Source organism: Nycticebus coucang, chromosome X (assembly GCF_027406575.1).
Source record: "Nycticebus coucang isolate mNycCou1 chromosome X, mNycCou1.pri, whole genome shotgun sequence".
Lineage (NCBI taxonomy): Eukaryota > Metazoa > Chordata > Mammalia > Primates > Lorisidae > Nycticebus > Nycticebus coucang.
The window spans coordinates 30696754-30985111 of NC_069804.1; the positions used below are offsets into that span (position 1 = coordinate 30696754).

The 288358-nt window shown below is 41.1% G+C and overlaps 4 protein-coding genes, 1 non-coding gene and 1 pseudogene across 15 annotated transcripts; 5 read left to right on the forward strand and 1 right to left on the reverse strand.

Moving 5' to 3' along the window:
- Positions 1 to 19053: 19053 nt before the first annotated feature.
- TASL (TLR adaptor interacting with endolysosomal SLC15A4) lies at positions 19054 to 148468 on the reverse strand. Of its 5 annotated transcripts, XM_053581056.1 has the most exons (4): positions 148207 to 148456; positions 132908 to 133155; positions 55730 to 55846; positions 19054 to 20633 (listed from the first exon to the last, which is right to left on the reverse strand). In XM_053581056.1, exon 4 carries the CDS (start codon positions 20630 to 20632, stop codon positions 19736 to 19738), a length of 897 nt encoding a protein of 298 aa, XP_053437031.1. In that variant the 5' UTR covers position 20633; positions 55730 to 55846; positions 132908 to 133155; positions 148207 to 148456; the 3' UTR covers positions 19054 to 19735. The 5 variants fall into 5 exon arrangements, 4 of the variants coding, with proteins under 4 accessions (XP_053437031.1, XP_053437032.1, XP_053437029.1 ...); XM_053581057.1 differs by lacking the exons at positions 132908 to 133155; positions 148207 to 148456 and adding an exon at positions 73893 to 74002; XM_053581054.1 differs by lacking the exons at positions 55730 to 55846; positions 132908 to 133155; positions 148207 to 148456 and adding exons at positions 37950 to 38061; positions 38825 to 39029.
- On the forward strand, positions 75104 to 75868 carry LOC128578415 (protein tyrosine phosphatase type IVA 1-like). Its single transcript, XM_053581060.1, has 2 exons — positions 75104 to 75333; positions 75575 to 75868. Exons 1-2 carry the CDS (start codon positions 75104 to 75106, stop codon positions 75738 to 75740), a joined length of 396 nt encoding a protein of 131 aa, XP_053437035.1. The 3' UTR covers positions 75741 to 75868.
- Positions 78433 to 82346, forward strand: LOC128576747 (mitochondrial inner membrane protease subunit 1-like). The gene is made up of 3 exons (XM_053578986.1): positions 78433 to 78462; positions 78954 to 79065; positions 81805 to 82346. Exons 1-3 carry the CDS (start codon positions 78433 to 78435, stop codon positions 82344 to 82346), a joined length of 684 nt encoding a protein of 227 aa, XP_053434961.1.
- On the forward strand, positions 80413 to 80551 carry LOC128578573 (uncharacterized; annotated as a pseudogene).
- A 124-nt stretch (positions 148469 to 148592) lies between the features above and the next one.
- GK (glycerol kinase) lies at positions 148593 to 231467 on the forward strand. Of its 7 annotated transcripts, XM_053579307.1 has the most exons (22): positions 148610 to 148835; positions 161312 to 161385; positions 163930 to 164036; positions 170988 to 171065; positions 184808 to 184891; positions 188379 to 188455; positions 190918 to 191055; positions 192891 to 193000; positions 193468 to 193534; positions 195318 to 195335; positions 197425 to 197460; positions 197845 to 197912; positions 202007 to 202049; positions 202402 to 202482; positions 215122 to 215200; positions 216559 to 216655; positions 217235 to 217319; positions 217867 to 217987; positions 218098 to 218241; positions 222320 to 222400; positions 227597 to 227683; positions 229637 to 231467. In XM_053579307.1, the coding sequence occupies exons 1-22, from the start codon at positions 148758 to 148760 to the stop codon at positions 229645 to 229647; spliced, it is 1764 nt and encodes a 587-aa protein (XP_053435282.1). In that variant the 5' UTR covers positions 148610 to 148757; the 3' UTR covers positions 229648 to 231467. The 7 variants fall into 7 exon arrangements, with proteins under 7 accessions (XP_053435284.1, XP_053435287.1, XP_053435282.1 ...); XM_053579309.1 differs by lacking the exon at positions 184808 to 184891 and having other exon boundaries at positions 148593 to 148835; XM_053579308.1 differs by lacking the exon at positions 195318 to 195335 and having other exon boundaries at positions 148611 to 148835.
- Positions 231468 to 253530: 22063 nt separating this feature from the next.
- Positions 253531 to 253602, forward strand: TRNAG-UCC (transfer RNA glycine (anticodon UCC)). Its single transcript has one exon. It is a non-coding gene; the product is annotated as a tRNA-Gly (tRNA).
- The last annotated feature ends 34756 nt before the right edge of the window (positions 253603 to 288358 follow it).

Here is a 288358-nt window from a genome sequence, read left to right on the forward strand (position 1 = left end):
TAAAAAAGTAGATGTTAAATGTTTTCACCTCAAAAAGTATGCAAATGAATTTGTTAATTAGCAAATGATTTAATCCTTCCATATTATAAACATACATCAAAGATCACATTGTACCCCATGAATATATAACATAAACAATTATTATTTGTCAATTAAAATTTAAAAACCACATGTTAACATGTTAAACGGAATTAAAAGAATTTTTAAAATCTTTTTCCCTCAAAAAATACATCAATGTGATTTTCTGTTTTGCATTTATATTATGTAGCTTTTTTGTTAGTTCTCCTGATGATGACACCAACTGAAAAATTTTCTCAACTCAAAAATTGTTAGTAAACAAAACTTGAAAATGGACTGTTTTTAATCTTTCCATTCCTGCAATAACAACCTCACCTCCCCTTCCTCAGCATTAGACATATGAATTCATTAAGCCAATAAAATGCCCATATTAAACCATATTGCAAAGTAGCATCTCTGTCATAAATATTTATGACTATTCTTTCAGGATACATCCCCAGAAATGAAATTGCATCATGATCATTTTTCACTCTGGATACTTATTTCATATAATTTCCTAAATTGTTTCACTAATATATGTTCTGTTTACAATGTAGCATTCATTCATTCTATACTTCCACAAAGTAGGGATCCTGACAAAGTATTTATTTGCTAATTTGCTAAATAAACAATGGTCTCTTACTGTAGCCTCACTGTGCATTTTTGGTTACTGGGATACTTGAGCCTTTTACAACATTTATGTAAATATATTTCCATTTGTTGGGGAACTCTGATGTCAAATAGATTTTGTACATAGAATAAAAATTCACTTGGACTTTGCTTTAATTGCATATCAAGTGAAAATCTTTTTTTCTTGAACATGAAAAGATTAAATACTGTCTTAATTTAATTTCCTTAAACAATTTAAGCTGTAATAACTTATTTAATGTAACCTATTTTTTTTTCTTTTTTTTTTTTATTGTTGGGGATTCATTGAGGGTACAACAAGCCAGGTTACACTGATTGCAATTGTTAGGTAAAGTCCCTCTTGCAATCATGTCTTGCCCCCATAAAGTGTGACACACAACCAGGCCCCACCCCCCTCCCTCCTTCCCTCTTTCTGTTCCCCCCCCATAACCATAATTGTCATTAATTGTCCTCATATCAAAATTGAGTACATAGGATTCATGCTTCTCCATTCGTGTGATGTTTTACTAAGAATAATGTCTTCCACGTCCATCCAGGTTAATACGAAGGATGTAAAGCCTCCATTTTTTTTAATGGCTGAATAGTATTCCATGGTATACATATACCACAGCTTGTTAATCCATTCCTGGGTTGGTGGGCATTTAGGCTGTTTCCACATTTTGGCAATTGTAAATTGAGCTGCAATAAACAGTCTAGTACAAGTGTCCTTATGATAAAAGGATTTTTTTCCTTCTGGGTAGATGCCCAGTAATGGGATTACAGGACCAAATGGGAGGTCTAGCTTGAGTGCTTTGAGGTGAAACTAACATCTTACAAGCACCTAATCTTTGATAAACCAAACAAGAACATACCTTGGGGGAAAGACTCCCTATTCAATAAATGGTGTTGGGAGAACTGGATGTCTACATGTAAAAGACTGAAACTGGACCCACACCTTTCCCCACTCACAAAAATTGATTCAAGATGGATAAAGGACTTAAATTTAAGGCATGAAACAATAAAAATCCTCAAAGAAAGCATAGGAAAAACACTGGAAGATATTGGCCTGGGGAAAGACTTCATGAAGAAGACTGCCATGGCAATTGCAACAACAACAAAAATAAACCAATGGGACTTCATTAAACTGAAAAGCTTCTGTACAGCTAAGGAGACAATAACCAAAGCAAAGAGACAACCTACACAATGGGAAAGGATATTTGCATATTTTCAATCAGACAAAAGCTTGATAACTAGGATCTATAGAGAACTCAAATTAATCCACATGTAACCTATTTTTTAACACTTCAGACACCTGAACAGTAGTTTGAACATTTCAAACACCTTCAACAGTAAGAGAAGATGAATAAATACAGTGAATATGAATCTTCTTCCTCCAAAATAACTCTTCAAGTTCCAGTTTCAATATCAACAAAGATGTTGAACGACAAGATAACTGGCTCCCTTGGCCAAGATTGGTCTCTGAAAGGTAGTATCAAGCTTTGGAGAAAACAGTGAGAAATCCTTCAAAGGTTCAGACATTTGGGATGGATGTTTTCAGAAGTAAATTCAGGACACTGCATAAACAGTGCTGAGGCTCTGAGGAAAATGGATAGAGATTGATTATACCCAGCAGCCACTTCCCAGTGTACCCCCAAACTGCAGGCCTGGTACTTTCTTCAATCATTTTGTGAGTAAGGAAGGGAATTGTTGAAAGGAAATCCTTGACATGAAAAAATAGTTTGGTGGGGTGAGGAGTGATAAAATTGGTGCTTCCCCATCCCAAGGAGCCTACACCCCACACGCACCCACACAAAGTGACTCCTTGAATTCATTTGAGCTAACACAGACTTAAATCAAGTTCTGACTCATTCTCCATAGCCATTGCTAGAAAAAAAATAAATAACCTGTATTTCAAGAATTATGAGACAACACTCCAACAAATCAAGATATCTGAAAACAGGATTATTTTATCTTATTGTTTCAGGTTAATTGAGGGCACAACTATAAACATAACCACCTCAACAAAAAAGAGAAAAAAGAAAAAATACTAATAAGAATAAAATAAAATAATTTAAATTTAAATTAAAAAATTGTAGACGGGGGCAATATTAACAAAATACACACACACATCAATATATTGCCAGAACAGGAGGTAGCACTGTGGTGTTAGGAGGTGGATAATATATACTAGAAGCCACTCTCTAGTTGCTTAGGAGAATAGGTCCTTTCATCCTGACTTAGTTGCCCTTGGTGAGTGCCTGATTGCCTGATTGTTTACTCAGCTTTAAGTCCCCAAGGGGTTGGGGTCTTAAAGCTTTCCAGAGTCCTTCGAAGGCAAGTCTCACAGTGCCTCCTGACAACAATTCCTAGAGGGTGTAGGAGCCACTCAACTCCACCCAGGAGTGGATGCCTAGCCAGGGCCAGCCGTGTACTAGGCCCCTGCAGACAGACCTTCCCACAAGGGCAGCCCAGCTAGGATCTGTGACCTTCCCACAATGGCAGCCCAGCTAACAGCCCCAACCTTCCCTCAATGGTGGCCCAGCCAGCAGTCAAGCTGATGGGAAACCATCAATGTCTGCGCGTTGGCAAACATTGGCTCAGAGTTCCTCTCTCATAAAGCAACTCACTGCAAATACAGGTGTCACCTGGCTCTATTCTCATCACCCTGTTGGACTTGGGGCTTGAGGAGCTAGCAGATGTAAATACTGATACACTGAATACTGCTAATGCTATGTGTAATAAAGTCATTTGTCTCTGACCTGTGGGTCTCACATCTGTCATCATCCATAAACAGTGATACGCTAACTTGTTAGCTTATTAAAATGCTCAGATCCTGGCTCTGGCCCTGTAGCTCAGCAGCTAGGGCAACAGCCACATATACCTGAGCTGGCAAGTTTAAACCTAGCCCTGGCCTGCCAAACAATGACAACTATAACCAAAAAATAGCCGGGTATTGTGGCGGGCACCTGTAGTCCCAGCTACCAAGAGTTGGAGGTTGCTTTGAGCTGTGACGTCACAGCACTCTACCAAGGGTGACATAGTGAGACTCTGTCTTCTTCTTTTTTTTTTTTTTTTTTTTTTTGGCCGGGGCTGGGTTTGAACCTGCCACCTCCAGCATATGGGACCGGCGCCCTACTCCTTGAGCCACAGGCGCCACCGGAGACTCTGTCTCTACAAAAAAAAAAAAAAAAAAAACAGAGAAAAAGCTCAGATCCTTTATAATGGTTGACATCATGTTTTCAGAAATCTTTAAGACACTGCTAAGTAACTCATAATTAAAATTGTAACATGTTTAAAGAGAAAATGTAATAAAAATACTGCATATCAAAATTTAAAAAATACAGTAAGAGTGGTGCTTCGAAGGACATGTTATAGCCTTAAATACTTATATGAGGTTAAAAAAAAAAAGCTATGAATTAATTAGGTATTTGAAAGAGAACATTAGACTAAACCTAAAGAAAGCAGAATAATAATAGAAACGGAGTTTCTATTTCTAGTGAAATAGAAAACAACGACAGAAAGAAGCGCAACAAAGACTGATCCTTTGTGGAGGGAAACACTTGCAAAATAGACATAACTGCCAGCAAGAGTCATTTAGAAGGAATGAGAGAGAGAGGGGTCACCTAAATACACGAGAAAGAGGAACCTAATTTAGATAAAGCAGAGATTATAAAAATAAGGAGCACACATCAACTTTAACAAATTAGACAAAATATAACTTACTAAAATTGATTTGAGAAAAATATTACAAGCTTGAATGGTCCTGTTAATATTAATGGAATTAACGCAATAGTTTAAAATCTTTCTTGAAAGCAAGCACCTATCCCAGAACAGATCGTCTCAATCTCATTCAAACCCTTCCGGAGAATACAAAAAAATAAAGAGGGATTCATCCCTCAATTCACTCTATTAATCCAATAGATGTCTGATATCAGAATTACATAAAAACAGTATAAAAAAAGAGCATAACCAACCCTCTTTCCACATTAATATAGACTTAAAAATTCTAAATGTTTATTAGACTATCAGGCTCAATGATGAAGGAAAAAATAATTCTGATATCAGAATTACATAAAAACAGTACAAAAAGAGCACAAAAAACCTACTTTCTTCATTAATATAGACTTAAAAATTCTTTTTATTTATTTATTTTTAGAGACAGAGTCTCACTTTATCGCCCTTGGTACAGTGCCGTGGCGTCACACGGCTCACAGCAACCTCCAACTCCTGGGCTTAGGCGATTCTTCTGCCCCAGCCTCCCAAGTAGCTGGGATCACAGGCGCCACCACAATGCCCGGCCACCTTTTTGTTGCAGCTTGGCCGGGGCTAGGCTCTAATGGGCCACCCTCGACACATGGGGCCAGAGCCCCACCCACTGAGCCACAGGCGCCACCCCCCAAAATTCTAAATGTTTATTAGAATATCAATATTAATGATGAAGGAAAAAATGATAATACTATTCCATGGCAAAGTTGGTTTTATACCAGGCTTGCAAGAATGGCTTACTATTACAAAATATCTTTGTGGCCAAACACAGTGGCTCACATCTGTAATGCCAGCACTCTGGGAAGCCAAGGCAGGAAGATCACTTGAGCTCAGGAGTTCAAGACCAGCCTGAGTAAGAACAAGCCCCATCTCTACTAAAAATAGAAAAATTAGCTGGGCGTTGTGACACATGCCTGTAGTTGCACCTACTTGGGAGCCTGAGGCAGGGGGATCGCTTGTACCCAGGAGTTTGAAATTGCCGTGAGCTAGGCTGATGCCAGAACACTATAGCCTGGGCAACAGACAATCTATCTCAATTAAAAAAAAAAAAAAAAAAAGGGGGCGGCGCCTGTGGCTCAGTCGGTAGGGCACCGGCCCCATGTACCGAGGGTGGCGGCTTCAAACCCGGCCCCGGCCAAACTGCAACCAAAAAATAGCCGGGCATTGTGGCGGGCGCCTGTAGTCCCAGCTACTTGGGAGGCTGAGGCAAGAGAATCGCTTAAGCCCAGGAGTTGGAGGTTGCTGTGAGCTGTGTGAGGCCACGGCACTCTACCGAGGGCCATAAAGTGAGACTCTGTCTCTACAAAAAAAAAAAAAAAAAAGGAAAGGAAAATATCTTTGCTAGATCAACATGGTCAACTTTGAAAATGATCTGATGCCTGGGCGGCGCCTGTGGCTCAGTCGGTAGGGCGCCGGCCCCATATACCGAGGGTGGCGGGTTCAAACCCGGCCCCGGCCAAACTGCAACCAAAAAATAGCCGGGTGTTGTGGCAGGCCCCTGTAGTTCCAGCTACTCGGGAGGCTAAGGCAAGAGAATCGCTTAAGCCCAGGAGTTGGAGGTTGCTGTGAGCTGTGTGAGGCCACGGCACTCTACCGAGGGCCATGAAGTGAGACTCTGTCTCTACAAAAAAAAAAAAAGAAAGAAAAAAAAGAAAATGATCTGATGCCAGCCACAACTTGGACTTTACTTAACAACCGCAAATGATTAGGTTATATTGTTTACATAAAAAACTATAAGAATCTACAAAAAAGTATTAGATATACTAGGAGAGTTTTAAAAGTTAACTGATATAAGCTTAATATATAAAAATTGATCATACTTCTATACACTAGTAAGAAATGACTAGAGAATCTAATTTAAAAGAAGACATCAGTAAAAAGCTTCTTGACATTGGTCTTGGCAATAACTTTTTGAACATGCACCAAAAGCACAGGCAACAAAAGCAAAAACAGACAAAGTGATGTTGCATCAAACTAAAATGCTTATGTACAGCGAAGAAAATAATCAACAAAATGAAAAACAACCTACAGAATGGGAGAAGATATTTGCAGGCCATATATCCCATAAAAGATTAATATCCTAAATATGTAAAGAACTCATACAACTCTATAACTCAAACAAAACAAATAATTCAATTAAAAATGAAAAAGAAACATGCATAGACTTTTCTTAAAAGAAAACATACTGGGCGGCACCTGTGGCTCAGCAAGTAGGGCGCCGGCCCCATATACCAAGGGTGGCGGGTTCGAACCCTACCCTGGCCAAACTGCAATAACAAAAAAAAAAAAAATAACCAAGTGTTGTGGCGAGCACCTGTAGTCCCAGCTACTTGGGAGGCTGAGACAAGAGAATTGGCTAAGCCCAAGAGCTGGAGGTTGCTGTGAGCTGTGACACCATGACACTCTACCAAGGGCAACAAAAATTAAGACTCTGTCTCTAAAAAAAAGAAAAAGAAAACATACAAATGACCAACAGGTCTGTGAAAAAGTGCTGAATATGACTAAGCATCAGAGAAATGTAAATCAAAACTACAGTGAGGTATCACCTTACACCTGTTAGAATGGCTATTCTCAGAAAAGACAAAAGAAGCAGGTTAGCAAGGATGTGGAGAAAAGGGAACCCTTGTACAGTGCTGGTGGGAATGCAAATGGGTACAGTTATGGAAAATAGTATGATGGTTTCTCCAAAAATAGAACTACCATATTATTCAGCAATGCCACCTCTGGGTATATAGTCAAGGGAAATAAAATCAATAACTCGAAAGAATAGCTTCCATGTTAATTGCACCATTATTCACATTCACAATAGCCAAGAAATAGAAACAGCCTATATGGGTAAAGAAAATATATATATATGTTATATAATGGAATATAATTTGACTTCAAGAAAGAAGGAAATCCTTCCATTTGTACTAGCATAAATGAATCTGGAAGGCGTTATGCTAAGTGAAGTAAGCCATGCACAGAAATACCAATACTGTATAATCGTGGTTACGTATGAAATCTAAAGTAGTCAAACTCATAGAAGCAGAGAGTAAAATGGTTGCTGGAGTGAGGGGATGGGAAGAAGTGAGGAGTTATTGGTCAAAGGGTAGGTACAAAGTTTCAGTCATGCAAGATAAATAAGTTCTAGGGATCTACTGTACAGGATGGTGACTTTACAGGTCTACTGTACAGGATGGTGACAACAATACTGTATTGGATGCTCGAAATTTGCTAAGAGAGAAAATCCAAACTGCAACAAAAAAGATAGCCAGGCGTTGTGGCAGGGGAAGATTTTCTTCCTCTCAGCAGTCCCAACAAAGATTCTGAGGCTATCTGAAATTGGGCAGCTCCTGCCCATCCAGGAAGTAGTTACTGTGGTCAGGGAGATGGGACACTGTGATGGGCCAGGCCTGAGAGATGTCAACCGCTAGAGCGAAGGGTAGAGTCAAAATTGCCTAACATGAATGGGACTGAGAGTAGGAAAGGGAAGGATGATTTGCCATAGGAAAACTGGAGTACGGGGTGGCACCTGTGGCTCAGTGAGTAGGGCACCAGCCCCATATACCGAGGGTGGTGGGTTAGAAACTGATCCCGGCCAAACTGCAACAAAAAATAGCCGGGAATCATGGCGGGCACCTGTAGTCCCAGCTACTCAGGAAGCTGAGGCAAGAGAATCGCGTAAGCCCAAGAGCTGGAGGTTGCTGTGAGCTGTGACGCAACGGCACTCTACCAAGGATAACAAAGTGAGGCTCTGTCTGTAAAAAAAAAAAAAAAATTGATAGTAAGTATTCTCATTATGCTTGATGCAGGATTGCTGTGGTCCAGAAACCAGCACACTCTATCCTGACCCATAACTTAAAATTATGCTTCTAAATAGGACCATAAGGGTGCCAAATTTACCTATATCCCTTGTAGAAAAATTTTAGAGATAACTAAAAGTGCCAAATCTTTTTCCCCAAAGCTACAAGTCACCCAAGAATTCTTGGAAACTGTGCCCCAAATGGACTAATGGCAGTGGGTCAAAACCTCTTAGCACCTTGCCTTCATGTTATTTAATAATTTAGAGACATTCATTTAGTGGCAGTTCTAAATATTTTCAGAATGATATATATTTATTTTTGTTTGATCTACATTCTTTATCACAAAAGCGATGTTTCTTCTTAACGTAAGAAGATAGCCAACTACCCCATTTATTTTAACTTGTACCACATACATTGGTTAAGATGAAAATATTGCTCTCCTGGTTGTGTTTCCATAATGTGATTTCAACTTCACATGCCCAATACATGAATAAACTGATTCACTCTGGCCTGATAAAATTATTATAATCAAGTCTATTTTAAAACAAGCAGGTGTAACTTAATGCGCCTTAAACATATAGTTTAACCATATTTGAAAGAATGATCTTCCAATCAGATGAAATAGAAAAATATGATGAAAAAGTATTTTCAACAGTAAAAGTACTAAAATATATACATGCAAAACTATGTATGTATGTGTATTTGAAGCCACTTTCACTCAATTAGAAGCACCAAACTCAGGCACATTGTCATCCAAGGTATCACCAAAATTTTGGCTCACCCACTTCAGTTCTCCTCCATATATAAAGTAGAATGAGGGAAGTGTCAAAAGTTTGGAGAAATTAAATGTCCAAATTTGCTATCAAAACCACCCTGAGATATCATCTAACCCCAGTGAGAATAGCCCACATCACAAAATCCCAAAGCTACAGATGCTGGTGCAGATGTGGAGAGAAGGGAACACTTTTACACTATTGGTGGGATTGCAAACTAATACAGTCTCTTTGGAAAAAAGTATGGAGAATCCTCAAAGAACTCAAAATAAACCTTCCATTTGATCCTGTAATCCCATTACCATGTAGCTATCCAGGAGGAAAAAAAATCATTTTCTCATTTGCACTAGATTGTTTATCATAGCTCAATTAACAATTTTCAAGACGTGGAATCAACCCATGAATGGATTAATAAACTGTGCTATAAGCTCGGCACCTGTGGCTCAAGCAGCTAAGGTGCCAGTCACATACACTTGAGCTGGCGGGTTCGAATCCAGCCCGGACCTGCCAAACAACAATGATGGCTGCAACCAAAAAAAAAAAACATAGCCAGGCCTTGTGGCGGGCGCCTGTAGTCCCAGCTACTTGGGAGGCGGAGGCAGGAAAATCACTTAAGCCCAGGAGCTGGAGGTTGCTGTGAGCTGTGATGCCACAGCACTCTACCCAGGGCAACAGTTTGAGGCTCTGTCTCAAAAAAAATAAAAATAAAAAAAATAAACTGCTATATATAGATATACCATAAGAAAAGATGGAGGCTTTACACCTTTTGAATTAACCTGAATGGAGTTGGAGAACATTCTCCTTAGTAAAGTATTATAAGAATGGAAAAGTGAATATCCAATGTACTTGATACTAACATGAAGCCAGTACACGAACAAATACATGCCCATACAAGAGAAAAACTCAATTCAATTCAGGTTGGGGAAAGAAGGAAGCACAATTGGTGCTTCCACCTAATGGGCACAAAGTAACAGTACATGGCACACCTCCTGAGGGAGGGCTACAACTACAACAGAGACTACAAATGCAAACCTTGTAACCTCATATTAATCTAAAATTTAAAAAATATGGGCGGCACCCGTAGCTCAGTGGGTAGGGTGCCAGCCACATACACTGGGGCTGGTGTGTTCGAACCCAGCCCAGCTAAAAAACAACAATGACAACTGCAACAACAAAAAAATAGCCAGGCATTTTGTGGTGGGCGCCTGTAGTCCCAGCTACTTGGGAGGCTGAGGCAAGAGAATCCCTTAAGTCCAAGAATCTGAGGTTACTGTGAGCTGTGACACCACAGCACTCAAGGGCAACAGCTTGAGACTCTGTCTCAATACAAAAAAAAAAATAAAAAAATTTGCTTAAGAGTAGAAGACGTTTAAGAGCTGAAAAATACACATTCCAAATTTGGCATTTGTCAAGAGAAAATGCTAAAAACGTTGTTAAAAGGACAGATTGTATATGAAACCAGCACATTGTACCCCTTGATTGCACTAATGTACACAGCTATGATTTAACAATAAAAATAAATAAATTTAAAAAAAAAAAAGGATATTGGGTAAGTGCCTACAAACAAAGACTAATTACTAAGTGACATGACAAGAACCAGTTATGCCAGACCAACCTCATTGTGCTTTTTGATAGGGTCACTAAGGTCAAGAAGAGGCCACAGACATAAGTCTATCCTGTTTCAAAAGGCATCTGGAAAATTTGTCATAATATCTCTAGTAGACTTCTCTAGAGAAACACAACCAATAGGATATATGGATAGATAATAGATGGATAGATTTATTATAAGAATTGGCTTATGCAATTTTAAAAGGTGACAAGTCCCAAGAGCTGTGGAGTGTAGTGACAGTCTGAAGGCTGGCAGTCTTGAGACCCAGGAAGAGGTAATGTTTCAATTCAAGTACAAAGGCAAGAAAACAACTCAAAAGAATGGCAGGAGAAATTCTGTCTTACTTGGGTGAGGACTATCCTTTTTGTTCTAGTCAAGCCTTCACATAATTGGGCAAGGCCCATCCATATTAGAAAATGAAATTTGCTTTACTCTTTCAATTTAATTTTTTTTTTAAATAGAGTCTCACTCTGTCATCCTGGGTAGAGTGCCATGGCATCATCATAGCTCACAGCAACTTCAGACTCTTGGGCCAAGTGATCCTTTTACCTTAGCCTCATAAATAGCTGGGACCATAAGAGCCCACCACAATGCCTGGCTAGTTTTTCTATTTTGTTAGCAGAAATGGGATGTTGCTCTTGCTCAGGCTGGTCTCAAACTCCTCAGGCGATCTATCCACCTCGGCCTCCCAGAGTGCTAGGATTACAGGCATGAACCATCGTGCCCGGCCTTATTTAAATATTAATCACATCCAGACACACCCTCACCAACACACCCAAAATAACGTTTGACAAATATCTTGGACCCTATGGCCTAGTCAAGTTAACACATTAACCAACATAATATCCTTGTAGACAAGCTATTGAAATAAGAGTTAGGTGAGAATACAGTCTTTAGAATTTATGGACCATAGATGAGTAGTTCATTGATGAATTTGTGTCCATCTGTCAGACCATTTCAGCATAATATCCATGTGTTTCAACTGAATTGTAACATTAGGTGCCTAAAACATAAAAAGCCTCATTTATTTGGTGTGAATATTCTTTTCCTTGAGAGAGAGATGGCTTAAGGACATGGTGGTTTGGGGGGTTTTTTTGTTTGTTTGTTTGTTTGTTTTGTTTTCGAGACAGAGCCTCAAGCTGTCACCCTGGGTAGAGTGCCATGACATCACAGCTCACAGCAACCTCCAAACTCCTGGGCTCAAGCGATTTTCCTGCCTCCGCCTCCCAAGTAGCTGGGACCACAGGCGCCCGTCACAACACAATTTTTTTTTTGTTTTTGGTTGTAGTTGTCATTGTTGTTTGGCAGACCCGGGTTGGGTTTGAACCCATCAGCTCTGGTGTATGTGGCTGGCACTTTAGCCACTTGAGCTACAGGCACCAAGCCAAGGAGATGGTGTTAATCATTTCTTCTGTACTGAAGTTTGCCTAGGTAGGTCTCCATATAAGAGACATGAAAATCACCGACCTGTATTTCCCATCCCAGAGAAAGCTAGACTAGGGTGGGCTTTCAGGGCATCCTCCTCTCAAAGTGTATGTTATTTAAACTTTTTATAGCACTCCTTCTTATGGAAATATATATAATTAAGTGACAAAAGCAAGGACAGACTAGTACAATACCATTTGTCTAAATGGGGTGGAGGGGAGGGGAGAGGAGAGTTTTAGAAAGGGAAAGGGAAGGAAGGGAATTGTGGGAGGGAAGGGGAAGGAAGCGAAAGGATGGGGAAAGGGAGAGCGAGAGGGAGGAGAGAAAGAGACTGAAGGAAAGAAACAACAGGAGAGAATGACGGAAGGAAGAAAGGAGAGAGAAAGAATGAAAGGAGGAAGGGAAAGGGAGCGGAACAGGGGAGAAAATGTTTCTATATGTTGCCTCCTCGTCTTAGCTCTGTCCATTAGACTAGGTCTACACCTAGCTTCTCACTGGTGCTTGTAAGGATACTTGAGAAGTTACATCATAATATTACTTCAGAAGCTGGAGATTTCTGTATTGGGGGTTTTTATTTTTTTCCCCAGAATAGGGCAGAGGAGTGGGAGTCTGATTACTATAGCTCCAACTTCACAAAGTCAGGAATATAATTAATAATCCTCCTTCCTCCATTCTTTCCTGCCTCCCTTCCCTTTTCTTTCTTTTTCTTTTTAGAAAAAAACAAATTTCTGACTTTGAACCTCCATTCTCCCACAGTGTCAGAAAATTTTATTTCAATTATTCTTAGTTTCTCCAGTCTTCCCTAGGGTTGTGTCACAGACCTGGGATCTCATGCAATGCCAAGAAATGATGGGGGGCAAGGTGGGAGTTAGTGGATGACCTTCAAGTCATAGACAATTGCTCAACAGTGGATCTAAGTTAGCACAGGTTATGCCAAGAGGCCCATTATCCCATCTGAGCGGCTCTTTCAATTCCTAGAGTGCCTGCTGTTTCTAGATTACAGATGGAATCCAGGAATCTTCTTCAGAGCTTACTGTGGTCCCATTCACCACAGCTCAGTCCTCTCTCAATCTATGCTACCACTTGGACTGTCAGAAAGCAGGTCCAGGCTCGGCACCTGTAGCTCAAGCGGCTAAGGTGCCAGCTACATACACCGAACTGGCGGGTTCGAATCCAGCCCGGGCCTGCCAAACAACAATGACAACTACAACCAAAAAATAGCCGGGCATTGTGGCAGGGGCCTGTAGCCCCAGCTACTTGGAAGGCTGAAGCAGGAAAATCGCTTGAGCCCAGGAGCTGGAGGTTGCTGTGAGCTGTGATGCCACAGCACTCTACCCAGGCGACAGCTTGAGGCTCTGTCTCAAAAAAAAAAAAGAAAGAAAGAAAGCAGGTCCAGTTTCCTGATTTTCTAGACCCAAAGGCCACTCTTCGTTGTTGTTGTTGCTGTTGTTTGTTTGTTTGTCCCAGGTGCCTGGGACTACAGGCACCTGCCACAATGCCCAACTATAAAATATTCTTATAAATAAAATATTCTTCTGACTGGGATATACTGACAGTACAAAAATATTTTTAAATTTGCCTTGCAATTTGAGCTAAAATATTCACTCCCTGAAGCTTGAAGACCTTTGCCTCTATTTTTCAAAAACAAAATATTCTGAAAAAGAAAATTTGTAAAAATCAGTGCCACGTTTGCCTTGCTTTTTCATGCTCCTAATACCCAGAGGTAGTAAATCACAAGAGCAGCTTTAACAAGTATTCTCTGCAGGTCTCAAGTGAAATATTGAGAGACTCTCTACTTGACCTTGTTCGTTTGAACATTTGGGTTGCTCCTGGCAAGACCCTGGGCAGAGGAAGACCGAGATAAGGGCTGTAAGTAGGAGTGGAGAGGTTTCAGTACCAAATGTGCAGTGTCCATGAGTCATGAGCACTCCGAGACTGAGGCCAAATCAAAGTCAAAGCCAGAGTTGTTTCCTAAAGTCCATGCTGAAGGCATTCTATCCCTTCCTCTTCCTCTCCTCCCAGAGTGCTTAATAAGGAAGGTTCCAGTCATCACCCTATAAATAAGGACTGGAGGGGAGCAAAACTAAGAAAATACATAAAATAAATGGTATGCAAAGGCTGCAGATATTGAACTGGAGTAATTGCAAAAAAAAAAAAAAATCAACACACCCTAATTAGTCACACATCTCTTAATACACTTAGTGTGATTTGATTTTTAGGTTTTATATTATATAAATAAACTCTTTAAGCAGGGACTGTGTCATGTAATGCTTGTCATACAGTTTATACTCCATAAAAATTTGTTAAATTATTTCATTTTATAGTGCGAGTAGATAAAATTTTGGCAGGTGATTTTCAGTATGGACGAGTACAATATAAAAACAAAATAATCCAAATTATATTCATAAGAAATAATCCGGGCGGCACCTGTGGCTCAGTCGGTAAGGCGCCGGCCCCACATACCGAGGGTGGCGGGTTCAAACCCGGCCCCGGCTGAACTGCAACCAAAAAATAGCTGGGCATGGTGGCGGGCTCCTGTCGTCCCAGCTACTCGGGAGGCTGAGGCAAGAGAATCGCTTAAGCCCAGGAGTTGGAAGTTGCTGTGAGCTGTGTGATGCCATGGCACTCTACCCGAAGGGCATCAAGTGACACTCTGTCTCTGCAAAAAAAAAAAAAAAAAGAAATAATCCAAATTATATTTACTTATTGTATGCTAACTCTACTTAGCAATTAAAACTCAGAAAGCAACATTGATAGTATAGACAATTTTCTGAGTATATTGGCCCAGTGCTCTACAACAGACAAAAATGTCAACAAAATATCAGACGTTATCAATTAGTATATGGTGTACTATAATTTGCACATTATCCGCAGGCAAACAATGAAAATTTACCCATTTTAGAATTTTTATGACTGTTACAGTATAAGAAAAACAAAAACAGATACAGTATTTTACTCATAGATAACATGATAACTACACAGAGAAAGAAAGAAAAACAAGAGAAAAGACTGAAAAGAAATTCACTCAAAATGTTAACTATAAATGTTTGGGGACTGGAGAATTATAGGTGACATTTTTCTACCTTGCCGTTATCCATATTTTCTAGAGTGAAAAGGTACTACCTTCACAATTTTAAAAAATAAATACTTTAAAGGAAAGAAATATAAAAACACAATTATAGTACAGAAAAGGATGACTAAAGCAAGCAAGAGGAAAGGTGAATTAATGTATATGGACAAAAAAAAAAACACAATATTGGATGACAGGAGGCAAAAAGGAAAACAAATTATTTTATACATAAATGAACATTGACTTATCCATTTTCAATAAGGAGAATTGATGCTAGAGAGGCAAATTTTTGACGATCAGGAGTCAAAAATAATTTTGTTATTGTCTGTGGTCAGCAGAATAATAACCCCTCTCCCTCATGCTCTTTCAAATGCCCAAGTTCTAATCCCCAAAACCATGACAATGTGTGATGCAACACAGCAAGAGGGACTTTGCAGATGTGACTACTAAATGATCTTGAGTCTTGGAAGTTACCCTTGACTATCTGGGTAGGCCCACTGTAATCACAAGGGTCCTTATAAAATGGAAGCAAAATTGGTGTTAGAGAAGGAGATGTTATAATAGGAAGCAAAGGTCAGAGTGACACATAGCCATGAGCCAAGGAATGCTGGCAGCCTCTAGAAGCTGGAAAGGGCAAGGAAATAGATTCCTCCCTAGAGTTTCTAGGAGGAACACAGTCCTGCCCACACCTTGATTTTAGCCCAGTAATAATTATTTTGAACTTCTGATCTCCAAAACTGTAAGATAATAAATTTGTGTTGTTTTAAGCCACTAAGCTTGTGGTAATTCGTTACAATCACAATAACAAACTAATATTCTACCTGTCCATGCATTCATTCCAGTTCCAAGTACGGCCATCAACTTGTGGTTTCTTGTTGCACCAAACACCCTCACACCTCTGTCTAGAACACCTCTCCATCTATCTGCCTAGATCTTTTTTTTGAGACAGAGTCTCATTATGTCACCCTGGGTAGAGTGCCTTGGCATCACAACTCACAGCAACCTCCAACTCTTGGAATTAAGCGATTCTCTTCCCTCAGCCTCCCAATTAGCTGGGACAACAGGCACCCGCCACAACACCTGGCTATTTTTTGTTGTTGTTATTGTCATTGCTGTTTAGCTGGCCCGAGCTGGGTTCGAACCCACCATCCTCGCCAGCCTTGGTGGTGTATGTGGCTGATGCAGTAACCACTGTTATCTGCCTAGATCTTATTTTGTTCTTCAAGAGTAATTTAAAACATCATTTCCCCTTGGAAGCTTTGCTGACCCTGGGCTCCTCCACTGGTTAGTACCCCATATTTCTTTTTCAGCACTCACAACTCTCAAGTTGCAATCATTGATAATTTTATTCCTATTTGTACCACTCCGCCAATTCTTACTTAATAAGTGGCTTTATTACTTGTTCCCCAGTTACCTTTTAGGCCTCTCTGACAATATAATAAGCTTGCAGAAAACAAGGCCTACTCTTGTATGTAGGACAAACACACACATGCAGTAGGCCTCCATGCGCTTAATACACAATGCTCCAACCCAAAAAACAAAACAAAGGTTTGGTGGCATGCACCTGTATTCCCAGCTCCTGAGAGGCTGAGAAAGGAAGATCACTGAGACAAGGAGTTAGAGGCTGGAATGTACGATGATTTGCACCTGTAAATAGCCTCTGCACTCCAGCCTGGGCAGCATAGCAAGATCCTGCTTCTAAACAAAAGAAAAAAAATCCAGTAAATGCTCATTTAAAGAATGAGCCAGTCTACTTTGTAACAAGTTATTTCTCAGGCAGCAAAGGAAAATAACCATAATAATACCTTTTCATAATGTATTTTATTCTATAATTTACTCATCTGCATAATAAATTAAGCTCATGTATTCAGTTAGTTTACTCCTTGAAGAGAAAACCTTAGCAACACCTTTTATAGTAGAATTATTCTGTTTTATATTGATGGTCTTTTACTCTGACCACCAGATACAGTATCCGATGTAACCAAAACTTATTTATATAAAAAACAGTAATTGGCTGCCTACTATGTGCAAGTAATGTCTGGGATGGAGGGAAACATGTGAATAAATCAAAGCTTATGTTCTGGACGGAGGGAATATACAAAGGAATTATATATGAGGCAAAACACTACAAAGGAAAAATGAAGAAACATGATATAGAGATTAATGAAGTGACTCCCCTTGGAGTATAGAAAAAGTCTTTAATGAGACAAATGCAGGGGTCAACAGAAGAGAGCAAGTGATAGTAGTTATGACCCAGGGCTTTCAAGTTAAATGGAACTGGATTTGAACCCAGTTCTAACACCTACTCTATACCCTTGGACAAATTAACTTCCCTGAGCCAGCTGGTTCATCTGTAAAAAGGAGATAATTGACACTCCCTTTCATAAAGTTATTATGAGAATTATATGTATAAGATAATTCATGTAAAATGGTTAACATATGATGCTAGACACATACACAATTAATACATTGCAGCTATTATTGTGATATATTTGAATCAATGAATAACATTTTTAATAATGATTTCAAAATCAAGCTTCCTTACACAATAATGTGTGTTGTAAAAAAAGCATTCCAAAACTACATTCATGGCCGGGCGCAGTGGCTCACGCCTGTAATCCCAGCACTCTGGGAGGCAGAGGTGGGAGGATTGCTTGAGCTCAGGAGTTTGAGACCAGCCTGAGCAAGAGTGAGACCTTCATCTCTAAAAAAAAAAAAAAAAATAGCCAGGTGTTGGGGCGAGAGTCTGTAGTCTCCCAGGAGGCAGAGGCAAGAGAATCACTTGACCCCAAGAGTTTGAGATTGCTGTGAGCTCTGATGCCATAGCACTCCACCCCAGGGTGACTGAGTGAGACTCTGTCTCAAAAAACAAAAAAAAAGAAAGAAAGAAATACACACACGCACACACATTTATTCACTCTGCAAATACAAATACTGAGGAATGTAAAAGATTGCTCTACCCACATGGCTCCTTTGGGGTGAGGAGCGCATTCCACCAGCAGCTGCTTGAAATGTGGTTGCTGAGGACTTGGTTGATTCCCTTCTTGGCAATTGCCCTATGCAGTACTGCCTCAGCTAAGCTTCCACCACCTCCTGGTAGACCCTGGAGTACAAAAGTCCATCTCTTGTTTCAATGTATGACCATTTTGAAGGCTCACCCTAGCTCCAGAGGCCCCTGTCAGATAGGCTGAGGCCTCTGTGTAAACTTCTTCTGCTTCCTTCACTTTATCACAGGCATTGTCCCCAAGACCACTGCCCAAGAAACTTACCAGACCCAAGTGCCCAAGACCACTTCCCCAGCAAACCTGACTTAAGTCAACCAACCTCTATATGGACAAGGCACTTCTATCAAGTTAGGTTGGCAAAATTCTTCTGTGAAGAGCCACATAGTAAAAGTTTTAGGTTTTGATAGGCCATATGTTTTCTGTCACATCTACTCAATCCTGCAATTCTAGTGTGAATTGCATGGCTGTGTTCTAATAAAACTTTATTTTATGAACACTGAATTTGAATTTTATGTAATTCTCACATGTCACAAAATACTATTCTAATTTTGTTTTTGGTTTTCTTTTCTTTTAACCATTTAAAAATGAAAAAACCATTCCTAGCTCACTGGAGTTCAAAAATAGGCAAAAGGCTAGATTTGACCAAGGGGCCATAGTTTACCAACCCAAAAAAGGGTAAAGCAGGGACTCCTTCACGAAGCCACCATTCTCGTGAATGAGTTTACAAAATTTGATATCATGAGACCTAGGGCTTGTAACTTTGTTCTGAGGATATGAAAGACCCTTTCCTGGCTCCAGATCAAGAGGGCATGGAGAAAAGGAAGAGAAAAAAAATGGAAAAAAATAACATTCATAACTTCTTTTGAAACTTAGAACCACCAAGAAAATCATGAACAGCAAAATAAAACTAAATGGTTTAATGTTTATTGTACAGTGTTTTCCATTTAGAGAACTATATCTTCACCAATAAACAGAAGTAGGAGGTTTGAATAGCTGTTTTTTGGCTATAGCTGTAGCTAATCACTCAAAAATAAAAACACAATTGCAATTTACTACTATTTTAATATTTACAAAGGATATATCTTTAAATGATCTACCGATACAGAATAGGTAAAAGAGATATAAACATATATTTTTAAAAGTTTGGACCTTTCTACCCAAATATAGCAGCCTTCTGCAGTCCATTTCCCTCGAGAAGAAACAATTTGGAGGAATTTATCTGGGTAACAAACATACTCTTAACTCTTTACCCCAAAACGTTTTTTTTTAGTTTCAAAATAGTGTATTTCTTTCTTACTTGGCTTGTCTCCTTTTTCGGTTTCTATACTCCTTCGAATGAATCATAACCTTTTATTTTTTGATCATTTTTATTTTTATTTTTATTTCACTGCTGTACAAACCTCTCTTTGAAATCATTCCTTATGGCTCCTTTTCCCACATCCCTTCAACATATGTAATATTACGAGATTTCCCCTTAATTCAACGTGACCTCCAGCCAACCCTTACCTCTCTAACTCTTAACTCCCCTTCACCACTCCCTCCTGCACATTCTCAGAATAAATGAACAAAGTGTCGTTCTGGGTTAGAGGAAATGACAGACAGGGATGGAAGCATGATCTCTATGGATTTACATTGCTATACTGAGAAATATGGAGACTAGGGGTGCTGATTTCAGTTGACGCCAACTGTAATAGGTGGCTAATGACTATATCCTTGGCTTTTGAAGTTTCCAGGTTCTTCTCTCTAGACACTTGAAGACTGATTTGGTCCACACTTGTCATGATGAGTTCAGATGCCAGAATCTGGGTAGGAGAACTGTCATGAAACATGGCGTCCATAATGTACTGTTTATATAACTCTACAACCTTCTGCTCCAGATACTCATTCAACACTGCATTTGAAATAGGCTTCTGCATTTGCAGGCTGCTTTTCTCTTTGATGCTGGTTATTCTCCAGTAGGATGAGTACCGCTGGATAGGTTTTTGGGGAAAGTCACTGGGCTGAGTGGAAATGGAATCCTCCATAGGCAAAGGGATCTCCGATGACTTCAGCAAAGGGCCACATTCAAAACTGCTCTCGGAGGGAAAATCTGTAGTCACTGAATTAATGGCCATCACCTGGCCCCCAGCAATATGTAGGTCATTGTAATTCTTGCAAATACTTTTGCAAGAAGGTGGAACCAAGTAAGTTTCTCTGCTGGGGTCTCTACATGTTTCAACTGTGGCCAAGTTTGGGCTTTCAAACACAGGATTGGGGTTTGTCTGCAGCACTGTGACTCTTTGACGTGTGCTGTGTTGGCTCTCTCTTGAATGCACTGAAGAAATAAACTTGCCAGATGATTCGCAACTCATGTAGAGACTTCTGACTTGGGTTTCATCCACTGAGGAATAGGAAAGAGCAGCAACAGAATTTGTCTCCTCTTCCCTTTTCCCAGCCACCTGCTCATTATATGATGCACAGCTCCAGTGAATGTCATTCCAGTAGGCAAGTCCACTGAGATAACCTTCTGACAGCATTCTGGAAAGAGAGTTGATGAGTAACAATGGGGAAAAAGAAGACTGACATCTTAAAATCTGGCAGTTGACGTATCAACAAAGTATAGGGCAATGAATGAAATTATTTCATTCATTCACCAAACCATTGCTAAATGTGTCTCTGTTGTGTACCAGGACTATAGCATGTGCTGGGGATATTAAGATGAAAATGACACAGTTCCATCCTTCAAGAAGTTTCCCACCAGGGGAGAAAATAAACTGGATAAAAATAATTCCGATATTGTATCACCAAAGATTATAACAGTGATAGGCACAAAGGAAGCACAGAGAAGGGACCCCTGACATAGCCTGCAGCAAAGAGGAAGAAGTCAAAGGAATGAATGTGTCATAGGGAAAGTGATATTTCAGCTGAAAGGCGAAGAATAACCAGGAGTCCCAGCCATAGCCACAGAGTAATAAGAGAACATGGTGGAATGGCCTATTCACCACATTCCAGGAAGCTGAGCACCAGCAGAAGGAGTTGAGAAAGCAGGCTGGAATTGGATCATGAAAAGCCTGGGGAATCACGCAAAGACATTTTACATTCCACCCTATAGGTGATGAACAGGACTGAGACGTTGCAGATTAGAGAGCAGCATGACCACTGGGTTATGAGAAAAATAATAAGGAAATTTGTGGCAAGTTCTACTGAAAACGAGAGCTGGAATCTACTTATCTTTGTATTTTATCTCTAGGAGCAAGCACAGTTATTTGCATTTTGGAGGTACTCAAAAGAAATTTGTTAATTTGAATTAAATCATTGACAACAATGGCATGGTGTGAAATGAATTTCTAATAATGCTATAAAGAACCACAAAGCCTCCACGACCTTTGCAGCCTAGAATGAACTTTTCTCTTTATCCTTCCCACTTCTCAGAGTGCATCCCCGAATGTCTCTACCCTAGCTACTAGGGAACTTTCCTGACCCTGGGCTTTTCCTATACTTGCCTCCCCGCCTCACCGTCAGCAGTTGTCACTGAACTGGGCTTTCAAATGATATAGTGATACAGAATAGGTAAAAGAGATATAAACATATATTTTTTAAAATGTTTGAACCTTTTTTTAGTAAAGGCTACAATAGGCTAGAAACCAGCAGCTGTGTTTCCTACAAAAGGAACACACTGGGATTCCTGGCACTGGGACAACAGGCAACAGTGAGGAAAATTGGTCTTTTGGGACCTGAAGGGCCAAATGTCTACCAGGACCTGTCAACTTGAACCTGAAATTGAAAAATCAAATCACAAAAGAAGGATTATTTTTTAACCGTACATAAAGATCCTTTTTAAATTTAAATTTTAGTATCTTTTTCATATTCACAAAATTATTTCTCAGGGAGGGCGGCGCCTGTGGCTCAGTGAGTAGGGAACCGGCCCCATATAATGAGGGTGGCAGCTTCGAACCCGGTTCCAGCCAAACTGCAACAACAACAAAAAAAATAGCCGGGCGTTGTGGTGGGCACCTATAGGCCCAGCTACTCGGGAGGCTGAGGCAAGAGAATCACCTAAGCCCAGGAGTTGGAGGTTGCTGTGAGCTGTGACACCACAGCACTCTACCGAGGGCGACATAATGAAACTCTGTCTCTAAAAAAAAGAAATTGGAGTGGTGCCTGTGGCTCAAAGGGGTAAGGCACTGGCCCCATATGCCAGAGGTGGCGAGTTCAAACCCAGCCCCGGCCAAAAATTGAAAAAAAAAAAAATTCTTTCTCAGATAAATACGTTCCTCTTTTTAAAAAATAGAAGGGTAATATTGTAAGAGTTATTTTCCTTTTCTGGAATTATTACAGATTTATTTAGCGACTCAATCAATTATTTAAATGTTTACTATATTCTGGGCACAGTTATGTGCCATAAAGATTACAAAGCTAAAGGTCTTCAGCAAATCCGTGAAGTAATTACTTTATGTAAATGCACTTCAAAAAATAAAGTGTTGCCCTTTCCTAAAAAAAGCTTTCTAAGTACAAATCTGCCTTCAATAAACCTAACATCCAGGTGAAAAGGAAATCTTACATACATGAGAAGATAATGAACAGAGCAGAAAGAGTTTATCATAAAGACCTAATCGTGATCCAGTTACTTCCCGACTCTTCCCACCCTAGCCCTACCCAGGCTGTGTAGGGCGTTCCACCTTTAAAGCTTCAGAGTATCATTGTGGAAAATCAGGGGGAAATGAACTACTGACTTTTCAGTTTCTAAATAGGTTTTAGAAACTCTTGGCAGAAATGATCTTTTTAGAGAAATGTTTTTTGTGACACCATAACCTGAGCTTTTACACCTCGGAATCCAGAACTGGGAGGGACTTAAGACATGATATTTGGCTGGGTACCTTTGGCTCAGTGGTTAGAGAGTGTCCCCCCACCCCACCCCCGTGCACCAGGGGTGGCGGGTTCAAACCCAACTGGGGTCTGCTAAACAACAACAACAAAAAGACTTAATATTGATGCATAAACAATAGATTTAAGCACACCGAGTCCCTTGTGGAGGGAAGTAGTATTGTTTCAGAAAGATTTAAGAGCCAAGAGTAGGCAAGGTGACAAAATTCTCTCATGCCCAGCATGGTGCAGCAGCAGAAGAAAAGGCAGCCGCATGGATGGCCTGCATGGACAGGCCCGAGGCTGCCTCATCAAGTCTGCTCGCACACCAGCATGCTGCTGAGGGCCTGCAAACCTGGAGAAGACCCAGAGTTGGGAAAGAAAGACTACAGACATGGCTGCCACGGACTACTAACCAGGGGCCAGGTGAATGATAAGTGGTTGTCATGGATATTAGTGTGACTACATGATGACAACCAAAGATAACCCCCACCCCCCACCCACTCCTGTCCCCAGCTAACCCTATGGTTCTATATAAGCAACCTAGAACTCAAGGAGGAGGAAACCTTGAAGTGAGTAAGGAAATCCTGATTGAAACAGTATTTTCCCACCGCTCAGGAAAATGTGAGCTCAAAAGACAGATCAAATTGATGTAAAAAAAAAAAAAAAAAAAAAAAAAGAAAGAAAGAAAGAAAATTTTCAATAAAGACAGAACAGTCATATTTTTTTCTCCCTCCCCAAACTTCACTAAAACAATAATTAATGATTTTTTTTTTTTTTAAGATATGGGTGGCACCTGTGACTCAATGGAGGAGGGCATTGGCCCCATATGCTGGAGGTGGCGGGTTCAAACCCAGCCCCAGCCAAAAGCGGCAAAAAAAAAAAAAAAAAAAGATATAACCCACAAGAAAAGGAAAAACAGGAGAAAAAACAAGAGCAATGACATTTTAAAAGGTAGAAAGCAAGAGATTGAGATTAATGACTTAGGAGAACTGAGGAAATGGAATCTCACAAGACCCATGGGAAAAGCTAAGAGCCAATCAGATTTAAATTCCTCTAAATGGTGAGGAATTTGCAGTACCACGTACCCTTTGGGAGTGACTATAAAGGAGGTACTAAAGAAGGAAAGATTGAAAATATATTTAAAAGGCAGTCAGAAACCCAAATCCTCTGCCTCCTGCGATTCTCACCTCAAAGAAAAACTTGAGGTTGACTCTCTGAAGAATAAACCACAGGGTCTCTGGACTGGGGGATACTAGTTGACAGTAGAACTACTAAATTGATAATACATTAAATAAACATGTGCACATGATCTCTCCCCTTACTCAGCTCCCACAATGGTGGCAAGAGGGGCATCCACCTCTAGGTAGGATATTGAAAAGACTGTTCTGGAGAATCTGACTACCCTGAGAAGCAGAGCAATTACAGGTTTCCCAACTCAACTGGGCGACCAGATCACCTTTCGTTCAAGCTCACAATCAGTAGGGCCCTTTGAGCTTTTTGGATCCTTATCCTTAAATATAAATAGAATTTGGAAGCATCTGAGGAAAGGTCTGATACAAGAAAGACCAAAATGGCCACTTGGAGGAAAGAAACTTGGGGTTGGGGTAGATTCTACCATCAACATTCTCAAAGGGATGTTAAGGAATAATATCACAAACTCGAATTATGAATGTGATGCTTTCAAAAACAAAGTATTTCGAAGCTCTTGGAAATTAAAAATGTTATTCTTAAAAATCAATAGAAGGAATGGAAGGTAAACAAGGCAAATTCTCATTTTGAAAGCAGAACAAAAATACAAGATGGGGCGGCGCCTGTGCCTCAAGGAGTAGGACGCCAGCCCCATATACCAGGGGTGGCAGGTTCAAACCTGGCCCCTGCCAAAAACTGCAAAAAAAAAAAATACAAGATGGGAAATAGTCAAGAAAAGGTAAAATTAGCAAAACAGTCCAGGATATTCATCACCTAAATAATACAAGGCATAGAGTTAACAGAGAAAATAGGAGGGAAATGGAAAGACATAGTTCAAGAATATTTTCCAAAATGAAAGCACACCAGTTCCCAAAATAATTGGTAAAAACAGACCTATACCTCCTCTCAGTACTGTGAAATGGTAGAATACTTGGGACAAAGAGAGGATCCTATAAGTTTCCAGAAGAAAAAAAAAATCACAGAAAAGACTAAGAACCAGAATCTTCGGATTCTCAACAGCAACGTGAGGAGCAATAAGATAACAAAACAATGTCTAAAAATTTTGAATGAAAGTTATTCTTAGCTTACAAGTTTATGGCCAAATTATCCATTAAGTAAGAGGCTAGCATAAAGATTTTTCTCTGTCACAAATCTCAAATAATGCATTTCTCAAATTCCTTTCTCAGAAAGTTAGTGGAATATACATGCTCCACTGAAAAGAGTAAGTAAATCAATAAAGCAGAGGCAGGGGATATAGGCAACAGAAAATCCAGCACAGAAGAGACACAAAGGAGACCATAGCATGGGATGCCTGAGTGCCTGTTCTGAACTCTGCCTTATAAAGGGACCCACTGTTGGCCCCCCTTCAGTTGTGCCTCTCCCAACAGGCTGAGGAGTTCTAGAGGCCAACAAGATGGAGCCCACTCAGCCTCTATACTGCCACCTTCTACAAAGCACATTCCTGGTGCTCAGGACCTCAAAATTCCCTGCTCAAATTGTCCAGACCCAATTGAAGAGTCTACACAAGCTTTTCTCCAAATCCATCATGACTAGAGCAGACTTACAGAATGGGCATACATACACTCCCAAGCCCAAAAGGAGATGAAGAGGTGGCTTTTTACTGGGGCTGTGGGCAGACCTTGGATGTATGGACTGAATATAAAGGGTAGCCAGGACTACGAAGAGAAAATGAAGATTGAAGCTCCTCAGTTTTTGTCCTAGGCCCAGGAAGCATCCCAGGAAGTCCTACCCATGATGACAGTGAAAGGACTTTCCATAATGAAAGCTGTATAACAGGCTCAAAAGGCAACCAGAGTGATTGGGACAGATCAGAAGGCTTATGAAGCTAAAGAGAAAATTGAAGATAGAAATGAAATTCATATAATTGACTAGGAACTGTGGGGTAAATTAGTAAAAGCTAAGCAAATGAAAAATCTAGACCAGCACTGTCCAGTGGAATTTTCTGGAATGATGGAATGATCTATGTCTCTGCTGTCCAAAATGACAGTCAATGGCCACATGTAGCTATTGAGGACTTGAAATATGGCTAAATGCAACTAAATTTTATATTTAATTTAATCTAAAATAATTTAAGTGTCACATGATCAGTCTGTTGGACAGCATAGACTTCAGAAAATATTTAAGGTGATAACAGAAAATTTTCAAATACTGAAGACTGCTAATTATAATGGCAATTTTAAGTTCACTGGTTAACCACTGTCATAGCAATAATTCTAACATAACATCTGAGGAATTAATTCATTTCTGTAGCCCTTTCAGGAGGTGTTAGAAAGAAGGTATCAAAAGACAGTAAACTGGCTTGGCACCCATAGCTCAGTGGTTGGGGCACTGGCCACATACACAGGGGCTGGCAGGTTCGAACCTGGCCCGGGCCTGCTAAACAACAATGACAACTACAACAAAAATAAAAAATAGCCAGGCGTTGTGGTGGGTGCCTGTACTCCCAGCTACTTGGGAGGCTAAGGCAAGAGATCGCTTAAGCCCAAGAGTTAGAGGTTGCTGTGAGCTGTGACACCAGAGCACTCTACCGAGGGTGACAAAATGAGACAATGTCTCCAAAAAAAAAAAAAAATTTAAATTAAATAAATAAAAGACAGTAAACCCAGAGCATAAACTGTTAGATGTTTGGTAATGAAATGGGGCTAGAACACTTATCTGAGACTCTTTGGTTTCACTATTTTGAACCAGATATAATATAGAGCTTCCTTTTTTCTGTTTCTATTTGGAGAAGTCTAGGATGCCTGTGTGAATTGTTCAAAGAAAAATGTTAAAGATATATATCTCTTTAATAGTGTGGTTTCCTAGGTCATCTCTGAGGTGACAAAAGTGCTATCAATAGAACTTTCTGAGGTGATGGAAATGTTCAATATCTGTGCTGTCTAATATATAGCCAATAACCACTTAAAATATGACTAGTGTGGCCGGGCCCGGTGGCTCACGCCTGTAATCCTAGCACTCTGAGAGGCCGAGGCAGGTGGATTGCTTGAACTCAGGAGTTCAAGATCAGCCTGAGCCAGAGCAAGACCCCATCTCTAAAAATAGCCTGACATTGTGGTGGGCGCCTATAGTCCCAGCTACTCAGGAGGCTAAGTTAGGAGAATCACTTGAGCTATAACGCCAAGGCACTTTACTGAGGGTGACAAAGTGAGACTCTGTCTTAAAAAATAAAAAATAAAAAAGTTGGGCAGCAAACAAACAAAAAACCTATGGCTTACTACGTGCCTGAGTTGTAAATAGCTTTTGCATAGTCATGATAATACAGAGGGTGTCAAAAAAAAAAAAAGTATAAACCTTTTAAGAAAGGAAAAAACTGTATTAAATTTGTAATACTCAAGTTTGAATTCTGCAGTTACAGGAGCTGCTCAGTGTGACTTCCATCCATCTTTCGTTATTGGTATATATTATTACAGTTTTAATACAGTTTTTTTTTCTCAATATGTGTATACTTTTTGGCACCCTCTGTATAGAAAGCACTGAAAATTGATCTAACCAAATTTAAAATATAACCATAGGGTTACCGTAAAGCCAGTAAACAAAAATAAGGCATTATTTATCATGTATAGTAAAATATCACTTATGTATAAAATGCTACTTTATCATGCATCATACCGTGACACCAATAAAAATTGTCTTAGACAATTAAAAAAAAAATTTTTTTTAATTGTCTTAGACAGTTGCCTTTGTGTCCACACTGGGTGGCTATGCCATATAGTGAAAAAGGTGACAAAGTTGTATATACTTGGCAAAGCCAGGGGAAGAAAGAGAACTAAATCCTCCTCTTTGTGGTGACAAATTAATAAATAATACCCCAAGTGAAAATTCCAAAAGTTGCAACACAAACATTCTATTTAAAGAAATACTGGTAAATATTGGGCGGCGTCTGTGGCTCAAAGGAGTAGGGCGCCGGCCCCATATACAGGAGGTGGCGGGTTCAAACCCGGCCCCGGCCAAAAAGAAAAAAACAAATTGCAAAAAAACAAAAAAAAGAAAGAAAGAAAAGAAATAGTAGTAAATATTAAGTAAGTAGTTTAAAAAGCTAGAAAATAGTTGCTTCTGGAGAAAGGGTGCAGGGACAGCCATTTTTTCATCACGAATCTCTCAGAATTATTTGACCCAAATTATGTGCAAGCATAACCGTAATTAAATTTCTAATTAAAAACTAAAGATACATATTTTAAAGTAACTAAGTGGGGAAGAAGGTGGCGTTTCCTGTACAGCTGTTTGTGGTTAAAGAAATTGCATATTCTAAGGGTGAAGGAAGAAGAGAGAGACAGAGATGACTGTGTGAAAGGTCAATTTTCTTTTTTTTTTTTTTTTTTTTTTTGCAGTTTCTGGCCAGGGCTGGGTTTGAACCCTCCACCTCCGGTATATGGGGCCAGCGCTCTACTCCTTTGAGCCACAGGCGCCTCCAGAAAGGTCAATTTCTATTTAGCCCTACGGAACAGGAAGCATTCAGACAGGCAGTGAGAAGGGGCAAAGCATTGCAGACAGAGAAGATGGGAGCACAAGTGAAGAGGTCTGTGTTGTCATTCTCGTTGGGTGGGAAACAGACTCCAGTCTAGGTAGGGTGCAAGCGTTGGTTCTCAGTCATGCTCACCTAAGAGTCTTTCCTGCAACGTCCCAATTTGCAGAATCCCCTTTATCACCCCTTGTCCCCATTCCAACATACCCTGAATCTCCCACTGTTTATCCTATTTCTCTTCACAGGAAACAATCAGCCCCTCTTACTACATGCCTGAGTCGTAAATAGCTTTTACATAGTCATGATAATACAGAGGGTGCCCCCCCCAAAAATGTATACACATTTTAAGAAAGCAAAAAGCTGTATTAAATTTGTAATAGTCTCCTAAAACAGCGGTTCTCAACCTGTGGGTCGTGACCCCTTGGACTGTATTAAAGGTTCACGGCATTGGGAAGGTTGAGAACCACTGTCCTAAAAGAATATAAAACTATTCTTACGTGGCTGCTCACAGCTGTAATCTTAGCACTCTGGGAGGCCAAATCAGGACAATCCCTTCAGCACAAGAGTTCAAGACCAGCCTGAACAAGAGTGAGATCCCTACTAAAAATAGGCTTTCCCTCGATACGGCCTCTAACTAAACTACCCTGTTTCCCCGAAAATAAGACAGTGTCTTATTTTAAGGTGTGCTCCCAAAGATGTGCTAGGTCTTATTTTCAGGGGACGTCTTATCTTTCCTGTAAGTAGGTCTTATTTTCAGAGGATGTCTTATTTCTGTGGAAACGGGGTAGGCTATCCCGAACCCCTGGCAAAAGAATTGTTTACCTTTATACGAAGAAGGTTGGGAAAGGACCAAAATCTGCATGTGCTGCCTGCCCAGGCAGACTTCAAGGGGTTGGGGCTGTGAGACCTAAAGTTCTGATGTGGTTGTCTAAAATAAAAAAACATGTCAGCAGGGCCTATGGCGGTTCCATGCGTGCTAAATGTGTTCGTGACAGGATCAAGCGTGCTTTCCTTATTGAGGAGCAGAAAATCATTGTGAAAGGGTTGAAGGCACAAGCAGAGTCTGAAAGCTAAGTAAGAAAATAAAGCTTTTGTTAAGTAATAAAATTTAAAAGGCTTAAAAAAAAACATTACTCAGTCATCGTGGCAGTTGCCTGTAGTGCCAGATACTCAGGGGGCTGAGGCAGGAGGATCACTTGGACCCAGGAGTTTGAGGTTCCTGTGAGCTAGGCTGACACCATGGCACTCTAGCCTGGGCAATAGAGTGAGACTCTGTCTGAAAACAAAAAAATCAGCCCTAATGGAGTCTTCTTTCACTTCATGCAGATGAGGTATATAAATATCCAGATAACCTCCACAACAATGAAGGCCAAGGGTCTAGGCTCTTGTCTTGAACACAGTGATGGGCCCATGGGCCCTTTTCCCTATTTGTCTTCCACTGAGAGGTTTGTTGGTATGTTAATTCTGGCAAAGTAAGAACCCTACTATTCTGATGTGTGGGGCCCAAGGCCGTCCAATAAAGTGGTAGGTCCAGTGATGGAAAAGCAGAAAGCGTGCCACGGTGTTTAGGGATAGATAAAGCCCTGGCAAAAGGAAAAGATTCCTGTGAGGGGGGGGGAGGTTAGGTCAAGTCAGGGAGGTAAGTTGGGACGTGCAAAGCTGAGGACATTTGATTTACCCTGTGGACAGTATAAAGCTCTGGCAGGTAATGAAGCTGATTCACAGCATGATGTAATCTAGCAGTAAAGTGCAAGATGCATTTCAGCAGCGTGAGATTGGAGTTAAGGACTCAATTTAGGAGGCTGCTGGATTTATCCCAGTTTGAGATGATTGGGACAGAAACCAGGAGGCAGGCAGGAAAAAAGGAAAAGAAAGAATGAATTTGAGAGACTGAGACTCCCATACATGGAAATGAAGGAGAGAGGGGAGCCAATAATAACTCTGAGTCTGTGTAGGTAGGAAAATGGCACCAGCATTGACCAAAATGGGGCGAAGAGGAGGAGGAGCAGGGAAGGAAGCAATGAATGGGTTTCACTTAGCACCTCTTAAGCCAGGGGTCCTCTAATTGAGGCCCGCGGGCCACATGAGACGGTGTGATTGTATTTGTTCCCGTTTTGTTTTTTGACTTCAAAATAAGATATGTGCAGTGTGCATAGGAATTTGTTCATAGTTTTTTTTTTTAACTATAGTCCGGCCCTCCAACAGTCTGAGGGACAGTGAACTGGCCCCCTGTTTAAAAAGTCTGAGGACTCCTGTCTTAAGCCTTACATGAGATGGACTGGGTGCAAGTGCTTAATTGCCTGTTGGAGATTCAGGCAGGGACCTCATTAGAAAAGTTAATTAGGGTCAACAGTGAAATCATCTTCCGCGTGTAGGCAGTAAGAATTTATGCTGGGGGCTGAAGGAGCTTGTTTGTGATAACTTGTATGAGGAGTCTGCCTGAAACAGCAGAAGGAGGACAGAGCTGCAAGAAGGGCTGCAGTAGCCATATACGTGTGTGTGTGTGTGTGTGTGTGTGTGTGTGTGTGTGTGTGTGTGTGTGTGTGTGTGTGTGTGTGTAGAGAGAGGGAGAGAGAGAAAGAAAGAGAGAGGGAGGGAGAGAGGGAGGGAGGGAGACAGAGAAAAGAGTACTAATAGTTAAGAGACCAGAGTTCTACTTTTGATCTTATCATTAGCTGTTAGTCTAGTTATTGCCAATAGTTAACATACTACCAGCTACAACCTAGATACTATTCCAGGTGTTTTTTATGTACTAAATCAATTGAGCCTCCCAAAGACTCTAAGATGTAGGTACTATTATGCTCATTTTGAATATGACAAAATTGAGTAATGTGCCAAAGTCTCCAGGCATTCAAACACTAGCAGTCAGAAAACAGAGCCCAAGTTCATGTCACACAACCTCTCAGAGACACAATTTCTCATCTGTAAATTGAAAATGTAGGATTGAATTATCTCTAGAGTACTGTCGAACTTTAACATTGCATGAGACTATGGAGAATTAAGTTATTACTCAGAATCAAAATTAGTTCCTGAAAATTAACAGCAGAGGGCAGCAGAGAGCAGGCTAAGTAGGCTTTCGAAAGATTTTTCTTGAGCTCTGCAGTCGTAATACATAAAACTTATAAACAAAAATCGCACGTACATTAATGCATTTAAGCTCCTAACTTGGGTCCTTTACTTCAGTCTCACCCTGATGGAAGTCATCTCGCCCTTTAATGCATTTCAAAGAGCCTATTACTATACCTTTTAATACACCGCTAGAATAAAAAACAGTATTGCACACCACAATATCCTAAAATTTTAAAATATAGTAATAAAGAAAATTGAATTGGGTCTATTTTAATTAATTGTTGACATTATTTCTTAATAATTTTCTATTATCCGTGAAATTCTAATAAGACCACTGGATCTTTACAAAGGTATTATAAAAGCTACACTTCAAATGTTAACGTATTTATTATATTTAATTTCATCTGAGACGTTAAAACTTAACCCAATGGATTAATTGTTCAAAGATATTTTTATCACTTTGAATCTGTGTTTTTCATCTTAGAGAGGATATACAGTGGAACCTCTGTAAGTTGACCACTCAAGGCACTGTAACAAACTGGTCAACATAAGGAACTAGGCCTGCAGTACTGATACACACATGTGGTGCATGTCCAGTCTATGAAAATTAGGTCCGTTTAAGGAGGTGGTCAGTGTAGGGGGGTGGTCAACTAGGGAGGTTTTTACTGTATATAAATATAGATACACACACACTCACATAATTTTCCATGATGGGTTTAAGTGTGAAGGAAAAGACATTTGAGGACATTTGCAGATGAGATGTTCTGGGCAAATTTAGCCTACGTTAATCATTACCAGACAGGGGAATACCAAAATTAACCTTATGTGCAAATTCACAACTTAGAAATATGTGCTAAAGTACAGCACCTTGTTAAATCATTTACTTGGTTTTCAGGAAAAAAATGCAATATAAATTCTTTCTAGACAAGCATTTACCTAGTTTCTCAGAAAACAGTTGTCATATCTATACATAGACATATTTTTTCAAATTTGTTTTTTAATTATAGATAAAATTATGTTCTTTATCACATATAATATATTTTTAAGTATATATACATTTTAGATTGACTAAATCTACTTAATTAACATGAGAATTACCTCATTTAGTTATCATTTTTGTGCCAAAGACCATTTTCTTTTTTTTGAGACGGAGTCTCACTATGTCGCCCTTGGTAGAGTGCTCTGGCGTCACAGCTCACAGCAACCTCAAACTCTTGGGATTAAGCGATTCTCTTGCCTCAGCCTCTTGAGTAGCTGGGACTACAGGTGCCCACCACAACACCTGGCTTTTTTTTTGTTGCAGTTGTCATTGTTGTTTAGCAGGGTTCGAACCCGCCAGCCCCAGTGTATGTAGCTGGCGCCCCACCACTGAGCTACAGCCGCCGAGCCTGTTGAGAACATTTAACATCTACTCTTTTAGCATCAACTGTAGTCCCCATGCTGTACAATAGACCTCTTGAACTTATTTTTCCTACCTAATTGTAATTTTGTGTTGTGGTCAAAAGACACAGTTTTAATTTATACCCAAACAACACACGCATGGAGTCAAAGAGAAAAACTAAAGATGTTTCCAGGAACATCTGGAAAACCCTAAGTTAGGAATCAGCAAACTTTTTCTATAAGGGCCAGATAGTAAATATTTTAGGCTTTTCAGGTCACATGGACTCTGTCACAATCCTGTCATCATGGTCAAAAAGCAGCAATAGACAATATGTAAACAAATGATTGTGGTTGTGTTCTAATAAAACTTTACAAAAACAGGCAGAGGGCCAATTTGGTCCTGCGCTGTGGCTTGCCTACTCTTTCCCTACATCAAAAAGCAGATGCAATACATTGAATAAGGCATCATAATAATAGCAAGTTTGTGTCCAGTGCTTGTCTACATTACTCCTAATCTTCCAACAGCATTGTACATAAGGTTTTATCATAATCTGGATTTTTCCACAGGAGAAAACTGAATTTCAGACCTGACAGATGCCCTTCCAAGGTCACAGAGCTATTAAGTACTAGAGGCAAGATTCTAGCCCAAGTTTACAAACTCCAAAGTGTGTGTCCTCTTCTTAGGACACACCGCACTGCTGCACAATGAAGAGCACTTACTATCGTGCAGTCATAACAACGAGCAATTAGTCCTTCCAGGAAGGAAGCATCAGCCCTGATGCCATGGAATAACAGCACTTGCTGAATGAAAGAAGGAAGGCACAGTGAAGTACAGAAAGAAAGGCTCCAGGGGGACAGCCAGCCTTTCTCAGAAGGGTGACCCAGGGGGCCACACACGCCCCAATTATGTATCAATGCTCATATGTTTTTGAAGTATACAATTAATTTATGCTCCAGTTTTCTAATCTAACCATATGAACATTTTGTTTTTCCATTCCACTGCTATAGCCTGGCATCATCTCACCTTTAATTTTACAACCACTTTCCACAGAGTAACTTAATATTACAGATGCCCTGCTTGTTTATTTATTTATTTATTTTAAGGCAGAGTCTCACTTTGTCACCCTCAGTAGAATGTCGTATCATTGCAGCTCACAGCAACCTCAAACCCTTAGGCTTAAGCAATTCTCTTGCCTCAGCCTCCAGAGTAGCTGGGACTACAGGCGTCTGCCACAATGCCTGGCTATTTTTAGAGACAGTCTCGCTCTTGCTCAGGCTGGTCTCAAACCCGTGAGCTCAGGGCAATCCACCCACCTTGGCCTCCCAAGTGCTGGGATTACAGGCGTAAGCCACTAAGCCCGGCCCAGATGCCCTGTTTAAACACTAAATACCCTCATCACCTTCAGGATAAAGTCTGTGCAGGTTAGGCCTTTGAGACGTGTGGTCCTTGTCTGTCTTCCCCACCTCATCTCTGCCTGTTCCCCTAAACTTCATGCCCATCCCAGGGATGTCTGCTTTTTTTTCTTCTGTCCAGAGAGCCCTGGTTCTCTACCCATCCTCTGGCCCACCACCCATACCCTCATCTCATCTATTAACATTTCAGAACCCTTTGCCCTCCATCCAGAATCCTTGTCCCTAAATCAGAAAAGGGTTCTAGGTTCTTCTCTCTCCAACTCTAAAGCATTTATCAGGATTGCATGGAACTTCAGTAAAAGAGAAAAAATAAATTGTTAAAATAGACTCTGGAAATAAGAAGTAACTGGCGAAAGCAAAAGGCGAGCAAGAAGACTGGGGATTGGTTGGGCCTGGGGGAATTTGAATGATAAGGCAGCAGAAAAGATTCTGCCTCTTGAAGGACATTTTGGGTGCCCGCAAATTGTGACAACCGAAGTGGGATGGGACTGCCTCCCGGCATCGCAGGCTGTGACCTCTTGGAATTAAAGGCAGGAAAAGATTTATTATCTGCTGTTTTAAAGATCTTGGGCCCTCGCTAGATGGGGTGCAGTTTGGCTCCACCCTGACAGCAGATCTGCTCGTGGAGATCTACCTTTTAAGAGTTTCCATGTAGTACCTCTATAGGCACATCTAATTTTAGTAAATCATCTCTCATAGTGGACATTGAGATTTGTCTTGTTTTTTCACAATGTGCAATCACTGCATATGCCACTTTGTTTCCATAGGCCAGATTTGGAGTAGCAGAATTACTGGATGAGAGCTATTGCCAAATTTCCTTTCAAGTCGCTTGGACCAATTTAGTCTCTGACCAGGATTAACTGCTTCCACTGACATTCTTCAGCACATTATTTTTTTTAATTTTCCAATAAAATCAGTAAATTTATGTTTGCTTCAAATTAGAGGGTGGGGCAAATTGTCCTGTTAAGATTCTATGTAGGCCACATGTTATTTTGTATTACCCCCCATACCTCAAAATCTGTTTCATCTCTTCACCTCTCCATTTCTCTGACAATATAAATTCTACATCCCATAATTCCAGTCTGAATTTTTTAAGATCTTATTGACTTGAGAGATTTGCATATAAATTACTGAAAAGTTATGATTGAAACATTTGTTTGTGATCTAATTATGATGACATAACCAAATCTGTATGACACGATTTAATTTTTTCAGTAAATGACACAAGAACTTTACCCAGGCCAGGTGCAGTGACTCATGCCTGTAATTCTAGCATTCTGAGAGGCTGAGGCAGGTGGATTGCCTGAGCTCAAGAGTTTGAGACCAGCCTGAGCAAGAGCAAGACCCCAAAGTCTCCAAAACACAAAAATAGCCAAGCATTGTGGTGGGCGCCTGTAGTCCCAGCTACTTGGGAGGCTGAGGCAAGAGAATCACTCAAGCACAAGAGTTGGAGGTTGCTGTGAGCTGTGACACCAGGGCACTCTACCCAGGGCAACATAGTGAGACTCTGTCTCCAAAAAAAAAGAACTTTACCCAAAACAAGAAGTTCCTTTAGAAAGGACTCCCTGTACAAAATAGCATCTGCAATTTTCTTACTCTAATCTTTAAAAAATCTGTTCATTACAGCTGGAAAAATCACTTAATCACATACCTTAGATAATACCCCTATTATTTCATGTCTTCCTACATTACTGACAGATGCTCTAAAGTATCATTCATCTATTTTAATTCCTGTTACAAAACATACAATTTGGGATTATCTACTCATCTATGAAATATAAAGTGATTCTTACTTAGATTAATTTCTCAAACTCTAACTTGATGGCTAAAATAATACAATCATAAATCTAAAGTTTTCTGTTTTTCATAATGGTTCTGCTTGGATTCTTATGAGCAAAGGTAACAGCTACTTCCAAAGGCCTTATTGGATGCGTGAATTTCCTTATTTCATAAGATGGTAAAATTCTGTGCAGAGATATGAATAAAGATATTTTTCTCATAGTTTTTATTTTTCTTCATATTCTTTCATGACATCTTGCAAATTGAAGAATTAAGCCATATAGATCACTTTTTAAAATCAATAACAATGTATTTTGACATGAAATGAGAGAACTAAAAACATAGAAAAACTGATCATAATAGTATTGTATTTATGTTACATTTCCTTGGTGTTGTAATTGTTTATCATTGTTAAATATGCTAATTATACCTACTACCATTAACATTTACTTAATTGTAGGCATGACAACTAAGTGCAATGCAAGATTCTCGATTGAATCCTGAATTTAAAAACTAAAAAGGTCTATAGACATGAGGATAATGCGGAAATTAGAATGTCTGACGTATATGAGATAATAGTATTGTATTGATGTTAAATTTCTGTGGTGTTATAATTGTGTGATAATTATACAGAGGATTGCCCTCATTCTTAGGAGATACATGGTCAAGAATTTAGGAGGTTACATATGTCCTAAAGCCAACAAAATACTTTCGTGGCTCGGTACCTGATGCTCAAGCGGCTAAGGCACCAGCCACATACACCAGAGCTGCCGGGTTCGAATCCAGCCCGGCCCACCAAACAACAATGACGGCTGCAACCAAAAAATAGCCGGGCGTTGTGACAGGCGCCCGCAGTGCCACCTACTTGGGAGGTTGAGGCAAGAGAATGGCTTGAGCCCAGGAGTTGGAGGTTGCTGTGAGCTGTGATGCCATGGCACTCTACCCAGGGCAACAGCTTGAGGCTTGAGGCTTTGTCTCAAAAAAAAAAAAATATATATATATATATACACGCACACACACGCTCTCAGGGCTGGGCATTGTGGCTGCTACCTGTAATCCTAACACTCTGGGATTACAGGGTGGGTAAATCACTTGTGCTCAGGAGTTCCAGACCAGCCTGAGCAAGAGCAAGACCTCATCTCTACTACAAAAAAAAAAAAAAAAAGCTGGGTGCTGTGGTGGGTGCCTGTGGTCCCAGCTACCCAGGGGTCTGCCAAAATATATATAATATGCATATATATACACATATATATATTTTATACACACACACATATATACTCTCAAACCATTCAAGAAAAAAAAACCTCTGTGTGTGTGTGTGTGTGTGTGTACATGTAGAGAAAGAGAAGTAGGGATGGATTAAAACAGAGAAAGAATGAAAGAAAATGTGATAGATGATACAAGTGATTAATATCCATGATGGAAATGTAGGTGTTCATTGTACTATTCTTGCAATTTTTAAATAGGACTGAAACTTTTCAAAATAAAAATTGGTCAGAAAGTAACTATATTCAGTTAAAGAAGCACGTTTACATTGTACGATGTTTGTTAGGAGCCTGGAGGGGCAATATCTTATCTACCTAAAATAATCCTTACGTATGTGATTGGAAATGTTTGGGTGACTCGGTATAAATACTCCAATACTTTGCTCTGAGATAACAGAATTAGCATATTACCTTTGTATATCTCCAAAGTGACTGTTAGGATATGGATGTTTAATACAGACTTCAAATATTCTTCACTCCTTGAGAAGATTCTCAAGCTTAGAAATAATCTTCTCACGCTGACCTATGCAAGAAATTTCATAAAAATATCAATATGAATAGTATGACCAAGCCAGGGCTGTAGTCATGCACAGATAGATAGGTTCAAGAGAAAGAATCTCTGAGCATGTCTAAAGATAATTCAAACAAAAGTCCACCCAGGAATATGCTGTCCTTAATACCCAAAGGCAAGCTTTTCCCAAATCATCCAGATGACAATTCAAAAAGCATCCTGGCTATAGATCGCATTCACTTTGAATACATCCTGCCACATACAAAAATACCATCACGAGCTTGCTGAACTGAATAAGCGAGAGTCAAATCCAACTGGAATGTGATTGTGTTGGTCCCTAAAACTACCTCACTGCAACTGAATTCAAGAGTTGTGCTGTCCCTACAAAATCTTGCTTCGGTTTTGAGGGCTACTTTTAAAAACGCAGAAGCTAAACCAATGTAATAAGTGGTGGGAAAGAACTGAATAAATTACACAAGAAATATTTGATCAGACCAGTCACAAATTTGAGGTAAAGAAATGATTTCAGAAATGTCAAAAATGTAACAGGAGGAGGCAAGAGAAGAAAGTGTTCATTTGGCTTAATTTCTCTGTTTCAACCCACAGAATGCTCGCTTAAACGCCCACTCACCTCTGATTTGGTAAGCTGGAAAAGCATATTAGGTATCATAAGATCAGATCTGAATTCTAGCAATTAAGGGCTAAGAAAGTGTGAGGAGAGTAATGGCAGAAAATGTTAGCAGAGTTGTGGGGCCTGTTGCCTCTTTTTTCTTACCTTAAGTAACCAATCTGTTCCTTTGGTTCTGTAGAAACACAGAGATTGACCGAAAGAGATGATCAAGCCAGCCAGTGCTCTGTCCAGAAACGTCCACAAGCCTTTCACTGACAAGATCTAGAGACTAAGCTGCCTGTTGCGTTGCTATTTCTTTCTACAATTGATCCTATGGAAAAAGAGTTGTTTTCACTCAAATCTGATTTGTGCTAAAGAAGCAGTGGGAAGTCCCGGGAAGTGAACAGGCAATAACTGAAAAACCCACATCAAGCCACAGAATGGTGTTTCCCCTTTTTTGAAAAATGAAACCGATCTATGAAACTGTCCTTTGTGAAAATAGTTTAATGCTACACATTGTGTAAAAATCCTATTTAACAGAATTAAATTTTCTTTCTAGAACAATAAAATCTCTGGGAGCCTCCTCTATTCAGATATGACTAGAAAACTCCCAGTGTCATTGCTAATCTGTGATTTTTAAGAAGAAAAGTATTTCTCAAGCTTACTTAGAATTTTTAAAAATCGGTGAAGGCTATGTTAACCAGTTTGATGAAAATATTTCAAATTGTATATAAAACCAGCACATTGTACCCCAGCACATTAATGATTGCATTAATGTACACAGCTATGATTTCATTTTTTAAAAAAAGAATTTTTAAAAATGCAAATGAAAAAAGTTTTCTCTTTCTTATTACCAAAAGTTCAAACTTCAATAATATACTATACGGGCAAGATTGTAGAGAAACAAGCACTTTCCTACACTATTGGTGAGATTGTAAACATATTTAGAGGTATCTAAATATCTGTCAAAATTTAAATATTCATACCCTTTGACCCAACAATTTCATTTCCATAAATTTATCTAAGCGATATATTTGCACTTATGCATGAAAAGATACTCATTATAGCATTGTTTGAGAAAGTAAATGATTGAAAAAGTAACATCCGTAAATAGGATATTGACTAAATAAATGAGCATGTATCCCTACTCTAAAATACTATGCAGTGGTTAAGGTGAAGTGGTTTTATGTCTAACCATAAGAAAAGGTCTCTAAGATAGATTATTTAGCAAGAACACATGTTCCAATTTGTATGTTTAAGGAATATATATATATATATGCATGCTTGCTTATGTAATAGAGTATTTTTCTATATGATGAACAACAAATCAGAAACAAGTAATTGCCTCTCAAAAATGAGAGTACTAGCTTAACTCTTCCCTCTCATCTGGAGGGTACAGAGGGCATGTGTGATTTAATGGAGGTCATGGCCATTTCCAGGGAAAAGGGAAGGCCACACTCCACTGGGGGTATGAATGACAATGTCTTTGCCCTGAAGAATCATGTGTTCATTCCTTTGAAGTGTTTTACTAAATATTTAAGGATTAAAAAATGAGAATTGCTTTTCATTCTATATATTTTTGAAGGTTCTATATGTATTTATTACTTTTTCTTTCTAAAGACTAGTATCCTTAAGTTTAACTTTATTTGATTTTGCAGCCCAAATGTGTTATAATCTACATCTTTTCTGGAGGACAGACAAGTCTATCTACAAATGGATCTGTTCTTTTGCCCTAAAAGCACAAAACTTGAACGTTTCCACTTAATGAGTTTAATTTTGTTTACCTTTGTTCTATGACATTTTAAAAAGTCGTATCTTCCAAAGTATACTGGCATTTTTATTTCTGAGTCTTTCACGATTTTCTGCACTATTTTTTCATGGAAACTTCCTTATAGCCAATTGAAAAGGCAGGTTCTCATACATAACCTATAATAAGGACAGTTTTTCACCTACTCTGATTTGATCTTCTGGGAAACACCAGAGTCACTGCCCCAGGGGCAGGTTCAGTTGCAGAGTAATCCTATAAAAACAAGTTCAAGGGTGTCTCTAAACTTTTGTAGCCCTTCAAGGACTTCTCTGTGATCAAGAGACCACAGCGCCTTCAGGGCCAAACAATGTTTTATTTCACTTTAGTGTAGATTTAACCACAACCGTGAGGATACCCTAGAGTGGGTCCTACCTACCTTCAGAAATGCTTTCTGGTGGGTTCCCCAAGAACTCACCTGGAAGTACTATGAAATAACCATTGTGGGACGATTTCATCTCCTTCAGGTTGGCTTAAGTCACATGTACGGTTTTATTCAAATACAATATGCAGAACTCTAACTATACTCTTCATTTTATCTCTTAAGTTATTCCTTTTATGGAAAAGATTCCTTTCCAGAAAAAAAAAAAAAACATTCTCTAATCAGAAAGTTGGCACTATGTCAAGTAATCTAACTATTTCTCTTTGATAAAACCTGAGTGTATGAAATTGGCTTTAAACGGTTTTCTGTTTGCTGACTATAATAAAAAAGAATATCCTTTGTAGCTGAAATCTTATCATTTTTCTATCGATCTTCTGAATGGTAGGTAAACATTATTGCCTTAATTTCTGCACCTCAAAACGGATGTTATTTCTATTATTCCTCTACTTCTGCCAGTGTAAAAAACATCCTCCAACTTATTTCCATTATGATATCATTCACACCTAACTCACCCGCAATCTTCAAGTTCCCTCTGCCCAGGTCACCATCTACTCACTTCCACAAGCTCTTACCAGCATTTCTAAATTTCTCAACAGTATGTCCTTCTGTCATATCCCACTTGCCAACTTCTAGTCCCAGATAAAATCCATTACTGCCTTTCCAAAACTATAGAAATATATATTAACACACACATATATATAATATACTGTATATCAAAAATGTATATATAGGCTCAGTACCTATAGCACAGTGGTTATGGTGCCAGCCACACACACAGAGGCTGATGGGTTCTACCTCGGCCCGGGCCAACTAAACAACAATGACAACTGCAACAAATAACGGCCGGGCGTTGTGACGGGCACCTGTAGTCCCAGCTACTTGAGAAGCTGAGGCAAGAGAATCGCTTAAGCCCAAGAGTTGGAGGTTGCTGTGAGCTGTGACGCCACAGCACTCTGTTGAGGGCGACATAGAAAGACTCTGTCTCAAAAAAAAAAAATATATATATATATATATATATACATACACACAACTGATACATTCATAAATTTATTCCATCAAACCTCAGCTATCTCAGGATAAATTCTTTGCCTTCCTGAAGTATCCCCTCCAACCACTCTCAATACTTAAATGACTCAACTGAATCTATTTTCTCAGAATTACCAAGGCCCCTTAGTCATCAAGTCCAACAGCCTTTATCTATATTTTCTTTGACATTTCTATAGTATTTGGCACTGCCCATTATTCCCTTCTCTTTTTTAATAGTTCATTTTTTAAAAATCACATTGAAAAAAGGCCATAAATGGCACAAAAATATAGTCACGTGTCACCTAATGAAAGGTATATATATATATATATATTCTGAGAAATGCATCATTAGTGGATTTGGTTGTTGTGCAAACATCATAGAGCAGTGGTTCCCAACCTTCCTAATGCCGCAACCCTTTAATACAGTTCCTATGGATCGTGACCCACAGGTTGAGAACCGCTGTCATAGAGTGTACCTACACAAACCTAGAATGTATAGCCTACCCCATACCGAGGCCATCTGGTGTAGCCTTTACTCTTAGGATACAAACCTGCACAGCATATTAATGTACTGAATACTGTAGCCAACTATAATACACTGGTAAGTATTTGTATATCTAAACATAGGAAAAATACAGTAAAAATAGGGAATAAAAGATAAAAGATAAAAAATGGTACATCTGTATAGGGCACTTATCATGAATAGATCTTGCAGGAAGTTGCTCTGGGTAAGGCAGTGAGTGCTGAGTGAATGTAAAACCCTAGTCTTAGGAGATTAATACATACTACCATAGACTTTATACCCTGTTTCCCTGAAAATAAGATATCCTCCGAAAATAAAACCTACTTACCGGAAAGATAAGACGTCCCCTGAAAATAAGACCTAGTGCATCTTTGGGAACACACCTTAAAATAAGACACTGTCTTATTTTCGGGGAAACAGGGTAGATACTGTGCACTTAGGCTACACTAAATTTACTTAAAGACTAAGTAATTACACTATGATATTACAACAGCCTCACGTCACTAGGCAATAGGAATTTTCTAGCTCCATTATAATGTTATAGGACCATTGTCATATATGCAGTCTGTTGTTGACCAAAATGTTATTTGGTGCATCGCTGTACAGTGAACATTAAACCTCTTTTACTATCTAATCTTTAGCTCTCAGGTCTCCTCCCCAGGGGCATTGTCACTATTGTCAGCTTCTTGTGTATCAATCCAAAGATGAGATGACCTCTTTTGCATACATATACAAATTGTAGGATACTATACGTACTATTCCGTCCCTACTTGGTTTTGTATAAATTTCTTGCTATCAGTACTTAGCGATAGACCTCATCCTTCTTAATATGTGCATAGATGTCTGGTATGGATGGTGCAACGATAATGTATTAAACCAGTTCTTTATTGATGTAGCCCCTCTTTAGAAAGGTCTCCCACCACCCAGATGATTTGGGGTCATTGCACACTGCTAATTATTCTCTCCTACATTTCCCCTTTCTCCTTTCTAATCTCTTTCATTGGCTTCCTGTCCACCATCCATTTCCTAGAAATAAAATTCTCGGTCTTTTTCCCTTTTTTTCATGTCTTATCTCGGTAAACTCATCAGCTGCCATGCTGTCCAATTATCTTCTTTGGGTCCCGATGCCTCTATCTTATGATCACCAGATTGTCATTTATGAACGTTTGGCTGCTTCACATAAATAAAACCAAATCTTTAATCTTTTGGCCCCAAAATTCCTATCTTAACTTATTTTTACAGCATTACTCAAGCTCGGTACCTTGAAGTTCTCTCTAATTTCATCTTGTCCCCAATCTCTACAATAAGTTACCAATGCATGCCAAGTTGATACAGTAAACCAGAGTCCTTTATGATTGATTTTGATTTGTGCCTGTAAGAAAAGTAAACAAAATAAAAAGCAGGAGTGCCCACATGGCAATACATAATGGTCTACAAACAAACTGTTTTCATAATATTGTATAAACTTATAACATCTTTTTACAAACACAATCTTATTGTTCCATGTGCATTTTTCATATTTTATTTTAGTATTTTTCATAGTTTATTTTAGTATTTTTAATCATTATTTCCTGCAGACACAATTCCAATATTGTATGTGAAGTTTTAATGCACTTCCCCTGCAGGAGATTAATTTTAATTGACATTCTAAAAAAATTAACATGAACATATTAGAATTAGGAACATGTTACATATCCCACAGAGCAAAATTAATATGACATTTAAAAATTCTTAGTTATACTTCAGTAGCTCTAATTTATACCAAAGAAATCCATAAGGTAAGCTCTGGGGCAATACTGCTTATCTTGAGGACCCGATGACAGATTATAATTGCTTTATTAAGTACAACATTCTGAATTCCTGTGAAGTTATAATGGCTTGTTATGCACTAGAGATTTTGTTATTTAGGATATAATTGATTGTAATGTATACCGTTTGCTCTTGAGTAACTCCCATTTTCAGCCTCAGAGAGCTTTTCATTTCAGCATCAAACAATATGAGTACTGCATTTGTAAAATTTCTGAAGCATTTTTAAATCCTTTCAGTTAAAAAATGATTTAAAATGAGATATGATATAAATTAAAGGGCCAAATTAGATTAAATCGCATATGTGTCATGGCAAGGCCATGTACAACACATAGACTAGCTCCTCGTTGTTGGCATTACCCTTCAGCTGGCATGAATAAGAGAAATTAAGGCAAGTACCGCAATGCTTAAGGAATTAGCAATCCCATGAAATATTTCGGTTTCTGCTTTCTAACTGTCAGCCTCTGCTCTTACTTGACACCATTTGCCTTCATGATCTAGCAAAAATCCCTAACACCAAAATTCAAATCTCCATCATTAACTCTAAAATAACATACCCTTAGAAATACTTAATACGAGTTTTCTGCAAGTGCTTGTTTCTTTTTGTGTGTGTGTTTGTTACCTATGAGCCCATTTCAACAAACTTGTACCTCCCTTTCCTAGTTTTTATGTTTTCTTCCGTTACTCTGTTGTTTCACCTCCTAATCTGATTTTTGGATTGGGGGGCACAGAGACACTTCTTCCTGAAGTCAAGATAATGCTTTATTGGTTCTAGTGGAAGTTGACCTAGAAGTGGGAAAAAAAAATTGTTCTGTTCTCTAGTTAAACAACTGAAAATTTCCATTTTTACCGATACTGTGTGTTTACAAATATTTGCATGAACTCTGCTTTGGCCTAATAAAAATGTATTTCTGGGGGTGGCACCTGTAGTTCAGTGGGTAGGGCGCCAGCCCCATATGCCGAGGGTGTCAGGTTCAAACCTGGCCCCGGCCAAACTGCAATAAATAAATAATAAAGCTATGTGCTTCTGTTAAAAAAAAATGTATTTCTGTTAAGACCAAGGGGCCAACAACTCAGCCAATCTGTGGAGAATCTCAATTTTCTTTCTTTCTTTTCTTTTTTTTTTTGCAGTTTTTGGCCTGGACTGGGTTTGAACCTGCCACCTTCGGCATATGGGGCCAGCGCCCTACTCCTTTGAGCCACAGGCGCCACCCGAGAATCTCAATTTTCATTCTTTGATTTTTATCCTAAACCTAAGTCAATCACCACTTTCTTTTGTCTAATATTCAGACTTTTTTTTTTTTTTTTTTTTGGTTTTTGGCCGGGGCTAGGTTTGAACCCGCCACCTCCGGCATATGGGACCGGCGCCCTACTCCTTGAGCCACAGGCGCCGCCAATATTCAGACTTTTTTAAAAAGGAGGGAAAAGGGAAATAAATATATTGGCATTCCTCATCGGTGGTGCCTCTGTGAGGGGTGGAATTAGAAGAAAAGGACACGTGAAACTAGGGGTGTCCAACCTTTTTTCTTCTCTGCCACAGTGGAAGGGTAAGACTTGCCCTGAGCTCCCCATGACATATACAAACACTAACATAGACGATGAACAAAATGAGTCCATGCCTACTTTTCATGATATGACATCACAGGTAAGCAAAACAGTCCTCAGAAAACCATCATGCAGCCTGCCGGGCCACAGGTTGGTCATCCCTGAATTAATCCAATAAGTTAAAATTGTGTTTTAAGATAAAATATGGGTTCCATTCTCCTTAGCACCCTTGTCTCTGCATTTTTAGATAATCCAAACTATAACATGAAGAATGAACATAGTAAAACTTCACAACCAAAGGTGTTCGTGTGGTCCCCGAACACATCTCTCTCTTCCAACCTGCTTTAGGACAGTAGTTCTAGAGAGCAAAGGATCCAAGCAGTTTAAATATTCTTCTGTCTTCAGGCTTCTAATGAAAATTTGAGTTCCTATCACCAAGTACTCGTTGAAGTTGAGAGGTTCCTTTGTAAAAGACTACCGAACAGTTCTTAGAGACTGGCCCAGCAGCAAAAGGACCTAGCAAAATTAAACCTGCCTAATCTTTGTGTTCTCCAGTCTCACCAGATTGTGCAATTGGGGTAGATTTCTTAAGAAGAGAGATTACACACTCTGAAGCCAAGCAGGGGCTTCTAAATCCCAGAGAAAGTTCCAGACTTATTAAAAATTGCCATTCTCTTTGGAATGCTTCTTCTTAGCTTTTTCCCCTTGATTCTATTTTTATCATGCCATAGTAAAAGCAGCCATGAACACATGAGGCCTGTGAAGGAGAAACTGGAACTTCAGTCCAAATAACATTATTTCACAAAACAATGGAGAAGTGAAAATGATGCCACTGAGCCCGTAAGCCTCCAGATTTCCTCCCTTTGTGGAGAGCCTTCTGGGGTAGAAATTTCTCATCTCTGTCTCCAACTGGTCACATCATACCTTTCTTCAAGTTCTAGCCCTCTCTGAGTAAAATTCAAGCAAAAGTACATATTGGATTATAGATTTAAGAGCTTACTTAGTTTAAACAATTTTTTTCTATTTAAAGGTACCATGCTTACAACAACAAAGCCATTTCTTTTTTTTTCTTTTTTCGAGACAGAGTCTCACTTTATCGCCCTCAGTAGAGTGCTATGGCATCACAGCTCACAGCAACCACCAACTCCTGAGCCTAGGCAATTCTGCTGCCTCAGCCTCCCAAGTAGCTGAAACTACAGGCACCCAACACAATGCCCAGCTATTTTTTGTTGCAGTTTGACTGGGGCTGGGTTTGAACCTGCCACCTTTGGTATATGGGGCTGGAGCCCTACCCACTGAGTCACAGGTGCCGCCCACCATTTCTCTTTTTTTTTTTTTGGCAGTTTTTTGTCGGGGCTGGGTTTGAACCCGCCACCTCCAACATATGCGGCCAGCACCCTACTCCTTTGAGCCACAGGCACCGTCCCCCATTTCTCTTTTTTATAACTCTTTCCCTTGAGCTAATAAAAACCATCTCTGAAGATAAATTTTAAATTGACAAGTCCCTTGCCATTCACATTTAGTAGAAATCAATTAATTAGTTTTTGAAGTTCAAAAAAAGAAATCCAGGTATGATTTAATGAAAAAAATTTTTTAAAATAAAAAAATTTAAAAAATTAAAAAAAAAGAAATCCTTTCACATATTATTCTTAGTAAAGTATCTCAAGAATGGAAGAAAAAGTATCCAATGTACTCAGCCCTACTATGAAACTAATTTATGGCTTTCACATGAAAGCTATAACCCAGTTATAACCTAAGAATATGGGGAAGGAGGAAAGGGAGGGGAGGGAGGGGGGAGGATGGGAAGAGGGAGGGTGATTGGTGGGATTACACCTGCGGTGCATTTTACAAGGGTATATGTGAAACTTAGTAAATGTAGAATGTAAATGTCTTAACACAATAACTAAGAAAATGCCAGGAAGGCTATGTTAACCAGTGTGATGAAAATGTGTCAAATGGTCTATAAAACCAGTGTATGGTGCCCCATGATCGCATTAATGTACACAGCTATGATTAAATAAATAAATAAATAAACAAACAAATTATACATTAAAAAAAAAAAAAAGAAATCCTTTCTATCCACTCCCTTGAAGGAATTACTATGATGCCTTTGATGATGCAAGCTTTGTTGGGAGGGGTCCTTATCAGAAATTCCAATCAAATAATGAGATTAGATGGGAATCTAGTGCAGTAGACGTGCTTAATTGCGATAACCATGTCAAATTGACTTACAGATCTTTTGGCTTTATTTTAAGGTCTTTTAGAATTTAGGTACTCTCACCACCCAAAAAAAAAAAAAAGAAGAAGAAGAAGAAAGAAAGAAATAAAAGTAAGGTAACCAGAAAAAAAGAAAAGAAAGAAAGAAAAGTAAAGTAACCCTTTAGGATGACAGATACATTAATTTGCTTGACTGTAGTAATCACTTTACTACATACCCCAGATAAGTATATCAAAAGATCATGTTGTACACTTTAAATAAACGGTTGTCCAGAGAAGAAACAGTCACGAATTATCTCTATTTTCCATAGTACACAACTGTATACTTTCCAGAAAGCCCTCATCCAATTAAAAACTAATTTTTTAAGGGAGTGCTTCTCAGACTTTGACATGCATATGAATCACTTGGCCATCTTGTTAAACTCCAGATTCAGTAGATCAGGGATAGGGGCTGACATTCTATATCTCTAAAAATCTCCCGGAGGGGATGTCAATGTTGCTCATTGGCGGAGGACCGCACTTGGAGCAGCATGGTTTTAAGTCACCTGTGTTCTGCAAGTTAACATGATGCTTTATTCATAGCAAGAGTTCTTAATTGCAGAATGTTTGCTATATGTGAAGTATAGACTAAAAGGTTGATTTGTGTCACTTAATCCTCAAACGAATCCTATGAAGTATGACTATTCTTTTTAATGATTTACTTTTTTGCTGTTGTTGTTGCAGTTCGGCCAGGGCCGGGTCTGAACCCGCCACCCTCGGCATATGGGACCGGCGCCCTACCCACTGAGCCACAGGTGCTGCCCCAAAGTATGACTATTTTTAAAAAATAAGGAAAGTTTGGCCTTCAGAGAGGTTTATTACTTTGCCCAAGGTCACACAGCAAGTAGGTGCTATAGATTTGGATCCAGGCTTTTCTGACTCCAAAGCCAGAGCACTATGCTCTGTATATTATATATAATGTCCCATACAGAGCATTTTGAGGTAGATATGAGGAAAACTTTCTACCCTTCAGAATCAACTATACAATAACAGAAATTTGACATATATATAAAAAGATAAATTAAAAGGGGGTTTTGCCACGGTAAATTACAGTTTGTAAAGGTCTTGTGCAAGTATCAAAGAAGGATAGATTACTGAGTCAGATAGTAATAAAATAGGACAGGAAAATATTAGTCAACAATATGCTTCTGTAAAAGTACTTGGATTAACTCTCATTAATCTACCTCTTGATGGAAAAAGTAGATAATTATGGCCATTTAACAAGTGCCACTCGTTGATAACAATGAAGAGGAAGTTGGAACTGTTCTGAGAGTTGGGGCTGGGAGAAAGACAATAGTCTCCAAGGTCCCTTTTAGGGTCTCCACTTGTACAGTTCTGTAATTAAAAATTTAAACTTGTCATTTAAAAATAATTTCTATAAATTACTTGCTCATGGTCTTAAAATACAGAATGATGGAGAGCTATTATGGAAAATGTCTCCTCCCCTCCAACATCTTCATTTCTATTCTCCAGAAGAAAACATTTTCAACTTGATGGCTATCTTTTCTGGCAGAACTAAGTTTTTCTTAGAGATTTTTACAAATTTTCAGTATGAGCCTTGTTGGGCCCAAGTTACATTAAAGAAATGTTCCATAGGCTGGACGCCCATAGCTTAGGGAGTAGTGCACCAGCCACATACACCGAGGCTAGTGGGTTTGAGCCCGGCCCAGGCCAGCTAAACAACAATGACAACTGCAACAAAAAATAGCCGGGCATTGTGGTGGGCGCCTGTAGTCCCAGCTACTTGGGAGGCTGAAGCAAGAGAATCACTAAAGCCCAAGAGTTTGAGGTTGCTGTGAGCTGTGACACCACAGAGTACTCTACCTAGGGCGACATAGTGAGACTCTGTCTCAAAAAAAAAAAAAAATGTTCCAGATAGAATTAATTTTTGTATGTTTTTAACACTGAGATAAAGTCTTGATCTAGGCTCGGCGTCTGTAGCTCAAGCAGCTAAGGCGCCAGCCCCATACACCAGAGCTGGTGGGTTTGAATCCAGCCTGGGCCTGCCAAACAATGACAACTACAACCAAAAAATAGCCGGGTGTTGTGGCGGGTGCCTGTAGTCCCACAATCGCTTAAGCCCAGGAGTTGGAGGTTGCTGTGAGCTGTGACGCCATGCCACTCTACCCAGGGCGACAGCTTGAGGCTCTGTCTCAAAAAAAAAAAAAAAAAAAGGCTTGATGTTGATTTGATTACTACCGTATTCAATTCAGAAAGTATTTACTGAGCATGTTTTAAGAGTCAGGCATTAGGCATTTAGCACACACCAAAAAACTACTAAGGCTTGATTCCTACCTCCAAAGAGCTTGTGTAGTTGAGCGACTTCTATATTTCTTTGACCTGGAAAAAATGACTTGTGGTGCTTAGACAGGAAATTACTATTTAATACTGACAGTGCCTTCTTCCTGTTTTACCAGAAGAGAAAAAGTCGGAATTTGAAAGCGTATTCTCTTTAGGCGAGTTTCACTTCTTCATCGTGATTCCCATAAACCACTTTCAATCTGCACTCCAAGGCTAGCCATTCGAACTCCTTCTTGGATCTATTTGCCTTCTTACAATTCATAAGAAAATGATATTGCTGTGTTTACAAAGCTGATATCCTAAGTACAAGATAATCAAATCAGAAAAACTGGTACTTGCTGGCCCTCTGACAGAGGTCCCACTGAATACTTGAGCTAAGGAGTCAACTGCCTATGTGGAATTCATTCACCCAGCCCAAATTTTTAAAGTGTCTTTCACAAAACTGTGTGAAACAAGTGACATCCTGACGTAAGAGTAGTCCCTTGTCAAACTATAAACTATTCTGTCTTGATTCCTTTAAAACTTTACATTTTAAAGTCATTTCTGCAGCAAAATCTCACATTAAAAAGTAGCTGCCCAGGGCAAGTTTTAAGGTGTACACTCTAAACTTCTGTGGGCTGAATTGAGTTGAATATTATCTTTGTTAACAACCAAAATCCTAGCTAGCCTGAGATCAGGAATGAGGAAGTTGGGAAGAGAATGATGCAATGTTTCCCAGAGTTATCTCATTTTAAAGAACACCTAAAAAGCTTATTAAATATGTAGATTTTTCTAGGCCCTTCCCCTGGAGATTTGGGTCAATAGATTTGGACTTGAGATTGCTACATTTAACAATTTATTCACAAGATACTCATGATTGGGCAAGTTTAGAAAACACTACCATAGAGCAAAAGTTTTGTTTTTTGTTTGTTTGTTTTGAGACAGAGTCTCACTATGTAGCCCTGTAGCCCTTAGTAGAGTGCTGTGATGTCACAGCTCACAGCAACCTCAAACTCTTGGGCTTAAGCAATTCTCTTGCCTCAGCCTCCCAAGTAGCTGGAATTACAGGCACCAACACAAAGCCTGGCTATTTTTTGTTGTTGTTGTAGTTATCATTGTTGTTTGGCAGGCCCCAGGCCAAGTTCGAACCCACCAGTCCCGGTACATGTGGCCAGTGGCCTACCCACTGAGCTACAGGCTCTGAGCCAGGGCAATAGTTTTTAAACTTGAATGTACATTAATATCACCTAGTGAAGGTTTTATAATTATTATGGGTATGTAATAGTTGTATATCCTTATAGTGTACACGTGATGTTTTGATACAGGAATATGATATGAATTAATCAATTCATATTGATTATGAATTGGGGTATCTATTATTTCAGGTAGTTATCATTTCTTTGAGTTAGGAACATTCAAATTCTACTCTTTAAGTTATTTTTTTTTTTTTGAGACAGAGTCTCACTACGCCCTCGGTACAGTGCCATGGTGTCACAGCTCACAACAACCTCAAATTCTTGGGCTTAAGCCATTCTCTTGCCTCAGCCTCCCAAGTAGCTGGGACTACAGGCGCCCGCCACACCACCTGGCTATTTTAGTTGTTGTTATTGTTGCTGTTGTAGTTGTCACTGTTCTTTGGCAGGCCTGGACCGGGTTCAAACCTGCCAGTCCCAGTGTACATTGCTGGAGCCCAAACCGCTGAGCTACAGGTGCCAAGCCTTTCAGTTATTTTAAAGTAGGCTGGGTACAGTGGCTCACACCTGTAATCCTAGCACTCTGGGAAGCCAAGGTGGGTGGATTACTTGAGCTCAGAAGTTGGAGACCAGCCTGAGCAAGAACAAGACCCCCATCTCTAAAAAAACAAAAAAATAGATTTAAAGTACACCTTAATTTATTGTTGATTATAGTCACTTTGTTATGCTATCAAATGTTTATTCTATCCATCTCACTATATGTTTTATACCCATTAACAATTCCTACTCTGTCCCCTATTCCCACTACCCTTTTCAGCCTCTAATAACCATCCTTCTACTCTCTGCCTCCATGAGATTTATTGTTTTTTTAATATTTAGCACCAACCTGTGAGACCATATGAGCTTTGTCTTTCCGTGCTTGGCTTCTTTCACTTAACATAATGTTCTTCAGTTCCATCCATGTTGCTGCAAATGGCAGGATTTTGTTCTTTTTGTGGCTAGATAATATTCCTTTGTGTATATGTACCACAGTTTCTTTATCCATTCATCTAATGATGAACACATAGGTTAATGCTAAATTATGGCTATTGTGAATAGTGCTTCAATAACATGAGAGTGAAGGTATCTTTTTGGTATACTGAATTCCCATCCTTTGTATATATAACAAGCAGTGAAATTGCTGGGTCATGTGCTAGTTCCATTTTTAGTTTTATGAGGAACCTCCATACTATTTTCCATAGTGGTTACACAAATTTACATTCCCACAGTATACAAGGGTTCCCCTTTTCTCCACAGCCTCGTCAGCATTCATTTCCTGTCTTTTTGATAAAAGGCATTTTAACCGGGGTGAGATGATATGTCATTGCATTTCTGTGATGACTAATGATGTTGAGCATTTTTTCATATATTTGTTGGCCATTTGTACATCTTCTTTTGAGATAGATCCTGTTTTATCTGATAAAAGTATAGCAACTCCTGCTCTTTCTGGTTTCCATTTGTATGGAATAGCCTTTTCTATCCCTTTCTTTTTAGTCTATGTGTTTCTTTATAAGTGAAATGTGTTTTTTGAAGACAATATAAAGTTGGCTCTTGTTTTTTTACACATTCAGCCACTCTATGTCTTTTGATTAAAGAGGTTAGTCCATTCGCATCCAATATTGTTATTGGATTTCTGGCTATTTTGTGGTCCCCTCTTTATTACTTCCTTCCTGTCTTCCTTTGTTAAAAGTGACTTTCTCTGTAGCGTGTTTAAATTTGTTGCCTTTTATTTTTCGTGTATCTGTGGTAGGTTTTTGATTTCAGGTCACCATGTGGCTTGCAAGAAACATTTTATAACCAATTCTTTTAAGCACACGACAACTCTGCTTTCAAACAAACAACGAGAAATTTAACAGAAATCTACCCTTTAACTCCATCCACCTCAATTTTTAATTTCTGTTGTCTCCATCCATATCTTTTTGTACTATTTATCTCAAAAAGTTGTAGTTATTTTGCAGTGGAGTCGTCTGTATTGGTTTCCTTACTGTTATTAGCGAGTTTTAACCTTCAGAAAATTTCTTACTGTTCATTAACATACTTTTCTTTTTCAATTGGAGGACATCTTTTACTATGTTTTGTAGGACAGGTCTGATGTTTATGAAATCCCTCAGGTTTTGTTTGGGAAAATATTTCTCCTTCGTGTTTGAACTACATTTTCTCAGGATATAATCCTAGGGTTAAAGATTTTTTTTCCTTCAGCACTTTGAATATGCCATACCACTCTATCCTAGTCTATAAGGTTTCCACTGAGAAGTCTGCTGGAGCTCATTCATATGTTATCTTTTCCCTTTTTTCTTGCTTCCCTTAGGACCAATTATTCATGACCTTTGGGAGCTTGATTATTGAATGTCTTAAAGTAGTTATGTTTGTGTTAAATCTTCTTGGTGTTCTATGACCCTCTTGTACCTGAATATTAATATCTTTTTCTAGGTTTGGAGAGCTCACTAGTATTATTTGTTTGACTAAAGCTTCTTTTTTCTTTCTTCTCCTGACCATGTATTTTCTTCTTTTCCTTTTTTTTTTTGAGACAGAGTCTTACTATGTCGCCCTCAGTAGAGTGCTATGGTGTCACAGCTCACAGCAACCTCAAACTCTTAGGCTTAAGTGATTCTCTTGCCTCAGCCTCCCAAGTAGCTGGGAGTACAGGCACCTGCCCCAACACCTGGCTATGACCACATATTGTCAAATAGCCTGTCTTCCAGCTCACTAATTCTTTCTTTTGCTTGGTCAATTCTGCTATCAAGAAACTCTGATGCCTTTCTTGGTTTGTCAATTGAATTCGTAGACGCTAGAATTTTTGCTTGATTGTTTAAATGATTTCAACCTCTTTGTTAAATTTCTCTGATAGGTTTCTGAATTCCTTCTCTGCGTTGCCTTGATGTTCACTGAGCTTCTTCAGAATGGCTATTTTGAATTATCTGTCTGAAAGGTCACCTATCTCCATCACTCGGGTATTGCTCACAGGTACCTTTTTTATTTCATTTGGTGAGGTCATGTCTTCCTGGATGTTCTTGATGCTTGTGAATTTTCATTAATGTCTGGGCATTGAAGAGTTAGGCATTTATTTTAATCTTCACTGTGTGTGGGCTTGTTTAAACCTGTCCTTCTTGAGAAGGCCTTCCAGATGCTCAAAGGGAATTGAGTATTGTGGTCTAAGACTTTAGTCACTGCAGCTGTATCAGCACTGAAGGTGTCCCAACCCCAGTAATGCTGTGATTCTTGTAGACTCCTGGTGGTACTGATTTGGTGAGCTTGGGTGAGATACAAGAAAATTCCCTGGATTACCAGGCAAAATCTCTCACTTTCTTCCCTTAGTCTCTGTGCTGGGCGGCTGGAGTTGGGGCAGGAGTGATATGGCACTCCTTTGTGATCACTAGCACCAGGTTACACCTGAAGCCAGCCCAGATCTCTGCCAAAGCCTGTGGTGACTGTAACCCGACTACTTCTGATGTTTATTCCAAGCCCAGGGGCTCTTTAGTCAGCAGGTGATAAATCCTGCCAGGACTGTGTTCTTCCCATCAGGGGGTTATATTTCCTTTGGCCCAAGGCGGATCCAGAAATGCTATCCAGGAAGTAAGCTAGACTCAGTGGCCTCAGGATTATGTTAATACTTTATTATGGCTGAGCTGGTACACAAGTTGGAAAACAAAGTCCTCTGAGATATTCCCTTTCTTTTCCTCAAGTGGAAGAAGACTCTCCCTGAGGCACACTGCCTGTAGTTGGGGGAGGGGTGACACAGGCACTGGCCTGGCCACAGCTACTGGTGTCTCACTGGGTCATGTGCACACCAAGTCCCCTGGCTCTGAGCCAGAACAGTCATAGGAATTGCCCATGGACCGCAGCCCATGTGGCCTGACTGCCTTATGAATCTAGTCCAAGCCCCAGGCTGCTCTTTGTAGGTGGTGGGGCTAGTGAGAACTTGGGTTTTGGGTTTTGGGTTTCGGGGCGGAGATTTCCCGCTGGCCTGGTTGGTCAAAATGCACCCTCCGTGGGCACTGGCAAAATTCTGCTCTGTGCTGTATTCCCCTGTGCTAAGATGGCCCTGAGTTTCAATTCAGAGCTCCACAGTCACAAATTCTCCCTCCACTTGGCCTACTGGCCTGTGGAGGAGGATAGGGAAGGGAGGTGGCGGGGCCAATGCCAGATTGTCTTTCCTGCCTGCTTCAGTACCTCTTTCCTTGGTTTAATGTTCAAACAGGGTAGTATGACTGCTTACCTGATTTCTGTTTTTTCTGAAGGTGCTTGCTTGCATGGGTAGTTGTTGAATTAAGTGTTTGTGCAGAGGGACCATCTCTGGAGGTTTCAATTCAGCCATCTCGCTCCACCCTCTTATCTGGTGAGTTTTAAAAAGTACATGTATATTAATGCCCAGACACCAAACTCAGAGATCCTAATACACCTGGGGTGGGACCAGGCATTGGTATTTTTTAAAAACTCTCCAGATGAATTTATGTTGAACAATTCTAGAAAGAATTCAGAAATAATGATCCAAAGCAGCAGTTCTAAAGCCTTTTGGTGTCAGGACTCACTTAAAAATTATAGAAAATGGCTCTGTGGTTAGCATGCCAGCCCTGTACACCAAGGGTGGCAAGTTTGAGCCCCACCTAGGCCTGATTTAAAAAAAAAAAAGTTCAAGATTTTGACAGGGCAACGTGGTTCCCGCCTGTAATCCTAGCACTTTGGGAAGCCGAAGTGGGTAGATTGGCTGAGCTCAGGTTCAAGACCTGAGCAAAAGTGAGACCTCATCTCAAAAAATAGCTGAGGGTTGTGGTGGGCACCTGTAGTCTCAGCTACTCGGGAGTCTGAGGCAAGAGGATCACTTAAGCCTAAGAGTTTGAGGTTGCTGTGAGCTATGACGCCATAGCACTCTACCAAGGGCAACAAAGTGAGACTCTGCCTCAAAAACAAAAAAACTATAAAAAATAATGTCCACCTGCACTCCTGGTTATGTGGGAGGCTGAGGCAGGAGAATTGGTTAAGCCCAGCAATTCAAGGCTGCAAGTGTGCTAAGATCACACCAGTAAATAGCCACTGTACTCAACACAGTTGAGTTTCTATAAAAAAAAAATTATGAAGAATGTCAAAGAGCTCTTGTTTAAATGGGTTACATTGATGTTATCCAGAAACAAAATTAAAACTAAGAAATTTTGAACCATTTGATGACCCATTTAAGGATCACAATAATACACCCATTACAAGGTAATATAAATAACAGTTTTGATTAAAAAATTATTTTTCAAAAAATATATAGCTATAAGAGTGTCATCCTTTTTTATTTTTACAGATCTCCTTAATGTCTGGCTTATAGAAGACAGCTAGATCCTGCATGTAATCTACTGGGATACGGGCGGCGCCTGTGGCTCAGTGAAAAGGGCGCCGGCCCCATATGCCAAAGGTGGCAGGTTCAAACCTAGCGTCGGCCAAACTACAACAACAAAAAAATAGCCGGGCATTGTGGCAGGCATCTGTAGTCCCAGCTTCTCAGGAGGCTGAGGCAAGAGAATCGCCTAAGCCCAGGAGCTGGAGGTTGCTGTGAGCTGTGATGACACGGCACTCTACCAAGGGCAACAAAATGTGGCTCTGTCTATTAAAAAAGAAAAACATCTACTGGGATACATTGTTTTAATTGAAGACTTCAACTTGATGTATATGAAGAAAATCCAGCCTTCCAGAAATATACATTTGGAAAAGGAAAGAGTATTTTAATAGGCTTTTCAGATAATTGTGGATTGCAGATATTCTTCTTTGACTCAATACCCAAATTTGACAAAATGGTAGTTTCTTAAAGGTTGTTTGTAAAGTGGAATCAGAAAGTATATCAATGAACTTTTCATATTCCATTATATTAAAATTCATTGTTGAGTCTTACACTTTGAATGAATTTTTTATTCATGCAAAATGTTACATCAGCTCGGTGCCTATAGCTCAGTGAGTGGGGTGTTGTGCCCAGGAATTCCCAAAGACCATGCTATCATGCTAGCCAAATTAACAGAAGAGTCCTTTATTGAAGAACCGGCCGGCGACTGCCTCAGTGTCCCAACATGGGGTTTCTGAGAGCAGCCCCAAGTGCTTAAGGGGTCAGTTTTTTTTGTGTGTGTGTGGTTTTTGGCCGGGGCTGGGTATGAACCTGCCACCTCCGGCATATGGGACCGGTGCCCTACTCCTTGAGCCACAGGCGCCACCCAGGGGTCAGGTTTTTAAGGCCTGGTCTGCATCCTGGTTGGCATGCAGGCTGTCCAGGTGCAACTGGGTAGGGTAGCAAGCAAGCATTGTACAGAAGCAGAATTTTGCAGTTAGTTAGCTATACTTCATACATCTTTGTTTTAATATTTTCCCCCCATACATCTTAGTTTCAATACTTTTCCCCTATACTGGTATTGTTTATAAGTCAGCCTGGGGACAGTCAGTTCATTTCCCAGGGAGTTAGCCAAGCAAGAAAGTGGGAGTGAGCTAGAAGCAAGAAATCAATCAGTACTTTCTCATTTATCTTGGGGGTGAACTAGACTGATTTCATTTTGTTGAGGGCCTGCAGCCCAGAAATTCACCAGGAGTTAACTGGTATTTTTCTACTTTAGCCTAGGCCTAAAGGGTGCCAACCACATACACCAAGGCTGGCAGGTTCAAGCCTGGCCCAAGCCTGCTAAACAATAATGACAACTGCAACCAAAAAATAGCCGGGCATTGTGGCGGGTGCCTGTAGTCCCAGCTACTTGGGAGGCTGAGGCAAGAGAATCGCTTAGGTCCAAGAGTTTGAGGTTGCTGTGAGCTGTGACACCACAGCACTCTACCGAGGGTGACATATTAAGTCTTTGTCTAAAAAAAAAAGAGAGAGAGAGATGTTACATCATTCACTGGTCATTTGAAAAAAATATTAGTTCCCTGAGTTATGTAGCTCTTTCAAATGCTGACACATTTCACATTGTATGATATGATATCAAAAAATCTCATTTGTTAAATATCCAGCCTTGCTTTTTGATTTGATACAAGAATTTGAAAATAGATTTCAAGATTTCCAGGAAAATAATCAATATTTTGGTGCATTTGTGACTCCATTTTCAGTTCTCATAAATATGTCACCTGCCCGTTTTCAAATGGAATGCATAGAGCTACAATCTGACATTCAACTTAAAGAAAAATTTGTCTTGTACCCTCAATGAATCCCCAATAATAAAAAATAAAAAGAAAGGGGGTGGTATCTGTGGCTCAAAGAGTAGGGTGCTGGCCCCATATGCCAGAGGTGGCGGGTTCAAAGCCGGCCCCAGCCAAAAACTGCAAAAAAAAAAAAAAAATTGTTTTTTGATCATGTCTCTTAACTGGACTTTTATAGGTCCTGTCATCCCAGAGACAAATATCCCTCCCTTCCCAGTCATACCTTATTCACGTCATCACCTTTTGGCAACACCTAATTTGCAAGCAACTATTGTCAAGAATTAAGCACATTAAGAGTAAAATTAGAACAAAAATATCTGATAAACACCTTGAGAACTCACTGAGAATTGCATTGACCCAGATATTGATGCCTTAGTTTCTCAAATACAATGTCAAATAGCCTACTAATTTTACCTTGCCCACTTTTCTTTTACTTTTATAATAAAAATACCTTTAAAAATCACATTTGTTAACATCACAACTAATCTCATCAAAAAAGCCCGTAAGTATTCAGATGCTGTCAAGATCATGATATAGTAGAATAAGTTTTCCAAAATTTTAATTTTTATTTGAAACTTGAAGTTTATCTTTGGCAACGTATACTGTCAGTTGTTTTCCTTAAAGTGATGGATTCCCATCACTCATTTCCAAGAAAATATTTGCCAGATCTCCACGTCTGAAAAACCAGTTTGTCAGTTGTTCTTTCAAGTAAAAATAGTGTTTCATGAGAAAAGCTCTCAGCCCAGTCACTCAAACGCTTTTCCTGGAGGCAACAGAAGTACATTATGCATGCTTTGCTTTCATCACAGAAAATATTTTATAAGTTTCCCCCAAGGTCAAGAGTTATTAAAATTAATAATTTTTGCTATTTCATCAAAGACATTCTTACATGAGACAGGTTTTTTACAAATTGTGAGTGTTGGGGCCAGCCGTGGTGGCTCACGCTGGTAATCCCAGCGCTCTGGGAGGCCGAGGCGGGTGGATTGCTTGAGATCACGAGTTGGACACCAGCTTGAGCAAAAGTAAGACCCCCATCTCTACTAAAAAGGAAAAACTGAGGCAAGAGGATGGCTTGAGCCCAAGAGTTGGAGGTTGCTGTGAGCTATGACTACACAGCTCTTTACCAAGGGCGACAAAGTGAGACTCTGTCTCAAAAAAAAAAAAAAAAATTGTGAGTGTTGCATTGCCTGTGCTCAGGAGTTCAAGACCAGCCTGAGCAAGAGTGATACCCCTCTTGCTTTAGTAGTTTTTCTCTACTATAAAGAGAAAAACTAGCTAGGCTTTATGGCAGGTACCTATAGTCCCTGCTACTCTGGTGGCCAAGGCAAAAGAATTGCTCAAGCCCAAGAGTTTGAGGTTGCTGTGAGCTATGACACCACAGCACTCTACCCAAGGTGAGTGTATAGTAATGAAGAATACAATGACTACTAGTACAATTTTGTGCAATTGCCTTGATTCATGTAAGGAAGCAGATTTGATTTTCTTTTTTTTTTAGAGACAGTCTCATTTGCTCCCCCCCCCATTAGAGTGCTGTGGCGTCACAGCTCACAGCAACCTCCAGTTCTTGGACTTAGGCGATTCTCTTGCCTCAGACTCCTACATAGCTGGGACTACAGGTGCCCACCACAACACCTGGCTATTTTTTGTTGCAGTTTGGCTGGGGCCGGGTTCTAACCCGCCACCCTCTGTGTATGGGGCTGGCGCCCTACTCACTGAGCCACAGGCACCGCCCAGGAAGCAGATTTTTTTATTGCTTTTGCACTATCAGTACAACTGTCTAGACAGTGAAAAAGGCAAATAAAGTCTTTGTATTATTATGAAAATGGTTTTGACACAGACCCCTTGAAAGGGCTTTGGGGAGCACGCATTGAGAACTGCTGACCTAAAAGAACATAAAACAGTATTAGTAAGGAAAGTAAGTAGCTCAAGTTGAACATGTAGTTACCTATTTATTGCTGAGACTGGAAAATCTATCATACTTATTTGTTTACTAACTTATTATCTTATTGAAGTTTCACAGTAACATCCATGAAGTAGATACTATTATTCTTATTTTACAAATAAATAAACTGAAGCTCAGAAAGGTTAAATAATTTTCTAAGATCAAACAATGATCAGGATTTAAATGCAGATCTTCCTGAGTCTAAGCTTATTCTATTGCCACTACATCAAGTTATTTTTCCTTTTGCTGAACCATTTTAAGTTTAAATAACAACTTGAAAAATATACTTAACACTTATTATACACTAAAAATTGTTCTCATACTTTTTTTTTTTTTGTGACAGAGTCTCAAGCTGTAGCCCTGGGTAGAGTGGTGTCATAGCTCACAGCAACCTCAAACTCTTGGATTTAAGCAATTCTCTTGCCTCAGCCTTCCAAGTAGCTGGGACTATAAGCGCCCGCCACAACACCCAGCTATTTTTTGGTTATAGTTGTCATTGTTGTTTGGCAGGCCCCGGGCGGGTTTCAACCCGCCAGCCCTGATGTATGTGGCAGGCACCCTAGGTGCTGAGCTACAGATGTTGAGCCATGTTCCCATACTTTAAAAATGTTAACTCATTTAATTCTCGCAAGAGATGGGTCACTTTATTGCCCTATTTTGCACATAAGAACATGGAGAACCAGAGAAGTAGTATAGGTTTCCCCCAAAACACAGAGCTAATAACTGTGGAGCTAAGATTTTAGCCCAAGAGGACTGGCTTCAAAACCATTCTACTGGGCCCTGCGAGGTGGCTCACGCTTCTAATCCTAGCAATCTGGGAGGCTGAGGCGAGTGGATTGCCCTGAGCTCACACGTTCAAGACTAGACTGAGCCAGAGCAAGACCCTGTCTCTAAAAGTAGCTGTGCGTTGTGGTGGCCACCTGTAGTCCCAGCTACTTGGGAGGCTGAGGCCAGAGAATCTCTTGAGCCCAAGAGTTTCAGGTTGCTGTGAGCTATGACACCAGGGCATTCTACCAAGGGTGACATAGTGCAACTCTGTCTTAAAAAGAAACAAATTCTGGGGGACGGCACCTGTGGCTCAGTGAGTAGGGTACCGGCCCCATATACTGAGGGTGGCAGGTTCGAACCCGGCCCCAGCCAGACTGCAACAAAAAAATAGCTGGGCGTTGTGGCGGGTGCCTAAAGTCCCAGCTTCTATGGGAGGCTGAGGCAGGAGAATCGCCTAAGTCCAAGAGCTAGAAGTTGCTGTGAGCTATGACGCCATGGTACTCTACTGAGGGCAACAAAGTGAGACTCTATCTCTAAAAAAAAAAAAAAAAATCGGGTGGCACCTGTGGCTCAAAGGAGTAGGGCGCTGGCCCCACATGCCAGAGGTGGTGGGTTCAAAGCCAGCCCTGGCCAAAAACTGAAAAAATAAAAATAAAAATTCTACTAAAACATCTCCTAAGTAAAAACAGTAATGGGAAACCCCAAATAAAAAAAATTATAACTGATATACTTGTAATTATTGATTGAATAAACGAACTACTTAAACTCTTGAAATAAATGCTCTAGCCTATTTGCGTCAAAAATATCATGTGAACAAAAGGTCTTGGTTTGTTTCGTTTCCTCAAGGACAGGCAAAAGCACGTGTGGAAAACCTTAAGTATGTGGAAATTTAAGTAAGAAGATAATTCGCATAAATCACTAAGAATAGAGTCCTAAAAGGGGCATGGTTCAGTTTACATTTTCAGATTTGTGAGATCAGGATGTGGTGGCCAAGTCTGCAGATGGGAACATGATGTGGTCTATGTCACACAGCTCATGACAGACACCCGTCAAAGAGCACACCTGTTCCTGGAGAAGAGCAGGGCACTGGAAAAATCACAGGTGTAACAATAGGGCCATTTCCTTTGTCATATACCATCACAAGAATTAGTGGTCTTTGGGTAGATTTCCTTTTTCTAAAACTAACAGCAGTTCTATTATTATTCAATCTACCAATATGGGTTTATATGTTGTGTTAAGTTCCAAGACAAGAGCTCTTTTCCCTAAGTGGAACTTTATTTCTCCAGCCAATGTAAAACTCCTCATCCAGGGAGGGGGGAAAAAAGCTATTCATTTTTACCTATGTAAAAGCATAAAAATTCAAACAACCCCCAACTTGGTCTTTCCTGTGTGCTCAGGAAATTGCCTCCCTCTGGACCCTGCCTGGGGTTGCCAAGCGGGAGTCCCTCCCTTGCCCCTCCTGTCTCTTACTGTAGACCCTGCTGTGAACTCATTGTATTTTTCTCATTCTCACTTCCTGTGTTCTGACCGCTCCTTCTTGCCTTTCCCAGGTCAAAGCAGGGTGGAAGATTTCTGCAAGAAGCAAAGACACAGGCCAAGCCAGTGGCTCAGGCCTGTAATCCTAACACTCCAGGAGGCCAAGGCAGGTGGATCACTTGAGTTCAAGACTTCGAGACTAACCTGAGCAATAGCGAGACCTTTGACTCTACTAAAAGCAGCCGGTGCTGTGTCGGGCATCTGTAGTCCCAGCTACTCGGGAGGCTGAGGCAAGAGAATCACTTGAGCCCAAGAGTTTGAGGTTGCTGTGAGCTGTGATGTCACAGCACTCTACCCAAGGAGACAAAGTGAGACTCTGTCTTAAAAGAAAAAAAAAAAAAGAAGGAAAGGGATTTTGGGGTAAAGAAAGTCCTTCGTCAGTGGACAACATCTACCAGCAAGAAAAAGGAAGACAAAATCCTTTTCTGTAAGTAAAAACTCCAAGCTTTTTAGCTGTTACTTCTCTTCTCTCTCTCCACGGAGTCCTTCCCCTGAGGTTTCAGTCTCTGCTTATCCTGCCCAAGAGCCCCACAGTGAGATGAATGAAAAAGGAAGGGGCGCCAAGACCAAGTTGTCCTCTCCGCAGGAACCCTCCTTTCTCCAGGCTCATCCACTCCCTCCCTGAGCAGCCCTCCTGTTCCAAACCCAATATGGACTTCCTCCTCAAGCCTTCCCCTTCCCCATTAGCTCTGTTGACTGACTCTAAAGTCCCAGTCCCAGGCTCAGCGCCTGTGGCTCAAGCAGCTAAGGTGTCAGCCACATACACCTGAGCTGGCGGGTTCAAATCCAGCCCAGGCCCACCAAACAACAACGACAGCTGCAACCAAAATTAGCCGGGCGTTGTGGCGGGCGCCTGTAGTCCCAGCTACTTGGGAGGCGGAGACAAGAGAATCGCTTGAGCCTATGAGTTGGAGGTTGCTGTGAGCTGTGATGGCACAGCACTCTACCCAGGGCAACAGCTTGAGGCTCTGTCTCAAAAGAAAAAAAAAAGTCCCAGTCCCTATCCAGATGGATTCCACCAGGAACTTGGAACTGAAAATAACTACTCTCCCAGTTAGAGTCGCCTCTAGGGGGCAGGAACCTCTCAAGACATTTCCCCTGCAAGTATTGCTACCCCCAGTGGTCCTAATGTGCAGTTTTTCTTAGCACAGACTCCACCTCCACTCTGCTTAAGTTTTGTTTTTTGGGGGGTTTTTTTTGCGCTATCTGGGGAAACTAACTAAATTCTTCTCCACTCATTCATTTGAGACATATTTTCTGAAGACAGAGCTTATCCTAAGAACTCTTTTAGGCATTGTACCAAACAAAGTTCCTACTTTCATAAAGTGGACCAATCCATAGATAAACAAGTTAAGGGCTATCACTGGGGGTAAGCAGAACTCCCCACTCCAACCCAAGATTTATTACATAAAGGATAGCTTGAGCCCCTCAGAAGGTTAGCAGAAGATGGTTGCCTTAGAAAGCAGGGAGCAGCTGTTAATTCTCCAAGATTTTCCACCTCTAGGCAAAGAACAGATGAGGATCTTTAAAATGCCAGTGCCCCAGCACAGTACTGCTAGAAAAGGTGCTGAGCAAGGGTTCTGAACCCCCTAGAAGAGCAAGCAAAGAGTCTCAGGGAGGGGAGGGTAAGTTCTTCCTGGTATCTATCTCAGCCACGGGGAAGAAGTTACTTCATCACTTCAAGCAAGGCCAGAGAAAATAGGCCTACAAGGACCTTGAGAGTCCCCCACCCATCAAGGCAGACCTGCTGTGGAGAGGAGGACCACAAGAGGCAGGAGAACCAACTAAGACGGTCACTAGGATAGACAGGCCACAAGGGTATGCTATGAAGTATAAATTGGGGAGTGAAGCTAAGCAGAAATTTCCCCTTTCCACACATACAAAGTCAAACAAAACCAGTGATACTATAGGATGTCAATCATTCTTGCTCAATCACCTACACAAATTTCTCTTTCCCTTCCTAATGCTAAGAGCTAACCTCGGCTGCTCCCATTCTTCCCAGTTTCTCCTCCTCCCAACTTCAACCGAGCAACTTCATTGTCACCATTCCCCAGGCTGTAGCCAGTTCCCTAGCACCCACTCCATACCTCTTGATCTTTGCCTAACTTCTGTCCTCTGTGTTTCCTGATATTCTCTGTAGTTGTTTGTTTTAATTAGTCTCACTCAAAAGGTGTTTTCCACTTTAATATTTCTTGCCACCTGGGAAAACACCCAAACTTTCAGTGAACTGAAATGTAACACATCTCAAGGAACTATTGGTAAGTAAAAAATAAACAAATAAGGTATTAAATAGAAGCCGGGTGCAGTTGGCTCATGCCTGTAATCTGAACACTCTGGGAGGACGAGGCAGGAGGATCCCTTGAGCTCAGGAGTTTGAGACCAGCAAGAGCAAGACCTTGTCGCTACCTAAAAATAGAAAAAACTAGCCAGGCACGGTGTAGTCCCAGCTACTCAGGAGGCTGAGGCAAGAGGACCATTTCAACCCAAGAGTTTGAAGTTGCTGTGAGCTATGATGATGCCATGGCTCTCTACTCAGAGCAATCAGTGAGACTCTATCTCAAAAGAAAAAAGTGTTAAGTTGTGTTTGGTGTGTGCTATTCATTTATGTGGGAAATACATATATGCACATTCAGTTTTAAATACATTAGTATCTTGGGAGCATATGCAAAAAGATAATAAATACTTAAAAACAGTATTATAGTGTGAGATAAAGATTATTATCCACTCAATTATGTTGCAAACGAGACTATTAAGAAAAATGTTTATCCACATGAGGGTAGTCACCAAAATTTAACAGTGGTTTTTTGTTTGTTTGTTTTTTGAGACAGAGCCTTAAGCTGTTGTCCTGGGTAGAGTGCCGCGGCATCACAGCTCACAGCAACCTCCAACTCCTGGGCTCAAGCAATTCTCCTGCCTCCATCTCCCAAGTAGCTGGGACTACAGGCGCCCGCCACAACACCCGGCTATTTTTTGGTTGCAGCCGCCATTATTGGATTCAAACCTGCCAGCTCAGGTGTATGTGGCAGGCGCCTTAGCTGCTTGAGCCACAGGCAACGAGCCGACAGTGGTTATTTTTAAAAGATGGCATTTGGGAAAATTTTTCCTCCCTCTTCTTTTTTGTTTATTTGAGGTTTCTGTTTTGATAATAATTATGTTTTACTTGCATATTAAGAAAAAAGTGGAAAATTGCCATATATAAACAAAATTGCCATATATAGACAAAAATTTATAGAAATTCAAGGAATAAGAAAAAAGCAAGAGACAGTGGGAAACAGACTAGTCACAGAAATGTACCATACATGTTCCCATATTTATCTTCCTAGTAGCTGCCCAGTTGAAAGCTAAAATTATTTTCTATTGTTTATTCACTAAATACACTGAGTGTCTCATTTTTTTTTTTTTTGCTACAAATACACACGCACAAGGCACAGTCTTATGTCTATTCAGACATCCTCAAACTCCCAAAAGACCTGAGACCTGAGAGCCCCCTCCTCAGCATATTCTCAGTCCAGGGTCATTTAGGACACACCTCCTTTCCCAAGAGTGTCTATCTATGGCCCACTGTCCAGACTGGGTCAAGTTCTCATTTCAGAAACTCCCCCTCCTCCCCTTGAATGCATCATCAAAGCACATTGGCCAGTAAGTCAATGATTTTAGCAGATCTCTTCTTGGTCTTCTGAAGTAATTTGTTACTCCCAGAAGTAGGGCAACACTCGTCATTTTTCTATACCCTCAGCTGTGGCGCTGCCAATGACCTCTGCCAATGATTTTCTCTTTACCCAATCACATAATCATCCACATCCATTTTACTGTACCCTCTGGGTTAGCGGCTGGGAAATAGCTCCCTCCCATCAAGGAACTGTTTTTGACTTCCAGGTTAAAGACCGCCAAGGTTGACTAATAAATAGTTCCAAGTCAGAATATCATAAATAGTTCGGTAGGGGAATTATTTAAAAGGTGCTATTAGCGTAATTAGTTATGTCCAAGAGCCTTGAGGAACATTTGGCAAGTGAATCAACAATGAAGCTACATTATAGAGAATGAAGAAGCCATCTTTGAGTAGAAATTGGTGACCAAAGATTGCAGGAAGAGAGATCATCGTGGATAAAATTAACGAGATGTGGATGTCGATGTACATTGAAGGGACTGCCCATAATTCACTACAGTTAGCACACAAAGATGTGGAAGTGGCAGTTAAGGCAGGCGGTAAAGGGAACAGAAGAGCAAGGAAATCAGGGTAGGGAACCACACTTGGAAAGACTTAGCATGCCTTGTACAGCTGTGACCCCAGCCTTCATCACCTGAGTTGGGATTCAGGTTTACACAATACACTGGTAACATCAGGAGGACTCTATGTGTATAATACCTTCAGGCAATGGAGAGAACAGTCTCTTGTTGGTCCCAGATACAGGTTCCCAGCCTCTGAACTCACAATTTACTATTCAGAATATGCCCTGTAGGCAGAAACTGAGGAGCCAGTTCGCACAGAGGCCCAAGCAGGCCTAGGTCACTGCCCAGGAGATAAAGAACACCAAGTGCAGGAGGATGGACATTCTATTCATGTCCATATATCGAAAACATTTTAATGGTTTTGATAGGTATCAAGAACTCTAGGGAATGAGGTGGCCCACTGATACCTTGAATATTTGCAGCATTAAGAACCTAAGAAGAGCATTCCCTTGACACAAGCAGTAATATTCTCATAAAGGGGGGACACCACCAGCTGTGATAGGATATAGTGTGAAATGGCAGTGGCTTTGTGGGAAACAGATATCCACAAGAGTTCTGAAGAGGAAGACCTGGAGATATAAAGTGATGAGCTTATGTGAGACCCCAACCAAGACTCAAAACACAAATAACTGGATGTGCTTTAATGAGTTTGGAGGGATGCTAAAGGCCTTTACTATGCAGAAAAGGGCACAGCCAATACAATTTGAATTAATGAGATAATGCATGGTGAAACAGAGACAAACTATCCCAACTGAGGCCACCTTATAGCAACAGCCTGGCTACAATAAGTAAATGAAGACGTAAGTAAGCAAGGAGATGGTTGTTAATCAGTTAGATGTAAGCATTCCACATTGTATATCAAATCAGCACATTGTACCCCATAAATGCATTCATGTACACAGTTATGATTTAATAAAGAAAAAAGTAAATACAAGGGCAATTATAAAAAAAAAAAAAGAGTAAATGAAGACCTCGTAGACCACTAAGCCTTTAGCAGGGCCAAACCAGAGAATAACTGCCAACTGGCTCATCGAACCATTAGAAATAAATGTTTGGACACGATTGTAAGAGGGACTTTACCTAACAAATGCAACCAGTGTAACCTGGTTTCTTGTACCCTCGATGAATCTCCAACAATAAAAAAAAAAAAGAAAGAAATGTTTGACTTGCACGAGTGAATCTTAAAATAATAATAATAATAAATGTTTGTTGTTTTAAACTGCTAAGTGTCGAAATGGTATGTTAAACAGTGAAAACTAATTGATAAAGCCCCAAGCTGAGAACTGGTGATAAAAGCTGCTTAAGTGGGAACAGCAGCTTGGTCAATGAGAGGCACAGAAACCTGAAGAAACAAGACTACTTTTGGAAAGGGTAGTGGATTTGTATTGTGTCAGCTAACTTGAAACTACATTTCCCAGAACTCCCTTCCCTGCATAATTCCAGGTTAGCTGGGATGGGAGACATTCTGTACATCATTCAGAAAGCAGAAATAGAACATCAGCTATTTTCTCTTTAATTCAGGTGGTTGGAGTGGGGGCATGAGGTACTTATGCAGCCCATGACATAGATATCCTGGTTTGTATGTGGCAGTAGCAGGGTCCATAGGTCTTCCAGCATCTATAAGATCCTCCTCTTCCAGCTTCTCCGACTCCTAGGCCAAGTGCATGTCCTTCAGGATAACCCCATTGTCAAGGTTAGAGGTTTAAGGCCAGACGTGGTGACTCATGAAGGGGAGGTTGGGGTCAGCAGATGAAGGGGTTTGACGTGAGGAATAAAGAGGCTTGATGTAGAGTCTGTGCCGGGGAACTGAGGAACTTTGGAAGGAGCCCTCCAGAGCAAACCTCGGTTCCATATTTATTATCATAAAACAGGAAGAAGTAGACAAAAGCTGCTTGTCTGACATTAGCACTGATTAGTGAGGATATGGAGAAGGTCAGATAGAATGTCTCCACCTTTGTTTTTGTAAAACTGCATACCTTGGGCGGCGCCTGTGGCTCAGTGGGTAGGGTGCTGGCCCCATATACCAAGGGTGGCAGGTTCAAACCCGGCCCCAGCCAAACTGCAACAAAAAAATAGCCGGGCGTTGTGGCGGGCGCCTGTAGTCCCAGCTACTCGGGAGGCTGAGGCAAGAGAATAGCTCGAGCCCAGGAGTTGGAGGTTGCTGTGAGCTGTGTGATGCCACGGCACTCTACTGAGGGCGATATAGTGAAACTCTGTCTAAAAAAAAAAAACTGCAGACTTTGAGCACAACCTCTTCCTCCAGCATCAAGAAACGTTTGCAGCTTGGCGCCTGTGGCTCAAGTGGGTAAGGCGCCAGCCACATACACCTGAGCTGGCGGGTTCGAATCCAGCCTGGACCCACCAAACAACAATAATGGCTGCAACCAAAAAAAAAAAAAATAGCCAGGCATTGTGGCGGGTGCCTGTAGTCCCAGCTACTTGGGAGGCTGAGGCAGGAGGATCACTTGAGCCTAGGAGTTGGAAGTTGCTATGAGCTGTGATGCCATGGCACTCTACCCAGGGTGACAACTTGAGGTTCTGTCTGAAAGAAAAAAAAGAAACCTTTGCAATCTAGAGAATCCTTACCACAACTATTATTGCCATGCCTCACATATACTTTCTATCTTGGAAGCCAGTTTTCTGATCTCCTGCACATACACAATTCACAGGTCATTCTCATCATTTCCCAGCTCTCTCAAGCAGGAAGCAAGTCTCTAAAGATCAGGGCACAATTTTCCCTACAGACTCACACCTGTAATCCTAGCACTCTGAGAGGCCAAGGTGGGAGGATCACTGGAGCTCAGGAGTTTGAGACCAGCCTGAGCAACAGAATCACTTAAGCCCAGGAGTTTGAGGTTGTTGTGAGCTGTGACACCACAGCACTCTACCAAGGATGACATAGTGAGACTCTGTCTCAAAAAAATAAAGTTTGAGGGATTGACAAGGGCCCTAGTCCATCTTCCTAGGATCCAGCTTAGCCTCACAGGTTCCAACTTATTCTCGTTTCTCCCACTTCATGTTTCTGTCTTTTTCCCAAATGTCTGCCCTAAGCCTTCAGGCTCTAGAACCAACAGTCTTAGAAACAGCAACCATAAATAGAATTGATTTTTTTTTTAAGAGACAGAGTCTCACTTTATTGCCCTTGGTAGAGTACTGTGGCATCACAGCTCACAGCAGCCTCCAACTCCTGGGCTTAAACGATTCTCTTGCCTTAGCCTCCCGAGTAGCTGGGACTACAGGCACCCACCACAATGCCCAGCTATTTTTTTGTTGCAGTTTGGCCGGGGCTGGGTTTGAACCTGCCACCCTCGGTATATGGGGCCGGCGCCCTACCCACTGAGCCACAGGCGCTGCCCCATAAATAGAATTTTTAACTAGCTCTTGTAACTGGATAGATCAAAACCCTGTAAAAGATATATGAAATCAATAACGTAGAATATATACTTTAAAGATCATCTGTAAATTACATATGTATATAATATGCAATATAGTGTGCTTCTCTGATAGAGCCTTGAGTAATACAGAGAGCCTGAAAAATCTGGCTAGTCAAGCTCAGTAGAAGAAACTCCTAGTATCCTCTTCCAATGAGGGCCTGAAAATACCCATTCAGGTAGAAAAATCTGAGATACCATCAGAAAGTTAGAAGAGAGGAAATGTGAACCACAGGAGCAATGGGGTGTTCTACCATCTAGGGTCTCACTACTAGGGACCCTTCAGCCTACGGGCACCTAGCCTCTTCCCATTTTCCTAAGGAGACATTGAAAGAGAAAAGGATATTGTGTACCCTCAATGAATCCCCAAAAATTAAAAAAAAAAGAACGGGAAAATGATATTGGAGAATATGTTCAGAGTGGGGAAGACTGCAGCTGGACCTAGAATCCACTTTTCCCTTACATAAATGGTCAAAGATATCTATAAAAGATTTTAATTTCACAAATGCTCTGAGTAGGGAAGTTTACTCTTAGTTATTTATCACAGAAATATCTTCACATGTGTGTGAAATGATGTATGTATAAGGACATCCATGGCCCCATTTTTTATTATAGCAGAGATTGGAAATTATACACATGTCCCCTAACAAGGACTGGGATAAATAATAATGGAGCATAATGCAGCTATTAAAAAGAATGAGGTGGCTCTATGTGTACTGATATAAAACATTTCCCAAGATACAGTAAGTGAAAAAGAAGGAGTTACACAATGTGTATGCAGTATTCTCTCTCTCTCTCTCTCTCTCCCTCTCTCTCTCTCTCTCTCTCTCCCTCTCTCTCTCTCTTTCTCCACGTGTGTGTCTTTTGAATGCTAGAGCATCTCTGGAAGAATTTACATGAAATTGGCAATTTGGGTTATTTCCAGAGAGAGGAATTGGGTGCCTAGGGAACTCTTTATCCCTTTGTACAAGGATACAAAAGAAGGTATCTGTACTACCTATTCCAAAAAATTTAATTTAAAAAAATTGTCACAGGAGGCCTGGCATGGTGGCTCATGCCTGTAATCCTAGCACTCTGGGAAGCCAAGGTAGGTGGATCGCCTGAGCTCAGGAGTTCCAGACCAGCTGAGCAAGAGTGAGACCCCATCTCTACTAAAAATAGAAAAGCTATCCAGGTGTGTGGCAGGCGCCTGTAGCCCCAGTTATTCGGGAGGCTGAAGCAAGATCATTCAAACCCAGGAGTTTGAGGTTGCTGTGAGCTATGGCACCACAGCACTCTGCTCAGGGCAACAGAGGGAGACTCTGTCCCCCCCCCCCAAAAAAAAATTGGAATCAGGGTAATATTTGCTTCTTACAACTGTACAACCTATGAAGGAAGATTCCTTCATACTACCCAAAGCAATCTACAGATTTAATGCAATCCCCATCAAAGCACCAATGTCATACTTTGAAGAACTTGAGAAAATAGCACTTCGTTTCATATGGAACCAGAAAAAAAAAACTCGAAATAGCCAATAATTCTTAGAAATAAAAACAAATCTGGGCAGTGCCCATACTCAGCGGGTAGGGCGCCAGCCACATATACCAAGGCTGGCAGGTTCGAACCTGGCCTGGGTCAGCTAAACAACAATGACAACTGCAACAAAAAAAAAGCCAGGCATTGTGGCAGGTGCCTATAGTCCCAGCTACTTGGGAGGCTGAGGCAAGAGAATCACTTAAGCCCAAGAGTTTGAGGCTGCTGTGAGCTATGATGCTATGGCTCTCTACCGAGGGCAACATAGTGAGACTCTGTCTCAAAAAAAAAAAAGGAAGAAAAACAAATCTGGAGGCATCACATTGCCAGACTTAAGGTTATAGTACAAGTCTATAATGGTCAAAACAACATGGCACTGGCACAAAAATAGAGACATAGATCTATGTAATAGAATAGGGAATCTAGAGATGAACTGAGCCACATCTTGCCATTTTCGATAAGCCTAACAAAAACATGCACTGTGGAAAAGAATTCCTGTTTAATAAATGATGTTGGGAGAACTGGTTAGCCACATGTAGAACACTGAAACTGGACCCATACTTCTCACCACTGACAAAAGTTGATTCTCGCTGGATAAAAGATTTAAATTCAAGACACAAAACAATAAAAATTCTAGAAGAGGAAGGCGCCTGTGGCTCAAAGGAGTAGGGCGCTGGTCCCATATGCCAAAGGTGGCGGGTTCAAACCAGCCCCGGCCAGAAACTGCAAAAAAAAAAAAAAAAAAATTCTAGAAGAGTGTGGGGGAAATTCTTGAAAATATTGGCCTGGGAAAACATTTTTATGAGGAAGACCCCCACACACACCCCACCCCAGCAAGTGCAGCAACTCAAACAATAAACAAATGGGATTTAATCAAGCTAAAAATTTTCTGCACAACTAAAGCAAACAGCCTTCGGAATGGGAGAAGATTTTTGCATGGTATGAATCTGACAAAGGCCTGATAACTAGAATCTACAGAGAACTCAAATTAATCAATAGGAAAAGAGCAAACAACCCCGTTTGTAAGTGGGCAAAAGACTTGAACAGAAACGTCTCTGAAGATGACAGACAAATGGGCAACAAACATAAAAAAAATGCTCATCGTCTTTGATCAATGGTTTTAATCCAAACCACTCTGAGACACCACCTAAGTCCAGTAAGATTAGTCCACATCACAAAATCCCCAAACTGCAGATGCCGGCATGGATGTGAAGAGAAGAGAACACTTCTTTTTTTTTTTTGTAGAGACAGAGTTTCATTTTATCACCCTCAGTAGAGTGCCGTAGGGTCACGCGACTCACAGAAACCTCCAGCTCTTGGGCTTAGGCAATTTTCTTGCCTCAGCCTCCTGAGTAGCTGGGACTACAGGCGCTCACCACAACACCCGGCTATTTTTTGCTGCAGTTTGGCCAGGGCCGGATTCGAACTCGCCACCCTCGGTATATGGGGCCGGCACCCTACCACTGAGCCACAGGCGCCACCCGTGAGAAGAAGAGAACACTTTTACACTGCTTGTGGGGGTGCAAACTAACACAATCTTTATGGAAAGAAGTATGGAGAATTCTTAAAGAACTAAAAGTCAACCTTCCATATCATCCTGCAATTATGAGGTATCTACCTAGAAGAACATTTTACCACAAAGATATTTGCACCAGAATGTTCATGCAGCTCAATTCATAATACCAAAGTCATGGAAGCAGCTCAAATGCCCATCAACCCAGGAATGGATTAACAAACTGTGGCATATGTATACCATGGAATACTATTCAGCCATAAGAAAAGATGGAGACTTTACATCTTTTGTATTTTACCTGGATGGAGTTGAAACACATTCTTCTTAGTAAAGTATCTCAAGAATGGAAACAAAAGGATACACTTGGCTCAGGCCCCGTAGTACAGTGGTTACAGCACCAGCCACATACACCAACTGTGGCAGGTTCGAATCCAGCCTGGGCCTGCCAAACAACAATGACAACTATAGCCCCAAAATAGCCAGGTGTTGTGGTGGGCACCTGTAGTCCCAGCTACTTGGGAGGCTGAGGCAAGAGAATCGTTTAAGCCCAAGAGTTTGAGGTTTCTGTGAGCTATGACGCCACAGCACTCTACCCAGGTTGACACAGTGAGACTCTATCTCAAAAAAAAGGATACACTTGGAAAGCTGAGGGTGAACCTACCAGGAGTGAAACTTTCTCCTGATAAAGGAGCTGACAGAGAGAGAACATCACTGCAGAAAGGGCAGTTCTCTGGTGTTCTTGGTCACACATTTGTGGAGTTTCTGCAGGGAGTGGAGATCGCTGCTGGGCACAGCACGACCTCTATGCAGACAAGTGAACTGGAGGAATTCATTAATACTCCACTTAGAGGAGACACAGAACCTGCACACAGAAGTGTTGACTTGAAATCTGCAGAATATTTTACAAGAGTTCTGACCAAGAAGGGGTAAACCTCAGTGCCCTTCCTTTCTGCTGCCTCGCTATTACTGGATGGAAGAATGGCTGCTTCTTGTTAGGAGGGACATTTCATTTATCATTAACTTCCAACTTCATCCTCAAAACACTGAGAATTTCAAGTGGAGGATATTGAAGTAGACTTCAGTTTCCTTGCATCATTTCTGTATTCAATTTTTTTTAATTCTTTTATAACCCTGTTGAGCATTTTTTCACTAAATGAACATGGCTGGAATGAACCGCCCAGCTCCTGGGCGGAAGAAGTCACATACAAGACCATGAGATTTCTTTTTTTTCCTTTTTTTTGAGACAGTGTCTCAAGCTGTAGCCCTGGGTAGAGTGCCATGGCGTCACAGCTCACAGCAACCTGAAACTCTTGGGCTTAAGTGATTCTCTTGCCTCACACTCCAAGTAGCTGGGACTACAGGCGCCCGCCACAATGCCCAGCAATATTTGTTGTTGTTGTTGTTGCAATTGTCGTTGTTGTTTTAGCTGGCCCAGGCTGGGTTCGAACCCGCCATCTTTGGTGTACGTGGCTGGCACCCAACCCACTGAGCCACAGGCACCGCCACAACATGAGATTTCTTATTACACACAATACAACCTCTGCAACCTTAAACACATTTACAGAGGAACTTGAGAAGTGTGGAGTCACGACAATAGGAAGAGTGTGTGAAGCAACTGATGACACTACTCTCGTGGAGAAAGAAGGCATCCGTGTTCTCCACTGGCCTTTTAATGATGATGCACCACCGTCTAACCAGATTGTTGATGACTGCTTAAGTCTTGTAAAAATCAAGTTTCGGCTCGGCACCTGTGGCTCAAGTGGCTAAGGCGCCAGCCACATACACCTGAGCTGGCAGGTTCAAATCCAGCCAGGCCCGCCCACCAAACAACAATGATGGTTGCAACCCCAAAATAGCCAGGCGTAGTAGTCCCAGCTACTTGGGAGGCGGAGGCAGGAGACTCGCTTGAGCCCAGGAGTTGGAGACTCTACCCAGAGGGACAGCTTGAGGCTCTGTCTCAAAAAAAAAAGAAAAATCAAGTTTCATGAAGAACTGTTGTATTGCTGTTCATTGTGTTGCAGACCTTGGGAGAGATCTAGTGTTTGTTGGCCTCACTTTAATTGAAGGTGGAATGAAATACGAAGATGCAGTACAATTCATAAAACAAAAGCAGCAGGGAGCTTTTAACAGCAAGCAACTTTTGTAATTGGAGAAGTATCGTCCTAAGACGCAGCTGCGCTTCAAAGACTCCAATAGTCATAGAAACAACTGTTGCATTCAATAAAATTGGGGTGCCTGATCCTATTGCCTTGGAAGTAAAACTTGAGACAGGACCTAATTTGTCATATGTACGTGTATTAGGCAACATGTTGGCTTGATTAATGAAGCTTCCACAGGAGTATTGTAAAGCAGTTTTACCAGGCCACAAGCTTAACAGAATTGCAACCTCTACGTTTGGGTTACGGTCAACCTGTTTGGACACTTAGCAAAAGATTCTTCCTGTTCAGCATTTAAATGTGATTACCATTTGTGCCAATTGACCTTTCCTGAAATCTTGCAGTATATTATTGAGTTATATCTTGTTTAAATCTATTCCCATGCCAGAATGTTATCAATATATAAGAAATTTAGAAAGATCAGGAGCCAAAATACCCAGCAAAATATTTGTATATTTTTAGTCTTGTACAGAACTAAAATCCCAGGAACTATGGACACTCTAGACCTCATGTGGTTTATCCAGTCATTTCAGACATCGAAAGAAGGCCCTTGGGTTACTTGGCTGCTCACTTTATGTTTCCATCTCCCACATTTATACCAGTATACATCAGGTTTGCTTAACCATTGATTTTTTTCTTTTATATTTTTACCAAGTATTAGAGTGATTATTTAATATCTTTCTATAAATCTCGTTTTGTGCTGTTATAAAAAAAACTCCATTTAGAAAATCTACATTGTACAGAAGCACATGTCTTTACAGTCTTCGGGCAAAAAATGTCTTCCAGTTAATTTGATGTTTGCACTCTGAGGTGCAACTTAACAGGGAGGGCCTGAAAAAAGAATGGAAGGGGCCTATTAAATATTTTTAGCAAAATGTTGCCATTGTCTTCTGCAGAATATTTAGAAATATGCTCTTTAGGCCGGCGCCTGTGGCTCGTGAGTAGGGCGCCAGCCCCATATACCAAGGGTGGCGGGCTCAAACCCGGCCCCGACAAAACTGCAACAAAAAAATAGCCAGGTGTTGTGGCGGGTGCCTGTAGTCCCAGCTACTCGGGAGGCTGAGGCAAGAGAATCGCCTAAGCCCAAGAGCTGGAGGTTGCTGTGAGCTGTGATGTCACAGCACTCTACCGAGGGCTGCAAAGTGAGACTCTGTCTCCAAAAAAAAGAAATATGCTCTTTAATTTAGTAAATAGTTTTTTAAAGGTAGAGATGCTTTGTTAATTGTGGCTAAAACAATTCTTAATCATAAAATTTCTGAAATTCTTGTAATTTTTTCCCCATACTTATCAGAAGTTGTTTACTAACTTATTTTTGTTCAAAGTGTGATTTTTTCCTTCTCTTCCCAACCTCTTGCAAAAAAAAAAAAGTGGGTTTCTGCTAATGAATTGAGCAGACATCTAATATTTTATATATGCCTTTTGAGCTGTGTAACTTAATATTTGGATACTTGATAATTTGTTTTATTATGTGGTGATGTGTATTAATGTTAGTACAGCCATATATTTATACTGTCTGGGAGTGTGCAGTTATAGTTCTGTGGGAGAAATAATTTTTCAATGTTCACCAGCTTGTAAAAACTTTGTGTGAGAGGCTCGGTACGTGTGGCTCAAGTGGCTAAGGCACCAGCCACATACACCAGAGCTGACAGGTTTGAATCCAGCCCAGGCCTGCCAAAACAACAATGACGGCTGCAACCAAAATAATAATAATAATAATAATAGCCAGGCGTTGTGGCAGGCGCCTGTAGTCCCAGCTACTTGGGAGGCAGAGGCAGGAGAATAGCCTGAGCCCAGGAGTTGGAGGTTGCTGTGAGCTGTGATGCCACAGCACTCTATCCAGGGCGACAGCTTGAGGCTCTGTCTCAAAAAAAACTTAGTGTGAGAGCTTAAACATCTAAATAAATAATGAAATGCATTTATCATCAAAAAAATGGGAAAAAATCCAATGTACTCAATACTAATATGAAACCAATATATAAACAATTATACACCCACACGAACGATAAAACCCAAATATAGTCTAGCAAGAGGAGGCGAGTGGAGGGGGAAGAACAATTGGTGGGAGGAGGAAGGGTAATTGGGGGGATCTCACCTAATGTGTACAACGCGAAGCTGTTCATCACGCCCCCTGGGTGAAGAGCTCTTCCGCAATTTGAACTTTACCTTAGAAGTGAGAACAACGTAACCTAAAGATTTGTACCTCATATTAATTTGAAATTTTAAAAAATAAAATAAACATACTATTCAAAAAATAAAAATAAAACAATAATATGTGTTCCTCATGGGAAAAAATTGTTTTAGGATTGTTCAAAATACTTCTTCTCAAGAAATGGCCTTTGACCATTTCCTCGGGGCAAGAATGGCCTAAGAAAGAAGAGTGATCATTATATACACCTAAAATTAAGCAAGCTGAAACTTAGCTTTGCCCTGCAAAGAAATTCCTACTTAGGAAATATTGCAGTAATTACTAACATGTATAGGCAAGAAAAAAACATGTAAGCAGACTCAAGAGAGATGCCAAAGAGTGAGATACCCCAGATAATAAGAGAGATAATATGATGAGCACATGATCAGTGTTAGGGAGGGGCATGGTGGTATAGTGAGCAAGACTTCTTAGTGAGAAATGATAAAAATATTTTATGTGGCAGAAAAGAACGGTGCTAACAGAAGAATAGATGAAAAATGACATGCATTGAAGAAAATGAAGTCCAGGTGGACAGAAGGAATCAAAGCTCCATAACACAAGAGTTGAGGTTGGTGCTGCCACAATGACATTCAGGCAAAACTCTAAATATTGATAATTATATGTACAAAATACATAACAAAAGGGTTTCTGGTTTTGTTTTGTTCTTTAAGGAGTTCCTTCATAACAAAGAGAAGTGACAGGAAAAATCACCGAGGTTACCATATGGGTAAAGGACAAGAGATACTCTACTAGAGGAGGGATTAAGATGGCGGACTAGAGACATTGGTCACCAGATAATCCCAAATAGAGTAAGAAGTTTCCGATGAGAAAGCACAGCCCAGGGGAAATGTTGTGGAAAAGGTGCCAGCACCTGCATTTACTGGAAATTCCATGGGAAGAAGTGGTGAAGCAGAATAAGAAAGAGAAAAAAATTGGCAGAGACTGACCCCAAGGATTCGGAGCCTGATGAAAAGAGTTAGAGGGAGTGGTTTTCTCCCTCTCCTTATGTCTGTGGCAGTCTGCCAGCTCCCAGTCAGTCAGAGAGCCCTTCTTCCCTGATGAATCCAGGTCCTGCTGCCATCAGAGAACTGAGAGCTTCCTGGGAGCAGAGCACCAGGCTGGAGACCCAAGTAGGGTCACTTCTCGCCACAGACCTAAGCTGAGACGGTGGGCACTATATTGCCTGTGCTCACACTGGTTGCCTCCATCCAGCCAGGAAAAGTCAGAGCACATCAGTCTGCCTGTCACTGGATCCCACACAAACATTTCCCAGCACCCTGTTGACTGTGACAACCAGAAAGGAACAGGGACGCACAGTAGAGTTAACAGTGTCCCCCGCCACTGAAGTAGCCGTGGTTGAAAGAGTGTTTCTGCTCAGGACTGGGGAGTATTCTACAGGGTGTGATTAAGCCAGGGAACCTGGGAGCAGCTGCCCTGCCTCTGACAGTCTTTCATACCCAGGCTTCGTGGAGCTTGGGGCTCACTCCCCTCTAAAAAGAAGCAGAGAGTACTTCCATATGCCCTAAGGGAAGAAACTACCACCTCCTCCCAACCAGCAGCAAGCTGCCTGTCTCTCTTTTTTTTTTTTTTTTTTGAGACAGGGTCTCAAGCTGTCGCCCTGCGTAGAGTGCTGTTCTGTCATAGCTCACAGCAACATCCAACTCTTGGGCTCAAGCAATCCTCGTACCTCAGTTTATCTATTTTTAGTAGAGACAGGGTCTTGCTTTTGCTCAGGCTGGTTTCGAACTCATGAGCTCAAGCAATCCACCCATCTCAGCCTCCCAGAGTGCTAGGATTATAGGCATGAGCCACCTCACCCAGCCCACTGAAAGCACTTCTATTCCACATAGGGCTGGAAGTCCTAGCCAGAGCAATCGGGCAAGAGAAAGAAATAAAGGGCATCCAAATTGGAAAAGAGGATGTCAAACTATCCCTATCTTCCAATGACATGATCATATATCTAAAAAACCTTAATGACTCCTCCAAAAGCCTCCTGGATTGATAAGTAAATTCACTAAAATTTCCCAGGTTACAAAATTAAAGTACAGAAATCAGGAGCATTTCTATACACTAATAGCCAAGCTGAGAATCAAATCAAAAATTGAATATCATTTACCATAGTTGCAAATAGGGATAAATAAATAAAGTACCCAGGAATATATTTAACCAAGTGAAAGGTCTCTACAAGGAAAACTACAAAACTGATGAAAGAAATCATAGCTGACATAAACAAATGGAAAAACATCCCATGTTCAGGGATTAGAAGAATCAACATTGTTAAAATGCCCATAGTGCTCTAAGTAATTTAGAGATTCAATGCAATTCTTGTTAAAATGCCAATACTATTTTTCACACATTCAACAACTCTAAATTTCATGGGGAATCAAAAAAGAGCCTGAACAGCCAAAGCAACCCTAAGCAAAAAGAAAAAATCAGGAGGCATCATAAAATCTGACTTCAAATTATACTACAAGCCTATTACTTCTCAGTCTTTTGGCTAAGACCCAGTGTAATATCTGTTCTTCTCAGTTTAATACAAGCCTATAGAAACCAAAACAGCATGGTACTGATCTAAAATTAGACACATGTATTAATGAAACAGAATTGAGAACCCAGAAATAAAACCAAACACCTACGACCAACCGATCGTTGACAAAGCAGACAAAAACATACACTGGCAAAATGATTCCCTATTCACCAAATGGTGCTGGAAAAATTGGGGAGCCACATGCAGAAGAATGAAACTGGACCCCTATCTCTCACCATACACAAAAATTAACTCAAGATGGATTAAAGACTTAAATTCATGCCCTCACATCATAAAAATTCTGGAAGAAGACGTAGGCAAAACTCTTCTGATTATTGGCCTTGGCAAAGAATTTATGACTAAGATCCCAAAAACAAGTACCACAAAAACAAAAATAAATAAATGGTCAGCTCGGTGCCTGTGACTCAAGTGGATAAGGCACCAGCCACATACACCTGAGCTGGTGGGTTCGAATCAAGCCCAGGCCTGCCAAACAACAATGACGGCTACAACCGAAAAATAGCCGGGCATTGTGGTGGGCGCCTGTAGTCCCAGCTACTTGGGAGGCAGGGGCAGGAGAATCGCTGGAGCCCAGGAGTTGGAGGGTGCTGTGAGCTGTGATGTCACAGCACTCTACCCAGGGCAACAGCTTGAGGCTCTGTCTCAAAAAATAATAAATAATAAATAAATAAATAAATAAATAGTACTTACCTGGCTTATTGTACCCTCAATGAATCCCTAACAATAAAAAAAATAAAAAATAAATAAAATAAATAGTACTTAATTAAACTAAAAATTTTCTGCACAGAAAAAGAATTAATCAACAGAGTAAACAGGCAACCCATAGAATGGGAAAAAATATTTGCAAACTCTATTATCTGACCGAGGACTAATATCTAAAATCTACAAGGAACTCAAACAAATCAGCAAGAAAAAAACAAGTCCATTAAAAAGTGGACAAAAGGGGTGACGCCTGTGACTCAGTGAGTAGGGTGCTGGCCCCATATACCTAGGGTGGTGAGTTCGAACCTGGCCCCTGCCAAACTGCAACAAAAAAATAGCCGAGCTTTGTGGTGGGCACCTGTAGTCCCTGCCCAGGCTGAGGCAATGAATCGCCTAAGCCCAAGAGCTAGAGGTTGCTGTGAGCTATGACATCATAGCACTCTACCGAGGGTGACAAAGTGAAACTCTGTCTCAAAAAAAAAGTGGACAAGAAGGACGGCCAACTTCAGCAGGGCTCAGGAATCTGAAATCATGGATCACCCCACATATGCTTTGAGACGTGCTTTAGATTTTTTTTCTTGAAGCCCTGCAACTTCTCTACAAATTGAATGTTTTGTAGAACAGACCTATGGCCAATGGTGGCAGAGTCTATGTAGAACTGTGCTTCGTGGTGTTCTTGGAAAAACCTTTCGACTTGTTGGCTATACTATTCAGTACGGCTGTATAGCTCATTGTGCTTTTGAATACGCCGGTGCTGTTGTTATGTGCTCTGGATCGTCAATGGAGTCTACAATTAAAAATTCAGATATTGTCTTTGCAGATAATCTTAGTCGACATTTCTGTAGTATCCAAAGAGGTGACATTGTGACTGCAAAAAGCCCAAGTGATCCAAAATCAAATATTTGTAAAAGAGTAATTGGTTTGGAAGGAGACAAAATCCTCACTACTAGTTCATCAGATTTATTTAAAAGACATAGTTATGTGCCAACAGGTCATGTTTGGTTAGAAGGTGACAATCTACAGAATTCTACAGATTTGAGGTACTATGGACCTATTCCATATGGACTAAGAAGAGAACGGATCTTCTTTAAGATTTGGCCTCTCAGTGATTTTGGATTTCTACGTGACAGCCCTAATGGACACAGATTTTCTGATGATTAGCAAAAATTTATTCTTTTGACTTGAATTTATTACTGCCACTGAAACCATGTACTTACCAATAAACTATTTGCTATTCAAAAAAAAAGTGGACAAAAGACATGAACATACAATTTTCAAAAGAGATGCAAATGGCTAACAAACATACGAGAAAATACTCAATATAACTTATCATCAAGGAAATACAAATTAAAACCACAATGATATACCTCCTTATCCCTGTTAGAATGGCCATTATTATAAAGTCAAAAACAATAGATGATGGCTCGGCGCCTGTGGCTAAAGCGGCTAAGGCGCCAGCCACATACACCTGAGCTGGTGGGTTCAAATCCAGCCCGGGCCCACCAAACAACAATGACCGCTGCAACCAAAAAGTAGCCGGGCGTTGTGGTGGGCGCCTGTGGTCCCAGCTACTTGGGAGGCTGAGACAGGAGAATCGCTTGAGCCCAGGAGTCGGAGGTTGCTGTGAGCTGCGATGCCACAGCACTCTACCCAGGGCGACAGCTTGAGGCTCTGTCTCAAAAAAAAAAAAAAGATTATGACACTGATGCAATGAAAAGGGAGCACTCATACACTGTTGGTGAGAATGATAATTAGTGCAACCTCTATGGAAAAGAGTGTGGTGATTCCTCAAAGAACTAAAAGTAGACCTACCATTTGATCCAGCAATCTCATTTCTGGCTATCTCCCCAAAGGGAAAGAAATCATTATACCAAAAAGACACCTGTACTCGTATGTTTATTGCAACACACTTCATAATTGCAAAGATATGGAATCAACTTAAGTGCCCCATGAATTGATGAGTGGATAAAGAAAATGTGGCAGGATTTCAAAACTATTAAGAAAAGAGTATAATTGTGATGGATGTGTTCATCAGTTCAATGTAAGCATTTCACATTGTATATCAAATCGGTACACTGAACCCCATAAATGGATCGATGTACACAGTTATGATATAATAAAAACAAACATATATATATAAAGAAAAATAAATAAAAAAAAGAAAGAAAGAAAATGTGGCAGGCTTGGTGCCCGTAGCTCAGTGGTAAGGGCACCAGCCACATGCACTGGGGCTGGTGGATTCGAACCCGGCCAAGGCCTGCTAACCAACAATGACAACAATAACAAAAAAGTAGCCGGACATTGTGGCAGGCACCTGTAGTCCCAGCTACTCGGGAGGCTGAGGCAAGCGAATGGCTTAAGCTCAAGAGTTTGAGGTTGCTGTGAGCTGTGACGCCACAGCTCTCTACTGAGGACAACATAGTGAGACTCTGTCTCAAAAAAAGAAAAGAAAATGTGTCACATATACCACATAATATTACTCAGCCATTAAAAAAAAATAATGAAATAATATCTTCTGCCCTTACTCGGATGGAACTGGAAGCCATAATCCTAAGCCAGGCACCTCAGGTTCGGAAAAACAAATGCTATATATATTGCCCTATACGTGGGAGCTTAATGATGGTCATACATGGACACATAGAGTGGTATAAGGCAAATTCCCCAACCTGTTGGCATCAGAGATTGGTTTCATGGATGATAACTTTTCCATGGACCAGGGGTGGGATGATTCAAACACATTACACCTTGACAGGCATTAGATTCTCATAGGAGCGTGCAACCTAGATCCCTTGCATGCACAGCTTAGAGTAGGGTTCATGCTCCTATGAGAATATAATGCTGCCTCTAATCTGACTGGAGGCAGAGCTCAGGTAGTGAAGCCAGAGATGGGGAGCAGCTGTAAACACAGATGAAGCTCTGCTTGCTCGAAGCTGCTTACCTCCTGCTGGGCAGCCCAGTTCCTAACAGGCCACAGACAGGTACCTATCTCCAGTCCAGTAGATGGGGACCACAGGTGTAAGGGACTTTGGAGACTCAAAAGGGAGGAGAGCGGGAGGATATAAAGGATCAGTAACTACCTATTGGGTACAATGTATCCTATTTGGGTGACAGGTGCAACTAAAAGCCCTGACTTCACCACTACGCAATTTTCCCATGTAACACAAAAAAACACTCATACCCCCTAAATCTATTGAAATTTTAAAAACTAAAGGAAAATTAAGACATACCCTACTGAACTCCTGATGCTAAGGCCTAGCTACACAGGTAGAGGTAGAAAAATTATGCCTCCTTGTATGCAACTTTTACAGAACTCCCAAATCCCCATAAACCCCTGATAGTGAACTTCCAAGTATGCAAACCTACTAAAGCAATTCTTCCTTCTACTTGATCTAATGATCAGACAAAATATCCTAGTCATGGGCGGTGCCTATGGCTCAGTGAGTAGGGTGCCAGCCCTATATACCAAGGGTGGTGGGTTCAAACCCGGCCCCAGCCAAACTGCAAAAAAATAGCCGGGCGTTGTGGCAGGTGCCTGTAGACCCAGCTACTTGGGAGGCTGAGGCAAGAGAATCACCTAAGCCCAAGAGCTGGAGATTGCTGTGAGCTGTAATGTCACGGCAGTGTACCGAGGGTAACAAAGTGAGACTCTGTCTTTAAAAAAAAAAAAAAAAATCCTACTCATGAATGGAATTTTGCAAGCATACGTTTTAAGTTCTGTTTGAATCACTTGACTTGAAAATGGCTTTCTTTACAAGTTGCAAAGTCTACTCTTATTAGCTGTTCAGGAAGCTGTTTAGCCTGACAGTTGATAAATAACTTATTGCTCTCTCATATTTATTGAGTACTTTACACTTTTTAAAAGTGCTTTCACAAATGTTTTTGTTTTCTTTTTTGTTTTCTTTTTTTTGTTTGTTTGTTTTTTTTGAGACAGAGCCTCAAGCTGTTGCCCTGGGTAGAGTGCTGTGGCATCACAGCTCGCAGCAACCTCCAACTCCTGGGCTCAAGCAATTCTCCTGCCTCCACCTCCCAAGTAGCTGGGACTACAGGCGCCCGCCACAACGCCTGGCTATTTTTTGGTTGCAGTTTGGCCGGGGCTGGCTTTGAACTTGCCACCCTCGGTATATGGGGCCAGCACCTTACTGACTGAGCCACAGGCGCCGCCCCCATTTACAGTGGTTTTAACAAAATAGCTCCCAAGTAAGTAGTCAAAGGCAGCAGACTAGGACTGAGGTAGTTAGTAACTCTAATTATCCAATGTCCTGGCCCATTCCAGTTTACTGGTCCACTATCCTCAACACATAATTTATACCTCGTGTCCCAAGATGACTGTTTAGCCTTAACTATCACAACCTTATTGAAGTTCGCTGGAAGAGGGGGAAAGGGTGAAGCAGAACATCTACCTTACTTTAAAGTCACTTCCTGGAGCTCGGCGCCTATAGCTCAGCAGTTAGGGCACCAGTCGCATACACAGGAGCTGGCAGCTTCTAACCCAGCCTGGACCTGCCAAACAACAATGACAACTACAACCAAAAAATAGCCGGGTTTTGTGGCGGGCGCCTGTAGTCCCAGCTACTCGGGAGGCTGAGGTAAGAGAATCGCCTAAGCCCAGGAGTTGGAGGTTGCTGTGAGCTGTGACGCCACAGCACTTTACTGAGGGTGATAAAAGTGAGACTCTGTCTCTACAAAAAAAAAAAAGTGGACTTAGTCTATGTGTGGCTGAGAGGACTACACAAATCAAGGGGCACCAGTCACACCACAGTCTGTGCCATCAATTTTTCTTAATCACTAATATTCTCAGTGTGGAGGAAAGTGATGATTCCAGAAAAGTAGACTCACTCTGTCTGTAGTTGGGTGCACTGCACAACTGGAGGGACACCATTCATATTCTACTCTATTTCGTGGGTCTTTCCAGACTCCTATTATGCTCGGTATGGAGTTAGTGACCATCTCATAAAAATAGATTTAGTCCATGCACTCCAGAACTTAAAGATTCTATTTATATCACAGTCTATGCCATGAATATCTCTGGATTTCTCACCTGCTCAATGTGGAAGTAATTATTGGACATGTGAAATCAGATTATGCCATGTACCTTTGGTGCACTGCAAAACCACTAGTGGTGCCAATTATATTCTTGTCTATGCCATGGATCTTTCTTTTTTGAGACAGAGGCTCACCATGTCGCCCTCAGTAGAGTGCCATGGCGTCACAGCTCACAGCAACCTCAAACTCCTGGGCTTAAGCGATTCTCTTGCCTCAACCTCCCAAGTAGCTAAGACTATAGGCACCCGCCACAACACCCAGCCATTTCTTTCTAGTTGCAGTTATCATTGATGTTTAGCTGGCCCGGGCTGGGTTCAAACCTGCCAGTCTGGATGCATATGGCTGGCGCCCTACCCACTGAGCCACAGGCACCACCACCATGGATCTTTCTAATCTCTTCATGTGCTCAATGTGGAGTAAATGATGGCCACATGGAAGTAAATTTATCCTTATACATGTGAGTGCACTGTACAACTGAACAAGTGCTGTTCACTATCTGGTAAGTTCCATAATTCTTTCTGGACTACTCCCATACTGATGTGATGGTAAGTAAAAATCACATGCATGTGAACTTTTTTCATTATAGTTTTTGAATATATATGTGTGTGTGTGTATTGCACTACTCAAGGAGCAACAGACACATGTTGGCCTATGTCGTGGATCTTTTTGGATTCTTCCTATGATCAATGCAAAAGTCACTGATGGCCATATGAAATTAGGCTTATTGCATACTGAACTCAGGGGGGTGTCACTCATATGATGAGTTCTGGACCCATATGGTTAATACTGATGTAAGTACCACATTCAAACAAATTTATATAAATTCAGATAAACTGCAAAACTTAAGGGATGGCAGTCACATTCTAGTTTGTGACATAAATCTTTCTGCACTTCTCAGATGCTCAATGAGGTGATTTCCACATTAAAGAAGGCTTACTCTGTGAAAAGTGCATGCACTGCTAATATCCTAGTATTAGATATGGATCTTTCTAGACATTTGATATATTCAATGTAGTGGTAAGTATTGAGCATGTGAAGGTAGAAAGAATCCATATAGACATGAGTGAATTATGCAACTATAGAGTAAACTTCACTACAAGAGTGCCAATCACATCACAGGCTATGCCATGGTTCATTCTGGATTACTCCATGCCCAATATGAAAGTGGTGGGCACGTGAACATAGAAGTACTCCATGTACTTATTAGGTACCCTGCACAGTGCAATGTGTGTGATTTACAACACAGTCTACACAATGGGTCTTTCTTAGTCCCTTGCATCCTTGATCTAGTAGTAATTGATGGCACATAGAAGTAAATTTACTCCATGTTCAGTGAGGTGCACTGTGCAATTCAATGGGTGCCAATCCCATCACATTCTAAATCATAAATTTTCTGGATTCCTCATATGCTCAATGTACAAAAAAAGATGGCCCATGAATGCAAACTTACTTCATATATTCTTGGGTGGACTGGCCAACCCAAAGAGAGCCATTGCCATCACAGTCTATAATCATGGAATTTTCTGGACACTACATATGCTGATTTGGAGATAAGTGGCAGCTTCATGAAAGTTGATTTATATCAAATATAGTTGCATGCACTACAGAACACTAGTGCAATTCCAGTAATACAAATTGTGTCCTATTCTATATCATGGATCTTTCTGTACTATTCTAATATTTAATGGGTATATAAGCAATGACTACATGAAAATAGATTTATTTCACGAATGGTTGTATGTAATACAAATTCAAGATGTGCCATTTGCATTGCAGTCTATGTCATAAATAATTCCTGACTCCTCATATTTTCAATGTGGATATAAATGACAGAAACATAGAAGTAGACTTATTTCATGCATGATATAGTGAACTGTGCACTTACAAAACACCACTCAAATTTGTCTATGACATTTATCTCATTGAACTCTTCCTATTCTTAACAAGGAGGAAAATAGTTGTCTCATGTAAAATTTATTGTGTATCCTGCACATTCAAGGGGCGTCATTCACATTGTAATCTACACCATGAATATTTCTTGTCTCTTTGTATGTCCAGTGGAAATATAAGGGATGGCCACATAAAAGCAGATGTATCCCATTTACATTGGGGTGCAGTCTACAACTGAATGGGCATCATTAAATCCTATTTTGTTCCATAGCTATTTCTGGACCTCTTGTGTGTTAAATAGGGATGTAATGAATAGCACACAGAGGAACAATTCTTCCAAATGCAATTGAGTGCACTGCCTAATACTAGGAGTACCATTCATATCCTAGTCTACCTTTCTGGAATTCTCATATACCCAATATGGAAGTGTGTGTTGACTATATGAAAGCATACTTCTAACATGGAGGTTTCAGTGGATTGCACACGAAAATGGTGCCATGGACATCAATGTCTGTGCCCTGGGGAATTATTAGACTCATTAAACTTATGTTCAATATGTTTAATGGTCACATTAAAGTGGACTTATTCCATGTACAATAGGGTGGTTTACATAGCTTAGGCATAAAGAGGGCAAACATACCCTAGTCAATTATCATGGCTCTCATTCTAGAGTCATATGTTCTTTTTTTTTTGAGACGGAGTCTCAGTTTGTCGCCCTGGGTGGAGTGCCATGGCGTCATAGCTCACAGTAACCTCAAACTCCTGGGCTTACGCAATTCTCTTGTCTCAGTCTCCCAAGTAGCTGGGACTACAGGCACCTGCCACAACACCTGGCTAGTTTTTTTGTTGCAGTTGTCATTGTTGTTTAGTTGGCCCAGGCTGGGTTCAAACCCACCAGCCTCGGTGTACATGGCCAGCGCCCTACCCACTGAGCTATAGGCACCACCCATATGTTCATTTTGGAGGCCAAGTCTTTGCCACATGAAAGTAGGTTTTTCACATGAAAACTTGGATGCACTGGAAAATTAAAAGAGTACCCCTCGCATCCTAATTGTTTCATAGATCTTTCTGGATTTTCCATTGGCTGAATATGCAGGTAAGTGAAGGTTACATAAAAGTGGAATTATTCCACATAAAATTCAGCACATTGCACAACTTGAGGGGTACCGTTTACATTACAGTCTATGCCATGGATATTTGGGGATGCCTACATGCTCAATGAGGAATTTAGTGATGGCCACGTGAAAGTTGAATTATTCCATGTATGTTAGGGTACACCGCACAAGTGAAGAGATATGGTTACCATTTTAGATCAATCCATGTGACCTTATGGACTTGTCACGTTATCAATGTTGAGGTAAGCAATGGCCAATGAAAGTACAAACCCTTTGTACTTTCCATATATGACTAAAGGAACTGCACATTCAAGAAGTTCCATTCTCGGCTTGGCGCCTGTAGCTCAGCAGCTAGGACACCGGCCACATATACCGGAACTGACAGGTTCGAATCCAGTATAGGCCAGCCAAACAACAATGACAACTACAACCAAAAAGTAGCCAGGCATTGTGGTAGGTGCCTATAGTCCCAGCTACTCGGGAGGCTGAGGCAAGAGAACCACTTTAAGCTCAAGAGTTTGAGGTTGCTGAGAGCTGTGATGCAATGGCACTCTAACCAGGGTGACAGCTTGAGAAACTCTGTCTCAAAAAAAAAAAAAAATTCCATTCTCATCACAGTCTGTGCCATGAACAGTTAAATGTTAAGGTTAATGGTAACCAAGTAAAAGTAGACTTTATTCATGTACACTCACATCTTTCTCTTCTTATGACCAATATAGACATGATAGCCATGTGACATTCCACTTATTTTATGTACAGATGGGTGCAACCCATAAACTGAGAAAGGCCATTCCCATCATAATCTACACCATAGATTTTTCTTTTTTTTTTCTTTTTTTATTACACCATAGATTTTTCTATAGTCCTCATACACTCTAGTGGCATTAAGTGATGATCACATGGAAATAGATGTATTAGGTGTATGCCATGTGTGGATGTGGTTGGGTTCATTATATAACTCAAGGAGTACCACTTACATCACACTCTATGCCTTGGGTCTTTCTTTTGTTGTTGTTGTTTTGTGAGATTGTCTCCCTGGGTAGAGTGCCATGGTGTCTTCATAGCTCACAGCAACTTCTAACTCTTGGGCTCAAGCTATCTTCTTGTCTGAGCCTCTGAGTAGGGGGGACTACAGGCAACCACCCTGACACCAGCTAGTTTTTCCAATTTTAGTAGAGACGGGGTCTTGCTCTTGCTCAGACTGGTCCCAAACTCCTGAGCTCAAGCAACACACCTGCCTCAGCCTCCCAGAGCGCTAGGATTACAAGCGTGAGCCACTGGACCCAGCCCACCTTGGATCTTTCTTATCTTTTATGTGTTCAATTTGTAGGTAATTTATGGCCACAGAAAAGTAGAAATTCTATGTATGATTGGATGTGCTGCCTAAGTAAAAGTCTGGCATTCAAATTATAACACGTACTATAGATCTTTCCGGTATTCTCATATGCTCAATGTCAAAGAAAAGGATGACTTTGTGTAGCAGATTTATATATATTTGCGTGTACTACTGAAATTGCCCTTACAAATTGATGAAGTGGTATAAGGGAAGGAGTATAGTAGGGACCCCAAAACTCTGTGAAGGAACAGACTTAGCTAAAAATAATGATAATAATCAGCCACTCTCCCCTCCTTTGCTTGTAATAGTCACTGTCCCCTTTGTTTGCTTCTCTGTAATTACTGCTCTGGAGTTGCATAGCTGGTGGTTGTAAAGATTCTTAACTTTCTCCATATAGCTAGTAGTTGTAAAGATTACTGACTTTTTTCCATAGATAACATCACCTTTTGGAACCAGAAAAGTGGTTTATAAGATGTCTTCCAGGCCCTGCATTCCAGTGAATTGGCTAACCCTCCCAGAACAAGAAACTGACTCAATTGGAATTATGACCCCAGGAGCTGAAGCAACACAGGAAAATGATATCACACCCCTATAATTTCGTCCCAAACTGAGTCAATTAGCAAACCCAATTACTTAATCCCCAGCCTGTCAGACTATCCTTAAAAACCCTGTCTCCTAGGGGGCAGGAGGAGATGGGTCAATTCACACCTATTGGGTATAGTGCACACTATCGGGGTGAAGGGCATACTTATGTGTATAACTTTGACTCAGTATATACAAAAACAAAATATGTAAACAAAACATTTGTACCCCCTAACATTCTGAACGTTAAAAAGTATAAAAAATAAAAACCCTGTCTCCCAGATTCTTTTTTTTTATTATTATTAAATCATAGCTGTGTACATCGATATAATCATGGGGCATCATTCACTAGCTTCACAGACCGTTTACCAAGTTTCACATATACCCTTGTAAGATGCCAGCGGTGCATCTCCCAGATTCTTGAAGAAGCAGATTTGAGAAATTTCTCCCATCTCCCTAGTTAGCACTATTAGGAAACAGATCTTTCTCTGCTGTAAACCCTGCTGTCTCTGGGTATTGGCTTCCTCTTGGGCAGTAAGCAGATGAACCTAGTTGGGCAACAACACCACAGGAGCCGTTCGATATTTAATCTATTCCATGAGTCTTTTAAGACTTTTCGAATGCTCAGCATAAATGTATGTTGTGGACATATAAAAGTAAATTTCTTCCATATACAGTTCAATGCACTACCCAGTTCAAGTGGTGCTAATCACAGTCCACACGGCAGATCTGTCTGGACTCCTTGTACACTCAATGTGGAGGTGCATGATAACCACCTGAAAATAAACATAATCCATGTACTGTTGGGTGCCCTGCACAATTCAATGGGTGATAGTTAAATGAAACTCTATGCTATGGAAATTTGGAGACATCTCATATGTTTAATGTGTATATAAATAATGACTATATGGAATTAGACTCATTCTGTTTGCAGATAGGTCCATTATATAACTCATGGTTTTATACGGTTATATCCGGTTATATCCAGTCTATGCTGTGGATCTTCATGGACTCTTCATATTCTCAATATGAAGGTAAGTTATGGACATTTGAAAGTAGATTATTCCATGCATGGTTGAGCATATTGCACAAGTGAAGCGCTGCCATTACTGTATTATCTATTTCATGGCTATTTCTTGTCTCCTTGGTTTTCACTGTGGAGGCAAGTAAGGGCCATAATAAACTAGACTTATTCTTTTGTTTTGTTTTGTTTGTAGAGACAGAGTCTCACTGTATCGCCCTTGGGTAGAGTGCCGTGGCGTCACACAGCTCACAGCAACCTCTAACTCTTGGGCTTACGCGATTCTCTTGCCTCAACCTCCCAAGCAGCTGGGACTACAGGCGCCCGCCACAACGCCCGGCTATTTTTTTGTTGCAGTTTGGCCGGGGCTGGGTTTGAACCCGCCACCCTCGGCATATGGGGCCGGCGCCCTACTTACTGAGCCACAGGCGCCGCCCCATAAACTAGACTTATTCTCTGTACTGTTTATAGCACTTCACACTCAAGCAGTGCCATTCACATCACAGTCTGCACCATGGACTTTTCTATATACCTTATATGCTAATATAGACATAAATGTTAAACACATAAAGGTAGATCTATGCGTGGTCAGGTGCCCTGAACACTCAAGATCAGTCATTCACATGAATGGCACACCTTGAGTCGTGCAGCACACTCAAAAGAACATGCAATAAGTCTCCTTTAAGGTGGTCATTTATTACCTCCACATTGAACACATGGGGAATTAAAAAGATGCACAGCCTTATTTGAGAAATAAATGAGACTTCTCCCAAACCAAACATGGAATAAGATCCATAGTCTTTGCCATGGATCTTTCTGGATTCCTGGTGTGGAGAGAAGTGATGAGCACATGAGTGTAGACTGATTCCATGCTCCATACATTCAAAGAGCACATTTACATCTCAGTCTGTGAGATGAAGCTCTCTGGATCTCTCATATGCTTAGTGTGGAAGTAAGTGATGGGAAAATAAAAGTCAATTGATTTTGTGTATGACTGAGTATACACAACGAAAGGGGTGCCATTTTCACCGCAACTTATAGCATGGATCTCTCTAGATTTCCCAAATGCTCAGTGTTGATGTAAGTAATGGCTACATGAAGTAAACTTATTCCATGTTTGGTTTGGGAGAAGTCCCATTTATTTCTCAAATAAGGCTGTGCATCTTTTTAATTCCCCATGTGTTCAATATGGAGGTAATAAATGACCACCTTAAAGGAAACTTATTGAGGGGCGGTGCCTGTGGCTCAAGGAGTAGGGCACTTGTCCCATATGCCGGAGGTGGCGGGTTCAAACCCAGCCCCGGCCAAAAACCACAAAAAAAAAAAAAAAAGGAGACTTATTGCATGTTCTTTTGAGTGTGCCGCACAATTCAAGGTGTGCCATTCATATTCTTGTGCATAGTAGGGATCTTACTGTATTCCTTTTATGCTCAGTGTTCAAGTACTTGTTGGCTACATGAAAGTAGGGTTACTTCATGCACATTCTTTGCACTACACAATTCAAGACGTGCCATTCACACCATTTGCATTACAGTCTACACCATGAATATTTTGGTCACAAACCTTCAGTCCATTGCACTAACCCCAAATAATATTTGGGAAGCTGACTCCTGTCAACTTTCTATAGTTGCTTTTCCTCCTTTCTAACCTAAGGTTAGTTGGGTTCACACTTGATTTGTAGTGTAATCTTTGCAACACTTCTCTTTCCATGCTTTCTCTTTTAGTCTTCTACTCAGTAAACTGATCAGATTTTCCCAGGAGAAGAAGCCGCCCCTCTCTGTCTGCAAAGTTTTCTCCCTTTCACTTGATAGATAAGGTACATATTCATTACTCAGCATGTTTCCCTCTGACACCAACCCATTCACCTCTGTCCTGCAAGACTTGTCTGAAACCTTTACATTTGCCAGCCATTTAAGCTAATTTTACAATACTGGCAAATCTAGACATGGCAAGCTATTTGCAAATATGATCACAAAAATTACTTCTATTCCTGCCTGAATGCCCTTTGTGATGTGACTGAGCTGTTGCTCACATCAGTAGATGAGGTTTATTCTCTAATCCAGTGTTTTTCAACCTTTTTTTATCTCACGGTACATTTAAATTTCTATGGCACACTTAAATTGTGTTGATCAAAAAAAGAGTAAAAAAAAAAGGGATATACTTACTGTGCTTTGAACTTCCTTTGAAAATAATTTAATTAATGATATTTAAAAATTTTTGCAGCACAGCAGTTGAAAATCGCTGTTCTAATCCCTTGAATGTGGGATAATCTGTGACTTGCTTTAACCAGTAGAACACAGAAGAAATATGCTACACCAGACAGGAGGCCTTGAAGCTTCCGTTCTCACTCTTTTGGGATGCTGTTGCTGACAAGTGAGGAAGCCCAGGCTAACCTTTTTGAGAATGAAGATCAAAAGGAAAGAGAGGCCCAGTTGACAATCTATACATTGAAGTGAGGCTACATGGGATCATCCAGCCCTAGTCAATCTACCAAATGACTGTATGACCCCAAGCAAGATCAGCAAAAAAATCACCCTGCTGAACTAAGCCCAAATTGCTGACCAAGCCCAAGTTACTGATACACCAAATAGTGAACAAATAAAATGGTGTTGTAAGCCAATATACATTTTGGTTTGTTTTGTTGTATAGCAATAAAAAATTTACTCACTAGATACACAGGCCCAGTTTGACCATTGATCATGGGTCCTCTCCTTAATAATCTTAACAAATAATTTTTAGCACCTATTGTTGCCTAGGCTGTGCTGGGCATGCGGGATAGAGTGGGTTACTAGGATTAGGGATTTTCTGGTTTCATGTGAAAGCCATATCCTAGGAGAGAGATTAAAGATGGTGGCTGAGTGGAGGCGCCTGTGGCTCAGTCGGTAAGGCGCCGGCCCCATATACCGAGGGTGGCGGGTTCAAACCCGGCCCCGGTCAAACTGCAACCAAAAAATAGCCGGGCGTTGTGGCGGGCGCCTGTAGTCCCAGCTACTCGGAAGGCTGAGGCAAGAGAATCGCTTAAGCCCAGGAGTTGGAGGTTGCTGTGAGCTGTGTGAGGCCATGGCACTCTACCAAGGGCCATCAAGTGAGACTCTGTCTCTACAAAAACAAAAACAAAAAAAAAAAAAAAAAAAAAAAAGATGGTGGCTGAGTAACAGCTTCCCTGCAACTGGGAACAGTGAGTCTAGGGAGACAAGACTCCAGGGATCTCTGGCCGGTGGGATCTGCCTATAATCATCCCTTTGAAGATACAGGGAGCCAGCAAGGGACTTCTGGACCCCAAGAGGAGGACAAAAACAGTGGAAAACTGGCAAGTGGTTGCGTGTGTTCAATTGACCTAATCACGCCAGCAACCGTAAGTACAAGCAGCAGTGAGACTGCAAACCGGAAAGGCCTTACCTGTGAACTGTTTCGGTGTTCTTGGACTTGGCACTCAGTTGAACTGCCTTGGGGAGAACTTGAGCAGGAGTGTGGAGAACTTTGGGCATTGTCTGGGGCCCCAGACTGAGCCACTGAGCTGGGCGCAGGAAGCCATTGTGAAAGAACTGCTCCGGCAAGCTCCGCCCTCAGGGTCTCAGAGCAAGGATTGAGCAGGTCAAAGTAACCTACTGACTGAGCAGCCTAAAGGCAGGGGCTGAGCTGCCTTACAGCCTTAATCCTTAGGGGCAGAGTGAAATGGTTTTGGCACACTGGAGCCTTGGGCTGTTGCCCTGGGTAGAGTGCCGTGACGTCACAGCTCATAGCAACCTCAAACTCCTGGGCTTGGCGCCGCCCAGACCTCCATAAGAGCTGTGCAGCGACCCCCGACAGGTGACCCGCACCCACCGGGCCTCCACATTCCCTGACCAGGAACTGCGGGAGCCACACAACCCTGCGTCCTCCGTCCTGTGTCCTCCCAGCTTCCACACTAGCCCGTTCATCTGGACAGGGACTCTGGTAGCTGCATGCCCTTTGGAGCCCTCCCTGCCTCTGTGCAGAGCTCTTCTCCTGGCCAGAGACTGCTGGAGACTTGGGTTCTCTGTGCCAAAGTCACTGGGCACCTGGCACTCCCAGAACCGTGCGCACCACTCCCAGCCCTGTTGCTGGATCCGTGTGTGTCACAAACCAGAGCTGCTTCCACAACCAGAACTCCCTAGCTAGAGCAGTCCCAGAGGAACTACACAGGGTCACTCCCTACAAAGATCCAGCAACAATAGAGTGATCCCGCTGGGGTCTAATCTTGGAGAGACGCCTCCCCAACTCTGAGGACAGCCAGAGGCAACGGTGAAAAACAATCATGAGGTGAAATCAACAGAAAAACTCTGGCAATATGAATAATCAGAGTAGATCCACTCCCCCAAGGATCAATGGGGCAGAAACAGCACAAGACCCCATACACAAACAAATAGCTGAGATGTCAGAAATTGAATTCAGGATCCGGATAGCAAGTAAGATCGAATTAGAATTCCAAAAGTTATCTCAAGAATTCAACAGATTCAAAGACCAAATGACCAAAGATTTCGACACATTGAGACAAGAAGTTGCATCCCTCAAAGATCTGAGAAACACAGTAGAATCCCTCAGTAACAGAATGGAGCAAGCAGAAGAAAGGATTTCTGACATTGAAGACAAAGCTTTCGAACGCTCCCAAACTCTAAAAGAAGAAGAGAAATGGAGAGCAAAAATAGACCACTCTCTCAGAGAGCTCTCGGATAATTTGAAGAAAACCAATATTCGTCTTATAGGGATCCCTGAAAGTGACAAAGTGGCTTCACAAGGCACAGAATCTCTTCTCCATGAGATTTTGAAGGAGAACTTTCCAGACATGCCAAGAGATTCCAAAATTCAGATAGCAGACAGTTTCAGAACTCCAGCACAACTCAACCCAAATAAGACATCCCCCAGACACATCATAATCAATTTCACTGAAGTTAATATGAAAGAGAAAATTCTGAAAGCTGCCAGACGAAAGAAAACCATTACCTACAAGGGGAAGGATATCAGAATAACTGCAGATCTCTCTGCTGAAACCTTTCAAGCTAGAAGAGGATGGTCATTGACTTTTAATCTCCTAAAACAAAATAACTTTCAACCCAGGATCCTGTAACCAGCTAAACTGAGCTTCATTTATGACGGGGAAATTAAATACTTCAACGACATTCACATGTTGAAGAAATTTGCCACAACTAAACCAGCTCTCCAGGACATTCTTAGACCTATCCTCCATAAAGACCAGCATAATTCTCCACCACAAAAGTAAACCCACCCAAACAATTTTTGATCAAATTCCAACTTCCACAGTTGCAAAAGGATTAAAAATGTCCACCAGTCTCTTGAAAGGCTTATCAATACTCTCAATTAATGTGAATGGTTTCAATTGTCCTCTAAAGAGGCATAGGTTGGCGGACTGGATACAAAAACTCAAGCCAGATATCTGCTGCATCCAAGAATCACATCTTACATTAAAAGACAGATATAGACTCAAGGTGAAGGGATGGTCATCTATATTCCAGGCAAATGGAAAGCAGAAAAAAGCAGGCGTTGCAATCCTGTTCGCAGACGCAATAGGCTTTAAACCAACCAAAATAATTAAGGATAAGGATGGACACTTCATATTTGTTAAAGGTGATACTCAATATGATGAGATCTCAATTATCAATATTTATGCACCTAACCACAACGCACCTCAATTTATAAGAGAAACTCTAACAGACATGAGCAACTTGATTTCCTTCACTTCCATAGTAGTTGGAGATTTTAACACCCCTTTAGCAGTCCTGGATAGATCCTCCAAAAAGAAGCTAAGCAAAGAAATTTTAGATTTAAACTCAACCATTCAACATCTGGACTTAACAGACATCTACAGAACATTTCATCCCAAAAAAACTGAATACACATTCTTCTCATCAGCCCACGGAACATACTCCAAAATCGACCACATCCTAGGCCACAAATCTAACCTCAGCAAATTTAAAAAAATAGAAATTATTCCTTGCATCTTCTCAGACCATCATGGAATAAAAGTTGAACTAAATAACAACAGGAACCTGCATACCCATACAAAAACATGGAAGCTAAACAACCTTATGCTGAAGGATACATGGGTTATAAACAAGATTAAGAAGGAAATCACCATATTTTTGGAACAAAACAACAATCAAGACACAAATTACCAGAACCTCTGGGATACTGCAAAGGCAGTCCTAAGAGGGAAATTTATAGCACTGCAAGCCTTCCTCAAGAAAAAGGAAAGAGAGGAAGTCAATAACTTAATGGAACATCTCAAGCAACTGGAGAAAGAAGAACACTTCAACCCCAAACGCAACAGAAGAAAAGAAATAACCAAAATCAGAGCAGAATTAAATGAAATTGAAAACAAAAGAATTATACAACAGATCAATAAATCCAAAAGCTGGTTTTTTTTAAAGATCAATAAAATAGATAAACCTTTGGCCAACCTAACCAGGAAAAAAAGAGTAAAATCTCTAATTTCATCAATCAGAAATGGTAATGATGAAATAACAACAGACCCCTCAGAAATTCAAAAAATCCTTAACGAATACTACAAGAAACTCTACTCTCACAAATATGAAAATCTGAAAGAAATCGACCAATACCTGGAAGCACACCACCTACCAAGACTTAGCCAGAACGAAGTGGAAATGTTGAACAGGCCTATATCAAGTTCTGAAATAGCATCAACTATACAAAATCTCCCTAAAAAGAAAAGCCCAGGACCAGATGGCTTTATGTCAGAATTCTACCAAACATTTAAAGAAGAACTACTACCTATACTACTAAACCTCTTCGAAAATATAGAAAAAGAAGGAATATTACCCAGCACATTCTATGAAGCAAACATCACCTTGATCCCCAAACCAGGGAAAGACCCAACAAGAAAAGAAAATTATAGACCAATATCACTAATGAATATAGATGCTAAAATACTCAATAAGATCCTAACAAACAGCATCCAGCAACACATCAAAAAAATTATACACCATGACCAAGTCGGATTTATCCCAGGGTCTCAAGACTGGTTCAATATATGTAAATCTATAAATGTAATTCAACACATAAACAAACTTAAAAATAAAGACCATATGATTCTTTCAATTGATGCAGAAAAAGCTTTTGATAATATCCAGCATCCCTTCATGATCAGAGCACTTAAGAAAATTAGTATAGAAGGGACATTTCTTAAACTAATAGGGGCCATCTACAGCAAACCCACAGCCAATATCGTATTGAATGGAGTTAAATTGAAATCATTTCCACTTAGATCAGGAACCAGGCAAGGTTGCCCATTGTCTCCATTGCTCTTTAACATTGTAATGGAAGCTTTAGCCATTGCAATTAGGGAAGAAAAGGCAATCAAGGGTATCCACATAGGGTCAGAAGAGATCAAACTTTCACTCTTCGCAGATGATATGATCGTATATCTGGAAAACACTAGGGATTGCACTACAAAACTTTTAGAAGTGATCAAGGAATATAGCAATGTCTCAGGCTACAAAATCAACACCCATAAATCTGTAGCCTTTATATATACCAACAATAACCAAGCCAAACAAACAGTCAAGGACTCTATTCCTTTCATAGTAGTGCCAAAGAAGATGAAATATTTGGGAGTATACCTAACAAAGGACGTGAAAGATCTCTACAAAGAGAACTATGAAATTCTAAGAAAAGAAATAGCCGAAGATGTTAACAGATGGAAAAACGTACCATGCTCATGGCTGGGAAGAATCAACATTGTTAAAATGTCCATACTGCCCAAAGCAATATATAATTTTAATGCAATTCCTATTAAAGCTCCATTGTCATACTTTAAAGATCTTGAAAAAATAATACTTCGTTTTATATGGAATCAGAAAAAACCTCGAATAGCCAAAACATTACTGAGCAATAAAAACAAAGCAGGAGGAATCACGCTACCAGACCTGAGACTGTACTATAAATCCATAGTGATCAAAACAGCATGGTACTGGCACAAAAGCAGACAAGTAGATGTCTGGAACAGAATAGAGAACCAAGAGATGGATCCAGCTACTTACCGTTATTTGATCTTTGACAAGCCAATTAAAAACATTCAGTGGGGAAAAGATTCCCTATTTAACAAATGGTGCTGGGTAAACTGGCTGGCAACCTGTAGAAGATTGAAACTGGACCCACACCTTTCACCATTAACTAAGATAGACTCTCACTGGATAAAAGATTTAAACTTAAGACATGAAACTATAAAAATACTTGAAGAAAGTGCTGGGAAAACTCTTGAAGGAATCGGCCTGGGTGAATATTTTATGAGGAGGACTCCCCAGGCAATTGAAGCAGTATCAAAAATACACTACTGGGACCTGATCAAACTAAAAAGCTTCTGCACAGCCAAGAACATAGTGAGTAAAGCAAGCAGACAGCCCTCAGAATGGGAGAAAATATTTGCAGATTATATCTCCGATAAAGGTTTAATAACCAGAATCCACAGAGAACTCAAACGTATTAACAAGAAAAGAACGTGACCCCATCTCAGGGTGGGCAAGGGACTTGAAGAGAAACCTCTCTAAAGAAGACCGACACACAATCTACAAACACATGAAAAAAGCTCATCATCCTTAATCATCAGAGAAATGCAAATCAAAACTACTCTGAGATATCACCTAACCCCAGTAAGAGTGGCCCACATAACAAAATCCCAAAACCAGAGATGTTGGCATGGATGTGGAGAACAGGGCACACTTCTACACTGCTGGTGGGAATGTCCACTAATACGTTCCTTCTGGAAGGATGTTTGGAGAACACTTAGAGACCTAAAAATAGACCTGCCATTCGATCCTATAATTCCTTTACTAGGTTTATACCCAGAAGACCAAAAGTCACAATATAACAAAGACATCTGTACCAGAATGTTTATTGCAGCCCAATTCATAATTGCTAAGTCATGGAAGAAACCCAAGTGCCCATCAACCCACGAATGGACTAGCAAATTGTGGTACATGTATACCATGGAATACTATGCAGCCTTAAAGAAAAATGGAGACTTTACCTCTTTCATGTTTACATGGATGGAGCTGGAACATATTCTTCTTAGCAAAGTATCTCAAGAATGGAAGAAAAAGTATCCAATGTACTCAGCCCTACTATGAAGCTAAACTATAGCTTTCACATGAAGACTATAACCCAACTATAGCACAAGACTATGGGGAAAGGGCCAAGGAAGGGGAAGGGAGGGGGGAGGTTTTGGTGGAGGGAGGCTAATGGGTGGGGCCACATCTATGGTGCATCTTAGAATGGGTACAGGCGATTGCACTAATGTACACAGCTATGATTTAACAATAAAAAAAAAGAAAAAAAGAAAGTCATATCCTAAACAGGAAATTACAAGTATGATGAACGTAAGAGAAGAAAAAATACAAGTGATAATGGAAGTAGATATTAGGAGGGAACCTGAACTAATTGAGATTAGGCAGAGCCTCCTCCAAGAAATGACTTTTCGATCAAGATTTGAATGAGAAGTTCACCAGGTTAAGGCTTAGGAGTGAAGAAACTGAGCAGGAATAACTACATGTTTAAAGGCTCAGATTTGAGAGAAAGTATGAAGTGTTCAATGAATGAACAAAACCCAGGATAGAAGAGGCATTAAGAGGGAGCAAAGGAAACTGTGATTTAAAACTCTCATTCTCAGTGCCGAGGTCACCAAACTCCAATAGCCTATTTTTATTTGATATTTTCCCTGAGGAGTCAGAAATTTTTATCTTTTTAAAAACCCTCCACTTCCTTGGAAACATTCACTGTGGTTTTAATCTGAAGCAAAAATAATAATAATTTCTTAAGCATTTGCCATGTGATGGGCACACTACTAAACCCTTTACATGTTTTATTTTATTTACTCATTTCCATAACCCTACAAGTGAGATCCTAGTCATGTCCCATTTTTTTTAAATGAAGAAACTGAGGCACACTTATACACCTGGTAAGTAATAAAGCCAATATTTAAATTCAGATCAATCTGAAACAAAAATTTAAGATGTGCTATCTTATTAATAACTCTTTAAATGATGTTGCCATTCTACTAATTGTCATTTAATCAGAGACATTTAGTTGCTCCATAAATATTAAATTTTGAAGACATAGAAAATCCCTTGAAGGAAAATGTAAGTTAGATTTTGGACTATACCAGCAACTGTCATGTGCATAAAGTGCTATGTTAACCAATGTACTCCAAAAGCTAAGATCTTATTCTATTCAAAGGAGATGAAATTAAAGATTTTTTTAAAATCACGATTGTAGCCTACACTTGGGTCTATGCCTAATAAAACAGTGAAATATGGCTAGGCCCTGTGGCTCATGCCTATAATCCTAGCATTCTGGGAGGCCGAGGCAGTGGATTTTCTAAGCTCACAGCCTGAGCCAGAACAAGACCTTGTCTCTAAAAATAGCTGGGCATCATGACAGGCGCCTATAGTTCCAGCTACTTGGGAGACTGAAACAAGAGAATAGCTTGAGCCCAAGAGTTTGAGGTTGCTGTGAGCTATGACGCCACGCCCTCTACTGAGGGCAACAAAGTGAGACAACACCTATGGGCAGCGCCTGTGGCTCAGTGAGTAGTGCGCCGGCCCCATATATTAAGGGTGGCGGGTTCAAACCCGCCCTGACCAAACTGCAACAAAAAACAGCTGGGCGTTGTGGCGGGCACCTGTAGTCCCAGCTACTCAGGAGGCTGAGGCAAGAGAATCGCCCAAGCCCAAGAGCTAGAGGTTGCTGTGAGCTGTGATGTCATAGCACTCTACCGAGGGAGACAAAGTGAGACTCTGTCTCAAAAACAAAAGAAAAAAGAATGGCAAAGCAAGAATTCAATGTACTCTCTTTTTGAGACAGAGTCACACTATATCGCCCTCTGTGGCTTGCAGCAACCTCCAACTCCTGGGCTTAGATGATTCTCTTGCCTTAGCCTCCCAAATAGCTGGGACTGACTACAGGTGCCCGCCACAATGCTCGGTTTTTTTTTTGTTGTTGTTGTTGTTGTAGTTTGGCTAGGACCAGTGTTCTACCCACTGAGCCACTGGCGCTGCCCAACGTACTATATTCTAAAATGAAGCTAGTAGATGATCTAACACATACACACATTTAAAAAAAAAAACTTAAATCGGCTTGGAGCCTGTAGCTCAAGTGGCTAAGGTGCCAGCCACATACACCAGAGCTGGCAGGTTCAAATCCAGCCTGGATCTGCCAAACAACAGTGACAACTACAACCAAAAAATAGCCAGGCCTTGTGGTAGGCACGTGTAGTCCCAGGTACTTGGGAGACTGAAGCAAGAGAATCACTTAAGCCCAGAAATTGGAGGTTGCTGTGAGCTGTGATAGCACAGCACTCTACCCAGGGTGACAGCTTGAGGCTCTGTGTCAAAAAAATAAAAATAAAAATAAAAAACTTAATTCAAGGTGTAGCAGGGGAATGAGGGAATGGGGAAGGGTGGAGGGAGGGAATAGGGGGTGGGACAAATTATAAAAGGGACTTTAACCTAACAAATGCAATCAGTGTAACCTAATTCTTTGTACCCTCAATGAACCTGAACCAATAGAAATAAATAAATAAAATTCATATGGAAATGAAAAGAGCCTAGAATATCCCAAATTATTTTAAAAGATGGGAGAAAAGTTGGAGGAATTATATTACTTAATTTCAAGACTTATTACAGGACCAGTGCTGTGGCTCACACCTGTAATCCCAGCACTCTGAGAGGCCGAGGTGGGTGGATTGTCTGAGCTCTAGGGTAGGAGACCAGCCTGAGCCAGAGCAAGACCCCGCCTCCAAAAATAGCCAGGCATTGTGGTGGGCGCCTGTAGTCCCAGCTACTCAGGAGGCTGAGGCAAGAGAATCTCTTGAGCCCAAGAGTTTGAGGTTGCTGTGAGCTATGACGCCACAATACTCTACCAAGGGCGACAAAGTGAGACTCTGTCTCAAATAAAGGACTTATTACAGTAGTCAACCCTTATCCATGGTTTTGCTTTCTGTAGTTTCAGTTATCAACAGTCACTCATGGTCCAAAAATACTAAATGAAAAATGTCATAATTAAATAATTCCTAAATTTTCAATCGTGTGTAATTATGCGTAGCATGATAAAGTCTTGGGCCATCCCACTGGAGACATGCGTCATCCCTTTCTTTATTGTATCCATACTGCACATACTACCCACCCTTTAGTCTCTTAATAGTCATTTCAGTTATCAGATTGACTGTTGCGGTATGGCAGTGCTTGTGTTCTAGTAATCTGTATTTTACTTAATAACGGCCCCAAAGCACAAGAGTAGGCAATTCAGAAATGCCAAAGAGGAAGAATGAGTACAATGCAATCAGATGTTTTGAATATACATGTATTGAAACATCACACTGTGTCCATGAACATGTACAGTCATTATGTGTCAGTTGAAAATAAAACAAACTTTTTTAAAATGATATTTTAAGAGACAGACCACATTCACCCAACTTTTATTATGGTATATTGTTATAATCATTTTATTTTATTGCTAGTTGTTAATCTCTTATTGTTTCTAATTTATAAATTAAAGTTGATCATATCTATGTATGCATGTATAGCGCTCGCTACTATCTGTGGTTTTAGGCACCCAATGGGGATCTTAGAATATATCCCCTGTGGATAAGGGGGAAACACTGCATAAAGTTGCAGTTGATATTGGTCTAAGAATTGATAAATAGGTCAACTGATTAGAATAAGGAATCCACAAATAGACCCATAACCTATTTGGTCAATTGGTTTTTTACAAAGATACGATGTTAACTCAGCAGGGAAGGGCTAGTCTATTGTACCGGAACAGTTGAGTACCCATCCATATGCAAAAAAGCACACTTCAATCCATACTTTGCAATATACATATACATAAAAATTTAAAATAGATCCCAAATCCAAAGGCAAAACCTATAACTACAAAATTTTTAAAAACAAAATAAGAGGGTGGCGCCTGTGGCTCAAGGAGTAGGGCGTCGGTCCCATATGCTGGAGGTGGTGGGTTCAAACCCAGCCCTGGCCAAAAAAAAAAAAAAAAAAATAAGAGAAAATCTTTGTGACATGGACTTACACAGTGGTTTCTTTTCTTTTCTTTTCTTTTTTTTTTTGATAGAGTCTCACTAGGTTGCCCTCGGTAGAGCGCTGTATTGTCACAGCTGACAGCAACCTCAGACTCTTGGGCTTAAGTGATTCTCTTGCCTCAGCCTCCCACTACAGGTGCCCACCACAACACCCGGCTATGTTTTGTTGTAGTTGTCATTGTTGTTTGGCATGCCTGGGCTGGGTTCAAACATGCCAGCTCCAGTGTATGTCTGGCACCCTAGCCGCTGAGTTACAGGCGCTGAGCCAGGACTTACACAGTGGTTTCTTAAATATAATACCAGAACCATGACACATAAAAGAAAAGAAATAATAAATTGAACTCCAACCAAATTAAGAGCTTCTACAAAAAATACTGTTAAGGGAATAAAAAGACAAACCACAGATTGGTATAAAATATATGTAAATTGCATATTTAATAAAGAACTAGTATCCAGAATATAGTAAAAGAAAAAACCCTCTTAAATCTCAATAAGAAAATAAACAACTCAATTTTTTAAACTGACCAGAAGCTTCACAAAGGGTGATATATGGTGTCAAATAAGCACATTAACAGATGACTCAACATCATTAGTTGGGGGAAACGCAAATTAAAATCAAAATCAGCTACTCACACACACCTATTAGAATTTCTAAAATTAAAATAACTGTACCAAGTTTTGGTGAAAATTTGGAACAACTGAAACTATTAATTTCTTGTGGAAATGCAAAATGATACAACTGCTTTAGAGAATAGTTGTACAATTTATTAAATCATGAAATATATAGTTACCACATGATTCAGCCATTCCACACCTAGGTATTTGCCCAATGAAAGTGAAATCAGGTGGCGCCTGTGGCTCAGTGAGTCAGTCCCATATGCCGAGGGTGAAGGGTTCGAACCTGCCCCCGGCCAAACTGCAACATTAACAACAACAACAAAAAAATAGCCAGGCATTGTGGCAGGTGCCTATAGTCCCAGTTACTCAGGAGTTAAAAGCTGGAGGTTGCTGTGAGCTGTGACGCCACAGTACTCTACCTGGGGAGACAAAGTGAGACTCTGTCTCTTAAAAAAAAAAAAAAGAAAGAAAGAAAAAGAAAGTTGGGCGGCGCCTGTGCTCGGTGAGTAGGGCGCCGGCCCCATATACCAAGGGTGGTAGGTTCATACCCTGTCCCGGCCAAATTGTAACAAAAAAAAAAAAAAGAAAAAGAAAGTGAAATCAAAGCATATATCCACTCAAAAACTTGTATATAAATATTCACAGCAGCTTTACTTGTCAGTAGCCAAAAAATGGAAATATTCCAGATGTCCATCAACAAGAGAATGAATTTTAAAAATGTAAGCTAGGCGTGGCAACACACATCTATACTTCCAGCTACTCAGGAAGCTGAGGTGGGAGGACCACTTGAGCCCAGGGGTTCAAGACCAGACTGAGCGGCATAAGGAGACCTTGTCTCAAAAACAAAAATAGATGTGATATGTCATGCAATGGAATATTACTAAACAATAAAAAGGAATGGGATTTCTGGTTCCAAAATGGAAGTGTAGAAGCAACCTGGCTTCACTCCCTCCACACCTCCCCCCACACACACATACAGAATACCAAAAACAAATATGCAGTGCCAAGATTATCACCAGAAATATCCCAAATTTTGAATATGAAGATGAGACAGTTCCTGAGGCCACAGAGAAGTGAAAAAAACTCTGAGCAAACAGTAGAGAATCAGTTCCACATCCACGCAATGCCCCTCCCACCATTCTGTCTGGTACCAAGCACAGGGAAAATTTTCCTCCAACTCACAGTTTCTGCTTACGAAAAAGTGAGATTGAGATGGATAATCAGCTTCTCCACCATCTTTAGTTGCGTGGCAGGACACCTGTCTCTGCCTTAATCCACTAGAAGCATCACCAGTGTCCCGGGAGAAATATCCCTGAGAACAGGCAAAGACAAAGGGAGAGGAAGATGGGACTATCATCCCCAGTCCTGGAAACTCTGCTCTCTAACTCAGCCAAAGGAAATGCCAAATGAGAGCAGCTATTCAGCAACATCATGCTATAGGAAGTTCATCCTACAGATCTCCTGGGTTCCAACCCCTAACCAGCCTTCCCACAGTGCCAGGGTATGTCCCTTTTGGGACTTTCTCATTCGGAAAGGGTGGTGCTCAAATCATTTACTAGAGCCAAGGCAAACCTGTGATTATGTAAGCAAATGTGGCTGGGCACATTGGCCTGTAATCCCAGCCCTTTGGGAGGCCAAGGCGGGAGGATTGCTTAAGGCCATGAGTTCAAGACCAGTCTGAGAAACATAGAAAGACTTCATCTCTAGAAAAAAATAAAAATAACATTAGGGACATAACTGTAGTCCCAGCTACTTGGGAGACTGAGGGAGGAGGCTCTCTTGAACCCAGGAATTGAGGTTGTTGTGAGCTATGATGATGCTACCACACTGTAGCTTGGGCAACAGAGCAAGTCCATTTCAAAAAGCAAAAACTAAAAAGAACCTCTAGGTAAATGTATCTAATAAAAACCAAAACAAGACAGAAAAGACTGGAATAAATATGATAACTAAACCTTCAATGCAAAGACATAGACAGACATTCATCCACAAGAAACAACAGCAAACAGGGAACTGTGATCTCCCCAGACAAAGCAACAACCAGTAACTGACCATAATGAAATGGCAATATGTGAGTTCTCTGATCAAGAATTCAAAATAGTAGTTTTAAGGAAACTCGTCAGGCGTGGTGGCTCACGCCTGTAATCCCAGCACTGTGGGAGGCTGAGGAGAGAGAATTGCTTGAGCTCAGGAGTTCAAGACTTGTCTAAGGGAGAGTGAGACTCCCTCCCCCACTCCTAAAAAAATGGAAAAACCCAGCTGGGCGCCATAGTGAGTGCCTGTAATCCCAGGGGCTTCCGGAGGCTGAGGCACTGGAATGCCCACAGCCCAAGTCTGAGGTTGCAGTGAGCTACAACGCCATTGCACTCTGCTCAGGGGCATAGGGTGGGACTCTGTCCGAAAAAAAAAAAAGAAAAGGAAACTCAGTGTTGTCCAAAATAACACCGAAAAGCAATTCAAAACTCAATCAGATAAATTTAACAAAAATATTGAAATAATAAAAGAAAAATAGAGGGCGGCACCTGTGGCTCAGTGGTTAGGGCGCCAGCCCCATATACCAAGGATGGCGGGTTCAAATCCAGCCCCGGCCAAACTGCAACCAAAAAATAGCCAGGCGTTGTGACGGGCGCCTGTAGTCCCAGCTACTTGGGAGGCTGAGGCAAGAGAATCAATAGCCTAAACCCAGGAATTAGAGGCTGCTGTGAGCAGTGGGATGCCATGGCACTCTACCGAGGGCAATAAAGTGAGACTCTGTCTCTACCAAAAAAAAAAAAATAGAAATCTTAGAACTGAATTTGCCGAACTGAAAAAGGAATTGATTAATGGTACTTACAATAACATAAATGAATCTCAGAAGAATTATTCTGTGTGAAAACAGTCAAACAAAAGTAAGTACATATCTTATGATTCCATTTATATGAAATTCTAGAATATACTAACTAATCAATAGCAGCAGAAAACAGATCAGTGAATGCTTTGGGATAGAAGATGCAGGAGAGGCTTACGAAGGGATACAAAGAAGGTTTAGAAGTGAAATGTTCACTGTTTTCATTGTGGTGATGATTTCATGAGTGTGTACAAATATTAAAACTCGTCAAACTGTACACTTTAAATATGTTAAGTTATATTTAATGTATAATTGTATGATCATCATACCTTTTTTTGCAACAAACGGGCTTATTGTATTCTAAAAGATAGATACTCATTGTTACATTTGGTGTTTTGGCTTCAGTGCAAGAGACTCAGAAGTGATGAACAGAATTAGGTGCATGGTCAAATAGCAGCTGCCTAGTGGGTTAAAAGAATTTAAAAATAACTTCCACAACTGAAAGGTTAGTACAGAAAGAAGAAGTAATTTTAGAAATAAATGCTGATCATTTTCTTTTCTTTTTTTGCAGTTTTTGACCAGGGCTGGGTTTGAACCTGCCACCTCTGGCATATGGGGCCAATGCCCTACTCCTTTGAGCCACAGGCGTCACCCAATGCTGATCATTTTCAGTTTCATAAATTATTTCTAAATGTATTTTGTTAATAGTCTGTCTTATTCCTTGAAGTTTGAGGTTTTTTGGTTTTTGTTTTTGTTTTGAGACAGGGTCTTACTATGTCGCCTTGGGTAGAGTGTCGTTGCGTCACAGCTCACAGCAACCTCAAACTCTTGGGCTTAAGCAATTCTCGTACCTCAGCCTCCCACACAGCTGGGACAACAGGTGCCCAACACAACATTGTCATTGTTGTTTATCTGGCCCAGGCCAGGTTCAAACCCGCCAACCTGGGTGTATGTGGCCAGCGCCCTAACCACTGGACCACAGGCGCCAAGCCAATTTGAGATTTTTTTTTTTTTTTTGGCCGGGGCTGGGTTTGAACCCGCCATCTCCAAATTTAAAAAACAGGGTGGCATCTGTGGCTCACAGGAGTGGGGCACCAGCCCCATATGCTAGAGGTGGCGGGTTCAAACCCAGCCACGGCCAAAAACTGAAAAAAAAAAAAAAAAATTAAAAAACACAGAAATACATAGCACATCTCAATGAAGAAGGAGATTACAATCAATCATTGTGATACACCATTACCCGATAAACGTGGCATGCTTTGTAATGTAAATTCCAGCGGAGAGAGGACAAAAGTAATAGTCAGTGTTTCAGTTCCCAATAAAACACATACATACATACATAAATTAAATAATGGATTTCACTTGTAGAACGTTGTCTTTTGCCTCTTATAGACAGAGTTGTGGAAGAAAATTAATTTTCGTGAAGGCAGAATGTGTCTGATTTTAAATTCTCCAGAAGGTCAGCCAGAGGCCCTCACTGTTCATGTTACCCTTCTCTATGACTCCAAAATAAGAGACCACCAGGCTCTGGGCCTGTCTGAATTGGAAGACTGGCAATTGGAAGGAGAAAAAAATGTCGTAGTTAGGTGTATCTGAAGCTACAAAATCTACAAACCTCCAGATGAGACTGATGGGTACTGTAACTTAATTCTTTCTAATGGGGTATTTGGCAAACACTTAGGGAAAGGCCTCATCTCCCTCCCCACTTTACATCAAAGAGGCAAAGGAATAAAAGGAGAGAAATGACTTGAGAAGCATATCAGTCTCGGTCCAATCCAGGAGAAAAAACACATGGAGAAAGTTACTGACTTTCTCTATAGAATATAGGAATAGCAGTATAAAAAACAGCCACCACCCCTTTGCCCAAGATGGAGTGCCCAAGGAAGATTATTTTCCTCCCAGGGCTGAGATTCAGACTTTGTTGGGAAGTCGTGGTCCTGGCTCACTGGATGACAGAGAATTGATGTGGTCACACCTGAAGATCTTGCTGGTGTTAAGTAAAATTTGAAAGGCCATTGATTTGGATTGAGCTCTATGCCCCAACAGACCAAACCAAAATGAAGTCATTCATGCTAAGGTTTCATGTCACCAAACTAGAACTTAAGCTTCTTACTTGTAATACATGACCTTTTGAGAAATCAGGAAAGAGATAATAGCCAAATCCCCAAACAGGCCAGTTTTCTAAATAGGAGACTTATGACAACCAATCAAAAGGGTCCCAAGCAACCTGAGTCAGCGGGATAAGGAAGCCGCCTCTGCTTTAACCCAGACAAGAAAAGCAACCTGTTATTAACCAATCCACATTTTGTACTATGCCATTTCCTTATTCTTCTCAAGCTATCTTCCAAAAATGACTGTTCTGCCATGCCCAGTGGAGCTCCTGTCTGTTTTGTAGACTGGATGCTGCCTGGCTCATAAATTACTAAGAAAAGCCAGTTACACCATTAAAATTCAATTTGTTGAAATTGTGTTCTTTGACACTGTAAACACACCCTCTTTAACTAGCTGGGAAAAATCTACCCTCAAGGATCCCCATGAGGCTGTTCATACGTCGGTGTCTCATGAGAGGCATTCTGCTACAAAATCACCCAAGATGGGTGCCAGGTGAAGCTGATGGATGATAGATGCTGCAGGCTGTGCACCAGGGGAGCTGGGTGCTACAGAAGCTGTCTATACTAGAGAAGCCCAGAGCCTTACAGGAACCTGCCTGAGCCAGCACACCAGAGCATGAAATAAAATTCTTTCCTCCTACAGTATCTCTCCAGCACCTTCTATTGTGCAGGTGGCAATAGAAGCATATTCAAAGGGCCCAGATCCATTTTCCCATAGCAGGTAAAAAGAATGCATGTGGATTTGAGAGCCAATGATTCAATAACTGGCACCAGAAGTGAGAAAGAGAGGGGAAAGGAGTCAGTGAGCAAGGTGATGAGGCCCTTGAAAGGCCTAGGAAATGGCCACATAGGATAACTCTCATATACACATAAGGTTCTTTTTTTTGAGACAGTCTCAAGCTATCACCCTGGGTAGAGTGTCGTGGCATCATAGCTCACAGCAACCTCCAACTTTTGGGCTCAAGTGATCTTCTTGCCTCAGTTTTTCAATGTTTTTTTTTTTTTTTTTTTTTTTTTTCAGAGACAGAGTCTCACTTTATCGCCCTCAGTAGAGTGGCGATACAGCTCACAGCAACCTCCAACTCCTGGGCTTAGGCGATTCTCTTGCTATTTTTTCGTTGCAGTTTGGCCAGGGCCGGGCTTGAACCTGCCACCGTCGGTATATGGGGCCGGTGCCTTACCGAGTGAGCCACAGGCGCTGCCCCCAGTTTTTCTACTTTTATTAGAGAGAGGGTGGGGGGGGTCTCACTCTTCCTCAGGCTGGTCTCGAACTCGTGGAGCTCAAGCAATCCACATGCCTCGGCCTCCCAGAGTGCTAGGACTACAGGCATGAGCCACGTCCTCCTCAGCCCTCTGTCCATAAGGATTAGCTACTAGTTCTATGCAGCTAAGAACGATTTAGTATTTGCTCTGGGTTTTGTGTGCATTCTTTTCAGAAAACGATAGTGTCTCAGGCAAGAAGTATCTCCATCCCCTCAGGTCTTCAGCTAGCGCTAGGTGTATTTACAAGGTGAGTTACTAAGGGTTAAGGGGCACTTACCCAAAGATGATAGCTTAAACAGACTAAGAGTATATTCCACTCCCCAGCTTGCCCTCCTGGGGGAGGGGGACCAAAATGAAAAGGAAGGATTCTGCAAGAAATACAGGATTAGTGGACAAAGCAAGGTCAAGATTCTAAGACAAGGAATTCAAAGAGGTTGAGATGTAAACTATTGCCCAATGCTTTCCATCAAAGAGTCAATGTGTCTTTCAGGAATTTCCCAGAATGAGCAATAAAGTTATTTGCAACTATTACCTTCTTTGGCAATAGCCTCCTAGGATAGTAAATCATGTTGATGAAGGCAATGGAATATGGAGTAGTAAGGTCACATTAATGGTTGCAAACAGTAAGCACTGTGGGGTATAGATGGTTTTGATTGTTGTCCATAAGGGCTGTTTTTTCTTCTTGATAATCAAAAAAAAACAATTCAAGCATGATAGGTGATAAATTATCCTGTAAATAGACTTATCATGAACTACTTTCAATATTAAGACCATTCTTACCATAACAACTCTCAAGTACTTCCTACATGCTCTACATATACTAGCTCATTTAATCATCTTAACAACTCTTTGTGATAAGTACTACTTTCATCCACATGTTATAGATAATGAAATGATTCACAGAGAGGTTAAGTAACTTGCTCCAGGCCAAATGCAGTAGGTAACTGAGAAGGGATTTGAACCTAGGCAGTCTGATCCCAGAGACCTTGCTTGGGACCAGTATACTAATCATTCCATGTTAGTTTTTTGGCTACCATTACGTCAACTCAAGTGAAATTCATATAATTCACTTCAGAGAAGAGATTTGCCCAAGGTCATTAATAAGTTCTGGCTTTAGGTTTATGTTTTCAGATTCCCTCACCCAAGTAGTTGTTTTCCCTGTCCCTTACATGGTCTTCCATAACTACCTCTTAATTTCTAAAGAACAATTAACAAGTCCATTAAATATTGCCCAAGAAATACACACAGAAAACTAGTTCTTTATTAACTTAAGTTAGAAATCTCTGCAAGTTAGAGCATTGACCAAACTTTAATTCCTGCTATAAAATACAAAATGAGAAAGAATTTTCCTATGCTCTTAGCTTTGAAATGGCTTCGCTAAACAACCTTCATTAAGAGGCAACTGAAAGTAATAATCCTTCAGTTAAAACAAATATTTAACTCTTATAATAGAAATGTAAACAGAGCAATAATTTGTGATTTCTTAATACGTTCTTCCCCACTGAAGGACATTAACTAGTTTTAATCTGTGGTCACGATAAACGTACCACAAATTTAAAATTTCCAACAATAAGGACACAAAGACAGGAAAGATAAGCCATGAAATAAACCTATTTGGAAAATAGAAAATAAAGCATGGAATCATTACATTTCTAATACTGAAGTTTTCTTTCATTAACTCGGGAAATATAGGCTTATAAAAGTTCTTGGGGTTGACCTTTGGATTTTTTTTTTTTTTTTTTGAGACAGAGCCTCAAGCTGTCCCCCTGGGTAGAGTGCTGTGGCATCACAGCTCACAGCAACCTCCAACTCCTGGGCTTAAGCGATTCTCTTGCCTCAGCCAAGTAGCTGGGACTACAAGCGCCCGCCACAATGCCCGGCTATTTTTTGGTTGCAGCCATCATTGTTGTTTGGCGGGCCCAGGCTGGATTCGAACCCGCCAGCTCAGGTGTATGTGGCTGGTGCCTTAACTGCTTGAGCCACAGGTGCCCAGCCTGACCTTTGGATTTTAACAAAATAAAAATCTGTCTTTCAGTTGATGTGCTCATTTTTGTGAACTCCTAAATTGATGGCCAAGTTGATGTTCAGCTTTGAGCAATGGGGGGGAAAAAGATAGGTGTCGTAGGGTCTCAGAAAATGATACCCCAAAATAAAGGCCACAGAAGCAGTTTTCTCTGACCTTCCTTCTCCTGCCCTCCTGTCTCTGGCCTCTCATTGTCCCTAGAGCCTAGCCATAGAATTTAGACCCCCTTTCCCCAAGTTAGATCATAGAAACCAGAACCCCCTTTTTCCCAAAGCCAGTCATGAAACCTAAATATATTATTCTAACTTTCCCCTTGCTTTTCTGTATAAAAATTGGCTATAAACAAATTCTCTGACTTACCTTGTTTGATTGTAGGTCATAAGACCCCCACCCCCATTCAAGGCTCGGCACCTGAGCTCAAGCGGCTAAGGCACCAGACACATACACCTGAGCTGGCAGGTTCGAATCCAGCCCAGGCCTGCCGAACAACAATGACAACTACAACCAAAAAATTGGTGGGCGCCTGTAGTCCCAGCTACTTGGGAGGCTGAGGCAGGAGAATCGCTTAAGCCCGGGAATTGGAGGTTGCTGTGAGCTGTGATGCCACAGTACTCTGCCCAGGGGGACAGCTTGAGGCTCTGTCTCAAAAAAAAAGACCACCATTCAAGAGAGGGTCCTGCCCCATGCCCAGAAGGAAGAAATACATGCTCAGAGAGGCCAAGAAGAATCTAGACAGACCGGCTTTGCTGGGTTTTCGGTTTTCCCACTCAGTCCATTAGCATTAGATCTTACCCTTTTTTCCAATCATATTTCTACACAGCTGTCTACACTTTGTTGAACCAAAGCATAAAAACAGAAAGTTTCCCCTGGATCTTTGTGTCTTCATTCTGAAGGCTCTCATGGTACATGAAACCATAACCAAATAAATTCGTATTCCCTTTCTCCTCTTAATCTGCCTTTATCAGTGATTTTCAATGAATCTTCAGAAGGTGAAGGGGAAGTTTTCCCTTGGCCCCTACAGTATGCAGCTTATACACAATTGCCAATGAAGATATTACCTTTCATTGTTGTGCATTTCCCAACCAGATTACATAACCTTTTCATGGTATGTTATCAGCAGCAGCTAAGCACCCAAGAATACTTGGCTTTTTAGTTAGTGTGATTTGAAATGGGCTTTGTTGCTTCCTGTCTTTCCTCTTGGTGGGTAGAATGGGAGGAGAAGGGAGAGAGAGGCAGGGATGACAGGAATGTCCTTATAGGTCCACTTGGAGAAAGGCACAGATGCGCTCCCTATTCATTCCCTCCACCTGACACCCACACCCACATTACATAAGGAGCTCCCTGTAGATGAAAGAAGTTCTTTCTATTGCCTTGAAAATGACTCGATAATTGTGCGTCTCTCAGCTGCCTTTCCCTGTATTTGCATGCACAATGCCATGCATCATTGCTGCTCCCTATCCAACTCCACCCCCTCTTCACCCGGCATTCACACTCTCTTAATATCCTTTCCTTGTGAATCAACCATTGTGGAGGCAGTCCCCTGGTCGCTAATATTTTTTACCTTTAAGCCAGGTTAAAAAAATATCATACTGAAGAAGAAACATTTGCCAAGCAGCAAGTAAATATTTGCTGAGAGCCTGCTATATGGGCCCACACCTTTACCTAATGCCAAGTGGATCAAATACAGGAAGTGCTCTCCTAAATGGGAGACTAACTGGGAGTCCTCTGTCAACAATGAAGGATTCTCCTAACTGGACAGCCACCTCAGCTTTAAAGTCTTGGCCACCCCTCCAAGATTTAAAAAAAAAAAAAACAGGGATTTTTGTCTTACACCTTAAAGAGTAAAATTTATAAAGGTGGAAGTCCAAAGATCCGTACTTAAGTTCTGGCTTAGTTCCTTAATAACCCAAACCATCTCCCTACTGAGGTCACTCTTGTTCATGATTAATCTCCCCCCATTATGATTTATATTACTTCCACTTCAGATGATAATTTTTTCCTTTTTATTTCAATAGATTTAGTAGGTATAATTGATTAATGTTATACACATGAATTGTGTAACAGCAGAGTCAGAGCTTTTGGTGTACTCTTCACCAGAATGGTATATACTATACCCAATAATTTTTGATTCTTCACCCCCCTACCACCCTCCCCTCTTCTTAGTTTTTGATGTCCATTACACTTTATGACTGTATGGTATACTCATCATTGAGCTCTCAGAAGTGAGAACACGTGCTCTGTGTTTTTCCATTCCTGAGACACTTCACTTAGGATGATGGTCTCCTGTTCCATCCAAGTTGCTACAAAACTTTTTTTTTTTTTTGTGGAGACAGAGTCTCATTTTGTCACCCTGTGTAGAGTGCCACGGCATCATAGCTCACAACAACCTCAAATTCTTGGGCTCTAGAGATTCTCTTGCCTCAGCCTCCCAAGTAGCTGCGACTACAGGTGCCTGCCAGAACGCCCGGTTATTTTTAGAGATGAGGTCTGGCTCTTGTGCAGGCTGGTCTCAAACCTGTGAGCTCAGGCAATCCACCCCCGCCTCAGCCTTCCAGAGTGCTAGGATTACAGGTGTGAGCCACCACGCCTGGCCCAAAAGACATTTTTTTATTCTTTTTTATGGCTAAATAGCATTTTTCCTGATGTTTTCTGGATTGGATACTACTAATATTGCAAAATTAGGAGGGAAGATTAAATTTAGTGGGAAATTATATAATTGCTCAGAAAAATGTGCATTTGAGACTTTAGAAAAGAATTGCTATTCCTAAACAATATGATTGTATTTAATTATAAAAGCAATTCCTCTTTTTTTTTTGAGACAGAGTCTCACTATGTCACCCTCAGTAGAGTGCTGTGGTGTCACAGCTCACAGCAACTTCCAACTCTTGGGCTTAAGTGATTCTCTTGCCTCAACCTCTCAAGTAGCTGGGACTACAGGTACCTACCATAATGCCCAGTTATTTTTTTGTTGCTGCAGTTGTCGTCGTTTAGCTAGCCTGGGACAGTTTCAAACCCAACAGCCTCAGTGCATGTGGCTGTAACCACAGTGCTATGGGCACCGAGCCAGCAGTTCCTCTTATTATCTCTAAATTAACTTTTACCCCTAATTTTTTTTTATTTTTTATTTTTTTGCAGTTTTTGGCCAGGGCTAGGCAAACCCACCACCTCCGGCATATGGGGCCGGCGCCCCACTACTTTGAGCCACAGGCGCCACCTTTTTTTTTTGAGACAGAGTCTCACTATGTCACCCTGGGTAGAGTGCCATGGCATCACAGCTCACAGCAACCTCAAACTCTTCAGCTCAAGTGATCCTTTTGCCTCAGCCTCCCAAGGAGCTGGAACTACAGGCACCCACCACAATGCCCAGCTATTTTTTGGTTGGAGTTGTCATTGTTGTTTGGCAGGCCTGGGCTGGATTCGAACCTGCCAGCTCTGGTGTATGTGGCTAGTGCCCTAGCTGCTGAGCTACAAGCACTGAGCCTTACCCCTGAATTTTGCATAAGGTTTCAATTTCAAGCCATATTGTAGTCTCCCTTCTTTTTCTACCTAAATCACCAGGGTAAATTTTTTGTATGTGTATCTGTCTGCATATCACACACATGCACCTCAAATAAGTGTGGCTAACCCAAAATTTTTGTCAACGAAAAGTATTGAGGAGAAATCTTACAGCAGGGATTCTGGGAGTGGTAGAACTTTCCCAGAAGGTGTGCCAAGGACAAAGTACTTGGTCTCAAAGAGAGGAGAAGATCTCTCTCTGTCTGCAAAGACTGAGTTGTATTAGTGGATAAAGGACTCCACAGAAGGACAAGGGCACGGATGCAGAAGCAAGGATGGCAAAGCTCTCAAAATAAAGAAGAAAAGGTAAGAGATGAGGGAATTAAGCAATTAGGAGTCCTATTTCCAGGTCAACCCAGGTACTAAACTAACAAAACAGGTTTTCTTTCAGCCTACACTAGATGGAAGTACTATCAGGGTGAGACTATAAAGCCACATTTGTCCTGTCCAGATAAACTACTAGCATTCCGGCCCCTCTGGCTCATAATGGACTCATTCCCATATAGTCTCCAAAGTGGCCGCTGTCCCCAGATTTCGCGGTAAGCAAAATAATGGTCTTCCCAAAATGTTCCAAGTTCCAATCCCGGGAACCTATGAATATATATTCTTACATGAGAATAGGAAATTAAAGCTGCTCCAAGTTGAATTAAGACTGCTAATAAGGGACAGCACCTGTGGCTCAGTGGGTAGGGCGCCAGCCCCATATACCGAAGGTGGTGGGTTCAAACCCTGCCAAACTGCAACAAAAAAATAACCGGACGTTGTGGTGGGCACCTGCAGTCCCAGCTACTTGGGAGTCTGAGGCAAGAGAATCACCTAAACCCAGGAGTTGGAGGTTGCTGTGAGCTGTGTGACGCCATGGTACTCTACCCAAGGTAATAAAGTGAGACTCTGTCTCTACAAAAAAAAAAAAAAAAAAAAAGATTGCTAATCAGATGACCTTAGGATAAGAAAATGATCTTAGGCTCAGCGCGTGTGGCTAAGGTGCTAGCCACATACACCTGAGCTGGCAGCTTCAAATCCAGCCCGGGCCCACCAAACAACAATGATGGCTGCAACCAAAAAATAGCCAGGCATTGTGGCAGGCGCCTATAGTCCCAGCTACTTGGGAGGCAGAGGCAGGAGAATCGCTTGAGCCCAGGAGTTGGAGGTTGCTATGAGCTATGATGCCACAGCACTCTACCCAGGGGGACAGCTTGAGGCTCTGTCTCAAAAAAAAAAAAAAAAGAAAAGAAAATGATCTTAGATTATCTGGTGGGCCCAATCCAATTACAAGGGTCCTTAAAAGTGGAAGAAGGAGAATGTCAGAGTGATGTGATGTGAGAAACACTGGGCTGGCCATTAGTAAAGATGGCCTGAATCAAGGAATGAATGCAAAGCAGCCTCTGAAACTCTAAAGGCAACTACTATTCAGAGTTACTTGTGTTTTCTTCTGGAATTCATATGCACACACACACACACATGCACAGATGTGTTATGGTTTGAATGTTTCTCCTCTTGAAAAATTATGTTGAAATTTTATTGCCATTGTAACAGTAGTAAGAAGTGAGGTCTTTAAGAGGCTGTGAGGGCTCTACCCTCATGGGTGGGATTGGTGTCATTATGCAAAGTTGAGTTCAGCCCCTTTTTACTCTTGTCTAGCCTTCTGCCTTCCACCATGAGATGATGCAAAAAGAAGGTTCTCATCTTCTTTTCACCAGCACCTTGATATTGGACTTCTCAGCCACCAGAACTGTGAGTCAATAAATTTCTATTTATTATAAATTTTCCAGTCTCGGGTACTCTGTTATAGCAGCACAAAATGCACTAAGACAACACATATACACACACACATACACACAAAAGGTTTCATTCATGATATACTTTACTTTTTTCTCTTAATAATTTATCTCATATAGGCCAGGCATGGTGGCTCACGCCTGTAATAATCTAATACTCTGGGAGGCTGAGGTGGGTGGATCATCTGAGCTCACAGGTTCAAGACCAGCCTGAGCCAGAGGGAGATCCCATCTCTAAAAATAGCCAGGCATTGTGGTGAGCGCCTATAGTCCCAGCTACTTGGGAGGCTGAGACAAGAGGATCACTTGAACCCAAGAATTTGAGGTTGCTGTGAGTTATGACGCCATGGCAATCTACCAAGGGCAAGAAAGTAAGGCTCTGTCTCAAAAAAATAAATAATTTATCTTATAGGCTTTTCCCAATTTTACATATATAATTTCTTTATCCTTCTAGTTATTATGTAGTAATCCACCCAAAGGATATTCCACAATTTATTTAACCAGTCTCCAATTGATTAATGCCTTAGTCATTCTTTTTATTCCCCTCTATATAATAATGTTGTAATGAACATACTCTGATGAACTTTTGCAAATATGTCTCCAAGGTAAATTCTTAGCAATGAGATTTCTGAATGAAAGGTACATTTAAATAATTAGTAGCTAGTACCAAATTGCCCTCCAGAAATGACTGTCAATTGACAATCCCTCCAATAGACTATGGGAATGCCTGTTTCCCCACACTCTCACTATCACTAGATATCATAATTTTTTTTTATATTTTATTTTATTCTAGTTAATGTATTTTTAATTTATTGCTAATCTTATAGATAGCATAGCATTTTGTTATTTAGATGTTCATTTCTGTAATTATAAGAAACACTGAGGTAATAATAATTTTGAAACTGAGTTGCTTTATTTGATGAATCACATGTTCATGTAGAGGGATGACAAATCTTTTTAGAAGAAAATAAGCAAGGCTTATATATCTAAAAACTAATTTGCAACTGACAAGTTGTATGAGTTTGAGCGCTCTCTTAATCTCCCTGGACCTCAATATCTTCATTCTGAAATGAGGTTAGACTAGATAGTGTCTAAGAATATATCACTTCCAAGTCTATGAGCTTCATTCATAAAAGAAAAAAGGATCAAAGGGTATGACAATTATAAATAGTAAAATAAACTACCATAATGTGTAAATGTGAAAACATTTCTTTTTTTTTGAGACAGAATCTCAAGCTGTCGCCCTGGGTAGAGTGTTGTGGCACCAAATATCACAGCAACCTTAAACTCTTGGCTCTAGAGATTCTCTTGCCTCAGCCTCCCAAGTAGCTGGGAGTACAAGTGCCTGCCTCAACACCTGGCTATTTTTTGTTGTTGTTGTTGCAGTTGTCATTGTTGTTTTAGCTGACCCTGGGTTCGAACCTCCAGCCTCTGTGTATGTGGCCTGAGCCCTACCCACTGAGCTACGGGCGCCACCCAATGTGAAATATATATATATATTTTTTTTTTTTTTTTTTTTTTTTTGCAGTTTTTGGCCAGGGCTGGGTTTGAACCCACCACCTCCAGCATATGGGCTGCACCCTACTCCTTTGAGCCACAGGCGCCATCCAATGTGAAAACATTTTAAAAGAAAATAATAATGCACAGCCCCAGGAGAGAATTTTAGCTCTCGCTGATCTTTTATGTATTTTCATATTTTTATGTTTTAACTTTTTAGTTAAATGATATCAAACAAAGTCAAAACAAAATTTTTAAATAAGGGAGAAGACTTCATTTCAAATGATTTGTTATTTAGCAACAGGGTCCTTTCCAACTCTAGTGTTTATACTATAAATTTTATGAGGCTGGTGTCAACATATGTATATTGTTTTACTTAATATTACTTTATATATCTAGTTTTACATATTTATATGTCCCTACCATCTGTCACCTTTAATAGAAATATTAATCCATTATCACAATTTGCCTAGTAATTTCTCCACAACAGTATTTTATATGCTCTTTAGTTTTGACTCGAATATAATGTGGAGCTCTAATGTCTTTGTGTAAAAGAGGGCCTTTTCCTCTTCTTTTGAAGTTATTTCCCTGGTAAATATTACCATATTCTTTCAGCAGCATGTAAAAATATCTCCCCCCCTCCACAGCCCCCTCAACAATAATCTACTCAAATTGACTTATTTGTACTAATTTAATGCAGTTAAGATGTGACTCAGTCTGTTTTGCATTGCTACAAAGGAATACCTGAGACTGCGTAATTTATTTTATCTATTTATTTATTTTTGAGACAGAGTCTCACTATGTCACCCTTGGTAGAGTGCCGTGAAGCCACAGCTCACAGCAACCTCCAACTCTTGGGCTTAAGCGATTCTCTTGCCTCAGCCTCCCAAGTAGCTGGGACTATAGGCGCCTGCCACAGCGCCCAGCTATTTTGTTGTTGTTGTTATTATAGTTGTCATTGTTGTCTGGCAGGCCCGGGCTGGGTTCGAACCTGTGTTTGTGGCTGACACCCTAGCTGCTGACCTATAGGCCCCGAGCTAGACCAGGTAATTTACTTTATAAATGGTTTTAAATTTCTTTAAAAATGGTTCGTTTAGCTCATGGTCCTGTACAAGAAGCATGGCACCAGCATCTGCTTCTGATGAGGGCCTCAGGAAACCTCCACTCGTGGTGAAAGGTTAAAGGGAGCCAGCGTCACCTGATGAGAGGGGAAGAGAGGGAGAGAGAGAGAGCAAGAGAGGAGGGAGAGGCTAGGCTCTTTTTAACAATCAGTTCTCAAGGTAAGTAATAGAGCAAGAACTCACCGCTTACTGTGTGGAAGGCACCAGCCATTCATGAAACAGCTGCACCTCCCACAAGGTTCCACCTCCATCCAACATGGGGGATCAAATTTCAACTTGCAATTTGGAGGCATAAAATACCAAACTATATCAAGATGACACCTCACAGTTACTCTAATTCAGGCGTCCTCAAACTTTTTTTTTTTTTTTTTTTTTTTTTGTAGAGACAGAGTCTCACTTTGTCGCCCTCGGTAGAGTGCCGTGGCGTCACACGGCTCACAGCAACCTCCAACTCTTGGGCTTACGCGATTCTCTTGCCTCAGCCTCCCGAGCAGCTGGGACTACAGGCGCCCGCCACAACGCCCGGCTATTTTTTTTTTTTTTTTTTGGTTGCAGTTTGGCCGGGGCTGGGTCCGAACCCGCCACCCTCGGCATATGGGGCCGGCGCCCTACTCACTGAGCCACAGGCGCCGCCCAATCCTCAAACTTTTTAAACAGGGGACAAGTTCACTGTCCCTCAGACCGTTGGAGGGCCAGACTATAGTTAAAAAAAAAAACTATGAACAAATTCCTATGCACACTGCACATATCTTATTTTGAAGTCAAAAAACAAAACAGGAACAAATACAATCACACCGCCTCATGTGGCCCGTGGGCGGCAGTTTGAGGACCCCTGCTCTAATTCACGAAATTTAAAATTGTCTTAGAAGCAGCCCGGGCCCTGGCTTATGCCTGTAATCCTAGCACCCGGGGAGACCAAGACAGACAGATGGCTTGAGCTCAGGAGTTCAAGACCAGTTTGATTGAGCAAGAGGGAGACCCCGTCTCTAAAAATAGCTGGACATTGTGGCAGGTACTCGCTAGGCTGAAGCAAGAGGATTGCTTGAGCCCAAGGTTTGAGGTTGCTGTGAGCTGTGACACCACTGCACAGAGGGAGACAAAGTGAGACTCTTTTTTTTGTCTCAAAAAAAAAAAAAAATCAGGCGGCGCCTGTGGCTCAAAGGGGTAGGGCACCGGCCCCATATGCCCGAGGTGGCAGGTTCAAACCCAGCCCCGGCCGAAAACTGCAAAAAATAAAAAAAATTCTCTTAGAACCTTAACTTTTGAACAATGTTTGCTTACTCCACATATTTCTTTCTTTCTTTTTTTTTTTTTTTTTGCAGTTTTTGGCCGGGGCTGGGTTTGAACCCTCCACCTCCGGCATATGGGGCCGGCGCCCTACTCCTTGAGCCACGGGTGCCGCCCAAAGAGATCTTGCCAAGTAACTATCTTTTTTTTTTTTTTTTTTTGCAGTTTTTGGTCGGGGCTGTGTTTGAACCCGCCACCTCCGGCATATGGGGCTGGTGCCTTACTCGGTTGAGCCACAGGCGCCACCTGCTTACTCCACATATTTCTTCTTATATAACTGTACATCTATATCCTTTGACCATACTTCCATTAGAGAGTAGTTCTTTTCTTTTTTTTTTTTTTTTGTAGAGACAGAGTCTCACTTTATGGCCCTCGGTAGAGTGCCGTGGCCTCACACAGCTCACAGCAACCTCCAACTCCTGGGCTTAAGCGATTCTCCTGCCTCAGCCTCCCGAGTAGCTGGAACTACAGGCGCCCGCCACAACGCCCAGCTATTTTTTGGTTGCAGTTCGGCCGGGGCTGGGTTTGAACCCACCACCCTCGGTATATGGGGCCTGCACCTTACCTACTGAGCCACAGGCGCCACCAGAGAGTAGTTATTGTCTTTATAAACCAGTTTACCTGATATGTTTGGGGGCTAAAATTTCTGTTCCAACATATCAATTATTAATATCTTTCTTGCTCAGTTGTTCTCATTTTATTATTCATTGTCGTGGAAATATTTTATTTCTTATAATACCTCTTTTAACAGATATTTTTATTACTTTAATTATGAAGAAATTATCTCTTGGGCGGCGCCTGTGGCTCAGTGAGTGGGGCGCCGGCCCCATATGCCGAGGGTGGCGGGTTCAAACCTGGTCCCGGCCAAACTGCAACCAAAAAATAGCCGGGCGTTGTGGCAGGCGCCTGTGGTCCCAGCTGCTCGGGAGGCTGAGGCAAGAGAATCGCGTAAGCCCAGGAGCTGGAGGTTGCTGTGAGCCGTGTGACGCCACGGCACTCTACCCAAGGGGGGTACAGTGAGACTCTGTCTCTACAAAAAAAAAAAAAAAAAAAAGAAATTATCTCTTTTCCACAACTGATTTAAGATCTATGATTCCATTTTCTTTCTGTTTTGTTTGTAGATAGCTTTTTAATATTTAATACCAGCTAATTCAAAATATACTTTGGATATAATAAAAATATTGCTATAAATTTATTTTTCTCCATATTCATATCCTTTTTCCTTAGCACATTTATTAGTGATTCATGCCACCTGATTTGCTATATGTTGGTATCTTAAAATGTTTTTATTTTTTGTTGTTGTTGCAGTTTTTAGCCTGGGTTGGGCTTGAACCCACCACTTCTGGTATATGGAGCTGGTGCCCTACCCCTTGAGCCACAGGCGCCGCCCTTAAAATGTTTTTCGTCCACTTTTTGTATTTATTCTACTTCATTATTCTATTTTCTAAAGATACTACTGTACAGGACGTCAAGAGCCAGAGGACCTCTGAGCAAGATGATTTGCAGCTGTGGGGTGGACCCTCAGGCGATTCGTCCACAGGTGCTCCTTGCAGAGAAAGAACCCGAGCCCATGGGGATCCTTAGGCACGTAGTCATTGGCTAATACTCCCCTCACCTGTCTTGTACTGCCTCAATAAAAGGCTACTGCGGAGGTTGCTTGGGGCTACCCGGCAATCAAGGTTAGCCAGCCTTCTGCAAGCTTGTACTTCTAATTGGCATGATCAAGACCGGGGCCATAGGGGCTGCAACATCTGGCGTATCCAGCAGGACACAACAGGACACCAGGGACGTGGACCAAAGGGGACAGTGACACTCGGAAGTAAGTGAGGCCTTTGGCAGACAGTGGGAGGAAGTCCAAAGGGAAACTCTGCTCAGGGTAAGTGGGGCCTTGCTCGGAATAAGTGAGGTCTTTCGTAAATAAGCAAAGACATTTAGAGAAAACAATGGGTAACTTCCTGTTTGGGGAATCGTGAGAATTAGAAACTAAGGAAGAAGGTGAGGTTCAAGCAGAATTTGAAAGTGAGAATAGTGAGGTTCAGAGGGAAGCTGGAGCTAAGGAGAACTGGAAATCAAGAGCATATGATACAGACACAAATAAGCAAGGAATTATCTCTATGGCCACTATGGCTGCTCAAACAATTGGAAGACCAGGTAAATAGTCTCCCAGTCAGAAATGCCGACTTAGAGCACCCAATATTGCCCTTAGCGCCTCCCTATGTAGACGAACCACCTGTGACTTCTGGAAGGCTGTGTTAGAAGGGCGTAAAACTGGTGACTTTAAGTGGGAAGACACTTTGGGGCTTTTTCCGGTTATGGTCACTGATATTCCTCCCGATCCGCAACACCCTGAAGGGGGCCAACGTTTTAATCACCATATGATCACCTTTGTGGTTCTGAAAGATTTGAAACAGGCCGTAGCACGGTATGGTATGCAATGCCCATTTTGTGCGAGTCCCTGTAACAGATCTTTAGAAGAGCAGCGGCTCATTCAAAACCTGGTGGAAGAAGAAGGCTGACCTGCTGAGTTGCCAAAACAGCAGAGAGGAGTCCCTATAACATCAGAACAGCTCACTGGGTCTGGCCAGTGGCTGGGGATTGCCAATCAACTTCAATACGATAATAGCCGTAGTCCAGACAAGGCTGTGTTGCCTTAGGGCCTGGGAAAGGGTTCAGACGCCTGGAGATATCTCTAAATCCTTTACATCTATTAAAACTGATAATGCACCTTCTTATTCTACTCACAAATACCTTCCTATCTTTTTGGAATATTCAGTTATCTCATGGCATTCTTTATAATTCTCAAGGACAGGCCATTATTGAGCAACATCATAAAACATTGAAAGATATGTTAAACAGGGGGGAGAGGATATCCTCCCCTTGAATAATAAGTACATGCTCACTAGAGCTCTTTTGACTCAATTTTCTGAATCTCAGCAAGGATGGAAAGATAGCTGCAGAACGCCATTGGACATCTCTCATTCATCCACCATCCTCTCCGATACAACAACCTATTTTTTATAGAAAACCTGGGGCGGCGCCTGTGGCTCAGTCAGTAAGGCGCCGGCCCCATATACCGAGGGTGAGGGGTTCAAACCCGGCCCCGGCCAAACTGCAACCAAAAAATAGCCGGGCGTTGTGGCAGGCGCCTGTAGTCCCAGCTACTCGGGAGGCTGAGGCAAGAGAATCGCTTAAGCCCAGGAGTTGGAGGTTGCTGTGAGCTGTGTGAGGCCACAGCACTCTACCGAGGGCCATAAAGTGAGACTCTGTCTCTAAAACAAAAAAAACCCCTGACACATCAGAATGGAAGCCTGGTTATGTACTGCATTGGGGTCGAGGTATTGCCCATATTATTACAGAACATCAAGAGAATCAGTGGTTACCAGCCTGCTGGATTAAGTCTCAACACGAGCAGGAAACCTTGCCAGCACCTTAACAAATTTGTTTTCACTAACTTTTATTCACAGGATTTTTGGAGCCTAGATAATTTCATAATAGAGAAACCCTGGATCAATCTCCTCTGTAGGAACTCTCGCAGCCTCTCCCATATCACCGTCCATCTTCAGCAGGAAGCAGTTAAGAGCAGTCAGTGTCCTATTTCCCTAAGAGGCAGTTGGAGCTTCTATGCAGAGTGGGAAGATTGATACAGGATTTCATTATTTGGGGCTGAATAACAAGGCCCAGGTAATCTTAGTATGCATCTTCTAAATCTTTGAAGGTTGTGACAACAAAGACTTCAAACAGCAGGCTTCGAGGTAACGGTTACGCTGGTACCGGCCAAGGTAAGAGAATTTCACTTGTTGGATTTCTGTTTCAGTTGGGCACCTGATCTTTACTTAAAATTATACTGCTCTTTGGAAAGGTTCTGAGGTTGGTACAGCCCTTTCCCCACCTAAGGTAACTTCGGGTGGTGGTTAATACTTCCCATGGAAGCGTCATGGGCCCTATGGGTCCGCCCATCCTAGTTTGGCTGAAATAGTTTTCCTTATACCCGGATTAGTTCCATGGTGTAATTCTGTTATACTTATTTGCCCTTTTGTTTCTTTTAGCAGGAAGGAAATCTCCGTGAGGAGAACGACTGAGAGGGAGAACGGCTTTTCTCCCTTGCCTATCCAGAAATGTCTTTAATTCACTAGGGGGGAAATGTGGAGGACGCTAAGAGCCAGACGACCTCTGAGCAATATGATTTGCAGCTGGGGGACGAACCCTTGGGCGATTCGTCCGCAGGTGCTCCTTGTGGAGAAAGAACTTGAGCCCATGGGAATCCTTAGGCCTGTAGTCATTGTCTAATACTCCCCTCACCTGTCTTGTACTGCCTCAATAAAAGGCTACTGCGGAGGGTGCTGGGGCTACCCTGCAGTCAAGGCTAGCCAGCCTCCTGCAAGCTTGTACTTCTAATACGCGTCATGGTTCCTTCCTGCGGCTATCAAGACCAGGGCCATAGGGGCTGCGACATCCTACCAGAAAATTGTGACAATTGTTTAAAGCAGGGGTCCTCAAACTGCGGCCCGCGGGCCACATGAGGCGGTGTGATTGTATTTGTTCCCGTTTTGTTTTTTGACTTCAAAATAAGATATGTGCAGTGTGCATAGGAATTTGTTCATAATTCCTATGAACAAATAGGAAAACATTGTTTTTCCAGCAGTCTGAGGGACAGTGAACTGGCCCCCTGTTTAAAAAGTTTGAGGACGCCTGGTTTAAAGGTTTGACAGAATAAATCTTATGCTATTATTTTTTTTTCTCTAAAAATATGTAATAGGGCCGCGCCTGTGACTCAGTGGGTGTGGCGCCAGCCCCATATACCGAGGGTGGTGAGTTCAAACCCGGCCCCGGCCAAACTGCAACAAAAAAATAGCCGGGCATTGTGGCGGGCACCTGTAGTCCCAGCTACTCAGGAGGCTGAGGCAAGAGAATCACCTATGCCCAAGAGCTGGAGGTTGCTGTGAGCTGTGTGACGCCACAGTACTCTACAGAGGGCGATAAAGTGAACTGTCTCTACAAAAAAATATGTAACAGTTTATAGACATCTTTCCATAAAGTTTACTACAAATACTCAAATTTTAAGTACTCTATTGAGAATTTAATTAGTAATGTATTGAATCTATTAATATAAACTTTGAAATACCCCTTATCATATTCCCAAAGCAGAGCACATAACATTTCTTCATTCAGAATTATCATTTCTGCTGTTAAAATTGCTGAATCTTTTATAGTTATAGATTAATATTTAAATAGTTAATGTTTTTATTATCCTACATTTCTAAAGCATGGATGGGTCCAGAATTTGTTTTGACCATAGAACCACTCAACCTTTTGTTTGCACAGCACTTTCTCATCCATTATCTCATTTGAGCCTCCCACTAACCTTGTGAGGCAAGGTAAGATCCAGGCATGTGACTTCAGAGATGAAGACGTGTAAGAAGTTAGCCCAAGCCAATAACTGCTGGAAATGAGTCTCCTCAAGTCTCCAACCTGGAGCCCTTTCCACCTCCTATAGTGGATCGCACAAGAAAGTATTGAAATGCCAAGTCTTTCCTTGTTCTTATTCCTTATCATTTCCTTCAGATCAACAAAAATTCATGAATGGTCGTGTGGTACAGCAAGGCTTCAACTCTTTGAGCTTTAGTTTTCTTACCTGTAAAATCAGAATACCACCTGTCATGTCTACTTTGCAAGGTTTCAAAGATAAAATGACATCATACATATGAAAATGTCTCCAAATGTTGCAAAGTCACCAAATTTCTCATCTGTTTTTTAACGTAGAAAATAAGGAGTTATCTCCAAGATTTCTTCCAACACAAATATCCTGTCATTCAAGTTTCCTACAGGGGAGCAATTTACATTTAATCTAAGGATACAATATTTTTACTTGATAATTGCAATTTCCACCCCTTACTGAGGGTGGCAGTGCTGGTCTCTAAAGAGACTAGAATTTTTCAAGTTACTGCAATCTTATTTGGCCGATTTTTGCAAAACCCTTATACCTCAAATGTTTAAGTGGAAATAAATGAAATTTTTTTCGTGTTAGAATGTGAAAATATCCTAACTCCTAACGTTTTTTTTTTTTTTTTTTTTTTTTTTTAAGGCATGCCACTCGGGTGTCACTAGAATCGAGATTAGAATTCCAGTCAGGTGATTTACGTGTATGCAACTCAAAGCTAATTCTTTCTACTTGCCATGTTATGACATTCTCGTTGGCTACATCACTGAATCCGCATTAGTTCTTTAAGTAGGTTAGAGGTTATCCTGCCCCTCCCCCTTTATTACCTATGTGAATGGCAGTGTCAACTGTCAAAAGCAGAAAATTCTTGTGAAGAGATTAAGATCCTCTGATCTAACTACTAAACATTGGATTTTGTGTGCTTTTATAAGGAGAGTTAGGCTTTGCAAAAAAATTGTGAAGGTCATATCATTTTTCCTCCAGTTCCAAACTTTTCTCCTGTAGCCTCTGCTTAACCTTTTGCCCAGTTCTCTCCTATCAGGGAGAAGTAGATCACAGAGGCAGAATGTAGAGGAAAGAGCATGGCTTTGGCATCAGAAAGCCTATGCTGTCATCCTTACACTGCAATTCTGAATTTGATTCATCCCAGATTGATCACTAAAACCCTGAGCCCTGGATTCCTCGTTTATAAATTGAGATTAGTGATAGCTAATTGAAGCTTACCAAAGATATAACAAATAGGAGAGTATATAATTTATATATTTTACTTATTTACCAAGATCTAACCATGAATGTCTAATGTATTGCTCCTTACAGCAATCTGTAAATAACCCCTGGGCCTTTGTACATGCTGCTGGTTCTGCTGGAATGACTTCTGCCCATTACCCTCAAGATTTTGACTGTAAACGGTTAGAGGTTCCTCCTTAGAGATTCCTACAGCATTTACACTCACTCCTGTTTGGTCTTTACATTTTGTGATTACTGTTTACGTGTCTACATCTTCCTCTCAGAGCAACTGGTGTCTTTCAAGAGCAGAAACTTTGAGGATGAGTGTCTTAACAGGTCTAGATAAAATAAAGGATGCCCAAAAGATTCTTAATACCAAGGGAAGAAGAGGGAAAGGATGGATAAAACAAGTCCAGGTAAAATGGTAATATAAGACAGACTATGATATGCGCTCCAGGAGTTAAAGTAGAAACAGATTGTATTTGTGTGGGGGATCTACCTCATAGAAGTGGAATTAGACATAGTTCTTGAAGAATGAGGGTAATCTGATAGGCAGAATCATAAAGTCAGCAGATGGAGGGAACAGCAAAGTCAAAAGCACAGGACAGGGAAAACAGGATGTGTTGGGGGAATGGAGAGCACTCTTGCTGTCAGTGGGAAAAGTACAGATGGGGAAGTTGTGGGAGATGAGGCTGAGAAGGTGAATAGGAGCTTACTCTGAATTCAGAGATGAGGAAGTTTAAAGAGTTCACACTGCTGCTTGGCCTTGTGGACTTCTTCCTCTAAGTGCTCAGAGGGAGCTCCTCCCCATTTCTCCTAACACAGGCAATGGCCTCCTTTCCTTCGTTAGTAATGAGCTTTCAGGCCAAGCACACTGGCTCACGCCTGTAATCCTAGCCCTCTGGGAGGCTAAGGCAGGTGGATTGCCTGAGCTCACAGGTTTGAGACCACCCTGAGCAAGAGTGAGACCCTGTCTCTAAAAATAGCCGGGGGTTGTGGCAGGTACCTGTAGTCCCAGCTACTTGGGAGGCTGGGGCAAGAGGATCAATTGACCTCAAGAGTTTGAGGTTGCTGTGAGCTATGAGGCCATAGTACTCTACCAAGGGTGACAAAGTAAGTCTCAAAAAAAATAAAAGCTTTTATCAGGAGCCTCTTCTGCAACTACCAGAGTTGCACATATGTAGTAATTTACTCTTATTGCCTCTTCCTGCTACTATCAGTTTACACTTACAAGGTCTTCTGACTTTCTGACCCTGATTTCTGCTCCTTACATAATCAGGACCAACCACATAGGAATGGGCCTACTCTGAATTTTATCCTAACCAAGAGTTACATTATGTTTCATATGATCCACACATGACAAATTAAGGGAACAGATAAGACAGAACATAATGAATTACCAGCTGAGTCATTTAGACAATAGTATGATAGGGTAGAGCAGGTGGGAGATGGCAAGTTCACAAGACAAAAAAAACACTGTGAGCCAGCAGGATCAGTCCCTTTGTTTTCTTGCAGGCCCTGAGGACCTTTAATAACCTTGTATCTCTGGCCCTAGTCAAGCCTAACCAAAAGCAGACTTTCTGGAGCCTGAAACAGTTTTGTCCTTAGCCTTTTTTTTTTTTTTTTTTTGAGACAGAGTCTCACTATTGTCACCCTGGGCAGAGTGCCTTGGCTTCACAGCTCACAGCAACCTCAAACTCTTGGGCTTAAGGGATTCTCTTGCCTCAGCCTCCCAAGTAGCTGGGACTACAGGCGCCCGCCACAACACCCAGCTTTTTTTTTTTGTTGCAGTTGTCATTGTTGTTTAGCAGGGCCAGGCCAGGTTTGAACCTGCCAGCCCTGAGGTATGTGGCTAGCGCCCTACCCACTGAGCTACAGGCACCGCCTGTCCTTAGTCTTAAACCAGTGTTTGCTGCTGTGCTGACTTTACCTGCAATCTCTACTATGTTAGCCTGATATGTGATTGTATAACTATGTTCCCTGAATCACCTGGCCAGCCAGCTCTCCACTGTGGCCATCTCATGGCCTAGAGATTTTAGGTATGGCACCACATTGGAACTCCTGGAATAACAACATTGATCAGAGCAAGCCCATATCCACTGTGTCCCTTTAAACTCTGTCATGGTGACTTCTGATGATCTGAAAAGCCATTCTTACAAACAAGTTAGTCCTCGTTGAGTTCCTCAACTGTTCTAGCTTTGTATCATTAGTCACAACCACTATCATCTCTGCTGGTACAAATACGAGTGTTCAAGACATGAAAAGGCGAAGGTATGCTAGGTTGCACATTGGCCCTAATTCTTTTTTTCCCGTAGAGACAGAGTCTCACTTTATTGCCCTTGGTAGAGTGCCGTGGCATCACACAGCTCACAGCAACCTCCAATTCCTGGGCTTAGGCGATTCTCTTGCCTAAGCCTCCCAAGTAGCTGGGACTACAGGCGCCCGCCACAATGCCCGGCTATTTTTGTTGTTGTTGCAGTTTGGCTGGGGCCGAGTTTGAACCCACCACCCTCGGTATATGGGGCTGGCACCCTACCCCGAGCCACAGGTGCCGCCCTATATTGGCCCTAATTCTTCAGCCCTACCTTCATGCACTTTCCACGGCCTCATCGTGAGTGGGTTATACTTCCCTGCCCTTTGACTTTGGGCTTGACCATGTAATTGCTTTTGAGAATGATATCCAAATGGAAGTGCTATTGTGAAGATTTTAAGCCTAGGCCTTAATTAGCTTGCACTTTTCCACTTGTTCTCTTGCACTTTTGCCACTACTATGGGAAGAGCTTGTCCAAGAACAAGCTAACTGGTCTAAAAAAGAAAATGTACATAGAGCAGAGCCACCATACCCAATAACAATCTGCAGCAGGAAAAAGGGCCATCCTAGCAGCCACAGCTTGAAGCAATAACACCCACCTGAGTCCAGTCTAGATCAGCAGAACTCCACTCAACCATGAGACGCACAAGGTCTTCTTGCCCACTCCATCTGTCTCATGTCACCACTGCTGACAGATCAGGTATTATCACTTAACCACAGGAAGTACGCAAAAGAGTTAAACCAATCAGATCTTCTGGAGTGTTTGCATTTGAAGCAGATTGTAATCAATACATGAAGGAGTCTTCTAGACTTGGATACTGAGGTGTCAGCTGGAGCACTGTGCAACCTGATGAATAAACAGAGAAAGCCAGTCTTCAGAGTAATGTTGGAAAAAAAGAGAATAGACTCAGTTCTTAGAGACCTCCCAGCACCAGCAAGCATGAAGTCTGGCTGAGCTGTGGATCTTGTGTCTAAATAGTTGTCTGTTTTATCATCAAAATTGTTTCTTATGTCCCATTCAGTAAATGCATGTGTGTGCATGTGTACACACGTACACACAGAGTCTGGGTTTTAGCTAATTTCTTTTTCTTTTTTTGAGACAGAATCTCATATGTTGCCCTGGGTATAGTGCCGTGGCATCACAGCTCACAGCAACCTCCAACTTTTGGGCTTAAGCGATTCTCTTGCCTCAGCCTCCCAAGTAGCTGGGACTACAGTGCCCACCACAACGCTCGGCTATTTTTTGGTTGCAGTTGTCATTGTTTAGCAGGCCTAGGCTGGATTAGTATCCACCAGCTTCGTGTATGTGGCTGGTGCCCTACCCACTGAGCTATGGGCGCTGAGCTGGTTTTAGCACATTTAAATGGAGTTTTGGCTGGGCACAGGGGCTCACATCTTTAATCCTAGCACTCTGGCAGGGAGGATGGCTTGAGCTCAGGCGTTCGGGATCAGTCCAAGCAAGAACAAGACCCACTTTTCTATAAAAACTTTAAAAAGAAGAAGAAAAGAAAAATTAGCCCAGTGTTGTGCAGCAACCTGTAGTCCCAGCTACTCACAGGAGGCTGAGGCAGGAGGATCACTTGAGCCCAGGAGTTTGAGGTTGCTGTGAGCTAGGCTAACACCCTGCACTCTAGCCTGAGACAACAGAGTGAGACTCTGTCTATAAAACTATAGAAAAGAAAGGAGGCTCGGAGCCTGTGCCTCAAGCGACTAAGGCGCCAGCCACATACACCTGAGCTGGTGGGTTCGAATCCAGCCCCAGCCTGCCAAACAATAATGACTGCAACCAAAAAATAGCCGGGCATTGTAGCGGGCGCCTGTGGTCCCAGCTACTTGGGAGGCAGAGGCAGGAGAATCTCTTGAGCCCAGGAGTTGGACGTTGCTGTGAGCTGTGATGCTAAGGCACTCTACCCAGGGCGAAGGCTTGAGGCTCTGTCTCAAAAAAAAAGAAAAAAGAAAAAGGATTTTGTTCCTTGCAACTAAAGAACTAAGATACTTTTCATAATGGAAGAAGAGGAAAGATGAGCTGCCAGGTGTATAATTGCTATTCCCTCACATGATGGAAAACTGAACTCACTGCGCACATAGAATGTATATCACTTAGCTTTGCTGAATAACAAACCATCTGGAAAACAAGGAGCTTAGAACAAAATATTTTCTTTACCTCACAATTTTATGGGTTGTCTGTGATGGCCAGGATACTTGGGATGTTTATGATGGCTCTTCTGGCCTTGGCTGGCTAGGCTTAGAGTGGCCTAGGATGGCCTCAGGCACATGTTTGGTGATCACTAAGCTGCTTTTTCTGGGAGGGTCTCAGTATAGATGACTTCTCTCTGTTCCATGAGGTCTCTCATTCTCCACCAGGCTAGCCCAGGTTTTTTCATATGACGGCTTAAGGATTTTCTTTTTTTTTGAGACAGAGCCTCAAGCTGTCACCCTGGGTAGAGTGCCGTGGCATCACAGCTCACAGCAACCTCCATCTCCTAGGCTCAAGCAATTCTCCTGCCTCCGCCTCCCAAATAGCTGGGATCATAGGCACCATTTTTTGGTCGCAGCTGTCATTGTTGTTTGGTGGGTCTGGGCTGGATTTGAACCCACCAGCTCAGGTGTATGTATCTGGCGCCTTAGCCGCTTGGGCCACAGGCGCCAAGCCCAGTTTAAGGATTTTCAAAGGAGCAGGGAAGGAAGCCTAGCCCCACTGAAGAAGCCCATTTTAAGTCTTTGCTCATGTCAGATTTATTATTTCCCCCTTAGCCAAAGCAAGTCAGCTGGTGAAGCATAGACTCAGGGTGATAGTGACTAAGCAAGGGCTTGGATACAGAAAAGAGTGAACACAATTGGAAGCCATTACTGCAACGGTATACAACAGACTACAATGGACAGGGAAGGAAAAGCAATAGTGCTATAGAAGGGCCTACAAGCAAAAGCCAAAGGCCAGGGAAGTGGTATTTTTAAGGGAGTGAATCTATGAAAAACTCCAGTTTACTATAAGATAATCCTACATACTTTTGGAGTTATACAAGAATTTAACTCAGGGACTTATGTTTCTAAAGCCATAGAAACACTGGTCTAAACAGTTATAAAATACACAATAATTAGCTGTAGCCTTTCCACTCTCATTGAAACACATACTCTGCCTTTCTTCCTTCAGAAAAATACAATTTCAGTGGAATTAACAGGGGGAAATATCAAGAGAATGATAATTAAGTCTTTTCCTGGATACAATCCACATAACAAGCTCCCTTATATTTGATAGCAGAGAAGGCTCCCAATTGTTAATGATTAATAATAAAACACAATTACAGAGGGAAAAACTAATCTTTTGCAAAACACTTCACCAGGGGATGCCACAGAAGGCACCAAACCCTTCCTTGAAATAGGGCTTGTTCTTTTAAGCATCACAATCACACAGCTGTGAATCATGAGTTAAAAGTGGTCACTCTGGGGCGGCGCCTGTGGTTCAGTGAGTAGGGCGCAGGCCCCATATGCCGAGGGTGGCGGGTTCGGCCAAACTGCAACAGAAAAATAGCGGGGCGTTGTGGCGTGCGCCTGTAGTCCCAGCTGCTCGGAAGGCTGAGGCAAGAGAATCGCGTGAGCCCAAGAGTAGAGGTTGCTGTGAACCGTGTGACGCCACGGCACTCTACCCGAGGGCGGTACAGTGAGACTCTGTCTCTACAAAAAAAAAAAAAGTGGTCACTCTGTTCCTTATTTCTGAACACATATGCCAGTCTAGATGCCCACATGCATGCAAGTTGGGCAGATGGGAGATCTCCAGTGGTCAAATCAAATGATTGTGTCACCTGTAGAACATGCAGGCATCCCAAAGTGTCTAGACACAGGCACTACACCAAAGTAAATCCTCCTCAATAGGCAGAGATAGCATTCACCCCACCCAGAAGGAGCTGGAGTCACTAGAGGACAGCCATACAAACTTATGGTTTCAACATTGTACAAATACTAATTTATAAACAGAAGTTATTTCCCCTTTAACTAGGTTCCTCTTGCTCTGTTACCTAACTTCAAACCAATGATTGTGACATCATCATCATTTCCAAGCAGTCATGCACAAACTACAAAAGAGAAAATTTCCATTCTTGAACTGTAGTGTCATTAACCATCAATTAGAGTAAGGGATATGAAGGGCAGGAGAGAAGGTACATTTGAAAATGTAAACAGTAAGTGTACTCGAAATTGTCTTGAATAGCACAGATTTGGGAGTTAACTGTTTTTAAAGGGAGAAAAAAATATTCTGCATAAGTTAGTGATTTCAGATTGTGCCAGTACATGTATAAAATAGCTCTGACTGTAATCCCAGCATTTCAGGAGGCCAAAGTGAAAGGATTGCTTGAGCCCAGAACTTCAAGAACAGCTTGGGCAACATAGTGAGTTCAATCTTTATAAAAAATACAAAAATTAGGGCGGCGCCTGTGGCTCAAGAAGTAGGGCACTGACCCCATTTGCTGGAATTGACAGGTTCAAGCCCAGCCCCAGCCAAAAACTACAAAAAAAAAAAAAAATACAAAAATTAGCTGGTCATGGTGAAGCGCACCTGTAGTCCCAACTTCCCAGTCCCAGGAAGCTGAGGTGGGAGGATCACTTGAACCCAGGAGTTTGAGGCTACAGCGAGCTGTAATGGTGCCACTGAACCCCAGCCTGGGCAACAGAGTGAGACTCTGTCTCAAAAAAAGAAAACAATAAAGCAAAACAAGAAAATAGCCTTAGCTTTTACAAATCAGTAAGTTAATAAGCTTACTTAAATATAACTAAGAAGTGTTCTAGTAAAACCTATTTTATCATAAGGAAGTATATCAATGCAAGCAATATGGCCAATAAATAGTAAAGGAGGTCAAGACCAGGAAATGGAAGTGGCAATGGGAGGGAAAAAGTAGTGATTTCTCAACCACGGTAATGAACACCCAGTAATATGCAATCAGCGGAGGAAGATGAGTAGGCGACAGAACCATTCAAATCTATCAAAAATATCTCTACAGTTTTTAAAATGCACTTTATTTTTAGAGCGCTTTACAGTTCACAGAAAAACTGAGTGGAAAGCACAGAGATTTCCCATGTACCCCTTGCCCCCACACATGCACAACCTCCCCCATTATCAACATCACATCAAAGAGGTACATTTGTTACAACTGATTTACCCACATCATCATCCAAAGTCCATAGTTTACATTAGGGTTCACTCTTGGTGTTGTACCTTGTATGTGGTCAGACAGATGTATACTGACACACATGCAGCATTCTAGTATCATACAGAATAATTTCACTGCCCTAAAAATCCTCTATGTTCTGCCTATCAATCCCTCCTTTTCCTCTAACCTTTTCCAGAATGTCACAGAGTTGGAATCCGACAGCACATAGCCTGATTAGCTTTTTTCATTTAGTAACGTGCATTTAAGGTTCTTTCATGGTTTTTCATGGCTTGACAGCTGACTTGTTTTTAGTACTGATTAATATTCCATTGTTTGAATGTGCAACAGTTCGTTTATCTACTCACCTACGGAAGGGCGCCTTGGTTGTTTCTCAGTTTCAGTAATAAAGCTGCTGTGAACATTGTGTGTAGGGTTTTTTTTTTGAGACAGAGCCTCAAGCTGTCGCCCTGGGTAGAGTGCCGTGGCATCACACAGCTCATAGCAACCTTTAACTCCTGGGCTCAAGCAATTCTCCTGCCTCCGCCTCCCAAATAGCTGGGACTACAGGCGCCTGTTACAACTCCCGGCTATTTTTTGGTTGCAGCTGTCATTGTTGTTTGGCGGGCCCGGGCTGGATTCGAACCTGCCAGCTCAGGTGTATGTGAGCTTGAGCCATAGGCGCCGAGCCTTATGTGTAGGTTTTTATGTGGGTATAAATTTTCAACTCATTTAGGTAAATACCAAGGGATATGACTATGGATCATGCAGTAAATATGGTAGGAGTATTTTTTTTATTTTGTAAGTAACTGCCAAACAGTCTTCCAAAGTGGCTGTGCCATTTTGCATCCCCATCAGCATGAATGACAGTTCCTGTTGCTCCACATCCTTTCCAGCATTTGGTGTTTCTATATAGTCTTTTTTTTTTTTTGATACAGGGTCTGGCTCTGTTGTCCTCCCTGCTAGAGTGCAGTGGCATCATCATAGCTTACTGCAGCCTCAAACTCCTGTGCCTAAGTGATCCTACCTCCCCAGCCTCCCAAGTAGCTGGGAATACAGACACTTGCCAACACACTTGGCAATTTTTTTTTCTTTTTGGCAGAGACAGGGTATAATACTCTTACTCTTATTCAGGCTGGTCTTGAACTCCTGGCCTCCAGAAATCCTCCCACCTTGGCCTCCCAAAGTGCTAGGATTACAGGTGTGAGCCATCATGCCTGGACTCTCTACGGTCTCTAATCTTTCAGTCTTTAACACAGATTCACAACAGAGATGAAGACAGAGATTTTGTATACAGTAGTGAAGAATGGAGCCTTAGGAGGATACAGTACAGAAAGTATGATAGAAAAGCTCTCTGAAAAAAGGCCATGTTTTTTTTTTTCAGTGATGTCTTAATTATTTATACATAAAATGTTTATATGTTTACAATAGCTTTGGGGACAATAGTACTATTGATTGATTATAAGTTGGCTTATACTCTAAGTTCTTTTTTACATGAATAATAACGTCATAAAACACACACATGCATCTCACTGCCTGGCAACCAATGTTACACATTTGAGTGAACTAGGACATGTTACTTGATTTTTGCCCTTGTTTCCTTTTTTTTTTTAGAGACAGAGTCTCACTTTGTTGCCCTTGGTAGAGTGCCGTGGCGTCATACAGCTCATAGCAACCTCTAACTCCTGGGTAGGTGATTCTCTTGCCTCAGCCTCCCAAGTAGCTGGGACTAAAGGTGCCCGCCACAACACCCGGCTATTTTTTTGTTGCAGTTTGGCTGGGGCTGGGCTCAAACCCACCACCCTCAGTATATAGGACCGGCGCCCTACTCACTGAGCCACAGGTGCCACCCTGCCCTTGTTTTCTTTATCTCTTGTAAGTACAGTTGAGCTACATAACCTGGAAAGTTTTTTCCAATTTTTTAATTACTTAAAATCAAGTCCATATATTCCTTCACAAAACAGAAATGACCCCAAAGACAAATGTGATCTCAGTGGGATGTTTCAAAAAAAGAGGAGAGTTTCCCATTTTTAAATTTTTTTTTGAGACATGGTGTTGCTCTGACATACAGTCTAGAGTGCAGTAGTGTGATCACAGCTTGCTGTAGCCTAGAACTTTTGAGCTCAAATGCTCTTCCTACCTCAGACTCCTAAGTAGGTGGGACTACAGGCTCTCACAACCATAAGCCAGCTCATTTAAAAAAAAATTTTTTGTAGAAATGAAGTCTCACTACATTTCCCAGGCTGAGTATCCCCTTTAAAAGACAATGAATATACTTCAATTAAGATCATCATTCTTGTTTCCTTACATTACTAATAAATATTTTTTAAAAAAATAAATATTTTTTCCTGATCAAGTTTAAATATGGAGCCTGAACAAATAAAATGTCAAGTTACCTTTCCTTTTCACTAGCATGTTTGTTTAAACAGCAGATGAGTGACTGTAATCTCCTTCAGATTAATGAATTCCCTTCATCTATTCAATGTATTAAACATATTTTGTACCTATTATGTGACTTGTCATAGGACACAGTAAATATTTTTTTCTTTGTATGGTATGAATGTGTGAATGGAGCACTTGAAAAGTCAGTGTGCCCCAGAGTTGTAAATGTAATATAAACATAATATGTGAAATTAATTGGTTCCTAAGCCTCCATTTTTAAAAATCAGTTTCCAAGCTCGGCGCCTGTGGCTCAAGCGACTAAGGTGCCAGCCACGTGCACCTGAGCTGGCAGGTTCGAATCCAGCCTGGGCCCGCCAAACAACAATAACAGCTGCAACCAAAATATAGCCGGGCATTGTGGCGGGCACCTGTAGTCCCAGCTACTTGGGAGGCTGAGGCAAGAGAATCGCTTGAGCCCAGGAGTTGGAGGTTGCTATGAACTGTGATGCCACAGCACTCTACCCAGGATGACAGCTTGAGGTTCTGTCTCCAAAAAAAAAAATCAGTTTCCATATTTTTCGTTTCTCTATATACAAGGTCTGACAATTAAGATTGTTTAGTTGTCCTAGAAAAAGTGCTACATACCAAAATGCCAGGAAGGCTATGTTAACCAGTGTGATAAAATGTGTCAAACGGTCTATAAAACCAGTGTATGGTGCCCCATGATTGCATTAATGTACACAGCTATGATTTAACAATAAAAAAAAAGAAAGAAAGAAAAGTGCTACATACCCCATTGCTAAATATCACTTCAAAGTATACTTCTAGTGTCCTAGAAAAAGTGCTACATGCCTCATTGCTGAATATCACTTCAAAATGGGAAGCTGTGTTCTGACGCCGGCATCTAGTCCACCTTTCAAAGCAATTTTGGAACTCTTTTTCAGGAACGCCCATCAGACCCATCATCATATGAAATCTGACAATTAAGTTCACGAACTTGCCACCTTGTGCTTATGTTGACAGCACTGTACCAACCACTTGGTAAGGTTTTATAATCTTGATGTAATCTTGTCTCCCACTTGGGTTCATGTCAATGTGTGGAGGTGTCTTGCTGAGTGACATTCATTCTTGTTTTTGCATGCCATGTGACAACAGCTTTGATGGCCTTTCCAGAAAAAGTGTTCCAAAATTGCCTTGAAGGGTGGACTAGGTGCTGGTGTCAGTACATAGCTTCTCATGGGGAGTGCTTCAAAGGTGACCAGAGTGATATTCAGCAATGAGGTAGGCAAGACTTTTAGTAGGAGGCATTCTCAACCTTAACTGTCAGATCTTAAACAGTGGCAAAAAAAATAAAAATAAAAAAGAATACACATTTTTGGCTCTTTTCTGTTAGACACTGGAGGCTTGGAGGTGGGCATATAAAAATGAAAAAGCACACAAAAGAGAAAGCATGAGGTAAAAAAGAGGAAAGTGAGACTGAAAAGCCAAAGGATGCTGAAGTAAGAAAACAGCCAAAGTGACTAGTGGTCCCACGTTAAGTTCCACCTTGTCCTTAACAGATCAAGGGCATTCCAAGTATCATCCTCACCCCAGAGCTTTATCAGAAACAAGTTTTCAAATTAAAAACCTCTCAACTTATGCCAGTTGCAAGTTTTCCAAACTTGTTTGGGAAATGAGAAAACTTCTGGATACTTACATTTTTATTTTTCCAAAAGACCTAGTGCCTTGGCTCTGTGCCTGTAGCTCAGTGAGAAGGACACCAGCCACATACACTGAAGCTGGCAGGTTCGAACCCGGCCTAGGCCTGCTAAAACAATAATGACAACTGCAACCAGAAAAAAAAAAAAAAAAAACTGGGCATTGTGGCGGGTGCCTGTAGGAAGGGTGAGGCAAGAGAATCGCTTAAGCCCAAGAGTTTGAGGTTGCTGTGAGCTGTGACGCCACGGCACCCTATGGAGGGCAACATGGTGAGACTGTCTCAAAAAAAAAAAAAAAAAAGAAGAAGACCCAATGCCTTGGTTATAACCAAATATGACCAAGAATTAAATTGTGAGGAATAGAGATCACAAGAAAACATATTGACTAGGTCATTTATTTATGCATAAAAATGGCTAAAAATGACAGCCATTTATCATTTCTCTTAATTGTGTAGACTAGCTGGACTAAGCTGTGTGGGGTTTTGTTCTTGTTCTAAGTGGTATTGACTAAGGTCATTCATTCAACTAGGTCGCTCACTGAGCAGCTCCAATCACCTGGGAACTTGACCAGGGCCGAAATAACCAAGATGGTTTCATTCACACATCTGGAAGTTGATGCTGCCATCTGGGGGGCTCTAGTTCACCTTCACATGGCCCCCTATCTGCCCCCATATTATATTATATTCTTCATAGCATTGCAACTAAGTCACAAGAGGGATAGGCCCACTTCTGCCCAGCACTGACCAAGACCCTGCTTGCTATCATGTTTGCTAATATCCCATTGTCCATGCAAGTCACGTGGCCCAAGCCCAGAGTCAATGTGGGAAGACAAAACACAAGAGCATTATTACTAAAAGGCATGAGTCATTAGGAGCTACCTATGTAGCAGTCTACCATATTCATTCAGTCAATAATTACTTAAAGAACACCCGGACATTAGGGCCATAATAACCAGGACAAAATCCCTAGAGTCAAGGAGCCTCGCTTGTTGCCTTTAGAGGGTTGGGTAGGGAGAGGGTGGCAGGAATCTGCATCTTTAACAAGTGCCCTAGGTGATTCTGATATAAACCAGTGTTTGAGAATCTCTGCCTTCAGCTTCATCTACCAATATTCTAAGTAGACTACTTGATTGTTAGCAGAGACACAGAATTTGGAATAGGAAACTAACAACTCACAAAACTGACTTCTCCCACCTCATGGTTTTGCCATAGTTTTGTCAAACTCTAGAAAATTAGAGGTTCTATATGGGGAAGTGGGGGGGGGGAGAATGGGCGGAGGGAGGGTGATTGATGGGATCACACCTACGGTGCATCTTACAAGGGTACATGTGAAACTTAGTAAATGTAGAATATAAATGTCTTAACACAATAACTAAGAAAATGCCAGGAAGGCTATGTTAACCAGTGTGATGAAAATATATCAAATGGTATATAAAACCAGTGTATGGTGCCCCATGATCGCATTAATGTACACAGCTATGATTTAATTTAAAAAAAAAGGAAAAAAAAGTTTAAAAAGAAAATTAGAGGTTCTAGATACCCATATCTCAGTGGTTCTCTGAGTGTGGTCCCTGTACCAGCAGTATCAGCATCACTTGGGAACTGGTTAGAAATGCAAATTCCCAAGCCTCGACTACAAAACAAGAAATTATGGGGTCAACCCAGCAACATGGACTTTTTTTTTTTTTGAGACAGAGTCTCACTATGTCACCCTCGGTAGAGTGACGTGGCATCACAGCTCACAGCAACCTCAAACTCTTGGCTTAAGCAATTCTCTTGCCTCAGCCTCCCAAGTAGCTGGGACCACAGGTGCCTGCCACAACGCCCAACTATTTTTTGTTGCAGTTGTCATTATTGTTTTAGCTGGCCTGGGCTGGTTTCAAACCCACCAGCTTCAGTGTATGGGACTGGTGCTGTAACCACTGTCCTATGGGTACCAAGCCATCACGTGGATTTTTAACAAGTTCTCTAGGTAATTCTGGTATAGGCAAAGTTTGAGCATCACTTCCATATCCTAGCCCTGTTACCAACTGCCACCACTCGCATAAAATGATACATTATTTTACATAATTACACTTAGATTAACAACCATGAGCGGATTCTGTGCAGTGCCTGTAGCTCAGTGGGTAGGGCGCCGGCCCCATACCCAGGGTGGTGGGTTCAAACCCGGCCCCGGCCAAACTGCAACAAACTGCTGAGGCAAAAGAATCGCCTAAGCCCAGGAGTTGGAGGTTGCTGTGAGCTGTGTGACGCCACGGCACTCTACCGAGTGTGATAAAGTGAGACTGTCTCAAAAAAAAAAAAAAAAAAAAAAACAACCATGAGCGGATTCTCCAATTTGCAGGAAAGAAGGGGGAGGCTACCAATTTGGCTATTTTTATCAACAGTCTTTAAATCCCTAATCTGTCTTTAACGCCCCCTTCTACAATGAGCAAATCACTTAATGTATCTGCTTACACCACCCTAGTCCCATAAAGTAACAAAGCACGTATGCGCTATATTATTGTTCTTTTTAGCACTAACTTCCCAGGTTTCGCTTTTCATATCCATATCAGTCCATATCCAAGTAATTATTAGAATAGCAGGAGGGATTAAGGCAAGGCTAGCTGTCCAAATAGGCTAGACTAGAAAAAATAAGTGTTAATTCTCAGGCAAATATGAGAAAGACCAAGAAGTATTACTAGGGGAACAAAAGATTCTCTGCCGAAATGTAGGCTTTCTACTTATATAAATTCTCTGCAAGTTCACAAAGAACAGGAAAAAGCAGAGGGGTAATCAGTGAAACACCTAGAAAGCCTCCCAGGGAGGTTAACATTGGTTTCCTGCTCTACCAGTAAGAAATCATCACAGTGAGCTTTAGATAACTTAAACTATTTAAATCGTTTGCATAAAGGACCTTGGACTTCTAGGTTTCTTTGGTGGAAACAGACTTGACCATGAGGCTGCATCTTGTTTTTCATGGTAAACTATGCTGCTGATACAGTGACTTTTTTTTTTCAAGATAATCTCACTTTGTCCTCCTCAGTAGAATGCTGTAGCGTCATAGCTCACAGCAACCTCAAACTCTTGGGCTCAAGCGATTCTCTTGCCTCAGCCTCCCAAGTAGCTGGGACTACAGGTGCCCGCCACAACACCCAGCTATTTTTATTTTGGGGTTTTTGATTGTTTTTTGTTTGAGACAGTCTCAAGCTGTCACCCTGAGTAGAGTGCCGTGGCGTCACAGCAACCTCCAACTCTTGGGCTCAAGGGATCCTCTTGCCTGAGTTTTTCTATTTTTAGTAGAGATGGGGGTCTCGCTTTTGCTCAGGCTGATCTCAAACTCCTGAGCTCAAGCAATTCACGCACCTCGGCCTCCCAGAGTGCTAGGATTATAGGTGTGAGCCAATGTGCTGGCCCACCTGGGTATTTTTAGAGATGAGTGTCTGGACCTGCAACACCATGTGGCCCTGACCCAGGGCCTCGGTGGAGCTGCGACACTAGGTCTTGGGCCCAGCCCACTCAAATGTCTGGACACAGGTTGCTGGGCCAGCTTATTCGAGGTAGGTCTCGTTCAGGTCTCAGGTGCCAAAGCACCTTAGAAGTCAGTCAGTATTAAGAGCAAGCATCTCAGCAGCAATCTCTCATCTTAGCAGGGGAGCACCGATCAGGGGTCCTCTAAAGGACTAGCCCTGGCCCCCGATAATCCCGTGACTGCCTATGCCACAGGTGTGGAGACTGCGAACCAATGATGTACATACTCTTGTGCATCTCACTAACGAGAGCCAATGATGTTAAATCCCTTCCCCAATCCCTTATTGCCAAAATATTTCTCACAGGTGCCTCCTACAGATGAGATCTTACTTTGGCTCAGGTTGTTCTTGAACCTGGGAGCTCAGGCAATCCACCAGCCTCAACCTCTCAAGTGCTAGGATTACAGGCGTGAGCCACCTCGCCCGGCCTTATATGGTGCTTTCACAGACATTACATTATTTAAGTCTCACGTTAACTCATCCATGTTAGTGACATTTTCCCTATTTTGCAAACAAGAGAAAGGAAGCCATGGAAAGAAATGAGTTATTTAAGCTCATGAAAAGTAAGCATGGAATGGTAGGGCCAACATCAAAGGCCATTACCTTTACAATCTAGTGTCTTTTCCACTGCTTTGCCTTCAGATCTGGGATGGGCAGTGGGGAAGTGGACCGGCATCCTATATTCTTTTTTTCATCCATTTTCCGTCCTAATGTCTCTCAGCTTCCTTTCCCTCTGGCTACTGTTGAAAGGGCACTAGGTCTGATGTCAAAGAGACTGAAATTCTCTGCCAGAGGAGGCTGGTTGGTCTCAGATATATGTGTCACTTATGCTCTCTGGGCCTGATTTCCCCTTGTTACTTGCAACTCTTTCCATGATAACATGAAAAATGGCATCAGAGTATCTATTGGTTGATTTTTACATTTACATAGAGGTTTCAGACTGCAGCTGGGGCTTCAACAGGTGAGAAAAGGCAAGCAAAAGTCCCTTGGGGTCCTTGAGGATTGGTTCCCTAACCACCCCCTCCACCTACCTCTCCATTCCCTCACTTCACTTTCCATCCCCCAGGATACCAAAATTGGTGGATCCTCAAGTCTCTTATATAAAATGGCCTAGTATTTGCATATGACCTATGTACATCCCCCTCTCCATATTTCAAATCATCTCTGGATTAATTATAATGTCTAATACGTGTGCAATGTAAAAGCTATGTGAATAGTTGTTACCCTGTTCTTTTTTATTTGTATTATTTTTATTGTTATGCTTTTTAAAAAATACTTTTCATTAGCAGTTCTTAAATCTACAGATAAGAAACCCAAGATTTAGCCAGGCGTTGTGGTGGGCGCCTGTAGTCCCAGCTGCTTGGGAGGCTGAGGCAAGAGAATCGCTTAAGCCCAGGAGTTGGAGGTTGCTGTGAGCTGTGTGAGGCCACGGCACTCTACCGAGGGCCATAAAGTGAAATTCTGTCTCTACAAAAAAAAAAAAAGAAAAAAGAAAACCAAGATACTTCTGAAAAGATATGAGAAAATAGACCTACCAGAGTTCAGATAAATATTTAGGGTGTGGATTTGAGATAGGTTGAGCTCCTCTTTCTATTTAGAACCCCTCCCTTTGTCCTTCCTTGATCTCTAATAGAGTGCTTAGAAGTGACTCCTAAAAGCTAAAATATTTTGGCTTTTCAGTTTTGTTTTGGTGAAAGGAATAATGATGTGGAATATACATTATTGTAAGAACCACAGGATCAATAAATTTAAGAATCTCTTGTGTACTTCTAGCCCTGTTTATTCTTAAATGTCTGAATTCTGATCCCACTGTTCTGCTAAACAAATAATTTGCTGTCCTGTTAGAATGGGAAAGTCAAAAGTATGTGAAAGTTCAAACATGGTCAGGTTTGTTTTTTTTTTAATGGATCAATGTGGTAGGTTTGGTGGCTTTGTTTTTACTGCCTTCTAGAAGCAAGGAAATCTTTATCTATGTCATTCACTCAATTAATGCCTTTCATGGCTTTTAGGGGCAAGTTGGCCTCTTTTCTTCAATTTTCTTTTCCAGGAAATTGAGAAATACTGACTCATCTGTGCCCCTATCTTAAAGCAAGGCAATTTGTCAATAGTTATCAAGTCCAGCATGTCCATAAGCAGGCCTCATCGGGAACACTAGAATCTGTGTCCAGACAGCGTATAGAAAATTTGCTTCCAGAGTAAACGTGGTAAAACTATATAAACACAAAGATGTACAAAGGAGGTGGTGTAGAGTAGGATAAGAAAGGAAAAGAATAGAAGTGATGTTCCACAACAAAGAAGATGGAAAGAAATTAGAGTTGAAATATGAGAGTGCTTGTGAACTTGAACAGAAAAATGTAGTGATTTCCAACTAGCATTTCTTTTCTTTTTCTTCTTTCTTTCTTTCTTTTTTTTTTTTTTTTGCAGTTTTTGGCCGGAGCCAGGTTTAGAACCCACCACCTCTGGTATATGGGGCTGGTGCCCTACTCCTTGAGCCACAGGCGCCGCCCCCAACTAGCATTTCTAAAAATATGATATGTCATAGAATAAAAATACAGAATGCATACTATGGAAAGACAAAACATTGTTTTGGATACATTTTTCATATATAGATAATGGATGTATATATGTAACTATTATATACACACACAACTCATACATGATTTGTTTTGTAAACTATTTCGCACTGTAGGTATTGGTCCAAAGTTTGAAAGCCCCTAGAACACAAGACCCAAAAAGAGCCTGACAAGGTAAGCTCAAGGTCAAGTGAGAGTCCCCTTTCTTTGTCTCTGCATCCACAGTAGTTAATAGAAGGAAAGGAAATGGCGTGGGGGGGAGGGGACACCACCATTAGGAAAAGAGCAAGGGCGCGTCGGGACAGGGAGGTGCCGGGAGCTTACAGCCTGAATGGTCCGATTGAGGAACTCGGGGAGGTTTTGAGTGCTTTTGAGTGCTTTCCTTAAATGCTAAACCGAAAGAACTTTCGCGTTCCCAGTCCCTCAAAAGCCTACAAAGGTGAGGGATTCGCGTTGCTTCCTTAGGTGACCCTACACGGGGTCAGTCACTGTACTACGCAAAAGGAATTATTACTGTTTCAGGGGCCAAGTGCGGGGGAGATGGGCGGGGCGTGGGAAGCGCGGGAAGGCCGGGTGGGGTCAGTCCACACAGAGACTCACGTCGTGTTCTGCAAAGCCCACCGCAGGGAACAAGCAGTTCTGCACTTTGGAACCCATCCGCGGGGGAGAGCCCCAGGGCACGGGTGAAAGTGAGCTCTTTCCGCTGGCCAGTGACGCTCCCTGCCAGTGAGTGACAACAGCCTCTGTCCTCAGCCCTGCAGCTGGATGGCTCCGCAGCCTGCACGCCGACCTCCCACGTGACCTACTGCGCGGGCCACCGCCTCCACCGCGCCCAGGCCCCGCCCCCGTGACGTCTCACCGCCCTCTGATTGTCCGAACGTTCAGTCTCTTTCCGTGTTCGCTAATTGGCCGACCGGGCAGACAGCGCCCCCCCCCTCTGCCACGCCCCCGGAGCCGTGGTGGGCGGGGACTGGGGTGAAAGGGGCGGGGTGAGAAGTCTGCGCGCGGGTAAAGAGGCCGCCTTAGCGCGGTCCGAGCGTTCAGCCGACTCTAGGCGCTTCGCTCTCTGGACTCGCCGCCTGCCCCTCCCCCGCCCGCCGCCGTCACCCGGGAAACCGGCCGCAATCGCCGGCCGAGCTGAAGCTGGTTTCATGGCAGCCGCGAAGAAAGCAGTTTTGGGGCCGTTGGTGGGGGCAGTGGACCAGGGCACCAGCTCAACGCGCTTTTTGGTGAGCCCAGGGTGACACGAGAAGAGGCTCAAAGCCGGGGCGGGAGCCCGGGGATAGAGGGGACTGTGTGTATCGTCCCCATCCTGCGCCGCTCCCGGCTCTCGGTCCCCGGCCCCCGGCCCCGGCCGCTGGGCAAGGGAGGGAGGCCATAGCGGGACCTGCCACTCTGGGGCTGCCCCATCCCGGCTTGGGGGACCTCGGCCTCTCACGACCCCCGCGGTCGAGTTGAATAGTCGCAGCCTTGGTGGTGGAGTCGGGTCACTTTCTAATGGAGGGACTCTTCTTCCAAGGGGAGCTAGGATTCTCGGAGCATCCGCGCAGAGCGACCCTCCCGCAGCAGGGGACAGGTGGCCACAGTGACCGCTGCAGCGGTCTTCCCCAGGAGCATTTGGCCTGTGAAGCGCAGGACGTCCTTGGATGGAGGGAAAGCTGTGTCACGGCTGTGGTAGCCTAACACAGCGCGTCCTTTCCAGCAGTAGACGAATTAAGTATTAGTGTGATGATGCGTTGTCATCCTCTCCCACAGAAGGGAGGGTTGAACACTAAGGGAGGTGGCAGAACAAATTAGGAAACAGTCACACTACATTGCTTTTGCCAGAATCTTTATTTAATTTCCAAGCCTCGCAAATTTCAGTTCTGATTCTTTGCCGGTTACAAATGATTGTCCTCTCTACTGTTCACAGCATAATGTGAGAGAGAAATTGTTTCTTTTTATTTACCATGTATGACAGCACAGTTTTACCATAAAAGACTGCTATTTAAGTGACTTTGCTGATAAATTTCTTTTGTGCAATTAGAAAACTTGCTCTTAAAGTGATCTAATATTGAATTCAATGAGATCATTTAAAAGTTTAAATGAATATTTTCTGATAAAAGCCTATGTCTTCAATGAACATTTGACCAACCTGGAAAGTTGATGTTAATGTTTAGTGATTGTTTAGCTCCCTCTTCACTTCTTTACCTCAAATCATTTTTCCCTTTATTTAGTATGTGTGTATATATACACATATATGCAAACACATGTATATATCTATACATACATACAAACACGTGTGTATGTCTATACATTACACATATACAACATATATATTTTTTCAAAGTTCAGCTCTGTGGGCATTTATGCTTTGATCCTGACAAAAGCTTCTCTAAAGTAAGAAGCATTTAGCCCAATTTTAGTTTGAATCTTATTTAATGACTTATCCTTGGCCAGGCCCGGTCGCTCACGCCTGTAATCCCGGCACTCTGGGAGGCTGAGGCAGGTGGATCGCCTGAGTTGGAGACCACCCTGAGCTAAAGTGAGACCTTGCCTCTAAAAATAGCCAGGCATTGTGGCTGTGCCTGTAGTCCTAGCTACTTGGGAGGCTGAGGCAAGAGAATCTCTTGAGCCCAGGAATCTAAGGTTGCTGTGAGCTATGACTCCACAGCACTCTAAGGAGGGTGACAAAATAACCCCCCAAAAATAATGACTTACCCTTTTTTTTTCTTTTGGTAGAGACAGAGTCTCACTTTATCGCCCTCAGTAGAGTGCCATGGCATCACACATCTCACAGCAACCTCCAAAACCTGGGCTTAGGCGATTCTCTTGCCTCAGCCTCCCAAGTAGCTGGGACCACAGGTGCCCGCCACAATGCCCATCTATTTTTTGTTGCAGTTTGGCCGGGGCCGGGTTTGAACCCGCCACCCTCGGTATATGGGGCCAGCGCCCTATCCACTGAGCCATAGGCGCCACCCATGACTTACCTTTGTTTGAGCTGCCAAGACATAGTTCTACCATTTCTTGCGTTTATCTTTTAATCACTCAGGGCAGGTTTCACTTTGTCTTATATTCATTAAATGTTTATAAAGTAATACTGAATCATAAGAAAGTCTGCTCAACTGGATTTCATTAATATATAAAATACACAATCTCACTACCATCTTCCCAACTTAGGAAAGACCATTAAGACATGTGTGCCAGCTAACTGTGGGTTGATTTTTAAAGTCATATTTAAGAATTGCCCACGCAAGTACGTGCAGAGGCCAGGTAGGTAGAAAGGGGGAAGCAAACTGGAGAGATACCTAGGCCAACTCAACAGCCAGTAGTTGCCCAGGAGGAATGCAAGCCCAGTGCTGCCAGATCTTCAGATTCTTTAAGTAAAGCTGGTAATGAAATCTTACTTTTCAATGTTGGCAACTAGTTCAGAAAGCATTATGGAGGCCAAACTAAGCATAGCAATTGTTTTTAAGTTTATATAGCTTTTGCTCTGTATGAAAGTGGGTAAATATTTCATAACCTTGTAGACTTAATTTTTAGGAAACAGCCTGAATGTCCTTACCCTCTTTTTCACTGTTTATTATTGCTGAGCATGTAGGTCAGCAATCTTCTTTACCTACTGCAGGTAAAGAAGATTCCTGGTCCCTCAGCTACTGTTGCCCCAAAGACATCCTTCTGCAGTGATGAAGAAGAAATTGATCAACTCATATTGTCACAATCAATTGTTCTGTGTGTGACACAAACATGAGCCTTCAAAAACTGAGTCCTGTTTACTGGGCTTTATATGGCATGAGCTCAATGAATAAGCTAAGGGGCAAATTCAGAAGATTCCCATCCTGCTTAGAGAATGATATCTAAAAGTTGATCCATAAAGTTGCCTGCTCCTTGAGAAATAACTATGAAAGAATGCTTTAGAGCAGATAAAAGGCTCAGAGATCTTGTCTGAAGTAGAGAAAAACTTGGGAATAGTTTAGCAAGGTGTTTTTTTTCCTTTGGTTATAAGGAAAGAGGTTGCTAAACCACTCCTTGAAAAATGCAGATAAAAGATTTGCTGAATAAGTGCTTTAATCACAAGATGATTCCCAGGAGTTATTCTAGTCATATTGTTCCACAATGTAATTATGACTCAAAAATAATTGCTTACCTTCTCAGGAAAGAATAAAGTGGATAAGAATGTCATAAGGAAGGTTATACAGTTAAAGATAATTTAAATAATTTCCTGACCATTCACTAAATTTGCATATATAACTCAACTTTCACAAGACCAGTAACCTCTCCAAACTTTCTTCCTTTTTTTCTGCTAACAATATTAGCTTTCTTTCATAAGGTGATAAAGTTGGTTCATGCTCTTTCATCTGAGGATAATGGCTCTGGCATATTTGCTTCTTGAAATTCTACTCTACCATGGGGCAGCACCTGTGGTTCAGTGGATAGGGCGCTGGCCCCATATACTGAGGGTGGTGGGTTCCGACCAGCCCCAGCCAGCTAAATTAGCAGTGGCAACTGCAACAAAAAATAACTGGGCATTGTGGTGGGCTCCTGTAGTCCCAGCAACTTGGGAGGCTGAGGCCAGAGAATCACTTAAGCAGAGTTGGAGGTTGCTGTGAGCTGTGATGCCATGGCGCTCTACTGAGGGCGATAGGCTGTGACTCTCTCAAAAAAAAAATAGGGCTGCGCCTGTGGCTCAAAGGCACCAGCCCCATATGCCGGAGGTGGTGGGTTCAAACCCAGCCCAGGCCAAAAACTGCAAAAAAAATAAATAAATAAATTCTACTCTACCTCTAAATAGTGGCTCAACTACCATCTCTTTTTATAAGTCTTCCTCAAATGCTTAGCCAGAATTTCTCCCCGTTCCTTTAGCACTTTTTTATAACTATTAATAACTTATCACCTTCTCCCTTGTATTATGATAGTATACCAGTTGAATTTGGGAGCAGAGACCTCCTTTTAAGTCATTTGTCATGTTGACCAAGATGTTTTATGGAATAGAAAGATGAGGGATCGCTTTATACATGTTTATTTAATAGACTTTTTTTCTTTAAAGAAAACAAGTTTTATTTATATAATCAGAACAATTCTATTTAATAGACTTTTTTTTCTCTTTAATAAATCAACTGAATTTGCAGAGTCTCCCTCTGTTGCCTGGACTAGAGTGCCATGGCATCAGCCTAGCTCACAGCAACCTCAAACTCCTAGGCTCAAGCAATCCTCCAGCTTCAGTCTCCCGGGTAGCTGGGACTACAGGTAAGTGTCACCACGCCCAGCTAATATTTATTTCTATCTTTAGTAGAGATGGAGTCTTGCTTTGCTCAGGCTGGTCTTGAACTCCTGAGTTCAAGCAATCTTCCTGCCTCAGTCTCCCACAGTGCTAGGATTGCAGGTATAAGCCACCACACTTGGGCCTCAACTGAATTTTAATTCTGGGTTTTTTTTTTTTTTACTTGCCAAAAAAATCTTAAAACTTTCTGACTTAGTATGTCTAATTACTTCATTTCTGCTATTTTAGTAGTACCACTATGATTTTGGAAACCATTTATTTGTCAAACTGTCAAAGAATTCATTTAGGACCCTATGCATGTGCTTTGTACTAAAGGAAAATTCCCAATTTATCTGATAAGGAAAGGGAATTAGCACATGGTTACTCAGATTACAGAATAGGAACTTCTTGGAAAGAGAATTAGTGTAACAGGTTTTAAGGAGGGGCTGTTTCTTTATAAGACAAAAGTTTCAGCACGAACAGTCAACTTCCTTCTTTAATTTGGTAACTTAATTTCCCCCCCTTATGTTGAATGATTGTTTTTTAAAAGGCTTGGAATGCATTGTGACATGAAATGTGTCGATTACTGTATTGAGGCATTGTCTCATTTAATCTTTGTAACAACTCTGCGATGTAGATGGTTATTAGTAAGTTCCTTTACACAGGTGATTAGGCTGTGGCTGAGGATTCAAATCCAAAACTGTTACCCTCTGAAGTTAGTCCTCCCAACTACACTGCCTGGGCTTCCTAGCTGCCTGGAATACTGTGAAGGGGAGTTGAGAGAATGGGGAAGGCCACCTCCCCACCTATCAATCAAATATCAGTTCTGATTATGGTCATAAATGAATGAATCTTCACCAAGAAAAACATACTTATACATTGGTTTCACAGTCTATAAAAAAAAATGTTGCCTTTGAATGAGTTCTACAGGTTATGATCCTCTTGTGACTCAGATTCACTGGGTCCTGGGCAGGGCTCAGGTGTGTCACTGTAGGTAATGGTTGCATAATCATTTTTTTCCGACAGCCAGTGTATATGAAGAATGACTAGAATTGTAGTTCCATGCTTGTTTTGGCAGGAAACATTGCCTTGGCCCCAGATGTCTCATCATACTTAGAGATCTCATAAGGCTTACGATGGATTTCCTCTTTCATATAGCTATTCGACACATATTAAGCACCCATTATAGGCCAGGGAAATTAATGAACAATAAATTTGTTAAAATGAATTTGGCTCATAGCTGGAATGAGGCCGCTCTTGTGATGACCGAGTTGTGATTCTATTGTTGTTTATTTTATTCCCCACCATACTTGCTTGTTTTCTTGCTCGTCACATTACACAAGTGGGGTGAACACATCCTCATTAGAGAGCTACCACCCTTTCTTGTCCTCTTGTCTCTCACAAGACTGTTAAGAGCTTTCAATTTTGAGCTCCTTGAGGTACAGAAGAGTGTCTTTATTTTTTCTTTTTTTTTTGAGACAGTCTCACTTTGTCACCCTCGGTAGAGTGCTGTGGAGTCATAGCTCACAACAACCTCAAACTCTTGAGCTCCAATGATTCTCTTGCCTCAGCCTCCCGAGTAGCCAGGACTACAGGCGCCTGCCACAACGCCCGGCTATTTTTAGAGGCAGTGTCTCACTCTGGCTCAGGCTGGTCTCAAACCTGGGAGCTCAGGCAACCCCACCTGCCTTGGCCTCCTAAAGTGCTAGTATTACAGGCATGAGGCAACACACCCAGCCTAGTGTCTTTTTTTTTTTTTTTCTTTCCCCAAAGCCTGGCATCTGACATGTGGGAGGTGCTCATTATATGAATTGACATCAGCAGTGAGGGGCCTATAAAGACTTAGAGGTGGGGCGGTATCTCTGGCTCAAAGGAGTAGGGCGCTGGCCCCATTTGCCAGAGGTGGGGGGTTCAGACCCAGTCCAGCCAAAAACCACAAAGAAAAAAAAAAAAAGGACTCAGATGTGTTGACTACAATGCTTGGATAAGAAGTATAGGGAGATAAAATTTGGAGGGTCTTGGGAAAAGCCAACATTGGCAACTATGGCTTTCTTACTACATTTCATTTCCTTACTACAATTTCATTTTTAAGAAAAACGTAATGCTGTTTGCTGTGTTTTCTTTACTTCTGTGGTTTGTTGAAAGAGACTATTAGGCCTTTTCTGGTCAAATTTGTAGTGTAACATTTGTAGCTAGTATTTTTATTTTTTTGATCTTTCTAATTTCTGTAGTATCATGGTGTTCTTGAGAGGGAGTTCACATTCCTGAATAATGTCTTATCACATAGTAAAGTTTAGTGTGCCATAAAAGAGTAGACTAGCGGGGAAATCACATGAGGAGGGAAATGAATGTGCACGTTTATGATGGGACAACTGAATTAGTCATAGGATGAGTGAGGCAAGCCCACTGGACAATTACTTAGTAAGGAGAGCCTTTCATCTCTCGATGACTCTAAGGACAGAATGCATCTATCATTTCAGAAGGTTATTTTTAAACATTTCCAATAAAAACAATTTTCCTTATGTCTTCACTCTCTAACTCTCTCTTTCCAAATCTGGAATTGAGTCATAGTTTGGGCACAGAGGTGGATATATAGCTGATGAGTCCCAATTATAATGCTACCACTTGTAGGTAATAGTAGTAACAGTGAAGTAGCAGTAGCAGCAGCAACAGTAATGGTAACATTTTTTGACTATATTCTATGCATCTTCATTGCGCTTTTTTTTTTTTTTCCTGATTAACCTTTCCTTCTTTCTTTTTAAATTGCCCTTACCTCAAAATAAAATCTAGAATGGAAACATGATTTGGGCTTAGAAATGAATATAGAAGTGGCACGTTCTAATCCCCTCACGTTTCGATGGTGGTGGTAATCGTGATAAAATAGTAATAAAAATAGTAGCAATGGTAACAACAACCAAAAGTGGGAACATCATTTGGATGCATACTCTGTGCCTGCCCTGTGCTAAATACTCTTCATAAATTATTTTATTTAACCTTTTCACAGATGGAAAAGTCAAGGCTCATGAAAGTTAAAGTCAAACAGCTGCCATGAGCAGGATTGGGGCTGACTTCCCAACCTCCGTGTGCCTCTGGGGTCTGTGCTCTTTGCCTCTACATGACACCAAGTGGGAAGTTCTCCTCTGCCTTTCTGGCCCGTGTGAAATGCTGCGAACGGATTTCTTTCATTAAGCTTATGATCTAAAATAGAAGCAGCTGACTGCTGAGTAGCTCCCCTTCTAGGCCCCAGCAACACCTCAAACACATTAACTAAAACAAAATTTGCCATCTTGGTATGCCTTCCTGTCTTGCAACTACTGCTCCTACACTGTGCCTTGTCTGGTAAACACTGCCTACTCAGTCGCACTAACCCATCATCCCTGAGTATTATTCCTTCTCCTGCTTGTACCTCCTGAGTTAAATATCTCTCTGCACACACACTTCACTTTGCTCAAGCCCCGCTGCTGCTCCTCTTCTAGTGGGGCCCATCCCGTGTTCTCCCTGCCCCTGCCTTGCTTCCCTCTAACCCTTTCTCAGCAGCAGCTGGCACTGTGCACACACGGCACCTGCACACCCTGTACACCTGGGCTCCCTGTCCCACATGGACACACATCCACTCAAAAAAATCACGATTAGTTAATGCTAATACATTAATACTAATACATGATTTTGAACTGGAACACCACTAAATTGATGTGCAGGAACCTGGGAGTTAGTCCCGTGTGTCAGTATTGTCTACTCTCTTGGGTCTCATCTTGTAAACATGATAGCAATATGTAAGGCCCGTGGGTTTCGGTTGGTGTTGCCATTTGGTTTTTGCCTTGGAACTCTATTGTTAAGCTTTTTTCTGAAAGTTTAAATCTGGAATCTGAAGTCAAAATGTGAACTCTAAGGTAGGGGACAGTCCCAAGGCTCAGCTGGAGCTCCCTGTCCTGCTTTCCCAGCTTCTGAAGGGTCCTGGAGATGCAGGAAGCACATTTAGAAAACACAGGGCCAGAGGATCTCAAGCAGGTTTTCTAGCTCTCGTAGACTCATTGTGTCTTAAAATATTCATTTTCGGGCAGCACCTGTGGCTCAAAGGAGTAGGGCGCCAGCCCCATAAGCCAGAGGTGGCGGGTTCAAACCCAGCCCTGACCAAACACTGCAAAAAAAAAACATATTCATTTTCATTTATCTTCTTAAAGATAGTCATCTATTCTGTCTGTCGCATGTCGGAAGTTTTAACTGACCTTAGTTTGTTGAATATTAAAGTGAAAAGGGAGAAAAAGATGAGGAATATCTGTAATTCTGTGGTGTTTGTCCCTTGCCGTCATATAATTTTGAAACAAATGACTGTGCTAGACATTTTATAAAGCAAACTATATGGCCTCTGCCATCTTTAATTGACAACAGTTTTTGAAATCTACTTGAAAAGAACCTGACTAGCATTCTTGCTACTGGACAATGTGTTCTCATGTGGAGTTAGACCCTTGATCATAATGGAGTCCTGCGGAAACTATTATCAGCTTTCTTTTTACATTTGTCCATTTATAGACAAATGAACAGCCAGGAGGCTTCATTATGATTCTTCATGTGAACCTAGCTATATAAGGAAAAATGTCCTCTTGACATTTCCAGTACAATAGCCAGTAGCCACATTTGGCTACTGATCATTTTAAATGTGACTAATCCAAATTGAGATAGACTAGAAATATATGTATATACCAGTTTTTAAATACTTAGCATTTTATTTTTTTATTTTTAGAGACTCACTTTATCACCCTCGGTAGAGTGCTATGGCGTTACAGCTCACAGCAACCTCCAACTCCTGGGCTTAGGCCATTCTCTTGCCTCAGCCTCCCAAGTAGCCGGGACTACAGGCCCCTGCCACAACACTTGGCTATTTTTTGTTGCGGTTTGGCCGGGGCCGGGTTCAAAACTGCCACCCTGGGTATATGGGGCCAGCACCCTACCCACTGAGCCACAGGTGCCACCCATAAATACTTAGTATTTTAAAAAGATATTTCATTTCTTTTTTTTTTTTTTTTTTTGAGACAGCTTACTCTGTTGCCCCAGGCTAGAGTGCCATGGCCTCAGCCTAGCTCACAGCAACCTGGACTCAAGCCATCCTCCTACCTCACCTTCCCGAGTAGCTGGGACTACAGGTACCTACCATGATCCTGGCTTATTTGTCTATTTTTGATAGAAATGAGGTCTTGCTCTTGCTCAGGCTGGTCTCAAACTCCTGAGCTCAAGTGATTCTCCCACTTCAGCGTCCCAGAGTACTAGGATTATAAGTCTGAGTCACTGCGCCCAGCCTTAAAAAGATGTCCTTAATAATTTTTTTTTTTTTTTTTGTAGAGACAGAGTCTCACTTTATGGTCCTCGGTAGAGTGCCGTGGCCTCACACAGTTCACAGCAACCTCCAACTCCTGGGCTTAAGCGATTCTCTTGCCTCAGCCTCCCGAGTAGCTGGGACTACAGGCACCCGCCACAACGCCCGGCTATTTTTTGGTTGCAGTTTGGCCGGGGCCAGGTTTGAACCCATCACCCTTGGTATATGGGGCTGGCGCCCTACCAACTGAGCCACAGGCGCCGCCCATCCTTAATAATTTTTTGTATTTTTCATATGTCAAAATGATATTTTGTAGATAGACTGGCTTAAATAAATGTGTTATAAAACTAATTTCACCTCTTTCTTTTTATTAGTTTTTTGTATAAGAAAATTATTTGAGGCCGCGCGTGGTGGCTCATGCCTGTAGTCCCAGCGCTGTGGGAGGCCGAGACGGGTGGATTGTCTTAGCTCAGAGGTTCAAGACCAGTATGAGCAGCAGTGAGCCAGAGTAAGACCCCGCCTCTACTAACAACATCAAAAACAGCCAGACGGACGTTGTGGTGGGCGTCCGTAATCCCAGCTACTAGGGAGGCAATGGGAAAGAGCATCGCCAGAGGAAGAAGAAAATGAACAAAAAAAAAAAGAGTACTTGAATGGTAAACAAGCAAGCTGAAATTTAAAAAAAAAAAAAATTATTTGAAATTAGTATGTGGTTTGTATTGTATTTTCGTTAGAGTACAATGCTACACGAAGAAAATTGCAGATTCCAAAAATATTAAATCTAGCTGGGCACAGTGGCTCATGCCTGTAATCCTAGCACTCTGAGAGGCTAAGGTGTGTGGATTGCATGAGTTCAGGAGTTCGAGTCCAGCCTGAGCTACAGTGAGATTCTGTCTCTAAAAATAGCCAGCTATTGTGGCCAGTGCAGCCAGTACCTGTAGTCCCTCAGTAGAGTGGTGTAGCATCACAGCTCACAGCAATCTCAAACTCTTGGGCTTAAGTGATCCTCTTGCCTCAGCCTCCCAGATAGCTAGGACTACAGGAGCCTGCCACAACACTGGGCTATTTTTTTTAGAAAAGAGGTCTTACTCTTTCTCAGGATGGTCTCAAACTCCTGATCTCAAGCAGTCCACCTGCCTTGGCCTCCCACAGTTCTAGGAATTCACACGTGAGCCACCCCACCTGGGGATTTGAGGTAGAAGCGGAGCTACAGTAATATGAATAACAATAGTATAACTGTACCTTCCTATTATAGTTAAGTTTTTCTTCTACTTAACTGTTTTTTATTTGAGAATTTTTCTCTTAATAAGTACCTATAATAGACAATATTTTCCAGACATTCAACAAATATTTATTGAGCACCACCTCTGTGTCCAGCATTATTTTAGATACTTCAGCAAATAAAACAGGACAAATGGAACTGGCCTCCTGGAGACCTACCCTAATGCTAAGTTGTAAATCACAGGGCTAGTACATGGGGTTCTTTCTAGTGCTTTTATTTATAAAGTATCAAGTTAACCTTTGACTTGTAAGATGTTTTCTACTCAAAGGACTTCAGAATTTGCCCTCTTGCTCTCATTATGCTTATTATTTCCTCCAGAAAAGGAGGTTTGTGGGAGAGTGAGGCGGCTGCAAGTCATAGACTCATTCATTACTTTCTCTTTTCTTAGTCTGCTTTGAACAGGTAGTTTTCTCCCACAGGAAATCTAGGCATGCGAACACTTTCCCAACTAATTGGAAGTGACCTTACTGCTGTAACTACAGTGATTTTGGAAGTTAATTTTAATTAAAATATGTATCCTTAGCCCGAAAGAGTAAGTACTTTGCTCCTCAAGTATAGGTATTACAAGGTGGAAAACAATATGTACAAAAAATGTTACTAAATTTTATTTTTTTATTTTATTTATTTATTTTTTTTTTTTTTAGAGACAGAGTTTCACTTGATCACCCTCGGTAGAGTGCTATGGCGTTACAGCTCACAGCAACCTCCAGCTCCTGGGCTTAGGCGATTCTCTTACCTCAGCCTCCTGAGTAGCTGGGACTGCAGGCACCTGCCACAATGCCCGACTATTTTTTTGTTGTTATTGCAGTTTGGCTGGGGCCAGGTTCAAACCCGCCACCCTTGGTATATGGAGCCGGCGCCCTACCCACTGAGCCACAGGCACCGCCCTTATTTTTATTTTTTTTATTAAATCATAAACACATAGATCGTGTATACATTAATGCATTTATGGGGTAAAATGTGCTGATTTCATATGAATTAGGAACGCTTACATCGCACTGGTTAATGCATACCTCATCTTGTTTACTTGATTATTGTGTTAAGACATTTATACTCTTTACTTAAGAGATCTGACATATACCCTTGCAATATGCACCATAGGTATGATCCCACCATTCACCGTCCCTCGATCTGACCTCCTCTCTGCCCTCCCATTCCCCCCACTAAATTTTAAAAAGTGTTATTTACTAGCATAAAAAATATGGAGAACGATGCAGCACTTCTTTGTGAGTCTTCATCCTTTGGTTTTAATGTTTTATAGCAAGGGTCAGCAATTTATGATGAGTGTGTCACAGAGAGCACTCAGCTGGGTGGGGCCAGCATACACTCCGCCCGCCCCCCCACCTCCGCCCCAGGGCTCTATTTCCCTCCTATAAGAGCCAGATACATCACTGCACTTCTTTCGGAGGAGTTCATACAATACACATCCCTGTTTATCTGTTTATCTCTACATCCAAGATAATTAAAGAGTAAAACTCTACACCATCACTATTAGCATTATGTCAGCTCTTTTATTTTTGGTTTTCCTGTTCTCTTGAAAGAAATATTAATGTTTTCCTGTTCTCTTGAAAGAAATATTAATGTATCAACTTTTCAGTAACCACAGAACTATTTTGGTTTATGAAGGAGTAAGGAATTGCCTCATAATTTACCTTTATCTTCAATAAATTTCTTTTTATCTAAGCAGAAGTTATTTCAGATGCTTCCTTATAACTTTTATGCTTCCTTCTGCAGAGAAAGTCAAACATCTTCTATAGCATTCCATTTCATTGGACTTTTTGTATCGTTAACGAGAGCTTCAGTTGCTGATGAATTTTAAACATCTTTGATAGATACCTGCATTTTTACGCTAATATTGCAATATGTTTTTCAGGTTTTCAATTCGAAAACAGCTGAACTCCTTAGTCATCATCAAGTGGAAATAAAACAAGAGTTTCCAAGAGAGGGGTAAGTTTCCTAGTTTAATATGTAAAGACACATGTTTGTTACTCCACTTCATCCCACTTGCCCTATGGGTTTGTGAAGTAAACGTAGCCAGACACCTTCCTGAGAAGGCTTGAGAGATTGGTATTAATCAAGAAAAGAAGCAATAGGGCGGCGCCTGTGGCTCAAGGAGTAGGGCGCCGGTCCCATATGCCGGAGGTGGCGGGTTCAAACCCAGCCCCGGCCAAAAACCAAAAAAAAAAATAGTGGGGCGTTGTGGTAGGTGCCTGTAGTCCCAGCTACTTGGGAAGCTGAGGCAAGAGAATCGCCTAGGCCCAGGGGTTGGAGGTTGCTGTGAGCTGAGATGCCACAGCACCCTACTGAGGGCGAAGAAAAGAAGCAATAAGTTGGTATCTCAGCAAAAATATGTAGGTAATTGATGGCTTAGGAATTCAGTGACAGAAAAGGAAGAGATCATAAAGCGGTACAGTAAAAGATTATTAAATATCAGAAATTCTACATTAACTTTGAAGTCACTTAACTCTGTGTCCATATTGTTGCCAAAATACTGCTTGGCTGATGTGAGTGTCGGGGTGTTTTTTTTTTTTTTTAAATGAGGATATCTGTTTTTTAAGAAGCAATCATGTATCCTTGTCCTAGGATCCCAATTATCAAGAAAAACCAGCATTCATGTATCTTATCTCATATTAAAATCATTTGGGGGAGAACACTATTCATATGGAGTAATTGTGAATAATATAATGTTAAGTATATTATTTAAAATCTAGTGATATTGGCGGCGCCTGTGGCTCAAAGGAGTAGGGCCCCAGCCCCCATATACCGGAGGTGGTGGGTTCAAACCTGGCCCCAACCAAAAACTGCAAAAAATAAATAAATAAAATATAGTGATACTTATGAGACATCCGCTTTGAAAAACTATGTGGCCATTTCTTGTAAAGTTAACTTACACCTGTGGCATTCTACCCTTAGGAATTTATCCAAGAGAAATAAAAGCATATGTCCATAGAAAGACTTACATGTTGTGTAGTTGATTTGAAAGGAAAATGAAAGAACTCTCTGGGTTGATGAAAATATTCTACATCTTGACTGGAGTGTTGGTTTAGATTGGTATTTCCCTGTGTCAAAACTCAGCAAATTGTATACTTCAGATCTGTGCATTTCATTGTAAAGTTAACAATTTAGGAAAAAGAAAAAAATTAATATCTTATCAAATCGTATTATTTTCTTTCCGTGAAAAAATGTTCTCCTATTTTTTAGAGAGTTCCTTTGTTTAAGAATAAAATCCATTGATATGGTAGCAGCATTAGCACTGTCCACAGGCCTGATCCCAGTGTTATTTGGAAAGAGGATACCTGGGTCATAATGGGATGAAAATTAGAAATATATGAAAGGAAACTGAGTTTTTAAAAGAGGGAAGTTAGAACTTAAAGCTCAGGGAAGGGCACCATCTAGTCAGGCCTGAGGAATGCAGAGAAAAAAGGCAATTGGAATTTTCTTGTTACTTCCAAATCCTAGGGTGGGATTCTTTTACTTTGTGTCCTATCTGTGTTTGGGCTTCCTCAAATTACCATTTATTTCTCTCAGACTTCTCATCCTTCTCCTTTATTATCAGGCTTCCATCCTGCTGAGGCCCTGGTACCTCAAAATTGCACTGAGATTGGGTCTGAAAGAGTTAATTAGGAGTTTAAATTATTCTACATGAAAGAGTTATTAGGAGTTTAAATTTTTTTTTATTAAATTCCAACAAAACATTTTGGGAAAGAAGTGGCAAATACTTATTTAACATTTCAGAATTCCTTTTGCTTCCCACATATGTAATTCTCAAGAATAATTAATATGAAGCTAGGCACGGTACCTCACGCCTCCTATAATCCTACCACTCTGGGAGGCTGAGGTGGGAGAATCCCTTGAGCTCAAGAGTTCAAGACCAGCCTAAGCAAGAGTAAGACCCCCTCCCCCATCTCTAAAGAAAAAATGGAAAAATTAGCTGGGCATTGTGGTGGGTGGCTGTAGTCCCAGCTACTTGGAAGGCTAAAGCAGGAGGATCCCTTGAACCCAGGAGTTTGAGGTTGCTGTGAGCAAGGCTGATGCCACAGCACTCTAGCCTGGGGCAACAGAGTGAGACAATGTCTTAAAAAATAATAATAAATACATTTCTGTCTACTTAGAAATCTATTGACTAGTGAAACATGCACTTAATTTATTAAAATTCATCAAACCTACAGGATATGAAGAATTAAGGAAACTAATTTTCTTATTGGACTTGAAAAAAATAATTTTTAAATAGGTGGAATATTTACTCTTTGTGGACTACTGTTAGTGGGCTCCTTTCAAATAATTAATTACTATATGAAGAAAAATTAAAAAGTAGGGAAGTAAGCTTTTCTTTAAGCCATTACTTTAGAATATAGGCTACTGTTTGCTCTGCTGATCTGATTTTCTTTAGTTTAGATACCAGCCACACCCTCAAATTAACATTTCTATAGGATTAAATTACATTTATATTGCTTTCCTGTTGACTAATCCGGTGCATTCTTTTGTTCAAAGATGGGTGGAACAAGATCCTAAGGAAATTCTTCAGTCTGTCTATGAGTGTGTAGAGAAAACATGCGAGAAACTTGGACAGCTGAATATTGATATTTCCAACATAAAAGGTATTTGTAACAGAATTTTTACACACATGGTATGAGTTTCTCCATCAGATCACTAATTCATTCTTTCAGCTCATAACTGACTGCCTATTCAGTGCCAAGCATTCCTATGAGAACTTGAGGATACAGCACTAAACAGGAACTCCAGACATTGGTGGGTCAATCAACATTGGTAGCAGTAGAGGTGCGGAGAAAGAGCCAGAACTTGCTTATGGATTGCACGTTAAGGTAGTAGAGAGAGTAATGAGGTAAAGGGAGGAGATAGTCAACAGGGATGCCTTTTACTGAGGAGAGAAAGACTGAAGGAAGGAAGGGTTTGGGATCCAAACACTTGACTTGTAAAATTTCCCTGAAATAATTCCTTGTGAATGGTAGATTATTACAGATCTCTCAGCAAAGTCCTAGTAGTTTTTGGTTTGGGGTTTTCTTGTTGTTGTTGTTGTTTGTTTGTTTGTTTGTTTTGAGACAGAGCCTCAAGCTGTCGCCCTGGGTAGAGGACCATGGTATCACAGCTCACAGCAACCTCCAACTCCTGGGCTCAAGCGATTCTCCTGCCTCCACCTCCCAAGTAGCTGGGAATACAGATGCCCGCCACAACGCCCAGCTATTTTTTGGTTGCAGCCGTCATTGTTGTTTGGCGGGCCGGGCTGGATTTGAACCCGGCAGCTCAGGTGTATGTGGCTGGTGCCTTAGGCGCTTGAGCCACAGGCGCTGAGCCAAAGTCCTAGTAGTTTTAAGAGAATGTTTGTGTTTGGCTTTTCATCATTCATACAGGGAAAAAAAAAAATAACCCAGTCACCCAAGGTTAATATAATGGTATAAAGGGTGGAAGCATAACATGGAAATTACTATCTCCTTATAGCCTAAATTTTTCAGTTTCACCATTCAAGAGCTGCTTTTTTTCCCTTCCTCAGGTAGTTTGACTATAGAGGGCTCCATCAATTGGTTGGTGTGCCTTGATTCCCATTGTCTTGGCTCTGAGACTTACTGTCACTTCTGAGACTTTCCCATATTTGTGTAAATAAAATGTCACTTGAAAAAAAAAAGACTATATGTAATCAAACCATTCATTCACCAAGCCCATAGCATACCTACTATGTGCTAGGTATACTAGGGATACAATGGAGCACAAATAGAGTTGCATAGCTAAGAGTCAAGTGGGGGAAGCATGCTAATCCAATAATCACAAAAAAATGGAAAATCATAATAACATAGTTATTTGTTTGTTTGTTTTTGCATTTTTGACTTGACCCCGCCACCCCCGGCATATGGGGCCAGTGCCTCACTCCTTGAGCCACAGGTGCTGCCCCGTAACATAGTTATTTTTGTTACTGTAGATTTTTAAAAGAAATAAGCACCTAGGTACAATCGATATTTTATTAACAATTTATAATATCATGCACATATTAATCCTACCCCCTTTTATCCCTACATCTAAGTGGAAGAGCTTCACATCTCTTTGAGAGTTGAACTCACTGAATTTTCAATGAGTTGTGCATCCAAGTGATTGTAGGCTATCGTGCCCTTGAGCTATTCTCACAGCTCTCAGTCTAAAACAGCTGTTCTCAACCTGTGGGTTGCAACCCACAGGAACTGTATTAAAGGGCCGCAGCATTAGGAAGGTTGAGAACCACTAGTCTAGGGTGACTGACCATGTCTTTGACATTAGTCCACCTCCTTTATTGGTAAAATGGGCTGCCATGTATGGCCTTCTGAAGCCACTAGGGTACCTTTCTTTCTTTTTTTTTTTTTTTTTTTTTTTAATTTTGCAGTTTTTGGCAGGGCCAGGTTTGAACCTGCCACCTCCAGTGTATGGGGCCTTGCCCTAATCCTTTCAGCCATAGGCGCCACCCTAGGGTACCTTTCTTATTTTTGTGATGTGTGTAAAGACAACACAACTGCCTTGTTTTCCACTTGCACTAACTAGTCTGTAAGAATTGAACAGGCAGTTTCTCTATATATTCCTCTGTGTCTGGGCAGTGTGAAACCCACACCTGAGCCAAAGCCAAGAGCCAGCACTTCCTTCTCTACAACTACAGTAAAGGAAGAGAACATCCCACAAGCCCCTCCATACCAGGCCAGTTGTACTGATTTTTTTCTCAGATAATTTATCAAATTAGCATTGCCAAGGGCCAAGCTTTTGCTTATCCTTATAGAACTCTAAATCATCAAGCCTTAAGGCTGTAAAGGATCTTCCCTCTCCTAGGATGGTAGTACCCTTTAGCTGCAAATGAGAGAAGGGGATAGACTGCAAGTCATAGAGCTATTTAATAGTGGATAGCATTAAAGCTCCCAAACTTTTGCTCTTTTCCCTTAATCACACTGAAGATAATCTCACAAACCACTCTGGTTTTTGCCAGCTGAAGGGCAACATCATTTGTAGTCTAACCTGATAGTCATTAAGAGCTCATCACATCTGGTAGCCTAAGGCAAGTAAATAGGCAGCTTCTCTCCTTGATTTAGAGCAGGCGTCCTCAAACTTTTTTTTTTTTTTTTTGTGGTTTTTGGCCGGGGTTGGGTATGAACCTGCCACCTCTGGCATATGGGACCAGCGCCCTACTCCTTGAGCCACAGGCGCCGCCCGTCCTCAAACTTTTTAAACAGGGGGCCAGTTCATTGTCCCTCAGACCGTTGGAGGGCTGGACTATAGTTAAAAAAAAAAAAACTATGAACAAATTCCTATGCACACTGCACATATCTTATTTTGAAGTAAAAAACAAAACGGGAACAAATACAATTCACACCTCCGCATGTGGCCCGCTGGCCGCAGTTTGAGGATGCCTGATTTAGAGAGTCAGGCGACTGCCTGTTACTGGTCTGAGAAATTACAAAGTATAAACACAGCAGATACTCTCATCCTCTTTCATGTGATAGAAGCAAAAGAGAACATAAATCGCTTCAAAGCTGAGACCATAAAATTTTCAGAGATTTGATTCTCTCGTATCTAAAGCAGTTATTTCACTTTTAGAGAAAAGGGAAGCCCCCACATCCATTTCTCCGTTGCCTCACCCTATCCAACATATTCACACACGTTCTTATCACCTCTTATACTCTCAGGGGCTTCTAGGGGGGGTCTCAGGAAGGCACCCCATTCTCTGAAATAATTTTCCAGCAGCAGCTGCATCTCATTTGCAATTGTTCTAACTTGGGTTCAAATTTTCCAGAGATTGTTTTCTTTAAAAAACTTTGTATCTCTTCTCACATAGCACTTTTAATAGCCAGATAGCCTTCTTCTGAAGTGCTTACTATTTTGCCATGTGTTATTAGGTGTTTTTTCAAAAATATATTCCAATCATAAATTACTGTTTTATTTTGATTTTTTTTGATTTTGATTTTTTTTGTGGTTTTTGGCCGGGGCTGGGTTTGAACCCGCCACCTCCGGCATATGGGACCCGCACCCTACTCCTTGAGCCACAGGCGCCGCCCTTATTTTGCTTTTTAAAAAGGAAGCATGTCACCCTCAGTTCTATCAAGACAACAATTATTAACATCCTGGAGTATTTCCAATGGCTTTTTGTTATTGAGTAAGGTTTCTTGATTGTGATTATAACTTTTCACAGACCGTTTTAAGCAAAGACTTAGAATGTAGCTTTTAACTATTTTGACTTTACTATTCACAGTATAGAGAAAAACACCCTCCCCCCAAAAAAAACTATGTAGGCTCGGCACCTATAGCTCAAGCAGCTAAGGTGCCCGCCACATACACCAGAGCTGGCGGGTTCAAATCCAGCCCGGGCCCACCAAACAACAATAATAATTACAACCAAAAAATAGCCGGGTGTTGTGGGGGGGCGCCTGTAGTCCCAGCTACTTGGTAGGCTGAGGCAAGAGAATCGCTTAAGCCCAGGAGTTGGAGGTTGCTGTGAGCCGTGATGGCACAGCACTCTACCCAGGGCAAGCTTGAGGCTCTGTCTCAAAAAAAAAAAAAACAAATATGTAGAAGTATGAACCTGCTAGGTACAAGATCAGTACATTGGGTTTGTGTAGGTAAGTTAGGATATGTGTAACTGAAAGACTGAGGCTGGGAAATAAATATTTAATGCATGTATCTTTCATATTCTCCCAAATAGTACAGATGAACTAGAGTGGAGAACTACAAAACCTGAATGTGTTAATCTAAGAAAGAGAGGATTAAAATTAGGAACTATTAGGAATGGTATGTGTGCTGAGATTAGCAACCAGGACAGTTTTCTTTAAAAATCATAAACAGTTTTAAGGAAAAAATGACAAGAAGGGTGGCGCCTGTGGCTCAAGGAGTAGGGCGCCAGCCCCATATACGGGGGTGGGGGGTGGCGGGTTTGAGCCTGGCCCCGGCCAAAACTACAAACAAAAAAAAATTGAAAAAATGACAAGAAGTAAGAAAATTGAAAAAGTTCAGAGGCATCACGTAAGACCTGTGTGCCCTGGGGAGAAACAGTTAATTAAGATGTGTTTGTGGCTGGCAGAGAATCCTGGGACATTATTTCACTGGACTTTGTCCGCAAGCAAAGCAATTTTACTTGGCATGAGGGAATTGAATGGAGATTCAAGAAGGAGGAGTGGTCAGGGAGGAATTTGTGACCAAAGAATCAGATCGAAATAGCTCTAGATTACATTCTGAAGACAAGGTAGAATGAGCCTGTAAAACAAAATATCATGAGGGGCATAAAATAGTGAGTGACTCAGGGATTGTGGCTAAGGGAGCATTCAGCTTGTTTATGGAAAATTAACATAGTGAGGAGAACTAGGAGATTTTAGTTGCTATTAATCCACTTTCTCCTCCATAATAATGATGATCATGGCAGCAGCAGTAACATTTATTGAGTGCTTACTATGTGCCAGGCATCTGTTTTAATAATATACATGGCCTCAGGGATTCCTCGCTGTAAGCCTGTAATGTAGGAACTATTATTCTCCACATTTTACAGGAAACAAAATTGTAAACCCAGAGTCATGCTATTAGGAAGCACAGGGATTGGAATTTTGAACCCCAGCAGTTTGACTTCAGAGCCTGCGGGCTACTAAATCATGCCCTAAGCTCTCGATCTTACTTTTACTTGGCCCTGTTTTGGTAGTTAACCTGGCCTGCTACTTCATGGAGGAAGTTGACACCCTGGGGCCTTAAATCTTCAATTTCCTTCCAGAGAAGCAATAGCTTTCTGCCCTACTTGGGACTCTTCCCTGCACCTGTACTGTTGTTAATCTCATCCATGCCCGCCTGTCACTATAATGGTCAGGAGGACCATGTGCCATTGACTCTCAGCCCCACCCCACATCCTCCTTTCTCTTTTTTATTCCTGCAAACATTTTTGTTTTCTTTTTTCAAAAACAAACAACTCAGAATCTTTCTTTATCCTATGTCTCTACATATCCTTAGCCTAGAATCTCAATCATCATTGTACCTCTAGAAAAAATGTTAAATAAAGTAAGTAAATCTGCATTGCATAAATCATATCAGAACAAGGGAGCCTACAGTGTCCCTCTGTGCTGGTCAGAACACTCCAAGAGTGTTGTGTTTTATTCTGGGTGTACAATTAGAATGATAGAGACAGATAATTGCATGTTGGTAGGAACAGTGGTGAAGGGACCCTACACCATGCCATATGGAGACAGGGTCAGTTGAAAATTGGATTGTTGGCGGCGCCTGTGGCTCAAGGAGTAGGGCACCGGTCCCATATGCCGGAGGTGGCGGGTTCAAACCCAGCCCCGGCCAAAAACCAAAAAAAAAAAAAAAAAAAAAAAAAAAGAAAATTGGATTGTTTAGCCTAGACTGCAGAAGAGAAGACTTGAGGGACAAAAGAGCTACTTCAAGTTTCTGAAAGACTGGCATGTAGGAGAAAGATTAGACTTATTATATATACCTCTAAATCTCCATGAGAATAGATAAGATCTACAGGTGGAAGTTATAAGATAAAGGATTTTTTTTTTTTTAATACCAAAGTTGCCAGGAGAGGTTGGTCTGCCTTTAGAGATGTAGTGAGTATGTTGTCACTAGAATGCCGTCTCGATGGTCATATGACTGGTGATTCTAGAGGAAATTTGAGCATAAGAAATGTTGTTTATTGTCTGGTCTCTAAGGTTTGTCCTAATCTTAATTTCTGGAAGAGCTGGATCCTTTAATGCATTGTATTCTACCAGGATGCACATTAGAATCACTTGGGGAGTTTTAGGAACTAGGCTAAATGCTCAGATCCCACCTCAGGTCAGTTAAATTGAAATTTTTTGTTGTTGTTTTTGGTGTCCCTGGGTGGGCACGAACCATAAATTGAAATGTTTCGACCAGAGCTTGGGAAGTAGTGTTTTTTAAAAGTTCCCCAGTTGATTCTAAAATATAGCCAAGTCGGAGAACCTCCTTGTAAATACAGCTCTTGAGTTGTGCATAAGTCAGTATACTGTAAATGCCATTGTATAATGTAGTTATGCCTGATTTAAATTCTTATGTATTGTAACATATTATTAAAATATAAGAATGAAACTGAATTTCTAACTAACCACAATGTAAGTTTACTGAGCATGAGGGATTTTGTCCATGGCTATTTTCTTAATGCAGGCATGCACCTGCACATACACACAAGGGGAGGGAGGTTTCTTGTACCAATTGGTAAATAAATCACTGGGGTGATTGTTGGTCTGCTCAGAACAATAAATTGAATATTTTCTTTGGCAAGTTATTGCATTCCTTAAAGCAACCTTGGAGCCTTTTAGTTGGGTATTGTTCTGGGTCCAAGTCTTTGTGTGCTGGTAGTAAAGTGGAAAGGAGTGTGTAGAAAATTAAAGAAACACTTGGCAATGGGTGTTCACTTTTCCCAGAGCCACTCACAGAAAGTAAACTAAATATCACTACAAATGTTTCAAATGTTTTTTTGAATTGTTATGTTTAGTTGCGCCTATAAGAAAAGATGAGAGCTATTCTCCTGAAGTACTTTTCTACTTGTTTACTTTTCTACTTCCTTTTGTTTAACTTTCTCTCTAAAGCTATTGGTGTCAGCAACCAGAGGGAAACCACTGTGGTGTGGGACAAGTTAACTGGAGAGCCTCTCTACAATGCTGTGGGTAAGCTGTCTCGTATGGATAGCAAATGCAGGGCCTTTCTCTGCTTGCAAATGTGGTCATATTGAAATATCTTGCTAAAAAAGCATGCAGACATGTTTCCTATAATCCAATGGGATGGGCAGAGGCTAAGAAATTAGCTGTTACGTATTTACCATTTTCAGATCAGATATATTCACATATTGAATTAATTCTCTTCCACGCTCTCCTCTTTCTGATTTGTCTTTTTACACAAAAGGGTGAATCCTGCCAGAATTATTTTATAATCCCTACTGTTTCTGACATCTAAAAGCGATCTCTCCTCTTACCCTCACAAATTAAAATTACAAATGTTCAGTTATCTATAAAGTACTTGTGTATATGTTCTTTCCATCTAGGAATTTGAATTAGTCTTCTGAGTTTATAAAAATAAAATATCATAATTTTAACTGCTTCTACTACAAATTTGGTTATTTCATCAGGGCTTACAAAACTCAACATCTCAAATATACCACTTTTAGGCATCACAGCTTATTAGATATAAATGACCCTGGGTATATTTTAGCATCATTCTTAGCTCATGACAGTTGTCAAGCACCGAATGAAACTGCCACTTCCTAAAAAGAAACTGTTCTTCTAAATCTATAATCACTAAAAACTTCATTCTGTCAAATAGCAAAACACAACTTTTTATTAATAAAATATTAAATTTGTGGGGTGGAGTGGAGAATAGAGCCAGAAATTGTTAGAGATGAGCTGATTTATAGAGTGAGCTATTTTTACTTTCCAGTTACCTTAGTAATATAATTAGTATTGATTGGAAGAAAGCAATCGTAAAGCGGAAAATATATGGAAAAGGTACATTGTTAAGAGCAGCATGAATTCTGTAGGAATAATCTTTATAAAAATTAAGATATTTAATGTTATTGTATTATAAGAAAGCATTTAGTATGTGTTCTGTATTTGTGATACAAAATTAAATTCTCCAAAAATCTGAAAAAACTGCAGCCAAAGATCTTGCTATACACATCTTTTAAATCTTTTTCATTTCCATGAGCAGTTCATTTTGAATATAAGTAAGGCAGATTATTACAGTGTTAATGATTAGCACTTAGGAGAGTATTCTTTGATAGGTCAATGTTGCCTAAATTCTTGAACTAGTTAGGGTTTTGCTTTTTTTTTCCCCCTAGCAAAAAGAAGGACCTACTATAGGGAACCAGAAAGTTCCTGTTAAATTCTAAGCATTGAATTGTAAAAATAGAACTTTGGGCTTTCAATTGTCATTTTGAAATAATGCAACTAGGTTAGCTGAATTTATGCTTACGGTGAAGGATTTAAGTAAATGTTTTACCAGAAAATCTTCCTGTTATTTGCTTGCTTATTTCTTTTTTTTTTTTTAATTATTGTTAAATCATAGCTGTGTACATTAGTGCAATCAAGGGGTACAATGTGCTGGTTTCATATACAATCTGAAATATTCTCATCTAACTGTTCAACATAGCATTCATGGCATTTTCTGCTTGCTTATTTCTTTTTCCTCACCTGGTCCCTTGCACCTCTCCCTTATTCTATGTGTTTTGCTGTATTAATTCAAATATACCTATAGAATATGAAGAATTTTTTCTTTTTTTTTTTTTTTTGTACCGCCCTCGGGTAGAGTGCCGTGGCGTCACACGGCTCACAGCAACCTCTTAACTCTTGGGCTTACGCAATTCTCTTGCCTCAGCCTCCCGAGCAGCTGGGACTACAGGCGCCCACCACAACGCCCGGCTATTTTTTTTTTTTTGTTGCAGTTTGGCCGGGGCTGGGTTTGAACCCGCCACCCTCGGCATATGGGGCCGGCGCCCTACTCACTGAGCCACAGGCGCCGCCCTTTTTTTTTTTTTTTTTTATTGTTGGGGATTCATTGAGGGTACAATAAGCAAGTTAACCTGATTACAATTGTTAAGTAAAGTCCCTCTTGCAATCATGTCTTGCCCCCATAAAGTGTGACACACACTAAGGCCCCACCCCCCTCCCTCCATTCCTCTTTCTGCTCCCCCCCCATAACCTTAATTGTCATTAATTGTCCTCATATCAAGATTGAGTACATAGGATTCATGCTTCTCCATTCTTGTGATGCTTTACTAAGAATAATGTCTTCCACTTCCATCCAGGTTAATACAAAGGATGTAAAGTCTCCATTTTTTTTAATGGCTGAATAGTATTCCATGGTATACATATACCACAGCTTGTTAATCCATTCCTGGGTTGGTGGGCATTTAGGCTGTTTCCACATTTTGGCGATTGTAAATTGAGCTGCAATAAACAGTCTAGTACAAGTGTCCTTATGATAAAAGGATTTTTTTCCTTCTGGGTAGATGCCCAGTAATGGGATTGCAGGATCGAATGGGAGGTCTAGGTTGAGTGCTTTGAGGTTTCTCCATACTTCCTTCCAGAATGAAGAATTTTTTCTATGCTGAGCCTCATATATATTTTGTGAAACTCTGTGTTTGATGTCATCCTAGGTATTATAGAGAATATAAACTATAATGTCTCGTTTAGGAAAGAGAAAATTACATTAGGGAATACTCAATAAAACAACATTAGGAAATGGTTGATAAATTGTGTGTTGCTAAATTGAATATAGGAATTAGAGCAAATATATGTTAGTATGGATTTTGGATTTTGGGCGTATCTTTCATAGTAGAGGATCAACTTCATTTGGGCCAGGAAGCCTATGTTAGGTTGCATTAGGAAAAGGGAGAATTGAGGAAAAGGCATAATGTGAACAAGCTATGAAGGTGAAAATGAAAATATGTATACATATTGAAACAAAGAGTGAAGAAATCTTGGATTTGTGGGTAGGTTGATTCATTTTTTTAGTAGAACTGCAATGATAACAATGCTCAGTAAATGCTAACTGCTATTACTATGGGCTTATGCTAAATACCCATATTATTTGATCTTATCACTGAAGTTTTATTAGCCTTATTTTATAAATGAATTATGAAAAAGCTCTGGCTCGGCACCCATAGCACAGTGGTTACAATGCCAGACACATACACCGAGGGTGGTGGGTTCCAACCTGGCCCAGGCCAGCTAAACAACTGCAACAAAAAAATAGCCAGGCATTGTGGTGGGCGCAGTCCCAGCCACTTGGGAGGCTGAGGCAAGAGAATCACTTAAGCCCAAGAGTTTGAGGTTGCTTTGAGCTGTGACGCTACAGCACTCTACCAAGGGCGACATAATGAGACTCTGTCTCAAAAAAAAAAGAAAGAAAAGAAAAGATAAAGAAAAGAAAAAGCTCTATACTTGTTGAATGTCACATAGCTATTAAGTCGAGTAAATCCATAGTTTGAACATAACCTCTCTCCACCCGCAAAGCCTGTGTTTTCATTTGGATAGATAGGGGTTGGCAAGGCTAGAGAGAGCACTGGAAGTCATGCAGAGTAGTTTAGACTTGATATACTGGGAAGCTTGGGACAAAATGGATGATAAAGGAGAATTTAGTGTTCCATAAGGGTAGATGGGTTATTTTGAACACATCAGTATGCTGAGAACCGGTAGAAAAGCTGAGCCAAAACAAAACTCTGAAGAACTGGAAAGCTACGAAGACATTGACGAGCTGTGGAACCCCAAGACTGTGGAGAGAAGGAATCCCAGAGATGCTGCCTGGTTGCTTAACCCCTAGGGATGTCTGTAGGTTCTGAGAGGAGTATCCGAGAGGCTGAGCAGTACTTTCATAGGTCCATGAATATGTGGAGGCAAAAGGTAAAATCAGAAGCTACTGTGGGCGGCGCCTGTGGCTCAAGGAGTAGGGCGCCGGTCCCATATGCCGGAGGTGGCGGGTTCAAACCCAGCCCCGGCCAAAAACCACAAAAAAAAAAAAAAAGATAATCTGAGATTGCTAATGCCACTAGCCTAACTTCCTTTCGGAAACAAAAATGAACCTTTTTAGATGAAGACAACATCATCTAGAGCCTCAAATTATCTCTAGAATTTTTCATATGCAATGTCTGTTTTTTCATCAAAAATAACCATGCATAGGGCAGTGCCTGTGGCTCAGAGGAGTAGGGCGCCGGCCTCATATACCGGAGGTGGCAGGTTCAAACCCAGCCCCGGCCAAAAACTGCAAAAAAAGAATAATAATAATAACCATGCATCTAAAACAAAACATGTCTGTATTTTTTTTGCAGTTTTTGGCTGGGGCTGGGTTTGAACCCACCACCTCTGGCATATAGGGCCAGCGCCCTACTCCTCTGAGCCACAGGCGCCACCTACAAACATGTCTATAAACCAACAAGTGAATTAGAAACAGATTCATAAGAAATCTAGATATTAGAGTTATCAGACTTTCAAATAATCATTATTAATATCTTCTAGGAATTAACTGACAACATCGATAATCTTGGCAAGGAATTGGAAATTTTAATTTTAAAATGGCAGGTTTTACATCAAAGTAGACAATCTGAAGATGAATTCATGAACTCAAGGAGAGATCAGAACTGGAAGAGAGAGTAAATATTCAAACTGAAGCACAGAGAGACAAACTTTTTTTTTTTTTTTTTTTTTTGTAGAGACAGAGTCTCACTGTACCGCCCTCGGGTAGAGTGCCGTGGCGTCACATGGCTCACAGCAACCTCTACTCTCCGGCTTACGCGATTCTCTTGCCTCTGCCTCCCGAGCAGCTGGGACTACAGGCGCCCGCCACAACGCCCGGCTATTTTTCTGTTGCAGCTTGGCCGGGGCTGGGTCCAAACCCGCCACCCTCAGCATATGGGGCCGGCACCCTACTCACTGAGCCACAGGCGCCGCCCACAAACTTTTTTTTTTTTTTTTGAGACGAAGTCTAACTATGTTGCCCTCAGTAGAGTGCTGTAGCGTCATAGCTCACAGCAACCTCAAACTCTTGGGCTTAAGTAATTCTCTTGCCTCAGCCTCCCAAGTAGCTGGGACTATAGGCACCCACCACGCCTGGCTAATTTTTGTTGCAGTTGTCATTGTTGTTTAGCTGGCATGGATCAAGTTCAAACCCGCCACCCTTGGTGTATGTGGCTGGCACTGTAACCACTGTGCTATGGGTGCCAAGCCAGAGAAACAAACTTAGAAAATACAAAAAGAAGTCTTTCTCTCTCTTTTTTTTTTTTTTGAGATGAGTCTTGCTCTGTTGCCCTGGGTAGAGTGCAGTGGTATCATAGCTCACAGCATCCTCAAACCCCTGAACTCAAGTAATCCTCCTGCCTCAACCTCTGGAGTAGCTGGAACAACAGGTGCATGCCACAGTGCCTGGCTAATTGTTTCCTATTTTTGGTAGAGATGGGGTCTAGTACTTGTTCACACTGGTCTCAAACTCCTGACCTCAAGTGATCCTCCCACCTCAGCTTCTCAATGTGCTAAAATTATGCGTATGGGTTACTGCACGAGCCAGAAAAGAATCTTAAGAGAAATATGGAGTAAAGTGAAAAATTAGCATATTTTCAAGTAGAATTCCAGAAGAAAAGGAGAGAGTGAATGGGGCATAAGTATTTGACAGATGACGGGAGAACTTTTTTCAAAACTAACAAAAGATACCAAGCTGCAGATTCAAGAAGCACTATGATCCCTGGACAAGATACATACACAGAAAACTATATAGCTGTATAAACATATGCTGAGATCTGAAGATAAAAAGCAAAGTTTGATAATAGCTGAGGAGAAAAGATATATAATTTTCAAGAAAGAAACACTAAGACTTTCAGTTGATTTCTCAATAGAAACAAAGCCCAAATGTAATGGTATGAAAGCTTTAAAATGTTTAAAGAAAACTTCCACATAGAGTTCTATATCCAGTAAAAAAAATTCTTAAGGAGTAAAGGTGAAATATGGAGGCAAAGACAAACACAAAGAGAGAGAAATTATTGCAAGTAAACAACCCCCATTATCTTAGTCTATTCTGGCTGCTAGAACCAAATACTATAGAGCGGATAATTTATAAACAACAGAAAATTATTGTTCTGGAGGCTGGAAAGTCCAAGATCAAGGCGCCAGCAGTTATGGTGTCTGACGAGGGCTCATTCTTCCTAGATAATGCCTTCTGTATGTCCTCACATGGCAGAAGGGGCAAGAGAGCTCCCTTGAGCCTGTTTTATAAAGGCATTAATGCAGTGGTTCTCAACCTGTGGGACGTGACCCCTTTGGAGGTCGAACAACCCTTTCACAGTGGCTGCCTAAGACCATCCTGCGTATCAGATATTTACATTATGATTCGTAACAGTAGCAAAATTACAGTTATGAAGTAGCAACGAAAATTTTATGGTTGGGGGTCACCACAACAGGAGGAACTGTATTAAAGGGTGGCAGCATTAGGAAGGTTGAGAACCACTGCACTAATGCCATTCATGAGGGCCCTGTCCTCATGATTTAATCAGTTCCCAAAGGCATCAGCTTTTAATACTATCACATTGAGTATTAGGTCCAGACATTTGAATTTTGGGAGGACACCCAACATTCAGATGATAGCACCCACCAAAAGAAAAATTTAGTAGTGTTTTTCAGACAGAAGGAAAATGCTCTCAGACAGAAATTTGGCAGGAAGGAACTTGGAGTCCTAGAAAGGGTAAATGTGTAAGTTAATCTCAATGAATTTGGCTTGGTGCCTGTGGCTCAAGCAGCTAAGGCGCCAGCTACATACACCTGAGCTGGCAGGTTCGAATCCAGCCCAGGCCTGCCAAACAACAATGACGGCTGCAACCAAAAAAAATAGCTAGGCATTGTGGCTGGCACCTGTAGTCCCAGGTACTTGGGAGGCAGAGGCAGAAGAATCGCTTGAGCCCAGGAGTTGGAGGTTGCTGTGAACTGTGATGCCATGGTACTCTACCCAGGGTGACAGCTTGAGGCTCTGTCTCAAAAAAAAAAAAACTCAATGAATTTTACTGTATAAAGCAATAATGTATTGTGATGTTTAAAATATATTAAGAATGAAAAATACATGGTAACATTAGTAAATGAAAGGAATTTGGGGTAAATAAGGTGAAAGTGTTTGAGGTCCTTGTATCATCAAGGATATGCACCACTAAAAGAAGACTAAAATATAATTAACAAGCTTAAAAGGGAGGAAATGGAATAATTTTTAAAAAGAAGGCAAGAAAGGAAAAAAGGAAGGGGGGCAGCGCCTGTGTCTCAGTGGATAGGGCGCTGGCCCCATATACCGACAGTGGCGGGTTCAAACCTGGCCCCGGCCAAACTGCAACAAAAAATAGCCGAGCGTTGTGGCAGGTGCCTGTGGTCCCAGCTACTTGGGAGGCTGAGGCAAGAGAATCACCTAAGCCTAAGAGCTGGAGGTTGCTGTGAGCTGTGACGCCACAGCACTCTACCATGGGCAATAAAGTGAGACTCTCTCTCTAAAAAAAAAAAAATAAAAAAAGAAGAAAGGAAAAAAGGAATATGAAACAGGAAGGAAAGACAAATAGAAAGCATTTAAATCCAAATCTGTAAGTGGTTATATTAAAAAAAAGACAAGATTCGGGCGGCGCCTGTAGCTCAAGGAGTAGGGCGCCGGTCCCATATGCCAGAGGTGGTGGGTTCAAACCCAGCCCTGGCCAAAAAAAAAAAAAAAAAAAAAAGAGAATCGCCTAAGCCCAGGAGTTGGAGGTTTCTGTGAGCTGTGATGTCACAGCACTCTACTGAGGGCGATAAAGTGAAACTGTCTCTACAAAAAAAAAAAAAAGACAAGATTCAAGATTCTTCTCTCCACAGTAGAAACTAGCAAAGGAGCAATAGAAGCTGCTGGTGAGTTGATGGGATTAGTGCAATGACAACGAAAAGAAGGCAATTTGGCAAGACCTTTCAGAGAAAAAAGCAGAACCTGTATGTTTATACTTTGAATAAAGCATAAGGATGAGGGAAAAATAAAACAAAGCTGCAAGATTTTCAGCCTGAGAGAAGAGCCTGAATTTAAGGGGTGCCACCTGGGGATAAGAATGGCTTTCTGTTTTAGATGGGATGAGTATTAGACTTGTGATTAAAGCTAATTCCTAAACAATTCGAAATTAGATTGTTCCAAATGCAGACTTGAACGTTGATGACCTAGACGTGATCATCTCAATGTATTATAGATGGATTCACTATAGGAATGAATGTAAAATTAATTAATTCAATGAAAGTTTCAGTGTCTTCGTATGTTCCAGGTTCTGTGATAAGCCCTGGCATATAGTGACAAACCAGCAAGACCTGGTGCCTGCCTTTGTGTCACAGAAGCTAAGGATAGGAATTTGGGAGCTAGAAAGAGAAAGGGGACTAGAAAATGAGGAGCGAGGAGTAATTAGCTAGGAAGAGAAGTACTAAGTAATGACAAGAATAGAGTCTGCCTCCAGTCTATTTCATCCAGGAAAACACTAACATGTCATATCTCCATATAGGTCTTGAGCTGAGAACATCTTACATCTTTAGCAGCTTTATGTTAAAGCAACACCTGGTAGGATGGATGGAAACAGTTCAGATTTTCACATGTATTTGTCTTTGAGCTTCTTTGGCTTTGTGTTTATCACAGACCGTAGATGCTGTACTTTTTTTTCTCTCTCAGTCTTAGTTTAGGCCGCTATAACAAAAATACCATACACCAGGAGGCTTAGCAGAAGTTTATTTCTCACAGTTCTGGAGGCTGGGAGTTCAAAAGGAAGGTTTCTGCAGATTGGGCGCCTACCTGCTTCCTGGTTTGCAGAGGACCATCTTCTCATCCTCGGAGGGCGGACAGCAGAGAGAAAGAAAGCATGCTCTCTCCTGTCTTTTTATAACGATAAAATAATAATAACTAATCATATCCGTGAGGTCTCTGTCCTGATGACTTAATTACCTCCCAAAGAGCCCATCTCCTGATCCTATCACATTAGGTTTAAGATTTAGACAGGAAATTGGAAGGGACACAAACGTTCAGTCCAGAGCATTCTCTTTGTGTGTTTCCTTCCATCCTTCTTCTCTCATACATCTCTGTCACTCTAGGCCTGTCCTTCTCATCTTCATTTTCCTCTGGCTTTACTTACCAAATTATATAACGTATGAGCAATATTTATTTCAAACAAACACATGAGAGGAACAGCTTATGATTCTCTTTTTAATTTTTTTTTTTAATCTGGCCTTCTTTGTTTATGGTTCAGGGGTACTTGATAAAGTAGTGAATTCATTCACCCCCATGAGAGTAACAGAAAAAATCAAGATAGGAGAGTTTCAGGATACCATTGGTGGCTGTGGTGTAAGCTCACTGCAGAAGTTGACTGAAAAAGGCTATTCTTACTTACAATAAAGATGTGTTTACCGACATCGTTTCTAACAGGTACAGTTGTAAGCATAGAAAAATGGGTCTGTTGAGGCACAGATAGCTTGTTTTAGAAGTTCCGAATATTTTTAGAATGTACGTGTTACTTCTGTGATTTGCAAGGTAAACATTAGTGTGGTATCTAAAATGGGGAAGTGTCACTTTGCATCACTGCTTCCTAACCACTGTGCAATGACGCAGCCATGTATTATGATGACCTCATTGGTGGATTGGCGACAGCTTTTTGGACCTTTGGCTTCTCTTGCCTCTCTTCAGTTATCCTCATCCCCACGATACTTTTGTCTGTCCTTTTTAGTATTATCTTCATCAACGTGCCTTTCAGAAGGGTTCCCTCCACCTACATATTTTCATTCCAAAACCAGCTTTAATAGGGGTCTGTGTAACTGGCTGTCCTCTAAGTATTATTGAAAAATATTTAAGTTTACAAATAAACTACAGACTAAACTGAAAAAGAAGCACAGAACTACCCATGTGGTTCAAATGTGGAGTGGGGGAAGGCTTGAATGAGTGATAGTATATTTTCACACACATTTCCCTGATGCGCCAGGGAAGTGTTCAGTCCTAACTAGAATGGCCCAAGTGTTTTCTCCCTTATTGGCCAGTTTGGGTCACTCATGACAGCAGCTGATTGGTATGTATGGCAAGCATAGTGGGATATGACCCTCACTCTGATAGGACTGTAATTCATGATTTAATATAAAAGGACCATTGGTAGTAGGTACTAATCCAGTGAAGCAAGAGTCACTGATTTGGCCAGGCATGGTGGTTCACACCTATAATTCTAGCACTCTGGGAGGCCAAGGCAGGTGGATTGCTTGAGTCATGAGTTCAAGACCAGCCTGAGAAAATCGAGACCCTGTCTCTACTAAAAATAGAAAAACTGATGCAAGCGGATCGCTTGAGCCTGAGTTGGAGGTCACGGCACTCTACCTAGGGCGACAGCATGAGACTCTGTCTCAAAAAAAAAAATTTCTTTTAATCACTAATTTAAGATTTTTAGTATATTTTTTAAAAACCCACAAAAATCATTTCTTTGTCTCTGAAAACTTTTTTCCTTATTTAAATGATATTGCAAACATTTTTTTCCTAAGATGTTGAATTTAAAGTTTCCTATGACACCTAACTCTTTATGCAGAGTATTGCACATTTAAACACTGGTCATCTTTTTTACCTTTTTTTCCTAACATACTGATTAATGCTGGGCCAGTGATTAAATATATGTGATCCTCTGTTGAGATCTGAAGGAACTTTACACTCAGTCCTTTTACCTTTTCTGGAATGGGTCATGTTTCAAGAAATCAGCATGAAAGAAAACCAAAGATGACAACCCACCTAAAACTTACAAGCATGCTTGAGCTTAAACAATAAAAGTATTTTTTCTCATATTGTTTCTTTGGAAGGAAGTAGCTTTTTTACTTTTTTAAAATCTAGAGTATTCACTTTATTAAGATCTACTTATTTTCCATTATCAAGTCTTTTATTACAAGGTTCTTTGAAAGCCTTATACCTCCTTTAATTCTGGGCAAGGAAATATTGCTATATTTTGCGGCGAGTGAATTCTTCAGCTCTGGCTAATATGCATAAAAAGAAACCAACTTAGATTTCAACTTTGAGGTTTCCAATCTTTAATATGGTTTCCAATCTTTTTTATCCCATTTAAGACTCTATCATAGAGATTTAATTCTGGTTTCAGATTCAGGGTTCAAATTCTGGCTTTTCCAGTTTTTACTGTTCATACCTGTTCCCTTGACAGTTAAACTGGGGAGATTAAAAGTATGAACCCCAGAGGCTTGAGGTGAATATCAGTGAGTTAATATAAGATCTGACAAGTTCACAAACTTATCTAGAAAAAGTACTACATACCTCCCTATGGTCACCTTTGAAGCATTCCCCTTAGGAAGCTATGTACCTTTGAATTGCTTCAAAGGGTGGACTAGGCACTGGCGTCCACCCTTTCTGTGTATAGCTCCCCGAGGGGAGTACTTTGAAGGACCATAGTGACATTCAGCAATAAGACTTGCAGCACTTGTTCTAGTGTGAGTTCGCAAATTTAATCGTCTGACCTCTTACATGGAGGATACTTAAAACACTGCCTGGCAGACTATAAGCCTTCAGTTAGCGTTAACCATGGCCACTGTTCTGAATTGGCTGATAGCCTTTTTAATCCAATAATGCCAGGTGAAATAATTGATTTATACCTGACAAGCGTTCCTAGGGGAAATACAGTACCTGCCTGGGGTCACCTACAGTCAGATCATTCATTGGCATTTTTACGCCTAAGAGCCAAAATAGGTTAGAGCCTCCACCTTTTGGCATATATGTACTTATGTGTTTGTGTGTGCGCCCTGCATGTGTGCACACATGTGTATGAGAGGAAATGGGTTTTAACTTATTCCTTCCTTGCCTATTCTCCATTTTTCTTTTGGCCCCACCTGTTTCTGAAAATGTCATCAGATGGGCAGTCATCAGTATCCTCTCTTCCTCTTTGCAGACAACCTCTTACTATACAGCTTATTAATAGCTTAATTTTTGGCAAATGGTAAAACCTAGCAATTAAATCTGTTTTATGATTACTTTGTCTCTTATGGGGGAACAACCCAGTAACACCTTGCATAACTGTCAGCAGTCCCCTGCTTAGGATGTGTTCCATAACCTGGTATGTCACCTTCATCTCACTTCCTATCACCCTAGAAGCTCTTCATAACAAATCATCTCAGAAGAGATTTATTTTATTTTATTTTTTTGACACAGTCTCACTTTGTTATCCTTAGTAGAGTGCTGTGGCATCACAGCTTACAGCAACCTCTTATGCTCAAGCCATTCTCTTGCTTCAGCCTCCTAAGTAGCTGGGACTACAGGTGCCCGCCACAACACCCGGCTATTTTTAGAGATGGGGTCTTACTGTTGCTCAGGCTGGTCTGGAACTCCTGAGCTCAAGCAGTCCACCCACCTTGGTCTCCTAGAGTGCTAGGATTATAGGCATGAGTCACCGCACCCAGCCTCAGAGGAGATTTATTATTTGCCTTTGTTTCTAGTCAAGTGGAAATAATTTAGATGATCTCTGTGGGGTTTTTTGTTTAGATTTCATTTTGTTTCTTAGATGCTTTTTCCTTATATTGTTACAACTAACCAAAAATTATGCAAATTTGTGAAGTTTTATCCTAAATAGTCTAAAAATAATTTTTTCTTCTGTCTAACCGTGGTGCATGAAGATTGAAGTGACTACATTTCTCTTCATTCTGAAAAGGTTCTTTTTGTTTTCACTCTGTCACTCCGGGGAGAGTGCCATGGCACAGCAATCTCAAACTCTTAGGCTCAAGAGATGCAGTTGCCTCAGCCTCCCAAGTAGGTGGGACTACAGGCATTCACCACCATGCCCAGCTAGTTGTTTTTTTGTTTGTTTGTTTTCTATTTTTAGTAGAGACAGAGTCTCACTCTTGTTTGGGCTGGTCTCAAGCTCCCGACCTCAAGCAGTCCACCTGCCTTAGCTTCCCAGAGTGCTGGGATTACAGGCATGAGCCACCACACCCGGCCCTGGCCTAAAGCTTTTTTGTTTTTGTTTTTCAAAACAAACTACCCTGTTTCCCCCAAAATAAGACAGTGTCTTATTTTAAGGTGTGCTCCCAAAGATGCGCTAGGTCTTATTTTCAGGGGACGTCTTATCTTTCCTGTAAGTAGGTCTTATTTTTGGAGGATGTCTTATTTTCGGGGAAACAGGATAAATCTATTATACATTGGATGTGACTTTGTTGAACACAAGTGAGTTTCAGATCATCCAGGTTTGGTTTTTTTTTTTTTAACCTATTCATTTGATGATCTGGACAATTTAATTTCAGTGTACTTGGTGTGGGTTTGGGACATGCCTTCTAGAAGTAGGTTGTATAGCATTCTGGATTCCCAAGCATCTATTTTCCTTTTTTTTTCCCCTAATGGCTTTGAAAGTTAGCAATTCCTTGTTCCCTCTAGAAGTGTTGTCCCTTTACCTTTAGCCACCCTACTAGGAAAGTGCTTTCTTGGGGCCCTGACCTCCCAAAGCAGCCATTTCAGGTCTTGCTGCAGATGGCCACAACAGAGATTGTAGCATGCTCCTTCTCGTTCCTTTCTAGTTGTGCTCCCTCAGTACATCACACATCGTTTCAGTTTAGTGCTGGAATGAGCAGTCAGTAACCAACTAAGCCACTTGTCTAATCATAATGCATGTGGTAGGCACGAGTCATCCTGAAGCAAGAAGCAGGTATTTACCTGCTCTTCATCCAAGTGGACATACTATTGAACTAGAAATTCAAACTGGACTTCTTTTGTTCCCCTTCTACTCCATGTCTCTTCCTTTTCTTTTTCTACACTCAAATGTGTAGAAAAATACTCATTCTGATGAACTTGCCCAAGTGATCTACCATGTCCTAAGTAGTCAACAAGGGACCTTGAATCTGGCCATCTCTAGCATGAATTGCCCTTATTTCTCCTAATGCTCCAGCTGCTCCAGTTTCTCCTGGCCCTTCAGTTCCAGTTGGCGTTGTTCCCTCTGGCTCTTCAGTTCCAGCTGCTGGTACTTCCTCAGGTATTGGTGCTCTGGCTGTTGTTCACTTCCCCGCCTTCCAACTCGGACATGTTGGGAGAAATTGACTGCTGCCACTGGATCTCAATCTATCACTTCTTTTGATTGTTCTCAGAAATTACCAACGTGAGTGGCTTAAGCCCTCCAGCTTGGGGTCTTCTCTTTGGCTTTTGGTCTCCTCTTCTGCAAATCTAATTCCGCCATCTTAGCTTCTTTAATGAGTTTTCTAATTTGTTGTTCTTAATTCAATTAATTTTGAGCATTTGTGAATTGCTTGGTAGTGTACCAACCACTGACATTTCTCCTTGACAGTTTTACTAATTAATTTCATGTATTCTAATTCATGTATTGCCTTAGTCTTTGGCTATGAAAACAAAGTAAATGTTGTGACAGCCTTCTGTGATCATTGAACAACAGAAGAAGAATTCTGGAGACCAACTAGTCCACCCTCCTTAATTTATATTTAGGAAAACCACACCAAGAAAGAAAAGACTTGCCTAAGTCACATAGCTTGTTGGTGGCAAAGCCAAATATAGAACTTTGGTTTCCTGATATCACATCCAGTGTTTTTATTCATTGTGGTAAAGATATAACTCCATGGATACCACTGTTGTCAGTCATAACTATAAACTTTCAATTGAATAATAAAGTGCCCAGTTACCTAAATGGTCCTTGTCAAGGAGTAATAGGGTTATAGAGCCATTGGGACTTAGGGAGTGACCTGATTGTCATTTTTTGATTTGTTTTAAGTAAATGATTAGAATCTATCTAATATCCTAAAGAACATGCACGTCCTAGAAAAGATATTTTCATGTTTTAGTATTATACTAAATAACTCAGGGTAATTTTCCTGGACCTGTGACCAGAATCCTGTAAGATCGTGCCTGGGTGTGTGATTTCAAAGTTTTCCAGGTAGTTCTGATATACTTTCTAAGTAAGAACCACTGCTGTAGAGTCCAGCAGTGTTTCTCAAAGTGGGGCCACCACTTTCAAATAACAGATCTCTGCTCCCCATTCCCAGATCTACTATCCCAGAATTTCTGGGAACAGGGCCTACCTTTAATCTCCTGAGTGGTTGTTATGTCCATTAAAATATGAAAAAGCACTGGTCTAGAAGGTTTTAAGTCATTAAACAAAAAGCCTAGAGCAGTGGGTTTCAAATGTATTTGTTCATGTCCCTTAGTGAGAAATATATTTTACATCATGATTCAGCAAATCCATATAACTAAAACAAACATTTCACAAATCAATATTTATCTTGCCAAGTGCACTGAACTCTATATTTTCCATTCCAATTCATCCTATTTCATTTTGTTTAAAGTAGCTAATCAAAACTCACTAAACTGATTTATAAACTCATAGTTCACTGCAGTTTTAAACACTAAGGATTAAGATATGCTTGGTAATTCTACCTGTCACAGATTTAAAACTTTTCTAATTGTACTTTTTCCAATTACTCCTGTTAAGCCTGTAACACCTCCTAGAGTTGCTTACCTATATAACGAAGGTCCACTTTTGTCACAGTCATACAGTATTGCCACTGTGTAAAAAGTGTATTGCTGTTGTTTCCTGGACATGGGAGATATTGCCACCTCCACGATGGTATCACTAATGGCTTGCATCAATCACAGTGTAAACAATAGAAATCTCAACCTCAACTAAATGAAGTTTTTTCATTTGAAAAAAAGGAAATTTTTTTGCTCATGGAACCAGTGATCCAAGGGAAGCTTAGGTCAGGTGTGCTGTTTGGTGCTGTTAGTTCAGACAGTGTCACTTGCATCCCCCCTGAAGTCTGCCTTTCCTGGGATGGCTCCTGCTATGGCAGATTCAGCTCTCCCTTCATGGGGGCAGCAGGCCCCAAGCCACACACTGCCAAGCTCAGCTGAGAAGAGGGAATCTTGCAGACTGAGCACAAATCTCAATCAGGCTATTTGACCACATACACTCTCCTGAACCAGTCACTGAGGTCCAGACCCAATCCTGGAGCTAGGGGTAGGATCAAATCGCAGGAAAATCCTGTGGCTGAAGATGAGAGAAAGCTGATTTCCTAAAGAGAATTTGAAATACTGCTCCAAGATGCAGGACTAAGTAGATCCTGAGCAGCAAATGCAGATGTCATCTATAGGCCAACTATTTTCAGGGCCTTTCTCTTTCTCCTTCTACTTTCTCGGTTGCGATGCATCTTTTCTTGCTGCTTATCATACCTATGGAAACCACTATCTTGTCCTGAAGTCCCCGATTTAAATCTCATGAGAGGTAGCCACTGTCAAAAGCAAATATTTCCTCTAGGGAAATGACGGTTTAAATAATTAGAAAGAATTGAGTAAAATTTACTGAAGGAAAGAAAGACCTGGTTTACAAATGAAGAGAACAGAATAATGTAGTTAGGAATGAATCAAACTAGACAATTACTGCCAACATTCAAATGTGTAGTGGAAAAGCTTGTATAATCTTCCCTGGAGACCTTTAAATAGACTACAGGCCTCAGTTTTTACTGGAGGCATCTGAGCACAGTATCCTAAAAAGTATCAAATGACCACTAATAGATTTAAAGTTATAAAAATTATATACAAAACTTTAATCTGACAACTAAAGCTCAGCTGACTCTATCAGTGACCTTACACAACTGCTTTATGTACCATTTAAGGTTTTCTTTTTCTCAAGCCTTCTATCATGAAGTAAAACAGAAATACTTTCTACTAGGGGATCAGAAAGTGGATGATACCCCGTTTCCCCGAAAATAAGACATCCTCCAAAAATAAGACCTACTTACAGGAAAGATAAGACGTCCCCTGAAAATAAGACTTAGTGCATCTTTGGGAGCAAACCTTAATATAAGACACTGTCTTATTTTCGGGGAAACAGGGTAGCTATTTTGAGTCATTAAAATGGAGATGTTTCTGTACCAATCCAGCACAGAGAAAAAAAATGGTGACTTTAAAAAAAAAATTATTTCAATGATTTGGGGTATAGTATACTTTAAAAGATTTTAATGTAAATAAACATTTCATACATGCGAGACTAAATCTTTTGTTCCCTTAATAATAGGATCGTGTTCTCTACTTTGTCTTTGTCACAAATTGCTCCCACATTTTTTAAGATACATACTTTATACATGATACAGTGATCCTGGGCTGTGGATTTGACGCTGGCAACTAGCCTGCTTAGCTTTCAGATCTTGTGTGCTAAGGAAATCCATATTCCAATTTTTTTTCTATAAAAAGAATATAAAATAAATGCCCTGAGGTTTGTATTGTTCTCCTAACTTGGTCTATAATTTTGCATAAAAGCTTTAAATTCTCTCTTGTAAATTTATTCTCTTCTAACAATATGTTCATTCATTCTAATTTTCTAATTTCTGTCTCTTGAAAGCTATAGCATTTGAATTGCTTATAGAAACTAATCAGTCTCCTATCCTTGACAGTGATTTCATTAAGTTCTTATTTTTTAATGCTGTTTTTCATATGTATTATTATATTTTGATCTCTAGTATGGCTTGATCTAAGAACCCAGTCTACCGTCGAGACTCTTAGTAAAAGAATTCCAGGAAATAATAACTTTGTCAAGGTAAGAAATCTCTTCAAAAGTATATAAGAGTATTCGTTTAAAAAAATTTGCAGATTTCACCAAAAAGACCATCTAGGCCTTGCATCTATGGCATAATAATTATTTCATACAATTAATATTTTCCTCAGATAATTGAGGTCAACTCAAGTCTTTCCCTTCCTATCTTTCTTGTCCTATAGTATATTAGAACAAAAGTACCCCAATATGGACCCCTGATTTAACTATGCTTTCCAAATCCATCCGTATTGCTTTCTACAATAATTTATTGTAGAAAATTATTCCAAATCCATCCCTGTTGCTTTCTTTTCTAGAAAAAGTCCTAGGTGCTTTTGAGTTTTTAGACATCTGAATTCAGGGAGAGAGAGAGTAGAAGATGCTCTAGCCCTTTATTGACCTCCTTTTCCACTTTCTTCATATGAAGAAGGGTAGTAAAAATTGCCTGGTTTTCAGTCCTTATTTACATCTCTCTTCAGATAAAGGAAGGGAGAGAGAATTTTTTTTTTTTTTTTTGAAATAGACAAGGCATTTTTCTTTTTTTTTTTTTTTTTTTTTTGGTTTTTGGCTGAGGCTGGGTTTGAACCCACCACCTCTGGCATATGGGACCGGCGCCCTACTCCTTGAGCCATAGGCGCCGCCCAAGGCATTTTTCTTAACAAGGTCAAGGCCAGGTTCTTCTAGTATTCAAAAGAAAGTTCCCATTTTTTGGTGGTTTTTTTTTTTTTTTCTTTCTTTCTTTCCAGTTTATCTCTTTTTAATTTGTCAGTGGGACTAATGGCATTTGGTTCTGAAACTAGTATTTAAATCCTATTAATTGTCACAATCTAAGAAACCATTCCATGCTCCCCATCCCACCCAACAACTTCAGGCATGTCCTGACTAAGCCATTTTCTATTCTGCTGTCTTTGTTATCCTGTCTAACCGTCACCCCTACCTCCAGCTGGACTCTTCTTTAAGGGACACGTGTTTTTCACTATGATGCCATTTCAGACAACTTTTACACTTTCTACCTATATCATGAAAATAAGATATTATATACTACCTCATTTTGGCTTTGTGGCATCTTCTCGGGTTATCCTATGGGATAATCTTTGGTCCTTCAAATCAAATAAGAACATTTTCTTAGGCTCAGCACTCATAGCACAGTGGTTACAGCGCCGGCCACATGCACTGAGGCTGGCATATTCAAACCCAGCCCAGGCCAGCTAAACAACCATGACAGCTGCAACAAAAAAGAAAAAAGTAGCCGGGCATTGTGGTGGGCGTCTGTAGTCCCAGCTACTTGGGAGGCTGAGACAAGAGAATAGCTTGAGCCCAAGAGTTTGAGGTTGCTGTGAGCTGTGATGCTACCGCACTCTACTGAGGGCAACATAGTGAGACTCTGTCAAAAAAAAAAAAGAATATTTTTGGAAATCATTTCCTTCCATTACTTTTGAGCATTGATTCTTTTAATTTTTCTAGGAAAGCTATAAAACCTTGAGTTAAGATTCTTAACGTATAGGTTGCATTACATTTTTAAATCCTTTAGTTTGAGTTTTCTTACAAAACATACTCATGTGAGATAAGAAGGAAAAAGGTATCACTATGTGGAGTTAAGCAATAAATAGGAATAGGAATCAAGGAGGGGAAATAGTTGCGTTATTTTTGTGTATGTATTTTCTTAACCACTTAACTTTAAACATCCTTTACAAATAAATTTAATATTTAATATATTAACACAAATAAGAGCTAAGACATGACCCAGTCTCAAGAGAGATTGATAAACTTACACGTGTTTTATTTTTTACCCTTTAACCTTTATTAGGTCCACATCCCTTTGTTCGGTGTATTTGCTGAATTTAGGCAACCGCTTTTTTACACAGAGCAACTCAGCAGTCTAGCCTGAGCAACAGAGTGAAACTCTGTCTCAAAAAAGAAAGAAAGAGCCTGTGGCTCAATAGGTAGGGCACTGGCCCCATATACCAAGGGTGGCGGGTTCGAACTCCGCCCCGGCCAAACTGTAACAAAAAATAGCTGGGTGTTGTGGTGGGCGCCTGTAGTCCCAGCTACTCAGGAGGCTGAGGCAAGAGAATCTCCTAAGCCCAGGAGTTGGAAGTTGCTGTGAGCTGTGATGCCACAGTACTCTACCGAGGGCGACATAGTGAGACTCTGTCTCAAAAAAAAAAAAAGAAAGAAAGAAAGAAAATTAATGTCTGTGTTGTCACTATCTAATTATAGGCCACTGTGTTATTAAATTTTCTCTTTACCTTGCTGCATGGCTGCTCTTTGAACTGCAAGCATATCGGCCTGATCTTTGTTCACGAGCATACTTTTCTGAGCCATGAGGCAGAAGTATTTTTATTCGGTAATACTATAGGATTGCCTTTAGGGCCATTAAATACTTTGTGATTTGTTGAATTCTTTGGTGGTTTTGTTTTAAACGGTTACAAATGTAATTTACTGACTGAACGTCATGACTGTTTTAGTCCAAGACAGGCCTTCCACTTAGCACTTACTTCAGTGCAGTGAAACTTCGCTGGATCCTTGACAATGTGAGACAAGTTCAAAAGGCTGTTGAAGAAAACAGAGCTCTTTTTGGGACCATTGATTCATGGCTTATTTGGGTATGTTTAAATACAACATAGATATGGAGAATTTGTTTAAAAAAATTTTTAGACTGCCTTGCCTGATGTTTTCTACAAACAGTTCCACCTTTTCAGTTTGTAGCATTCTTAAGAAAAACCACTGAAGCAGCAACAGAGCATTTCAGCTTCCAGTTGAGAGGCATTTTTGCCTAGTTCCTTTTTATTTCTTCTTACCTTATTTCAATGAAAATGGAGGATAATTGCTAAACTATATATCTCATATCTATTGTATTATCATTAGGATAAGTACTTTAGGTAGCCTTTCTTTTTTGCCTGTCACACTTCTTTTCGTACTAGCCATTTCTTAGAAGAAATAACTATTTAACGTAATAAAATGCCTAGGCTACTTTTACATGCGCCTTCAACATTACACAGCTGTCTTGTGTATAATCAAGGTATAACATGACACTAAATCATAGTGAAAACTTTTGTTATAGAATCTTTTTGCTTAAGCTGAACATAAATGAGTAAGAACTAACATTTCAAACATTTCAAAGATAGATCTTTAAAGTACATGGCCATTGGTGGTAGTGTTGGTTTATCTGTCTCTCTCTTTCTCTCTCTCGCTTTGTTATTTTTATTATGGGCATTTGCCAGCGTTTCCCAAAGTAGAATAGTGTAACGAACCTCTATAACAGTGAGCCAGCTACAGCAATCACCAACCTATGGCCAATCTTGTGTCAGCTATACTCACAAACTTGTCTCCCCACAGATAATTTTAAAGCAAATCCCAGACATACAAGTTCATTTGTAAATACTTCAGTAAGTATGTGATGATCTTTTTCAACATTCAAGGGCATGTTGTCCCTGTTGTCACTTGCTAGATCCACAGAGCAGGTCCTTCAGAACCACTACCAAGTAAGAAGCTCCTTCTCCACCTCTCCCTGTGCTTGGCCAGCGCAGGTTATGTTTTGTGTTCATGGTCAGCTCTTCATGTGTGTCAGTCACAGTTGGATGAATAGTTTTGACAATTGTCTTGAACCAGAAAAAGGCAGGATGTAGCAATTGTGAGCTGCAGGAGACTCAAAAGGAACGCATTTTTGGCTGTACACCAGAGGATGTGGCTTATCCACCTTTGTTTCTTTCTTACCTTGAAATTATTTCCACCTAAAGCAGTATTTTTCAATTTTTTATCTCATGGCACACTTGAACCTATAGTTAAACTTCCCTGGCACACTTAAATTATGTTGATCAAAAAAAATAGTTTTTTTAAAAAAAAAGAATATACTTACTGTGCTTTGAACTTCTTTCAAAAGTAATTTAATTAACGATCTTTAAAAATTTGCATGGCACACTGGTAGAAAAATTACTGACCAAAAGGAAGGCAGCCATGTTTCCAGTTCAGGTATTGACGGAATGCACGAGAAAGAGCTTTTGAAACTCTGCTTTCAGGATATATGCTTGGGCGAGTGCAGACATAGCCCAGTACAAATTTTAGTATTCATTTTATTTCAGATTAATATAAGGGTACATAACAATCAGGTTACATTATTTGCATTTGGGTAAAATGTCTCAGTAGCAATTTTTTATATTGATTACATATTGAAAAGTTTGCATATATTGGATTAAATAAAACGTACAGTATTAAATTAATATCAACTGTTTCTTTGTGCTCTTTTAGCATAGTTAGTAGAAAATTTAAAATTACATATTTGGCTCATATTTTATTTCTGTTGGACACTGCTGAAAACTAGGTAACTTAAATATTTCATCCTTTTGCTTTATGTGCTCTGCTGCTGATTATGGCCCTTAACAATATACAATTTAAGTTGCAAATAAGTACAAATTTAACCTTTTTTAAAAATTCTGTTTAGAGTTTGACAGGAGGAGTCAATGGAGGTGTCCATTGTACGGATGTAACAAATGCAAGTAGGACGATGCTTTTCAACATTCATTCCTTGGAATGGGATAAAGAGCTCTGCGAGTGAGTTGTGTTTTGCTCTAAATATAGTTTCCCAATACATTATCTATTTATAACCTAAATCCTACTGTCTTCAGTTGTCACTGGAGCACCAAAATGTAGCTCTTGACATTTCACCTGCAATATGAAGGTCTATGTTGTGTGTTTTTCTAAAAAAGACTATTACTGCAAATATCATAAAACAGGCCATGTTAATTATTCTTCATGGAGGATTAGGATCTTTTATAAAAGTACTTTGGATTCTGTGTGCTTTTTAATTTTATTGTTTGGTGGCATACAGGTAGAATTTAAATATCCAAGCATATACAACTGCATTCTGCTAGCTTCAGTATTCATTACTGACTCTATAGTCAAATACATTCATTTTCTAATTGTTAATTATATTTTTTACATTTAAATACATATAAATGTTTCCAGATGTTTATTTAAAAAAACCCCGGTGTTAAATACCCAATCTTATTGTTTTTCAGATTTTTTGGAATTCCAATGGAAATTCTTCCAAATGTTCGGAGTTCTTCTGAGATCTATGGCCTAATGGTAAAAAAGAAAAAAAAAGCTTTTCATTTACACAAACCTTTGCTATTCAGAATTTATAGTCACTTGTGTTATGTTTCATTTGTTTATTTTTTTTTTATTATTTCTTTTTTTTTGAGACAGAGTCTCTCTTGGTCATTCTCAGTAGAGGTAGAGTGCCTAGAGGTAGAATGCTGTGGTGTCATAGTTCACAGCAACCTCCAACTCTAGGACTCAAGTGATTCTCTTGCCTCAGCCTCCCAAGTAGCTGGGACTACAGGCACCTGCCAAGATGTCTGCTATTTTTAGAGACGAGGTCTCATTCTGGCTCAGGCTGATCTCGAACCTGTGAGCTCAGGCAATCCACCCACCTCGGCCTCCCAGGTGGCTCACACCTGTAATCCTAGTTCTCTGGGAGGCCGAGGCGGGTGGCTTGCCTAAACTCAGGAGTTTGAGACCAGCCTGAGCAAGAGTGAGACCCCCATCTCTAATAAAAATAGGAAAAGTAGCCAGGCATTGTGGTAAGTGCGCATAGTCCCAGCTACTTGGGAGGCTGCAGCAAGAGGATCACTTGAGCCCAAGAGTTCGAGGTGAGCTACGTGTGAGCTATGACACCATGGCAATCTACTGAGGGCAACAGTATGGACTCTGTCAAGAAAAAAAAAAAAAAAGAAACAATTTGGTATTTCCAAAGTAATTGTATAAATTAAAAACCTTCAAGTCCTTATTACCAATTGGTTTTAGACCTTTAAACTTTGAGTAATTAAAATATTAATGGGATAATCTAATGCCAGATGATGGCATAGGAATGTTTGAGCCAGTTTAGTCTTTCAATCCAAATATGAATAACTATTCAACTAATAACGGATAGCTGTGATATCCGTTTTTAATTTAGAGGGGAACTCTTCACATTTTAGTGGTATTTTTGTTTTCCTTTGAATCTCTGTTAATGGCCAAACTATGTTATATATTAGATTCTTTGTCCACCTACACAAAATTTAGCAAAGAAACTGAAAGCAGAGTCTGTTTCTGATTTGGGATTGCTAATTAAACTGGTTTCACTATGGACATGTTTACTGTTGCTCTCATTGAAACCCAGAAAAAATGTAGTTTCATCAAAAACTGTGCTTAGCATCATTGAGAGTCTGTGGTTACACATTAGTAATGAAAACCTCTAGGAGGATTTGAACTGGTGTTTGAGCATAAAAATCTGGAATTTACAATAAAACTTTAGAGTTAATGACTGTATTCTTTGGATAAAACTTGAACAAGAATTTTTAACTGTCTCACTTATAATAAAGCTTTTTAAGACAACATAAAATTTCTTAAGGGAAGCATAGTCACTGCTTATCTTTAAAAAAAAGTGCTTCAGTGATTTCATGGTTGTGAACAAACTGACTTGGGTCAGGGAAAAAGAAGTTATTCTTAAGAAATAGTTTTAGAGGGCAGCGCCTGTGGCTCAATGAGTAGGGCACCGGCCCCATATACCAAGGGTGGGGGGTTCGAACCCGGCCCCGGCCAAACTGCGACAAAAAAAATAGCCGGGCGTTGTGGCGGGCGCCTGTAGTCCCAGCTACTTGGGAAGCTGAGGCAAGAGAATCTCCTAAGCCCAAGAGCTGGAGGTTGCTGTGAGCTGTGATGCTACAGCACTCTACCGAGGGCGACAAAGTGAGACTCTGTCTCAAAAAAAAAAAAAGAAACAGTTTTAGAGGACAGTTGAAAAAAAGCATTTAACTGGCTTAGTTTTCTCTTATACTTAAAATATTGTGTGTGCTTCTACCCTTCTTTCTCCCCTTGCTGACTATAGAAAATCTCTCATAGCCCGGTGAGTAGGTTGCCCACCAATTATGTACCCACTCATTTGGAAAAGATACAGTGCGTTTCCATTTATCTTCAGGCCCATAGGAGTTCATTAATTAAACCAATGTATCTAGAATTTCCATGGTCTTCCAAATTATTAGAAGCTCTAGTCAGATTTTAATTTTTTTCAAAAAAAGCTCTCAGTGATCTTTCTAAACTAAAAGACTACCATGGTAGTTTCCTGGAATGAGATATTTCAATGTTGCCATTACAAAGTACAGTTGCAATATGCTTTGTGCTTTAACAGTTGCAATATGCTTTGTGCTTTAGCATAATATGGAAATTATATACAGTTTTTAAATGTTGTAAGCATCTGTCTTAAATGACATTTTGACCAGCCTTTCAGACCAGTTAGTTGGAAATGCACTGTCACTTTTTCTGCATGCTTCATCAGAGGCTGTCCCAGGAATCCCTCAGAGATTCCCTCCCCATGAAGAAAAAGGAGTGTTTTGTAGGGCACCTGCACCATATGCCGGAGGTGGTGGGTTTAAACCCAGACCCGGCCAAAAAAAAACTGCAAAAAAAAAGAAAAAGGAGTGTTTTATGTGGCTGAACACACAGCGAATCTGCTGATAGTTTGTTCATTTTGAAAGTATAAGCAAAGACTTTTGTTAGTATTTAAATATATCAGTACAGCCTCTAGGCTTCCTATTGCTTCACTTTAAGCCTTTTATGAAATTTATCCATTACTTAGTATCCAGGTTCAGATTTTCAAAGACTATATATAGTACATAAAAAGAGCAGGTGTTGAATTAACCAGAAAGCATGAAAGAAATAAAATAATAGCAGGTATGTAAAGGTCCTTTTCGATTTTGTAAAGGGTTTCTACGTATATGCTATTATTTCCTAATCATCACCATGCGAGGGGCATTCTAGTCATCCCCCACTTTATCAGATAGGGTGCCTGCTGACAGTTCCCAGGCACAGGAGACTTGCTCTAAAACTATAGACCAGTCAATCCAAAGCTTTAGTTTGGTAGTCTTCCTAGTATATCACTCCTACTTCAGGGATTACGTTTCTTAATTTCCCTAATTCTTTAATATCAGTAAAAATTGCTTTGAGTGTATTGTATGTATTTTAAAAGTTAGATTTCTAAAGTCCACAATTGGGCACTTAAATCTCACTGTTCTTCCTAGAATTCTGGCCATAATAATCAAAATAAAAATCACTATTTATGACATATTAGCTGTTGCTTATCTAAATTTGAAGAATGACATTTGCTGGCTAGGCGCCCATAGTTCAGTGGTTAGGGTGCCAGCCACACGCTCTGGAGCTGGTGGGTTCGAACCCGGCCCGGGCCTCCTAAACAAACAAACAAAAAAAATAGCTGGGTGTTGTGGCGGGCGCCTGTAGTCCCAGCTACTCGGGAGGCTGAGGCAAGAGAATCGCTTAAGCCGAAGAGTTTGAGCTATGACGCCACGGTACTCTACCGAGGATGACAAAGCGAGACTCTATCTCAATTTTAAAAAAAAGTGATGTTTGCTATACACAAATGCTATCTATTAATAAAACCTAAAGACTCTCATGTTTCTTATTCATGTTAAGAGCAGCTTGGATAGAAAGGAAAGTTGCTAAAATATAGCTTTCCAAAATAAATATGTTCCATGCTGATTGAATAGCTATTTATAGGATACATTAGTCATTTCTGAATAATGACAATAATAGCAAAGCATTAATGGACAATAATAGCAAAGCATTAGTGGCCCGGTCTCCATTTTCTAGATAAATAAACTGAAGTGTAAAGAGGTTTCAGTGGCCTGTTTGTGGCTTAACGCTAACTAACCAAGAGTAGAGCCCACGTCTCCTGACTCCCAGTTCAATGTTTACTGTTCATTCTCCAATGCCGTGTTTCTTCTTGTCGTACTAGGAATATTTCTAGTATTTGTCTCTGTACTACTCATATAGTTAGAACACTTGCTTTGTCTCATCTGCGCACGTTCTCTGGCACATTTCATTGTCTGGCACATTGCCATTTATGCTCATTCCCATCGCAGTTATGTTAGTAGAACCAAAAGTTTGTGGTTACTCATAAGCTTTTTATTTTATTTTATTAGAAAGCTGGGGCCTTGGAAGGTGTACCAATATCTGGGGTAAGTTGCATCACCAAACATCTCCCCATCCCTACCCACTTCCACACTATGGCTGTCCTCCTGTATCTTAGCTCATCAGCTGGCCCTTTTCTAAACTAGAGACAAGAAGTAAGAGCAGCACAACTGGCTGATTTATGTTCTTATGTGACACAGCGTGGGCCATTGCGAACCTTTGAAATAAATGAATTCTTTCTCTTCCTACACCTATTATCTCATAGGGATATTAACAAGTGGGGGGAAAAAATGGCCGAATGGAGGAAATGCGAGAAACATAGATAATCCATTCCTTGATAAACAAAAAAAGGAAAAATAAATCTACGCCTCTTCTTAAAAAGAAATGAACAATATTGTCTTAATATTCCTCATTGCCATTTATACTTTTAGTGTTTGGGAGACCAGTCTGCTGCACTGGTGGGACAAATGTGCTTCCTGGATGGGCAAGCCAAAAACACGTAAGTTTAAGCACCAGATTTAAAACCAACGCTGTTTTTTTTTTGTTGTTTGTTTTTTTCTATTTGATGCTTTGACTAAGGAAAAGCTTTTAATGTTTATCCAGGCTGAAAAATCAATAGATGAATAGTTCTAATATGGATAGGTAAATTTTTACCATTTGTTTTTCATCTCCTTCAAACAAAATATATTATGCCATATAGAAACACAACAATGAGGCTTAAAAAGACCACAATTTATAAAACTTTATACCTTTTCTATCCCAGAAACTAAATTTTGATTCAAAGTATTGAAGAGGGAGAGATTGGTGAGGGTGGGGGGACTGGGAAGAGGGAAAGAGGAACCGTAATATAATCTATAATTTTTAGCATATTATTGCTGCCCAAGTCTTTCTCACTAACTATGAAGTCATATTTTTGTGAGATTTTTCAAGGTTCTTTCCTGGCACCACGCTTCTTCCTTAACCAAAGTTGCTCCTTTGACAAGCAGCAGAAAGAATGACAGAAGTGGAGATTTGGTGTATTTTTTTCCTGATCTCATCTCCTTACTACTCACACCTAGAGTCTGGAATAAGCCCCATATCTAAGAATAAGAAGGTGACTCACACTTCAGGATGAGAAAATGGATGTTCCAAGAGGTTAAGGGCTTGCCTAGGATCATAGCCTTGACTTAAAGGCCGAGCCAGATTTCAAGCCCTTGCCTTCTGAGACTGGGCCTAGTGTTCTTTCTTTCTGTTAGACCATTAACTACCCTTATTCAGGGTAATCTTTTAAATCTTTGGGGGAAAAAACTACCTATCAATGATAGGTATTAATGCAGAAAAAATATGCCTTAAAAACTGAAATAATCGGTAAGGCGCCGGCCCCATATACCAAAGGTGGCGGGTTCAAACCCGGCCCCGGCCAAACTGCAACCAAAAAATAGCCGGGCGTTGTGGCAGGCACCTGTAGTCCCAGCTACTCGGGAGGCTGAGGCAAGAGAATCGCTTAAGCCCAGGAGTTGGAGGTTGCTGTGAGCTGTGTGAGGCCACGGCACTCTACCGAGGGCCATAAAGTGAGACTCTGTCTCTACAAAAAAAAAAAAAAAAACTGAAATAATAAAAATAATTATAAGCTCAGTCGATGGCTATTGTGTTATATCTAATATTCCATGTGCTTGAAACAAAATATATAATTTAATCCACACGCAGATCTTACTGCTGACATTTTGTAGATCAGGAAACTGAAAATTAGAGACGATAACTACTTTATGCAAATGGCACATAACTAGTACATGGGAGATGCAGTGTTTGCCTTCAGATTCATTTTATTCCTCAGCCAGGGTGGGCTCTTAACCTGTGTCTTTTATTGCTCCCCACCCCCACCTCCTCCACCCACCCCTGACCCCCGTGCGGAAAAGATTTCCATAGAACTAGCAAGAGACTCTACATTTAATTGTTCTTTTCTTGGGGATTTCCTAATTCTCTCATCCATTTTATCTTCAATGGCGAAGTTCTTTTTTGTGAATAATGGGACATCTAACATTTCTAGATTAAACTTTCTTATAGTCTAGCAGGGTCAGCACTTCTCATGCAAGAGTGTGACATTTATATGTGTGAGAATTTTGAGGGGAGGAGGATATGAAAATTCTTTGCAAGTCGTGCAGTTTTCTGAGGTTGTGATCAGGAGGACTTGATTCAGTACGAGTCTGGAAACGTTCTTTGAATCTGAGTTTCAGGCTGCTGAATCAGAAGTCAAGAGAAAGAAAACTAGCTTATTTTCCTTCTTCTTTCCTCCTGCCAGGAAGACATTACAAAGAAGTCTCTCCATACGTTGATAATATTCATTAACTGTTTATTAAGTCTACTAACTTAAGATTTCACTTTTATTAATTGCCATGAGCCTTCCTATTAATTTTGTACCTTAGGACTTGTACACAACCAATCAGTATAGGAATGATTATATGGGTGCTAAATAGGTACAGATTTCTCCTTTAAAAATCATGAAACATGACTTGGCACCCATAGTTTAGCGGTTAGGGCTCCGGCCACATATACCGGGGCTAGCGGGTTCAAACCTGCTCCAGGCCTGCTAAAAACAACAATGACAACTGCAACCAAAAAATATCTGGGCATTGTGGTAGGCGCCTGTAGTCCCAGCTACTTGCGAGGCTGATGCAAGAGAATCACTTAAGCCCAAGAGTTTGAGGTTGCTGTGAGCTGTGACGCTACGGCACTCTACCGAGGGTGACATAGTGAGACTCTGTCTCAAAAAAAAAGTGATGATGAAACAAAAAAATAAAAATCATGAAACAGGTAACTAACTTCCATTTTTATGAATATTTATTAAAAGAGATTAACTTGGCTCAGCGCCTATAGCTCAGTGGTTAGGGTGCTGGCCACATAAACCGGGGCTCACGAGTTTGAACCCAGCCTGGGCCTGCTAAACAACAACGATAATTGCAATGACAACAATAACAACAACAACAAAAACAGTCAGGCATTGTGACAGGCGCATGTAGTCCCAGCTACTTGGGAGGCTGAGGCGAGAGAATCACTTAAGCCCAAGACTCACTTGCTGTGAGCTGTGATGCTATGGCACTTTACCAAGGGCAATATAGTGAGCCTCTGTCTCAGTTTTAAAAAAAAAAAGGAAGATTGGGCAGCGCCTGTGGCTCAGTGGGTAAGGCGCCGGCCAAACTGCAACAAAAAAATAGCCAGGCGTTGTGGCGGGCGCCTGTAATCCCAGCTACTCGGAGGGCCGAGGCAAGAGAATCGCCTACACCTAAGGATTTGGAGGTTGCTGTGAGCTGTGATACCCCAGTACTCTACCGAGGGTTAATAAGTGAGACTGTCTCAAAAAAAAAAAAGAGAGAGATTAACTTGAAATACCTCACTTTTTCAGCATGTGGCAGTAAAAAGGTTTAGTGATTTGTTTGTTTTCCTTTATAAACTTATTACCTGTACCTGAACGTTATTTGACAAATGTCTTTACAACTTAGGTATTCATTAGTCCCCTACTCCCTGAATATGTCACCTGTTCATCAAGCTGGCTAAGGGTACAGTTGGGTGAGAAGAGATAGAATATCTTGGGCTAATCCTTACTCAGAACAATGGTGCCTAAAAAACTGTTTATCGGGAGAAAAAATCGCCCTTGGTGTGTGTTTGCAAGAAATATTCAGCTGGTAGGATCTGTTGACTTAATGCTGACTTGTAGTAGCTTAAATAAGTTCTGGGATCCTCTGTCAGCCCCTGCTTGAGCACCTTCCCTTTTCCCACCTGCTAGAATGTCACCAGCACAGTCAGAACAGCAAGGCCTGCGGGGAGGGAATCCTAAGCTCTGGCAGAGCCAAGAGTGACCCTAGCAACCTTGTTATCCCAACTCAGTTTAAAACTGTTTCTCTGTGACTCTCATTGATATCAGTTGGGCTGCTATCTGCTTGGCACAAATCAAAACTACTCATGAATGTCCAAGTGCCAGACTTGTTGCAGAGTCCAAAGTTCATACTGATAAGGCTGCCACAAAATAAATTCATTTCTTCCCTATGGGCCACATTCCATCCTGCCTCTGATTATCCCACCACTGTCGTAATGCTCTATCTGGCAGAGAGAATGAGAAAGGTAAGGTGAAATAAGCTTCCTCTTTCAGACACTCCTGTCACAGCTTTCCAGCTAGCCTCTCCCACACTGCACCTATCCTCCTCACCCTGCCAGAAGTTTCTCAGTTTATGACTGTACTAATGATAGAGCTAAGCTGGCCAACTGCATTGCTGAATGACTGTTAGTCATGGTGCTTCACTCCACTCAGATTAGGAGTAACAATGTGACCGAACATAGCATCTGTTGTAATTAAGTGGTATTTTATGAACACAGCCCTGGGCTATGACTGACAAAATGCTAAATACTATGCCTGCATTTTTTCCATTAAGATTACACTAAGTGCCTTTTCTTCTAGACTGATCTTTTAAACTGTTATTCCATAAAAGGCATATGGTATTTATTCAATTTCTGAACTTTTCTAAAACTTTAATGACTTGTATTATGCTAAACTATACGTCAGCCTTATTAATGTTTTATCATTTGCTTTCAATAAAATTGTTATTCTCTCCCCAACTATAGGTATGGAACAGGATGTTTCTTACTGTGTAACACAGGCCGTAAGGTTAGTTTTCTTAAATTAAAAGATGAAAGTAAGTTTTTAATTTCATATAAATAATGCTATAGCATAATTTGCTATTAAGTTACTTTTTAGTCTTCAACTTTTAATCTTTATGAGGGTTTAATTTAGAACTCAATAAAAATTTGAATTGTTCTAGTAAGAACCGTTTTAGGTCCTTTGAAGTTTGTATGTATGTATTTAATTGTGTTGTTGAGAAATTTGTACTGGGACTTTGTTAATGCACATCTAATTTGGAATAAGGAATAAACTTTGTGCAGCTTAAATGGGCTCTTAATTCTGATTAGTTTGACTGTTAAGATTTCTCCACCACTGAAAACTTTTTTCTTTCCTACAGTGTGTATTTTCTGAGCATGGCCTTCTCACCACGGTGGCTTACAAACTTGGCAGAGACAAGCCAGTATTTTATGCATTGGAAGTAAGTTCTTTTCCATCAATATGGATAATATGAAAAACATTCAAAGCTAATGAAAATTATAGTGTTTTATAACATCTTTTCTGGTAAATCTTAATATAGAGGACTCAAAACATTCCATGTTGTTGTTGGTACCTGATTGCGTGTAATAAACCTGGGACTGAGCTGGGAGCCAGGACTTCAAGGAGACCTTGATTATAGTGGTTCCTCCATTCTTATACCAATTAATTGTTTCACCTTGGGCCTAGTACTTGACTACTCTGCAATATAAGGCTTTTTATCTTTATAAAGTTTAATGAAGGATAGACTTGCTCTCTAACATTTCTTTTATCTTGAAATTCTGTGCTTTTTTTTTTTTAACTAAAATGCCCCAGTGTTCCAAAGGGGCCCTGAGTGCAAAAAAATTGTCTTGTCTCCCCATTAAACTAAATTTTATTTACATTTTGTTATGGAAAAGAAAGTGAGGAGATTTATGCAATTTATCATGGGAAACATTTGTTTCAAACATATTTGTAGGAATGTGTCACTCTAAGTTTATAGGATGTAATAAGTTGGTATTAGGAACAAAAGAAATAATTTATAAAATCTAAGAATTAGATCTCTTTTTGTCAAAGCAAATACATTTGTTATGATTAATTTTGAAATGGCTGCTTTGTAATGTACGAGTGTATAATAGATTTGAAAACTTACTGAGGCTCATTTTCTGGAGTACCTAGCAATAATTTGATTACAAGTTTGAGAGTTCTAGTTATAATTAAAGTATTTTTTGGTTATCATGCTTAGAGCATGAAGAATAATAGTTTATTTCAGTGCCCCACCCATAAACACTGTAATCGCTCTCTTCCTCCAGCCCCCTTTCCTATGGCTAGAAGCATTTATGAAAACATGTTCTATGTGCTAAAAGTGTCTTAATACGTCTTAGAACTTAACATCCTACAAACCTATCCCTGCCCCTCTATTTTCATCCTATGGAGAATGCTTAGTAACACTAGGCACATAGGATAATATACACTTAATAAGTGTTACCTATAATAATTAATAATAATAAGAGGCTTTCTTTTTTCTTTACCCAGCAAACAATTAGTAGTTAAAAATTATACGTGCTTTAGACCTGGAAAGGGCCTCAGGTATAGGGGTCATCTGGTCTCAACTTCCCTCCCAAAATGAAAAGCCTTCTCTTATCTCCATTCCAATTTCTGTTTGAAGCCTTCCAATTTCTATTTGAAGATAGCACCCAAAACTACTTCCTAAGAACACCTCTGGTATTGGACCTAAATTAGATGTTAAGAACATTCAAACACTGGGAGACAGTTATATTAGTTTGTCTGTGTCTTCCTCCTCCAGGGTAAACTGGCCCAGTGCCCCGATCTCACATGGTTTCTAGATATGTTAAATAATTCTAAACTCCCTTTGTTAAGTGCATTGCAATTCATTATCATCTTCCAGAATGGAATATAATTTTTTTTTTGAGACAGTGTTTCATTATGTCACCCTCGGTTGAGTGCGATGGCATCACAGCTCACAGCAACCTCAACCTCTTGGGCTTAAGCAATTCTCTTGCCTCAGCCTCCCAGGTAGCTGGGACTACAGGCGCCCGCCACACCGCCCAGCTATTTTTTGGTGGTAGTTGTCATTGTTGTTTGGCAGGCCTAGGCTGGATTAGAACCCACCCACTCTGGTGTATATGGCTGGTGCCCTAGCTGCTGAGCTATAGGCACCGAGTCTGGAATATAATATTCTACGTGTAATCTGACGTGTACTCAGTCAAGTATGATCTGTGCCTCTCCTTCCATAAGCACTGCTTCTGCAAGTCTAACCTGAGAGTTCATTAATTTAGACCTCTTCATATTATTGGCCCTGGAAATATATGCTAAAAAACCTAGCTCTTTTTCTTTTTTTTGAGGCAGAGTTTCACTTTATCACCCTCGGTAGAGTACCGTGGTGGCACAGCTCACAGCAACCTCCATTTCCTGGGCTTAGGCAATTCTCTTGCCTCAGCCTCCCAAGGAACTGGGACTACAGACACCTGCCACAATGTCCAGCTATTTTTTTGTTTTGCAGTTTGGCCGGGGTTGGGTTCAAACCTGCCACCATCAGTACAAGGGGCTGGCGCCCTACTCATAGCCATAGTAGCCATATCAGCCTACTCAGTGATAGCAATGAATCATTGTCAAACCAAGTGCACTCCATTCTGTGTTTGTGCAGGAGATTTTTTTATTAATCTAAATTCAAGTCTTTGTTTCTTCTCCTGTTTAATTTCATGATAGTGATTTTAAGCTATTCTTATGTGGCCTGAATTTATCTTCTTCACTCTTTATTACTCTTCCAGATTTGTCTCATCTGGAGATTTAACAAGCATATGCTTTATGATTTTGTTCAATTAATGGAATTTTAAAGCTGAGAGGGGAACATTAGATCATATGACAACATATTTAGTGACACTCTCCTATCCCCTCATTTTACACATGTGGATTCTGAAATGAGAGAAGTGCAATTAGAGTCACTTGGCCAAGGTAACTTTTGACAACAGTGAGTAGCAGATCCAGGTTATTGGACATCAAAGCCTTGACGCCTAGGCCATCCATGGTACCATCTCTTTCCTTCTAAGTCTAGAAATTCAGTGCTGTAGTCTCCCAAGTCCAGTGTTGTTTTCCCTGCATCTGGAACATTTCCCTTCCTTTGTCTGTTAACCTAGCATTCTTAGCAGCAACAACAGCAGCACACGTATACACAAATACATTAACGTAGTAGTTTTTTTCTTTTTTATTGTTTGAATTGTTTTCTTAATTAATTTATTTTTTGCAATTAACAAACATTTAAAAAACATTTTTAAAAGTTAAACTAAAAGCAGGGCGGCGCCTGTGGCTCAAGGAGTAGGGCGCCGATCCCATATGCCAGAGGTGGCGGGTTCAAACCCAGCCCCGGCCAAAAGAACCACCAAAAAAAAAAAAAAAAAAGTTAAACTAAAAGCAGAGGGTGGGGAATAATACTAGACTGGTAAAACTTCTCAATAAATTCATGCTAATTCCATTTGGTCATACTAATTTCTATTTTAAGTGTTTACACAGTGTATATTTAATGTTGTCTTTAGGCTTGGTGCCTATAGCTCAGCAGCTAGGGCGCCAGCCACATACACTGGAGCTGGCAGGTTTGAATCCAGCCCAGGCCTGCCAAACAACAATGACAACTACCACCAAAAAATAACTGGGCATTGTGGCGGACGCCTGTAGTCCCAGCTACTTGGGAGGTTGAGGCAAGAGAATCTCTTAAGCCCAAGTGTTGGAGGTTGCTGTGAGCTGTGACAGCCATAGCGCTCTACCCGGGGTGACATAGTGAGGCTCTGTCTCAAAAAAAAAAAAAGTTGTCTTTTGGCTTGGTTATGGCGCCAGCATATGGACATCAGTTGGAGAGTGGCAGGTTCAAACCCGGCCCGGGCCAGCTAAACAATGACAATTGCAACAAAAAATAGCCAGGTGTTGTAGCTGGCACTTATAATCCCAGCTACTTGGGAGGCTGAGGCAAAAGAATCACTTAATCCCAAAAGTTGGAGGTTGCTGTGAGCTGTGACGCCACAGCACTCTACCAAGGGCGATATAGTGAGACTCTGTCTCAAAAAAAACAAATCAAACCAAAACAAAATACAAAAAAATAAATAAATAAAAACTTGTCTTTAATATGACAAATCATCATTAAGCTTAGAAGTCAGAGGTTTTAAACTTTTACTTTCTACCCTCTTTAAAACCCAAAACCATAGCTAACTCATCTTTAGCCTTTTTTGTCATTATTTTCTCTCTGCTGATTTGAAAGCAATAAAATGCATTTCTATTCTTTTTTATTTTTGTGATTTTAAGTCTTTTGTGGGTACCATTACATTTTTAAGATATTATTAACTATGTACAAGTATATAACTTTTTTTTTTTTTTTGAGAAAGAGTCTCACTCTGTCATCCCAGATGGAGTACTGTGGCATCACAGCTCACAGCAACCTCAACCTCTTGGGCTTAAGCAATTCTCTTGCCTCAGCCTCCCAAGTAGCTGGGACTACAGGCACCTGCCACAATGCCCAGCTATTTTTAGAGACCAGGTCTTGCTCTATGCTCAGGCTGGTCTCAAACTCTGTGAGCTCAAGCAATCCACCCACCTCAGCCTCCCGGAGTGCTAGGGTTACAGGAGTGAGCCATCATGCCTGACCACCCTGTTAGCCATTTTTGATGCTAATGAGACCCCTGCTGTCATTCTAAATGTGGTTCCTTTGTAGATGATCTGGGTTATTGTCTGGGACTATTTAACATTATCTCTTTATCATTGATGCGCTATAGTTTTGCTATAATGTGCCTGGGTTTGGATTTATTTTTATTTATCCTGTTAGGTACTTGGATCCAAGTCTATCTTCAGATCTGGAAAATTCTCAGCAATTATCTCTTCAAATATTGCTCCTCTACCATTACCTCCATCCTCTTCTGGAATTGCTATTGGATGAATATTGGAACCTTTCAGCCCATCCTCCATGTCTCTTAACTGCCCTTTTATATCTTTTTAAAATCTCTTTGTTTCTCTGTGCTGCATCCCTGGTGAGTTTCTCAGTATCTACCTTCCATTTCCAAACTCTCTCTTTAAAACAAACATAACATAAAAACACTTTTCTTGCATTGTGAAATATATGACACATATAGAAAAATACATTAAACATCAATGTTCAACTTGATGAATTATTATAAAGAGAAGCCCCATGTAACTTGTACCCAGGTCCAGAACCGCTCTGTGCCCCAGCTAATGAAACCTCTTCCCTGCCCCCTGAGATAAACACCACTCCAATTTTTATCATAAGCACTTCCTTACTTTTCTTTATAGCTCTAACACTTAAATGTGCAACCTTAAACACCAGAGTTTAATCTTGCATGTTTTTAATATTTTATATTAAAATACAAAATAGAAAGAGCACACGCATGTGTGCCTGAGTCACACTATATATTCCTTGATCTGGCTTCTTTCACTCAAGATTTTGTTTGTGAGATTCGTCCATCCACTTAGATATAGCTGTTTCTCATCCCTTCTCATTGCCATATGAGATCACCACGTTTTAGTATTTATTCAACTTGATGACATTCAAGTTGTCTTCAGTATTTGGCTGTTATGAAAAATGCTACTATGAACATTTTTGTATGTGTCTCTTGATGTAAATGTGTGCACCTTTTCTGTAGGAGTAAAATTTCTAGGCCATAAATTGTGTGTATCATCACTCTGAGTAGATAATGCAAATTGTTTTTCACGGTTGATATTCCCACCAGTGGTGTATGGGAACACTAATTTACTCTTCAGCTGTCTAGACTAGAGTTTATCCCATCTATTACATTTTTATTTCATTCAATATTTTTATTTCTGGGATTTTTATTCAGTTATTTTGTACATCCACCCAATTGTTTTATTTCTTTTTTCTTTCGAGTCATGGTTTCATGGCAGTTTATTTGTTTTTAATGGAAGTAATGCCTTAATTTATCTCTTTGAATGCATTCAGCATACTTATTATAAAGTCTTTTTCAGAGTGAAATGAATTCTATTCCAGCTGTTTAGTTTCTTAATAGTAGATTTCTTTAAGCAGTTTAGAATTTTCACTTCCAGCCTCATCTTCCAAGCTGTAGCCTTAGTCAGCAAGTAGCCGGTTGCTTGTTTTTCCAGCATCTCTACACACATAAGAGAGTACCACCTACTCCCTGGCTTCAAGCACTGAGCCAGATTCTGTTCCCTGTCTTGCACAAAACATTTTAGACCCCATTCCTCTGGAGGAACAAGTTCCCAGCCACCACTCCTACTCCCTGACACATACAGAAAAATAAATCAGAATCCATAACACTTGTGGCTGTCCCACTTGGTTATCCATTTCCATTTCTGTCCCCTCAGATAATATTTTGTATTTGAATCAGCATGTGTTATTTTAATCTTCTCTTTTTTTATTTGGTCTATTATACTCTGTGTTTAGAACAAAAGGAATATTAGAAGTATAAACTCACTATCTCTGTCGACGTAGACATCCACATCTTCTTTTTCATGGCCAAGATAATTTTTCCCCCACTCCCAAGCTCCTGGCAGGTAAGACTAGGCCTGGTTTTTTAAGGTCTCTGAATTCTCAATTTCATTATACATAAAAAGAAGTGGGAGCACATGATCCTCACGTTGTTCTATGACTTCAACTCATATGAAACTGCTTAGATTTGTCTCAGCCTTTATAGTTAGAAAATGCTTCTCAGTGGTGGAAGAGACTAGTGCACAATTTAGAGCAGTTAAGTTCTCCCACCTCCTCTCCATTGTCTTGTTAGTAATACACTATCTTCCCAAAGCCATACCTCTCCCACTCTTTGTTCTTCTTCTTTTTGTAAGTACTGTTTCACAAAGTAAAAATCCTTTTGGGAGCCTGTAATGTGAGTATGAACTTGAGTTTCCTTAGGATTTGAGACTTCCATGTTCTGTATTCTGTCACTGGGTTACAGGTTTCCTTGGGCCATGATACTTATCCATCTTGTTTACCACTCTATCCCAGCAGGCTGGCAGATAACAGACATTCCATGAACAATGTTTGAATGCTGACTCCTATGTTATACCATTTTTTTCTAATTTTTTATTTCATTTCAGCATTTTTTTCTTTTTAAATATGAGCTTCAAATAGGGTTCCCCATATATCGCCCCATCGGTTTCTTTAAATGTTGCTTCCTCCATCTCTTCCTTAGTATGATTTATGATTATAGTGTTAAGATTTCCTTTTTTGGAGTTTTTTCCTCTGTCTTGAGCTAGATAACTGCATTTTAGGTGTAAGCCTATATACTAGATGTCTATTGCAGTATAACAATAGTATTGCAAACTTAAGTGGCTTAAAACATCGCCTATTTATTACCTCTCAGTTTCCTTGGGTCTGGAGTCCAGGCAGAGCTTAGCTGGGTATTGTGCTCAGAGTCTTACAAAGCTGCAGTCAAGATGTTAGCTGAAACTGCAATCTTGTCTGGAGTTTAATTTGCTTCCAAAGAATTCAATTCCTTGTGGTTGTGGGACTGAGGGCTTCAATTTCTTACTGTCAGACAGTGACCGCTCTCAGCACTTCAGGGCTACTTGCAATTCCTTGCCACATGGGGGCCCCCAACGTGACCCTTGGCTTAAAGTTAGCAATGGAGGAAGAATGTCCAATAAGACAGCCACAATGATCTTACGTAACATAATCACATATACATCATCACCTACATCCTGTCACTTTTGATGTGTATTATCAGTTAGAAGAAAGTCACAGGTCTCCCCATACTCAAGGGGAAGAGATGATGCAAAAGTATGAACACCAGGAGGTGGGGATCACAGGAGCCACCTTAATTAAGTCTGTCTGTGACAGCTTACTAACTTGGTTTATGGACTTTTATAATATACTTTCTGGAAAAGTGTACCTCTGAACAATAAACACTTTTCATTTTAATTCTCTAATTTATTGCTTAAGTATGAATGAAATATATTACATTTCCAAAACAATGTGACCCCAACTCAACTCTGTGTTCCCTTTTTCTACTCAGTTAAAAATGGAGTTTGACTTTGCATTTGTAATCTAGTATATACAAATTAACTATAGGATAAATTATATATGTAGAGATACATGGTACTATAAAATATACCAATATATTCTACTACTTAGAATATACCAAACTATATTTACTAAGCCTAATAGATGATTCTAAGCAATATAAGGATAATCTTAATTTTAAACAAGACTTTTCTTCATACTCACCATTTTTAACCCTAACTGCCTTGTAAGATTCAACTCCACTGTATCATGAACTATCCTATTTTATATTTTTACTGTTTGTGGCAGTGGTATTCATGTCAAGGGGGGTTTGAGGAAAAGTATATTTGTCTGCTATGACATTATATCAGATCGACTTGACTATTCTTAATTCAATCTCTCTGTGGCTTATTTCTTAGCCTTTTACTTTCCAGACAATATGTCTAGTTTTTTAATTATTTATTTCTCTTGTTCTATTACCATTTAATTTACTCTTCTTTATACCATCTCATGTCCATTGTATCTTCCTTAGAGTGGAAGGGCTGATCCATATTTGTAGATGATACATTAAAACATCAGAACTTTATATTTAGGATGTAATTTATGGGAACTTAATAAGTAGTCACCTTCTATCTATCATTTTAGGTTTCTGTTCCTGAATTCTTTTCCTGTCCAGCTTTAAGGCATTATACTATCTTGTATTTTATCTCTTGCCTCTGAATTCAGAAGACCACATGTCTTTTTTGAATTCAGAGGTTTCTCTCATTTTAATTAATTTCTTTATGTATTATGTGTGATGCCAAAATTATATATTTCTTGCAGAGAAGTGTTTTTCTGTTTTGGGGGTATTTTTTTTTTTTTTTTTGAGTTCTCACTATGTCACCCTGGGTAGAGTGCTGTGGCGTCACAGCTCACAGCAACCTCAAACTCTTGGGCTTAAGCGATTCTCTTGCCTCAGCCTCCCAAGTAGCTGGGATTACAGGCACCTGCCACAACTCCCGGCTATTTTTTGGTTGCAGTTGCTGTTGTTTAGCTGGTCTGGGCAGGGTTCCAACCCACCAACCTGGGTGTATGTGGCTAGCACCCTACCCACTGAGCTACCGGCTCCGCCAGAGAAGTGTTTTTTTCATTTCCTTTTGTTTTAGTATATTAGATTTATTTCTTCAATCACAACAAAACACTCTGGTACAGTCCTGATGACAACATAGAAAATAATTCTCTCTGGAGCTTTGACTGTGGCTCTGTATTTTTCTTTTATTTTAATCTAAATAGTGCTAATTCTCAAACCTTAATTTTCCTTTACTAAAACCAGATTGCTGCTTCTTAAAAATATAGTCTACACATGTAGCATCCTGCCCTTTTCAGTGAAATGAGGTATATCAGTATTTGGTTTTTCCCAAAGTATAAAGTCACACTTATGGCTGATAACCATAAGATCACTCTCCTAGACTTCTAGCACAGTGGCTTCTTAAAATTCATAGTTTAGCTCTACTCACCCAAAACTGTTGAAAATAAATGTATCTCTTGGTTAAATGCCATTTAGAGACAGTGTCTTTTGAGTGTGTAACAGGAGACATCTGTGTTTTCCAATTAGGTCTAGAACTGTGCTACCCAGTAGGGTCAGCACTAGCCATGTGCAGCCATCAAGCACTGGAAATGTGGCTAGTCTGAAATGTGCTATCAGAGGAAAATATATACAGATTTTTAAAACTTAGTGCAAAATACCCAATACTTTTAATATTGATGTTTTTTTATATATATACACACACACATTTTTTTTTTTTTTTTTTTTTTGAGGCAGAGTCTCATTCTATCCCCCTGGGTATAGTGCTGTGGGATCACAGCTCACAGCAACCTCAAACTCTTGGGCTTAAGTGATTTGCTTGCCTCAGCCTCCCAAGTAGCTGGGGCTACAAGGCGCCTGCCACAACGCCCAGCTATTTTTTTTTTTTTTTTTTTTGCAATTGTCCTTGTTGTTTAGCTGGCCCAGGCCAGGTTTCAACCTGCCAACCTCAGTGCATGTGGCCAGCGCCATAACCGCTGTCCTACGGGCACCGAGCCATGATTATATGTTGAGACAATATTTTTAATATATTGGGTTAAATAAAATATAATTAATTTGGGTGGCGTCTGTGGCTCAAAGGAGGAGGGCGCCAGCCCCATATGCTGGAGGTGGCGGGTTCAGACTCAGCCCCGGCCAAAAACTGCAAAAAAAAAAAAATTATATATATTATATATATATAATTCATTTTACCTGTTTCTTTTTACTTTTTTTTTTTTTTTGAAACAGTCTTACTCTGTCACCCCAGGGTAGAGTGCTGTTGTGGCACAGCTCAAAGCAACCTTAAACTCTTAGGCACAAGCAATCCTCTTGCCTCAGCCTCCCGAGTAGCTGGGACTATAGGCACCTGCCACAATGCCCGGCTATTTTTAGAAATGGGGTCTCACTCTTGCTCAGGCTGGTCTCGAACTCCTGAGCTCAGGCAATCCACCACTCCTGGCCCTCTTTTTACTTTTTCAACATAGCAAAACTTTAAATTATGTACAGGGCTCACATACTTCTATTGGAAGCACTGGTTTAGAAACTTATACATTCACTAGTGTTTGGCAGCTACTATCGCAGAATTGTCTGTTTCCAGAGGAAATTTGAGAGTAAGGTTCCTCAGTCTCTCTAAACCAAAAACATATTTACTTTTCCTGAAACTAAGCACCTAAATATGTAAACATATCAAAGTTAGGAAGGGTATTATTAAGAATTTTTTTTTTTTTTTTTGTGGAGACAGAGTTTTACTTTGTCGCCCTCGGTAGAGTGCTGTGGCACCACAGCTCACAGCAACCTCCAGCTCTTGGGCTTAGGCGATTCTCTTGCCTCAGCCTCCTGAGTACCTGGGACTACAGGCACCCGCCACAATGCCCGGGTATTTTTTTGTTGCAGTTTGACCAGGGCCGGGTTTGAACCCGCCACCCTCCGTATATGGAACTGGTGCCTTACTCACTGAGCCACAGGCGCCGCCCAAGAATTTCTTTGGGGGGCAGGTGGCGCCCATAGCTCAGTGGGTAGAATGCCAGCCACATACACTGAGGCTGACAGGTTCGGACCCGGCGTGGGCCAGCTAAAACAACAATGACAACTGAAACAAAAAAAATAGCCAGGTGTTGTGGTAGGCGCCTTAGTCTCAGCTACATGAGAGGCTGAAGCAGGAGAATCGCTTAAGCCCAAGAGTTTAAGGTTGCTGTGAGCTGTAACGCCATGGCACCCTACCCACTGCAACAGCTTAAGACTCTGTCTCAAAAAAAGAAAAGAATTTCTTTTGGGGGGCTGGAGAGGTAAGATAGGTTGTAGTCCATTGTAAGGGACTATTTTATTTGTTGTTTTTGTAGTTTTTAAAGCCTTGTTATGTTTGCACAGCTGTGTCAAATCTGTACCTCAAATATTTTTTGTCGTTAAAAAGCCACTTTATAAATAGAACACTTGTGGCATTCTGCAGCTTTGCAGCAACATATAGTAACTTCTTTCCATAGAAGTCGCTGTGAATGATGGCATGTATCCAGCATATTCATTCCATCCATTGTTTATGTGCTGACAACTAACAGCAAGAAGACTTGACCATCTGGGGGTTATTTTTGTTTTGGGGGGTTTTTTGTTTATTTTTTTGAAGACTTGACCATTTGTAATTCAGTTAATAGAACTAGAGATAGATTCCTATATTTAATATCACCTGACTTGTGGTTTGGGGTGACTCAGTGGAAGTAATTTACATTAATAATATAGAGAAATGAAACATCAGAGCCAAAAAAAAATTTGGAATTCCTAATGGTTTATGCTGATACTATTTTCGCTCTCGGGGTCTTTTTATAATAGCTTCAATGATAGCCGGGCTTTGTAGTGGGCACCTGTAGAGGTTGCTGTGATCTGTGATACCATAGCACTCTACCAAGGGCGACGTAGTGAGACTCTGTCTCAATAAAAGAAAAAAATACCTTCATTGAAGTATAGTTCATATATCGTACAGTTTACCCTTTTAAAGTATACAGTTCAGTAATTTGTAGGATATTATATTAACAAATTTTTACAGCCATAACCACATTCTAACTTTAGAACATTATCGTCACCCTAAAGAAAAAGTCCATAACCTTCCCCTGCCAGCCCTAGGCAGCCACTAATCTACTTTCAGTGGCTATGGTTTCACCTGTTCTAGCTGTTTCATATAAATGGAACGATATAATATATGGTCTTCGTGACTGGCTTCTTTCACTTTGCATAATACTTTTCAACACTTAGCCATGTTGTAGCATGTATTATACACCATTCCTTTTCATGGCTAAATAATATTCCATTGTGTGAACACATCACATTTTATCCATTCATTGGTCTACAAAATATGATTGATACTTTTTTAACACTTAAAAATCAATGAAGTTAATATTTACATTTAGTAAGAGCCTTCCCATATGTTCTCATATTGAGCCTCCGAGAATTTTGTTTGTGTAAATATCGTTCTAGTCACCATCATTATAAGTGAAGAAATGGAGGCTCAGAAAGCCTAAGTAAGTTTCCTGAAATCAAATAGCAATTAAGTACTAGAACTTAGACTCAAACGCAGTTTATCTGACTCTGAAACACATTTGCAATACGCTGTGCAATCCCTTGGTAATTTTGTTTTAAAGCAAAATTACTTAGTAGTTAGAGTTTTTTGCTGACTTTTTCTTTGCCTGATTTACTATACTGTTAGATATGGGATATGGACTTGAAAAAACTTTTAATGTGGCCTCTCCCAAGAAAATTGTTGATAAGCTGGGTGTGTATTTTAAGTGATAATATACCCCAGTAACTTTTGCAACAGATAGAAAAATTGTACAAGAAGCAATGTGTTCAAATTGAGGGTGTGTTGGAGGACTCACATCTTTTATCTATCCCATGAAAAACTTTTATTAGTGACCTAGGTAAAGCCATGTTTATATTAGAAGGTCTGTCATATTTGTAGGAGTCCCAAAATTGAAATTATTTGAATTTTAGACATCTGGTTATATCATACACAGAGAATATACATGATAAAATCCTTTAGAGGTAGTAACATATATTCCATCATGGATTCCTTTTTTTTCCTTTAGGGTTCTGTAGCTATAGCTGGTGCTGTTATTCGCTGGCTAAGAGACAATCTTGGAATTATAAAGACCTCAGATGAAATTGGTGAGTATGCTCTAACAAAGGTTTAGGAAATCTGAAGAATGAAACATTTCAATATTTTATCTTTGCAATCTATAAATACTTATTCTTTGCTCTGAATGTGATCCCCATATATTACATGGATCCCTATTTTGAGTTTGACTTATATAGAGAAGACTATTTCATGAAGATTTATAAAACAATGAATTGACATAATTAGTGGTGGTTATTAATAAACTGGCAAGGTAGGACATAAAAATTACCCAAGTGTAAAACTGAACACTGGAGATTGCCAGAATCTGCAGGTAAATTGCGCTAGTTAAATTTATCTGATGAGAAAGAGCTTTAAATCCTAGATTAGAGTGAGCATTAAAACTCTGTTATCTTAAATTTAAGTATTTTTTTTTTTTTTTTTTTTTTTTTGTAGAGACAGAGTCTCACTTCATGGCCCTCGGTAGAGTGCCGTGGCCTCACCCAGCTCACAGCAACCTCCAACTCCTGGGCCTAAGCGATTCTCTTGCCTCAGCCTCCCGAGTAGCTGGGACTACAGGCGCCCGCCACAACGCCCGGCTATTTTTTGGTTGCAGTTCAGCCGGGGCCGGGTTTGAACCCGCCACCCTCGGTATATGGGGCCGGCGCCCTACCAACTGAGCCACAGGCGCCGCCCTTAAATTTAAGTATTAATATGGCTATTTTCAGTCTATAAATAATTAGTTTGAACTTAACTACTCATTCTTTTATCCACTTGTTTAACTTTGCCAGAAGGTGAGACAGTCAGACATATGTGTCTGATTTGGGCACATTAGAGACCACTTTTTCATCTTCTAGTCAACAACTTTAACTATAAGAGAAATGGCCTCAGCACCCATAGCTCAGTGGTTAGAGCACCGGCCACATACACCGGGGCTTGCGGGTTCGAACCCAGCCTGGGCCAGCTAAACAACAACAACTACAACAACAAAAAAATCTAGGCGTTGTGGCCAGCGCCTATAGTCCCAGCTACTTGGGAGGCTGAGGCAAGAGAATCACTTAAGCCCAAGAGTTTGAGGTTGCCATGAGCTGTGATGCCATGCCACAAAAAAAAAAAAGAAAACTGTCTCAGAAAAAAAAAGAAAACTAAAATAAGAGAAATGACATAAAATACCTAAAGAATTGAATGCAGTTTCTTTATTTCTTGAGCTAGGTTATATTTGAGTGGGGGTGTTTAATGTGGGGAAACTTGTTTTTGTTGCTCCTGGTATAATACTATAATTAGTAACATTTTGCTCTACCAATGAAATCAGAAACTAAAATCCCTGTCCTAATTTTAAAATAGGTATGTTTATTTAGTAAAATAGAGTATTAGTGTGATTTTTGTTTTTCCTTTTTGTTTTTAATGTTAGAAAAACTTGCTAAAGAAGCAGGTACTTCTTATGGCTGCTACTTCGTCCCAGCATTTTCAGGATTGTATGCCCCTTATTGGGAGCCCAGTGCAAGAGGGTGAGTATTGAAAATTCCGTGTTTCTTGAGGTCTTGATTTATTTACTAAAGTAGTTAATAATGAATTCATTTCTTACGTATTTGCAAATGATTTGAAAGTGTTGAGAAAACTTCTCCTAATATAATTTCAGAACCTTTAAGTTCTAAGAAGTTTCGAATCAGCTGACAATAAGCCCTGCCATATCCATTTTCATGTTAGTGCTTTTATCTTTTATCTTTAAGGTGTTTGTTAAGTTGCATAACAAAGGGGCATCATCTAAATCAGTGGTTCACAACCTTCCTAAAGCCATAACCCTTTAATACAGGGTTTACAACCCACAGGTTGAGAACCACTGATCTAAATGAATATCGAGTGCTGCTTTGGTTTTATGTTAGTGTCGTTGATATAGATGGATTGTGAACTTTTTCATTTGTGAATACAGAATTGTGAACTATCAGGACTTTATGAGTTACTTAATGATTATGTCCAGTTTTCTTTTCCTAGACTTTTCTGTCTACCAAATTTCACCTTTCCATAATTTAAGATTGATGATTTGTCTATTGCCACTCTAATCTGAAAATCTTTGTGTTTATTTTTAGGATAATCTGTGGACTTACTCAGTTCACCAATAAATGTCATATTGCTTTTGCTGCATTAGAAGCTGTTTGTTTCCAAACCCGTGAGGTAATAAATATGGGCCTGTTTTCTTGTGGTTAGCTCACTTTTATCACTTTTAAACAAATTGTATCTTAATGCCTAAACGGTATTAAATACTGAAAATGTAGTTAATCAAATCAACCTGCCTAAACATGAATCTAATGTAAGTACTCTGCCCCGCCCCCTTCAGCTGTCCTTAGCTTCTAAGTTCCTGTTCTCTGCCACACCCTGGGTGCAAAGAAAATGGCACAAACATAGGAATCAAGGCAGAAACACAGAGTGTGAAATAGAGTTGTTTGGCTTTGCTGATTACCAGGGGATGCGGAGGTATAGGGAGAAAGAAGATGGCTGTGACCAGATCAAGGAGGGATTGGAAGGCCAGAATAAGAAGTCTCAATTTTATTCTATTGACTATTAGAAGCTCTTTTTCCTCCCTATTTATTTTTAATTTATATATATTCATGGGGTACAAGTTCTCAGAAGCTCTTGAGATTTTTTTGAGTGAAGGATTACCGTTTTTAGACATATGATTGTAAACTAGTTTCAGACTGTTAATTGTATTGGTTTATTTAAGATTTTGGATGCCATGAATCGCGACTGTGGGATTCCACTCAGTCATTTGCAGGTAGATGGAGGAATGACCAGCAACAAAATTCTTATGCAGCTACAAGCAGATATTCTGTATATTCCAGTAGGTTAGTACGCCTTCATTCCTTTAAGCTCCCGGAGTAATGTTCCTTTCAGAAGAACTAGTTCTTTAGGCATATGTAACTGCAAAGATGTTGACGTAGCTCTCTCCCCTCAGTGAAGCCTTCAATGCCCGAAACCACCGCACTGGGCGCTGCCATGGCAGCAGGGGCAGCAGAAGGAGTCGGCGTTTGGAGTCTAGCACCCGAGGATCTGTCAGCTGTCACAATGGAGCGATTTGAACCTCAGATCAACGCTGAGGGTACATTTAAAGAATCAAACTTTTAATGGTATACTGTGAAAAGCGCCTTAGTCTGAAGGAGTTTACCTTTCTGCTGATTTATAAGAAGCAAAGTAAAATAGCAGATGTTACTGTTTTAGATTCAACTACTAAGCATATTGGGCTATACTGAGTAAGTGTGAGTGAAAGAAATAGTTCCTTATTTTAAAAACTTCTAAAATCACTGTTTAAAAAACATTCACTTCTACTGTTCATGGTTCTTTTGTAGGACAGTAACACTGCTACTGTCAGTTATAGCTGGTTAGAATATCCCATTTATTTTTTTATTTTTTTTTCCTTTTTTTTTTGTAGAGACAGAGTCTCACTATACTGCCCTTGGGTAGAGTGCCGTGGCGTCACACGGCTCACAGCAACCTCTAACTCCTGGGCTTACGCGATTCTCTTGCCTCAGCCTCCCAAGCAGCTGGGACTACAGGCGCCCGCCACAACGCCCGGCTATTTTTTGTTGCAGTTTGGCCGGGGCTGGGTTTGAACCCGCCACCCTCGGCATATGGGGCCGGCGCCCTACTCGCTGAGCCACAGGCGCCGCCCAGAATATCCCATTTATTTACTTCTTTATTTAGAGACAGAGACTCGCCTTGGTGTCCGTAGCACAGTGGTTACAGTGCCAGCCACATATACCAAGGGTGGCGGGTTCGAACCCCGCCCGACCAGCTAAATAACAATGACAACTGGAACAAAAAATAGCCAGGCATTGTGATGGGTGCCCGTAGTCCCAGCTACTGGGGAGGCTGAGGCAAGAGAATCGCTTGAGCCCAGGAGTTTGAAGTTGCTATGAGCTGTGATACCACGGCACTCTACCAAGGGTGACATAGTGTTGAGACTCTGTCTCCGAAAAAAAAAAAGGAGAGACAGAGACTCACTCTGTTGCCCACGCTAGAGTGTCATGACCATCAGCCTAGCTCACAGCAACCTCAACTCCTCAGCTCAAGTGATCCTCCTGCCTCAGCCTCCCGAGTAACTGGGACTACAGCCATCTGCCACAATGCCCAGCTAATTTTTTTTTCTCAGAACCAGCCTGAGCAAAGGTCTTACTCGAACTCCTGAGCTCGAAGGATCCTCCTGCCTTAGCCTCCTATAGTACTAAGATTATAGGTGTGAGCCACTGTGCCCAGCCAGAATATCCTTTCTTAAAAGTGAGAAAGGAGATGTATCAGCCACCCATCCCTAAATGTATATACCAGCACCTTTGGTACAAATGGCCTGGATTTAGGACTTGTTGATCTGGGCTGACAGATAGTTGATAACTTACAAGCACAGCAAGAGGTGCCTGATGAGGGCAATAACAAGTAAGGTAAATGAGCATTAAATATCTAATTCATTTTCCTAACAAGCTAAGCCATAAGCTCTAATTAAACCCTTTACTAAAATACAGTAATAAACTTTTTTTTTTTTTTTTGAGACAGAGTCTCACTATGTTGCCCTTGGTAGAGTGCCGTGGTGTCACAGCTCATAGCAACCTCAGACTCTTGGGCTTAAGCGATTCTCTTGCCTCAGCCTCCCAAGTAGCTGGGACTACGGGCACCCACCACAACGCTCGGCTATTTTTTGGTTGTAGTTGTCATTGTTGTTTGGCAGGCCCGGGCTGGATTCGAACCTGCCAGCTCCGGTGTATGTGGCTAGCACCCTAGCCGCTTAAGCCACAGGCACTGAGCCCAGTAATACACTCTTAAATTGAAATAAATGTGAATAGAAAAATAAGGTATTATATGTTAAATTTGGTTTTATAATTTTTTAGAAACTCATACCTAAAATAGTATCAAAATGGATCTTGAGCTACTGGGAAATAAGCTTTGAAATGTATTTCTGTTTAGTTTTCTAGAAGATTATGCCAGTGTTTCTTTTTTTTTTCCTTTTTCTTTTTTTTTTTCTTTTGAGACAGGGTCTCACTATGTCGCCCCGGGTAGAGTACCGTGATGTCACAGCTCACAGCAACCTCAAACTCTTGGGCTTAAGCCATTCTCTTGCTTCAGCCTCGCAAGTAATTCACAACGCCCAGATAATTTTTTTTTTTTTTTTGTAATTGTCATTGTTGTTTGGCAGGCACAGGCTGGGTTCAAACCCGCCAGCTCCAGTGTATGTGGCTGGCACCCTAGCTGCTAAGCTACAGGCACTGAGCCTATGCCAGTGTTTCGTAATTTTACTCATTCCTTTCCATATACAAGAAAATGAGTTATAATATTAGTAATTTCATAGTCATAGTAATTTCATTTTAGAAGTGTCTTTCAAAATCTGATATTCTATTATCTTTAATTTTTGTAATACTGGATAAAATATGAAGTTAAAGATTTTTTTCTTTTCTTTTTTATTTTTTTATTTTTTTTTTATTTTTATTTTTGAGACTGAGTCTCACTCTGTTACCCTGGGTGGAGTGCAATGATGTCATCATAGCTCACTGCAACCTCAAACTCCTGGGCTCAAGTGATCCTCCTGCCTCAGCTTCCTGAGTAGCAGGGACTACAGGTGCACACCATGACGTGGGTCTAATTTTTCTATTTTTAGTAGAGATGGAGTCTCACTCTTTCTCAGGTTTGTCTTAAACTGACCTCAAACAATCCTCTCACCTGCCTCCCACAGTGCTAGAATTACAGGCATGAGCTACTAGGCCCACCCTCAAAATTTTCTATTTTTGAAAAAATAATCAACTTTTTATTTTTTTTTTTTGAGACAGAGTCTTAAGCTGTCGCACTGGGTACAGTGCCGTGCCGTCACAGCTCACAGCAGCCTCCAGCTCTTCGGCTTAGGCGATTCTCCTGCCTCAGCCTCCCAAGTATCTGGGACTACAGGTGCCCAGCTATATTTTTGTTGCAGTTTGGCCAGGGCCGGGTTCAAACCCACCACTCTCAGTATATGGGGCCAGCGCCCTACTCACTGAGCCACAGGTGCCACCTTTTAATCAACTTTTTAATAAGCAAATAACATCCAGAGCAGGTATATGGCTTCCAAATTAATCCCACTCTTAAAACACAGAAGTTTTGTGCCAAGGATTGCTGTTTTCTAAGGAGAACCATCTTTGCTGTTGTTGAAGGCTTGAAGGCTTTAGCCTGGAGATCAGTTATATCAATTGTGCTCCCTCTCACCAGCCCCACCCACTTACACTCACGGGTACCTAGGTATAGATAGCTCATTCTTCTAGAAAACAGTTGCTTAGAGACAATTACGGTCCAGAGACTGTCACAACATGGGGATATAGAGATGAATAAGGCCAAGTCCTTGCCCTTCAGAAGAGTCAAGTGTATTCGGAGAAGTAGGCAAAAACCATAAAAATTTACTGTGGCAGCTGACACCCTGAGGTATCAGTGAAGTGCTGTGGGGGGGGGGGTGACTAAAAGTGATTCACTGGAGAGCTTTCTGAAGCCAAGGATCCTTGAGTTTTGTCTCCTGGGTGTTGCACACTTCAGGTGCTGTGGAAAGGCCAGGAGGCTTGAGAGAAGAGCAGGCCCCATGCATGATTTGGCAACCTCAGGAGAAGTGCAGCATCGATGCTTAGTTCTGTTCAGTCATCCTGTTGTGGGTTTCGACCTTAGAGAAATTCTGCTTCTAAGTTCCAGGGGACTTGGGAGGGCTATCTCACAGGAATGCTATTGAATCCTATGAGAAATCAATATTTGTTGAGTCCTCTGACTGGGCTAAAACCAAGTCTCCTTTTAGTCTTTCCACATTATAGCATACCTCTTCTCTGTGTTAAGCCTTCCTCTCCCCCCACAAGAGAAACCAAATCAAATGGGATTTCCCTTTCTAATTCATCAGCACCTATGAGTGGCCTGGTGTGCATAGCGGGTATCCTGTCTCCTGCTAGCCCTTCAACCTGCTGAATTTCCCTTGTCCTTCACTCCAACTTCCAAGCAAGCCATCTCTTCCAGTCACTGGCAGTTGCCAATAACCATGTGCTTCCAAATCTGAGTCTTGGTAAAGCCCCACTCCAGTTTAATGTTGTGTAACAATATGGCAAGAAAACTGAGTGATCATAAGTAGAGTACTTTGAACATCTCAGCAAACCACCTTTCATGTGTGTGTTTTTCCTACCTTCTAATTCTAGAAAGTGAAATTCGTTATTCTACTTGGAAGAAAGCTGTGAGGAAGTCAATGGGTTGGGTCACAACTCAGTCTCCAGAAAGCGGTAAAAATGTTTTTATTTATTATCGCTACTTTTTTTAGCATGGTAAATAGTTTATTAAGTATGTAGCCATTTATACTTAGGCTGTTCTGAAAAACAGCATTATCAAATGTCCAAAGTTTCCAACATTTTGAGACACTTTATCTAAATACAAAATGTAAATTATCAGGTTGATATACATACTTTACTCTATCCTGCTTTCCCTTTTTTTTTCTTTCTTTTTTTTTTTTTTTTTTTTTTTTGCAGATTTTGGTGGGAGCTGGGTTTGAACCCACCACCCCCTGTAAAGGAGGCTGGCGCCCTACTTCTTGAGCCACGGGTGCCACCCATCCTGCTCTTTCCTTTTTAGCGTATTCCTGGCACTTCAATTGACAACTTAGTCTTCTAAAAGTAAAATTACTTCTAGTTTCTTCTTAATGAAAGAGAAATCAACTGCAGTCTTCTTTTCCCCTTCTTTCTTATTTAACCTTTTTGGGGGGCTGTGTTTATGACCTAAATCAAGTGAAAGTTATAAATTTCAGAATATATTCTGTTACCTCCTAGGCCGATTCCAAGTAGTTAAGGAAAGTATGTAATGGGAATTCCTGTGGAATCAAACAGGAAGAAATGCACCAAACATAGCAAAGTATAAGTGTTGTAATAGATTGGGAAATACTCTTGGCAAAAAAATAAAAATTAAGGCTATTTTATCTTTTAGTCACTTAGATAGGGAGGTGTGCGGCTTAAGTAAACCATTTGGATGTAAACAGCCTTAAGCTGACTTTAATATGGCATAACATTGTAATTCTTTGCTAAATGCAAGATTTGAAACATCATAATTAGAACAATGGCCAGTAGTAAACTGAAGCTTACACTTTAAGGGAGAAGAGTTTATAAATGAAATAATGCTTGCTTTCTAACCCCAAAGTAAGTATAGAACCACTTTTTTTTTTTTTTTTTTTGTAGAGACAGAGTCCCACCGCACCGCCCTCAGGTAGAGTGCCGTGGCCTCACACGGCTCACAGCAACCTCCAGCTCTTGGGCTTAAGCGATTCTCTTGCCTCAGCCTCCCGAGCAGCTGGGACCACAGGTGCCCGCCACAACACCCGGCTATTTTTTTGTTGCAGTTTGGCCGGGGCTGGGTTTGAACCCGCCACCCTCGGCATATGGGGCCGGCGCCCTACTCACTGAGCCACAGGCGCCGCCCAGTATAGAACCACTTTTAATATATTAGCTTTTAGGAGAAGGTTCTGGAACCATCCACTATCACAGATCACTGTGATCTGTATTTTCAATCCTCGGTGTTCCTACTTGAAGCCTTTCTTTACCTTTTTTGTTCTAAGACTCAGCTTTCTTTCTTTCCTAAGATGGTTTGTAAAGTTTTTCTTGCTATGACTGCAATTTTGAGAGCCCTTTTACAATTAAACTTTGCAATTGTCAGCACTTTCTAGCACAGTGCTAGTTGCCACAGTGCTAGGTGCCGTGAGATGTAACAAACATGGTTCTTGACTTTTCTAGTTGCCCTTAATTGAGAAGCTGAGTTACATAAGTTCTTTGACTAACTGGATTTTTTTAAATGGCACAATCTCCTGTCTCTCTGCCCCAACCTCCATGCCTTATATGTACACACAAAGTTCTTACTAGCAGTTAGGGATTATAATTCCAATTGCAAAATTCCCACAAAATCAAGTGATTATTTTTTTCTTTGGTTGTATACCTTAACTATCAATGAATTTAAAATGCCAAGAAAAAGTTGAAAGTAAGTTTTTAAAATCACATGATTTTTTTCAGATTTTGCATCAGAATTGATGATAAAAGTCATTTGATTTTTTGAGGGCTGTTTTTAAAATTTTGTGTTTGTTTTAGACTGCAATAGATTTAAGCCAAAGTTTAAAAATATTTTTTGAATTGGATTTATGAAAAAACACTCTAATGTATAATTTTTGGGAGTCTCTAAACTGTATAATAAACTCAGAATAATATTTTTCAATTAATTAAATACTAATATATTCCTTTAAGCAATATAAGTATATAATGTAATAACTTAATAGCAATAGAGATAGAATCCTATTTTAATGAAGTTGAAAAGCTATTAGAATGGCTTTTTTCTTATCCTCCTTAAATTGTTTTTTGTTTTGTTTTGTTTTTTTGAGACAGTCTCACTGTGTCACCCTCAATAGTGCCATGGTATCACTGCTCACAGCAACCTCAAACTCTTGGGCTTAAGCAATTCTCTTGCCTCAGTCTCTCAAGTACCTGGGATCACAGGCGCCCACCACAATGCCCGGCTTTTTTTTTTTTTTTCTTTTTGCTGTTGTTGTCGTTTAGCAGGCCCAGGCCAGGTTCGAACCCACCAGCCCCAATGCATGTGGCCGACGCCCTAACCACTGAGCTACAGGCACCGAGCCACCTCCTTAAATTGTTTTAATTTATGGGAAGAATATAGGGTTGCTTAATTTCCAAAGTGCTTTGCCAATTTTGAGGCAATCTGATGTTTATTTTCTTGTTTGTAACTATATTTGAATGCATTATAAACAATTTTATTTTTGAGACAGAGTCTCGCTTTGTCACCCTCGGTAGAGGGCCGTGACATCTTAGCTCACAGCAACCTCAAACTCCTGGGCTTAAATGATTCTCTTGCCTCAGCCTCCGGAGTAGCTGGGACTAGCCCACCACAACGCCTGGCTAAGTCTCACTCTGGCTCAGGCTGGTCTGGAACTCCAGAGCTCAGACAATCCACTCGCCTCTGCCTCCCAGAGAGTTTGATGTTTTTTAGAGAACTTACCATAAATGATGACTTCTTGGCTCAGAGATTATAGTGACTTATTTGGATATAGTAATTATTGACAGAAATAAAATTTGAACTCAAGTTCCTTAATTCATAGCCCAGTGCTCTTCTTCCATCATCTGGGCTATGAGTGTTTTAAGAAAGGTGAGTGGTCTAGTGAAGCCAATGGCGTAAGGGAAGAACAGAATCAGCTGGAGACCCCAGTGGAAGTGGACATACATGGGATTAGCAAGGGAGTGCCAGGCTGGAAAAGACAACATTTTGAAAACAGGTCAAATTAGTTTAAATATATTACACAGCTATCAAATAACAAGTATATTACATATAATATATGCCCACACATACATATACACACATATACATTCACATACACCACTGAAAGGGAAATAAGTTCATTACATGCCACCCTAGATTGCTAAGGACCCGTGAATGCAGATAATCCTCAGGATCTTCTTCTCTAACTAGAACTCACACTGTGGGAAAATCAGAAAAATTAGTTATTATATCTTAGTATAAGTGATAGGATTGCTTTAAGAGAACTAGAAAATATGTTCCCCTTTTCCAGAAATATGGAAACAAGACAAAACCTTTTTTATTTGAAAAACATAACATAAGCAGTGTAAAATGGAGGAAAAGATTTATATCCCTCTTTAATAACGGCGCCTGTGGCTCAGTGAGTAGGACGCCGGTCCCATATGCCGGAGGTGTCAGGTTCAAACCCAGCCCCGGCCAAAAACCACAAAAAAAAAAAAAAAATCCACCTCCTCAGGAGAAAGAAATGCATGGTGAGGGGGAAAAAAAGTCATCTCTCAAAAAAGGAAAGAAATGACTTGTCTTTAGTTTACTATACAGGGATAAAGTTTGTGTGCAATTGAAAATCGTGTGCGATCTTAAATTGCACATGAATTTTATGGACACCCTGTATAACAAGATATGCCCACAGAGAATCTTTAACTAGCTATGCTTCAAGGAAGCCCCTTTGTCTAATAGTTGTATTTTCTTAACTCATGGATGTTATTTTTTAATAAACTTCTGTTTTTGTTTTTGTTTTTATTTTTTGAGACAGTCTCACTATGTCACCCTGGGTAGAATGCCGTGACGTCACAGCTCACAGCAACCTCAAACTCTTGGACTTAAGTGATTCTCTTGCCTCAGCCTCCCAAGTAGCTGGGACTACAGGCACCTGCTACAGCACCCGGCTATTTTCTTGTTGCAGTTGTCATTGTTGTTTAGCTGGTCCGGGCCAAGCTTGGACCCGCCAGCCTCAGTGCACATGGCTAGCGCCATAACCACTGTGCTATAAGCACAAAGCCAACTTCTGTTTAATTTTTATTTATTTATTTTTGAGACGGAGTCTCCCTCTGTTGCCTGGACTAGAGTGCCATGGCCTCAGGCTAGCTCACAGCAACCTCAAACTCCTGGGCTCAAGCTATCCTCCTGCCTCAGCCTCCCAAGTAACTAGGACTATAGGTGCCCTCCACAATACCTGGCAATTTTTCTTTTAAAAAAAATTTTTTTTAGTAGAGACGGGATCTTGCTTTGCTCAGGCTAGTCTCAAACTCCTGAGTTCAAGTGATCCTCCTCCCACCTGGGTCTCCCAGAGTACTAGGATTACTGGTGTGAGACACTGTGCCTGGCCTAAATTTCTCTTTTAAAGAATGTTGAATATTCTAGATATACAATTTTTTAATTTAAAAAAGATTTTTTATATATATGTATATATGTACATATCTAAGGAACAATGTTGAAAGGAAGGGGTTCCAAGAGAATTCTGGTTAGAAAGTATCAAAATAATCATATTCTTTATCAAAGATCAGATGGCTGTAATAAAAAAAAAGCTAAAACAATCATATTCTCAGGTAATTTTTAAAAGTAGATTAATACAACTTAGTTTTACAATTACAGTAATATTGTCAGGTACATTTCTTTATGCACCAAATTCTATTAATATTTTTAAAATAAAACTGAATATTTTAGCAAAAATGGGGTTTAACATTTACTTTCAGTAGACTGATAAGACTTTTCTCTGATAGCCAAACAACCAATAATTTGACATTTATAGGAATTGAATTGCTCATTTAGTATCTTTGAGGAAAGAATCAAGAAAGCTAAAATCTACAGCACAGCCTCCCAAAAAGTTTTCCATAGGCTTTCTTCGGCATTGCCGGTGGGAGGTTAATGTTGGTCTATATATGTATTATGTTCTGGCTATTTGTGGCATGCTATCTGTATTGTTTGTTAATTGTCATAAGCCTTAAATATTGATTGTATTTTTGATTTTAAATAATAACTCTTTGCTGCCTTTTATGAATATATTATTTTTATAACTTATTTTGTTTTGCTATCTTGTGATTCTTAACACAAATATTGTAATTATGTGTCTCTCTTTTGGTTTGCTTGACTGGAATTCCCTTCTGCTTGGATGACCACAGGTGACCCTAGTATCTTCTGTAGTCTGCCCTTGGGCTTTTTTATAGTGAGTAGCATGGTAATGTTAATCGGAGCAAGGTACATCTCAGGTCAGTTACTCTTTAAATTAGACAATTTTATTAGTTAGCATTAATGTATTTGTGTATAACTCAGCAGAAAATGTTCAGTATTTTTCATTCTTTCTATGTTTAGGAGCCTGGAAAATCAATTAAAGGTCTAATTAGTTAGGCCAATCTTTGGGGGTGGTTAGAATTAAGAATTATGACTCTGCTTAACCTTTTTGTATTTTTTTATTTCTTTGAGGGGCTACATTCTGCTGTAAGCTGCAGAAATAAGCAAAAGTGAAACTACTAATGTTGAAATGAAAGGACTTTCAGAATGACTGATGAAAGTTAAAGTATAATTTTGACATCAATTAAACTTTCAAATGTATATAAATTATTTTTCACACTCTTGAAAATTTGCTGAGCAAGTCTTAATACAATAGAACCTCCACAGTTGACCACCTCCCTACACTGACCATCTCCGTATGTTGACCAGTCAGTTACAGTCCCACCCTGTAATGGTGGTCAACTTACAGAAGTTCTACTGTATTTCGATTCTGGCAAGAGTTTTGAGTCAGAGGATGTAAGCAGAGTTCCTGTAAAACTCTAAAACTGGGGACTGTTTATAGTTACTTTTATTTCATTTAAAAGAATACACTTTGTGCACTGAAGTTCTTTAAATTATGACTTGAATAAATTGGGGTTGAAACTGAATTGTTATTTTTTTATTAATTTATTTATTTTTATTGTTAAATCATAGCTGTGTACATTAGCCATTTGGGGATCTGCTCTGATAGTAGCTCAATTTTTTTTTTCAAATTACTGGCTTAAAATGGCAATGACTTATTTCATATGTTTTTATGAAAATGAAGCTTTGTAAGACAATCTTCATGATTAAGGAAAGAGTTAAGTCATCTCCCTTAATTAACATGATGATGACTTGAGTTAAATGTAAAATTTAAACTTTATTGGTGGGTAGATTTAAAATTTAAACTTTTGTGTGGGGAGAACATCTGTGCATAGAAATCTGACAAGCATTTATTCAGCTTGACATTTTCAATTTAGTGTTATTTATAATATGGAATGAAAATTATTTATGTCATCACAACATTAAATTATCTTTTAATTAATAAGAAAATCTGAATTACTTGTGTGAGAATTTAAAATTAGATTATATTACCTTTCTATGTATTTTTCATGTTCAAGAATATTCAGGAAAAAATTTGTTCATATCTACTGCTTCTGTACTAACAATGCCTTATTTTGGCATAAGTAACAGAAGAAAAAACCATGGACTACCCCAGTAAATAATGTTTTCAAACATAAGCACTAATCCAAAGAAAGTTATTTTTTTACCTTTGTGTTACATTACAAAAAGCCTCTGTATACGTAAAACTATACAAATCTGTTGTCTTTCTGCTTCTCAGGAATGTTTGGTGGAAGGCTTTGAACATTTCCATGAGCACTGTAATTTAAATTTATAAAAAACATATGTGCTGTTTGCGAAAAAAGAAATTATTACTTTTCATTGTCCCTAGTACTTTAAGCTGCATAATGATATTCTGGAAAATGAAGGCAAAAATCATTGCAGCCAAAATGTTTTACTGATTTTTTTTTTTTTTCCTTTTCCACTTTGGTACCATGACAGTATGAAAAGGTCTAGTCCCTGTGAAAATGGAGACACTTAGCATTAATGTAACCTAAAGGATACATTTGAGTGTCCCAATTTTTAGACTTCTAAAATGCATACAGTCACCATCTTTAGGTTGTCTTTTTTGATGACATACACTGAGATTTGAGAAAAGTAGGAAACAACAACAGTGGTAATATTTGCTACTTTGGGAAATGGCCCAGTTGCACTTACTGCATTTTAACTGTGAGGCATTACTTAGAAATCATATGGAATTTCTAGCTCAGTAAATGATTAAATAGTCTTCATTGCTTTAACTCCTGAATTGCTCGTATGTATCATTAACATGATTTTTGTCCCCATTGTAGGTGTTCCATAGATGATACCAACTCATGGATCCCCAAGATGCGAGTTTTTTACATAATGAGAAAACCTTGCAATTCTGTCTCTTAATGTGATAACACTATTCATAGACTCTGATTTTATTTATAAGCCACTTGCTGCATGACCCTCCAAGTAGACCTGTGGCTTGAAATAAAGACAATGCAGCAGAAAGAATGCTATAGAAACATTTGGTGTGTTTTTTAACATAGACAGTTAAGGTTGGGCTAGCCACTTTGGTTGGGGGCTGGTCCCCTCCATTACCATACCATCCTGCCCCATTCCCTCTGAGATCTAGGAAGAATTCAGATCCTATCCACTGACATATATTCAAATGCTATTGGTCTAGGATATGATTCTCTGCACTACACACACTTAAGGGGTTACTACCAACCTATTAGAAATAAAGGGCTTTTTATTTGTTGGTAAACAGACTCCCAAAAGTCTTTTCTACCTATTAGAAGCTCACATCTTCATTAAATGTTTAAATAAAATCCTCTACTAAATTATTAAAATGGAAATTTAGTATTCTCATAGATTGAATATTTTTCTGAAAAGTATTTGCCAAAACAAATTCTTCACCCAGTATACATGGTCTCACTATAATGACTTTCTATCTGAATCTTATAGGAAAGGACACTTATTTTTGTTTGTTTCCATCTCTCTTTTTTATATTTTTTACTTTGTATAACATACATGCCTATATATTTTATATACTGAGGTTAGTCCATTTACAAAGTAAGAGCACATTATATTCAGTAGATTACAGCAGGGCTGGTCTTAAGTGGACTACTATGTATATAAATATTTTGGAGAAAGCAGTTGTATACATTTTGGGGCAACAGTTATGCATATAATATACCAGGAAAAATTTTTTCTTAAAGAGCCAACATTTAAATTTTAAGTATATAATGTTAATAAAAGAAAATGTACTTTATTGTGACTTCAACTATATTCCTTATATCTTATATTTTTATTTGTCAAAAGAGAGAGAAAAACTGTAGAGTACTATGGTAAATATTGTTGTCAAACATGAGCAGTAGTCCCAATAAAGTTATTTGTCCTTCTAATTAATTTTAGACATATTTGAGATCCTTTTGAGGAGATGAGAGAATGTCAAATAAGTGAAAAACCTAAGTAGAAAAAAATTTAGGAATGAATCCAAGAATCTCTTTTTATTCAAATGTTATCAATTATTAATAAGAATTGCTATCTGAGATGACAGAATTATCTTAGCTTAATATCACTTTACAACTGAAAAAGGTTTACCATTAGAAATGTCGTTCAATGAAACCAAGAATTTCTCAAAATATTTAATGTCACGTTATATAAAGTCACCTAATCTAACTTCCTAATGTCAATTTTTGAAATATTTTAAAAATTAATTTATAGTAAACAACTAAGAAAAGAGCTTCCTAGTTATTTTCTTCGAGAGTGCTGAATGGGAAAGTATTTATATGTTATTATGAAAGATTTTGTTTTGTTTGGAATTAATGATAGCTTGATTTACTGTTCTGATTGTGCTGTTTCTAAATTACTGAGTCTGCTGGGTTTTATTGATGTAGCTGCCTCTTACATGACAAATATCATAGAAAGGTACTGTGAAATGATCACTTTGTGGCAGGGTACTTTTAAGCATAATTATGTTTCTACAAAGGTAGGTTGAGTTCATTGTAAATAATCGTGAAGATCACTGTTCAAATAATTTTAAGATTACATTAATTTTTCTATGAATTGCAAGATTTATAAATGTTTGAAATTGTACATGTTGATATTTAATGATCAATTTACTTAAAATAAATTGACCCCTCATTCTTACTTGCATTTCTCATTTACAAACTAGAACTTAGGTCAAAATTAAGAAGGATGGTTCAAGAAATGTGACACTCAGCTGTTAGCACTTGTCTTTAGGCACACTCTAAAGAATTAACCAACAGCTGAAAAAGTAGTTTCTGGAATGATGAACACCTTAATCATTCTGTTAGAACAGACTGCACTATCCCAACTCACAATTTCTGGAAAATACCTTGGCATGGTCAACAGCTATTATCAATAGGGTATTGCATGGCTAACCTTGACCTTCCACTGGTTCCATTTTGTGCTTTTGTTCATCTCTACCTGGGATAGTGGAGTCTTGAATACCAGTGGAGTCTTGAATACCATTGTTCTCTCAACTCACAGGTAATACCTCAATCTTTTGTACTCCAACTAGTCAGTAAAATAAATAATGCTTCTTTGCTTCTATAATGACATCTGAGAATTTTTAGTGTGTTTCTTTTGAAGAGCCCAAAGCCCAATTCTTTGGGATATTTATGGGGTATTTTGTATCATATGGGAATGAAGAATGATAGCTATTAGCATTGACAGCGGAATAAATAATATTTGTCCTATACTGTTCATAGTAAATAAAAATACAAAAAAAAAATTTTTTTTTTTTTTTTGGTAGAGACAGAGTCTCACTTTATCACCCTGGGTAGAGTGCCATGGCATCACACAGCTCACAGCAACCTCCAACTCCTGGGCTTAGGCGATTCTTTTGCCTCAGCCTCCCGAGTAGCTGGGACTATAGGCAACCGCTACAACGCCTGGCTATTTTTTTGTTGTAGTTTGGCCGAGGCTGGGTTTGAACCTGCCACCCTCGGTATGTGGGGCCAGTGCCCTACCCACTGAGCCACGGGCACCACCCTACAAAAATTATTTTTGACTATAACTCTAAATAACTTATTTTAACTAATAATATTTAAATAATGAAATTTACTTGGTTCTTTGCTCTTGCAACCTAGCAACTTTTTTTTTTTTTGACGGAGTCTCACTTTGTCATTCTCAGTACAGTGCCATGGTGTCATAGCTCATACCAACCTAAAACTCTTGGACTAAAGCGATTCTCTTGCCTCAGCCTCCCAAGTAGCTGGGACTACAGGCGCTCGCCACAACGCTCGGGGGTTTTTTTGTTTGTTTGTTTGTTTGTGTGTTTTTTTGTTTTTGGGGGGTTTTTTTTGCTGCTGTTGTCATTGTTTTAGGAGGCCCAGGCCAGGTTCAAACTCACCAGCCCCGGTGCATGTGCATGTGACCAGTGCCCTAACCACTGAGCTACAGGCACTGAGCAAGGCCAGTATCTTTAACTGCCTGTTTTCATCCTGTTTCAGATAACTGATTCTACCCAGCAGCATTACAGTTGAGAAGATGACAATATTTTACTTCAAAAAGCAGCCGCAGACCTTTTTCAGTTTTCCTGTTTAGTATTAAAATTCAGTAGCTTTTTTTATTCCTCATTATTGAACCTCATCATTTATCTCATTGGTTGCTTATTCTTGTATCACTAGTTTAGAAGTAAATTTCATTAATACTATCATTTACTACATCATCAAAGCATTTATCAGAGAGACACTTTAAATAAAACAAACTATAGCCATGCAGTAGAATATGTGGAGCTGTGGAAAAGAATGAGGGTATTACATGTAGAAATGTATGGAAACGTATTCAGGATAAGTGAAAAAGCAAGGGGCAGAGTAGCATCTAAGTGTGCAACCTTTCTATGAGAGACAGAAAGTGGAATGTTTGCCTAATCTGAAAGGACACATAAGCTATTAATAGTGCTTACCTCCTGGGAAGAAAGTGGTGATAATTGGCCATTTGGGAGATCGGAACGGGGAAAAATATTTCACTACATATATATTTCAGCCATCTTAATTGATAGTATGTATAATTTTGAACCACGTTAATGTATCAACTATCTACAAAACTAATTTTATTATACTTTTTTTTTTTTTTTTTTTTTTGTAGAGACAGAGTTTCACTTTATGGCCTTAGGTAGAGTGCCATGGCATCACACAGCTCACAGCAACCTCCAACTCCTGGGCTTAAGCGATTCTCTTGCCTCAGCCTCCCAAGTAGCTGGGACTACAGGCGCCTGCCACAACTCCCGGCTATTTTTTTGTTGCAGTTTGGCTGGGGCCAGGTTTGAACCCGCCACCCTCAGTATATGGAGCCGGCACCTTACCCACTGAGCCACAGGTGCCGCCCCTTATTATACATTTTTTAACTTAAATTCAGAGGTCATTATATGTGAATATTCATACAGCATTATTCATAATAGCCAAAAAAGAGGATACTCAAATGTCTATCAATTGGATAAATGAAAGTGATATAGCCACACAATGGAATATTATTCAGCCATAAACATAAGCACTGCTCCATGCTACATGAATGAACCTTGAAAGTATTATGCCAAGTGATGGAAGCCAAACAAAAGGTCACATTATTTTATGATTCCATTTGTATGAAATGTCCAGAGTAGACAAATCCATAGAAACAGAAAGTAGATTAGTGATTGCCCAAGGCTGGGGAAGGAGAAATGGGAAGTGACTTCCCATGGGTATTGGGTTTCTTTTGGGGTGATAAAAATGTTCTGAAATTAGATGCAATGGTTGTACAACTTTGTTGAATATACTCAGAACCAGATTTGATGCTTTAAAGGGATGCATTTTATGGTATTTGAATTGTATCTCAATAAAAACATCAGAAAAATTTCAGAGTTAGTGACCCACAGGCCAAATTCAGCCCACAAGCTTGTTTAAAACTTATTTTTTAATCTTTATTTATTTAAAATAAATATAAATGCCCAGTCCCTGATGTCACATAAGTTTGTAATCCCTAAAATGAGCCCTTTAAAGAAAATGAATTTTATTTATTGCTTGAGAAATGGAAGTTAAGAAATTTAACTTTTTATTCTACTTTACTAGTTTTTTTTTCAAGTGTTTAATATTGGAAATAAGAAAAATGCTTTAGGCACTAATAAATAAAAGATTATGATGAAACAGAAGTTCTGCCCTTCCATTCACCTTCTAAGGAGTTTTCCTAGTTTGTCCAATAGAATATACTGGTATTAAAGGATTCAGCTAAGTCTTTTTCTCCCCCCACTCCAAGACTTGATAAATGAGAAGAGTCTTCTGAAAGTATTAACTGAACTATATTACCAAAATTATTAGTAATTTAACTTTTTCCTGAGTGGAACCTTTAACTGTACTGTTTCTTAATTTTCTAAAAGGTTTAATTTGATCTATTCATCATCCTCTCCCCAACTTCAATCTAACCCTTAGCTCAGCCTTTCATTAAGTTACCACCTAATCTCTTTCCTTACTATACAAAGCTCATGGGAGTAAGCAAGAGGTTGGTTTGTAATCTATGACTTCAATTAATTGTAAATCTAAGTCAAATAGCAGTGAATATATGCAAGTTCACACTCTACATCTGTTTTCTCAGATGCTAAGAGAGCTTTCTTTATTTCATTTTATCTTATTTTATATTATTTTATTTTTGAGACAGTCTCACTTTGTCACCCTCGGTAGAGTGCCCTTTTGTCATAGCTCACAGCAACCTCAAATTCTTGGGCTCAAGCAATCCTCTTGCCTCAGTCTCCCAAGTAGCTGGGACTATAGGTGCTCACCACAACACACCCCTAATTTTTCTATTTTTAGTAGAGACAGGGTCTCACTCTTGCTTAGGCTGGTCTCAAACTCCTGAGCTCAAGCAATCCACCTGCTTCGGCCTCCCAGAGTGCTAGGATTACAGGCGTGAGCCATCTCAAGGAGCACGGGGGGGTGGGAGGGGGAGTTGTTTGTTTTTTTTATAGACAGAGTCTTAAGCTGTCGCCCTGGGTAGAGTACTATGGCGTCACAGCTCACGGCAACCTCCAACTCTTGGGCTTAAGCAATTCTCTTGCCTCAGCCTCCCAAGTAGCTGGGACTACAGGTGCCCGCCACAACACTATTTTTTGGTTATAGTTGTCGTTTGGCAGGCCCAGGCTGGATTCAAACCCGCCAGCTCTGGTGTATGTGGCTGGCACCCTAAGCCCAGCAGTGGATTCCTTGAGTTCAGAAGTTCAAGATCAGCCTGAACAAAAGCCAGACCCCACCACCCCAACCCCCAGCCATCGCTACTAAAAAATAGAAAATCTAACCAGACGTTGTGGTGGGCGCCTGTAGTCCCAGGTATTTGGGAGGCTGAGGCAAGAGGATTGAGCAAGCCCAAGAGTTTGAGGTTGCTGTCAGCCACAGCACTCTACCCAGGGTGACAGACTGTCTCAAGAAAAGAGAAAGGTTGGGTGGCGCCTGTGGCTCAGGGAGCAGGGCACTGGCCCCATATGCCGTGGGTAGTGGGTTCAAGCCCAACCCCGGCCAAAAACTGCAAAAAAAAGAAAAGAAAAGAGAAAGGGTGGCGCCTATGGCTCAGTGGGTAGGGCATTGGCCCCATATACCGAGGTTGGTGGGTTTGGGCCCGGCCACAGCCAAACTGCAACAAGGGGGTGGCCGGGCATTGTGGCAGGCGCCTGTAGTCCCAGCTACTCTGGAGGCTGAGGCAAGAGAATTGCTTAAGCCCAGGAGTTGGAGGTTGCTGCGAACTGTGTGACGCCACGGCACTCCACCGAGGGCAATTGAGACTGTCTCTACAAAAAAAAGAAAAGAGAAAAAGAACCTTCCTGTCCACTTAATTTTTTGATAAAACTGCTTGGAAATTAGAATACTACTACTTTTTTTTTTCTTTTTTTTTGAGATATGTAGCACTTTTTCTAGGCCAAGTTCACTTTTTTTTTTTTTTTTTTGAGACAGAGTCTCAAGCTATCGCCCTGGGTAGAGTGCTGTGGCATCACAGCTCATAGCAATCTCCAACTCCTGGGCTCAAGCAATTCTCCTGCCTCCGCCTCCCAAGTAGCTGGGACCACAGGCACCCACCACAGCGCCCAGCTAATTTTTGGTTGCAGCCATCATTGTATGGAGGGCCCAGGCTGGTTTCGAACCCGCCAGCTCAGATGTATGTGGCTAGCACCTTAGCTGCTTGAGCCACAGGCGCTGAGCCCACAACTTTTTAAAATTAAATCATAACTGTGTATATTAATGCATTTATGGGGTACAATATGCTGACTTGATATACAATGTGGAATGCTTACATCAAACTGATTAATAGAACGATCACCTCACTTATTTGTTGTGGTAAGACACTCTTAATAATTTTGAAATTTACCACTGTATTGTGCATATTAGGTGAGGTCCCAAAATGAGAGTAATACTACTCATTCAAAAATTAGAAAGTAAAAATAAAAAAATTAGAAAAGCAGAAAATCATTTATACTTCTAAAGTAATCCCCGTGGTCATTTTTATTTTTTTCTCCAGACTTTAAGGGAGTATTTCATAGATCTTAAATGTTCACAAACTTATTATAAAATTTTCACTATGCAAAATAATATGAGGTATCACATACAGGTGAATAGATGTATAAAACATGCATAAAATGATAGACAGCAAGTTTAGGGTGGTGGTTGCTTCTGGGAAGAGGGTATAGAATCAGGGAAAGTGTCTTTGGTGGAACCTGAAAAGTTGGGTTTCTAAAAAAAGGTTAAAGCAAACATAGAAAAATCTTAAGATTTGGCACTGATAGTGGTAGGTATACACATAATTACTATTTTCTCTACATTTTTGTTTGCTTGATATATTTCTTTTTTTTTTTTTTTTTTTTTGTAGAGACAGAGTCTCACTGTACCGCCCTTGGGTAGAGTGCCGTGGTGTCCCATGGCTCACAGCAACCTCTAACTCTAACTCTTGGGCTTACGCGATTCTCTTGCCTCAGCCTCCCAAGTAGCTGGGACTACAGGCGCCTGCCACAACACCCGGCTATTTTTTGGTTGCAGCCCATCATTATTTGGTGGGCCTGGGCTGGATTTGAACCCGCCAGCTCAGGTGTATGTGGCTGGTGCCTTAGCTGCTTGAGCCACAGATGCCGAGCCACAAGTAATATTCTTGTTCAGAATAATCACATGTGCGTTAGAGAGAGTCAATGTTTTCTATTACATAGGTTTATTTGTAATAAACAAAACCAAAGCTATTCTCTATGGGTTTCAGACTGGAATAATAAAAATCATGGGAAGAAAGTGTTTGTCAAGTCTCCAGGGTATATAGGTGTTCATCAGAGATACCAATCTCCCCTCCTCTCCCTCTCAAAGACACACATCAATGCCAAGCCTGGACAGGACTGTGCCTGTAACACACAGGGCTTAGTATAATCTGAAGCCTGCTGCTTCATGTCTCCTAATTAACTCCAATGACTGGGTTTGGTGAACTGCTCTCACTGGTAACCACCTGGGCCTCCTAAAAAGAAGATTGCCCTGCAAAACTAAGGAAAGGAAATCATGCCATACCCAGCCCCAGATTCTTGGCTTACGTGAAGCAACTACACAGTTCAATCCAAGGGTTTCTGTCCCCAATTCACAGAAAAACTGGTGAAGCTAACAAGTGTTTTTTTTGTTTGGTTGGTTTTTTTTGCAGTTTTTGGCTGGGGCTAGGTTTGAACCTGCCACCTCCTGTATGTGGGGCCAGCGCCCTACTCCTTTGAGCCGCAGGCACTGCCAACTAACAAGTGTTAACATAGGTTTCTTTTAGATCATAGTAGACAGGACTTAAATGATTGTGTGGTTTTCTTATCAAGTTATATTTTATTTTTATTTATATATTTATTTATTTTTTGTCTTGAGACAGAGTCTCACTTTGTTGCCCTCCGTAGAGTACTGTGACGTCATAGCTCACAGCAACCTCAAACTCTTGGGTTCAAGTGATTCTCTTGCCTTAGCCTCCCAAGTAGCTGGGACTACAGGTGCCTGCCACAACACCCAGGTATCTTTAGAGATGAGGTCTCACTCTGACTCAGGCTGGTCTCGAAGCTGTGAGCTCGGGCAATCCACCTGCCTCAGCCTCCCAGAGTGCTAGGATTACATGAACCACAGTATCCAGTCCTATCAAGTTATATTTTAGACACCATAATGCCAACATTAAGTGATTATAACAGACGCTGAACCGTTGCCACTGAAATGTCTCAAATATCCAATCACAATATACTGAGGAATGTGTATAATACAAGAGTGTCATAGCTTTTCCAAATCCATCATTTGTAGTCTAAACTCTTTTACCAGTTTGCTAAATTCCTGGTCTAATGAGTGACCCAGGCTATTTTTTGAAATGCTCGTCTCTTGTAAGAAAACAAATTCAACCCCTAGGTGGAGCTGCTTCCCACCGTCGGGCTTCTCTATCTTGGCAGGCATTCAGTGCTGCGGAGTCGCTACTGTACTTTGTTCTTGGTAATTGCAGTTAAATTAAAGCATTGCAGTGACCACTGGAGATATACGAGTGCTTTTGTGCTAGGATCAAAATCCAAAGGCTTAACTGAAGCCGTCAATTTACACTTTCCTGTGTCTCTGACTTCCCTTAGACATTTAGCTCATCATAAAAGTTCAGGTTTATAGATACTTCTCTTTGTAATTTATAATTTAAAAGGTAACAATAGGGGCTCGGCACCCTTAGCACAGTGGTAACAACGCCAGCCACATACACCGCGGCTGCTGGGTTCAAACCCGGCCCGGGCCAGCTAAACAACAATGACAACTGCAACAAAAAATAGCCCGGCGTTGTGGCGGGTGCCTATAGTCTCAGCTACTAGGCAAGCTGAGGCAAGAGAGTTGCTTAAGCCCAAGCGTTTGAGGTTGCTGTGAGCTGTGATGCTACAGCACTCTAGAGGGCGACAAAGCGAGACTCTGTCTCCAAAAATAAAAATGTAACAATAGGAAGGCAGGGTGCGTTGCCTCACGCCTGTAATCCTAGCACTGTGGGAGGCCGAGGCGGGTGGATTGCCTGAGCTCATGGGTTCCAGACAGCCTGAGCAGGAACGAGACCTCCATCTTTAAAAATAGCCGTGCGTTGTGGTGGGCGCCTGTAGTCCCAGCTACTCTGGAGGCTGAGGCAAGAGAATCGCTTAAGCCCAAGAGTTGGAGGTTGCTGTGAGCTGTGATGCCACAGCACTCTACCCAGGGCAACATAGTGAGACTCTGTCTTGGAAAAAAAAGAAAGAAAGGGCGGTGCCTGTGGCTCAGTGGGTAGGGCACCAGACCCATATACCGAGGGTGGCAGGTTCGAACAGGCCCTGGCCAAACTCAACAACAACAACAACAAAAAATAGCTGGGCATTGGGGCGGGTGCCTATAGTCACAGCTACTTGGGAGGCTGAGGCAAGAGAATCGCCTAAGCCCAGGAGTTGGAGGTTGCTGTGAGTTGTGACACCACAGCACTCTATCAAGGGTGATAAAGTGAGACTCTGTCTCTAAAAAAAAAAACAGAAAGAAAGAAAGAAAATATTCTCTCTCTCTTTTTTTTTTTTTTTTTTTTTGAGACAGTCTCACTATGCTGCCCTGGGTAGAGTGCTGTGGCATCACAGCCCAGAGCAACCTCAAACTCTTGGGCTCAAGTGATTCTCTTGCCTCAGCTTCCCGAGTAGCTGGGACTACAGGCGCCTGCCACAACACCTGGATATTTTTTCGTTGTTGTAGTTGTCTTTTTTTTTTTTTTGTAGAGATAGAGTCTCACTCCATAGCCCTTGGTAGAGTGCCATGGCATCACACAGCTCACAGCAACCTCCAGCTCTAGGGCTTAGGCGATTCTCTTGCCTCAGCCTCCCGAGTAGCTGGGACTACAGGCGCCTGCCACAACGCCCGGCTATTTTTCTGTTGCAGTTTGGCTGGGGCCAGGTTTGAACCCGCCATCCTCAGTATATGGGGCCAGTGCCCTACCCACTGAGCTACAGGCACCACCCGTGTAGTTGTCATTGTTGTTTAGCAGGTCCGGCCAGATTCAAACTGTCAACCTTGGTGCATGTGGCTGGTGCCCTACCCTCTGAGCTATGGGTGCTGAACCATTTATCAGCATTTTAATCACATGTTCTATCCACCATAAGCACTGTAGCATTCAAATATAATCAAACCTAAATAATTTTGAAAATGGTAGATAATCTAATTTATAGAATATTTTGTAGTAAAAATACTTCCACATAACAGCTGTATGAGATAAAGATGTACTTCTAAAAAATTACAATAAATTTATAGCAATGTTAATGCTATATGTAAGATTACATGTTACATGTAAGATAAATTCCCTTAATCATAAAGCAGTTATTAAGCAAACAATTTTTTTTGTTTGTTTAGCAGTCACAGGCTCGGTTCAAACCTGCCAGCCCCGGTTCATTGGGATGGTGCTCTGACCACTGAGCAAAAGTCCCAGCTACTCGGGAAGCTGAGGCAAGAGAATCACTTGAGCCCAAGAGTTTGAGGTTGCTCTGGGCTGTGATGCCACAGCACTCTACCCAACCTAAGCAAGCCATTTCAAAGCCCTAAATCTCTAGGCATCTTTTGGGTAAAGTGTATTTTAAATTGAATTACTTTCTATTTAAAACAAGAAATTTGTTTTACATTTCTTTGAATATGCTGCTCTTAAAAGAAACAGAAACTGGCCAGGAGCAGTGGCTCACACCTAGCACTCTGAGAGACTAAGCAGGGAGGATCACTTGAGCTCAGGCATGCCAGATTAGCCTGAGCAAGAGTAAGACCCTGCATCTACAAAAAAATAGAACAATAAGCCAGGTGTGGGGCGGTGCCTGTATATCATCGGGTAGGGCACTGGCCACATACACCCAGGCTGGTGGGTTTGAACCCTGCTGGGGCCAGTAAACAACAATGACAATTGCAACAAAAAAAAATAGCCAGGCCTTATGGTGGGCGCTTGTAGTCCCAGATAGTTGGGAGGTTGAGGTAAGAGAATCGCTTAAGCCCTAGAGTTTGACTTTGCTGTGAGATGTGACTCACCGAGGGCAACATAATAACACTGTCCCAAAAAAAAAAAAAAAAATTGGCTTGGCGCCTGAGCTGGCAGGTTCGAATCCAGCCTGGGCCCACCAAACAACAATGATGGCTGCAACCAAAAAATAGCAGGGCATTGTGGCGGGCACCTGTAGTCCCAGCTGCTTGGGAGGCAGAGGCAGGAAAATCACTTAAGCCCAGGAGTTGGAGGTTGCTGTGAGCTGTGATGCCACACACTCTACCCTGGGCAACAGCTTGAGGCTCTGTCTCAAAAAATAAATAAATAAATAAATAAAAATTAGCCAGGTGTGGTTGCAGCGCCTGTAGTCCCAGCTACTTGGGAGGCTGAGCCAGGAGGGAGGGCTCTAGCCTAGGAGTTTGAGGTTGCTGTGAGCTATAATGATGCCACTGCACTCTGGCCTGGGCAACAGGGAGAGACTCTGTCTCAAAAAAAGCAAAGAAAAGAGAGAGAAACTACCTTGGAATTAGGTAATCCAAACTATTATCTAAAGGAAGTAAAGGCATTTTTCTTTGCATTGCACTATTAGTGAGAAATTCAGTTGTGGGCGTACGGATGCTAAAAATACAAGCCAGGTAGCCCCTGTAGCTCAGTTGGTAGGGCACCAGCCCCACATACTAAGGGTGGCAGGTTCGAACCCAGCCCCAGCCAAATTGCAACAAAAAATAGCTGGGCATTGTGGCAGGCACCTGTAGTCCCAGCTACTCGGGAGGCTGAGGCAAGAAAATTGCCTAAGCCCAAGAGCTGGAGGTTGCTATGAGCTGTGATGCCACAGCACTCTACCAAGGGTGATAAAATGAGACTCTGTCTCTAAAACAATAAAATAAAATAGGGGCGGCACCTTTGGCTCAAAGTAGTAGGGCACCGGCCCCATATGCCAGAGGTGGCAGGTTCAAACCCAACCCCAGACAAAAACTGCAAAAAAAAAAAAAATAATAATATAATAAAATAATAAATAAATAAAAATACAAGCCATGAAAGTATAGTCAAAGACACTGTCTTGCTCCCCAAACTGTTTTTGGAGCTCTCTTATAGAAAGTAATGAAAACGGAGGAGGCGGAGCAAGATGGCGGCCGAGTAACAGCTTCCTTGCATCTGGGCACCTTGAGTCTGGGGAGATAGGACTCCAGGCATCTCTGGCTGGTGGGATCTGCCTATCATCACCCCTGTGAGGATACAGGGAGTCAGCGAGAGACTTCTGGACCCCAAGAGGACTAAAATAGTGGAAAAACGGCAAGTGGTCGCGTGTGTTCAATCCATCTAAACCCGCCTGCAACTGTAAGTTCAGTAGCAGTGAGACTGCAAACCAGAAAGGCCTTACCTGTGAACTGTTTTGGTGTCTTTGGACTTGGCACTCAGTTGAACTGCCTTGGGGAGAGCCTGAGCGGGAGTGCGGAGAACTTTGGCCGTTGTCTGGGGCCCCAGTCTGAGCCACTGAGCCAGACGGAGCTAATAGTGTTTGGCTGTGGGTCACAGGGAGCCATTGTGAGTGATCTGCCCCGGCAAGCTCTGCCCTCAGGGTCACAGAGCTAGAATCAGGTGGGAGCTGGTAACCTAGCAACCAAGTAGCCTAAGGGTGGAGTCTGAGCCGCCTTGCAGCCCTAACCCTCAGGGGCAGAGTGAGACCGGTTCTGGCACACTGGGTAAGTGGATAGCCACTTCAGCAGTGATTCAAGCGACAAGCACTTTCCTGGGAAAGCTTCTGCTCAGCAAGTTTACAAGTTCAAAGTGCCTTTTAAGTGGGGTGAAGAGAGATTTAGGGTGTCTACCTGCTGGGGTTTGAGAAATCAGTAGCCTCCAGTCGTATCAGAACTGTGATTAACATCTCATACCCCAGAAGACCACGTGTTGCCCAGACAATATTCAATAACATATACATACTGCTTTGTTTTTGGTTGTGTTTTTTTTGTTGTTGTTTGTTTGTTTGTTTTTTGATTTGGTTGGGTTTTTTTGTTTGTTTGTTTTTTTGATGTTGTTGATGTTGTTTTGTTTTTTAATTTCAACCTTTTCCATACAGATCCTTTTTCTATCTCAATTTTTCTAGTTCAATTATAATTTCCCATTGCTGCCTTTTTCAATAATTAGAACTTCATTTTTGCTAGTGTTTCTACCGCTATTATTTGGTTTTTCACCCAATTTTATCCCGTAAAGTTTTCTGTTTGCTTGTTTTGGTTTGATTTATAGCATTTTTGTCTTTCCTCTCTACTTGGTGGTGGTGGGGTACTGTGTATGATCAGGTTAGCAAAGAGCTGCTGACCTCAAGGGAACCACCCAACTGGGCACCCCCAGAAGGTGGGATTTTTTAAGGTTGTGTCAAAGTACCCTACTGTACACCCATATTGCTCTGTCTCCCTCTTTCTGTGCCTCTCTTCTTTTTGTCAATATTCCTTTTACCCACCCCCTCTCCTTTCTCTATTTTTCTTCTTTTTTTTTTCTTATCACTCAGTCCTCCTTTCTTTCATCCCTTTTTTGCTCCTCAACCTTCTCACCCTTCTGGTCCTGTAACCCTTAGTCCACAGGCACGAGAAAGAGCAAGAGGAAGTGAAAGGAAAATTAGGGCAAGGAAACAGATAAAAGAAATCACTCATGAGGAAGAATCAGCAGAAAACTCCAGGCAACATGAAGAACCAGTCCAGAACAACCCTGCCAAGGGACCATGAGGTAGCTACTGCAGATGATTCCACCTATAAAGAAATGTTAGGAATGACAGAAAGGGAATTTGGAATACACATGTTGAAAACAATGAAAGAAATGATGGAAACAATGAAGGAAACTGCTAATAAAGTGGAAAATAACCAAAAGGAAATCCAAAAACAGAATCAAATAAGAGATGAACGATATGAAGAATATAAAAAGGATATAGCAGAGCTGAAGGAACTGAAACAGTCAATTAGGGAACTTAAAGATGCAATGGAAAGTATTGGCAACAGGTTAGACCATGCAGAAGAAAGAATTTCAGAGGTAGAAGACAAAGTTCTTGAGATAACTCAGATAGTAAAAGAGGCAGAAAAGAAGACAGAGAAAGCAGAACATTCACTGTCAGAATTATGGGACTTTATGAAGCGTTCCAACATACGAGTTATAGGAATTCCAGAAGGGGAAGAAGAATGCCCCAGAGGAATGGAAGGCATACTAGAGAATATTATAAAAGAAAATTTCCCAAATATCACCAAAGATTCTGACACACTGCTTTCAGAGGGATATCAGACCCCAGGTCGCCTCAACTCTAACTGAGCTTCTCCAAGACACATTGTGATGAACCTGTCCAAAGTCAAGACAAAAGAAAAGATTCTGCAAGCTGCCAGGAGTAAGCGCCAGTTGACCTACAGGGGCAAATCCATCAGAGAGACCGCAGACTTTTCTAATGAAACTTTCCAAGCAAGAAGACAATGGTCATCTACCTTTAATCTATTTAAACAGAACAATTTCCAGCCCAGAATTCTGTACCCTGCTAACCTAAGCTTAAATATTGATGGAGAAATCAAATCATTTACGGATATACAAACATTGAGGAAATTCGCCACAACAAGACCAGCTCTACAGGAAATACTTCAACCTGTTCTGCACACTGACCACCACAATGGATCAGCAGCAAAGTAAGAACTCAGAAATTAAAGGACAGAACCTAACCTCCACACTGATGCAAAAGATAAAACTAAGCAATGGACTCTCACAAAATAAGACGAATAGAATACTACCACACTTATCAATTATCTCAATAAATGTTAATGGCTTGAATTCCCCACTGAAGAGACATAGATTGGCTGACTGGATTAAAAAACACAAGCCATCCATTTGCTGTCTGCAAGAAACACACCTGGCTTCAAAAGACAATTAAAGCTCCGAGTCAAGGGTTGGAAGACAATTTTTCAGGCAAATGGAATTCAGAAGAAAAGAGGAGTTGCAATCTTATTTTCAGATTCATGTGGATTTAAAGCAACTAAAGTCAAAGAAGACAAAGATGGTCACTTTATATGGGTCAAGGGAAAAATACAACAAGAAGACATTTCAATTCAAAATATTTATGCACCCAATTTAAATGCTCCCAGATTCTTGAAACAGACCTTACTCAGTCTGAGCAACATGATATCTGATAATGCCATAATAACAGGGGACTTTAACACTCCTCTTACAGAGCTGGACAGATCCTCTAAACAGAAATTAAACAAAGATATAAGAGATTTAAATGAGACCCTAGAACAACTGTGCTTGATAGACACATATAGAACACTCCACCCCAAAGATAAAGAATATACATTCTTCTCATCGCCCCATGGAACATTCTCCAAAATTGAACATATCCTGGGACACAAAACAAATATCAACAGAATCAAAAGAATTAAAATTTTACCTTGTATCTTCTCAGACCATAAGGCACTAAAGGTGGAACTCAACTCTAACAAAAATGCTCAACCCCACCCAAAGGCATGGAAATTAAACAATCTTCTGTTGAATAACAGATGGGTGCAGGAAGAAATAAAACAGGAAATGATTAACTTCCTTGAGCATGACAACAATGAAGACACAAGCTACCAAAACCTGTGGGATACTGCAAAAGCAGTTTTGAGAGGAAAATTCATCGCTTTAGATGCCTACATTCGAAAAACAGAAAGAGAGCGCATCAACAATCTCACAAGAGATCTTAGGGAATTGGAAAAAGAAGAACAACCTAAGCCTGAACTCAGTAGAAGAAAAGAAATATCCAAAATCAAATCAGAGATCAATGAAATTGAAAACAAAAGAATCATTCAGAAAATTAATGAAACAAGGAGTTGGTTTTTTGAAAAAATAGATAAACCATTGGCCAGACTAACGAGGAACAGAAAAGTAAAATCTCTAGTAACCTCAATCAGAAATGATAAAGGGGAAATAACAACTGATCCCACAGAGATACAAGAGATCATCTCTGAATACTACCAGAAACTCTATGCCCAGAAATTTGACAATGTGAAGGAAATGGATAAATATTTGGAATCATACCCTCTCCTTAGATTCAGCCAGGAAGAAATAGAGCTCCTGAACAGACCAATTTCAAGCACTGAGATCAAAGAAACAATAAAAAATCTTCCAACCAAAAAATGCCCTGGTCCAGATGGCTTCACACCAGAATTCTATCAAACCTTCAAGGAAGAGCTTATTCCTGTACTGCAGAAATTATTCCAAAAAATTGAGGAAGAAGGAATCTTCCCCAACACATTCTATGAAGCAAACATCACCCTGATACCAAAACCAGGAAAAGACCCAAACAAAAAGGAGAATTTCAGACCAATCTCACTCATGAATATAGACGCAAAAATTCTCAACAAAATCCTAGCCAATAGATTACAGCTTATCATCAAAAAAGTCATTCATCATGATCAAGTAGGCTTCATCCCAGGGATGCAAGGCTGGTTTAACATACGCAAGTCCATAAACGTTATCCACCATATTAACAGAGGCAAAAATAAAGATCACATGATCCTCTCAATAGATGCAGAAAAAGCATTTGATAAAATCCAGCATCCTTTTCTAATTAGAACACTGAAGAGTATAGGCATAGGTGGCACATTTCTATAACTGATTGAAGCTATCTATGACAAACCCACAGCCAATATTTTACTGAATGGAGTAAAACTGAAAGCTTTTCCTCTTAGAACTGGAACCAGACACGGTTGTCCTCTGTCACCTTTACTATTCAACATAGTGCTGGAAGTTCTAACCAATACAATTAGGCAAGACAAGGAAATAAAGGGAATCCAAATGGGAGCAGAGGAGGTCAAACTCTCCCTCTTTGCTGACGACATGATCTTATACTTAGAGAACCCCAAAGACTCAACCACAAGACTCCTAGAAGTCATCAAAAAATATAGTAATGTTTCAGGATGTAAAATCAATGTCCACAAGTCAGTAGCCTTTGTATACGCCAATAACAGTCAAGATGAGAAGCTAATTAAGGACACAACTCTCTTCACCATAGTTTCAAAGAAAATGAAATACCTAGGAATATACCTAACGAAGGAGGTGAAGGACCTCTATAAAGAAAACTATGAAATCCTCAGAAAGGAAATAGCAGAGGATATTAACAAATGGAAGAACATACCATGCTCATGGATGGGAAGAATCAACATTGTTAAAATGTCTATACTTCCCAAAGCAATCTACCTATTCAATGCCATTCCTATCAAAATACCAACATCGTACTTTCAAGATTTGGAAAAAATGATTCTGCGTTTTGTATGGAACCAGAAAAAACTCCGTATGGCTAAGGCAGTTCTTAGTAATAAAAATAAAGCTGGGGGCATCAGCATACCAGATTTCAGTCTGTACTACAAAGCCATAGTGGTCAAGACAGTATGGTACTGGCACAAAAACAGAGACATAGACACTTGGAATCGAATTGAAAACCAAGAAATGAAACTAACATCTTACAACCACCTAATCTTCGATAAACCAAACAAGAACATACCTTTGGGGAAAGACTCCCTATTCAATAAATGGTGTTGGGAGAACTGGATGTCTACATGTAAAAGACTGAAACTGGACCCACACCTTTCCCCACTCACAAAAATTGATTCAAGATGGATAAAGGACTTAAATTTAGGCATGAAACAATAAAAATCCTCAAAGAAAGCATAGGAAAAACACTGGAAGATATTGGCCTGGGAAAAGACTTCATGAAGAAGACTGCCATGGCAATTGCAACAACAACAAAAATAAACAAATGGGACTTCATTAAACTGAAAAGCTTCTGTACAGCTAAGGAGACCATAACCAAACAAAGAGACAACCTACACAATGGGAAAGGATATTTGCATATTTTCAATCAGACCAAAGCTTGATAACTAGGATCTATAGAGAACTCAAATTAATCCACATGAAAAAAGCCAACAATCCCTTATATCAATGGGCAAGAGACATGAATAGAACTTTCTCTAAAGATGACAGACGAATGGCTAACAAACACATGAAAAAATGTTCATCATCTCTATATATTAGAGAAATGCAAATCAAAACAACCCTGAGATATCATCTAACCCCAGTGAGAATGGCCCACATCACAAAATCTCAAAACTGCAGATGCTGGCGTGGATGTGGAGAGAAGGGAACACTTTTACACTGCTGATGGGACTGCAAGCTAGTACAACCTTTCTGGAAGGAAGTATGGAGAAACCTCAAAGCACTCAAGCTAGACCTCCCATTTGATCCTGCAATCCCATTACTGGGCATCTACCCAGAAGGAAAAAAATCCTTTTATCATAAGGACACTTGTACTAGACTGTTTATTGCAGCTCAATTTACAATCGCCAAAATGTGGAAAGAGCCTAAATGCCCACCAACCCAGGAATGGATTAACAAGCTGTGGTATATGTATACCATGGAATACTATTCAGCCATTAAAAAAATTGGAGACTTTACATCCTTCGTATTAACCTGGATGGAAGTGGAAGACATTATTCTTAGTAAAGCATCACAAGAATAGAGAAGCATGAATCCTATGTACTCAATTTTGATATGAGGACAATTAATGACAATTAAGGTTATGGGGGGGAAGCAGAAAGAGGGACGGGGGGGCCTTGGTGTGTGTCACACTTTATGGTGGCAAGACATGATTGCAAGAGGGACTTTACCTAACAATTGCAATCAGTGTAACCTGGCTTGTTGTACCCTCAATGAATCCCCAACAATAAAAAAAAAAAAAAAAAAAGAAAGAAAGTAATGAAAACGGTTTTAATCTAAAACATTTCAGTAAGATGTTAACTTGAGGGCGGCGCCTGTGGCTCAGTGAGTAGGGCGCCGGCCCCATATGCCGAGGGTGGCGGGTTCAAACCCAGCCCCGGCCAAACTGCAACAAAAAAATAGCCGGGCGTTGTGGCGGGCGCCTGTAGTCCCAGCTGCTCGGGAGGCTGAGGCAAGAGAATCGCGTAAGCCCAAGAGTTAGAGGTTGCTGTGAGCCGTGTGTGACGCCACGGCACTCTACCCAAGGGCGGTACAGTGAGACTCTGTCTCTACAAAAAAAAAAAAAAAAAAAAAAAAGATGTTAACTTGAAATAAAGTAAATGGCCTTAGGGCTGTATTATTCCTTCCTCTCTCAGGTTTCTAGGTTAAGGAATGAGTTTTATTTCTTTTTTTTTTTTTTTGTAGAGGCAGAGTCTCACTCCATGGCCGTCGGTAGAGTGCCATGGCATCACACAGCTCACAGCAACCTCCAACTCCTGGCCTTAAGCGATTCTCCTGCCTCAGCCTCCCAAGTAGCTGGGACTACAGGCACCTGCCACAACACCCAGCTATTTTTTTTTTTTTTGGTTACAGTTCAGCCAGGGCTGGATTTGAACCCGCCACCCTCGGTATATGGGGCCGGCGCCCTACCGACTGAGCCACAGGCGCCGCCAGAGTTTTATTTCTAAATGTTGCTTTAGCAGAGCTAATTTTGGTCCCTTTGGGGGAAGGGATTAAAGAAAGGAAAGAATAGTTTTTCCAACATATTTTAGTAATCAATTGGCTTTGGTGTGTCCAAATGGACTCGAGCATTTTAAACATGTATCCTTAAAGATTTTTCTGAAATCAAAAGGAAAAATAAAATGTTGCCAGCAAATATTTATTATAGTAAAATATACCTAGACTGTTAACAAATTTTTCATAAATATCTTCTCAACTAATAAATAACATTAAATTAGTGATGTTCTTGGCATTAAAATTTCGATTTAGGGTAGCTGCAGTTTGGGGTTTTTGTTTTGTTTTGAGACAGTCTCTATAAAGTGCTATGGCGTCACAACTCACAGCAACCTCAAACTCTTGGGCTTAAGAGATTCTCTTTCCTCAGCCTCCCAAGTAGCTGGGACTACAGGCGCCCACCACAACGTCCAGCTATTTTTAGAGATGAGGTCTCACTCTGGCTCAGGCTGGTTTTGAAACCATGAGCTCAGGAAATCCACCCACCTCGGCCTCCCAGAGTGGTGGGATCATAGGTGTGAGCCACTGTGCCCAGCCGAGCTGAAGTTTTTGATAGTGAGGTGGGTATATCATTTGTCTATTGCTGCATAACAGATCACCCCAAAACTTAGTGGTTTAAAACAACAACCATTTTACTGGTCACAATTCTATAAACCATCTATTTAGCCTTGTCTTAGTAGGGGCATTCTATGTGTCTTGCTTAGATCACTTCTGGGCACAGTCAGATGGCACATTGTCTAGAGACTGGCTGGCTCTGGTTGACCTCACTCACACATCTGGGGTTGTCAACCAGATCCCGTCAGTTGCTTTCCACATTGCCTATCTAGCAGGATAGATCACACATCCTCCCATGGTGTCTGGGTTCCAAGAGAACAAGAGTAGAAGTTGAGCCCTTGACCTGAGAATCCCATAATGTCACTTCCACTGTCTTCTATTGGTCAAAACAAACCATAATGCCAGCCTAGACTCAAGGGAAGAGAAAATAGAGTCCACCTTTTGATAGGAAGATCTCGACACGGTTTGTGGCTGTATTTATTTATCATGCTACATTATTTTGACCTTCTCACCGAAAATGTCAAAATAATACTTTAAAAGTATTGAAGAGCTGAAAAGACAGTAGTGAACTCCTAGGGCAAGTTTCAATTTTTGGATGATACCCTGTAATCAGAGAGATGAACTATCAAAGCACCGAAGATGAATAGGCTTCACAATTGGGATCCAGATACAGAAGTCCAGGACCAGAATGCATCCAAACTATAGGGGATCTTATAGGAGTTTCTCCAGCATCACACAAGGATCCTGAAAGATTGCACCTCCAGGATGAGGATGGATCTGCTCCCTCACTTTCCATCCATGGGAACTACAGAGAAGGCTGCCTTAGCTCCGAGCAGAGCTAGAGAATAAATAAAAAGAAAAGGATCCCTGAGAAGCTGTTGCCACATACCTGCCTTTGTGCAAGTTTGCACTCCAGGGACCCATAACCCCGATGAGCAAAATCCGTAAAGCCCTGAACTTGGTTGATGTGATACGAACTGGAAGTGCCTCTAGGAGCCTGCCCCAGTCAAATCACAAAGTCTCTCCATCCTAAATCTTTGGAGGCCACCATAAATAATTCTCCAAAGGCAATGACCAATGATGAGCATGAAGTCAAAGAGAGTACTAGAAAACAAGGCATCATGAATGCAAACCTGCTGAATCAATAGCAGAAAGAGATTTTAACAGTTATGCCCAGATCACAAAGTCCCCAAAGACCACCAGGGAGCCGATTCCGATGCAAAAGCAAAAGAGCCTGGGCTCCCGGGGGCTCCACTGCCAACAGATCCAAGCCAGGAGCCCCGAGCTCTGAAGCAGGGGTTTTTTATAATGCAGCACAGCAAAAGGGGGGTATACCACTTGAACAAAGGGACTGCTTCTGGATTGGCTGCCACTGGGCCTGCCATATGGCCTGATCCAGAGGGCAGTTTCTAATTGGGGGTCAGTGACTCATGATTTCGGGGAAATCCCTGCTTTTACAGGAAAGTGAAACTCTAGCAACAAAATGACAGAGAAAATGAAACTTAAGATAGTGTTATTCATCCAAGATGGCGTCAATCTGGTTCTCTCATAACAATTTCAAATATCTTGTTGTGGCGGGCACCTGTAGTCCCAGCTACTCGGGAGGCTGAGGCAAAAGAATTGCTTAAGCCCAGGAGTTGGAGGTTGCTGTGAGCTGTGTGATGCCACGGCACTCTACCAAGGGCCATAAAGTGAGACTCTGTCTCTACAAAAAAAAAAAAAAACGATTTCAAATATCGGACAAGTTTCAAGAAATAAATGACAAGGCCAGTTGTGGTGGCTCATGCCTATAATCCTAGCACTCTGGGAGACTGAGGTGGGTAGATTGCCTGAGCTCACAGGTTCAAGACCAGGCTGATCCAGAGCCAGAGCCCGAGTGAGACCTCGTCTCTAAAAATAGCAGGGCCTTGTGGCAGGTGCCTGTAGTCCCAGCTACTTGGGAGGGTGAGGCAAGAGAATCGCTTGAGCCCAGGAGTTTGAGGTTGCTGTGAGCAGTGACACCCTGTCACTCTACCAAGGGCAACTAAGTTTCTCTGTCTCAGAAAGAAAGAAAGAAAAAGAAATGACAAACTTGAAAATATCTGCAGAGCAGAAAGTTATAAAAGAGACATGGCATGCTGGCACCTGTAGCTCAAGCAGGTAAGGCGCCAGCCACATACACCAGAGCTGACGGATTCGAATCCAGTCTGGACCTGTCAAACAACAATGATGGCTGCAACCAAAAAATAGCCAGGTGTTGTGGCGGGCACCTGTAGTCCTGGCTACCTGGGAGGCGGAGGCAGGAGAATTGCTTAAGCCCAGGAGTTTGAGGTTGCTGTGACCTGTGATGCCACGGCACTGTGATGCCCACTCCAGGGTGATAGCTTGAGGCTCTGTCTCAAAAAAAAGAGAGAGAGAGACATGGCAGGTTTGAAAAAGAAACAACTTGAACTTCTAGGAATGGAAAATTCAATAATCGAAATAAAGAACACAGTGGATGTATTGAACAGATTGGGCACATCTCATTAAATCTTCCAGTAAAACGGGAAGATATATCAGGACAAATTACCCAGCACTGACCACAGAAAGGAAAGGAGGAAAGTCTCTGCCAGCCCAACTGGCAATTCTGGAATAAAGATTGCCTGTTAGAAGAAAGAGGAGTCCCACATTGGGCAGAAATGGCCAGACTCAGGCTGGGTGTAGTGGCTCATACCTATAATCCTAGCACTTTGGGAGGCTGAGGCAGGTGGACTGCTTGAGCTCAGGAGTTGGAGACCAGCCTGAGGAAGAGTGAGACCCCCATCTCTACTAAAAAAAAAAAAAAAAAATAGAAAAACTAACTAGGCATTGTGGCAAGTGCATGTAGTCATAGCCACCTGGGAGGCTGAAGCAAGAGGATCACTTGAGCCCAGGAGGTTGAGCTTACTGTGAGCTATGATGACACCACAGCCGTCTAGCCTAGGAAATAGAGTGAGACTCTCTCTCAAAAAAATAAAGAAAAACATAGCCAGACCCGAGTCCCACTCCCTGCTTGGCCTCTAAGGGCCATCTCAAAAAAAGCATGACCTCAGATCAAAACCTGATATGAGGCCAAGTGTGGTGGCTCATGCCTACAATCCCAGTGCTCTGGGAGGTTGTGGAAGGAGGACTGCTTGAGAACAGGAGTTTGAGACCAGGCTCAGACAATAGCAAGATACCATGTCTATTGAAAATAGAAAAATTAGCACCGGCAATGGTGGTATAGTGGTGAGCATAGCTGCCTTCCAAGCAGTTGACCTAGGTTCGATTCCTGGCCAATGCAGCTGGTACCTTTAACTTGACTCGGTGCTGGTAGCTCAGTGAGTAGGGCACCAGCCACATAAACCCGGGCTTGAACCGGGCTTGAGCTAGGCTGACACCACCGTACTCTAGACTGGGTGACAGAATGAGACTCATTCTCCAGAGGGAAAAAAACCCTGAGATGGGCTTTGAAGTTGCTAACAGCTGGAGGCATATATAGGTAGTAAAACTATAAAAAGTTCAAGGGAGTAAGTAAGCTCTCTCAGGACAGTGGTTACATCTGGGAGTGTGTGGGGGGGTTGTGGCGGGACAGTCACCCACACTTGAGAAGCTTTTAGGATAATGGATCATGACTGGTGATGTGTGTACATGGGTATTCACCTTATAATAATAATTTAACTACATATTTATATTTTCTGTTCTTTCCTATATGTAAATTTATCTCATAATAAAAAGGCTTTAGAGCAGCGCCTGTGGCTCAGTGGGTAGAGCGCCAGCCCCATATACCAAGGGTGGTGGGTTTGAACCCGGCCCCGGCCAAACTGCAACAAAAAAATGACTGGGCATTGTGGCAGGTGCCTGTAGTCCCAGCTACTCGGGAGGCTGAGGCAAGAGAATTGCCTAAGCCCAGGAGTTGGAGGTTGCTGTGAGCTGTGACACCATAGCACTCTACCAAGGGCAATAATGTGAGGCTGTCTCTAAAAAAAAAATAAAAAATAAAGGCTTTTTAAAAACCCTTAATTTATAGCACAGACTATAGAAGAAGACAAATGAAGGGAAAAAATCAACAAGACCAAAATTACAACCCTGCCCAATACTCTTTACCTTCCTTCTGAATATTTTTCCTCCGTAACATTTATTACCATCTGAAACACTATGTATTTGGTACATTACTTAGTTTACTGTCTGTTTTCCTTCCTCTCCTCTAGAGTGTAAGCTCTATGTTTATTTCTATTCCCCTGTGCCTAGGAATGGGTAATACATGGTAAGTGCTATATATGTGTGTGTTAAATGGGGAAAAAAAGTATCTTTAGCTGCAAGAGAGATTCCTCTGCATTTTATTTTATTTTATTTATTTATTTTGAGACAGAGTCTCACTATGTCACCCTCAATAGAGTGCCATGGCATCACAGCTCATAGCAACCTCAAACTCTTGGGCTTAAGTGATTCTCTTGCCTCAGCCTCCCAAGTAACTGGGACTACAGGCGCCCACCACAACGCCCGGCTATTTTTTGTTGCAGTTGTCATTGTTGATTAGCTGGCCCAGGTGAGGTTCAAACCTGCCAGCCTCAGTGCATGTGGCTGTTGCCATAACCCCTGTGCTACAGGCTCCGAGACTGTTCTGCATTTTAGAATGCCACTTTGTGAATGATGGGGCTCCTGGAGGTTTAGATAATGATCTTTCGTCTTGTGTGTGGTAATTGAGAGAACCAGACCAACGCTATCTTAGGCCACAATATTGCTATATTAGGTATTAAGTTCCGTTTCCCCTGCCATTTTGTTTTATAAGTTTCACTTTCCACTAAGCCCAGGCAATTCCCTGAAATCATGAGACAGCCACCCCCCTAATCAGGCACCGCCCTCTGGATCAAGTTGTATACACCCAGCTTGCTGCGCCACATTATAAAAATCCCCTGTTCCAGAGCTCGGGGCTCCTGGCTTGGATCCATTGCAGCAGAGCCCCCGGGAGCCCAAGCTCGAGCTTGCAATAAAAGGCTCTTTTGCTTTTGCATCGGACTTGGCTCCTTGGTGGTCTTTGTGGGGGATTTTGAGATCTGGGCACAACAGTGACCAGTCACTGGAGTTTGGTTTGAAGAAAAGGCCTGTTAGCCATTTTATCTCCTAGGAGTTGCCCCTGGAGTTACTGTTCTGCTTCTCCATTCTCCTTAAAGGTTGAGGCAAAGTCTCACTATTAAATTAGAACTAATGATGAGCACACAGGTGCACAGAGGGCAGGAAAACTCAATGGAAATCAAATGGGGAGTGGGAGGAGAGGATGGGCAAAACCATACCAAATGGGTACAATGAACACTGTCTGGGTGATGTTCACACTTATAACCATGACTCAAGCATTACAAAAGTAATCCATGTAACCAGAAACATGTGTACCCCCTAAATACTTTGAAATATAAAAAAAGAAGTTGAAAGGCTGGGTGCAGTGGCTCACACCTATAATCCTAGCACTCTGGGAGGCCAAGGTGGGTGGATTGCTTGGGCTGAGGAGTTTGAGACCAGCCAGAGCAGCAGTGAGACCCCATCTCTACTAAAAATGAAAAACTGAGGCAAGAGGATGACTTGAGTCCGAGTTGGAGATTGCTGTGAGCTATGATACCATGGCAGTCCACCAAGGGCAACAAAGTGAGACTCCATCTCAAAAAAAAAAAAAAAAAAAAGAGAGAGAGAGATTGAGACAAAATAAAAGAAGCTCAACAGAAATTATAAGAACTCAGAGCACAATTCTGGACATAGTTCCTGCAAATTAAGGGCATCCTATCATAAACCCAATGATACTGTTTTTCTCCTAATATGGGCCTTGTGTTGTAACAAGAGAATGCTATTGAGGTTCATAAGAAAGGTCTACACTAGTTCCAATTTAGTATCCCAAATTATTAACAGTATTTTCCTAGTGGATTGTGGGAAAAAGGACTTTTCACACCTGCTCTATATACGTCTGTCTTGTTTCCTCTTTTAAAAGGTTTAGAAAAGCATTGCAACTCTATAGAGAACAGCATAAAATTGAAAACAAATCACAATTTGCAAAAATCTTAAAGGAAAAGAAAACGTTTTGAAAACATTAGAGGAAAACAATGGGGAAAGGGCATATTAATTGAAACCTTGGGCTCTCTGCCTGGGTTTAATGTACAATAATTCATTGTGTGGTCTTTGTCTAGCTTTTGTAACTTGTTTGCATCATTCCCTTATCTAGAAAATAAAGACAATAACAATTCCTACCACTTAGAGCTGTGAGGACTAAATAAAATAATACTACATACAAATGGCTTACAATAGGGGTGTCACTAGGGCACCTGTGGCTCAAAGGGATAGGGCGCCAGTCCCATATGCTGGAGGTGGTGGGTTCCAACCCAGCCTCAGCCAAAAACCACAAAAAAAAAAAAAACAGGGGTGTCACCAAACAGCTACTCGATAACTATTAACTATTATTATCATTTAATTGGCAGGAAAAATGTAATGATGAGATAATGTGTTGCAAAAGAAAGAAGCTACTATGGTTTTTCCTCCTCTCTTTTGCATCCTTCTTGTCCCTTAATGCCTGTGCCCATGTGAAATTGTCAAAGGCTCACAGAGGTCTGCGAGAAATGCAGTGCCTGTGGCTCAGTGAGTGGGGTGCTGGCCCCATATACTGAGGGTGGTGAGTTCAAACCCAACCTGGCCAAACTACAACAATAAAAAAAAAATTAAAAAAAAAAAAAGAAATGCAAAGAGCGAGTGGAAAGAACACAGAGAGATGCAGAAGTCTGTAGAAACAAAGCCCATATGCCCTGCATAAATGGGAATTGTTGCCATGAGGAAATGTGGGTCTCTGTTGCAAGATCTTAATTAGCACAAGGCTACACATACAAAGTAGAGTTTGGGAAACAAGAATAGACTACATCAATTTGCAAATCCCTGGAGAGATAGAGGAGGTTACCAAAACCTGAGAAATATGCATAGCATGTCCTTACAAAGAAGAAGCCAGAATTTGAGTCCAGATCTACTTTAGAGCAGGGGTCCTCAAACTGCAGCCCGAGGGCCACATGAGGCGGTGTGATTGTATTTGTTCCCGTTTTGTTTTTTTACTTCAAAATAAGATATGTGCAGTGTGCATAGGAATTTGTTCATAGTTTTTGTTTTATTGTTGGGGAGTCATTGAGGGTACAATAAGCCAGGTTACACTGATTGCATTTGTTAGGTAAAGTCCCTCTTGCAATCATGTCTTGCCCCCAAAAGGTGTGGCACACCATAGTTTGTTGTTTTTTTTAAACTGTAGTCCAGCCTTCCAACGGTCTGAGGGACAGTGAATTGGCCCCCTGTTTAAAAAGTTTGAGGACACCTGCTTTAGAGCAAAATGCCTAAGAGGTGAAGGAGCTAATGAAATTTTGCCCCAAAATGTGACTCCTTGATATAAAGAATGTTTTGAATTAAAGGCTATTCATGATCAGGAAGCATTGAAAGAGGCCTTTCCAGGCGGCTCAGTGAGTAGGACACCGGCCCCACATACCAGAGGTGGCAGGTTCAAACCCGGCCTCTGGCCAAACTGCAACAAAAAACAGCCAGGCATTGTGGTGGGCACCTGTGGTCTCAGCTACTCAGGAGGATGAAGAGAATCGCCTAAGCCCAGGAGTTGGAGGTTGCTGTGAGCTGTGACGCCAAATAAAATAAAATAAAATAAAACTTAAAAAAAAAAGAAAGTGACCTTTCCTCTATCCACATAAAATCTGAGTAACTGGGAATCAAAAAGGGACTACTGGTTCCACATCCGTAGCTCGGCACCCATTAGGGTGCCAGCCACATACACTGGGGCTGGTGGGTTCAAACCCAGCCTGCTAAACAACACTGACAACCACAACAACAAAAAAATAGCTGGGCATTATGGTGGGCACCTGTAGTACCAGCTACCTGGGAGGCTGAGGCAAGAGAATCACTTAAGCCCAAGAGTTTGAGGTTGTTGTGAGCTGTGATGTCACAGCACTCTACCACAGGCGACATAGTGAGACTCTGTCTCAAGAAAAAAAAAAGGGAGGGGACTGCTGACTTCCTTATTATATGCTAACAGAACTGGCCCCAGGGTCATTTGAAGCATGAGATCTATCTCTCAGGTTAATCTACAAATCAATCTGTTTTCAACCATCTACACACATCCCCCCTAGCAACCACTTCCTGCACGTATACTTTTCACACTCTCCCCCCTCTTCCAAAAGGCATCTATAAAAGTCTCTGACCATCACTGAGACTTTGGGCAATCATTGTTGTGGCTCCCCCCATGGGCATGACATTTGGAAATAAACCTTTCTCTTATTAATCTACTGTAACTGTGTGTTGATCTTTCAGCAAACCAGATGGAGGGAAAAGGGCAGGTTTTGCCCTGATACCTACAGAGGTTTAATACAAAGTATTGCCCCTCTGGTTTATGAACCAGGCAAGCTGTAGTATCTACCGAGCTGTTACTATATATCCAGTTTAAGTGTTTTTACATACTTTATCACACATTATCAAATCTAATTTTCATAAATATCCTTTAAATTAGTTAATACTATTTCCACTATGACTAGTGAATTCAGTGAGCTACTGGAGTAGAGTGTCCTATTCCTGTTGTATGGTTTTTTTTTTCCTTTTACTACTTTGAGAGTTTTATGCTTGGGAGGAAAGGAATGAGATTAATGCGTCTAAAAGCAGTGAGTGACCAGACACAGTGGCTCACACCTGTGATCCTAGCACTCTGGTAGGCCGAAGCGGGTAGATTTCTTGAGCTCACGAGTTTGAGACCAACCTGAACAAGAGTGAGACCCTGTCTTTACTAAAAATAGAAAAACTAGCCGGGCATTGAGACAGGAGCCTATAGTTTCAGCTACTCAGGAGGCTGAGCTCAAGGTTGCTGTGAGCTGTAATGATGCCATGGCACTCTACCCAAGGCAACAGAGTGAGATTCTGTCTAAATAAATAATAAATAAGTAAAAAGAGTGAGGGAGGAAAGAAAAGAAGGGGAAGAGAGAGGGGAGGCTCAAGTTCTACTCTACAAAGATTCTAGCAAGAAACTTTACAGCCCTCATGGGCATGGAAAAGTGTGGAATATCAGATGGCAGAATGGTGAACAAGGAGGCTGACCTTAGAATTAGAATTTTCCCAGGAACAGACAGCTCCGTGACTCTTTAGAGGTGGCTCAGAGAAGATGAGTGATTTTCCCAAGGCCCCAGAGCAAGTGAGTGATAGAACTAAAAGTCAACTCCAAGCGTGCCAGACTCCAAAGCCAAAGCTCTTAACTACTGTATCAATCATCTTAGCATCATTGATTTTCTTCTGTTCATGATTAACTATTGTCCTACCATATGCATTTCGGGGGTCAAAAGGTGGGGGACATACACATTTAGAAATGTTACTAAAAAAAAAAAAAAAAAATAGAAATGTTACTAAGAAGGCCAGTCATGGTGGCTCACACCTGTAATCCTGGCACTCTGGGAGACCAAGGTGGGTAGATTGCCTGAGCCAGAGCAAGAACTCATCTCTAAAAATAGCCAGGTGTTGTGGCAGGCACTTGTAGTTCCACCTACTTGAGAGAATCACTTGAGCCCAAGAGTTTGAGGTTGCTGTGAGCTATGATGCCACGGCATTCTACCAAGGGCAACAAAGTAAGACTGTCTCAAAAAAAAAAAAAAAAGAAGGAAACAAAGAAAGAAAAAGAAATGTTACTAAGAAATGTACTTTAGAAATGTACTGGGACAGTATGTGGTTGTGTGTAATATAGCCACTGACCTTAATCCTACTAAGTTAGCTTTGATTTCATATTCTAGTCTATGACAGACTTTCTTCCTAGAAATGTGGGCCACTTTCACTCAATAAAGTTGCCATGATGAATATTGGCAGTATATTTACTTCCAAGTCTTTATTTTCTACTTCAGTAACTTCTGCCATTAATATTTATTATTAATCCATAAAGTGTATGTGATTGTACTGAAGTAGGTGATCCTAAATTAGCAAATTTCTATCCTATCAACCACAGAAGATTTATCTGTTCCAGGAGTAATTCATTTTTTTTTTTTTTTTTTTGTAGAGACAGAGTCTCACTGTACCGCCCTCGGGTAGAGTGCCGTGGTGTCACACGGCTCACAGCAACCTTTAACTCTTGGGCTTACGCGATTCTCCTGCCTCAGCCTCCCGAGTAGCTGGGACTACAGGCTCCCGCCACAATGCCCGGCTATTTTTTTGTTGCAGTTTGGCCGGGGCTGGGTTTGAACCCACCACCCTCCGCATATGGGGCCGGCGCCCTACTCACTGAGCCACAGGTGCCACCCCGGGAGTAATTCATTTTTTTATCAGTAATTCTCTGGGGAGATTTTGGAGCTGCTTTTCATGGCCATTGCTTCTCAGCCAACTGGCAAAATAGCCTGTGCAGCCTTTGAAAGTGCTGGATGTCTGATGAATGTCTAGAACTTTTATTTAAAGATAAGGAGAGAAGGTGATTCTTCCTCTATGAATAATAATACCAGACAAGGAAAATATATTTGGATATACTTTGGGTAAACTTGATAACTTAGTTTAGTAAACAGATTTCTTACCTACCTGTTCTGACAACAGGCAAGTGTAGAAATAGACAAATTAAAAAAAAAAACTCTATGGATTTAATAAATAAAATTGACCAAAGAAAAGGTATCTCTTGGCTCGGCACCTGTGGCTCAAGCGGCTAAGGTACCAGCCACATACACCTGAGCTGGTGGGTTCGAATCCAGCCCAGGCCTGCCAAACAACAATGATGGCTGCAACACCCCCCCACCGAAAAAAAAACATAGCCGAGTGTCGTGGCGGGCGCCCATAGTCTCACCTACTTGGGAGGCAGAGGCAGGAGAATCGTTTGAGCCCAGAAGTTGGAGGTTGCTGTGAGCTGTGATGCCACAGCACTCTACCCAGGGTGACAGCTTGAGGCTCTGTCTCATAAAAAAAAAAAAAAGAAAGAAAGAAAAGGTATCTCAGGGCTCAGCACCTGTAGCACAGTTGTTACGGTGCCAGCCACATACACCAAGGGTGGCAGGTTAGAATCCAGCCCAGGCCAGCTAAACAACAATGATAACTGCAACAAAAAATAGCCCGGCATATGTACAGTCCAGTGGATGCCTGTAGTCCCAGCTACTCAGAAGGCTCTGGCAAGAGAATCGCTTAAGCCCAAGAGTTGGAGGTTGCTGTGACGCCACGGCACTCTACTGAGGGCAACATAATGCCCACACACACAAAAAAAAGGTTTCTCAGATAAATTTTTAACTTGTCATTTAGGAAAGAAAGTAGAAATAAACAGTCAAAGAAATAATATGTGCCTTTTTTCTGTTTTTTCCTTTTTGTTTAATTTCAGATTATTGTGAGGGTACAATTGACTCTCCGTCTTAATAAAACTTTTTAAAATTACATTCTAAACATGAGGAGAGGGAAAAAGGGCAAGTGGGGAGACATAAGCAAATTACAAAACAAGCAAACCAACCAACCCAGGAACTCAGTGTGACCAGTGGATTTAATAGATAAGTCTTTTTCAATAATATGATAAATTATTGTTCAAAAATGCTTCCTCTCTTCCTTCTCCTTCCGTGAGAGGAATCTATTTTGCCGTGTCTTGACTTTGAACTTGACCACATCCTTATTCTGGCTAAATGTTAACACATGCGACAAAAGCAGATGCTTAAAAAGTGCTTGTGTAGTTGAATGTACCTTCCTTTTTAAAAAGATGTTTACAGAATCTTTATTCATAATTACCAAAACTTGGAAGCAACCAAGTTGTCCTTGAGTAGGAGAATGAATAAACTATAGTATGCCCAGACAATGGAATACTATTTAACACACACAAAAAATGAGATATCAAGACACAAAAAGACATGGAGGAACCTTAAATGTACATTGGTATGTGAAAGCCAATCTGAAAGGTTGTATGATTTCAAGTCTATGACATCCGAGAAAAGGCAAAGCTATTAAGACAATAAAAAGATCTATGGGCCAGGTGCGGTGGCTCACACCTGTAATACCAGCACTCTAGGAGGCTGAGTTAGGTAGATTGCTTGAGCTCAGAAGTTCAAGACCAGCCTGAGCAAGAGTGAGACCCCATCTCTACTGAAAATAGAAAAATTATCTGGGTGTCATGGTGGGTGCCTATAGTCCCAGCTACTCAGAAGGCTGAGGTAGGAGAATCCCTTGAGCCTGGTTGAGGGTGGTGGTGAATAAGAAGAACACAGGGACTTTTAGGGCGGTGAAACTATTCTATATAATACTATGTGGTATACATGTCATTTTATCAAAACCTGTGGAATATACAAATAATGAAATCTAATATAAACTATAGACTTCAGTTAATAATGTGTCAATATTGACTCATATATATATATATCTTTTTTTTTTTTTTGAGACAATGTCTCACTCTGTTTCCCAGGCTGGAGTCCAGTGGCTATTCACAGTATGATCATTGCACACTGTGTCCTGGAACTTCTGGTTTTCTTTTCTTTTCTTTTTTTTCTTTTTTTTGAGACAGAGTCTTATGTCGCCCTCGATAGAGTGCCTTGCCATCACAGCTCACAGCAACCTCAAACTCTTTGGAGCTCAAGTGATTCTCTTGCCTCAGCCTCCCAAATAGCTGGGACTACAGGCGCCTACCACAACGCCCAGCTATTTTTTTGTTGCCGTTGTCATTGAGGTTTAGCTGGCCCGGGCCAGGTTGGACCCCCCACCCTCGGTGCATGTGGGCGGCACTGTAACCACTGTGCTACAGGTGCCGCCCCCAATGGTTTTCCTGCCTCAGCCTCCGTAATAGTTGAGACACAGGTGCCCATCACAGCACCCAGCTCCGACTTAGCTGTTGTAACAAATGCACCATCCTAATAACAGTCGTTAATAATGGAAGAAACTGGAAGGCAGGAATAGCCTAGTGTATGTGGGAGTATTTAGGAACTCTGTATTTTTGTTTTGTTTTTTTTGGGTTTTTTTTTATTTTTTTTTTTGGCCGGGGCTAGGTTTGAACCTGCCACTTCTGGCATATGGGACCGGCGCCCTACTCCTTGAGCCACAGGCGCCGCCTGGAACTCTGTATTTTTCACTCAATTTTTCTGTAAACCTATAACTGCTCCCAAAAAATATCTATTAAAACAAAACCAGAGGCTCAGAGCCTGTAGCTCAAGCAACTAAGGCGCCAGCCACATACACCAGAGCTGGCAGGTTCAAATCCAGCCTGGGCCTGTCAAACAACAATGACAACCACAACCAAAAAATAGCCAGGCATTGTAGTCCCAGCGGGCGCCTGTAGTCCCAGCTACTTGGGAAGCTGAAGCAAGAGAATTGCTTAAGCCCAGGAGTTTGAGGTTGCTGTGAGCTGTGACGCTACAGCACTCTATCCAGGGCAAGAGCTTGAGGCTCTGCCTCAAAAACAAACAAACAGACAAACAAAAAACAAAACCATGGCTGGGGGGGGGCCCGTAGCACAGTGGTTATAGTGCCAGCCACATGCACCAAGGCTGGTGGGTTTGAACCCGGCCCGGCCAGCTAAACAACAATGACAACTACGACCAAAAAAAAAAAAAAAGCCAGGCGTTGTGGCAGGTGCATGTAGTCCCAGCTACTTGGGAGGCTGACAGTGGCAGACACCCAGGCCTGACCAGCATGAAACTGCAAGTGAACCCAATCCTTGTCATTTAGGAAATCTGCCAAAAGGAGTGTGCCATGGACCACACACCACCCGATGCCAGAAGCTTGAATCAAAAAGTCTCAACAGAAACAGGAATGGACCCAGAATTCTCAGCCTTAGGCTGAACAGCTCTTGCAGCAAGTTCATGATACCAACATGGATCCCTGAGCTAAGGTTATTGCTTCAACTGAACTAGTCTCTTCTGCTCTCTCATTCATCTTGCAACTTTCCTGAAGCCTTGCTCTTTGGTCACTGCCTTGTGTTGGAAGCCTTGTGTTTCTTTTCTTCTTTCTTTTAGAGACAGAGTCTTACTTTATCGCCCTCGGTAGGATGCCGTGGCGTCACAGCTCACAGCAACCTCCAACTCCTGGGCTTAGGCGATTCTCTTTCCTCAGCCTCCCAAGTAGCTGGGACTATTGGCGCCCACCACAATGCCAGGCTATTTGTTGTTGCAGTTTGGGTTTGGCCCGTGCCAGGTTCGAACCCACCACCCTCTCAGTACATGGGGCAGGCGCCCTACTCACTGAGCCACAGGCGCCGCCCCAAGACTCTATTTTCTTGCCATCAGTACTCAAATTGAGTTATTGGCACCAGTCCCGAAAAGTGTCCTGAGACATTATTAATGGGAGGTAAAAGAAGGATTGGTAGTTTACATTTAGCTTTGGGGGAAGCTTTAAATTGTTCGTTCATTTTCGGTAAATTAACTTCCTTGTCTTCCTAGGTATTTTCAATTTGACATCAAAAGTTGAAGAAACACTTGGTTCCATTTGTTGTTCTATATTTCATTCATTTTTAACTGGAACTGATGTCAAAATCACACTTCTCTAGCAGGGTGAAGTGGCTCACGCCTATAATCCTAGCACTTTGGGAGGGTGAGTTGGGTGGATTGCTTAAGCTCATGAATTCCAGACCAGCCTGAGCAAGAGTGAGATGCCCCTCTCTAAAAAAAAAAAAAAAAAAAATAGCTGGGCATTGTGGTGAATGTCTATAATCCCAGATACTTGGTAGACTGAGGCAAGAGGATCGCTGAGCCCAAGAGTTTAAGGTTGGTGTGACCTATGACACCATGACACTGTACCGAGGGGGACAAAGTGATCATTTCTTTCCATCTCAAGGAAATTCTTCTTGCTACTATTATAATTTGAGCAACACCTAGGGGAAGGCAAAGCCAGTAATGTTAAAGATATGTGAATTTACTCCTTTAAATCTTTTTTTTTTTTTTTTTTTGAGACAGAGTCTCAAGCTGTCACCCTGGATAGAATGTCACGGCATCATAGCTCACAGCAACCTCCAACTCTTGGGTTCAAGCAACCCTCTTGCCTCAGTTTTTCTGTTTTTAGCAGAGACAGGGTCTGGCTTTTTTTTTTTTTTTGAGACAGAGTCTTACTTTGTCGCCCTCAGTAGAGTGCTATGGCATCACAGCTCACAGCAACCTGCAACTTTTGGGCTTTAGCGATTCTTGCCTCAGCCTCACAAGTAGCTGGGACTACAGGCACCCACCACAACATCTGGCTATTTTTAGAGACGAGGTCTGGCTCTGGCTCAGGCTGGTCTCAAACCTGTGAGCTCAGGCAATCCACCTGCCTCGGCCTCCCAGAGTGCTAGAATTACAGGCGTGAGCCCCCACGCCCAGCCTTTCCTTTTAATCTTCAGTATGTCTTCTTGTGGTTCTGCCATCACCATGAGAAGAATGTGCCTTAGCTAATCCACCAGATCAGGGATGATGAGAGACACATGGAACTGACCCAGATCCACCTTAGATAAGCAGACCCACAAACAGGTGAGCAAAATCAACATTTACTGCTATATGCCATAGAAATGTTCTTTTGTCATTATTTGCCAATAGCTGACTGACACAATCATTTACACCTGTTCTGGAAAAGAACACTTTTTTCTTTTTTGAGACAGAGCCTCAAGCTATGGCCCTGGGTAGAGTGCTGTGGCATCTCTTGCCTCAGCCTTCCAAGTAGCTGGGACTACAGATGCCCACCACAATACCCAGCTATTTTTTGGTTGTAGTCGTCATTGTTGTTTGGCAGGCCCAGGCTGGATTCGAACCCGCCAGCTCTGGTGTATGTGGCTGGCGCCTTAGCCACTTGAGCTACGGGTACCAAGCCAAAAAGAACACTTTTTAAAATGGAAAGCTAACATATACAAATGTATTGTGATCCATTCAATGCTTTGATTCAAATACAAAATATTGGACAGACCAAAATATAATTCAAAGTTTTCTCAATAGAAGTGCAAAAAATCACAGAAAGTGATACTGCAGTGGCTCAACAGCCTGCTAGGGAATCAATGCATCAAAACCATGGCACGGGTGAGCAGCAGGCATCTCTATGCTTTGAACTTGACTGCTGAGGACATCCTTTGTATTTTTTTATTGTCTCTCTTTCATTTAGTTCTGCTCTCATTTTTGTTCTTTGCTGCTGCTAACTTTGGGTTTGGTTTGTTCTTGTTTTTCAAGTTCTTTGAGGTATAATGTGAGGTTGTTCATGTTGGTTAAGATGTGGAGGAAAGGGAATGTTTATATACTCTTGCTAGGAATGTAAATTAGTACAACCACTATGGAAAACAGTATAAAGATTTCTCAAAGAACTAAAAATAGATCTATCATTTAATCCAGCAATCCTACTACTGGGTATCTACCCCAAAGAAAAGAAAACATTTTATCCAAAAGACACCTACACTCATATGTTTATCACAGCACAATTCATAATGGCAAAAATATGCAATGGACCTAAGTGTCCATTGACAGAGAAATGGATAAAGTGTGATATACTCACAATGCAATACTATTCAGCCATAAAAAATAGTGAGATCATGTCTTGCCACAACATGGATGGAAGCAGAGGCCTTTATCTTAAGTGAAACAACTCAGACACAGAAAGGCAAATACCTCATGTTCTCACTTAACAAGTGGGAGCTAAATAATGTGTCCACATAGATACAGAGTGTGAAAAGATAGACAATGGAGACTCGTCAGGGCGGGCCCTGGGAGGGGTATAGATAAAAAGAAATTACTTAATGAGTGGCGATGTATATTATTCAAGTGATGGATACCCTAAAAGCCCTGACTTCTCCACTACACAGTGTGTACATATAGCAAAATCAAACTTGCATCCCATAAATTTATACAAAGTTCTTTTTAAAAAGTTCAGCAGTGGCCCTGAGGAAGGAACCATTAACTCTGAGAGGTCAGTGACTAAGTGAGGAATTCTCTCTCAGAAGAAAAGTGAAGATTCACATTTGGTCAGGTGTGTGTGCACGTATGTGTGTGAGTGAGTGGGGCAGGGAGAGGCTCAGTGTCCATGAAACTACATATGCTTCTGTGGAGTCTAATCTAATGCTAAGTTCTAATCTTATTTTGAAAATTAAGAGAGATTTTAAAACATGGAAGCAGGGATTGGGGATTTTTTGTCATACATGACAGTGACTGAGAGTTTTAAGTGTTCGGGAAGGAGAAATGTTGGCAGTGGTTCTCTCCGTGTTGGATTTTTTATGCATATTCAGCATCTTAGTGCAATAGATACAACCCACTGCGCATTGTTAAACAGTGATAAATAGGTCCAGATGTTTCGTTTTAAAAGGCCATTTTAGTTAATGTTTCTTGAGGAAAAGCAATAGTAACCAATGTTGCCCATTTGGTCATTCTGGGCTCCAGATGGCTTCATCAATGCTTGAGGAAATAGAAATGTTCTATTGAACTGGAAGATTAAATATGTGCTAAGCCACTTCTGTCACTTTCAGAGGGGTTTTAAGTTTAAGCCTATAGCATTTCTGGTAAAACTCACATGAAATGTGACAAAATAATCAAAACTGCTCTCTGTAGCAACAGAATGAATGAGCTATTACTGTCTTTTCCACAACCAACAGTTTCTAGAACTGGCTCTCTGGGTACTAGCAGAAAAGCACTTGGGAATATTATTAACCAGATTTGCAAAGGAAGTAGTTTCAGGGCAAAAAATAGATATGTGCATCTCTGAGATCATTTATTAAATATCCTATTTGAAGTCCTTGAAAATGGGATTATCCTGTTAAAATGCCAGTAGGAGATCGCTTCGAAGTCACTATTCATTTAAAGACCTGAAATAATAATGTATTTCTTGTAAAGTTTGCCTAATTTGTTCTAAGTGATTGCTGTGGCATTGGGATATAAGTGTAAGCATTATTGCACACACATTCAAACATTGAAAATAGTATCTATCAAAAAGTAAAAATAAAAAATTTGAAAACATGCTTTCTGTCAGTAGTTATCACGAGTGACAGAAACTGAATTTGCTATTTTGTTGGGGGTTTTTTGTTTTGTTTTTTCAGAAACTGAATTTGAATTAACTGTGGTAGATTGCAAATGAGGCCAAAATTCTTTTCCTCTCTTCCCAAGGTGTAATCTCTTTTTCTCCATCCTTTAAAGCTGGGTTGATCATGTGACTTGCTTTAGCCAAATGGGACTCCAAAAAATGTTAGTGATAAGAAACTTGAGAAGTGCTTACACACTGAGGCTTGTCCTCTCTTGTAGCTAATGGAACCCTGCAATTGCCATGTGGAGAAGCCAAACTGGCCTGCTGAAGACAAAAAGTCCCATGGGCTGGTCACCTCCACAGCACCACAAGTAGCAGCCATCCACCTGTCAGCCTATAAGTGGGGTCATCCTCTTGATTACCAGCTGCCAATTGACCATAGCCACATGAGTGAACCCAAGTGAGGCTAATCAGGGCAGCTGGTAATCAGCTGGATGGTCCCAGGGTGAATCCAGCTGATCCACATTGTTAGGAGCTAAATAAATGCTGGTTTTACAGGACTTAGCTTCCTTTAGCATAAGCCAGAAAGGAAATTTGTTGGAAGAACTTGTGTGTTCTGAGACTGAAGCAAGAAAAAAGGATGGGATCTACTTGGGCCTCAGGAATGACCAGAACTAAGGCTCTGACTATTAACACCAAATAAAACCATCCTCTGAAGCAAAGATATTTTAAAGGCTCATATAGCTGGTAAGCAATAAAAATTCAAATATTGACCGAAATGAGACTTCAAATCCACTTTTTCCTTTGTCCTTTGACATATATCTTTCCATTTTGCTCTGCCTGCTCTACCACTGTATGTTCAACTTTATTTTTCTTAAGATTCCACACATAAGTGAAGTCTTGCAGTATTTTTTTTGTGTGTGTGTATCTGGCTTATTTCACCTAGTATGTCTTCTAGACACAACAGGCAGAATTTCCTTTTTAAGGTTGAACAATATTGTATTAAGATATTCCATTGTGGCTCGGTGCCTTTAGCTCAGTGGCTAGGGTGCTGGCCACATACACCGGGGCTGGCGGGTATGTGGGAGCCACATACTCCTGGGCTTAAGTGATTCTCTTGCCTCAGCCTCCCAGTAGCTGGGACTACAGGCGCCTGCCACAATACCCAGCTATTTTTTTGGTTGTAGTTGTTATTGTTTGGCAGGCCCAGACTGGATTCAAACCCGCCAGCTCTGGTTCATGTGGCTGGTACCTTAGCCACTTGAGCTACAGGAGCCAAGTCTATTATTTATTTATTATTATTTTTATTTATTTTTTTGTAGAGACAGAGTCTCACTTTATCACCCTCAGTGGAGTGCTGTAGCATCACACTGCTCTTAGCAACCTCCAACTCCTGGGCTTAGGCAATTCTCTTGCCTCAGCCTCCCAAGTAGCTGGGACTACAGGCATCTGCCACAATGCCTGTCTATTTTTTTGTTGCAGTTTGGCCGGGGCCGGGCCTGGGCTTGTCTATTTTTTTGTTGCAGTTTGGCCGGGGCCGGGTTTGAACCTGCCACCATGGGTATATAGGGCTGGTGCTCTACCCACTGAACCACTGGCACCACCCTATTTTTATTTCCTTTTTTTTTTTTCTTTTGGAGACAGAGTCTCACTATGTCACCCCCAGTAGGGTGGGGTGACATCACAGCTCACAGCAACCTCAAACTCTTGAGCTTAAGTGATTCTCTTGCCTCAGCCTCCCAAGTAGCTGGGACTACAGGCACCTACCACAATGCCTCGTTATTTTTTGGTCGCAGTTGTCATTGTTGTTTAGCAGGCCTGGGCTGGGCTCAAACCCGCCAGCTTCGGTGTTATGTGGCCAGCGCCCTACTCACTGAGTTACAGGCGCTGAGCTCACTGAGCATAACATTTTTAAATACATTTTGCCTTTATTTTTTTTTTTTTCTGTGAATGGTATAAGGGTCCAACTTCATTCTTTTGCATGTGGATATCTATCCAGTTCCTAGCACCACTTACATTGAAAAAGACTGCCATTTCTGTGTCCCTATATTCTTGGTGCCATTGTTGAAAATCAGTTCATACATATGCTTGGGTTTATTTGGGGGTAATTTATTCTGTTCCATTGGTCTATGTCTGTTTTATGCCAGTGGCGTACTAGTAGACATTTTGTGATCAGGTAGTGTGATACCTCCAGCTTTGTTCTTTTTATTCAAGATTGCTTGGGCTATTAGGGGTCTTTTGTGATTCTACGTATATTTTAGAATTGTATTTTCTATTGTGAAAAATGCTACTGGAACTTCAATGGGAATGCAAATTAAAAACTTAATTCCTCTTACCTAAGGCTCCTCCGACCTAACTCAATGTAACTCTGTAGATCGTTTTGGATAATATAGACATTTTAACAATATTTTTCTAATCCATAAACATGGAAACATAGGATAACTTTGTATTTGTGTCATCCTCAATTTCTTTCAATGTTTTAGTTTTCTGTGTATAGATCTCTTCCTCTTTGTTTTAATTTATTTTTGTGGGGTTTTTTTTTTTTTTTTGACAGTCTCAAGCTGTCTCCCTGGGTAGAGTGCTGTGGCATCACAGCGCATAGCAACCTCAAACTCTTGGGTTTAAATGATTCTCTTGCCTCAGCCTCCCAAGTAGCTGGGACTACAGGCACCTACCACAATGCCCAACTATTTTTTGGTTGCATGATGAGCAGGCCCAGGCCGAGTTTGAACTCGCCACCTTAGGTGTATGTGACTGGCACCCTGCTGAATGAGCTATAGGCGCCACTGATACGGGAATTTCCTTCTTCAGTAGGTTCTTGGTCTCAGTGATTCAAAGAATGAATCCACGAACCACAGATCAGTGGTAAGACACGCAGGGGTCCTCAAACTACGGCCCGCGGGCCACGTGAGGCGGTGTGAATTGTTCCCGTTTTGTTTTTTTACTTCAAAATAAGATATGTACGGTGTGTATAGGAATTTGTTCATAGTTTTATTTTTAAACTATAGTCTGGCCCTCCAACCGTCTGAGGGTCAGTGAACTGACCCCCTGTTTAAAAAGTTTGAGGACCCCCAGGAAAGAATACAGAAGCACCAGAGCTCCTGGCAGAGAGAGAAAACCCAAGTCAGGAGAGAAAAGTTCTCTCTCTCTCTGTCTGCCTCCTGGATCTTTGTGTAGGGGTATATATAGTCACCTGGGGTCCTCTATAGTTACATTTAGCGGGCTTGGTTGTTACATTTAGCCTGTCTGGGACATCGTGTCTGGGACATGTCAGGGTCATGTCTGGAAAAGCATGTCTGGAACAACGTGTCTGGGACATGTCTGGCCCTTGGTAGTTACATTTAGCGTGTCTGGGACATGTTGGGGTCATGTCTGGAACAACATGTCTGGGACATGTCGGGTTCAGGTCTGGAACAATGTGTCTGGGACATGTCTGGCCCTCAGTAGTTACATTTAGCGTGTCTGGGACATGTCGGGGTCATGTCTGGAACAAGGTGTCTGGAACAATGTGTCTGGGACATGTCTGGCCCTTGGTAGTTACATTTAGTGGGGCTTGGTGGTTACATTTAGTGTGTTTGGGACATCATGTCTGGGACATGTCGGGGTCATGTCTGGCCCTCAGTAGTTACATTTAGCAGGGCTTGGTGGTTACATTTAGCGTGTCTGGGACATCGTGTCTGGGATATCGTGTCTGGGACATGTCTGGAACAACCTGTCTGGAACAATGTGTCTGGGACATGTCTGGCCCTTGGTAGTTACATTTAGTGGGGCTTGGTGGTTACATTTAGTGTGTCTGGGAGATCGTGTCTGGGACATGTCGGGGTCGTGTCTGGAACAACGTGTCTGGGACATTGTCTGGGACATGTCTGGCCCTCAGTAGTTACATTTAGCGTGTCTGGGACATCGTGTCTGGGTCACAAATGAATGGCTACAGTCCCTTTCATTCCCAAGGCCTAGGAAATGGGGCCCCGCTGCCCACCCTCCAGCCGGCTAGTTCCGCTGCTTGCCGCCACCACACCAACATCACCAAGATAGAGGCAGCCTGTCCGCTCCATGAGCTGGCTGGGATGCCACTTGTCCTGTATCACTGCTGGGTTTTTTTGTTGTTGTTGCAGTTTGGCTGGGGCTGGGTTTAAACTCGCCACCCTCAGTATATGGGGCCGGCACCCTACTCACTGAGCCACAGGTACCACCCTATCACTGTCATTTTTAAGTATTTTTATGTTTGTTTGTTTGTTTGAGACAGTTTCACTTTGTTGCCCTTGATAGAGTGCCGTAGCATCATAGCTCACAATAACCTCAAAATCTTGGGCTCAAGCGATTCTCTTGTCTCAGCCTCCCTCATAGATGGGACTACAGGCACCAATACAACGCCCAGCTATTTTTTTTTTTTTTTTTTTTTTTTTGTAGAGACAGTTTCACTTTATTGCCCTCAGTAGAGTGCCGTGGCATCACACAGCTCACAGCAACCCCCAACTCCTGGGCTTAGGCGATTCTCTTGCCTCAGCCTCCTGAGTAGCTGGGACTACAGGCACCCGCCACAACGCCCGGCTATTTTTTTGTTGCACTTTGGCCGGGGCCGGGTTTGAACCCGCCACCCTCGGTATATGGGGGCCGGTGACCTGCTCACTGAGCCACAGGCACCGCCTGCCCAGCTATTTTTTGTTGCAGTTGTCATTGTTGTTTAGCTGGCCTGGGCTGGGTTCGAACCCGCCAGCCTCGGTGTATGTGGCTGGTGCTGTAACCACTGTGCTACCTGCTAAGGTTCCATAGACCAATGGAGCAGAATAAATTACCCTCAAAGAGTTGAGCCTGAAATCAACTCTTTTTTTCTTTCTTTTCTTTTTTTTTTTTTGCAGTTTTGGCTGGGGCCAGGTTTGAACCCGCCACCCCGGTATATGGGGCAGGTGCCCTACTCCTTGAGCCGCAGGCACCACCCCCTGAAATCAACTCTTAAACAAGAGAAGCAAATAACAGGGTCAGGGTGTAACAAAATACCTTAGACTAAGTGGTTTACAGACAAGAATTTTTCACAGTTCTTAAGGCTGGGAAGTCCAAGGTCAAAGTGCCGGCAGATCCTGGTGTCTTGTGAGAGCCAGATTCCTAATTAATGTCCATCTTCTCATTGTGTCCTTACATGGCACAAGTAACAAAAGCTTTCCTGTGTCCATGTCATCTTGGCATTATCCCATTCATGAGGGCTACTGTTCGCAAATTGAAAAGACTAACAGGTGGACACAGAGGATGATAACTTACCAGAACAGAAACTCAGGAGCTAGAACCATGGAATCAATGGTGGAACAGGAAAATCTGAACTATAATTGAATTACTGGAGTTTAGTGGAAACAACTGAGTTAAACTCCAGGGGACTCAATTATGGGGTGGGGGATGGCTCATGCTTTTGTGAGTTTTATCTTCAAGAGCTCTTAACTGTCTCTCACAGTAGATATCAAAAAAATCCTCTCATGGGCGGCGCCTGTGGCTCAGTCGGTAAGGCGCCAGCCCCATATACCGAGGGTGGCGGGTTCAAACCCGGCCCTGGCCAAACTGCAACCAAAAAATAAAAAAATAGCCGGGCGTTGTGGCGGGCGCCTGTAGTCCCAGCTACTCGGGAGGCTGAGGCAAGAGAATCGCTTAAGCCCAGGAGTTGGAGGTTGCTGTGAGCTGTGCGAGGCCACGGCACTCTACCGAGGGCCATAAAGTGAGACTGTCTCTACAAAAAAAAAAAAAAAAAAAATCCTCTCATGCAAGGTGAAGGGAGAAGAAACCATTGTGAAATATACACAGCACTCTGTTCTTTTTTTTTTTTTTTTTTTGTAGAGACAGAGTCTCACTGTACCGCCCTTGGGTAGAGTGCCGTGGCGTGTCACACGGCTCACAGAAACCTCTAACTCTTCGGCTTACGCGATTCTCCTGCCTCAGCCTCCCGAGCAGCTGGGACTACAGGCGCCCGCCACAACGCCCGGCTATTTTTTTGTTGCAGTTTGGCCGGGGCTGGGTTTGAACCCGCCACTCTCGGCATATGGGGCCGGCGCCCTACTCACTGAGCCACAGGCACTGCCCACAGCACTCTATTCTTTACAAGGCCTGCCTTCAGGAGAAATTTTTATACTAGAGCAGTGGTTCTCAACCTGTGGGTTGCGACCCACAAGAACTGTATTAAAGGAGGTGGTGCCCGTGGCTCAGTGAGTAGGGCGCCAGCCCCATATACGGAGGGTGGTGGGTTCAAACCCAGCCCTGGCTGAACTGCAACCAAAAAATAGCCGGGCATTGTGGCGGGCGCCTGTAGTCCCAGCTGCTCAGGAGGCTGAGGCAGGAGAATCATGAAAGCCCAAGAGCTGGAGGTTGCTGTGAGTCCTGTGACATCATGGCACTCTACCGAGGGTGGTAAAGTGAGACTCTGTCTCTACAAAAAAAAAAACAAAACAAAAAAGAACTGTATTAAAGGGCCGTGGCATTAGGAAGGTTGAGAACCACTGTACTAGAGCCTAAGCCACTTGGATTTTTATTGGAGCTCAACTGACCTGAGGAGAGGGGAAATACCCAACTCCAGCCCACTGTAGCCATCCTTTTTCACCTATGCGCGGGTGTGGAGGAGGGATAAGAAACCCTTGTGAAACAGTGCATGGTGGAGCCCATAGCTCAGTGGTTAGGGTGCTAGCCACATACTCTCTGGGTCTGCTAACCAAAATAAAAGGCAGGCAGCGCCTGTGGCTCAGTGAGTAGGGTGCTGGCCCCATATACCGAAGGTGGTAGGTTCAAACCCAGCCCCGGCCAAACTGCAACAAAAATAGCCGGCATTGTGGTGGGTGCCTGTAGTCCCAGCTACTCAGGAGGCTGAGGCAAGAGAATCGCCTAGGCCCAGGAGTTGGAGGTTGCTGTGAGCTGTAATGCCATGGTAGTCTACTGAGGGTGATAAAGTGAGAATCTGTCTCTACAAAAAATAAAATTAAAATAGGCTGTGCCCATAAACCGAGGCAGGCTGGAACCTGGCCTGGGCCAGCTAAAACAATGACAACTGCACCAAAAAAAAATAAATAAATAGCTGGGTGTTGAGGTGGGCACCAGTGGTCCCAGCTATTTGGGAGGCTGAGTAAGTGAATCGCTTAAGCCCAAGAGTTTGAGGTTGCTGTGAGCTGGGATGCCACAGCACTCTACCGAGGGTGACATAGTGAGACTCTGTCTCAAAAAAAAAAAAAAAGAAAGAAAGAAACTTTATAGTGCAGAGGCACAGGCTTACTAAAAGACTAAAACCTAATCACAGAACTATAAAATGCTTTCCTGCTCCCAACACCTGACCATCACATTAGTAAAGGCCTCTATGGCTTGGCACCTTTAGCTCAGCACCTAGGGTGCGTCCACATACATTGGGGCTGCGGGATTTGAACCCAGGCAGGGGCCTGCCAAACAATAATGACAACTACAACAACAAAAATAGCCAGGTATTGTGGCTAGGGACCTGTAGTCCCAGCTACTTGGGAGGCTGAGGCAAGAGGATCACTTAAGCTCAAGAATTTGAGGTTGCTGTAAGCTGTAATGCCACAGCACTCTACCAAGAGCAACATAGTGTGACTCTGTCTCAAAAAAAAAAAAGCCTCTATGAAGTGGACCAATTCTTGAAAAGAGGATCTGCCAAGGGCTCGGCACCTGTAGCTCAGTGAGTAGGGTGTGGGCCATATATACCAAAGCCAGATGGTTCAAGCCCAGCCCGTGCCTGCTAAACAATGAAAATTGCAACCAAAAAATAGCCAGGCATTGTGGTGGGCACCTGTACTCCCAGCTATTTGGGAGGTTGAAGCAGAAGAATTGCTTAAGCCCAAGTGCTTAAGGTTGCTGTGAGCTGTGACACCACGGCACTCTACCCTAGGCAACATAGACTGTCTCAAAGTCTCAAGCTGTCACCCTGGGTAGATTCTCTTGCCTCAGCCTCCCAGGTAGCTGGGATTACAGGCACTCGCCACAATGCCTGGCTATGTTTTTTGTTGCAGTTGTCATTGTTTTAGCTGGCCCCGGCTGGGTTCAAACCCACAGCCTTGGCGTATGTGGTTGGTGCCCTACCCACTGATCTATGGGTGCCACCCATATATGAAAGAATTTTTTTTTTTTTTTTGAGAGTGTCACTATGTTGCCCTCGGTAGAGTGCTGTGATGTCACAGCTCACAGCAACCTCAAACTCTTGGGCTTAAGCAATTCTCTTGCCTCAGCCTCCCAAGTAGCTGGGACTACAGGCACCCAGCACAACACCCAGCTATTTTTTGGTTGCAGTTGTCATTATTGGTTAGCAGGCCCCAGCAGAGCTCAAACCTGCCAGCTTCGGTGTATGTGGCCAGCACCCTACTTACTCGCTGAGCTACAGACACCAAGCCTTATTTTATTTATTTAAATTTTATCTGTTTTATTTTCATTTATTTATATTTGTTTTAATTCCTTTTAATTTTATTTTATATTCATTTTGTTTTATTTATCTATTTTTATTTATTTATTTTTTACTTTTATTTATGTCGCCCTTGGTAGATTGCTGTGGTGTCACAGCTCACAGCAACCTCAAACTTTCAGGCTTAAGTGATTCTCTTGCCTCCACTTCCCAAGTAGCTGGGATATAGGCACCCACCACAGTGCCTAGCTATTTTGTTGTTGTTGTTGCCGCCACTGTTGTTTAGCATGCCTGGGCTGGGCTTGAGCCCACCAGCCCTGGTGCATGTGACTGACACCCTAACCACTAAGCTATGGGCGCCAAGCCAAAAGAATTTTTCAAAAGACCTTCATTGGGTCGGGCACAATGGTGCACTCCTGTACTCCAAGTACTCTGGGAGGCTGAGGTGGGAGGATCCCTTGAGCTCCAGAGTTTCAGACCAGCCTGAGTACAACCCCCATCTCTACTAAAAATAGAAAAACTCCCAGCTACTGGGGAGGCTGAGGCAAGAGGATCTCTTGAGCCCAGGAGTTTGAGGTTGCTGTGAGCTAGGCTGATGCCCGGGCACTGTAGCCCAGGTGACATTTATTACTTGTCAGTAATTGTAAGCTTTGTGGCTGTGACTTTTAATTTGCTGCCAACCAAGCTAGCGAATGCTTTTCTGTCTTCCTCAGTTGTCATTCCTAGTACTCTTCATGAAAATCAAACGGCATGGTAGTCAGTTTTCTTTCAATACACACGTTTTTAATAAGTCTTCAAATTGAGGACTAGTTAAATTCATTTGCTCCTTTCAGAAGTTTTAACTTTGCTTAGAAGCTATTAACAAGATTGCAATCCAGGCCAGGCAGGGTGGCTCATGCCTGTAATCCTAGCACTTTGGGAGGCTGAGGATGGAGAATTCCTTGAGCTAAGGAGTTTGAGACTAGCCTGAGCAAGACTGAGAACCTGTCTCTACTAAAAATATCAAAACTAACTGGACATCATGGCAGGCACCTGTAGTCCGAGCTACTCAAAAGGCTGAGGCAAGAGAACCACTTGAGCCCAAGAGTTTGAGGTTGCTGTGAGCTATGATGATGATGACAGATTGAGACTGTCTCAAAAAAAAAAAAAAAAAAAAAAAGGATTGAAATCCATAGGGAAAAAAAGATTGAAGAGGAATCTGCTGAAATATTAAGGTAATTATCTCTTAGCAATGGGATTTTAGTTAATATTTTAATTTTTTGCTTTTTACATTTTTCTACCATAAACATATCCTTCAAAATCAAAAGGAAAAAGATATTAAAATATAAAACATCTATGGCAAAGGCCATATAAAAGCCAGTACATTTCTCAGGAAAATTATTTCATATATATACACAGCAGATACTTGCATCTTTTGTTTATCTTTATATCCATTATTCTCAGTTATTAAAAGGAGCATTCGGTGCTTGGGAGGCCAAGGCAGGTAGATTGCATGAGTTCACAGGTTTGAGATCAGCCTGAGCCAGAGTGAGACACCCCACTCTAAAAATTAGCAGGGGGGTTATGGTGGGCACCTGTAGTCCCAGTGTAAGGACCAAGTTAACTCCATTTTGTTAAAACTAACTTCGTCTTGTCCCTCACTCTTCATTTTGCAGCTGCATACCAAAGTCGTTAGGCAACCTGCTTCCTCCCCCACCCCCCACCCCCGTCCTTGCCCCATGATCCGCACCCTTGCACAATGTCTGCTCTGAGCAATAGCAACACTCTCCCAGACAGCCAAGGACAAATACTGCTTGGTCCCCTAGACCTCTATCAGCTCGCCCAGCGGCTCACCTCATACCCCCTCCCTTTTCTTTCCTTTCTGTACCCTTAAAAACCTCCCTCCTCGGGTGGCACCTGTGGCTCAAAGGGGTGGGGCGCCAGCCCCATATGTCGGAGGTGGTGGGTTCAAACCCAGCCCTGGCCAGAAACTGCAAAAAAAAAAAAAAAAAAAAAAAACTCCCTCCTTTTCGAGATCAGGCCTCATGCTCTCCTGCTGCACCAGGACCAGGAAGCCCAGACTCAGGCTTGTAAATAAACCTCTTGCTTTTGCATCGGACTTGGTCTCCAGGTCATTTATGTGGGGGATCCCGTGACTTGGGCACAGTACCAGCTACTTGGGAGGCTGAGGCAAGAGGATCGTTTGAGCCCAAGAGTTTGAGGTTGCTGTGAGCTTAGATACCATAGCATTCTACTGTGGGTGACCTTAAAAAAATAAATAAATATGGCTCAGCACCTGTAGCTCAGCGGCTAGGGCGCCAGCCACATACACCAGGGCTGGCAGGCTTTACTGTGACCCAGGACCTGCCAAACGACAATGACAATAGCAACAACAAAAAAAAAAATAGCTGGGTGTTGTGGTGGGCACCTATAGTCCCAGCTACTTAGGAGGCTGAGGCAAGAGAATCACTTAAGTCCAAGAGTTTGAGGTTGCTATGAGCTAGGCTGAGGCTATGCTACTCTAGCCTAGGGTAACTGTCTCAAAAGGGGGGGGGGGACTGGCTCAGTGCCAGCCACATAGACCAGGGCTAGTGGATTTGAAACCAGCCTGGGCCTGCTGAACAACAATGACAACTACAACAAAAAAATAGCCGGGTGTTGTGGCGGGCATCTATAATCCCAGCTACCTGGGAGGCTGAGGCAAGAGAATCGCTTAAGCCCAAGAGGTGGAGGTTGCTGTGAGCTATGACATCACAGTACTCTACTGAGGGTGACATAATGAGACTCTGTCTCTAAAAAAGAGGGGAGGTGTTAAGTGTAAGATACAATGCTAAGCACTACGAGAGATACAAAGAATTATTGCATAAATACGTGTAAAGAACTTACCTTTACAAGGACCTTATGTTATAAATGGTATTGTCTTTTACAAATAAAGAAAATGAGTATCAGTGAGACAAGTGACTTGCTCAATGTCACATAATTAGTAAGTGACTGGGGTAGATTGTTTCAGTAATGGTCCCTAAAGAAACTCATCTTAAGGTGACTTGCTGTGTTCAATGGGACATTAACAAAGGGGACACAAGCAGAAGCTTGAAAAGGACTTCCACACTGAGGCTTGTCCTCTCTTGCTGCTCTTTGAAAGCCTAAGTCTAGGGCAGCACCTGTGGTTCAGTGGGTTCAGCACCGGCCCCATATACCCAGGGTGGCAGGTTCAAATCTGGCCCCAGCCAAACTGCAACAAAAAAAATAGCCAGGCATTGTGGCGGGTACCTGTGGTCCCAGCTACTCAGGAGGCTGAGGCAAGACAATTGCCTAAGCCCAAGAGCTGGAGGTTGCTGTGAGATGTGACATCACAGCACTATACCAAGGGCGACAAAGTGACTCTCTCTAAAATAAATATTTATACTTTGCTGGCTGTGTGGTTTCCATTGCAACTACTCACCTGTGTTGCAACTCTTCAACACCGCCATTATAGCAAGAGAGCAGCCATAGATCTGTAAACAAATGGACATGATTGTGTTCCAATAAAACTTTTTCGTTTGTTCTTTTTTGTTGTTGTTGAGACAAAGTCTCACTATGTCACCCTCAGTAGAATGCTGTGGGCATCACAGCTCACAGCAACCTCAAACTCTTGGGCTTTAGGAGATTCTCTTGCCTCAGCCTCCCAAGTAGCTGGGACCACGGGCGCCCGCCACAATGCCTGGCTATTTTTTTGGTTGCAGCCATCACTGTTTGGTGGGCCCGGGCTGGATTCGAACCCGCCAGCTCAGGTGTATGTGGCTGGCGCCTTAGCCGCTTGAGCCACAGGTGCTGAGCCTTTTACCTTTTCTTTTAAACTTTATTTTTAAGAACAGGCTATGCACTGAATTTGTCCCACGGGTTATAGTTCGTTGACCTCTGCTTTAGTTAATTATGTAAGCTAGTAATAATTTCTGATTTACATGCTAAGCCTTTTCTCAGGATGCATACTGTACTCATTTTATTTTAAAATTGTCTTACAAGCCAGGCATGGTGGCTCATGCCTGTAATCCCAGTACTCTGGGAGCCCGAGATGGGTGGATTGCTTGAGCTCATGAGTTCAAGACCAGCCTGAGCAAAAGGGGGACCCTGTCTCTACTAAAAATCGGAAAAACTGAGGCAAGAGGATCGCTTGAGCCTAAGAGCTGGAGATTGCTGTGAGCTATGATGATGCCACAGCACTCAGACCCAGGGTGACAGAGCGAGACTCTGTCTCGAAAAAAATTGTCTTATAATGATATCGTCTTTGAATCTGAAATACTAGAGATCATTCAGATTTTTGAGGGAAGAAACCATTTCTTCTTGCATCTCCTGCACCTCACTCAGTGCGTGGCATACACTAAATTTCTGGTTCATGCCTATTATTACAATTAATTATAATCAAGTTGATTGTACCTAGCCGACCAACCCCTCTCATCTCAGCAGTTAGGATATTGTATCTTTGGAGAAGCCCTGTAGCCAGTAAGAGATGCTTAGATATAGGGTTCTATCGATAGTTTTGATTCTGGCAATGACACTAAATTGCTGTAGATCACTTCCTCTCTCTGGGGCTATCTTCATTATCTGTTAAATCAAGGAATGGAATCGTGTCAGATGCTGGTTCCCTGATGGCCATTCCTAACCACCTTCATCCTTGCCTGTCTTTCTACAGAGGCTGTAAATGCCCATGTCTCACTTTCTAGCTTCATTTGCAGTCAGAATTGACCATAGGTTCTAGTTTTGGCCAATGAGGTAGAAGAAAAATTATAGGAGGCTTTTGGAGAAGATTCCCCCTTCACTTATGAAAAGGCTTGTAAGAAGAGTTTCTTCTCCTTTTTCACTTTGGATACCCTACCATTTGACGACATAATACCTGCAGCTACAAGAGCCATATTGTAGCCATAGACTTTCAAGAAGCCATGAACACCTCTGGCTCTGCACCTGTAGCTCAAGCGGCTAAGGCGCCAGCCACATACACCAGAGCTAGCGGGATCGAATCCAGCCCAGGCCTACCAAACAACAATGACAACTACAACCAAAAAATAGCCGGGTGTTGTGGTGGGTGCCTGTAGTCCCAGCTACTTGAGAGGCTGAGGCAAGAGAATTGCTGAAGCCCAGGAGTTTGAGGTTGCTGTGAGCTGTGACGCCACGGCACTCTACCCAGGGCAACAGCTTGAAGCTCTGTCTCCAAAAAAAACAAAAGGCCATGAACACCTCCAGTTTGATACTGTTATGTTGCTGCCAGATTCATTTTAACCAGTATGATGATCCTTAAGGTACTGGAACTCAGTTATCTTAATGCATGTGCCTTGGCTAATATATGAATCTAGTTGTTTTTTTTTTTTTTTTTTTTGAGACAGAGTCACTATATCACCCTTAGTAGAGTACCGTGGTGTCACAGCTCACAGTAACCTCAAGCTCTTAGGCATAAGCGAGTCTCTTGCCTCAGCCTCCCGAGTAGCTGGGACTACAGGCGCCCACCGCAATGCCCAGCTATTTTTTGGTTGTAGTTGTCATTGTTTAGCAGGCCTGGGCCGAGTTCGAACCTGCCAGCCCCACTGTATGTGGCTGTCGCCCTAGCCGGGTTCATTTTATATTTGACTCACCCATTCATTAATTTAACTAAAAAATATTGGGACTAATCTACAATGCAATTGTACCCTTCAGCAGACACTGATACTCGTAGTCCATAGGTAATATTTTACATGGCTGTCCTCACAAAGGACACACAACTGAGAATAGGCCTCAATCTCAAAGCTAGGGGATTTTGTTTCCTCATATGTGGGCCAACAAGAAATCATAAATGACTCTTCAAAATGTAAAGTTGAAAAACATTGAGCAGGGTTATTTAATATTTGATGAAAACCAAACTGTTCAGTTCTAATTAGGCCAAAGAGAACCCTTCAAGATCAGCTAAATAGAAATTTGCTGGGCGGCACCTGTGGCTCAGTGAGTAGGGCGCCGGCCCCATATGCCGAGGGTGGCAGGTTCAGACCCCACCCCGGCCAAACTGCAACAAAAAAATAGCCGGGCGTTGTGGCGGGCGCCTGTAGTCCCAGCTGCTCGGGAGGCTGAGGCAAGAGAATCGCATAAGCCCAAGAGTTGGAGGTTGCTGTGAGCCGTGTGACGCCATGGCACTCTACTGGAGGGCAGTAAAGTGAGACTCTGTCTCTACACACAAAAAAAAAAAAAAAAGAAATTTGCTTTGACAAACTCAGAAATACTCTCTCAGATCTCCTCAGAAACATTTAGAAGCTACATGCAAATTGAAGTTGATTCAATTTCTCCTAATTCAGATTAATCCTTTCACTAGGTACCTTATTTCTTACACTTTTATTTTTACTATGAAGTCAAAACTACCATTTATAACAGTCAAACATTTGAGACCAAATATTTAAGATTCAGTCACAGTGGCTCGCACCTGTAATCCTAGCACTCTGGATGAGGCAGGTGGATAGCTTGAGCTTACCGGTTCAAGACCAGCCTGAGCAAGAGTGAGACACCCCCCCCATCTCTACTGAAAAAAAGGAGACAGTCTCAAGCTGTTGCCCTGGGTAGAGTGCCGTAGCATCATAGCTCACAGCAACCTCCAACTCTTGAGCTCAAGTGATCCTCTTAACTTAGTTTTTCTATTTTTAGTAGAGACAGGGCCTCACTTTTGCTTAGGCTGGTCTCAAATTTGTGGGCTCAAGCTGTCTACCCACCTTGACCTCCCAGAGTGCTAGGATTACCAGCGTGAGCCACTGCACTCAGCAGAAAAAAAAAGAGAAACTGAGGCAAGAGGATCTCTTGAGCCCAAGAACTTGAGGTTGCTGTGAACTATGTAATGCCATGGCACTCTAGTCAGGGCGCCAGAATAAGACTCTCTCTCAAAAAAAAAAAAAAAAAACACAAATATTTAAGATTCATTTTATGCAAACAATGGACCAGAGAGGATTTTAGAAAGCTGGGAATAAATCTAAGAGCTGGAGGGAAATTAATCCAAATCTGATATTCTGGGTCATTAATTGGACAGATGGCACTATTAGGAAATCAGAATTTAAAAATATTAAGAATTAAGCTGTTACTATTGAATTAATGACAATATGGTATCTTAGAATACTTTCGCAGTTTCTATTTTTAATTTTTTTTTTTTTTTTGAGAGTCTCACTTTGTCATCCTGAGAGTGCCGTGGCATCATAGCTCACAGGAACCTCAAACTCCTGGGCTCAAGCGATTCTCTTGCCTCAGCCTCCCAAATACCTGGGACTATAGGTGCCCACCACAGCGCCCGGCTATTTTTAGAGACAAGGGTCTCGCTCTTGCTCAGGCTGGTCTCGAACCTGTGATCTCAGGCAATCGACCCACAGTTGGCATCCCACAGTGCTAGGATTATAGGCATGAGCCACCCCATCTAGCCTGTTTTTGCAGTTTTTAATCATAAGAAATTTATGAAGTAGAGACCAAAAAAGAAAAAGTGAAAAAGTAACAAATTCATGACATAAGCAGGAAGAACTAGTTAAATATTCTTCCAGTATTCTTTTTTTTTTTTTTTTTTTTTTTTTTTTTTTTACAGTTTTTGGCCAGGGCTGGGTTTGAACCCGCCACCTCTGGCATATGGGACTGGTGCCCTACTCCTTTGAGCCACAGGCGCCACCCAAATATTCTTAAAATTAATTATTTACAAAATTTATTTTAGTAGAAAATGACTCTTTAATGGAGAAATTCTAGCCACCCTCTTTCAATAATTCAATTTATAACAAATTGTTATATAGTTTTAATTTTATATTTTATTATATACCAAAACATCTTGAACATTCATCTCCCATATCATTTGTATGGCATCTCACAAATTACATAACTAACCAAAGGTTATATGATAAACTAGCATTTTTGTTGACTCTAATATTTAGTCTCATACCTGTTAGTCCCTGGATTTATGTAAGTGTTTTCTATTTTGAAATCTAGGCTATGACTTCTTTCATTTAAAACCTTTTTCTCTCCATATTATCTACCAAAATATGTACTTTAACAGGACTAAATACTGTTAAGCCTAGCTAAATTTAGTTCAGATAATTTTACATTACGTAAGGTTCCATATTTCTGCAATTATTTTTCTATTGTGCATATATGGCAGTTTGCAAAAATGGCCCCAATACTTTGTAGCTTTCCTGACCAAGAAGTGAAGTCTATTATCTCACCCCTCGAATCTGGCCTGGCCAAGTGACCTGCTTTGTAGAAAAGAGTGTGAGAAATGTTATGCAAAATTCTGAATCTAGCCCCAGAGCTGCTTTGGTTTTCTTGTGGTTCTTGGGACCCGTTTACCATTGTTACCAAGGCTGGGCTAGCCTGTTGGATGACAGGAGACAAAAGGGAACAGAAATAAACTATCTTAGCTGAGGCCCCCCCAAACCAACCAGTTTCCAGCCCATCTGGCAGCTAACCACTGAAACATGAGTGAACCCAGCAAAGACCAGCAGAAGAACATCTTGGTTGAGCCCAGCTCAAATTGCTGACCCACAGAATTTAGAGAGAAATGAATAGTGGTTGTTTAATGTTATAAATTCTGCAAAGTCTGTTACATAGCAATAGCTAACTGATAGAATCTGTATCAAAGAGACTTAAGTAAAAAAACCATGCATCTTTCTGCTTTTATATTTCTATCCTGCATGTTTATTCTTTCATAATTTGGTAAACCTTAAGGATCATATAAATGATTCTGAAAAAAAAAAAAAATTTAGTCTTGAGTTGGGCGGCACCTGTGGCTCAGTGGGTAGGGCGCCAGCCCCATATACCGAGGGTTGGGGGTTCAGGCCCAGCCCCGGCCAAACTGCAGCAAAAAATGGCCAGGTGTTGTGGCAGGTGCCTGTGGTCCCAGCTACTCAGGAGGCTGAGGCAGGAGAATCGCCTGGGCCCAGGAGTTGGAGGTTGCTGTGAGCTGTGTGACACCACAGCACTCTGCTCAGGGCAATAGAGTGAGACTCTGTCTCTATAAAAAATATATATATATAAATAGGCTCGGCGCCTGTGGCTCAAGCGACTAGGGCTCCAGCCACATACACCTAAGCTGGTGGGTTCGAATCCAGCCCAGGCCTGCCAAACAATGACAGCCGCAACCAAAAAATAGCCAGGTGTTGTGGCAGGCGCCTGTAGTCCCAGCTACTCGGGAGGCAGAGGCAGGAGAATCGCTTGAGCCCAAGAGTTGGAGGTTGCTGTGATGCCTGGGCACTCTACCTAGAGTGATAGCTTGAGGCTCTGTCTCAAATAAATAAATAAAATAAAATAGTCTTGAGTTGACAAAATAGATGTGTGGTGGAGTTTGTGGAATCAATGATAACCTCTTTCCTTTGAAAAAAAATCATTTTCAATTAAGCAATAATTGTATATATTTAGGGGTACTATATGATTTGATATGTGTATACATTATGGAATAACTAAACCAAGCTCATTAACATATCCATCACCTCGCCTACTTATTCCCAGGAATCTAGAAATGGCCCAGATTTTTTCCTTTAATTTGTGGTATGCACTTGCAGATTTGTTACATGGATGTATTGCATAGTGGTGAAGTCCGGGCTTTTTGTATAACCCTCACCTGATGAGTATAGATAGTACCTGTTAGGTAATTTCTCACCCCACATCCATCTCCCACCCTTCTGCCCTTCTGAGTCTCTGGTGTCCATTATTCTGCTCTCTATGTCCATATGTACACATTATTTAGCTCCCACTTACAAGTCAGAACGTGTGGTGATTGACTTTCTGTTTCTGAATTATGTCACATAAGATAATGACCTCCAGGCTTGTGCCCATAGCACAGTGGTTACAGCACCGGCCACGTGCATGGGGGCTGGTGGTTCAAACCTGGCCCAGGCCAGCTAAACAGTGACAACTGCAACAACAACAACAAAAAAGAAAAAAGTAGCTGGGCATAGTGGTGGGCACCTGTAGTCCCAACTACTTGGGAAGCTGAGGCAAGAGAATCACTTTTAAGCCCAAGAGTTAGAGGTTGCTGTGAGCTGTGACGTCACAGCACTCTACCAATGGTGACATAGTGAGACCCTGGTTTTTTTTTTGTTTTTTTTTTTTTTTTTGAGACAGAGCCTCAAGCTGTCACCCTGGGTAGAGTGCTGTAGCATCACAGCTCATAGCAATGTCCAACTCCTGGGCTCAAGCGATTCTCCTGCCTCTGCCTCCCGAGTAGCTGGGACTACAGGCACTCACCACAATGCCTGTCTAGTTTTTGGTTGCAGCCGTCATTGTTGTTTGGCAGGCCTGGGCTGGATTCGAACCCACCAGCTCAGGTGTATGTGGCTGGCGCCTTAGCTGCTTGAGCCACAGGCGCCAAGCCATGAGACCCTATCTTAAAAAAATAAAGATAATGGCCTCCAATTCCATTGTTGCTGCAAAGGACATTACTTCATTCTTTATGGTGGACTAGTGTTTTATGGTCTATATGTTGCATTTTCTTTATTCAGTCATCTGTTGATAGACGCAAGTTGTTTCCCTACCTTTGCTATTATGAATAATGCTATAATAAACATGCAAATACAGGTACCATTTTGACATAATTTCTTTTCCTTTGGGTAGATATCCAGTAAAGAAATTGCTAGATTGAATCATAGATCCATTTTTAGCTCTTAGGGAAATGTTCATACCATTTTTCCATAAAGGTTGTACTAACATTTTCAACAACAGTGTACAAGAGGCTTTTTTTCTGCATCCATGCCAACATCTATTGTTTTTTGACTTTTTTTTTTTTTTTTTTTTTTTTTTTGGTAAAGTCTCACTTTATTGCCCTTGGTAGAGTGCCGTGGCATCACACAGCTCACAGCAACTTCCAACTCCTGGGCTTAGGTGATTCTCTTGCCTCAGTCTCCTGGTAGCTGGGACTGCAGGCACCTACCACAATGCCCAGCTATTTTTTTTTTGTTGCAGTTTGGCTGGGGCTGGGCTTGAACCCGCCACCCTCGGTTTATAGGGCTGCCGCCCTACCCACTGAACCACAGGCACTGCCCGTTTTTTTGACTTTTCAATAATGGTCATACTGACTAGAGTAAGATGATAGCTCATTGTGGTTTTAACTTGTATTTCTGATCAGTGGTATTGACCATTTTTTCATGTTTGGCTATTTGTGTGCTTTTTTTTTTTTTTTTTTGAGGGTGTCTCAAGCTGTCCCCCTGGGTAGAGTGCTGTGGCATCACCGCTCACAGCAACCTCAAACTCTTGGGCTTAAGCGATTCTCTTGCCTCAGCCTCCCAAGTAGCTGTGACTACAGGCACCTGCCAGAATGCCCAGCTATTTTTTTGTTGCAGCTGTCATTGTTGTTTAGTTGACCCTGGGTCAGGTTTGAACCCACCACCTTTGGTGCCTGTGGCTGGCACTGTAACCACTGTGCTATGAACACCGAGCCCACCCAGCTATTTTTTGTTGCCGTTGTCATTGTTGTTTAGCTGGCCCTGGCTGGGTTCAAACCCGCCAGCCCCAGCGTATATGGCCGGCACTTTAACCACTGTGCTATGAGTGCGAAGCCTTTTTTTCTATTTTTAGTAGAGGCAGGCTCTCACTTTTGCTCAGGCTGGTCTCGAACTCCTGAGCTCAAGCTATCCACCCACCTCGGCCTCCCAGAGTGCTAGGATTACAGGTGTGAGCAAGCGTGCCCGGCCTGTGTGCCATCTTTTGAAAAATTTTTGTTTGTGTCCTTTGTCCACTTTTTAATGTTTTTCCCCCATTTGCGTTGCCCATAGTCTCTGGATATTACTGCTTTGTCAGATGCATAGTTTGCAACTATTTTCTCCAATTCTTTAGATTGTCTATTTCTGTGCAGAAGCTTTTTGGCTTAATTAAG

Coding starts and splice junctions, on each gene's coding strand:
- LOC128578415 (XM_053581060.1), top strand. CDS start 75,104: ATGAGATTTCTTATTACACACAATACAACCTCTGCAACCTTAAACACA. Junction 75,334..75,574: donor CTTGTAAAAATCAAGTTTCG/GCTCGGCACCTG, acceptor AGAAAAATCAAG/TTTCATGAAGAACTGTTGTA.
- LOC128576747 (XM_053578986.1), top strand. CDS start 78,433: ATGACATGCATTGAAGAAAATGAAGTCCAG. Junction 78,463..78,953: donor TTGAAGAAAATGAAGTCCAG/GTGGACAGAAGG, acceptor TGTCTGTGGCAG/TCTGCCAGCTCCCAGTCAGT. Junction 79,066..81,804: donor GCACCAGGCTGGAGACCCAA/GTAGGGTCACTT, acceptor AATGTTTTGTAG/AACAGACCTATGGCCAATGG.
- TASL (XM_053581056.1), bottom strand. CDS start 20,632: ATGCTGTCAGAAGGTTATCTCAGTGGACTTGCCTACTGGAATGACATT.
- GK (XM_053579307.1), top strand. CDS start 148,758: ATGGCAGCCGCGAAGAAAGCAGTTTTGGGGCCGTTGGTGGGGGCAGTG. Junction 215,201..216,558: donor AAAGACCTCAGATGAAATTG/GTGAGTATGCTC, acceptor TTTTAATGTTAG/AAAAACTTGCTAAAGAAGCA. Junction 222,401..227,596: donor AACTCAGTCTCCAGAAAGCG/GTAAAAATGTTT, acceptor GGATGACCACAG/GTGACCCTAGTATCTTCTGT.